General features: G+C 40.5%; 26 protein-coding genes and 3 long non-coding RNA genes across 32 annotated transcripts in view; 6 read left to right on the top strand and 23 right to left on the bottom strand.

Moving 5' to 3' along the window:
* Positions 1 to 897: 897 nt before the first annotated feature.
* LOC146562058 (dynein axonemal heavy chain 5-like) lies at positions 898 to 31,567 on the bottom strand. The gene is made up of 23 exons (XM_085293537.1): positions 31,108 to 31,567; positions 29,928 to 30,075; positions 29,716 to 29,808; positions 29,249 to 29,448; positions 28,950 to 29,103; positions 28,276 to 28,439; positions 27,896 to 28,052; positions 27,464 to 27,676; positions 25,684 to 25,908; positions 24,525 to 24,697; positions 23,240 to 23,310; positions 22,728 to 22,835; positions 21,712 to 21,899; positions 13,538 to 13,687; positions 12,162 to 12,407; positions 11,787 to 12,006; positions 10,579 to 10,784; positions 10,141 to 10,344; positions 2,980 to 3,128; positions 2,776 to 2,889; positions 2,576 to 2,686; positions 2,356 to 2,447; positions 898 to 1,566 (listed from the first exon to the last, which is right to left on the bottom strand). The coding sequence occupies exons 2-22, from the start codon at positions 29,973 to 29,975 to the stop codon at positions 2,435 to 2,437; spliced, it is 3,207 nt and encodes a 1,068-aa protein (XP_085149663.1). The 5' UTR covers positions 29,976 to 30,075; positions 31,108 to 31,567; the 3' UTR covers positions 898 to 1,566; positions 2,356 to 2,434.
* On the bottom strand, positions 30,898 to 33,215 carry LOC146562057 (dynein axonemal heavy chain 5-like). Its single transcript, XM_085294940.1, has 8 exons — positions 33,090 to 33,215; positions 32,798 to 32,874; positions 32,592 to 32,716; positions 32,198 to 32,490; positions 31,849 to 32,067; positions 31,649 to 31,711; positions 31,108 to 31,346; positions 30,898 to 30,907 (listed from the first exon to the last, which is right to left on the bottom strand). The coding sequence occupies exons 1-8, from the start codon at positions 33,213 to 33,215 to the stop codon at positions 30,898 to 30,900; spliced, it is 1,152 nt and encodes a 383-aa protein (XP_085151066.1).
* An 858-nt stretch (positions 33,216 to 34,073) lies between these two features.
* LOC146562056 (dynein axonemal heavy chain 5-like) lies at positions 34,074 to 38,707 on the bottom strand. The gene is made up of 6 exons (XM_085293544.1): positions 38,501 to 38,707; positions 35,564 to 35,654; positions 35,107 to 35,252; positions 34,713 to 34,890; positions 34,365 to 34,488; positions 34,074 to 34,137 (listed from the first exon to the last, which is right to left on the bottom strand). Exons 1-6 carry the CDS (start codon positions 38,705 to 38,707, stop codon positions 34,074 to 34,076), a joined length of 810 nt encoding a protein of 269 aa, XP_085149670.1.
* Positions 38,708 to 40,791: 2,084 nt separating this feature from the next.
* LOC146562055 (uncharacterized) lies at positions 40,792 to 56,610 on the top strand. The gene is made up of 4 exons (XM_085294922.1): positions 40,792 to 43,158; positions 44,186 to 44,243; positions 44,965 to 45,190; positions 53,651 to 56,610. Exons 1-4 carry the CDS (start codon positions 40,902 to 40,904, stop codon positions 56,030 to 56,032), a joined length of 4,923 nt encoding a protein of 1,640 aa, XP_085151048.1. The 5' UTR covers positions 40,792 to 40,901; the 3' UTR covers positions 56,033 to 56,610.
* Positions 56,611 to 62,135: 5,525 nt separating this feature from the next.
* Positions 62,136 to 63,168, bottom strand: LOC146562054 (uncharacterized). The gene is made up of 2 exons (XR_014894529.1): positions 62,968 to 63,168; positions 62,136 to 62,804 (listed from the first exon to the last, which is right to left on the bottom strand). It is a non-coding gene; the product is annotated as an uncharacterized LOC146562054 (long non-coding RNA).
* Positions 63,169 to 78,123: 14,955 nt separating this feature from the next.
* LOC146562053 (dynein axonemal heavy chain 5-like) lies at positions 78,124 to 104,211 on the bottom strand. The gene is made up of 23 exons (XM_085293536.1): positions 103,753 to 104,211; positions 102,574 to 102,721; positions 102,362 to 102,454; positions 101,895 to 102,094; positions 101,596 to 101,749; positions 100,922 to 101,085; positions 100,542 to 100,698; positions 100,110 to 100,322; positions 98,324 to 98,548; positions 97,165 to 97,337; positions 95,880 to 95,950; positions 95,368 to 95,475; positions 94,351 to 94,538; positions 90,763 to 90,912; positions 89,387 to 89,632; positions 89,012 to 89,231; positions 87,804 to 88,009; positions 87,367 to 87,570; positions 80,216 to 80,364; positions 80,012 to 80,125; positions 79,812 to 79,922; positions 79,592 to 79,683; positions 78,124 to 78,792 (listed from the first exon to the last, which is right to left on the bottom strand). Exons 2-22 carry the CDS (start codon positions 102,619 to 102,621, stop codon positions 79,671 to 79,673), a joined length of 3,207 nt encoding a protein of 1,068 aa, XP_085149662.1. The 5' UTR covers positions 102,622 to 102,721; positions 103,753 to 104,211; the 3' UTR covers positions 78,124 to 78,792; positions 79,592 to 79,670.
* On the bottom strand, positions 103,543 to 105,860 carry LOC146562052 (dynein axonemal heavy chain 5-like). The gene is made up of 8 exons (XM_085294921.1): positions 105,735 to 105,860; positions 105,443 to 105,519; positions 105,237 to 105,361; positions 104,843 to 105,135; positions 104,494 to 104,712; positions 104,294 to 104,356; positions 103,753 to 103,991; positions 103,543 to 103,552 (listed from the first exon to the last, which is right to left on the bottom strand). The coding sequence occupies exons 1-8, from the start codon at positions 105,858 to 105,860 to the stop codon at positions 103,543 to 103,545; spliced, it is 1,152 nt and encodes a 383-aa protein (XP_085151047.1).
* An 858-nt stretch (positions 105,861 to 106,718) lies between these two features.
* On the bottom strand, positions 106,719 to 111,348 carry LOC146562051 (dynein axonemal heavy chain 5-like). The gene is made up of 6 exons (XM_085293086.1): positions 111,142 to 111,348; positions 108,209 to 108,299; positions 107,752 to 107,897; positions 107,358 to 107,535; positions 107,010 to 107,133; positions 106,719 to 106,782 (listed from the first exon to the last, which is right to left on the bottom strand). Exons 1-6 carry the CDS (start codon positions 111,346 to 111,348, stop codon positions 106,719 to 106,721), a joined length of 810 nt encoding a protein of 269 aa, XP_085149212.1.
* A 2,057-nt stretch (positions 111,349 to 113,405) lies between these two features.
* On the top strand, positions 113,406 to 126,191 carry LOC146562050 (uncharacterized). The gene is made up of 3 exons (XM_085294919.1): positions 113,406 to 115,814; positions 117,604 to 117,829; positions 123,225 to 126,191. Exons 1-3 carry the CDS (start codon positions 113,542 to 113,544, stop codon positions 125,604 to 125,606), a joined length of 4,881 nt encoding a protein of 1,626 aa, XP_085151045.1. The 5' UTR covers positions 113,406 to 113,541; the 3' UTR covers positions 125,607 to 126,191.
* Positions 126,192 to 131,695: 5,504 nt separating this feature from the next.
* Positions 131,696 to 132,616, bottom strand: LOC146562049 (uncharacterized). Its single transcript, XR_014894528.1, has 2 exons — positions 132,528 to 132,616; positions 131,696 to 132,364 (listed from the first exon to the last, which is right to left on the bottom strand). It is a non-coding gene; the product is annotated as an uncharacterized LOC146562049 (long non-coding RNA).
* An 11,287-nt stretch (positions 132,617 to 143,903) lies between these two features.
* Positions 143,904 to 144,953, bottom strand: LOC146562048 (uncharacterized). The gene is made up of 2 exons (XM_085294676.1): positions 144,100 to 144,953; positions 143,904 to 144,066 (listed from the first exon to the last, which is right to left on the bottom strand). The coding sequence occupies exons 1-2, from the start codon at positions 144,867 to 144,869 to the stop codon at positions 143,904 to 143,906; spliced, it is 933 nt and encodes a 310-aa protein (XP_085150802.1). The 5' UTR covers positions 144,870 to 144,953.
* Positions 144,954 to 147,122: 2,169 nt separating this feature from the next.
* LOC146562047 (uncharacterized) lies at positions 147,123 to 148,172 on the bottom strand. Its single transcript, XM_085293084.1, has 2 exons — positions 147,319 to 148,172; positions 147,123 to 147,285 (listed from the first exon to the last, which is right to left on the bottom strand). The coding sequence occupies exons 1-2, from the start codon at positions 148,086 to 148,088 to the stop codon at positions 147,123 to 147,125; spliced, it is 933 nt and encodes a 310-aa protein (XP_085149210.1). The 5' UTR covers positions 148,089 to 148,172.
* Positions 148,173 to 150,339: 2,167 nt separating this feature from the next.
* LOC146562046 (uncharacterized) lies at positions 150,340 to 152,359 on the bottom strand. Its single transcript, XM_085293083.1, has 2 exons — positions 150,536 to 152,359; positions 150,340 to 150,502 (listed from the first exon to the last, which is right to left on the bottom strand). The coding sequence occupies exons 1-2, from the start codon at positions 151,303 to 151,305 to the stop codon at positions 150,340 to 150,342; spliced, it is 933 nt and encodes a 310-aa protein (XP_085149209.1). The 5' UTR covers positions 151,306 to 152,359.
* A 2,690-nt stretch (positions 152,360 to 155,049) lies between these two features.
* On the bottom strand, positions 155,050 to 156,099 carry LOC146562045 (uncharacterized). The gene is made up of 2 exons (XM_085294669.1): positions 155,246 to 156,099; positions 155,050 to 155,212 (listed from the first exon to the last, which is right to left on the bottom strand). Exons 1-2 carry the CDS (start codon positions 156,013 to 156,015, stop codon positions 155,050 to 155,052), a joined length of 933 nt encoding a protein of 310 aa, XP_085150795.1. The 5' UTR covers positions 156,016 to 156,099.
* Positions 156,100 to 158,267: 2,168 nt separating this feature from the next.
* LOC146562044 (uncharacterized) lies at positions 158,268 to 159,317 on the bottom strand. The gene is made up of 2 exons (XM_085294668.1): positions 158,464 to 159,317; positions 158,268 to 158,430 (listed from the first exon to the last, which is right to left on the bottom strand). Exons 1-2 carry the CDS (start codon positions 159,231 to 159,233, stop codon positions 158,268 to 158,270), a joined length of 933 nt encoding a protein of 310 aa, XP_085150794.1. The 5' UTR covers positions 159,234 to 159,317.
* A 2,168-nt stretch (positions 159,318 to 161,485) lies between these two features.
* On the bottom strand, positions 161,486 to 163,505 carry LOC146562043 (uncharacterized). The gene is made up of 2 exons (XM_085293082.1): positions 161,682 to 163,505; positions 161,486 to 161,648 (listed from the first exon to the last, which is right to left on the bottom strand). Exons 1-2 carry the CDS (start codon positions 162,449 to 162,451, stop codon positions 161,486 to 161,488), a joined length of 933 nt encoding a protein of 310 aa, XP_085149208.1. The 5' UTR covers positions 162,452 to 163,505.
* A 2,690-nt stretch (positions 163,506 to 166,195) lies between these two features.
* On the bottom strand, positions 166,196 to 167,245 carry LOC146562042 (uncharacterized). The gene is made up of 2 exons (XM_085294679.1): positions 166,392 to 167,245; positions 166,196 to 166,358 (listed from the first exon to the last, which is right to left on the bottom strand). Exons 1-2 carry the CDS (start codon positions 167,159 to 167,161, stop codon positions 166,196 to 166,198), a joined length of 933 nt encoding a protein of 310 aa, XP_085150805.1. The 5' UTR covers positions 167,162 to 167,245.
* A 2,168-nt stretch (positions 167,246 to 169,413) lies between these two features.
* LOC146562041 (uncharacterized) lies at positions 169,414 to 170,463 on the bottom strand. Its single transcript, XM_085294672.1, has 2 exons — positions 169,610 to 170,463; positions 169,414 to 169,576 (listed from the first exon to the last, which is right to left on the bottom strand). Exons 1-2 carry the CDS (start codon positions 170,377 to 170,379, stop codon positions 169,414 to 169,416), a joined length of 933 nt encoding a protein of 310 aa, XP_085150798.1. The 5' UTR covers positions 170,380 to 170,463.
* Positions 170,464 to 172,631: 2,168 nt separating this feature from the next.
* LOC146562040 (uncharacterized) lies at positions 172,632 to 173,681 on the bottom strand. The gene is made up of 2 exons (XM_085294673.1): positions 172,828 to 173,681; positions 172,632 to 172,794 (listed from the first exon to the last, which is right to left on the bottom strand). Exons 1-2 carry the CDS (start codon positions 173,595 to 173,597, stop codon positions 172,632 to 172,634), a joined length of 933 nt encoding a protein of 310 aa, XP_085150799.1. The 5' UTR covers positions 173,598 to 173,681.
* A 2,168-nt stretch (positions 173,682 to 175,849) lies between these two features.
* LOC146562039 (uncharacterized) lies at positions 175,850 to 176,899 on the bottom strand. Its single transcript, XM_085294677.1, has 2 exons — positions 176,046 to 176,899; positions 175,850 to 176,012 (listed from the first exon to the last, which is right to left on the bottom strand). Exons 1-2 carry the CDS (start codon positions 176,813 to 176,815, stop codon positions 175,850 to 175,852), a joined length of 933 nt encoding a protein of 310 aa, XP_085150803.1. The 5' UTR covers positions 176,816 to 176,899.
* Positions 176,900 to 179,068: 2,169 nt separating this feature from the next.
* LOC146562038 (uncharacterized) lies at positions 179,069 to 180,118 on the bottom strand. Its single transcript, XM_085294675.1, has 2 exons — positions 179,265 to 180,118; positions 179,069 to 179,231 (listed from the first exon to the last, which is right to left on the bottom strand). The coding sequence occupies exons 1-2, from the start codon at positions 180,032 to 180,034 to the stop codon at positions 179,069 to 179,071; spliced, it is 933 nt and encodes a 310-aa protein (XP_085150801.1). The 5' UTR covers positions 180,035 to 180,118.
* A 2,167-nt stretch (positions 180,119 to 182,285) lies between these two features.
* On the bottom strand, positions 182,286 to 183,335 carry LOC146562037 (uncharacterized). The gene is made up of 2 exons (XM_085294674.1): positions 182,482 to 183,335; positions 182,286 to 182,448 (listed from the first exon to the last, which is right to left on the bottom strand). The coding sequence occupies exons 1-2, from the start codon at positions 183,249 to 183,251 to the stop codon at positions 182,286 to 182,288; spliced, it is 933 nt and encodes a 310-aa protein (XP_085150800.1). The 5' UTR covers positions 183,252 to 183,335.
* Positions 183,336 to 194,402: 11,067 nt separating this feature from the next.
* On the bottom strand, positions 194,403 to 194,856 carry LOC146562036 (uncharacterized). Its single transcript, XR_014894602.1, has 3 exons — positions 194,811 to 194,856; positions 194,607 to 194,720; positions 194,403 to 194,517 (listed from the first exon to the last, which is right to left on the bottom strand). It is a non-coding gene; the product is annotated as an uncharacterized LOC146562036 (long non-coding RNA).
* A 939-nt stretch (positions 194,857 to 195,795) lies between these two features.
* On the top strand, positions 195,796 to 197,837 carry LOC146562035 (uncharacterized). Its single transcript, XM_085293534.1, has 2 exons — positions 195,796 to 197,283; positions 197,329 to 197,837. Exon 1 carries the CDS (start codon positions 195,971 to 195,973, stop codon positions 197,177 to 197,179), a length of 1,209 nt encoding a protein of 402 aa, XP_085149660.1. The 5' UTR covers positions 195,796 to 195,970; the 3' UTR covers positions 197,180 to 197,283; positions 197,329 to 197,837.
* A 10,864-nt stretch (positions 197,838 to 208,701) lies between these two features.
* On the top strand, positions 208,702 to 214,821 carry vamp5 (vesicle-associated membrane protein 5). The gene is made up of 3 exons (XM_085293533.1): positions 208,702 to 208,972; positions 211,265 to 211,408; positions 212,680 to 214,821. Exons 1-3 carry the CDS (start codon positions 208,964 to 208,966, stop codon positions 212,839 to 212,841), a joined length of 315 nt encoding a protein of 104 aa, XP_085149659.1. The 5' UTR covers positions 208,702 to 208,963; the 3' UTR covers positions 212,842 to 214,821.
* A 1,465-nt stretch (positions 214,822 to 216,286) lies between these two features.
* On the top strand, positions 216,287 to 245,755 carry gcn1 (GCN1 activator of EIF2AK4). The gene is made up of 57 exons (XM_085293532.1): positions 216,287 to 216,398; positions 216,948 to 217,050; positions 217,139 to 217,202; positions 217,300 to 217,431; positions 218,384 to 218,492; positions 220,085 to 220,183; positions 221,016 to 221,150; positions 221,234 to 221,411; positions 221,513 to 221,587; positions 221,695 to 221,823; positions 221,903 to 221,953; positions 222,042 to 222,140; positions 222,241 to 222,414; positions 222,502 to 222,654; positions 222,744 to 222,836; positions 222,930 to 223,005; positions 223,870 to 224,029; positions 224,129 to 224,318; positions 224,422 to 224,546; positions 224,893 to 225,071; positions 225,167 to 225,260; positions 225,346 to 225,459; positions 225,554 to 225,752; positions 225,840 to 225,992; positions 226,823 to 227,004; positions 228,726 to 228,806; positions 228,974 to 229,117; positions 229,541 to 229,665; positions 229,923 to 230,112; positions 230,204 to 230,274; positions 230,453 to 230,618; positions 230,711 to 230,905; positions 231,000 to 231,246; positions 231,363 to 231,484; positions 231,580 to 231,694; positions 231,927 to 232,106; positions 234,641 to 234,861; positions 234,976 to 235,044; positions 235,226 to 235,364; positions 235,450 to 235,646; positions 235,816 to 235,958; positions 236,051 to 236,168; positions 236,268 to 236,483; positions 236,600 to 236,764; positions 236,962 to 237,123; positions 237,219 to 237,311; positions 237,403 to 237,546; positions 238,244 to 238,513; positions 238,661 to 238,774; positions 239,288 to 239,518; positions 239,615 to 239,808; positions 241,263 to 241,377; positions 241,685 to 241,781; positions 242,099 to 242,247; positions 244,142 to 244,252; positions 244,823 to 245,044; positions 245,134 to 245,755. Exons 1-57 carry the CDS (start codon positions 216,381 to 216,383, stop codon positions 245,257 to 245,259), a joined length of 8,016 nt encoding a protein of 2,671 aa, XP_085149658.1. The 5' UTR covers positions 216,287 to 216,380; the 3' UTR covers positions 245,260 to 245,755.
* A 2,078-nt stretch (positions 245,756 to 247,833) lies between these two features.
* rab35b (RAB35, member RAS oncogene family b) lies at positions 247,834 to 256,630 on the top strand. The gene is made up of 6 exons (XM_085293531.1): positions 247,834 to 248,154; positions 250,474 to 250,524; positions 250,631 to 250,754; positions 255,302 to 255,426; positions 255,592 to 255,716; positions 256,385 to 256,630. Exons 1-6 carry the CDS (start codon positions 248,103 to 248,105, stop codon positions 256,511 to 256,513), a joined length of 606 nt encoding a protein of 201 aa, XP_085149657.1. The 5' UTR covers positions 247,834 to 248,102; the 3' UTR covers positions 256,514 to 256,630.
* Positions 256,631 to 263,537: 6,907 nt separating this feature from the next.
* The window catches only part of bicdl1 (BICD family like cargo adaptor 1), a 26,694-nt gene continuing 11,159 nt past the window's right edge, over positions 263,538 to 279,072 (bottom strand). The window contains exons 3-11 of one of the 3 annotated variants that reach the window (XM_085293530.1): positions 273,330 to 273,446; positions 270,004 to 270,150; positions 269,379 to 269,558; positions 269,043 to 269,261; positions 267,762 to 267,905; positions 267,158 to 267,288; positions 266,148 to 266,268; positions 264,812 to 264,865; positions 263,538 to 263,861 (exon numbers count right to left, since the gene is read on the bottom strand). In XM_085293530.1, coding sequence (XP_085149656.1) covers positions 263,685 to 263,861; positions 264,812 to 264,865; positions 266,148 to 266,268; positions 267,158 to 267,288; positions 267,762 to 267,905; positions 269,043 to 269,261; positions 269,379 to 269,558; positions 270,004 to 270,150; positions 273,330 to 273,446 — 1,290 coding nt within the window. In that variant the 3' untranslated portion in view covers positions 263,538 to 263,684. Of the gene's footprint in view, positions 263,862 to 264,811; positions 264,930 to 266,147; positions 266,269 to 267,157; positions 267,289 to 267,761; positions 267,906 to 269,042; positions 269,262 to 269,378; positions 269,559 to 270,003; positions 270,151 to 273,329; positions 273,447 to 279,072 lie in introns of all 3 variants that reach the window. The other 2 variants (XR_014894601.1, XM_085293529.1) reach the window with 2 other exon arrangements.
* The window catches only part of LOC146562031 (uncharacterized), a 10,295-nt gene continuing 5,720 nt past the window's right edge, over positions 274,498 to 279,072 (bottom strand). Inside the window, exons 1-2 of one of the 2 annotated variants that reach the window (XR_014894600.1) lie at positions 274,881 to 279,072; positions 274,498 to 274,652 (exon numbers count right to left, since the gene is read on the bottom strand). The exon at positions 274,881 to 279,072 is cut by the window's right edge and continues 5,720 nt beyond it. Coding sequence is in view for 1 of the 2 variants with exons in the window: in XM_085293528.1 (XP_085149654.1) it covers positions 275,280 to 279,072 (3,793 nt within the window). In the remaining variant the exon portion in view is untranslated. The other variant, XM_085293528.1, reaches the window with a different exon arrangement.

Below are 279,072 nucleotides of genomic sequence, written 5' to 3'. Positions count from 1 at the left end.
GACTTCTGCTCCTGAATCTCTGCGCACAGCGTCTGCAAATCGGAGCTGTATGAAGTCACTTTCATCTTTACGCAGGACTGTAAGCTGTCATCTGTGAGGCGTGAGCGGTGTTTGTTTTTAACATAGTTCACGGTGGAGCTGCTGACATAATGTGGATCCGAAGATTGATAATTAGCCTACCTGGGGTTGAAAGTCTCGATAAATGCACGGCGTTTCGGCGGGTATATCGGCTTCCGCAAGTGTGACGCTTATTTTGAGCGTTCAAAAACTAATAGAATATAATTTTATATTTATATTTCATTTCAATATCACAGTAATCTTCCAATTTAGAACTACAAGTTAAAAAAGAACTAACATAAATAAAATACACTTCAGCTAATTACTTAAAAAAATAATTTATTTTCCCAAACCACGCAGAGCCGCACTAAAAGGACTAAAGAGCCGCAGGTTGCTGACCCCTGCACTAACCTATTCAGCTGCTTGTGAATGCAAATATCTAATCAGCCAATCACATGCCAGAAAAAAAAAAGGGTGATTTAAGTGACTTTGAAGGCAGCATTGCTGTTGGTGACAGATGGGCTGTTTTACGTTTTTCAGACACTCCTGATCTTCTCAAATTTTCTCAGGAATTTACAGAGAACAGTCCAAACTGAAAAGCGAAATAAACATTTCCCTGGGTAAAAATGCCTTGTTGATTGCAGAAGTCAGAGGGGCGTGGCCATGCTGAAGGCAAGAGGAATTCTAAGCCAGTTTCTCAACCCAGCCCATCTGATATCAGTAACCACAACACATTCAAAGTCAATTAAAAGTCGCCTTTCTTGCCCGTTCCGATGCTCGCTTTCAACTTTGAAATGAGACCACTTGGACAACAGTAATGATAAATAATTGCAAATAGAGCACGTTTACAGAATTTAATGTCATTTTTATAGAGCACCTCTTATTTTAAGAAAAGATGGGCGAGACGATTTTTGAAACTAACTGCAAATTAAGCACACAATATTTAATATCTGTATTTTACCATTTTGATAAGACATATTTCAGTACTCCAAAACACTTTTATTAGACTGCCAACATGCTTACAAGTAGTAAATCCAGGTTAGTGGATCATAATTAAACATAACTCTGTGGCAAACGCAGAGTTCAGCAGGCCATCAAGGAAGAAGTGACGTGCATTTCTGCAGTGTAAAGATTCACAAATGATTTTCTCCTTAATCTACAGTCACACAAAGCGCCAGGAAAATCTTTGGTGATGTTCTCAGATGATTCTGACGCTTATCACCCAGTTCCTCCTGATGTCCTCCACACCATCAACCCTCTGTCCTCCTCACAGTTTCTTCCTCAGCTTGCCTTTCTTATGGCCACCCCTTCCAAAACCTGACTTTTTAACTTCTCCGAGCCACTTTTTGTTCTTGGAGCGGAGCTTCCTCATCCCCCCGCCCTGCAGGAACTGGTGCTTCTGCTTTTTCTTGCGCTGCTTCATGATCTGATCCTTTGTTTTCAGCTCCGAGCGTGCTTTGTGGTCACCGGAGCTCTGTACGTTTGGACCTCGTCGGCCACGGCCACGACCTGGGAGAGGCACGACACAACAAAGAGGTTGGAGGTGTTGGGTCTAAACTCAGACCCCGCTGTATCCAAGACTTATTCCCATGAAAGAAAAACAAGGCAACAGTGTTCGATCGATTTCTTGCGCAAGGGAGGCCCCCTCATCTGTGTCCAGCACGACAATGAACCCCGATGATGGCCTCCTCTCGCTGCCTTTTATTGACAAACTTCAAACAATAGTTTACAAAACACCTCCCCCTGCAACCCCCTTTGGTTACAAAGACAAGGCACTGTATGTAAGTGTGTGTGTGTGGGTGTTATGTGAGAATGTGTGTGTGTGTGTGTGTGTGTGTGTGTGTGTGTGTGTGTGTGTTGATCAAAGGGTCATAAAACCTAAAAGCAGGAACAACATCCTTGGTCATAAAGAGGGTAGTCTTCCCCCACACCCAATGTATGGTTTACCAAAGATAACACAGTGAAACCATACAAAGGGTAGGAAGCTCTACCAAACATCAAACAGATCTTCAAAAGGACGTTCCTGTGATAAAACACTTCAACCTCCCACCCAGAACCTCGAGAATCTGGGGATGGGAGGAAAGAAAGAATTCCTTTCACAGAGTTAAAACAATGGACAAATGGTAAATATAAAAATGACAAATGTTTAACTATTTAATCTAACAGGAGGTTATAGCTCGCAAGGCTGGAAGAGGGACTTGAAGTATTTACCTTTAGAGTTGAGTTAAAACATGGTGGCTGATGTTCTATATTTAACAGGCAGACATGTTTGTGCTATTCATTTTGATGCCTTCCTACCTCTTGCTGGCTTCCTGCCTCCTCCGCCTGTTTCTCCATCTGATCCAGATCCTGTATCATCAATCTTGTATTTTTTCCTTCACTCCTCATAACTGACATGTCAGAGCGACATGTTGTCAAGTGATACAACATCTTCACAGTACAGCTTAATATTGTCATAGGAGTAGAGAAGAGGGTCATTGAGAGCAGCACACAGAGAAGCTTTTTGTTGGAAGGATACAAGTTCTTCCTGTTCTTCTTGTTACTGATAACCTGACCGCTGTCTGTTTTGATCTTCTTCTTCTGGTCTTCTTTTCCCGTTTCTCTCACAAAACGCTTCCTCTTACGGTCCCTAAAAAAAGAAGGGGGAAAAAAGACTTTAAATTATAGTTTGAAATGACCATTTGGTGGATACTGAGTCAAACATAGGGAAATTTGTACCATTTCATCATTTTCTTCTGCTGGTTAAGGCGATCGCCTTCATCTCCCATGAGATCAAGGACAGCTGAAGAGGCCTGCTGTTCAAAAGCACTGCCCTCTCCACCGAGACTCAACCTGTCGACGCATAACACAGGACAAAACAGCATAAAACACAAAGCCATTCACATTTTTTAAAGAAACAGATGCAACAGTTTAATGCCTCACCCTCTCTCAGAGTCAAAGTCTTTAGGTCTGTAAGGGATATAATACTCTTCATCTTTGCCTGACTGCCTCTTTTTCTTGGTCTTTGGTCGCTCTTCGCCATCTTCCTGCTGACCTCTTCTTTTACCACCTACCACGTCTGAAAACACCCCCTGGTGGAAATAGAAAGAATTACATGGTACAAAGTGACAAAGCATGATACAGAGATCCTACTATCTTCCTCTTCTAGTTTGTATACAACATCATCTACATCAAAACTGCACTTTATTTTGCTTCTTCTTCATCAGACAGCACAAACAACTTTCTCATTTTGACTCAAATATTGGTTTTGAATGAAAATGATGAAACAATCCTGGGTGTTTATTCAACTTGTGAGCAGGTTTTCTAATCCACCGTACTATTATTATTGACACTAGTACATGTTCGTGCTGCTGGCAAACTAATGTAATGTAGTAAGTAATGCCTCAATAGAAACTGTTAGACAGGATTAATGAATAAACAGCAGAGATAGTTTGGTAAAGGTAATAACAAATAAAAGGAATTATTAAAGCTAAAGTTGGCAAATAAATATGTAAAAAATAATTTGTTAAAGTTAATAGATGAAAATAAAACACACAGCAGAAATGGCTAACACACAAAACAGACTGGAAAATTTAAAAAAAAGAAAAAGAAAAAAAAAGGCCAACAGGATTGATGTGTGAAGAGTTTTTGATACCACTACACCGTGTAACAGTTTAAGTATGCTATGGCCTGACCTTCGGTATAATTTTAATTTCAAGTCATCCCTAACTTTCTGAGCGAATAACTAATGTTATCCAGCAAAGGGAAAGACACTTGAAGGGGCACAACTTAATAAATACATTCATCAGGACAGAGTGTATGACTGTGTGAAGGAAAAAGCAACAGCACCACATTTATACCGCACAGACAAATGAACTGGCTTCAAAAACAGAGGCCAGATCTGAGAGAGTGCATCCCCAGTACCAATGCACTACGCCAAACAAACACAAAGAAACTTTTGTCAGGGATTCTCTGTGTGTGTGTGTGTGTGTGTGTGTGTGTGTGTGTGTGTGGTGACAGTTTGGGGATACAGCTTGTTTTGATAGGGTTTGGTGGCATCAAGGATTTACATCACACTATGTTATTAATGTAAATTAACATTATTGGGCATGATTTTCAATACCATAAAAAACTATTCTTACTGGGGGGGGTTAAATGACAATTCTACAATTCTTATGTGTGTGCAACAGAGGTGTGCAAAATACAATAACATAAGAACAAGCAAAATATACGAATGGGTAAATCTGAGAATTATAAGAATAAATATATGTACAAATATAAGAGTGTATGTTAGGGCTGTTCGATATAACGATATATATCAAATGACGATATAAAAATGTCTATCGTTTCCTATTACGCTATCGTTTGTTTCGTGATGTCGTAAAATAAACTGTTTACAGCAGTATTTTTCATCGTTTTGACGGTCACCTTAGTGGCTATATTAATTTCTTAAAGTTCTCTCTTTCTCTTATATTTAATATAACCACACTATGGGCGGGCAAGTGCCTGTTTTTACGTGTTTTCGTTAGCAACAATGACGGTAAAACCATCGCGTGGTTCCGCTGTACGCTTGTTTGTTTTCCACGTAAACCTTTCACAATAAAGCTCAAGATCCTGTTGAGACTTTTCAAAACAAACTGAATCACATGAGAGAGTATGCAGAGTTTACAGATGAGAAGCAAACAAAGAGCCGTCAGACTCAAACTATATGTATACACCTGCCCGCCTTCGTAAACAACTAAATGCTATGTTGCCCTATCATTTTTTGATTGGTCCACATGGTATATTTTTTCACCAATAGGAAAGGCTGGGGGAGTTGGGAGGGGGACTGAGTGCTTTCTAGTGTTTTTCCTTATAAAAACCGTTTCTTCCCGCAGTAAATATAAACAACGATAGTATTCAGGAAGAAAACCTGCATATATTATACTGAACATAAAGTTGTTTGCAAAACTTGTGCATAATTTTTACAAATGTACAACTTCTATTCGCATTTCAAGTTATGAAAACAATTCCTTAAACATGTTTGTGGCTTTTACAGTAAAAATGACAAGTATTTTCTACTCGGATTTTGAATTTTTTTTGTCTGAATTTAGATCTATTGTGCAAATATAGTATAAATGAAAAATTAACTCAAATTTCAGATATTTGAGGTTGTGCCAAAAAAAAAAAAGAAGAAGATTTTTTTAAAGGTGAAATATAGAGGTAAAATCTAAAGTAGTCAAAAACGGCCAATTATACTCTGGACCCCAGAGGGTTACTAAATACATTTACATGTCTTGGTGACTGCAGCTGGAACCTTGGCAAAAAGTGTATGTGTGTGTGTGGAATGCTAGCTACCAGCATTCATAATATAATAGTTACAATAGCAACAGTAACCAGGGGGGTGGGGCTTAAATGACAGAACAAAGACAGGCTACTATGATGTCACATGCCAGGCCACCATGATGTCACATGCCAGGCCATAAAAATCTATAAATAGGGGTGCCTCGACACACAGTTGTAGAATTCCCTTGCAGGTGATTTTAAGCTAGCGATTGAATTGTGTTTTCAGATGAAAGCGCTTATAACCTTCTCCCAAAGTAGAGTACTCTTCCTCCACCCAAACCTAAAATGTATATTTCTAAATACAGGGAAGCAATTGTATTAGAAAATAAATATAAAAATGAACACAGGACCATGGTGCCAAGAACAGTTAAGGCCCCATCTCATCGCGAAATGTGCCCACAGAGGCCAGAAGGCGAAAAACCTGAACACACATTCAGGAAAAAACCAGAACACACAGGCATGAAGAAAGTCATGGCTCAACCTGCTTGTGTGGATACACGCAAAGGGGACAAGCAGCTCCTTGAGAAATCTGGACTTGTCCCCTTTTATTTACAGAAAAACGATTACAGAATCGTTCCAGACTACCTGCGTAGAAGAAAGGCAGAGAAAGAAAAGGCTAAGCAGGACAATGATGCCTGGTTAACAAAACAACAGGAAACAGTTAAACCACTGGCCGAACAGGAGAAACAAAACATTCTCCAGGGCCTAAAGAGGAGGTTTAATGAGCTAAACTTTGAATATCAATCCCTCCCTTTTACTATCTCCCCTTCACAGCACAAAAAATACAATTACAAAATGTTTCTCGAAGAGGCAATGAGTCAAGTTGAAAAAGACATTGCCCTTTTTGAGGAACATAAATACATTTACGTAGGCAGGGAAGATGCATCTGACGAACAACAGTTACAGCGGACTCCACTGCCACCCATTAGACCGAAAAAGACAAAGTTGACACCCGCTCCTCAAGTCACACAACCAACGAAAAAGGAAACTTTCTCCACCGACAACCTACCACCTTTTCGTAGGATGTGTGTTCCACCTATATCCAGAAGTGGAAAGCAACCTATTCCCATGACTGAGAACCTTCACAGACAACCTATTCCCACCCAACTAGTTATAATTCCACGACCTAGTCCTGTCCCTCTGCCACCTATTTGTAAAAAAGCTGAATCTACACCCCGACCACCTGTAAGACCTCCAATGAAACGAGGTGTAACACCCATCCTTCCACCCATTTCCACCAAAAAGCTGTAGTGCTGTACCGTTAGAGTAGTTTTTTAACTACCTAACCCCCAACCGGTCTTGACAGAAGCCGCACCATCTGAGCCTGGTTCTGTCGAAGGTTTCTTCTTTTTAAGACAAAGGAGTTTTTCCTTCCCACCGTCGCCCAGTGCTTGCTCAGATGAGATCATTTGATTGTTGGGGTTTTCTTAAACATAAATTGGCCTATTGAAAAAATGTAGTGGTTCTTACTACATTTTATTTTCAATAGACCAATTTATGTTCAAAAAAAAAAAAATTACAGCAGAAAAGAAAGCATGGGAGACATCTGATGCATTTCATTGCTTTTTAAAAAATAATTTATAATTTATCTGGAACAAATAAAAGAAAGTAAAAATAATCTTTTGTGGATTCTTTTTCTTCAATAAGTAGTAGAATAGGCAGTTCTTTATACATAAAGCGTAGTGTTTTGTTAAAAAATAAAGTGGCACAGCGGCACTGTGTTAAAGGCCTGTGTTTTTACCATCAGCGTGACAGCGTTGTGTTGTTTTTAAGTACTGTATAATACTTAAATATGATCAGTTAGACAAAACCAGCTGATGACAAATGTTTTGTCTTGCTTTGTTTTATATTTGGGACAGTTCTTAACCCAGTTTACAGCATGATTTAGCAGATATACATTTGCCCTTCTAAACAGAGAATGTTTCAATTTCACAGGTTTCACCTCAATTCTTTTATCTGCTGAACTAGAACACTTCAAAATGTGTGACAGTACCAGTAGATAACCACATTTCTGCAAGTTTGTTTTTTGCTTGTTCAGCAACTTCAGCAAGTGGTTATTGATGTATCATACTTTCTTCAGTCGTGATGGATTCTGTTTTCAGACAGGGTAAAACATCAGGATGGTGGCTAATACGGAAAGAAAAATGGATGGTGACAGAAAAACAGAGATAGCTTATACTAGACAGAATGGCCTGCATCCCTTGCTGTGTTCTTTTAATTCTTCAGCAAGGCATTTGATGATGACTATGGGTTCTGGACTTCATGTAAATAATTTTCATCCAAATACTAAAAACAATCCTTATGCAACTTTGTCCAATTCATAACTGGGTACTAAAAGGGCTTCAATTCATGAACAGATGATGCAAGACTTCTGTTTAACATCTTTAATAAAAGCTACGAGTGGAAACTTTCATTTAACATCAAGTCTTGGCAGCATACAGAAGTAAAATATGTAAAAAAAATTGAAATTGCCCAACATTTACAGATTTAATGTGCTATATGTGCATGCCGTTGAATGCATATGTATAGGTTTGTGCATGAGTTTTCTAAGGCTGTGTTGTCATTCTCAGTTTAAGAAGCAGCACAAATACAATGGGCCTGCTGAGCCTGACAGCCATAAGCATCCGTCATAATGAAACTACCTTTAATGAAACAAGCTCAGGAACTGCCCCTAGACACACACACACCTACAAGTTAAGCACACTAATAACTCATATATATAATCTGTGAAATCTCACATAGAGTGCATTTTGGATGTAACAAGAGCACATCACAAGAAAGCAACAACAAATAAATAAATAAATAAATGACACCCCGCTAAACAATAAATATATCACCAGTGTTGGGACTAACGCGTTATTAAGTAACGCATTACAGTAACTACGTTATTATTGTGGTAACGAGCACGGTAACTAGTTATTATGCCAAAACCAGGAACGCGTTACTCGTTACTGGGATTTAGATAGGCTCGTTATTCGTTACTTCGTGTGGTGGCTATCGCGGAGCTTCCACAGATTCAATAACATTAGCAAGTGGTGGAAGCCAGCAGGTGGATGAGAGAAAGGGAGGCAAGAGGAGAGACCCGAAGCGGCCGCCGGTCCCAGTGTCAGGTGAACTGAACTTCAGGTAAGAAGTTATAACCTGCAGTCCATCTGGGTCAGATATGAACCAAGTTTAGGTGGAGTTTATTTTCGTTATGCTGACTTTTTTGTACTGCGTGCTAGCTAGCATGACGGAGTTTCTATACAGCTGGGTGGGTGCTATGTTACTGATGTTGAACTTTATTTTGTTCATAAGGTTAATTATTAGAGTTGCCAACCGTCCTGTAAAAAACAGAATCGTCTGGTATTCAGAGAAAATATTACGCGTTTCTTATTGAGGTGAAAAGGAACAGTTTGTCCCGGACTTCAGCTACAATGAAAAAGACACAAAGCTGGAGTTATTCTGTGTTTACGCTGCACAGCTGCCTCTTCTTCTCTCATCCTCTCACCCTCCCTCTCCTGTTTCTACTTCAATCATGAAACTGATCAATGATCAGCTGATCGGCTTTTCTCTCTTGTTTATTTATCGCCCACTTTGCGGCAGAAAGAGGAAACCAGCGGATGTTGCGCTAAACAACAGCAGCACTTTTAAGCTTGATCAGCTGTTGTTAGAATTTATTTAATATTAATTTCTAGTATCAGCTGATGTTTGCTGGAGCCACAGCTGTAAAGCTGCTGGTCATGATGTCGGTTTGGATATGTGGTGAGAGGGAAACATGAAGATGAAACCAGGAGATGTCCTTACTGAATCATCAGAGCTGTGATGGAGAAACAGGTTTACCTTTTAGTTAACATGAATGAGTTGAAGGGAAGTTATGAACTGTTTCTGAGAGATAAATAACACCAGGATCCTTTTCTAAGCAGCTGACAGCTGGTAACTGTGCAGGGGCGGGTCTAGCAAAGTGTTGCCAGGGGTCCATGTAGGGAATTAAAAGGGAAAGGGGGGCACAAGGAAATACTTTCTTATTCTCATTTAAAATGTCTCACTTTTAAAAAAATAATTATCTGAGTCTTACAACAAACAATTGATAGATTGATGCATATATACCATCAGAACAGTGTACATCACTGTCACAACAGTATTTATTTTCATTCAAAGGCTTTATGATTTTTCCTATAATGGTGGGCCGGTCTCTAGTCAAAATGCCCGGGACGATTTTTTTGTCCCAGTCCAGCCCTGTATGCAGCTCATCTGCAGTCTGGTGTTACCTACATCTTCCTATTCAGAAGGCAGAATTTCCGAGTTCTGAGTACAATCGAAAGCACCACGACTGCAGTTTTTGTGTTGGATGTAAAAAGCAGGCTAGGATAGAATCAGGCGTGGGATTTCTCTCGTGGAAATGTGCACATTATTTTTTCCTTTCTATTGGTAGGTGGCACAGTGCACTTGTGGTAAGTAAGCAAGCTAGAAGAAGAATCTTGCTGGGTATCCAGTTACGGAAGCAACACATTAACAAGAGAATTCTGAGTAAAACCAAAGTTACTTTCCCTAGTAACTAGTTACTCTGAAAGTAACGAGTAACTTGAAGTAACTGAGTTACTTTTGATAGAAGTAACTAGTAATGTAACTAAGTTACTCATTTAAAGTAACTTACCCAACACTGTATATCACAGAACTTAACTTTGAGTGAGAAAAAAAGAGAAATAGTCTGGAAACAGATGAATTTTCAGTCACTGACACAGTGGGAGTTCTGGCAGACACGTTGCACTAAGAAATGTCTTATTTTTAGAGACTGACCTGAATGTATGTTAGATACTGGTCAACACTGGAGCACTTTGGGATGCTGTAGCCCTTGTAGAAGCTAAATGCAGGTCCAAACATTTCCTCACTGAACCACACCTTGGCAAAGGTGTTGAGGAGGCGCTTGTCATAGTCGTCGGTCACACGACCACCGTATTGAATCTCTCCAATCATGTATCGAACTGTGTTCCAGGACACACCCTAAGGAGATGATAAAACAGTGATAAAGGATGACAAAAAAAATTGTTCATGAATGTGCAATATAATTTGTGAGCAGACTGAATACATACACAGTCAGAAAGCTCTAAAACTCCCAGCAGATGGCTGTTGTTGATAAGTATTTACAATATCCTTTCTTTAAATCTCAACCCTTTTAACATTTTTTTATGGTCAAGAGTCCTAATCACACAGAATAATAAGCATTACTCTACCTACCTTCTTAATATCCATGTCATCAAGATGGTTTTGAACAAACTGGACAGTGGCATTAAAATCAGCCTGGTTGAACTCATAGGGAATATTCCATCCCAGGGGGCCATATTTCCTTCTCTCCTGAACTGTGCTGTGAAGAAAGGCTACTGCATACAGCATCGGCCTCCACTGCGCCATGTTACTGACATCCAAAAGGTCCTGGTTTATACCTGGTCAGGGACATGCAGGTCAAAAAGATGTACTGCATGCCCAAAAGGAGGCTAAGTGTAACATCTACAGAAATGTATTGAAATAATCCATAACTGAATAAAGTCAGTTACTTCTAAAACCAAGCATTGCACAAACGTGCACACACAGATTTCCTTTTTAGCGAACAGTTAGGATTTGTTGCGTAAATGTGGGAGAAAAGATAGTGAACTGAATATGTCAGTCAAAATAATACCTTCTTTCTGATATAATACCAAACTGCAATTACTAATCGAAATCAGAATTCCCTAGCAGATCATTACATGGAGAAACCTTTGGAATGCAAGCGCGCGGATCCACACAGGTATGCACACGGGTGTTCACTGCTCGTAGACCCAAATTACACCTTTCTTGGCTGCTACTTCGACGCACATCTGTCCTGCGTGCTGCACAACAACATTGAATATTTAGTATTTACTGCTGTTTACACTTAGCTAGATTAATGCGATGGTGTTGTGTTTAGTATGTTGCTTTGTTTTTTTTTTCTGCTTGTTTTCTATAAAAAAAATAAAAAAAAATTCAAGCTGTAGATACGATCTCAATTCCCCTCCAGGAACCATGTCATCTGAGCCAGGAAAAGACAGCTGGTTTCTACATTTTAAAGATTCTTTTCTTTCTTCACCCTTGTTTTGGACCAAAACACAGACTAGATAACTCAGACTTGTTTAAAATTTTACTAACCTTGGGTAACATGGGTAAAAAACAAAATCCGGAATACAATAAATATAGCATCAAACAGGTGTTTCTCCCACATTTCCATCTTTTTATTCACTTACTTATTCCTATCATGGATATCACGAAGTAGAGGTGTTTTGTATATCTGCATCTCCAAATGTACACATCAATATTGGAATATATTTCATTCTCTTAGGTCCTCTTTCTTTATCACATAGATAAATTGGATCTATTAAACTGGCTAGTATTTCTGGACTTCTTTAATGTGAGCTTAAGTGAGCCAAACCTACCGCCATATGTCCTCTTAAGCCCTGCCTTGAGGCCCTGTGGTGGTTCATTGGTGAACTTGATGGACATCTGGAGAAGTGTGATGGGAAAGTGTCTGTGGACCTCAGTGGTCATCCAAAGGCGGAAGCTGTTGTTGACAAAGTCTGTCTCTGTCACAGTGTCCATGAGCTCATCCATGAAGTCCAAACCCAGGTGGCAATTCTGGAGTAAGGCCCAGCCACCCTGGGGACAAACACAGTAGTATGCCTATCATCCATGACGAAGACTATAAATGAGGAGTTCAAGAAAACCCTAAATAATTTCTATAAATTCCAAACCACATTTTTAGAGACAGAACATCTGTATTGCTAAAACAGCAGTAATATCTCACCACTCACATTAGCCATAGTTTGCTGCAGAAGCTTGCGTGCGTGGACCTCTTGTCCTTGACCCATGGATACATAACGGGTCTCGATTTTCAGCTTCTTCCCGAGTGCTATAATGGAGTCAGTTGGATCTGAGCCCATTGAAAGGAAGCAGATGAGAGGTGTTCGTGGGTCCGACTCCTCCCACATCTTCTCTAAATCAAGAATCACCCCTTCAGTGTATTTCTCCCCTACTGCGTCCATTATGTATTTACGGGCCTAAAGGAAAGAATATGATGCAAAGCAGATGTAATTTTTTAAATGCTTTGTAATGCAAAGAGTTGAGCAAAGTAGTCCAATAGTATATATTGGAATAAATTTACTTTCTAGAAAGCTGAGAACTGAGATAATTCTTCAAAGCATTTTCTTTACTGGCTAACTCTTTTTACCCTTAAGGCTAGGGCAACTGTGGACTGGACTGTGAGTTTAACTAAATAAATTGGACTCCAGGCTTGTCTTCAGTGGGCCAGAAAGTTATCCATCAGTAAAACTGAATATCTTTTAGCCACTGTAAATATTCAGGCACAGCAGGCTGGAGGGTGAAAGCTGTATAACAACAAGTTACACAAGCTGCTTCTTATCTCAAGAAGAGCTTTGACCAAGCAGCTTTCAGTGAAGATTAAGAGATTATACATTCTTGTTTTGTGGTCCGTGTCTCATTTATGTAGCTGTATTTTTAAGTCAGGAGGTATCGCTTCCCAAGCTTTAAGCCATTAACTCTCAGATTAGCAACTTTAAGCCTTTTCTCTTTCTTTAGTGGTAATTATTAATTTTAATTGCAGTCTACAGTATACTATTGAAAATGCACTATGATAGAAATGAGAAAAGTAGATTTACATTGCCTGTTCTACTTGTTGTGTTGTATATTATAAAGTAGGCAAAAGCATGACCAAAAAACAGACCAGACAACCAATGTTTGGCTTTCTAATTAAAGAAAATGGATTGGGTGACCCTTTGCCATCCTATGCTGCTATAGGCTGGTTAGACTCTTCTGATGCTTTTAAAGTTTACACTGCGATATTCATACTGTTAATATTTCCCTTCTCACTCCTGTAGTTTATGTTTTGTCCTTGGTCTCTCTATGTTCTCCTTTTCTCTCTCCTCTTTACCCCTCACCAGTCGCAGTAGATGGCCTCCCTTTCTGAACCTAAACCAGCTTCTGCCAAGGACCCGATCATTAATTCTGGAGCACCGTCACCAAAGGCTTGTTCACAGGGGAACTTATAACAGTTATTACAATATTAATGTTCCAAGGAACTTTTTGTTTTGAATTGGCATTATATAAAGAAAACTGAATTTAATCATTGTATCTGTCCTCTATAGCCATGCATAAACATGTCTCTCCTTACTTGTGCGATGGTCCTGTCAGGACACCAGCAGCGTATGAGGAGCAGCCGTCTAAAACAGTCAAGAGACTGGTCATAGGAGTTTGGGACTACTTCCTCCTCTGGGGCCTCCTTGTCAAACCAAGCCTTCCACTGTTTCTCGTTACGACTTATCTGTAAGAAGACTTATCTGTGACAAAAAGCTCTGACGTGGGAAACAAATATAAAACAGGGCAAAACTTTAACTGCATTACAGCACATCAAAATCTGCAGAAAAGATAAAAGAATACTGTGAACACTTCAAACATATTTAGACACAAAGTGATCTTCAAAGTGGCCAACAAAAGAAAGCTAATAAGTAACAACAAAAAAAGACAAAAGAAGGATGAAATGTACCCTGTTTGACTATGTGCACTCCCTCGCTCTCTCTCTGTGTCTCGTCTCCCTTAACTGTTTCCGTGTCCCCCTCGTTGTCTCCTCCCGTTATCTCCCTGGTCCGTCTCATCTCCCTGAATTTTCTTTCCTCCCAGCTCCCGTGTCAAGTTGTGTGACTTGGTCTCTGTCTTAGTGATTCCTGGTTTACTTTGATAGTCTTCTGTCTGGTGTGCATCATGTTCAGTTTTGTGTCCCCGTGTCTCGTTAGTTAGATCACGTTCGGCTGGGTCCCCTCCAGTAGTTTGTTCCCTCGTTTGCCCTGGTGTGTATTTATGTCTGCGTCTCCCTCTGTCCTGTGTCGTGATCTCCCTCATTTCCCCGCTGTGTGCTCTGCCTGCCTGTGTAGTTCATGTGTATTCCCAGTTTAATAAGTTTTGTATTCCTGGCGTCCAGCAATAAAGCTGTTCTGAGTGTGAGTCTGCATTTCTGTCCTATCCTGCCTGCTTCACACAGCAATTCATGACAATATAGCTGAGGTCTCATGCATGGAAGAAGTCTTATTTATGGCACTTCATTTTATAACGAGCACAGACAGACACAACATGTAATGCGTGACCTAACTAGATGATTATGCAATAACAGGAGGCCATGAATTGACACTGCTGTAAACACCATGTGCTTCCAAGATGCGATCTGCATGTGTGATAGCACAAAATATGCCAACAGATTGTGCTAATATTGTTATGTTTATCACAACGAAGCACAAAGGAAACTAGACTAGCAGAAGTGGCATGGCAATCAGAATCAGAATCAGAATACTTTATTGATCCCTGGGGGAAATTAAACAAGTCTGGCAATGGCACGGCAATAACCTTTTAACTGTATAACTGTCATGACCCTGTGCCTTCTCGGCTGACTCTGTATGGCTACAAGTGTTTTTGTTGTGCTGCATCTCTCTCTCTCCCCTGCACTGCGCTCTACCGGGGCGGAGTCATGACGGCTCCAGCCCCTGGCTCGGACACCTGCAAGCAATCATCTCACTCACTTCTTAAGGCGGCTGCTGAGAGTGCTTCCTCGCTGGATTATTGTGTAACACTCGTCAGTGTCATCACTTATCTGAGCCGTTTTTCGAGTTTCTGTCGTGCCACTACTCACCTGCCTTTCCTCTCTGTGCCAGGATTCTCGCCAGCCTGAGGACCGCCGTTGGTGAGCTAAAGCCGGAGTCCGAGCTACCTGAGCTTCAGTGGATGTTGTACATAGCCCTCTTCTTCCCGTGCCTGTGCTTCCCGGAGACCCTCTTCCTGTGCCCCCTCACCTGTATATATTCGCACCTGGTGTCTGTGTGTGTAAATAAATCACGAACTTAAGTGACGGTCTGCCTCCGAGTCCCTCCTGAGCCTGACAGAATAATCCAGCCACCGCTATGGACTCAGCAGGCCCAGCCTCGGCAGCGACAGCCCCTATGTCTCTGGAGGAGCTTCTGCACCGACACGAGCAAATGCTGGTGAAGCTCAGCGGAGACGTGGCGTCTCTAACGCAGGCCTTCGCCCAACGGATTCCGCTGGCCGAGGACCAGCCTCCCGCGGCCCCTCCCCAGGTAACGCACGCTCCTGCCGTCACTACAACAGCCACAGCTACCCAGGCTGCTAGCGTGGTATCATCAGTAGCCTCCGCGGTTTCGCTGGATAAGCTTTTGCCTTCACCTGAGGCTTTTTCTGGGGAGATGGGAAAATGTGCGGGATTTTTGTTGCAGTGTTCTATGCACTTTCAATTACTGCCCCATGTGTTTGTTTCTGACGGGGTTAAGATCGCTTACGTCACCCAGCTACTACGTGATCGAGCCCTGGCCTGGGCCCAGGCCCAGCTGCAGGCTTGCCCCGGAATGTCTTATGACGACTTCCTGTCGCGCTTCAAGTCGGTGTTTGATAAAGGCTCTAGTACAGAGGCAGCTGGCTATCGTTTGATTAATCTGAAGCAAGGTAGGCGAAGCATGGCTGACTTTTCTGTTGATTTCTGGACTCTAGCTGCACAGACCAAATGGGGACCTGAGGCCCTGAAGACCACTCTGTTAAATAATATCCGCGAAGAGCTCAAGGATGAGATAATGATGCGTGAGCTTCCTGCTTCTCTAAATGCTTTGATGTCCCTGTGTATTCAGGTGGATGATCGCCTGCGGGCGCGCCAGAGCTCACGAAGACAGCAGTTTCGCGAGCCCCTGGCTTTTCGGGAGCCCCAACCCGACGCACGGGAGGCTAGAGCTTTTGGAACTGAGGAGGAGGTACCCATGCAGCTGGGACGTTCTCGACTCACCCCTGCGGAGCGACAACGCCGGTTTTCCGCGGGTGAGTGTCTGTATTGCGGTCGCAAGGGGCATTACATCTCTGCCTGCCCGGCGCTGGCAAAAGGGGGCGCCCGCCAGTAATTGAGAGGGTACTGGTGGGCGACCTGTCCAGCAACAAGCCTCTTCCCCGTCTCTTGCTGCCTGCTAAACTCACCCTCCGGTCGTTGTCCCATTCCCTCTCTGTGTTAATTGACTCTGGTGCAGAACAGAATTTCATTGATGCGTCGCTAGTCTCCAAGCTCAGCATTGGCACACGACCACTGCCTCATCCTCTCCGCGTGTCCGCCCTGTCTGGTCACCGGTTGCCTGACATAACGCACGTCACCCTACCTGTCACACTCACTCTCTCCGGTAACCACGTTGAGAACGTTTGTTTCTGTGTGTTTAAGGCTCCAGTAACCCCGCTCGTACTAGGTTATCCATGGCTTTCACAACACAACCCACACATCGACTGGAAGAAGGAGCAAGTTATGGGGTGGGGTGTGGGCTGCCACATGACCTGCCTTCGGGCCGCCACGCCATCTGCTCCCTCTCCCCCCCCCGGGAAGCCTTCAAAGTCACCAGAGCTGTCTTCGGTTCCTTCCGTCTATCATGACCTCGCAGCAGTTTTTAGTAAGGATGAGGCGGGCTCGCTTCCACCACACCGGCCCTATGACTGTGCCATTGATCTTTTCCCTGGGGCGCCTCTCCCCTCTGGCCGCCTCTACAGCCTCACACAGCCCGAAAGGGAAACCATGGAGAGATACGTCAACGACTCTCTGGCTGCTGGGTTAATTCGCCCGTCATCCTCCCCCGTGGGGGCAGGATTCTTCTTTGTTGCAAAAAAAGACAAGACGCTCCGGCCATGTATTGATTACCGCGGCCTCAACAAGATCACAGTAAAGAACAAGTACCCTCTTCCCCTCCTTAATTCTGCTTTCGAACTACTCCAGGGGGCCACGGTGTTCAGCAAACTGGACCTGCGAAACGCTTACCACCTGGTGAGGATCCGGGAGGGAGATGAGTGGAAGACCGCTTTCAACACTCATATCGGACACTATGAGTATCTCGTCATGCCCTTTGGCTTAACCAATGCGCCCGCGGTCTTCCAGGCCCTTGTTAACGATGTTCTGAGGGATTTTATTAATCGATGTGCTTTTGTGTACCTTGATGATATTCTCATTTTCTCTAAGTCCCAGGCGGAGCACGAGAGTCACGTGAGGCAGGTCCTGCAGCGCCTCCTGGAGAACCGGTTGTTCGTGAAAGCGGAGAAATGTGAATTTCACGTTGACACTGTGGCCTTCCTTGGCTATATCATCTCTCAGGGGGATCTCAAACCTGACCCCGAGAAGGTCCGGGCCGTGGTGGACTGGCCTCAACCGCCGAACCGCCAGCAACTCCGACGGTTCCTAGGATTCGCCAACTTCCACCGACGCTTCATAAAGGACTACAGTAAGATCGCCTCACCTCTCACTGCGCTTACCTCTCCCAAAGTTCCTTTTCAGTGGGACCTCTCTGCTCAGGAGGCCTTTTCCCTACTAAAGGAGAAGTTCACTACCGCCCCCATCCTCCGTCAGCCCAACCTCAGGCAACCGTTCGTGGTGGAGGTGGATGCTTCGGACTCTGGAGTGGGAGCAGTTCTGTCTCAACGATTTGAAGGTACGCTCCATCCCTGTGCATTCTTTTCTCGTCGTCTCTCACCCGCAGAACAGAACTACGGCATTGGTGATCTGAAGCTGCTCACCACCCACGTCTTCCGGCTTCATGGCATTCCGATGGACATCGTTTCCGACCGGGGACCCCAATTTACCTCTCGGGTTTGGAAGGAGTTCTGCGTGCAGATCGGCGCCGCGGTCAGTCTCTCTTCGGGCTTCCACCCTCAGAGCAATGGACAGGCCGAGCGTACCAACCAAGAGCTCGAAGCGGCACTCCGCTGTGTCGTCTCTCTCAACCAGGCCACTTGGAGCGAGCAGCTCCCCTGGATTGAGTACGCCCACAACTGCCTGACCTCTTCAGCCACTGGACTGTCGCCGTTCGAAGCCTCATTGGGCTACCAACCACCCCTGTTCCCGGCCGTGGAGGGTGAGCATGCCGTCCCATCGGTACAACATCATTTCCGCAGGTGCCGCCGGGCCTGGCGGTCCACCCGAGCCGCTCTGCTGCGGACGGCGGAGCGCAATAAGGAGATCGCTGACCGCCACCGGATCCCTGCGCCTGCCTATACAGTTGGGCAACAGGTATGGCTCTCCTCACGCTTTGTTCCCCTTCGTGCAGAGTCGAAGAAACTTTCCCCGGCTTTCATCGGTCCGTTTGAGATTGAGGCCCTGGTCAATCCGGTATCCGTCCGTCTGAAGCTGCCTCGCAATATGCGTATCCATAATGTTTTCCATGTCTCCCAGGTCAAGCCCGTTGTGCCCTCCTTCCGGGCCCCCTCCGCCCACCCGGCTCGTGGATGGGCAGGAAGTGTTTAACATCACCCGCATTATGGACTCTCGGCGGCGGGGCGTCCAGTACCTGGTGGACTGGGAGGGCTACGGGCCAGAGGAACGTTCCTGGGTGCCCCGGTCGGCGGTTCTGGCTCCTGGTCTGCTCCGCGAGTTTCACCGGCGGCATCCGGGTAAGCCAGGTGGGTCGCCGAGGGGCTCCCGTTGAGGGGGGGGTACTGTCATGACCCTGTGCCTTCTCGGCTGACTCTGTATGGCTACAAGTGTTTTTGTTGTGCTGCATCTCTCTCTCTCCCCTGCACTGCGCTCTACCGGGGCGGAGTCATGACGGCTCCAGCCCCTGGCTCGGACACCTGCAAGCAATCATCTCACTCACTTCTTAAGGCGGCTGCTGAGAGTGCTTCCTCGCTGGATTATTGTGTAACACTCGTCAGTGTTATCACTTATCTGAGCCGTTTTTCGAGTTTCTGTCGTGCCACTACTCACCTGCCTTTCCTCTCTGTGCCAGGATTCTCGCCAGCCTGAGGACCGCCGTTGGTGAGCTAAAGCCGGAGTCCGAGCTACCTGAGCTTCAGTGGATGTTGTACATAGCCCTCTTCTTCCCGTGCCTGTGCTTCCCGGAGACCCTCTTCCTGTGCCCCCTCACCTGTATATATTCGCACCTGGTGTCTGTGTGTGTAAATAAATCACGAACTTAAGTGACGGTCTGCCTCCGAGTCCCTCCTGAGCCTGACAATAACAGTGGATACAGCTCATCAATATAGCTTTAAACTCTCACATACTTTAGGATCAAATTTAGAAAAAAAAAATTGAGGATATACCCAAGACAGTTTAGCAGTCAGTCATAAGGTAACACATACATAGTGGAGGGACCAATTATTTGATCCCCTGCTGAATTTGTAAGTTGCCAATTTGTAAGTTTCACTTCCAATGAAATGAAAAACAGTCTCTATTTTTAATGGTTGTTTCATTTCAATTTAGAAAGACAGAACATCAACCAAAAATCCAGAAGAAACACATTACATAAAAGTTACAAATTGATTCACCTATCATTGTGAGAAATAAGTATTTGATCCCCAAGCAAAACATGACTTAGTTCTTAGATGCCCTTTTTGGCAGCCCAAATTACTGTCTACAGTTCAATCCACAAGATCATTTCTGAAGCAGTAGTAATTGTACTGTGCCCCGTTCTAATGCCAGACTGAAATTCACTTAACACATTAACAAGTAAAGACTGTTTTTGCTCCAAATTTATCGGAGATTCGATAATTTGAGACTGAGGGCAAGTGTTACTCTTCTAAAGGCTCACTTTTACATAACAGGTGAAATAGGCAGTTTTCCATTTTTTTTCTTGGAACAAAAACATACAAGGAAGCAAAAATTCAGTTTAATCCAATTCAATTTGATTTTAATTAAGGTTTATTTTTATTGCTAACTATAGGCTTTATAAAAAAGGAACGTTTTATTTATCTTAAAACAGAGGAAGTGGATAATTTTTTGAAATAAGATGGTTGCAGTATGGTCTATAATTAGATGAGACACTTAGATCAAGCAAGGAATTTAAGAAGTAATTTAATGACAGAAACCTTAAAAGCCTGTGTTATGTATCCTGTTAATAGTGACAAATAAATTATAATTAAAATTGTAGTATCACCCTGGCTACAGCGATGAAAAGAAAGTGTGTACAAAGTCAAGACGTAGAAGAAGATAACTGAACATTTTCAAACATCATCACTAAATGCTTGACTAAACCTCAAAACTTCTGTTGAATAACTTAAACTTCTGAATAACATCGAAAGTCAGACCTGTCGTCACAATAATACTGCAAGAAAACTAGCCCATTCGCTTATACCATTGGTGTGTATCTTATGAAGAAATACACAAAGCCAACTTCAATGTCACTTTGCTAAAAGCAGAACAGTTAGAAAGTCCACCACCTCCTCCTTGTCTTTTTTTTTTTCACCACCTCTCTAATCCAGAGCGTTTCACTTTAATTTGCTACACAGCTACAACATCCAGGGGGACCTCAACCAGTCCAGCTTCAGTCCAGGGCTAATCCAATAACATCTAGCAAAAACGTTCCCCACCTGTGGGTGGATGTTGTTCTTGGAAAACTGCTTATTTAGGCCCAAATTATAAACTATCACCATTGCAAAAACTTCAGGCACCGACACATATGGTGGTCAAGTCAGAATCATAAATCACCTTAAACACGCATGTTTTTATCTTTTGTAACAACAGCAATGCCATGGATAACTGTGTGTAATCGAACAAAATTAGAAAAAATTAGGCAGGTTTCCTAATAAAGCTGTATTAACAACATCTTAACAACTAGTTTCTTTAAGAAATCAAGTCACTTCAAAGGGATAAAGCAAGCCCTGCTTCTAAATCTCAATAAAAATGTACCTTTAAAATATTGCTCATATTTAGGCATGTGTGTAATCTTGAAAAAGAGTATGCCCTTTAACGACTACTTACTGCAGTCAAAAAGCTACCTGCTGCTACTTAACACACACACACACACACACACACACACACACACACACACACACACACAGAATAAAAAAGAGGAAAATGATCTCTGACCCCTCTCGCCACAGGGAGGAATTATTCCACTGTTATGTTTAATGACTTGCCTCAGGACAGCAAATGAGGCAAGGAGATAAAGCGATTTAACTATTACTCTAAGAAATAAATCACATGAAATAGCAGGCAGAGCCCAAAGTTTAATTCAAAAACTGACTTATAAAATATTACATGTTAGAGTTCAATTCCATTTTAGTGTTATTTGTGATTCATTTCAGTTTTCAAGATTAAAAATTTTGCTTTAAAAAAAAAGGAATCATTATGCGATAAATCTAACAGCCAAGAGTAAATATTGATGTCCATGCATGCACAGCATGTCCAGGCACCATCTGAAACAGATACAGTTCATACACTTCAATATTCATTCTGTTAACTAAGGTGTCATTTACTGATGTTAAGAACTGCCTCCTTTAGATATTTCCTCTGACCAGTCAAATAGATATTAGCAGTCTTGTTCTACTTCCATCACTAACCATGGTAAGGAAGATGCCAAACTCTGGGTTCATGTCCACATTGTCTCCATCTGTGAAGACAAAATTTTTGCGACGTTCCTTCTTGCAGGTGAGAACTATCGCGATCTGCTGGGCTGCCACAGAAAGAACTGGGAGGTCGATGCGGTTGAACTCGTCAAAACAGCCCCACGAACCAGACTGAGCCAGACCTGGTAAATCACATAAACACAGAGCTATGGTCCGTCCGCTGCAAACAAATAAGATATCTGACATTACATATTGTGTGATTGTTGTTTTTTTTTATCTGTATTGTTATGATTTATTAGCAAAAAAAAACCCCACAGGCCTATAACCTGATAACTCAAACCCTTAAACTTCTTTCTGGGTATATATTTATTGTCACGGTCCTGGGTCGGTGACCCAGTGTTTTGAGTTTTGTTGTGTTTTTGATCTTTGAGTTCATCATGGTTATCACTGTTAGTGTTTTGGTTTCTGTCTCAGTATTTCTAGCTCTCTAGTTTGTTGCTCTGTGATTTCTAGTTCTTGTTCCCGTGTCCCTATGTTCAGTGTCAAGTCTGTGTCTCTGTGCCTGTTGTGCTTCCAGTGTGTCTGGTTTTGCTTCACCTTGTCTCGTTAGCTCTGATTTCTCCCCGAGCTGTGTTTCCCTCCTGTCTCCCGTTCCTTGATTGCTCCAGTCCTATGTTTTCCTTGCTCTGTGTCATGTCGTACCCTCACCATGCTGTCTGTTTTTTCCCCTCCGAATTCCTGAGGAAATTCTAGTTCCCAGTCCTGGTTTGTTTTCCTAGTTTGTGCTTCTTAGTTTTTAGACTCAAGTGTCCAGTTTAGTTTCGAGTTTTCTAGTTTGGGGTTTTGGTTTGTTTTTTGTGAAGTTTAATCTTTATGTAAAGCCTCCCAGCAATAAACGCTGCCTCTTTAAGTTGATTCTGTCTCATGAGTTCTGCAATTGGTACGTACTTCCTGCTTGCCACACAGTCTATCATGACACTTATAGCATGACTTTACTTAGTGATTCTCACCTTTAAATATTCTCCCCAAGCCTCTGAAGTCCATCTGGTCAGAGCAGTTGAAGACCACAACGTACTTTCCCAAACAGCGACCCATGTCTTTTATGGTCTCGGTCTTTCCTGATAACAAAAGGCAACATTTTCACAGCCTAAACTGAAATGCAACCATTTGTATGCTGATAGAAAACCTGACAACAAATGATCTCATAATAGAAACTATCAAAGCTAACTCTGTAATGAAGCCGTTCCCGACTGAGATAGCTGTGTTGTTTGATTCTTCATTTAAATGACCTGAGTTGTATAGAGTCTAGAAGGGTAAATTATCTATATTTAAAATGGTTAAATTCAATTACTTTAACACTTGGCAAACCTTGGAACAGCTTTTTAACATGTCTGTCCCATTCCGAAATCATAAGTTTTGCATACCAGTTCTAGGTTTTCATTCCTATAAAATGTTGCATTTTCTTTTTGATTCAATGTAATTTCCAAAAAATAGATAGATACTGTGTGACTAATTTTCATACCTGTTCCAGCTGGACCAGCAGGTGCTCCACCCATACTCATACCAAGAGCTTGGGCTAAAGTGATGTAACACCTGTCCAATTGTAGACACACAAACATAATAACAATCTAATTTCATAAATCATGAATCATTTCATAAATTCATAAGCTAATAATATCCATACTCAAAATGACCACAAATGAACGTGATCTCATTCTCCACAAGGTTCAAGGATTAAGCTTTAGAACCCTGCCCCTGAAGCTGATGGGGATTCAGCGATTTGCTCAAGGACACATCAGCAATCAGGATGACTGACAACAGGACCTAGCCCTCTGGTCACTGGTCTCCATCTTCATTACAATGACTGACCTCGGGGTAAAAATCATGGTAAAGCTGGGATACTGACATATTTTCTCTCCTTCAGCAGATACAGATTAATTCTGACCACTCCGTAACCAGATTTACTTTTTTCATCCCAACATCTTTTTTGCCACAATTTAGGACCACTTGCACCTTTCCCTTTTTTAACGTGATGTGGTGGCAGCGAGGAGGTAGGACAATGATAGCAAGCAAAACAAAGAAGAAAGACAGCATGAGAAAATGATGGAAAAGCAGAGCTGTCTTGGCGCCTCTAGCCATAAGGCCAGCATGCCACTTTTTTGGAGAGCTGCTGTCTGATGTTAGATGGTAACTCCCTCCCTAGTGCTGTCCTCTCACATCTCCTCCTTGTCTCTCCTCATCTTTTTTTCCCTCCTTGTCTCTTCTCATATTTTACCCTCTGTGTCTGTTACTAAGACACTTCTTGTTGTTGGACTGCTGTCTCCCTCACTCTGTCTGATCCTCTTTCCTTTTCTTTCTGTCATTCATATCGCCTGTTAGTTACAGATGTGATGATCGCTGTGTAAGACTGCTTCATCCTGCTTCATCCTGCTTTCTAATTTCTCATCCTCACAGTCCCCGAGTTGTCTTTTTTTCTTTGCTTTACAAATCCAGTCATTAGTCAACCACAGAAAGTTTAATCCATTTCATGAAACTTGACATTACAACGAACAATCACGGTCAAGTTTTCAGCATAAATCTAGAGTGGGTTCCTAAAATAACTGATGCATGATGCAGCATGCATTTCTGACTTAGTTACAAAGGCAGGGTCACGTTTTCTGTACAGTCACTCCAAGGTTACACTGTCTTTGTTTAAACTGCAAAAAAGAAAAGTTATACTGCTGTTTTTTTCCTTTATTTTCTTATTAGTGTGTGTGCATATGACTTTTGCCATTATGATACATTTTACTGACGTATGTCTGCTTTACCTGTCCGTCAAAGGTGTAATGACAAGCCTTTCGGTACACCCCAAGAATTCATTCTGGTAGACAAAGCCCACATCTGTAATGTTGATGATCATCTTGTCTGAGTCCTCATTGAAGTAGAAACGGCACTGCTTCAGCCATTCAAAGTCACTGGAGCTTTTGACATGCAACCGGCACTAGGTGGAGAAAGGGTAGCGATAAGAGACAGGGAAAGAGGGAAAGAGAGGGCAGAAGGAGACAAGGGGATGGAAACAGAAGTGAAGGGAGAAGGGAGATGGCATGTGAAGAATAAGAAATTGAAGGGCACCACTCAGAAGATTATTTGAAAAGAGAGATGAAAGCCAGATAAAAGAGGGGAAGAAAGGTGGAAGGGCGGGATGTGTGAGGAGGGATTTCGGTGACAGGAGGGTAACATTAAAAGGGTGGAAAGAGAAGAGAAGCAAGAAAGTGGAGGATGAACGAAGAGGTCATGAAGTGAAATGGGAAGAAAGGAAGGTAAAGGATAGGGGAGAGTGAAAAGGAGGGAAGAGAAAAGTCCAGCAAGTTAAAATGATGCAAATGGGAAAAAGTACAAAATGAATTAGAATAGTAATGAATAGAAGAGATAAAAAGCAGAATATGTGTGAGAAAAAATACAGTGGGGGTAGAAAAGTAGCAGTGTGATATATTATTGGAGAGGAAATAAGGTGAGGCAAAAATGTGTTTAGAAACAAACAGGACAAAGGAACATGAGCAGGACAAATTAATGGTATGAGCTAAATAAATACAAATGATTTTAGAAAGAACTGAAAAAACACATCCAAATAAAGTTTCTTCAAACTGCTTCTATTAACCTTGGGGTTCAGCAACATGCTTATTCTGCCTTAAGTGGAGATTCAAACACAGTCGTGACTTTAAATATTACTTGACTGCCATTAAAACCCCTCTGACTACTTTCGACAGAATTTACTCGCTGCAGTAAACAACATTTTGTATTCTGACATGGCAGCCCTTGGGAGTCTGAATATCAAACACAGTTTACAGAGTGGTTGCTATTTTGAGCCGGAGATTCTAATCTTGAACAGAAATTGCAAAGCGTTCATGTGCACAGTTCAGCGTCAGTCTAACTGATCCCAGCTCGGATGTCTCTGGCCTCTTTTCACCGAATGATCAACATACTCACCAGTTCATCAAATATGTCCCTCTGGTGGACATGAATAGTGATGAGGGTCTCATACTTGGTCCTCTCCACAGCCTCCAAGTCTCTTGTGGTCATGTCAATCAGGGTGTTAAGGAGATCCAGGAAGAACTGGTTGGTTTTGGACATGATGCGACGATCGTATCGGGCATTGGTCAGAGCTTCTTCTGAGTCCCTTGTCCAAATCATCTGAATACCCAGTAACCCCACCTACATTAATGTGCAAAAAACAAAACACATCAAAATGGTCAAATGTACCGATGACCTTAGAAATCTAACTATTGTTTTGATGAAGGAATACTATAGCAGTTTAGTACCACACCCCAAGATTTACAGAGAAAATAACAGCCCCAATTCCCAAAAGTTGGGAGTACAATATAAATAAAAACAGAACGCAATGATTTGCAAATCTCAATAACCCATATTTTAGTCACAACAGAACATAGAAACAATAACAAATACTTATAGAAAACACACCCTTTTAAGAAAAAAAAAAATACTTGTTCACTTTTAACAACAGTCAGTAAACATCTGGGAACTGGGGAGACCAGCAACTGTACGTGGGTAAGGAATATTGCCCAGTTCTATTCTGACACAGGATGTTTCCAGGTGGTGAACAGTCTGGACTGATGTAAGGCAGTTAAAAACCCAGAGTATCCTTCTACAAAGTATGCGATTTAGCTGAAATATGCAGGTTGTTCCCTGAAAAAGACAGGGACATGACTGGATTGGAGCATATTTTGCTCTAAAACATTTAGATACTTTTCAGCAATGGTGGTATCTATCCAGATGTGGAAGCTGCCAGTTTCATAGGCACTAATGCACCCCCATACCATGAGAGAGAGCAGAAAAAGACAGATTGCGTGAGGATGTGGTCTCCATGTTGTATAAAAAGTTTTCCACATTGGCTCAGTCAGTGTTAAATGACCTCTGGTCCAGAGAATATAACGGTGATTCTGGATCATGTTCACACATGGCTTTTTCTTTGCAGCATAGAGCTTTAGCCTGTACAGCAAACTGTGCTCCCACACATTGATTTTCTGGAGGTGTTCCTGAGCCCATGCAGTGATTTCCATGACAGAATCAGGTCTGTTTGTAATGCAGTGCTGCCTGAGGGTCTGAAGCTCGCAGGCATCCAATATTGATTTTCAGCCTTGCACACAGAGATTTCTCCAGATACTTGAAATCTTTTGATATCACGTAACGTAGATGACGGGAAATTCATATTTGCAATTTTACACTAAAGAACATCATTCTGTAATTGTTCTACAATTTTAGTTTTTTGCAGATTAGTGAAACTCAGCCCAATTCTTTCATCTAACATGCTCTATTTATATCCACTCATATTACTGAGCTGTTGCCAGATATCCTAATTAGTTGCAAAATGTTCCAGCTGTTTTTTTTACTACCACTAATTTATCCAGACTCTTGTTGGCTGTCGTTGTAGTCATTAAATTCAAAATGAGCCAATATTTTATCTCAAAATAGTTTTCTCAGTTTTAAACATTTGCTAGATTTATTATATGGGTTTATAAGACTTGCGAATCATTGCATCCTATTTTAACTTACATTTTGGAGCATCCCAACTTTCTTTAGAATTTATTTTGGAGTTTATTACAATGTTCATAGTAGATTGCCTCTTTAGGCTACACAGGTTTCTGTTTTTGAGCAGCGCCGTCCTTGCTCCACAAGGATAGCCAGTTGTGGTCGAATCAATGTTTTAAAACGTTTGCGGATTAGTTCCTGGATTTGGACAATGACTTACTTGAGATGGGAAGGAGTTGAGGAAGTCAATTAGCTGGAAGCCAGAGTCCTGGATAGCCAGAGCAGCTTGTCTGATCACAAGGTGCAAAGACCTCTGGGATTCTTTCAGCAGAGCATTGAGCCACACCTCCACGTTCCCTTCAGCTGTGACGGGACGATCCAGCTCCACAGTCTCTCCCTCGCGTGATGACACGGCCAGAATGCGGTCATATATCTGTGAAAGGCAACACTGATTAGATCGATTATTATAACTACAATGATGAAGTTATTTTTCTTATAAAAAGTATATTTTTCAAATTCTACATTACTCTGATTAGTTCATTCAATTTGACATTAAAGCAGCTATTATATTTTATTACTTTCATGTTACAATCACATATTTTTCAGAAGGTTAAGTGTTTAAGATAAACAACAAAAAAAGAACATAATCCACCTTTTCATGAAACTGGACACACTTGATATTGTCAAAGACATTGAGAAGGTGGGCCTGGATGGTGTGGGAGTCAGAGGCCTGGCCCAGGATCTCCAGCAGGGCAGGATCAGAGACAAAGAAGAAACGAGGAAACAGCAGACGCTTCTTCTCCAGATAACTGTTTGACCACATAATTTAAAAAAAATCAATACAAAGTATCATCTGACAGACAATACAATAAACCAGATAGTTAACTGTACAGCATAAAAAAGGAAATCAGTCACTTCACTTACCCTCACTACTGATTATCGTTTAAAATCTTCTACCTTTCTTTTGGTGGTTAAGTTCATTAGAACCTAAAAATAAGGGCCATGGTGGTGTTTTAAGTTTTTTCTACTCACCCTGTTAGAGACTTCTGACAGATCTCCAGCTGTTCGAGGAGATGTGGAAGCAGCTGTCCCATGGTCTCATCCCCCACGCATGACTGTACCACATTGGGCATTTCATGGGCTCGCATCATGATCTTCACCCATGACTTATCAATGTTAGAGAAACGCTTTGCTTCCTAAAAAGATTGAGTTAGTCAATTATCTCATGATCACCGTTTGACTGTTTTATTATTTTATTTTGTATTTGGTTATTTCTTTTAAATGCTTGGACGCTGTTTGGCGCTGATTTTAGAATTAAGCTCGTAAAACAATCTTACAAAGGCAACATTTCACTATTATTTCTTCTTCTTTTAAATGTCAAAACACTGTGGCCTGAAAACATTGCCTGGACCAGTGATTTATTTTGCTCAAGAGACTGAAATATAATTTTTGAAAATGAAAATAAAAGAAACTCAACGCCTGGCACATTAATGCACTACTGCACCTAAACACCCAGAATATTGTCCAGAAATCTGATAATGATGTAAAGATAGAATTTTTTTATGTAAATTGTGTAACTGCAAATGAGTAATTTCAGTTCAGTTCACTTGTTTGCCTTTTAAACTGAAATTGCCTTTTAAACTGCATTTGGAGTCCATGTTTAAGCCTGATAACCAATATGAATCACATCCTGAAATGTTGTTCACCTCAGGCAACTGTTTGGCGATATCTCCACCCACAAACACAGCCTCCAGATAGATCCACAGGTTCTGGACAGTCATCCAGTGCTCGATAATATCAGTGGTGTTGGAGAGATTCTGAACCCACTTCTGAATCTGGGCTTTAAATGGGGTGTTGTACCTGAAAAAGAAGGTAAATCTTCACGTTCGCCTTACTTAGGGACGCACACCTGTGTGTGGCTCGTCTAATGTCTAGATTTCCCACAGCTGTGGAAGAAGATCATCACTACCGACACTAATGATAATGACACTCAACACTGCCGTACCGGTTGCTCATAAGGGATCCCAAGATCATTAGGCTATCCTCCATGCTGGCAATGATCTCTGATGTGCTGTCTCCTCTCAGCAGCAACTCCCCACGGGTCTTAAAACTGGCAAATGTAAAAGTCTTGTTGTCCCACTCAGCGATCACTTGCTTCAGCTTTTGTTCAATATCACGCTCTTTCACAGCACTGATGCAGATATCCTGCACAAGAATCCCGCCCCCCAAATGTTTTTAAATGTTAGCAATAAAAATGCTGATGGCAAACAGATGCATATGCACTGAAAAAACAGGATTGGTGTTTGCACTGAACAGGACCACCTATCAGTTAATTCAATATATTACTCTTTAAACTTTTTAAATGTTTTCATTTCCTCCAAACAATTTTCCAAACTTGTATTTTATTTGGAATTTATTATATCAAATAAAAAAGAAAACACATTGAATTAGCAGCTAATGATTCGTTTGTACCTCAATCTCTTCTTTATACTTGAGTAGAGGAGCCTCCATTATGTTACGCAGCTTGAATGTATCAGTTTCCACCTCAAAGGTATGGCCAGTCACCTGGATACAAAACAGGACAAATTACAGCTATTATCATTATCATTAGGTTCTGGTGATGACTTGATTTCAGTCAATAACATTCAGTTGCAGTGCTACACCAGTGGCCATGTTTCACTAACCTCCGTTATCCTCTTCCAGTGCCGGGCCATCATTGCTTTGTTAGTCATGAGTTCCAGCAGGGGGCAGCACTCACTGAATTCATCAATCGTTTTCTTCAGATCCTGAAAGGCCTGCCACTCTTTCAGAGCACGAGGCAGTTTTCGACACCTGGTAGTTCACAGGACGTGACAGTCAAACTCATATTTATTGTCTTCTTTCTAAACTACACTTTAGCTTTGCTGAAGTCAAGTAAAGTTGACATGAACTAGATTAGATGTATAGTTGACATTTTGTTTGTTAAAGGAAAAGTATTACAACACACTTCAAGTTTGGTATTAACGCTACAAGAGTCATTGGATTGGACAACTTGTTGAGTATCCTTCCTTACTAGCACAGAGCAAAAGTTCATGCATCAGTGTCTGTTCATAGCTTCACTCAACCAAATCAACACCTCCACAACAGATAGCTGACATTTCTGCCAGAGGAAACAAATATCCTCTCTTCTTCAGCTCTGACTATAGCTCTATATTTTCCTTCTGACTGCTTCTAATGTTTATCTAGATTTTCATTGTCAAGTAATCCCTTCCAGCTATATTAAAACTTGTTCTTAATTTCTTTAGGTAAAATAAACTAGCCTGTAGCCTATTAGCCTCTTTCCCCTTCAGTGTCCATTTGACACATGCTGGACAAATGTGACCACATAAAGGGCAAAGATTAGCTTTGCATTGTGAGACTGAAATATTAATGCAGTGTTGATGAAGAACAGGAAGCTTTGTTTCTGCCACTGGAAAAAAAAACAACTTTTTTTGTTGTTATGTAAAACTTTTGGGTTAGTATTTCGAAATTATAACATCTCGAAACAAGTTTCCATATTGTAGCAAGTGAGAGGAAGCAGTTTCTTTAATGCCTGAAAATAAGAGTGATGCTTATGGATGGACTAATGAAAATCATTTAATTTAATTCTGCTTTTTTTTTTTTCTCTTTGTGATGTCACCAATTCCTGCAGTAATGAGAGGGCTTGATTACACAGTATGAGAAGGTTATTTTCTCACATAGTCAGTTTTGTTTGTTTCCAGTTCAGCTTCTTTCCTGAAAACGTCTCCTTCTTCATTAACATATTTTAAGCTCATGTTACTACATCTACAGTTAAAAGAGTTCAACAGTTGCTTGAATAAAAAACAAACAAATAAATTGCCAAACCTCGTCTGAAAGTCGAGCAGCTCATTATTAATCTTCTCGATGCAGATGTCAGCCCAGAGGATATCATAGTAGCCATTAACTGTATCGATGACATTGTTGTAAAGGCCGTACAACTTCTGCAGCAGAGCCAGTTGCTTCCTAATCTCCAATAGCTGAGGATGCTGGGTAACAGGAAGTCCAAAGAGCTCTTCGCCTCCCGTGTAAGTGATGTACTTCCTGAACAGGTTGTCAAATCGATTCTGAAGAGGAGAAGAGCTACGATTAGGTACAGCTTACGCTCTGATGGACTTTAAAACATTACACATTTGAGGTAAAACATTTGCAATTATCTGAGTATAATTTATACAGAATAAAAAATCTGTCTTTTGCTAACCATGAAATAGAAACTGTAACAGTATAATAATAGTAATAATAATAATAAAAATATAATAGCTCTTTTAACATCAGTTTCAAGTAACTACTTTTCTGAGGCATCAGGTCAATGCAGGATCTAAATATTTACTAACTGACAGAGAGACAAAATAATTAATCACTAACCAACCTGGAACATGATCAGCCGGTCACTGGCATCTTGGGGTGCAAGTCCCACAACCATGGGACCATCCTTAAACAGAGAGGGAAAAGTGTCATTTTAGTAGCTATTATTAAAACTAACCTTAACTGTAATTAACTGAGCATTTATTTGTTGAATTAAAATAAAAAGTTTAATTGAAACAGAGCAAACAGCCATAGATACTTTACCTTTTCATAATCTTGATAAAAGTGTTGGCAGTCTTCCAGAAAGGTCTCCACATTGCTGACCAGTTCTTCTCTGAAGTTTGGCTGCAAGGCGACCAGCTCGTTCTGCACCTCTGTGCTCCGGGACAAGAGCTTTTCCCAAGTGTAGCGCAGAGTATCCACTTTTTCAGCCTCCTCTTTAGCCACTGACAGTTCATACTTATGGAGCATGGCATAGGACTCCTGTGAGGAAAAATAAGATACTAAGTCTTCCACCTGACAAAAACTAGAATGTGCAAATGTGTAATTATTTCTTTCTGAGCTTCTTGTACAGACTCATAAAGTCAAACAGCTAAAAATGTCTCTTTCCCACTGTGTGTATTTGTGTGTATAAAAAGAGCTTCGATAAATATGTGATGCTGTGGTTTACCTCTATGGGCCCAACTTGAAAATCAATAGATATCTGGTGCTCTCTGATCTCCTTCAGTGCGGCCATGGCAATACGAATATCATCCAGGTCTTTGATCTGTCGATTCAGTTTCTTTCCTGCTTCATCTACAAAAGCAAAAATGTGCTCCATCTCTGAGCGACATTTCCTGTTACAGTAAAGGCCGTAGTCCACCATCCAATTCTTGATTTCAGCAGAGAGGGACATCTTTAAGGGTGCTGGCAGGAAGTAATATGAGCATGCAGAGAGCATCATTTAACTTGCTGAAAATCTCAAAAATCTCATTCATGCCGGTTTTAAATTTGTAACTTAATAAGACCTGTGAATAGCGCCAAGGCTCCTACAGCAATATACTCTGGTTCAGAGTTTACTTCCAGCTCTAGATCTCGATAGAAAAGAATCTGGCTCTCAAACTCTGATAACAAGGGACTCCCCTCGATAAATCTGTTCAAAACACAAACAAAAATAGCACTAGTGCGATGTCAGATAAGCAGATTTATATAGAAACCATACATTTCAACGTACTTCCTCATGGTCTCTTCACGGTCTTTCCTCCAGATGTGATGGTAACGGCTAAAGTGATGTAGAGCGGTCACCACTTCCTGCACATTAATATCAACAGGAGAATATGAAATGAAGTGCACTTATAGAAAAATAAAAGACATTTATATTCATTAAATATACAGAAATATAGATGAAAATATCTGTTGTAAATGTGGGATAAAGAAATATAAAAAGTGTATGGCATGATTTAATAAAAGACAGCTAAGTTTGGATTAGTTTCATATAAAAAATAGCTTAATTAAGTGCCATGTACCTTTTTACTGGAGGTGATAGAGGTGCTAAGTACAGAGATTAGCTTGGCTATTTCCTTGTTCTCAGACACACTCTTGTAGTAATTTCTGGCTTGGAACGGGATGGCCTGGATCATAGAAGCTGACATGTCTGAGGTACTGCCATCTGAAAATGACAGAATTTCACAGAAAACACATTGAGCAGAAATGATGGACATTATTCTTCCAAATATTAACTTCTGGGCTTTTAAAATAATTATATGTTACAGGTCTTTTTACAAGAGAACATGTTAGTAATGGAATTACTTCCATTTAGTTTTTCTCTCTCTGTATATATAATTTCTAAAAGTAAAATGTGCTTTTCATAGTGGAAATTGATTATCCCTGCCGCTTTCTAATTAAATATGTATTTAATTTGCATTAAATATGAAATTCTTGAATATTTTCCTCCCCAAGCAATATTATGTGTTTCTGCCCCTGGTCAGATATTTGCTTGCTCTGCTGAGCTGTAAAATCGAGTTGTAATTGTATGCTGAAAACAGCAAATCTTAAAATTTTAAAAATGAGTGAGCTGACACAGTTGGGAGCTGTTGAAGGTCTGAGGTTAAGCTATGAAAGTGATAATGTTCTCTATTACCAGCCAAGCTTCTGTATGTTGTTGCTCCGTCCTCTGTTTCGCTCTCAGAGCTGTCTTGTTTCAGTGCTGCCATTCGCCTTTCATTCATTTGTCTCTGGAAAGGGGAATGTAAAACCTCCGGGTTTATTTAGTACACTGCTGGACCACGACAATATTAGTTTAAAAAGAGCAGTTCTAACAGTTTATTACAGTTATCAAGCTAAATGTCACAAATTGATTTTTCCTTTATTCACCTTAGATATCCTTTCTTTGCTCCACTGGCTGACTCCTTTGCTGACACTGACTACACACTCTACAGCGCGGTTTAGAGCCTGTTGAACCTCCTCCAAAGCTGGAACCATGACAATGTTAGGGATGGAAAGGGTCATGTTTACTCTGAAGATTGCATGGTGATCGCTGCTTTTGCCATGGCTGGTTGGGTCACTTGCAGCTTCAGAGGGAGAGAAGGGTAACACACATAAAGTATTGGAATAGACATTTTATGAGCTTATTTTAAATATTTTAGGCCTTTACAGAAATATAGCAAACAATTAAACAAGACGCACCAGAGAAGTGTATGAGCGAGGACGTATGTATGCGCTTGCGCAACATCTCAAGGGTGTTGCGTGTCACTTTGAGCAAGGCATCCACATTACGGTGGTTGAAGTAGGACAGCAGCTCCTGGGCTTCCTGCTCCATCACTTCCATCAAGTCCCTCTTCTTCTTCCTCCTCACCAACGGAGAAGAAGGACCAACACTAGCAGAACGTAGCAGCGTGTTTCTGGAGAAGAGACGCTCGTCATCACCTAAGAAGGTGACACGTTTACAGTCAATACGAACACCTTCAGCAACACTTCACCTTGAATAAATCAGCATTATAATAAAAGTAAAAACAACAAGGTCCTAAAAAAGGTAATCCCCTTTCCTTTAAAAACCTTTGAACTGCCTTTTTTAACTTGTCTCTTACAGCATTGAATCATAATTATCACACTGTATTGTGTTTGATCGTGAAAGGAAACTGTCAGCATACCTTCACTGTCATTGTGGTCTATGGTCTTGCTCTCTGTGCAGCTTTCTTCCTCAAACTTCTCCACCTCCTCTCTCTGATTGTGGTCAAACTCTAGCAGCATGTTGATCAGTTCATTAGCTGCCTCCTCCACCAGTGAGCTCTTCATGTTCACTTTCTGGGCTTGTCTTATGCAAAGGTCCTAGACACATGCAGATATACAGTTCAGTTCAATGTAATTAATCTTTAGAATAAGAAATAATGTTTAAATACAGAAAAAAGTATTTTAAATGTGTGAGAATTACCAAAACCACTTAATAAATATTGATAGCATCTTTCAGATGTCTGCATAGTTACACAGACTTAGTAGAGAAACAATAACCCAGCGGATACTTTTATTTTATTTGTCTTCGTTTACCCTGGTGGTTTGAACAAACTCCTCACAGGTCACAGGCTCATCCTCTGGCAGGACACACAGGTTGGATATGCTCATCTCCTGCAGTACTGCTTCTATTCTAAACTCCACCAGGTCATTCACTCTGTCCATCAGCAACTCAAGATCAGCTAAACAGACAAAAAAAACCACACAAAAGAGAAAGGGAGGGACACAAACCCACCAAAAATAAGGGAAAGAGGGAAAAATCAAGGGGAACTTGTTATGCGTTTGAACAAAGGAGAGAACAGTGATAAACAGACAATTCAGTATAAAAAAAGACAATGTGTAGAGAGAGAAAGAATCTATTGAATATATGAGTGTTACTTGTGAGAAAGCCACCTATGCAATAAATCCATTAATCACACGCAGCCAGTGCTGAGTTGCAGGAATGTCTCGTGTCAGCGTGTACAGGATCGATCTCGTTACATTTTTTGCTTACCCAACACTTTGTCGATGCGGTCGAGATACTTGTCAATATTCAGAGATGTCCAGTTGAGGGAGGTCAAACCCGGTTGTATAGCCTCATCCACCTGTCAAGTAAGTCATGTATGGTATGATGATGGTGATGCACTTTGTAAGCAACCTGCTGTGACAGTCAGTCTCATACCTGTCACCAGTTTAATGCTTAGAAAAGATTCATGACGAAACCAAGCAACAATAAAAAAGGATCTAACATTTTTTTGTGTGTTCTTCTGACTTACTAGAGACAACTGAAAATAAAAACATAAAATCAAATGAAATCAAATAAAATGAGTCCTATTTTGAACTTTTATGTAATCACATGACGCTCGATCATGGGATGCTGGGTTGGACTGAAATGCAGGACTTTGCAGAGAAATATAAAATCAAAACAAAGCTTTATTAGCTAGCACTGGCAAACATAATTTAGCTAACTGGAGCGCGCACAACATGAAGGATTTGACATCGACATGATAAAGAACAGAGGGAAACCATCCATCCTTAGACTACGATGACTGAGAACCTTCACAGACACATCCATCCATCCATTTTCTTACCCTTATCCGGGGCTGGGTCTTGGGGCAGCAGCCTAAGTAGAGAAGCTGAGACCTCCCTCTCCCCAGTCACCTCCTCCACTACCCAAAGCTCATGACCACAGGTGAGGGTAGGGACAAAAACTAACTTTGAGTCAAGCTCAGTTGCTTTGATCTCTTGCCCAAGATGTTGATTTTTTTTATTTTTACCAAAGTTCATTTTTTGGGTTAAATAAAAAACACTTTTTTGGACTTTAACCTGTGCCTGACTGTCCTTTACTGTTCGGTCAATCACTCTAGGATTCCCAATCCCAGCCGGCCACCTCGCACCAAGGGCGCGTCTCCAGGAGACTAGTTCCAGAGCCCAAGCCATTCACATCCACCATATCTAGCCGCTACCTCTCAACACTCACACACTAACTCAGGCTCCTTCTCCATGAGAGAGGTGACATTCCATGTCCCAATTGCTAGTTTTGGTAGCCGAGGGTCGGTCCACTTACCTTAGCTACATGTGGCATGGCCAGCTGTTCAAAGACACTCTGAATCTTGGCACGCACTCTAGTGTTCTCGCTCAACATCAGCTGAAATGAGATAGATGCATGTTGGAGCATTTTTGCAATCACACAAAAGGGATGAACTGAATTTTTCAGTTGACAATAAAATGGGTTTTTGTCGATTTTAGTCATTTTTAAAAATCTGTGTGGAATTTAAACACAATTCCAGGATGTTTTATACTCCTACAGGGAGTGCAGAATTATTAGGCAAGTTGTATTTTTGAGGAATAATTTTATTATTGAACAACAACCATGTTCTCAATGAACCCAAAAAACTCATTAATATCAAAGCTGAATGTTTTTGGAAGTAGTTTTTAGTTTGTTTTTAGTTTTAGCTATTTTAGGGGGATATCTGTGTGTGCAGGTGACTATTACTGTGCATAATTATTAGGCAACTTAACAAAAAACAAATATATACCCATTTCAATTATTTATTTTTACCAGTGAAACCAATATAACATCTCCACATTCACAAATATACATTTCTGACATTCAAAAACAAAACAAAAACAAATCAGTGACCAATATAGCCACCTTTCTTTGCAAGGACACTCAAAAGCCTGCCATCCATGGATTCTGTCAGTGTTTTGATCTGTTCACCATCAACATTGCGTGCAGCAGCAACCACAGCCTCCCAGACACTGTTCAGAGAGGTGTACTGTTTTCCCTCCTTGTAAATCTCACATTTGATGATGGACCACAGGTTCTCAATGGGGTTCAGATCAGGTGAACAAGGAGGCCATGTCATTAGTTTTTCTTCTTTTATACCCTTTCTTGCCAGCCACGCTGTGGAGTACTTGGACACGTGTGATGGAGCATTGTCCTACATGAAAATCATGTTTTTCTTGAAGGATGCAGACTTCTTCCTGTACCACTGCTTGAAGAAGGTGTCTTCCAGAAACTGGCAGTAGGACTGGGAGTTGAGCTTGACTCCATCCTCAACCCGAAAAGGCCCCACAAGCTCATCTTTGATGATACCAGCCCAAACCAGTACTCCACCTCCACCTTGCTGGCGTCTGAGTCGGACTGGAGCTCTCTGCCCTTTACCAATCCAGCCACGGGCCCATCCATCTGGCCCATCAAGACTCACTTTCATTTCATCAGTCCATAAAACCTTAGAAAAATCAGTCTTGAGATATTTCTTGGCCCAGTCTTGATGTTTCAGCTTGTGTGTCTTGTTCAGTGGTGGTCCTCTTTCAGCCTATCTTACCTTGGCCATGTCTCTGAGTATTGCACACCTTGTGCTTTTGGGCACTCCAGTGATGTTGCAGCTCTGAAATATGGCCAAACTGGTGGCAAGTGGCATCTTGGCAGCTGCACGCTTGACTTTTCTCAGTTCATGGGCAGTTATTTTGCGCCTTGGTTTTTCCACACGCTTCTTGCGACCCTGTTGACTATTTTGAATGAAACGCTCGATTGTTCGATGATCACGCTTCAGAAGCTTTGCAATTTTGAGACTGCTGCATCCCTCTGCAAGATATCTCACTATTTTCGACTTTTCTGAGCCTGTCAAGTCCTTCTTTTGACCCATTTTGCCAAAGGAAAGGAAGTTGCCTAATAACTATGCACACCTGATATAGGGTGTTGATGTCATTAGACCACACCCCTTCTCATTACAGGGATGCACATCACCTAATATGCTTAATTGGTAGTAGGCTTTCGAGCCTATACAGCTTGGAGTAAGACAACATGCATGAAGAGGATGATGTGGACAAAATACTCATTTGCCTAATAATTCTGCACTCCCTGTAGTTACATGCAGCTTTGATCATTTGGTTGTTCACTGTATGCATTTTTGAAATTTTAGCTACAACTGTGTGCTATGCTCACCTGTATTCTATTGTAGTGTTTCTTAAAGACGTCCTGTTTTTGCAGCAGTAGAAGAGCAAAGGGAGGGATTGCCAAATTCATCTTTGTCATGCAGTTCACCTCTCTGATCTGCGTCAGAATCTCTGGGTCAAAGTTCACAAATAACTCGCCAGTTTCTGGAGATCTGACCAGAAGAGAGGCTTGCAGGCCAACTTTGGCATCCTCCATCTGCGTTGAGGTGTTTAGTGAGGTTTATGTGAAGAGATGCAGGGAAAATGTGTGAATAAGAGGGGAGAAAAGATGTTCATTCAGTTTGTGTTTCAGATCCTCAAACTAATTTTAATATTAGACAAAGATAACCCAAGTATGGACAAAATGTAGTTTTTTCCAGCAAGAACTGCAATGATTCTTTTATCTCGCTGTAGAAGAACTTTGCCTCTTTCTTGTTTACAGAATTGTTTTAATTCAGCCACACTAGAAGGTTTTCAAGGACAAGTCATGGCAAAACACCTCAATCTGATTTAACTCCAGACTTTGACCGGGCCACTCCAAACCCTTCATTTTGTTTATTTATTTATTTGTCATTTCCACTTTATTTGTCAGTGACCAAGCAAAAACAGAACCTCTGTAGAGAAAGGATGCATTGTACCAGATTTAGCTGCTAGCTTGTTTTCATCTGCAGCTTCTGAGACGTTGAGACATTCATAGGTGGACTTCCTGGTGATTTTCACATCTGTTGTCCTGCTACATAACCCAATTACACTTCAGTTTGTGCCACTTCAAGGCACAAACTGATGGCCAGACATTGTCCTTCAGGAGCTGGTGTGATATTGCTTTTATGAAATGCTGCATTAGTTTTGTGCTGGATGTCACTCTCATCAGTCCACAAAATATATCGGGGAGCATTAAGATGTTTTTTGGCAGATCTGAGTTTGGCAACAGTGGGACTGATTTGATGAAAGAGTTTTCATAGTTGACAGTTTAGTTTTTACAATGGGGTTTAGTGTTTTAGCAATTCAGAAAAACTCTAATACACCTGTGCTTTTCCCAGCAACTGAGGCTTTTACCCTGCACAGTTTAAGGTATGATAAAGCACTGACCTTATAAATGGCACAAAATACACATTTTAGCTGGGAGCTGGTCATTCACAGGGGAAAGGCTCCATTGTACAACAACAACAACAGTAGTAATAGTAATAATAAATTATTATTAGTCAGGCAAGTATATCATATACCAAACATGCTTCCAAACTAATGACATTTTTTGCATTCTTCACATCAGGTCAAAATGTACTCTTTTTTTAAAAAGTGACTGGCACTGCGGAAATGGATCTACAGCACCACTTAAGAAATTTTAAAGAACTTCTAACAACTTATTTACAGCTTGAAATACGTGTATGACATTTATTACACACAGATTCAGTGAACCTAATCCAAAGAGGAAGTCTGGAAGTCCGCCATTTTGAATGTAAAATGACATTTTGGCACAGTTTTAGTGTTTTCCAGGCATCGCTGGTTTACACATTCGCCTGCAAAGTGAGAGGTCACTGGTTAAATTCCATTTGGTTACTTCAGGAACTTTTTGGGGTTACTTCAGAAAGGGACATCTTCGTCAAAGCCATGTTTGTGGTGGAATTTTGATCATTTATCACTGGACATAAGATTTTCATCTCTAAAAATGTATTTTGTCCAGTCTGTCCCAAACTTCACACTTTTGATGACAGTCTGGCGACGACTACATGCCAATATCTGGTCACACATGGTGCCACAGTTCTCATATAACATTTTAATCAAGACTACCCCACTGTGATTGAAGCATTTCTTGCAAAACAATCATAACCAAACAAAACCTTTCCTGTTCTGTAAATGAACAGTAGGACAAAATGATTACTAGTCATTGCGGAAAGCACAATTAATGTTTTTGTTTACATCGTTGGAACGAGGAAAAATTCCCCCACCACAAAAACAGAAATACTCATGAAAGCAACCTGTAGTGCAAACACGAGGGCTGAATTTATTACTTCCTGCACTAGAAACCTGCCGATGTTGCTGATATGGATAGATCACCAGTCTTCCTTGTCTTTATCTTATTATCTCCTGTTGAGATGTCGCAGCAGAAAATGCAGCCTGGCCTGTTGAAACATTGTTTTTTTTTAGTGTTTCAACTGAAAAAATAGAATGCCTTTGATCCAAATGGAATGCATCTTGTGAAAAAAGGTGACATCTTGTGACATCACAAGATGATGACATTGATCCTTTGTTATGTCATCATCTTGCTGAGAGAAAAAACCCTTAAGTAGGAGCTTTGCTCTGTTAAACTTTAATGCTCAACGGACCTTGACCTGACAGCAAGCAAACCCTTTTTGGAGAGTTTTGAGAGAATTTTACTTAGCAATTCACCGACCAAGCCGACACATTTCACCATGTCAGCTCACCCATCCTTCAGCTCAAATGAGCTTGGATTAGTTAAAGGGAGCATTTTGGGAAAGCACTACAAGGTAGAGGCTTTCCTCGGAGAAGGGGGCTTTGGTATTGTAGCCAAATGTCGTGATACCATGACTAACCGAGCTGTGGCTATTAAAGTGAACAAGAGCCGCCCTGATATTCTGCAACAGGCGAAATTGGAAATTTTCATCCTGGAGCAGCTGCGAAGGTTGGATTCAGATGCCGCCAACATTGTTCAATGGAACGGCTTTTTTCACGACGGAGAGCGGGTTTGCCTGAAATTTGAACTCCTTGATCAATGCCTGAGGGACTACATATGGGACCGGAAAAACCACTGTCTCCCCATAAGCGAAGTCAGGCCAATTTTAGGTCAACTGACAAATGCTCTGTCCCACCTGGGTTCTGTGGGAATGGTGCACGCTGACCTCAAACCTGGAAACATCATGGTTGTAAACCGCCATGAGTCTCCCATCAAAGTCAAACTTATAGACTTTGGCCTCGCATGTCCTGCGTCTGCAGTGATGCCTGGTGACCGTGTGGGGACGGTTGGTTATTGTGCACCTGAGGTTATGCTTGGCCTTCCTTACAATGAAGCAATTGACATGTGGTCTCTGGGGCTGGTAGCTGTGGAGCTTGCTACAGGGCTGCCACTCTACCCTGGAAATGAAGACTATGATGTTTTGAAATTCATCATAGAGACTCAGGGTCAGCCACCAGATCATGTTCTAGACTCTGGCGTCTACACTGAAGACTATTTCATTGAAGACAAAGACAAGCAACAGCGCTGGACATTTAAGACTGACCAACAATTTCAGTATGAGACAGGATATGAGTCCCTGGAGACAAGATGCATAAAACTGACGCGTCTGGATGACCTTGAACAAATAATAATGTTTAGACGAGGACCAGAAGCTGGCCAACGCTTATTTGTCAGCTTAATTAAACAGATGTTGGCCTTGGATGCACACCAGCGGATAACACCCTCGGAGGTTCTCCGGCATCCCTTTTTCAGCCCTAAGAGTTCCCTGTGCATTGACATGAGTGCTGAAATATCACAAAACCCTGTGGTCTTTCAGCACCCTTCAAACTTGGAAAGCAAGAGATCACAGAAAATCAACTGCAGTTTTCAAAACTCGGTTGAATTTTCTCAGCAAGTATTCGTCCACACATCAGCCAGTCCATCATTCAGCTCAGATGAGCTTGAATTAGTTAAAGGGAGCATTTTGGGAAAGCACTACAAGGTAGAGGCTTTCCTCGGAGAAGGGGGCTTTGGTATTGTAGCCAAATGTCGCGACACAACAACCAACCAAGCTGTTGCCATTAAAGTCAACAAGAGCGACCCTGATATTCTGCAACAGGCACATGTGGAAATTTTCATCTTGGAGCAGCTGCGAAGGTTGGATCCAGATGCCGCCAACATTGTTCAATGGAACGGCTTTTTCCACGACGGACAGCGGGTTTGCCTGAAATTTGAACTCCTTGATCAATGCCTGTGGGACTACATAGGGGACCGGAATAAACAGGGTCTCCCCATAAGCGAAGTCAGGCCAATTTTAGGTCAAATCACAAATGCTCTGTCCCACCTGAGTTCTGTGGGAATAGTGCACGCTGACCTCAAACCTGGAAACATCATGGTTGTAAACCGCCATGAGTCTCCCATCAAAGTCAAACTTATAGACTTTGGCCTCGCATGTCCTGCGTCTGCAGTGATACCTGGTGACTTTGTGGGGACGGTTGGTTACTGTGCACCTGAGGTTATGCTTGGCCTTCCTTACAATGAAGCAAGTGACATGTGGTCTCTGGGGCTGGTGGCTGTGGAGCTTGCTACAGGGGTGCCACTCTACCCTTCGGAGAATGACTATGATTATCTGAAATTCATCATAGAGACTCAGGGTCAGCCACCAGATCATGTGCTAGACTCTGGCGTGTACACTGAAAACTATTTCATTGGAGACAAATACAAGCAACAGCGCTGGACATTTAAGACGGAAGAACAATATAAAGGCTCTGTTCCAGGGACAGGACATGAATCCCTGGAGACAAGATACATAATACTTACACGTCTGGATGACCTTGAACAGCTAATGATGTTTAGACAAGGACCAGAAGCTGGCCAACGCTTATTTGTCAGCCTAATTAAACAGATGTTGGCCTTGGATGCACACCAGCGGATAACACCCTCTCAGGTTCTCCGGCATCCCTTTTTCAGCCCTGGCCTCTCTAAAAGGTTCCCATGTATCAACATTGAAAGACCATACTGAATCAGTCTCCAGCATGGCATCTTCCACCCTGGACAAAAGTGATAAAAATACAAACTGGGGTTGGAAAATGACATTAACAGCAAATTACAATGCAAAAATTAATTAAGCTGCTCCAAAAATGATCACTTTGGCTTCTTTTTTTTAAATTTTCACTCCCCCCACCCCAACCAGTCGTGGCAGAGGGCTGTCCCTTCCTGAGCCTGGCTCTGTTGAAGGTTTCTTCCTTTTTAAAGGGAGTTTTTCCTTCCCACTGTCGCTAAATGCTTGCTCATAGGGAAATCTTCTGATTGTTGGAGTGGCCAAAACTCTAGGGGAAGTAGCAATTCTTGTGAAAATTTAAAAAAAAAAGCCTACCAATCTTCAAAGCGCAGCAGTGGACACCTTACCATCACATCAGTCCTTCAATCAGACCTAAAACACCACCTTTACAGAAATAAATTCCATACAAATTGGAAATAAATTGTGTAATAATTGTTGTTTTTGATTGTTTATAAATATATAGAGCTACCCTTCAGCCTCCTAGTAGACATACCTGTGTTATGAATGTGAAACTCCTCTGATTTTCAGAAAAGTTGACCTCTGACCTTGAAGTCAAGGTCATTGAGATTTAAGCTTCACAGAGATTTTCAGTAGATGCAACCATGGTATTGACTTGAAAATTCTACACTATCAAAGACTTAGGTGCCCACAGCACCGCGCCATATACAAAAGATTTTTCTATTCATTTATGTATTATTAGTTTATTTATTTCTTCATCCCGCTCTCTCTCTTTTTTTTAATTCACCTTTCTGTTGCGATGCTCTGGACATTTCTAAACCCCACAAGTTCAGCCTCAATTTTCAACCCAATTTTCCTATACTTTCACTTGAACACGTCCAGCCTTCACCTCTCACCGGTCCTCGTCCCCTCTTCTCACAGCTTCCTGTGTGGCCTCCCAAATCAAACACAGGCCCAAATCAGCCGTTTCTTCTTCTCTGTTCATTCTCTCTTCATCTTTTCAGTCTTTTCTTGGCGGTTAACTCCCAGCATGGCAAATATGAACTCAGACAGTCCAATGCAGTGCTTTCACACAGTCATGTCACTGGTACTCTTTCCAGCTTGTAATTCAGAGCACATGTTCCATTAACATACATGCTGCTGGACCCTTCAGTGTTTTAGGTCAGTTGTACTGTCTTCTGCCTGCTGTTAATTCTTCAAATCTACGGTGTTGTTCTGTCTGTTTTCTGTCTTCATCAGGAGATTGACTGTCCTTTAAGCTTCTTCTCAGGATAAGGGCAGGATGAGAGGTGAAGCTGTAAAATTTCAGCCAAAGCCTGGCCTGTTTGTCGTTCCAATTATGTTAATCTATCATTTTGCCGCTGTACTCATCTGAGGTTGAGCCAAGTCCATGGGCACCTGTATTAACACACTAAGACATTTATTTAATATCATTTTCATTACTATTTCTTAGCACTTTCACTCTCTAATTCCTCTGTTTTCCTTTTGAAACGTCTCTCACAAGCTCACAAGCTATATTCAGACTTCCTGCTTCACTTCCTGCCAGACACACACACACACACACACACACACACACTCTTCACTTTACTGGATTTTCATCCGTTTCTACAGCCTAATCAAGCTCTTATTTTATGTTCACACTCTATATACCCTCTGTAACTCTACTAATTCTAATATAAAAAGAATGCACCCTCAGTACAGAAAAACAGAAAAGTCAGTGATGCACAAATGTAGCAAAAATAGGAAACATTAGAACTGTAAATGTTTTCTTCCTTGTCTGCAGATTAACAGTCCACAGGTTGGGTGCTTGCACTCTGATTCGTTCCCTGGAGATGAAGGAGAGAGAGCTCAGAGGACAGCAAGATGGAGGAGTGAAGGAGAAGGTGGTGCAGCTCAGTGTCCAATCAGGAGTGAGCAGTTCTTTCACCACCTTCATTGCTGTCAACAAAGACAACAGAGAGGCGATCCAAGGACCTCTGCACCGCAGACATATTCTACCACCCTGTGAGGTTTGTTTAAAGCAAACAAAGCAATACCATGAAACTGTTAACAGCAGGATGTCAGAGTCAATAGAGAGGACTCAAAAGAGCAACTTCAAATCAAACTATTTATGTAGTAGGTGTTTCTTTGCCAATGTCTTTCCCCTGCATTAGAAAGTAATAAGCCAGATGGAAGTACAACACACATCTATGCATTTCTATAAAAACTGACCTGCCCTGAACTTATAATCTCTCTCTCTCTCTCTTTGTTTTTCCTTAAAGTGATGGCTGTCCATTCGTCCTGTAAAAGTTGTAAATATAAACCTGAATGAATGGGAGTAGAAACTGTGTGTGCGCATGAAGACATGCTTGTGTCGCTGAGATTGAACAGATTTATGTATGTTCACGTAGCCAAGTGATAATCATATATAATAATCACTGAATAGTAATAATGTTATTGAACAGGTTAAACATTTAGATATCACAAAAAGTTGCAAAAAAGCAAAAAAAAAACCCACACACAGCTGTGAAGTCAGCTGCACATGAATAACATTAGTACAATGACAACTTTAATCAGAGTGAGTTCAGAAGATCCAAAAGTGGGACACTAAAAACAAGCTAGTGAAAGCAAAAAGTGACTTTGAAAAATTTATTTCATAGAATTAAAGCACTGATAGGAAAAAAAACTAAACATGAGAAGAATGGCAATCCTGCAGCGACCAATCAAAGAAGACTGTAATGGCTGCATTGTAAAGAAGTGAGTGAAGAAAGCTGATTTTTTTTTAGTTTTTCTGAGATATGCAGAGTTTTAACGAACAATTTGAACACTATTATTCATTTACATTATTTGTTCTCAACAGAGATGGGCAGTAATGCGTTACAAGTAACGAGTTACTGTAATCCGATTACAGGCACTTGCCCTGGTGGCCATTCTTTCAGTGGGCATTTCTCAACAACAACTACAAACACTAGTGAAGTGAATGGGCATTTAATTAAATAATGAAACATTTAATTCAATAATTAATGGCATATTTAATTCATTCATTTTGTCACTCCTGGCCCTCCACACCTCACTGCCATGATTGTTTGTGTAGTTATTGGATTCTAAAACTACTAGAATAGAATAGAAAACACATAAGATGCAGTCTCTGTTTTTTCTTCACCTTATTAATTTGAACTGAACTGAAATAAATCCGTTCTTTTCTGTATGGTAATGACTAGGACCTGTCCCAGCTGTCTCTGGTGGATTCAGTATTGTCTCCAATGTTTCTGATAACTTCCAGTTTGGGAAGTTTCCCATGCAGGTGAGGAATGCTGTGACTGACAGACTACCCCTCCTTCATTTAGGACCCATGCCAAACACTGAGTAAAGACTTCCTTGCATTAAACCTGCATAGCTGTTTTCACATTTATAACAAATCACCTAAGTGACCGGCAGTGATCGTATAGTGCTCTGAGTTGTTGCCTAAACAAGCCCTCTTCAAATCGGAGTTACAGCAGAGAGAATATGGCACTGAAGCAATGATGACAGCTTTAATAACCTATTTTATCTTCAATTATTCTTGTATGAAATTCTCTTAAAGTAGCAACTGAATTTCAACCAACTCAGCTAGCTCTGCATATTTTATTTCCTCTGTTAAAATAAAATGTGGCGGAGCCCAGCTGTAATTGTACCTTGCATTAATATGGTGTATTATTGATGGTGACACAGCACTGCTTAGCATGTCGTCCTGAATCTCAGGTGTGCCAATGACCTGTGCAGTATATGAGGCACTAAAATCCTGGTGGATTTCTGGGATACGAACAGGACGGAGTCATGTGAGCTCTATCAATATTGCACCACTTACGTCTCAGACCTGTATTTATGTATTTATGCACTGAAATCGCGCTGTAATATCCAGTTAACTGTCCACATTTGTACTCTGTTTTTCCATTTATTATATTTTTTTTCATTAATTTGTCTGAAAAAAGATCCACGTAGTAACCAAAGAGAGACTAAATCAATGGTCTCTAATAGCAGCCAAATTATAAGAGCTTTCATTAGTGATGGTGAGATGAAGCCTTGTGATGAACTGAAGCTTTCCATCCAACTGGTCGACTCATGGTTCGAAGCATTGTGACGATTCATTGGCTCTACTGCGCCATCAAGTGGACGATTAAAGTCAGACAGGCTCAATGATTATAATGATGTGATGTGTAAACCTCTAAACTTACAGTTTTTTCTGAATGCTTAAACCCTAACTGTGATTCCTGTAGCACAATCTCTAAAACTATTCAGACTTATAGCAAAACCACTCACTGAGTTTGCAAAACTAAAAGCACATAAACTGCTTTGCACTCAGTTTGCAATTTTGTAACACACACTTTGCAAAACGGTAGGCACAATTCACTGCACAACACTCAATTACCAAATTTCCAACACACTCCTAGCAAAAGTATACACATGTATGGCTATCATTAACACTAATTTGCCAACTGTCTGGCACACTTTCACATGTGAAAACTTTTTTAGATAATTAGTTCACTTTGCAATCAGCCTAAGCACTATAATACAGGTAAGCTGTGTGTGCGGAGTACAATGGAGGGAGCAGAAAGAGTGAGAAGTAGAGGAGGCCGAGGAAGAGGACGTGGAGGTGAAGAAGTAGGATGAAGAGGATGACAAGGACAAGGAGGAGCAAGAGGAAGACGAGGAGGGGGGAGAGGAAGATGAGGAGGGGGGAGAGGAAGGGTAGGAAGAGTAAGAAATAGAATTGCTGATGACAATAGTGGACCATGTAATCAACCATGTAATCAACCGTGGAATGACCCTGAGGGTAGCTGGCCAACGGGTCCAGCCTAACTCGAGCCGCTACACTGTAGCAAGTACCATAAGGACATCTTGAAATGAGAATCGGTTAGTACAGTCACTTCGCACAAAGATTTGTAGCACTGCCATATGCCAATGAGAAACACACCAATACCATTGATGTAAAAATACTGAAATTGTTACTTTACAGAATTGCTAGATGACCAGATGCTGGGGGCAGAGGAAGCATGTTCACTGCAGACCAAGTAACCCATATAGTCATTATGGCCATTGCAAATAATCCTATACTTGGAAATGAACACTTGTGTTTGTTTTGATGTGTTTCAAGTACACCAGTACTTGAAGTTTGGATCCCTCTATGCTTATGGATCTATGACAGAAGTATGAGCTCAAACTGACATAGCCTACCTTGTGCACAGAGAAAGCAAAAGCCAGATGTGTTTTGTATTCATACCATCAGTGTGCAGTTGGCGCATTGTGTGCTTAGTAGATGATGGCTTGTGTGTACTGTACTTTTAATTCATTTGAAAGCCTGATGCTTAACATTGTCCACCCCAGCTGTGAAACTCAGAAACCAGTCTTACTTGTTATCATCTATCGTCCACCTGGGCCTTACACAGAGTTTCTGTCTGATTTCTCAGACTTTATATCTAATTTAGTTCTGAGCTCAGATAAAATAATTATTGTGGGTGATTTTAACATCCATGTAGATGCTAAAAATGACAGCCTCAACATGGCATTTAATCTGTTATTAGACTCAATTGGTTTCTCTCAAAATGTAAAAGAACCCACCCACCACTTTAATCACACTCTAGATCTTGTTTTAACATATGGCATCGAACCTGAACATTTAACAGTGTTTCCTGAAAACCCTCTCCTGTCTGATCATTTCCTGATAACATTTACTTTTACAATAATTGATTACACAGCGGTGAAGAGTAGACTTTATCAAAGTAGATGTCTTTCTGAAAGCACTGTAACTAAGTTTAAGAATATAATCCACCCACTGTTATCATCTCCAATGCCCTGTACCAACACAGAGCAAAGCAGCTATCTGAACGCTACCCCAACAGAGGTCGATTATCTTGTTAATAATTTCACCTCCTCACTACGTACGACTCTGGATACTGTAGCTCCTGTGAAAACTAAGGCCTCAAATCAGAAGTACCTGACTCCGTGGTATAATTCTGAAACACGTACCCTAAAGCAGATGACTCGTAATCTGGAGAGGAAATGGCGTGTCACAAATCTAGAGGATCATCATTCAGCCTGGAGAAATAGTTTGCTGCTTTATAAGAAAGCCCTCCGCAAAGCCAGAACATCTTACTATTCATCACTGATTGAAGAAAATAAGAACAACCCCAGGTTTCTCTTCAGCACTGTAGCCAGGCTGACAAAAAGTCAGAGCTCTTTTGAGCCAACCATCCCTTTAACGTTAACTAGTAATGACTTCATGAACTTCTTCACAAATAAAATTTTTATCATTAGAGAAAAAATTACCAATAATCATCCCACAGATGTAATATTATCTACAGCTACTCTTAGTACCATTGATATTAAGTTAGACTCTTTTTCTCCAATTGATCTTTCTGAGTTAACTTCAATAATTACTTCCTCCAAACCATCAACGTGTCTTTTAGACCCCATTCCTACAAAACTGCTCAAAGAAGTCCTGCCATTAATTAATTCTTCGATCTTAAATATGATCAACCTATCTCTAATAATCGGCTATGTACCACAGGCCTTCAAGCTGGCTGTAGTTAAACCTTTACTCAAAAAGCCATCTCTAGACCCAGCAGTCTTAGCTAATTATAGGCCAATCTCCAACCTTCCTTTCATATCAAAAATCCTTGAAAGAGTAGTTGTCAAACAGCTAACAGATCATCTGCAGAGGAATGGTTTATTTGAAGAGTTTCAGTCAGGTTTCAGAGCTCAGCACAGCACAGAAACAGCTTTAGTGAAGGTTACAAATGATCTTCTTATGGCCTCTGACAGTGGACTCATCTCTGTGCTTGTCCTGCTAGACCTCAGTGCAGCGTTCGATACTGTTGACCATAATATCCTATTAGAGCGATTAGAACATGCTGTAGGTATTACAAGTACTGCGCTGCAGTGGTTTGTATCATATCTATCTAATAGACTCCAATTCGTGCATGTAAATGGAGAGTCCTCTTCACACACTGAGGTTAATTATGGAGTTCCACAGGGTTCAGTGCTAGGACCAATTCTGTTTACATTATACATGCTTCCCTTAGGCAGTATCATTAGAAGACATAGCATACATTTTCACTGCTATGCAGATGACACCCAGCTCTATCTGTCCATGAAGCCAGATAACACACACCAATTAGTTAAACTGCAGGAATGTCTTAAAGACATAAAGACCTGGATGGCCGCTAACTTTCTGCTTCTTAATTCAGATAAAACTGAGGTTATTGTACTCGGCCCTGAAAATCTTAGAAATATGGTATCTAATCAGATTCTTACTCTGGATGGCATTACCTTGGCCTCCAGTAACGCGGTGAGGAACCTTGGAGTCATTTTTGACCAGGACATGTCCTTCAACGCACATATTAAACAAATATGTAAGACTGCTTTCTTCCATTTGCGCAACATCTCTAAAATTAGAAATATCCTGTCTCAGAGTGACGCTGAAAAACTAGTTCATGCATTTATTACTTCCAGGCTGGACTACTGTAATTCATTATTATCAGGATGTCCAAAAAACTCACTGAAAAGCCTTCAGCTAATCCAAAATGCTGCAGCAAGAGTCCTGACAGGGACTAGAAAGAGAGAGCATATTTCTCCTGTTTTGGCTTCCCTTCATTGGCTTCCTGTTAAATCCAGAATTGAATTCAAAATCCTGCTCCTCACATACAAGGTCTTAAATAATCAGGCCCCATCTTATCTTAATGACCTTGTAGTACCATATCACCCTATTAGAGCGCTCCGCTCTCGCTCTGCAGGCCTACTTGTTGTTCCTAGAGTATTTAAAAGTAGAATGGGAGGGAGAGCCTTCAGTTTTCAGGCCCCTCTTCTGTGGAACCAGCTTCCAGTTTGGATTCGGGAGACAGACACTATCTCTACTTTTAAGATTAGGCTTAAAACTTTCCTTTTTTCTAAAGCATATAGTTAGGGCTGGACCAGGTGACCCTGAATCCTCCCTTTGTTATGCTGCAATAGATGTAGGCTGCCGGGGGATTCCCATGATGCATTGAGTTTTTCCTTTCCAGTCACCTTTCTCACTCACTATGTATTAATAGACCTCTCTGCATTGAATCATATCTGTTATTAACCTCTGTCTCTCTTCCACAGCATGTCTTTATCCTGTCTTCCTTCTCTCACCCCAACCGGTCGCAGCAGATGGCCGCCCCTCCCTGAGCCTGGTTCTGCCGGAGGTTTCTTCCTGTTAAAAGGGAGTTTTTCCTTCCCACTGTCGCCAAAGTGCTTGCTCATAGGGGGTCATATGATTGTTGGGTTTTTCTCTGTATCTATGAAGCGCCTTGAGGCGACTTTTGTTGTGATTTGGCGCTATATAAATAAAATTGAATTGAATTGAATTGAATACTGTTTGATACGGAAACACCATTTTTACGAAGGTGTGAAGAGTTAATCTAGCTGTGTTTGCTTTTGCAAGAGAACTACAATGTTTTGATTATTGGGTGACAGGTTTTCTTATTTGTGTGAAGAGTTTTGCAAAATTAGCCAATAGTTACAAAAAATGTGCTTAGGCATTCAGAAAAAACTGTAATAAACTAAAAGACAGAAATCAGATTATAAGATCTGTGGTGTTGTTGATTTATATTATGGTACTTATCATTTGTGATATTTATTACTGTGTGCATACTTTATTAGGAGAGATGAGATTAAATGTTGTCAGACAAATATTCTCTTCCTTGCTGGTTCCATCGAAGGAGAAATGTTCAAGTAAGTATGTAACTGGGACGTAATCCAATTCCACAACACAATGTGACGGGGAATCAGCTGTGTTTTGCTGCCCAATTTATTTAGAATCTGGTGCAAACCGGCGAGCCAGTTCCTGAATCAGTCACGTGGTACGGACTGCCCGCGAGGCCTCGAACATCACTGCATACGTAATCAAAGCAAGCCTCGATACGCGCTTTACAAAACTACCACGAGATTACCCGACACACGCTTCAAAGCTTCGACACACAGGAGACATCACTACTGCACACAGCCTTCACACGACAACAGGTGCACCACACTGCTAAGTGTGTTTTGTGTTTAGAGTTTTGCTAAATGGGAGACTGAGCTTTGAATAGTGTTTAAGATTTTGGCAACAGTGGGACTGATTTGATGAAAGAGTTTTCATAGTTGACAGTTTAGTTTTTACAATGGGGTTTAGTGTTTTAGCAATTCAGAAAAACTCTAATACACCTGTGCTTTTCCCAGCAACTGAGGCTTTTACCCTGCACAGTTTAAGGTATGATAAAGCACTGACCTTATAAATGGCACAAAATACACATTTTAGCTGGGAGCTGGTCATTCACAGGGGAAAGGCTCCATTGTACAACAACAACAACAGTAGTAATAGTAATAATAAATTATTATTAGTCAGGCAAGTATATCATATACCAAACATGCTTCCAAACTAATGACATTTTTTTGCATTCTTCACATCAGGTCAAAATGTACTTTTTTTAAAAAGTGACTGGCACTGCGGAAATGGATCTACAGCACCACTTAAGAAATTTTAAAGAACTTCTAACAACTTATTTACAGCTTGAAATACGTGTATGACATTTATTACACACAGATTCAGTGAACCCAATCCAAAGAGGAAGTCTGGAAGTCCGCCATTTTGAATGTAAAATGACATTTTGGCACAGTTTTAGTGTTTTCCAGGCATCGCTGGTTTACACATTCGCCTGCAAAGTGAGAGGTCACTGGTTAAATTCCATTTGGTTACTTCAGGAACTTTTTGGGGTTACTTCAGAAAGGGACATCTTCGTCAAAGCCATGTTTGTGGTGGAATTTTGATCATTTATCACTGGACATAAGATTTTCATCTCTAAAAATGTATTTTGTCCAGTCTGTCCCAAACTTCACACTTTTGATGACAGTCTGGCGACGACTACATGCCAATATCTGGTCACACATGGTGCCACAGTTCTCATATAACATTTTAATCAAGACTACCCCACTGTGATTGAAGCATTTCTTGCAAAACAATCATAACCAAACAAAACCTTTCCTGTTCTGTAAATGAACAGTAGGACAAAATGATTACTAGTCATTGCGGAAAGCACAATTAATGTTTTTGTTTACATCGTTGGAACGAGGAAAAATTCCCCCACCACAAAAACAGAAATACTCATGAAAGCAACCTGTAGTGCAAACACGAGGGCTGAATTTATTACTTCCTGCACTAGAAACCTGCCGATGTTGCTGATATGGATAGATCACCAGTCTTCCTTGTCTTTATCTTATTATCTCCTGTTGAGATGTTGCAGCAGAAAATGCAGCCTGGCCTGTTGAAACATTGTTTTTTTTTAGTGTTTCAACTGAAAAAATAGAATGCCTTTGATCCAAATGGAATGCATCTTGTGAAAAAAGGTGACATCTTGTGACATCACAAGATGATGACATAGATCCTTTGTTATGTCATCATCTTGCTGAGAGAAAAAACCCTTAAGTAGGAGCTTTGCTCTGTTAAACTTTAATGCTCAACGGACCTTGACCTGACAGCAAGCAAACCCTTTTTGGAGAGTTTTGAGAGAATTTTACTTAGCAATTCACCGACCAAGCCGACACATTTCACCATGTCAGCTCACCCATCCTTCAGCTCAAATGAGCTTGGATTAGTTAAAGGGAGCATTTTGGGAAAGCACTACAAGGTAGAGGCTTTCCTTGGAGAAGGGGGCTTTGGTATTGTAGCCAAATGTCGTGATACCATGACTAACCGAGCTGTGGCTATTAAAGTGAACAAGAGCCGCCCTGATATTCTGCAACAGGCGAAATTGGAAATTTTCATCCTGGAGCAGCTGCGAAGGTTGGATTCAGATGCCGCCAACATTGTTCAATGGAACGGCTTTTTTCACGACGGAGAGCGGGTTTGCCTGAAATTTGAACTCCTTGATCAATGCCTGAGGGACTACATATGGGACCGGAAAAACCACTGTCTCCCCATAAGCGAAGTCAGGCCAATTTTAGGTCAACTGACAAATGCTCTGTCCCACCTGGTTTCTGTGGGAATGGTGCACGCTGACCTCAAACCTGGAAACATCATGGTTGTAAACCGCCATGAGTCTCCCATCAAAGTCAAACTTATAGACTTTGGCCTCGCATGTCCTGCGTCTGCAGTGATGCCTGGTGACCGTGTGGGGACGGTTGGTTATTGTGCACCTGAGGTTATGCTTGGCCTTCCTTACAATGAAGCAATTGACATGTGGTCTCTGGGGCTGGTAGCTGTGGAGCTTGCTACAGGGCTGCCACTCTACCCTGGAAATGAAGACTATGATGTTTTGAAATTCATCATAGAGACTCAGGGTCAGCCACCAGATCATGTTCTAGACTCTGGCGTCTACACTGAAGACTATTTCATTGAAGACAAAGACAAGCAACAGCGCTGGACATTTAAGACTGACCAACAATTTCAGTATGAGACAGGATATGAGTCCCTGGAGACAAGATGCATAAAACTGACGCGTCTGGATGACCTTGAACAAATAATAATGTTTAGACGAGGACCAGAAGCTGGCCAACGCTTATTTGTCAGCTTAATTAAACAGATGTTGGCCTTGGATGCACACCAGCGGATAACACCCTCTCAGGTTCTCCGGCATCCCTTTTTCAGCCCTAAGAGTTCCCTGTGCATTGACATGAGTGCTGAAATATCACAAAACCCTGTGGTCTTTCAGCACCCTTCAAACTTGGAAAGCAAGAGATCACAGAAAATCAACTGCAGTTTTCAAAACTCGGTTGAATTTTCTCAGCAAGTATTCGTCCACACATCAGCCAGTCCATCATTCAGCTCAGATGAGCTTGAATTAGTTAAAGGGAGCATTTTGGGAAAGCACTACAAGGTAGAGGCTTTCCTCGGAGAAGGGGGCTTTGGTATTGTAGCCAAATGTCGCGACACAACAACCAACCAAGCTGTTGCCATTAAAGTCAACAAGAGCGACCCTGATATTCTGCAACAGGCACATGTGGAAATTTTCATCTTGGAGCAGCTGCGAAGGTTGGATCCAGATGCCGCCAACATTGTTCAATGGAACGGCTTTTTCCACGACGGACAGCGGGTTTGCCTGAAATTTGAACTCCTTGATCAATGCCTGTGGGACTACATAGGGGACCGGAATAAACAGGGTCTCCCCATAAGCGAAGTCAGGCCAATTTTAGGTCAAATCACAAATGCTCTGTCCCACCTGAGTTCTGTGGGAATAGTGCACGCTGACCTCAAACCTGGAAACATCATGGTTGTAAACCGCCATGAGTCTCCCATCAAAGTCAAACTTATAGACTTTGGCCTCGCATGTCCTGCGTCTGCAGTGATACCTGGTGACTTTGTGGGGACGGTTGGTTACTGTGCACCTGAGGTTATGCTTGGCCTTCCTTACAATGAAGCAAGTGACATGTGGTCTCTGGGGCTGGTGGCTGTGGAGCTTGCTACAGGGGTGCCACTCTACCCTTCGGAGAATGACTATGATTATCTGAAATTCATCATAGAGACTCAGGGTCAGCCACCAGATCATGTGCTAGACTCTGGCGTGTACACTGAAAACTATTTCATTGGAGACAAATACAAGCAACAGCGCTGGACATTTAAGACGGAAGAACAATATAAAGACTCTGTTCCAGGGACAGGACATGAATCCCTGGAGACAAGATACATAATACTTACACGTCTGGATGACCTTGAACAGCTAATGATGTTTAGACGAGGACCAGAAGCTGGCCAACGCTTATTTGTCAGCCTAATTAAACAGATGTTGGCCTTGGATGCACACCAGCGGATAACACCCTCTCAGGTTCTCCGGCATCCCTTTTTCAGCCCTGGCCTCTCTAAAAGGTTCCCATGTATCAACATTGAAAGACCATACTGAATCAGTCTCCAGCATGGCATCTTCCACCCTGGACAAAAGTGATAAAAATACAAACTGGGGTTGGAAAATGACATTAACAGCAAATTACAATGCAAAAATTAATTAAGCTGCTCCAAAAATGATCACTTTGGCTTCTTTTTTTTAAATTTTCACTCCCCCCACCCCAACCAGTCGTGGCAGAGGGCTGTCCCTTCCTGAGCCTGGCTCTGTTGAAGGTTTCTTCCTTTTTAAAGGGAGTTTTTCCTTCCCACTGTCGCTAAATGCTTGCTCATAGGGAAATCTTCTGATTGTTGGAGTGGCCAAAACTCTAGGGGAAGTAGCAATTCTTGTGAAAATTTAAAAAGAAAAGCCTACCAATCTTCAAAGCGCAGCAGTGGACACCTTACCATCACATCAGTCCTTCAATCAGACCTAAAACACCACCTTTACAGAAATAAATTCCATACAAATTGGAAATAAATTGCGTAATAATTGTTGTTTTTGATTGTTTATAAATATATAGAGCTACCCTTCAGCCTCCTAGTAGACATACCTGTGTTATGAATGTGAAACTCCTCTGATTTTCAGAAAAGTTGACCTCTGACCTTGAAGTCAAGGTCATTGAGATTTAAGCTTCACAGAGATTTTCAGTAGATGCAACCATGGTATTGACTTGAAAATTCTACACTATCAAAGACTTAGGTGCCCACAGCACCGCGCCATATACAAAAGATTTTTCTATTCATTTATGTATTATTAGTTTATTTATTTCTTCATCCCGCTCTCTCTCTTTTTTTTAATTCACCTTTCTGTTGCGATGCTCTGGACATTTCTAAACCCCACAAGTTCAGCCTCAATTTTCAACCCAATTTTCCTATACTTTCACTTGAACACGTCCAGCCTTCACCTCTCACCGGTCCTCGTCCCCTCTTCTCACAGCTTCCTGTGTGGCCTCCCAAATCAAACACAGGCCCAAATCAGCCGTTTCTTCTTCTCTGTTCATTCTCTCTTCATCTTTTCAGTCTTTTCTTGGCGGTTAACTCCCCGCATGGCAAATATGAACTCAGACAGTCCAATGCAGTGCTTTCACACAGTCATGTCACTGGTACACTTTCCAGCTTGTAATTCAGAGCACATGTTCCATTAACATACATGCTGCTGGACCCTTCAGTGTTTTAGGTCAGTTGTACTGTCTTCTGCCTGCTGTTAATTCTTCAAATCTACGGTGTTGTTCTGTCTGTTTTCTGTCTTCATCAGGAGATTGACTGTCCTTTAAGCTTCTTCTCAGGATAAGGGCAGGATGAGAGGTGAAGCTGTAAAATTTCAGCCAAAGCCTGGCCTGTTTGTCGTTCCAATTATGTTAATCTATCATTTTGCCGCTGTACTCATCTGAGGTTGAGCCAAGTCCATGGGCACCTGTATTAACACACTAAGACATTTATTTAATATCATTTTCATTACTATTTCTTAGCACTTTCACTCTCTAATTCCTCTGTTTTCCTTTTGAAACGTCTCTCACAAGCTCACAAGCTATATTCAGACTTCCTGCTTCACTTCCTGCCAGACACACACACACACACACACACACACACACACACACTCTTCACTTTACTGGATTTTCATCCGTTTCTACAGCCTAATCAAGCTCTTATTTTATGTTCACACTCTATATACCCTCTGTAACTCTACTAATTCTAATATAAAAAGAATGCACCCTCAGTACAGAAAAACAGAAAAGTCAGTGATGTACAAATGTAGCAAAAATAGGAAACATTAGAACTGTAAATGTTTTCTTCCTTGTCTGCAGATTAACAGTCCACAGGTTGGGTGCTCGCACTCTGATTCATTCCCTGGAGATGAAGGAGAGAGAGCTCAGAGGACAGCAAGATGGAGGAGTGAAGGAGAAGGTGATGCAGCTCAGTGTCCAATCAGGAGTGAGCAGTTCTTTCACCACCTTCATTGCTGTCAACAAAGACAACAGAGAGGCGATCCAAGGACCTCTGCACCGCAGACATATTCTACCACCCTGTGAGGTTTGTTTAAAGCAAACAAAGCAATACCATGAAACTGTTAACAGCAGGATGTCAGAGTCAATAGAGAGGACTCAAAAGAGCAACTTCAAATCAAACTATTTATGTAGTAGGTGTTTCTTTGCCAATGTCTTTCCCCTGCATTAGAAAGTAATAAGCCAGATGGAAGTACAACACACATCTATGCATTTCTATAAAAACTGACCTGCCCTGAACTTATAATCTCTCTCTCTCTCTCTCTCTTTGTTTTTCCTTAAAGTGATGGCTGTCCATTCGTCCTGTAAAAGTTGTAAATATAAACCTGAATGAATGGGAGTAGAAACTGTGTGTGCGCATGAAGACATGCTTGTGTCGCTGAGATTGAACAGATTTATGTATGTTCACGTAGCCAAGTGATAATCATATATAATAATCACTGAATAGTAATAATGTTATTGAACAGGTTAAACATTTAGATATCACAAAAAGTTGCAAAAAAGCAAAAAAAAAACCCACACACAGCTGTGAAGTCAGCTGCACATGAATAACATTAGTACAATGACAACTTTAATCAGAGTGAGTTCAGAAGATCCAAAAGTGGGACACTAAAAACAAGCTAGTGAAAGCAAAAAGTGACTTTGAAAAATTTATTTCATAGAATTAAAGCACTGATAGGAAAAAAAACTAAACATGAGAAGAATGGCAATCCTGCAGCGACCAATCAAAGAAGACTGTAATGGCTGCATTGTAAAGAAGTGAGTGAAGAAAGCTGATTTTTTTTTAGTTTTTCTGAGATATGCAGAGTTTTAACGAACAATTTGAACACTATTATTCATTTACATTATTTGTTCTCAACAGAGATGGGCAGTAATGCGTTACAAGTAACGAGTTACTGTAATCCGATTACAGGCACTTGCCCTGGTGGCCATTCTTTCAGTGGGCATTTCTCAACAACAACTACAAACACTAGTGAAGTGAATGGGCATTTAATTAAATAATGAAACATTTAATTCAATAATTAATGGCATATTTAATTCATTCATTTTGTCACTCCTGGCCCTCCACACCTCACTGCCATGATTGTTTGTGTAGTTATTGGATTCTAAAACTACTAGAATAGAATAGAAAACACATAAGATGCAGTCTCTGTTTTTTCTTCACCTTATTGATTTGAACTGAACTGAAATAAATCCGTTCTTTTCTGTATGGTAATGACTAGGACCTGTCCCAGCTGTCTCTGGTGGATTCAGTATTGTCTCCAATGTTTCTGATAACTTCCAGTTTGGGAAGTTTCCCATGCAGGTGAGGAATGCAGTGACTGACAGACTACCCCTCCTTCATTTAGGACCCATGCCAAACACTGAGTAAAGACTTCCTTGCATTAAACCTGCATAGCTGTTTTCACATTTATAACAAATCACCTAAGTGACCGGCAGTGATCGTATAGTGCTCTGAGTTGTTGCCTAAACAAGCCCTCTTCAAATCGGAGTTACAGCAGAGAGAATATGGCACTGAAGCAATGATGACAGCTTTAATAACCTATTTTATCTTCAATTATTCTTGTATGAAATTCTCTTAAAGTAGCAACTGAATTTCAACCAACTCAGCTAGCTCTGCATATTTTATTTCCTCTGTTAAAATAAAATGTGGCGGAGCCCAGCTGTAATTGTACCTTGCATTAATATGGTGTATTATTGATGGTGACACAGCACTGCTTAGCATGTCGTCCTGAATCTCAGGTGTGCCAATGACCTGTGCAGTATATGAGGCACTAAAATCCTGGTGGATTTCTGGGATACGAACAGGACGGAGTCATGTGAGCTCTATCAATATTGCACCACTTACGTCTCAGACCTGTATTTATGTATTTATGCACTGAAATCGCGCTGTAATATCCAGTTAACTGTCCACATTTGTACTCTGTTTTTCCATTTATTATATTTTTTTTCATTAATTTGTCTGAAAAAAGATCCACGTAGTAACCAAAGAGAGACTAAATCAATGGTCTCTAATAGCAGCCAAATTATAAGAGCTTTCATTAGTGATGGTGAGATGAAGCCTTGTGATGAACTGAAGCTTTCCATCCAACTGGTCGACTCATGGTTCGAAGCATTGTGACGATTCATTGGCTCTACTGCGCCATCAAGTGGACGATTAAAGTCAGACAGGCTCAATGATTATAATGATGTGATGTGTAAACCTCTAAACTTACAGTTTTTTCTGAATGCTTAAACCCTAACTGTGATTCCTGTAGCACAATCTCTAAAACTATTCAGACTTATAGCAAAACCACTCACTGAGTTTGCAAAACTAAAAGCACATAAACTGCTTTGCACTCAGTTTGCAATTTTGTAACACACACTTTGCAAAACGGTAGGCACAATTCACTGCACAACACTCAATTACCAAATTTCCAACACACTCCTAGCAAAAGTATACACATGTATGGCTATCATTAACACTAATTTGCCAACTGTCTGGCACACTTTCACATGTGAAAGCTTTTTTAGATAATTAGTTCACTTTGCAATCAGCCTAAGCACTATAATACAGGTAAGCTGTGTGTGCGGAGTACAATGGAGGGAGCAGAAAGAGTGAGAAGTAGAGGAGGCCGAGGAAGAGGACGTGGAGGTGAAGAAGTAGGATGAAGAGGATGACAAGGACAAGGAGGAGCAAGAGGAAGACGAGGAGGGGGGAGAGGAAGATGAGGAGGGGGGAGAGGAAGGGTAGGAAGAGTAAGAAATAGAATTGCTGATGACAATAGTGGACCATGTAATCAACCATGTAATCAACCGTGGAATGACCCTGAGGGTAGCTGGCCAACGGGTCCAGCCTAACTCGAGCCGCTACACTGTAGCAAGCACCATAAGGACATCTTGAAATGAGAATCGGTTAGTACAGTCACTTCGCACAAAGATTTGTAGCACTGCCATATGCCAATGAGAAACACACCAATACCATTGATGTAAAAATACTGAAATTGTTACTTTACAGAATTGCTAGATGACCAGATGCTGGGGGCAGAGGAAGCATGTTCACTGCAGACCAAGTAACCCATATAGTCATTATGGCGATTGCAAATAATCCTATACTTGGAAATGAACACTTGTGTTTGTTTTGATGTGTTTCAAGTACACCAGTACTTGAAGTTTGGATCCCTCTATGCTTATGGATCTATGACAGAAGTATGAGCTCAAACTGACATAGCCTACCTTGTGCACAGAGAAAGCAAAAGCCAGATGTGTTTTGTATTCATACCATCAGTGTGCAGTTGGCGCATTGTGTGCTTAGTAGATGATGGCTTGTGTGTACTGTTTGATACGGAAACACCATTTTTACGAAGGTGTGAAGAGTTAATCTAGCTGTGTTTGCTTTTGCAAGAGAACTACAATGTTTTGATTATTGGGTGACAGGTTTTCTTATTTGTGTGAAGAGTTTTGCAAAATTAGCCAATAGTTACAAAAAATGTGCTTAGGCATTCAGAAAAAACTGTAATAGAATATAATTTTATATTTATATTTCAATATCACAGTAATCTTCCAATTTAGAACTACAAGTTAAAAAAAAACTAACATAAATAAAATACACTTCAGCTAATTACTTAAAAAAATAATTTATTTTCCCAAACCACGCAGAGCCGCACTAAAAGGACTAAAGAGCCGCAGGTTGCTGACCCCTGCACTAACCTATTCAGCTGCTTGTGAATGCAAATATCTAATCAGCCAATCACATGCCAGAAAAAAAAAAGGGTGATTTAAGTGACTTTGAAGGCAGCATTGCTGTTGGTGACAGATGGGCTGTTTTACGTTTTTCAGACACTCCTGATCTTCTCAAATTTTCTCAGGAATTTACAGAGAACAGTCCAAACTGAAAAGCGAAATAAACATTTCCCTGGGTAAAAATGCCTTGTTGATTGCAGAAGTCAGAGGGGCGTGGCCATGCTGAAGGCAAGAGGAATTCTAAGCCAGTTTCTCAACCCAGCCCATCTGATATCAGTAACCACAACACATTCAAAGTCAATTAAAAGTCGCCTTTCTTGCCCGTTCCGATGCTCGCTTTCAACTTTGAAATGAGACCACTTGGACAACAGTAATGATAAATAATTGCAAATAGAGCACGTTTACAGAATTTAATGTCATTTTTATAGAGCACCTCTTATTTTAAGAAAAGATGGGCGAGACGATTTTTGAAACTAACTGCAAATTAAGCACACAATATTTAATATCTGTATTTTACCATTTTGATAAGACATATTTCAGTACTCCAAAACACTTTTATTAGACTGCCAACATGCTTACAAGTAGTAAATCCAGGTTAGTGGATCATAATTAAACATAACTCTGTGGCAAACGCAGAGTTCAGCAGGCCATCAAGGAAGAAGTGACGTGCATTTCTGCAGTGTAAAGATTCACAAATGATTTTCTCCTTAATCTACAGTCACACAAAGCGCCAGGAAAATCTTTGGTGATGTTCTCAGATGATTCTGACGCTTATCACCCAGTTCCTCGTGATGTCCTCCACACCATCAACCCTCTGTCCTCCTCCCAGTTTCTTCCTCAGCTTGCCTTTCTTATGGCCACCCCTTCCAAAACCTGACTTTTTAACTTATCCGAGCCACTTTTTGTTCTTGGAGTGGAGCTTCCTCATCCCCCCGCCCTGCAGGAACTGGTGCTTCTGCTTTTTCTTGCGCTGCTTCATGATCTGATCCTTTGTTTTCAGCTCCGAGCGTGCTTTGTGGTCACCGGAGCTCTGTACGTTTGGACCTCGTCGGCCACGGCCACGACCTGGGAGAGGCATGACACAACAAAGAGGTTGGAGGTTATAGCTCGCAAGGCTGGAAGAGGGACTTGAAGTATTTACCTTTAGAGTTGAGTTAAAACATGGTGGCTGATGTTCTATATTTAACAGGCAGACATGTTTGTGCTATTCATTTTGATGCCTTCCTACCTCTTGCTGGCTTCCTGCCTCCTCCGCCTGTTTCTCCATCTGATCCAGATCCTGTATCATCAATCTTGTATTTTTTCCTTCACTCCTCATAACTGACATGTCAGAGCGTTCTCACTCCCGAGGCGTAACATGTCGACGTTTTGTCACGTCCCGCGGCGTTCCTGAGGAACGCGAAAGGAGACCTTCGGCGTTCTTATGGTACGCGGCGGGTTATGGCTGGGATCCAGTGCAATGACGCTTCTGCGGTAATAGATGTTCCAGCCCTGTATTCCAGCCCTAAACCTAACCTTATCCCTAGCCCTGACCATAACCTTATTCCTGACCTTATCTAGGACTTTAATGAAGTTAAATAGTGTGTTTCTAAGCGATTTGAATAAAAAGAGCGAACATGTGTAGATTCAGTCCAGACGGTTCTCATATTTCCTCTTTTTTCCGAGGTCATCATTTAGGAACGTGGTGGGTAGCCGAAAACGTAATATGGTGACGATTTGTCACCTAGCGTAAAATGTTACGCTTTGGGAGTGAGAACGGGTTGGACATTCGGGACATGGCTGAAAACTTCAACATTGAGGTAAAAACAACGGCGGGGTATAGTCCCTGGAGCAACGGACTACTGGAGAGACATAACATGACACTTACAGAAATCCTCCTGAAGGTAAAAAAGGAATGAGGATGTGACTGGCACACTGCGCTAGACTGGGCCCTTATGGCCAAAAACAGTATGCTTAATGTACATGGTTATAGTCCACATCAACTTGTGTTTGGCCAAAACCCCAACCTTCCTTCTGTGTTGATGGATAAGCCACCTGCCTTAGAGGGCACAACTGTAAGTGCAAGAGTAGCTGAACATATCTCAGCATTACATGCTTCCAGAAAAGCATTTACTGAGGCAGAGTGTTCAGAAAGGATCAGGAGAGCACTACGCAAACAACTTAGGCCTACAGATGACAAATATGAGGCAGGAGATAAAGTATACTACAAACGAGTCGACTGTACAGAGTGGAAGGGTCCAGGTGTAGTTATTGGGCAGGATGGAACTGTTGTATTTGTAAGACATGGGGGGACTCTTGTAAGAGTACACCAGTCAAGATTGACTAAAGTGGATTCACGGACTGGAGATAAACAAATATCACACAGTACTACTGATGATGACAACAAAGACGCAGTTGAAAATGATGACACTGACACACCCGATGGGGAACAGAGTATTAGTGAGGAAGAAGACATCACTATTGACAGAGAAACTAACACTACAGAAAACATGTCTGTCACACACACTACAGAAAACATGTCTGTCACACAAACTGCAAATGAGCCCTCTACACCCACTGATCATGTCTCTGCAAATGTAAAGTTAAGATCAGGACAGCTGATTGCTTTTACCAACAGAGACAACGGTGTTCAACACACAGCCAGAGTGCTAGGCAGAGCGGGAAAAGCAAAAGGGCAATACAAAAACTGGTACAATGTGCAATATCTTGAGCATGATGGTAGTGAAGGTGAAAAGAAAGCTGTAGACATGTCACTTGTTGATGGTCTTTGCACTGAAGCTGAAAACAGAGATGCAGATGTACTCATAACAAGAGATATTACCTTTGATTCTGCTAAGCAGCAGGAGATTGAGAGCTGGCAAAGTAATGGTGTGTTTGATGAAGTGAAAGACCTGGGTCAAAAATGTGTGTCTACTAGATGGGTCTGTACACTCAAAGAAACTACTAATGGTGTTGTCCCAAAGGCTCGACTTGTGGCACGGGGGTTTGAAGAGGTAAATACTAAAGAACTACAGAAAGACTCTCCAACATGTGCGTCTGAGTCCCTCAGACTGGTGCTAGCTGTGATATGTCAAAACAAGTGGAGAGTAAATTCAATGGACATTAAATCTGCCTTCTTGCAGGGAATGCAACTGTCAAGAGACATCTATCTTCGTCCCCCACCTGAAGCTGGCAAGGACAATGTTCTATGGAAACTGAAAAAGTGTGTTTATGGACTTGCAGATGCTTCACTTTATTGGTACAATAAGGTCAAAGACATTATGCTCAAAACTGGTGGTAAAATATCACAGGTTGATCCTGCAGTGTTCTATTGGCAGAATGAACAATCTGAGGTTACAGGAGTGCTTGCATGTCACGTTGATGATTTCCTTTGGGCTGGTTCAAGTCACTTTGCAACTCATATCATTCCTGTACTGAAATCTACCTTCCTTGTGGGCCGTGAAGAACATGACAGCTTTTCTTATGTTGGTATGGACATTTGTACAGTTAATGATGTAATAGAGGTGCATCAACAACTTTACATTGACAACCTACAACCGGTTCAGCTACAAGCAGCACGGGCTGTACAGAGGGAGGCTTCCTTAAGTGAAACAGAACGTGAGCAACTCAGGTCAAAAATAGGACAGATTTTGTGGGTTGCCAAACAAACAAGGCCTGATGTTATGTTTGACACATGTAGCCTTGGATCTAATATCAAAGATGCAACTGTACAGTCTATTCATGAAGTGAACAAAGTTATCCGTAAACTTAAGGCAGAGAAAGTGACTCTTAAGTTTCAGTACTTGGGTAACAGTGAGGATCTGGCATTGGTTGTTTTCAGTGATGCTTCATTTGGCAACCTTCCTGATGGCGGTACTCAAGGAGGGGCATTAATCGTCCTTATGGGTAAAGGAGGAAAGTTTTGTCCTCTCTTCTGGCAGTCTAAAAAAATCAGGCGCGTGGTCAGAAGTACACTGGCAGGAGAAACTCTTGCCATGTCAGATGGAATAGACAGTGCTGTCTTCCTGGCAACACTTTTTTCTGAGCTTACAACTGGTAACACTGGTCTAAACGCTCTTCCTTTGATCTGTGTAACTGATAATCATTCCTTGTTTGATGCACTCAAGTCTACTAAGCAGGTTACAGAGAAGAGACTGAGGCTAGAAATGAGCAGCATTAAAGAGCTCATACAAGCCAAGAAAATCAGACAGGTTTGTTGGTCAGATTCAAAATCTCAACTTGCTGATTGTCTGACGAAAAAGGGAGTTTCACCTTTAACCCTTCTAAAGGCGCTAGATGAAGGACTCTGGATACTGTAATCCTTTGTCTACAAAGTTGTCTTTGCATTCAAATGTACCATTGTTTATTGTGTGCAATGATAGTATGCTTTAAGTAAAGCAAAGCACTTTTGAAATGTTTTTTTTGTTTATATAAATATATACATATATGTATACAAATGTTTACAGGGGTGTGTATACAAATGTTTACTGGGGTGTGTTTATACTCTTATTTTATTTTTTTAAGAAAGAGGGAGATTGTTAACTTGTTATTTTCTGTTTTATCGCGAGAGTACGGTTGCCCGCGAAGTGTTGTTGTTGTGGTCCGTATGTAAAATGGCGGAAGGAATAAAAGCGCTGTGAATGAGAGTACAACGTCGTGTCTTTTGAGTTAACACTATCGTTGTTTATATTTACTGCGGGAAGAAACGGTTTTTATAAGGAAAAACACTAGAAAGCACTCAGTCCCCCTCCCAACTCCCCCAGCCTTTCCTATTGGTGAAAAAATATACCATGTGGACCAATCAAAAAATGATAGGGCAACATAGCATTTAGTTGTTTACGAAGGCGGGCAGGTGTATACATATAGTTTGAGTCTGACGGCTCTTTGTTTGCTTCTCATCTGTAAACTCTGCATACTCTCTCATGTGATTCAGTTTGTTTTGAAAAGTCTCAACAGGATCTTGAGCTTTATTGTGAAAGGTTTACGTGGAAAACAAACAAGCGTACAGCGGAACCACGCGATGGTTTTACCGTCATTGTTGCTAACGAAAACACGTAAAAACAGGCACTTGCCCGCCCATAGTGTGGTTATATTAAATATAAGAGAAAGAGAGAACTTTAAGAAATTAATATAGCCACTAAGGTGACCGTCAAAACGATGAAAAATACTGCTGTAAACAGTTTATTTTACGACATCACGAAACAAACGATAGCGTAATAGGAAACGATAGACATTTTTATATCGTCATTTGATATATATCGTTATATCGAACAGCCCTAACATACACTCTTATATTTGTACATATATTTATTCTTATAATTCTCAGATTTACCCATTCGTATATTTTGCTTGTTCTTATGTTATTGTATTTTGCACACCTCTGTTGCACACACATAAGAATTTCGCTCACATGTGCTGTACCAGTGTACCTGCACATGTTATGTGATACGGGAAATCTCCAATTTTTTTTTATTTTGTTTTTTTTTGAGATTAAATAATATACCATTGTAAAGACGACACAAGAGTTCCAGAGGCTCTTCTGGGAGCCAGAGTCGACCAGAAAACGTTTCCCCGAGCTTGAGTCCTCTATGAAGAGCAGCCTTTCCTTATCGGCAGCGGTCACAGCCGCTACAGAGCGCTGGCAGGCTTGTTTCCCTGGGCCTTAAAACTGCAAAGGCGGCACGGTGCTGTCACGCTGATGGTAAAAACACAGGCCTTTAACACAGTGCCGCTGTGCCACTTTATTTTTTAACAAAACACTACGCTTTATGTATAAAGAACTGCCTATTCTACTACTTATTGAAGAAAAAGAATCCACAAAAGATTATTTTTACTTTCTTTTATTTGTTCCAGATAAATTATAAATTATTTTTTAAAAAGCAATGAAATGCATCAGATGTCTCCCATGCTTTCTTTTCTGCTGTAATTTTTTTTTTTTTGAACATAAATTGGTCTATTGAAAATAAAATGTAGTAAGAACCACTACATTTTTTCAATAGGCCAATTTATGTTTAAGAAAACCCCAACAATCAAATGATCTCATCTGAGCAAGCACTGGGCGACGGTGGGAAGGAAAAACTCCTTTGTCTTAAAAAGAAGAAACCTTCGACAGAACCAGGCTCAGATGGTGCGGCTTCTGTCAAGACCGGTTGGGGGTTAGGTAGTTAAAAAACTACTCTAACGGTACAGCACTACAGCTTTTTGGTGGAAATGGGTGGAAGGATGGGTGTTACACCTCGTTTCATTGGAGGTCTTACAGGTGGTCGGGGTGTAGATTCAGCTTTTTTACAAATAGGTGGCAGAGGGACAGGACTAGGTCGTGGAATTATAACTAGTTGGGTGGGAATAGGTTGTCTGTGAAGGTTCTCAGTCATGGGAATAGGTTGCTTTCCACTTCTGGATATAGGTGGAACACACATCCTACGAAAAGGTGGTAGGTTGTCGGTCGAGAAAGTTTCCTTTTTCGTTGGTTGTGTGACTTGAGGAGCGGGTGTCAACTTTGTCTTTTTCGGTCTAATGGGTGGCAGTGGAGTCCGCTGTAACTGTTGTTCGTCAGATGCATCTTCCCTGCCTACGTAAATGTATTTATGTTCCTCAAAAAGGGCAATGTCTTTTTCAACTTGACTCATTGCCTCTTCGAGAAACATTTTGTAATTGTATTTTTTGTGCTGTGAAGGGGAGATAGTAAAAGGGAGGGATTGATATTCAAAGTTTAGCTCATTAAACCTCCTCTTTAGGCCCTGGAGAATGTTTTGTTTCTCCTGTTCGGCCAGTGGTTTAACTGTTTCCTGTTGTTTTGTTAACCAGGCATCATTGTCCTGCTTAGCCTTTTCTTTCTCTGCCTTTCTTCTACGCAGGTAGCCTGGAACGATTCTGTAATCGTTTTTCTGTAAATAAAAGGGGACAAGTCCAGATTTCTCAAGGAGCTGCTTGTCCCCTTTGCGTGTATCCACACAAGCAGGTTGAGCCATGACTTTCTTCATGCCTGTGTGTTCTGGTTTTTTCCTGAATGTGTGTTCAGGTTTTTCGCCTTCTGGCCTCTGTGGGCACATTTCGCGATGAGATGGGGCCTTAACTGTTCTTGGCACCATGGTCCTGTGTTCATTTTTATATTTATTTTCTAATACAATTGCTTCCCTGTATTTAGAAATATACATTTTAGGTTTGGGTGGAGGAAGAGTACTCTACTTTGGGAGAAGGTTATAAGCGCTTTCATCTGAAAACACAATTCAATCGCTAGCTTAAATTCACCTGCAAGGGAATTCTACAACTGTGTGTCGAGGCACCCCTATTTATAGATTTTTATGGCCTGGCATGTGACATCATGGTGGCCTGGCTTGTGACATCATGGTGGCCTGGCATGTGACATCATGGTAGCCTGTCTTTGTTCTGTCATTTAAGCCCCACCCCCCTGGTTACTGTTGCTATTGTAACTATTATATTATGAATGCTGGTAGCTAGCATTCCACACACACACATACACTTTTTGCCAAGGTTCCAGCTGCAGTCACCAAGACATGTAAATGTATTTAGTAACCCTCTGGGGTCCAGAGTATAATTGGCCGTTTTTGACTACTTTAGATTTTACCTCTATATTTCACCTTTAAAAAAATCTTCTTCTCTTTTTTTTTTGGCACAACCTCAAATATCTGAAATTTGAGTTAATTTTTCATTTATACTATATTTGCACAATAGATCTAAATTCAGACAAAAAAAATTCAAAATCCGAGTAGAAAATACTTGTCATTTTTACTGTAAAAGCCACAAACATGTTTAAGGAATTGTTTTCATAACTTGAAATGCGAATAGAAGTTGTACATTTGTAAAAATTATGCACAAGTTTTGCAAACAACTTTATGTTCAGTATAATATATGCAGGTTTTCTTCCTGAATACTATCGTTGTTTATATTTACTGCGGGAAGAAACGGTTTTTATAAGGAAAAACACTAGAAAGCACTCAGTCCCCCTCCCAACTCCCCCAGCCTTTCCTATTGGTGAAAAAATATACCATGTGGACCAATCAAAAAATGATAGGGCAACATAGCATTTAGTTGTTTACGAAGGCGGGCAGGTGTATACATATAGTTTGAGTCTGACGGCTCTTTGTTTGCTTCTCATCTGTAAACTCTGCATACTCTCTCATGTGATTCAGTTTGTTTTGAAAAGTCTCAACAGGATCTTGAGCTTTATTGTGAAAGGTTTACGTGGAAAACAAACAAGCGTACAGCGGAACCACGCGATGGTTTTACCGTCATTGTTGCTAACGAAAACACGTAAAAACAGGCACTTGCCCGCCCATAGTGTGGTTATATTAAATATAAGAGAAAGAGAGAACTTTAAGAAATTAATATAGCCACTAAGGTGACCGTCAAAACGATGAAAAATACTGCTGTAAACAGTTTATTTTACGACATCACGAAACAAACGATAGCGTAATAGGAAACGATAGACATTTTTATATCGTCATTTGATATATATCGTTATATCGAACAGCCCTAACATACACTCTTATATTTGTACATATATTTATTCTTATAATTCTCAGATTTACCCATTCGTATATTTTGCTTGTTCTTATGTTATTGTATTTTGCACACCTCTGTTGCACACACATAAGAATTTCGCTCACATGTGCTGTACCAGTGTACCTGCACATGTTATGTGATACGGGAAATCTCCAATTTTTTTTTATTTTGTTTTTTTTGAGATTAAATAATATACCATTGTAAAGACGACACAAGAGTTCCAGAGGCTCTTCTGGGAGCCAGAGTCGACCAGAAAACGTTTCCCCGAGCTTGAGTCCTCTATGAAGAGCAGCCTTTCCTTATCGGCAGCGGTCACAGCCGCTACAGAGCGCTGGCAGGCTTGTTTCCCTGGGCCTTAAAACTGCAAAGGCGGCACGGTGCTGTCACGCTGATGGTAAAAACACAGGCCTTTAACACAGTGCTGCTGTGCCACTTTATTTTTTAACAAAACACTACGCTTTATGTATAAAGAACTGCCTATTCTACTACTTATTGAAGAAAAAGAATCCACAAAAGATTATTTTTACTTTCTTTTATTTGTTCCAGATAAATTATAAATTATTTTTTAAAAAGCAATGAAATGCATCAGATGTCTCCCATGCTTTCTTTTCTGCTGTAATTATTTTTTTTTGAACATAAATTGGTCTATTGAAAATAAAATGTAGTAAGAACCACTACATTTTTTCAATAGGCCAATTTATGTTTAAGAAAACCCCAACAATCAAATGATCTCATCTGAGCAAGCACTGGGCGACGGTGGGAAGGAAAAACTCCTTTGTCTTAAAAAGAAGAAACCTTCGACAGAACCAGGCTCAGATGGTGCGGCTTCTGTCAAGACCGGTTGGGGGTTAGGTAGTTAAAAAACTACTCTAACGGTACAGCACTACAGCTTTTTGGTGGAAATGGGTGGAAGGATGGGTGTTACACCTCGTTTCATTGGAGGTCTTACAGGTGGTCGGGGTGTAGATTCAGCTTTTTTACAAATAGGTGGCAGAGGGACAGGACTAGGTCGTGGAATTATAACTAGTTGGGTGGGAATAGGTTGTCTGTGAAGGTTCTCAGTCATGGGAATAGGTTGCTTTCCACTTCTGGATATAGGTGGAACACACATCCTACGAAAAGGTGGTAGGTTGTCGGTCGAGAAAGTTTCCTTTTTCGTTGGTTGTGTGACTTGAGGAGCGGGTGTCAACTTTGTCTTTTTCGGTCTAATGGGTGGCAGTGGAGTCCGCTGTAACTGTTGTTCGTCAGATGCATCTTCCCTGCCTACGTAAATGTATTTATGTTCCTCAAAAAGGGCAATGTCTTTTTCAACTTGACTCATTGCCTCTTCGAGAAACATTTTGTAATTGTATTTTTTGTGCTGTGAAGGGGAGATAGTAAAAGGGAGGGATTGATATTCAAAGTTTAGCTCATTAAACCTCCTCTTTAGGCCCTGGAGAATGTTTTGTTTCTCCTGTTCGGCCAGTGGTTTAACTGTTTCCTGTTGTTTTGTTAACCAGGCATCATTGTCCTGCTTAGCCTTTTCTTTCTCTGCCTTTCTTCTACGCAGGTAGCCTGGAACGATTCTGTAATCGTTTTTCTGTAAATAAAAGGGGACAAGTCCAGATTTCTCAAGGAGCTGCTTGTCCCCTTTGCGTGTATCCACACAAGCAGGTTGAGCCATGACTTTCTTCATGCCTGTGTGTTCTGGTTTTTTCCTGAATGTGTGTTCAGGTTTTTCGCCTTCTGGCCTCTGTGGGCACATTTCGCGATGAGATGGCGCCTTAACTGTTCTTGGCACCATGGTCCTGTGTTCATTTTTATATTTATTTTCTAATACAATTGCTTCCCTGTATTTAGAAATATACATTTTAGGTTTGGGTGGAGGAAGAGTACTCTACTTTGGGAGAAGGTTATAAGCGCTTTCATCTGAAAACACAATTCAATCGCTAGCTTAAATTCACCTGCAAGGGAATTCTACAACTGTGTGTCGAGGCACCCCTATTTATAGATTTTTATGGCCTGGCATGTGACATCATGGTGGCCTGGCTTGTGACATCATGGTGGCCTGGCATGTGACATCATGGTAGCCTGTCTTTGTTCTGTCATTTAAGCCCCACCCCCCTGGTTACTGTTGCTATTGTAACTATTATATTATGAATGCTGGTAGCTAGCATTCCACACACACACATACACTTTTTGCCAAGGTTCCAGCTGCAGTCACCAAGACATGTAAATGTATTTAGTAACCCTCTGGGGTCCAGAGTATAATTGGCCGTTTTTGACTACTTTAGATTTTACCTCTATATTTCACCTTTAAAAAAATCTTCTTCTCTTTTTTTTTTGGCACAACCTCAAATATCTGAAATTTGAGTTAATTTTTCATTTATACTATATTTGCACAATAGATCTAAATTCAGACAAAAAAAATTCAAAATCCGAGTAGAAAATACTTGTCATTTTTACTGTAAAAGCCACAAACATGTTTAAGGAATTGTTTTCATAACTTGAAATGCGAATAGAAGTTGTACATTTGTAAAAATTATGCACAAGTTTTGCAAACAACTTTATGTTCAGTATAATATATGCAGGTTTTCTTCCTGAATACTATCGTTGTTTATATTTACTGCGGGAAGAAACGGTTTTTATAAGGAAAAACACTAGAAAGCACTCAGTCCCCCTCCCAACTCCCCCAGCCTTTCCTATTGGTGAAAAAATATACCATGTGGACCAATCAAAAAATGATAGGGCAACATAGCATTTAGTTGTTTACGAAGGCGGGCAGGTGTATACATATAGTTTGAGTCTGACGGCTCTTTGTTTGCTTCTCATCTGTAAACTCTGCATACTCTCTCATGTGATTCAGTTTGTTTTGAAAAGTCTCAACAGGATCTTGAGCTTTATTGTGAAAGGTTTACGTGGAAAACAAACAAGCGTACAGCGGAACCACGCGATGGTTTTACCGTCATTGTTGCTAACGAAAACACGTAAAAACAGGCACTTGCCCGCCCATAGTGTGGTTATATTAAATATAAGAGAAAGAGAGAACTTTAAGAAATTAATATAGCCACTAAGGTGACCGTCAAAACGATGAAAAATACTGCTGTAAACAGTTTATTTTACGACATCACGAAACAAACGATAGCGTAATAGGAAACGATAGACATTTTTATATCGTCATTTGATATATATCGTTATATCGAACAGCCCTAACATACACTCTTATATTTGTACATATATTTATTCTTATAATTCTCAGATTTACCCATTCGTATATTTTGCTTGTTCTTATGTTATTGTATTTTGCACACCTCTGTTGCACACACATAAGAATTTCGCTCACATGTGCTGTACCAGTGTACCTGCACATGTTATGTGATACGGGAAATCTCCAATTTTTTTTTATTTTGTTTTTTTTGAGATTAAATAATATACCATTGTAAAGACGACACAAGAGTTCCAGAGGCTCTTCTGGGAGCCAGAGTCGACCAGAAAACGTTTCCCCGAGCTTGAGTCCTCTATGAAGAGCAGCCTTTCCTTATCGGCAGCGGTCACAGCCGCTACAGAGCGCTGGCAGGCTTGTTTCCCTGGGCCTTAAAACTGCAAAGGCGGCACGGTGCTGTCACGCTGATGGTAAAAACACAGGCCTTTAACACAGTGCTGCTGTGCCACTTTATTTTTTAACAAAACACTACGCTTTATGTATAAAGAACTGCCTATTCTACTACTTATTGAAGAAAAAGAATCCACAAAAGATTATTTTTACTTTCTTTTATTTGTTCCAGATAAATTATAAATTATTTTTTAAAAAGCAATGAAATGCATCAGATGTCTCCCATGCTTTCTTTTCTGCTGTAATTATTTTTTTTTGAACATAAATTGGTCTATTGAAAATAAAATGTAGTAAGAACCACTACATTTTTTCAATAGGCCAATTTATGTTTAAGAAAACCCCAACAATCAAATGATCTCATCTGAGCAAGCACTGGGCGACGGTGGGAAGGAAAAACTCCTTTGTCTTAAAAAGAAGAAACCTTCGACAGAACCAGGCTCAGATGGTGCGGCTTCTGTCAAGACCGGTTGGGGGTTAGGTAGTTAAAAAACTACTCTAACGGTACAGCACTACAGCTTTTTGGTGGAAATGGGTGGAAGGATGGGTGTTACACCTCGTTTCATTGGAGGTCTTACAGGTGGTCGGGGTGTAGATTCAGCTTTTTTACAAATAGGTGGCAGAGGGACAGGACTAGGTCGTGGAATTATAACTAGTTGGGTGGGAATAGGTTGTCTGTGAAGGTTCTCAGTCATGGGAATAGGTTGCTTTCCACTTCTGGATATAGGTGGAACACACATCCTACGAAAAGGTGGTAGGTTGTCGGTCGAGAAAGTTTCCTTTTTCGTTGGTTGTGTGACTTGAGGAGCGGGTGTCAACTTTGTCTTTTTCGGTCTAATGGGTGGCAGTGGAGTCCGCTGTAACTGTTGTTCGTCAGATGCATCTTCCCTGCCTACGTAAATGTATTTATGTTCCTCAAAAAGGGCAATGTCTTTTTCAACTTGACTCATTGCCTCTTCGAGAAACATTTTGTAATTGTATTTTTTGTGCTGTGAAGGGGAGATAGTAAAAGGGAGGGATTGATATTCAAAGTTTAGCTCATTAAACCTCCTCTTTAGGCCCTGGAGAATGTTTTGTTTCTCCTGTTCGGCCAGTGGTTTAACTGTTTCCTGTTGTTTTGTTAACCAGGCATCATTGTCCTGCTTAGCCTTTTCTTTCTCTGCCTTTCTTCTACGCAGGTAGCCTGGAACGATTCTGTAATCGTTTTTCTGTAAATAAAAGGGGACAAGTCCAGATTTCTCAAGGAGCTGCTTGTCCCCTTTGCGTGTATCCACACAAGCAGGTTGAGCCATGACTTTCTTCATGCCTGTGTGTTCTGGTTTTTTCCTGAATGTGTGTTCAGGTTTTTCGCCTTCTGGCCTCTGTGGGCACATTTCGCGATGAGATGGCGCCTTAACTGTTCTTGGCACCATGGTCCTGTGTTCATTTTTATATTTATTTTCTAATACAATTGCTTCCCTGTATTTAGAAATATACATTTTAGGTTTGGGTGGAGGAAGAGTACTCTACTTTGGGAGAAGGTTATAAGCGCTTTCATCTGAAAACACAATTCAATCGCTAGCTTAAATTCACCTGCAAGGGAATTCTACAACTGTGTGTCGAGGCACCCCTATTTATAGATTTTTATGGCCTGGCATGTGACATCATGGTGGCCTGGCATGTGACATCATAGTGGCCTGGCATGTGACATCATGGTAGCCTGTCTTTGTTCTGTCATTTAAGCCCCACCCCCCTGGTTACTGTTGCTATTGTAACTATTATATTATGAATGCTGGTAGCTAGCATTCCACACACACACATACACTTTTTGCCAAGGTTCCAGCTGCAGTCACCAAGACATGTAAATGTATTTAGTAACCCTCTGGGGTCCAGAGTATAATTGGCCGTTTTTGACTACTTTAGATTTTACCTCTATATTTCACCTTTAAAAAAATCTTCTTCTTTTTTTTTTGGCACAACCTCAAATATCTGAAATTTGAGTTAATTTTTCATTTATACTATATTTGCACAATAGATCTAAATTCAGACAAAAAAAATTCAAAATCCGAGTAGAAAATACTTGTCATTTTTATTGTAAAAGCCACAAACATGTTTAAGGAATTGTTTTCATAACTTGAAATGCGAATAGAAGTTGTACATTTGTAAAAATTATGCACAAGTTTTGCAAACAACTTTATGTTCAGTATAATATATGCAGGTTTTCTTCCTGAATACTATCGTTGTTTATATTTACTGCGGGAAGAAACGGTTTTTATAAGGAAAAACACTAGAAAGCACTCAGTCCCCCTCCCAACTCCCCCAGCCTTTCCTATTGGTGAAAAAATATACCATGTGGACCAATCAAAAAATGATAGGGCAACATAGCATTTAGTTGTTTACGAAGGCGGGCAGGTGTATACATATAGTTTGAGTCTGACGGCTCTTTGTTTGCTTCTCATCTGTAAACTCTGCATACTCTCTCATGTGATTCAGTTTGTTTTGAAAAGTCTCAACAGGATCTTGAGCTTTATTGTGAAAGGTTTACGTGGAAAACAAACAAGCGTACAGCGGAACCACGCGATGATTTTACCGTCATTGTTGCTAACGAAAACACGTAAAAACAGGCACTTGCCCGCCCATAGTGTGGTTATATTAAATATAAGAGAAAGAGAGAACTTTAAGAAATTAATATAGCCACTAAGGTGACCGTCAAAACGATGAAAAATACTGCTGTAAACAGTTTATTTTACGACATCACGAAACAAACGATAGCGTAATAGGAAACGATAGACATTTTTATATCGTCATTTGATATATATCGTTATATCGAACAGCCCTAACATACACTCTTATATTTGTACATATATTTATTCTTATAATTCTCAGATTTACCCATTCGTATAATATACGAATGGGTAATATGTAGAAGATATATTATATCTTCTACACGTTCTGTCTCTTGTCACGTGTGTGTTTATATTTAAATCATGTATGTTGATTATTTAAATATGCTTTTTCATTCATTTTTAAAAAATGTCAACAGCTGTCGTTTACAGATTCATTGTTTACTATATGCTATATATATATATATGAACATGAACAAAACTGAAAACACTGGGTCACCGACCCAGGAACCCTGACAATATGTATTTTACCTGGTTAATGTGTGTGGCGGGGCGTGGTCTGCAGCGCCGCTGCAGGGGAGGCGGACGCACCTGAGCGGCACCCGCGATCACGCCTCGGCGCCTTAACGTCTGTGCTCTCTATGCTGTTGTGTTGGTATGTGTCGGGCTGTGAGCTTTAACACCGGCTGTATGCATACAGCAACCGTGTGTGAAAAGTGGTCAATAAAGAGAAGCTGTAAAGCGTGTTCATGGAAACATCGTTGGGTCTGCCGTGATATGTTTACAATGGGACTTCTGCTCCTGAATCTCTGCGCACAGCGTCTGCAAATCGGGGCTGTATGAAGTCACTTTCATCTTTACGCAGGACTGTAAGCTGTCATCTGTGAGGCGTGAGCGGTGTTTGTTTTTAACATAGTTCACGGTGGAGCTGCTGACATAATGTGGATCCGAAGATTGATAATTAGCCTACCTGGGGTTGAAAGTCTCGATAAATGCACGGCGTTTCGGCGGGTATATCGGCTTCCGCAAGTGTGACGCTTATTTTGAGCGTTCAAAAACTAATAGAATATAATTTTATATTTATATTTCATTTCAATATCACAGTAATCTTCCAATTTAGAACTACAAGTTAAAAAAGAACTAACATAAATAAAATACACTTCAGCTAATTACTTAAAAAAATAATTTATTTTCCCAAACCACGCAGAGCCGCACTAAAAGGACTAAAGAGCCGCAGGTTGCTGACCCCTGCACTAACCTATTCAGCTGCTTGTGAATGCAAATATCTAATCAGCCAATCACATGCCAGAAAAAAAAAAGGGTGATTTAAGTGACTTTGAAGGCAGCATTGCTGTTGGTGACAGATGGGCTGTTTTACGTTTTTCAGACACTCCTGATCTTCTCAAATTTTCTCAGGAATTTACAGAGAACAGTCCAAACTGAAAAGCGAAATAAACATTTCCCTGGGTAAAAATGCCTTGTTGATTGCAGAAGTCAGAGGGGCGTGGCCATGCTGAAGGCAAGAGGAATTCTAAGCCAGTTTCTCAACCCAGCCCATCTGATATCAGTAACCACAACACATTCAAAGTCAATTAAAAGTCGCCTTTCTTGCCCGTTCCGATGCTCGCTTTCAACTTTGAAATGAGACCACTTGGACAACAGTAATGATAAATAATTGCAAATAGAGCACGTTTACAGAATTTAATGTCATTTTTATAGAGCACCTCTTATTTTAAGAAAAGATGGGCGAGACGATTTTTGAAACTAACTGCAAATTAAGCACACAATATTTAATATCTGTATTTTACCATTTTGATAAGACATATTTCAGTACTCCAAAACACTTTTATTAGACTGCCAACATGCTTACAAGTAGTAAATCCAGGTTAGTGGATCATAATTAAACATAACTCTGTGGCAAACGCAGAGTTCAGCAGGCCATCAAGGAAGAAGTGACGTGCATTTCTGCAGTGTAAAGATTCACAAATGATTTTCTCCTTAATCTACAGTCACACAAAGCGCCAGGAAAATCTTTGGTGATGTTCTCAGATGATTCTGACGCTTATCACCCAGTTCCTCCTGATGTCCTCCACACCATCAACCCTCTGTCCTCCTCACAGTTTCTTCCTCAGCTTGCCTTTCTTATGGCCACCCCTTCCAAAACCTGACTTTTTAACTTCTCCGAGCCACTTTTTGTTCTTGGAGCGGAGCTTCCTCATCCCCCCGCCCTGCAGGAACTGGTGCTTCTGCTTTTTCTTGCGCTGCTTCATGATCTGATCCTTTGTTTTCAGCTCCGAGCGTGCTTTGTGGTCACCGGAGCTCTGTACGTTTGGACCTCGTCGGCCACGGCCACGACCTGGGAGAGGCATGACACAACAAAGAGGTTGGAGGTGTTGGGTCTAAACTCAGACCCCGCTGTATCCAAGACTTATTCCCATGAAAGAAAAACAAGGCAACAGTGTTCGATCGATTTCTTGCGCAAGGGAGGCCCCCTCATCTGTGTCCAGCACGACAATGAACCCCGATGATGGCCTCCTCTCGCTGCCTTTTATTGACAAACTTCAAACAATAGTTTACAAAACACCTCCCCCTGCAACCCCCTTTGGTTACAAAGACAAGGCACTGTATGTAAGTGTGTGTGTGTGGGTGTTATGTGAGAATGTGTGTGTGTGTGTGTGTGTGTGTGTGTGTGTGTGTGTGTGTGTGTGTGTGTGTTGATCAAAGGGTCATAAAACCTAAAAGCAGGAACAACATCCTTGGTCATAAAGAGGGTAGTCTTCCCCCACACCCAATGTATGGTTTACCAAAGATAACACAGTGAAACCATACAAAGGGTAGGAAGCTCTACCAAACATCAAACAGATCTTCAAAAGGACGTTCCTGTGATAAAACACTTCAACCTCCCACCCAGAACCTCGAGAATCTGGGGATGGGAGGAAAGAAAGAATTCCTTTCACAGAGTTAAAACAATGGACAAATGGTAAATATAAAAATGACAAATGTTTAACTATTTAATCTAACAGGAGGTTATAGCTCGCAAGGCTGGAAGAGGGACTTGAAGTATTTACCTTTAGAGTTGAGTTAAAACATGGTGGCTGATGTTCTATATTTAACAGGCAGACATGTTTGTGCTATTCATTTTGATGCCTTCCTACCTCTTGCTGGCTTCCTGCCTCCTCCGCCTGTTTCTCCATCTGATCCAGATCCTGTATCATCAATCTTGTATTTTTTCCTTCACTCCTCATAACTGACATGTCAGAGCGACATGTTGTCAAGTGATACAACATCTTCACAGTACAGCTTAATATTGTCATAGGAGTAGAGAAGAGGGTCATTGAGAGCAGCACACAGAGAAGCTTTTTGTTGGAAGGATACAAGTTCTTCCTGTTCTTCTTGTTACTGATAACCTGACCGCTGTCTGTTTTGATCTTCTTCTTCTGGTCTTCTTTTCCCGTTTCTCTCACAAAACGCTTCCTCTTACGGTCCCTAAAAAAAGAAGGGGGAAAAAAGACTTTAAATTATAGTTTGAAATGACCATTTGGTGGATACTGAGTCAAACATAGGGAAATTTGTACCATTTCATCATTTTCTTCTGCTGGTTAAGGCGATCGCCTTCATCTCCCATGAGATCAAGGACAGCTGAAGAGGCCTGCTGTTCAAAAGCACTGCCCTCTCCACCGAGACTCAACCTGTCGACGCATAACACAGGACAAAACAGCATAAAACACAAAGCCATTCACATTTTTTAAAGAAACAGATGCAACAGTTTAATGCCTCACCCTCTCTCAGAGTCAAAGTCTTTAGGTCTGTAAGGGATATAATACTCTTCATCTTTGCCTGACTGCCTCTTTTTCTTGGTCTTTGGTCGCTCTTCGCCATCTTCCTGCTGACCTCTTCTTTTACCACCTACCACGTCTGAAAACACCCCCTGGTGGAAATAGAAAGAATTACATGGTACAAAGTGACAAAGCATGATACAGAGATCCTACTATCTTCCTCTTCTAGTTTGTATACAACATCATCTACATCAAAACTGCACTTTATTTTGCTTCTTCTTCATCAGACAGCACAAACAACTTTCTCATTTTGACTCAAATATTGGTTTTGAATGAAAATGATGAAACAATCCTGGGTGTTTATTCAACTTGTGAGCAGGTTTTCTAATCCACCGTACTATTATTATTGACACTAGTACATGTTCGTGCTGCTGGCAAACTAATGTAATGTAGTAAGTAATGCCTCAATAGAAACTGTTAGACAGGATTAATGAATAAACAGCAGAGATAGTTTGGTAAAGGTAATAACAAATAAAAGGAATTATTAAAGCTAAAGTTGGCAAATAAATATGTAAAAAATAATTTGTTAAAGTTAATAGATGAAAATAAAACACACAGCAGAAATGGCTAACACACAAAACAGACTGGAAAATTTAAAAAAAAGAAAAAGAAAAAAAAAGGCCAACAGGATTGATGTGTGAAGAGTTTTTGATACCACTACACCGTGTAACAGTTTAAGTATGCTATGGCCTGACCTTCGGTATAATTTTAATTTCAAGTCATCCCTAACTTTCTGAGCGAATAACTAATGTTATCCAGCAAAGGGAAAGACACTTGAAGGGGCACAACTTAATAAATACATTCATCAGGACAGAGTGTATGACTGTGTGAAGGAAAAAGCAACAGCACCACATTTATACCGCACAGACAAATGAACTGGCTTCAAAAACAGAGGCCAGATCTGAGAGAGTGCATCCCCAGTACCAATGCACTACGCCAAACAAACACAAAGAAACTTTTGTCAGGGATTCTCTGTGTGTGTGTGTGTGTGTGTGTGTGTGTGTGTGGTGACAGTTTGGGGATACAGCTTGTTTTGATAGGGTTTGGTGGCATCAAGGATTTACATCACACTATGTTATTAATGTAAATTAACATTATTGGGCATGATTTTCAATACCATAAAAAACTATTCTTACTGGGGGGGGTTAAATGACAATTCTACAATTCTTATGTGTGTGCAACAGAGGTGTGCAAAATACAATAACATAAGAACAAGCAAAATATACGAATGGGTAAATCTGAGAATTATAAGAATAAATATATGTACAAATATAAGAGTGTATGTTAGGGCTGTTCGATATAACGATATATATCAAATGACGATATAAAAATGTCTATCGTTTCCTATTACGCTATCGTTTGTTTCGTGATGTCGTAAAATAAACTGTTTACAGCAGTATTTTTCATCGTTTTGACGGTCACCTTAGTGGCTATATTAATTTCTTAAAGTTCTCTCTTTCTCTTATATTTAATATAACCACACTATGGGCGGGCAAGTGCCTGTTTTTACGTGTTTTCGTTAGCAACAATGACGGTAAAACCATCGCGTGGTTCCGCTGTACGCTTGTTTGTTTTCCACGTAAACCTTTCACAATAAAGCTCAAGATCCTGTTGAGACTTTTCAAAACAAACTGAATCACATGAGAGAGTATGCAGAGTTTACAGATGAGAAGCAAACAAAGAGCCGTCAGACTCAAACTATATGTATACACCTGCCCGCCTTCGTAAACAACTAAATGCTATGTTGCCCTATCATTTTTTGATTGGTCCACATGGTATATTTTTTCACCAATAGGAAAGGCTGGGGGAGTTGGGAGGGGGACTGAGTGCTTTCTAGTGTTTTTCCTTATAAAAACCGTTTCTTCCCGCAGTAAATATAAACAACGATAGTATTCAGGAAGAAAACCTGCATATATTATACTGAACATAAAGTTGTTTGCAAAACTTGTGCATAATTTTTACAAATGTACAACTTCTATTCGCATTTCAAGTTATGAAAACAATTCCTTAAACATGTTTGTGGCTTTTACAGTAAAAATGACAAGTATTTTCTACTCGGATTTTGAATTTTTTTTGTCTGAATTTAGATCTATTGTGCAAATATAGTATAAATGAAAAATTAACTCAAATTTCAGATATTTGAGGTTGTGCCAAAAAAAAAAAGAAGAAGATTTTTTAAAGGTGAAATATAGAGGTAAAATCTAAAGTAGTCAAAAACGGCCAATTATACTCTGGACCCCAGAGGGTTACTAAATACATTTACATGTCTTGGTGACTGCAGCTGGAACCTTGGCAAAAAGTGTATGTGTGTGTGTGGAATGCTAGCTACCAGCATTCATAATATAATAGTTACAATAGCAACAGTAACCAGGGGGGTGGGGCTTAAATGACAGAACAAAGACAGGCTACTATGATGTCACATGCCAGGCCACCATGATGTCACATGCCAGGCCATAAAAATCTATAAATAGGGGTGCCTCGACACACAGTTGTAGAATTCCCTTGCAGGTGATTTTAAGCTAGCGATTGAATTGTGTTTTCAGATGAAAGCGCTTATAACCTTCTCCCAAAGTAGAGTACTCTTCCTCCACCCAAACCTAAAATGTATATTTCTAAATACAGGGAAGCAATTGTATTAGAAAATAAATATAAAAATGAACACAGGACCATGGTGCCAAGAACAGTTAAGGCCCCATCTCATCGCGAAATGTGCCCACAGAGGCCAGAAGGCGAAAAACCTGAACACACATTCAGGAAAAAACCAGAACACACAGGCATGAAGAAAGTCATGGCTCAACCTGCTTGTGTGGATACACGCAAAGGGGACAAGCAGCTCCTTGAGAAATCTGGACTTGTCCCCTTTTATTTACAGAAAAACGATTACAGAATCGTTCCAGGCTACCTGCGTAGAAGAAAGGCAGAGAAAGAAAAGGCTAAGCAGGACAATGATGCCTGGTTAACAAAACAACAGGAAACAGTTAAACCACTGGCCGAACAGGAGAAACAAAACATTCTCCAGGGCCTAAAGAGGAGGTTTAATGAGCTAAACTTTGAATATCAATCCCTCCCTTTTACTATCTCCCCTTCACAGCACAAAAAACACAATTACAAAATGTTTCTCGAAGAGGCAATGAGTCAAGTTGAAAAAGACATTGCCCTTTTTGAGGAACATAAATACATTTACGTAGGCAGGGAAGATGCATCTGACGAACAACAGTTACAGCGGACTCCACTGCCACCCATTAGACCGAAAAAGACAAAGTTGACACCCGCTCCTCAAGTCACACAACCAACGAAAAAGGAAACTTTCTCGACCGACAACCTACCACCTTTTCGTAGGATGTGTGTTCCACCTATATCCAGAAGTGGAAAGCAACCTATTCCCATGACTGAGAACCTTCACAGACAACCTATTCCCACCCAACTAGTTATAATTCCACGACCTAGTCCTGTCCCTCTGCCACCTATTTGTAAAAAAGCTGAATCTACACCCCGACCACCTGTAAGACCTCCAATGAAACGAGGTGTAACACCCATCCTTCCACCCATTTCCACCAAAAAGCTGTAGTGCTGTACCGTTAGAGTAGTTTTTTAACTACCTAACCCCCAACCGGTCTTGACAGAAGCCGCACCATCTGAGCCTGGTTCTGTCGAAGGTTTCTTCTTTTTAAGACAAAGGAGTTTTTCCTTCCCACCGTCGCCCAGTGCTTGCTCAGATGAGATCATTTGATTGTTGGCGTTTTCTTAAACATAAATTGGCCTATTGAAAAAATGTAGTGGTTCTTACTACATTTTATTTTCAATAGACCAATTTATGTTCAAAAAAAAAAATTACAGCAGAAAAGAAAGCATGGGAGACATCTGATGCATTTCATTGCTTTTTAAAAAATAATTTATAATTTATCTGGAACAAATAAAAGAAAGTAAAAATAATCTTTTGTGGATTCTTTTTCTTCAATAAGTAGTAGAATAGGCAGTTCTTTATACATAAAGCGTAGTGTTTTGTTAAAAAATAAAGTGGCACAGCGGCACTGTGTTAAAGGCCTGTGTTTTTACCATCAGCGTGACAGCGTTGTGTTGTTTTTAAGTACTGTATAATACTTAAATATGATCAGTTAGACAAAACCAGCTGATGACAAATGTTTTGTCTTGCTTTGTTTTATATTTGGGACAGTTCTTAACCCAGTTTACAGCATGATTTAGCAGATATACATTTGCCCTTCTAAACAGAGAATGTTTCAATTTCACAGGTTTCACCTCAATTCTTTTATCTGCTGAACTAGAACACTTCAAAATGTGTGACAGTACCAGTAGATAACCACATTTCTGCAAGTTTGTTTTTTGCTTGTTCAGCAACTTCAGCAAGTGGTTATTGATGTATCATACTTTCTTCAGTCGTGATGGATTCTGTTTTCAGACAGGGTAAAACATCAGGATGGTGGCTAATACGGAAAGAAAAATGGATGGTGACAGAAAAACAGAGATAGCTTATACTAGACAGAATGGCCTGCATCCCTTGCTGTGTTCTTTTAATTCTTCAGCAAGGCATTTGATGATGACTATGGGTTCTGGACTTCATGTAAATAATTTTCATCCAAATACTAAAAACAATCCTTATGCAACTTTGTCCAATTCATAACTGGGTACTAAAAGGGCTTCAATTCATGAACAGATGATGCAAGACTTCTGTTTAACATCTTTAATAAAAGCTACGAGTGGAAACTTTCATTTAACATCAAGTCTTGGCAGCATACAGAAGTAAAATATGTAAAAAAAATTGAAATTGCCCAACATTTACAGATTTAATGTGCTATATGTGCATGCCGTTGAATGCATATGTATAGGTTTGTGCATGAGTTTTCTAAGGCTGTGTTGTCATTCTCAGTTTAAGAAGCAGCACAAATACAATGGGCCTGCTGAGCCTGACAGCCATAAGCATCCGTCATAATGAAACTACCTTTAATGAAACAAGCTCAGGAACTGCCCCTAGACACACACACACCTACAAGTTAAGCACACTAATAACTCATATATATAATCTGTGAAATCTCACATAGAGTGCATTTTGGATGTAACAAGAGCACATCACAAGAAAGCAACAACAAATAAATAAATAAATAAATGACACCCCGCTAAACAATAAATATATCACCAGTGTTGGGACTAACGCGTTATTAAGTAACGCATTACAGTAACTACGTTATTATTGTGGTAACGAGCACGGTAACTAGTTATTATGCCAAAACCAGGAACGCGTTACTCGTTACTGGGATTTAGATAGGCTCGTTATTCGTTACTTCGTGTGGTGGCTATCGCGGAGCTTCCACAGATTCAATAACATTAGCAAGTGGTGGAAGCCAGCAGGTGGATGAGAGAAAGGGAGGCAAGAGGAGAGACCCGAAGCGGCCGCCGGTCCCAGTGTCAGGTGAACTGAACTTCAGGTAAGAAGTTATAACCTGCAGTCCATCTGGGTCAGATATGAACCAAGTTTAGGTGGAGTTTATTTTCGTTATGCTGACTTTTTTGTACTGCGTGCTAGCTAGCATGACGGAGTTTCTATACAGCTGGGTGGGTGCTATGTTACTGATGTTGAACTTTATTTTGTTCATAAGGTTAATTATTAGAGTTGCCAACCATCCCGTAAAAAACAGAATCGTCTGGTATTCAGAGAAAATATTACGCGTTTCTTATTGAGGTGAAAAGGAACAGTTTGTCCCGGACTTCAGCTACAATGAAAAAGACACAAAGCTGGAGTTATTCTGTGTTTACGCTGCACAGCTGCCTCTTCTTCTCTCATCCTCTCACCCTCCCTCTCCTGTTTCTACTTCAATCATGAAACTGATCAATGATCAGCTGATCGGCTTTTCTCTCTTGTTTATTTATCGCCCACTTTGCGGCAGAAAGAGGAAACCAGCGGATGTTGCGCTAAACAACAGCAGCACTTTTAAGCTTGATCAGCTGTTGTTAGAATTTATTTAATATTAATTTCTAGTATCAGCTGATGTTTGCTGGAGCCACAGCTGTAAAGCTGCTGGTCATGATGTCGGTTTGGATATGTGGTGAGTGGGAAACATGAAGATGAAACCAGGAGATGTCCTTACTGAATCATCAGAGCTGTGATGGAGAAACAGGTTTACCTTTTAGTTAACATGAATGAGTTGAAGGGAAGTTATGAACTGTTTCTGAGAGATAAATAACACCAGGATCCTTTTCTAAGCAGCTGACAGCTGGTAACTGTGCAGGGGCGGGTCTAGCAAAGTGTTGCCAGGGGTCCATGTAGGGAATTAAAAGGGAAAGGGGGGCACAAGGAAATACTTTCTTATTCTCATTTAAAATGTCTCACTTTTAAAAAAATAATTATCTGAGTCTTACAACAAACAATTGATAGATTGATGCATATATACCATCAGAACAGTGTACATCACTGTCACAACAGTATTTATTTTCATTCAAAGGCTTTATGATTTTTCCTATAATGGTGGGCCGGTCTCTAGTCAAAATGCCCGGGACGATTTTTTTGTCCCAGTCCAGCCCTGTATGCAGCTCATCTGCAGTCTGGTGTTACCTACATCTTCCTATTCAGAAGGCAGAATTTCCGAGTTCTGAGTACAATCGAAAGCACCACGACTGCAGTTTTTGTGTTGGATGTAAAAAGCAGGCTAGGATAGAATCAGGCGTGGGATTTCTCTCGTGGAAATGTGCACATTATTTTTTCCTTTCTATTGGTAGGTGGCACAGTGCACTTGTGGTAAGTAAGCAAGCTAGAAGAAGAATCTTGCTGGGTATCCAGTTACGGAAGCAACACATTAACAAGAGAATTCTGAGTAAAACCAAAGTTACTTTCCCTAGTAACTAGTTACTCTGAAAGTAACGAGTAACTTGAAGTAACTGAGTTACTTTTGATAGAAGTAACTAGTAATGTAACTAAGTTACTCATTTAAAGTAACTTACCCAACACTGTATATCACAGAACTTAACTTTGAGTGAGAAAAAAAGAGAAATAGTCTGGAAACAGATGAATTTTCAGTCACTGACACAGTGGGAGTTCTGGCAGACACGTTGCACTAAGAAATGTCTTATTTTTAGAGACTGACCTGAATGTATGTTAGATACTGGTCAACACTGGAGCACTTTGGGATGCTGTAGCCCTTGTAGAAGCTAAATGCAGGTCCAAACATTTCCTCACTGAACCACACCTTGGCAAAGGTGTTGAGGAGGCGCTTGTCATAGTCGTCGGTCACACGACCACCGTATTGAATCTCTCCAATCATGTATCGAACTGTGTTCCAGGACACACCCTAAGGAGATGATAAAACAGTGATAAAGGATGACAAAAAAATTGTTCATGAATGTGCAATATAATTTGTGAGCAGACTGAATACATACACAGTCAGAAAGCTCTAAAACTCCCAGCAGATGGCTGTTGTTGATAAGTATTTACAATATCCTTTCTTTAAATCTCAACCCTTTTAACATTTTTTTATGGTCAAGAGTCCTAATCACACAGAATAATAAGCATTACTCTACCTACCTTCTTAATATCCATGTCATCAAGATGGTTTTGAACAAACTGGACAGTGGCATTAAAATCAGCCTGGTTGAACTCATAGGGAATATTCCATCCCAGGGGGCCATATTTCCTTCTCTCCTGAACTGTGCTGTGAAGAAAGGCTACTGCATACAGCATCGGCCTCCACTGCGCCATGTTACTGACATCCAAAAGGTCCTGGTTTATACCTGGTCAGGGACATGCAGGTCAAAAAGATGTACTGCATGCCCAAAAGGAGGCTAAGTGTAACATCTACAGAAATGTATTGAAATAATCCATAACTGAATAAAGTCAGTTACTTCTAAAACCAAGCATTGCACAAACATGCACACACAGATTTCCTTTTTAGCGAACAGTTAGGATTTGTTGCGTAAATGTGGGAGAAAAGATAGTGAACTGAATATGTCAGTCAAAATAATACCTTCTTTCTGATATAATACCAAACTGCAATTACTAATCGAAATCAGAATTCCCTAGCAGATCATTACATGGAGAAACCTTTGGAATGCAAGCGCGCGGATCCACACAGGTATGCACACGGGTGTTCACTGCTCGTAGACCCAAATTACACCTTTCTTGGCTGCTACTTCGACGCACATCTGTCCTGCGTGCTGCACAACAACATTGAATATTTAGTATTTACTGCTGTTTACACTTAGCTAGATTAATGCGATGGTGTTGTGTTTAGTATGTTGCTTTGTTTTTTTTTTCTGCTTGTTTTCTATAAAAAAAAAAAAAAAAAATTCAAGCTGTAGATACGATCTCAATTCCCCTCCAGGAACCATGTCATCTGAGCCAGGAAAAGACAGCTGGTTTCTACATTTTAAAGATTCTTTTCTTTCTTCACCCTTGTTTTGGACCAAAACACAGACTAGATAACTCAGACTTGTTTAACATTTTACTAACCTTGGGTAACATGGGTAAAAAACAAAATCCGGAATACAATAAATATAGCATCAAACAGGTGTTTCTCCCACATTTCCATCTTTTTATTCACTTACTTATTCCTATCATGGATATCACGAAGTAGAGGTGTTTTGTATATCTGCATCTCCAAATGTACACATCAATATTGGAATATATTTCATTCTCTTAGGTCCTCTTTCTTTATCACATAGATAAATTGGATCTATTAAACTGGCTAGTATTTCTGGACTTCTTTAATGTGAGCTTAAGTGAGCCAAACCTACCGCCATATGTCCTCTTAAGCCCTGCCTTGAGGCCCTGTGGTGGTTCATTGGTGAACTTGATGGACATCTGGAGAAGTGTGATGGGAAAGTGTCTGTGGACCTCAGTGGTCATCCAAAGGCGGAAGCTGTTGTTGACAAAGTCTGTCTCTGTCACAGTGTCCATGAGCTCATCCATGAAGTCCAAACCCAGGTGGCAATTCTGGAGTAAGGCCCAGCCACCCTGGGGACAAACACAGTAGTATGCCTATCATCCATGACGAAGACTATAAATGAGGAGTTCAAGAAAACCCTAAATAATTTCTATAAATTCCAAACCACATTTTTAGAGACAGAACATCTGTATTGCTAAAACAGCAGTAATATCTCACCACTCACATTAGCCATAGTTTGCTGCAGAAGCTTGCGTGCGTGGACCTCTTGTCCTTGACCCATGGATACATAACGGGTCTCGATTTTCAGCTTCTTCCCGAGTGCTATAATGGAGTCAGTTGGATCTGAGCCCATTGAAAGGAAGCAGATGAGAGGTGTTCGTGGGTCCGACTCCTCCCACATCTTCTCTAAATCAAGAATCACCCCTTCAGTGTATTTCTCCCCTACTGCGTCCATTATGTATTTACGGGCCTAAAGGAAAGAATATGATGCAAAGCAGATGTAATTTTTTAAATGCTTTGTAATGCAAAGAGTTGAGCAAAGTAGTCCAATAGTATATATTGGAATAAATTTACTTTCTAGAAAGCTGAGAACTGAGATAATTCTTCAAAGCATTTTCTTTACTGGCTAACTCTTTTTACCCTTAAGGCTAGGGCAACTGTGGACTGGACTGTGAGTTTAACTAAATAAATTGGACTCCAGGCTTGTCTTCAGTGGGCCAGAAAGTTATCCATCAGTAAAACTGAATATCTTTTAGCCACTGTAAATATTCAGGCACAGCAGGCTGGAGGGTGAAAGCTGTATAACAACAAGTTACACAAGCTGCTTCTTATCTCAAGAAGAGCTTTGACCAAGCAGCTTTCAGTGAAGATTAAGAGATTATACATTCTTGTTTTGTGGTCCGTGTCTCATTTATGTACCTGTATTTTTAAGTCAGGAGGTATCGCTTCCCAAGCTTTAAGCCATTAACTCTCAGATTAGCAACTTTAAGCCTTTTCTCTTTCTTTAGTGGTAATTATTAATTTTAATTGCAGTCTACAGTATACTATTGAAAATGCACTATGATAGAAATGAGAAAAGTAGATTTACATTGCCTGTTCTACTTGTTGTGTTGTATATTATAAAGTAGGCAAAAGCATGACCAAAAAACAGACCAGACAACCAATGTTTGGCTTTCTAATTAAAGAAAATGGATTGGGTGACCCTTAGCCATCCTATGCTGCTATAGGCTGGTTAGACTCTTCTGATGCTTTTAAAGTTTACACTGCGATATTCATACTGTTAATATTTCCCTTCTCACTCCTGTAGTTTATGTTTTGTTCTTGGTCTCTCTATGTTCTCCTTTTCTCTCTCCTCTTTACCCCTCACCAGTCGCAGTAGATGGCCTCCCTTTCTGAACCTAAACCAGCTTCTGCCAAGGACCCGATCATTAATTCTGGAGCACCGTCACCAAAGGCTTGTTCACAGGGGAACTTATAACAGTTATTACAATATTAATGTTCCAAGGAACTTTTTGTTTTGAATTGGCATTATATAAAGAAAACTGAATTTAATCATTGTATCTGTCCTCTATAGCCATGCATAAACATGTCTCTCCTTACTTGTGCGATGGTCCTGTCAGGACACCAGCAGCGTATGAGGAGCAGCCGTCTAAAACAGTCAAGAGACTGGTCATAGGAGTTTGGGACTACTTCCTCCTCTGGGGCCTCCTTGTCAAACCAAGCCTTCCACTGTTTCTCGTTACGACTTATCTGTAAGAAGACTTATCTGTGACAAAAAGCTCTGACGTGGGAAACAAATATAAAACAGGGCAAAACTTTAACTGCATTACAGCACATCAAAATCTGCAGAAAAGATAAAAGAATACTGTGAACACTTCAAACATATTTAGACACAAAGTGATCTTCAAAGTGGCCAACAAAAGAAAGCTAATAAGTAACAACAAAAAAAGACAAAAGAAGGATGAAATGTACCCTGTTTGACTATGTGCACTCCCTCGCTCTCTCTCTGTGTCTCGTCTCCCTTAACTGTTTCCGTGTCCCCCTCGTTGTCTCCTCCCGTTATCTCCCTGGTCCGTCTCATCTCCCTGAATTTTCTTTCCTCCCAGCTCCCGTGTCAAGTTGTGTGACTTGGTCTCTGTCTTAGTGATTCCTGGTTTACTTTGATAGTCTTCTGTCTGGTGTGCATCATGTTCAGTTTTGTGTCCCCGTGTCTCGTTAGTTAGATCACGTTCGGCTGGGTCCCCTCCAGTAGTTTGTTCCCTCGTTTGCCCTGGTGTGTATTTATGTCTGCGTCTCCCTCTGTCCTGTGTCGTGATCTCCCTCATTTCCCCGCTGTGTGCTCTGCCTGCCTGTGTAGTTCATGTGTATTCCCAGTTTAATAAGTTTTGTATTCCTGGCGTCCAGCAATAAAGCTGTTCTGAGTGTGAGTCTGCATTTCTGTCCTATCCTGCCTGCTTCACACAGCAATTCATGACAATATAGCTGAGGTCTCATGCATGGAAGAAGTCTTATTTATGGCACTTCATTTTATAACGAGCACAGACAGACACAACATGTAATGCGTGACCTAACTAGATGATTATGCAATAACAGGAGGCCATGAATTGACACTGCTGTAAACACCATGTGCTTCCAAGATGCGATCTGCATGTGTGATAGCACAAAATATGCCAACAGATTGTGCTAATATTGTTATGTTTATCACAACGAAGCACAAAGGAAACTAGACTAGCAGAAGTGGCATGGCAATCAGAATCAGAATCAGAATCAGAATACTTTATTGATCCCTGGGGGAAATTAAACAAGTCTGGCAATGGCACAGCAATAACCTTTTAACTGTATAACAGTGGATACAGCTCATCAATATAGCTTTAAACTCTCACATACTTTAGGATCAAATTTAGAAAAAAAAAATTGAGGATATACCCAAGACAGTTTAGCAGTCAGTCATAAGGTAACACATACATAGTGGAGGGACCAATTATTTGATCCCCTGCTGAATTTGTAAGTTGCCAATTTGTAAGTTTCACTTCCAATGAAATGAAAAACAGTCTCTATTTTTAATGGTTGTTTCATTTCAATTTAGAAAGACAGAACATCAACCAAAAATCCAGAAGAAACACATTACATAAAAGTTACAAATTGATTCACCTATCATTGTGAGAAATAAGTATTTGATCCCCAAGCAAAACATGACTTAGTTCTTAGATGCCCTTTTTGGCAGCCCAAATTACTGTCTACAGTTCAATCCACAAGATCATTTCTGAAGCAGTAGTAATTGTACTGTGCCCCGTTCTAATGCCAGACTGAAATTCACTTAACACATTAACAAGTAAAGACTGTTTTTGCTCCAAATTTATCGGAGATTCGATAATTTGAGACTGAGGGCAAGTGTTACTCTTCTAAAGGCTCACTTTTACATAACAGGTGAAATAGGCAGTTTTCCATTTTTTTTTCTTGGAACAAAAACATACAAGGAAGCAAAAATTCAGTTTAATCCAATTCAATTTGATTTTAATTAAGGTTTATTTTTATTGCTAACTATAGGCTTTATAAAAAAGGAACGTTTTTTTTTATCTTAAAACAGAGGAAGTGGATAATTTTTTGAAATAAGATGGTTGCAATATGGTCTATAATTAGATGAGACACTTAGATCAAGCAAGGAATTTAAGAAGTAATTTAATGACAGAAACCTTAAAAGCCTGTGTTATGTATCCTGTTAATAGTGACAAATAAATTATAATTAAAATTGTAGTATCACCCTGGCTACAGCGATGAAAAGAAAGTGTGTACAAAGTCAAGACGTAGAAGAAGATAACTGAACATTTTCAAACATCATCACTAAATGCTTGACTAAACCTCAAAACTTCTGTTGAATAACTTAAACTTCTGAATAACATCGAAAGTCAGACCTGTCGTCACAATAATACTGCAAGAAAACTAGCCCATTCGCTTATACCATTGGTGTGTATCTTATGAAGAAATACACAAAGCCAACTTCAATGTCACTTTGCTAAAAGCAGAACAGTTAGAAAGTCCACCACCTCCTCCTTGTCTTTTTTTTTTTCACCACCTCTCTAATCCAGAGCGTTTCACTTTAATTTGCTACACAGCTACAACATCCAGGGGGACCTCAACCAGTCCAGCTTCAGTCCAGGGCTAATCCAATAACATCTAGCAAAAACGTTCCCCACCTGTGGGTGGATGTTGTTCTTGGAAAACTGCTTATTTAGGCCCAAATTATAAACTATCACCATTGCAAAAACTTCAGGCACCGACACATATGGTGGTCAAGTCAGAATCATAAATCACCTTAAACACGCATGTTTTTATCTTTTGTAACAACAGCAATGCCATGGATAACTGTGTGTAATCGAACAAAATTAGAAAAAATTAGGCAGGTTTCCTAATAAAGCTGTATTAACAACATCTTAACAACTAGTTTCTTTAAGAAATCAAGTCACTTCAAAGGGATAAAGCAAGCCCTGCTTCTAAATCTCAATAAAAATGTACCTTTAAAATATTGCTCATATTTAGGCATGTGTGTAATCTTGAAAAAGAGTATGCCCTTTAACGACTACTTACTGCAGTCAAAAAGCTACCTGCTGCTACTTAACACACACACACACACACACACACACACACACACACACACACACACACACACACACACACACACACACACAGAATAAAAAAGAGGAAAATGATCTCTGACCCCTCTCGCCACAGGGAGGAATTATTCCACTGTTATGTTTAATGACTTGCCTCAGGACAGCAAATGAGGCAAGGAGATAAAGCGATTTAACTATTACTCTAAGAAATAAATCACATGAAATAGCAGGCAGAGCCCAAAGTTTAATTCAAAAACTGACTTATAAAATATTACATGTTAGAGTTCAATTCCATTTTAGTGTTATTTGTGATTCATTTCAGTTTTCAAGATTAAAAATTTTGCTTTAAAAAAAAAGGAATCATTATGCGATAAATCTAACAGCCAAGAGTAAATATTGATGTCCATGCATGCACAGCATGTCCAGGCACCATCTGAAACAGATACAGTTCATACACTTCAATATTCATTCTGTTAACTAAGGTGTCATTTACTGATGTTAAGAACTGCCTCCTTTAGATATTTCCTCTGACCAGTCAAATAGATATTAGCAGTCTTGTTCTACTTCCATCACTAACCATGGTAAGGAAGATGCCAAACTCTGGGTTCATGTCCACATTGTCTCCATCTGTGAAGACAAAATTTTTGCGACGTTCCTTCTTGCAGGTGAGAACTATCGCGATCTGCTGGGCTGCCACAGAAAGAACTGGGAGGTCGATGCGGTTGAACTCGTCAAAACAGCCCCACGAACCAGACTGAGCCAGACCTGGTAAATCACATAAACACAGAGCTATGGTCCGTCCGCTGCAAACAAATAAGATATCTGACATTACATATTGTGTGATTGTTGTTTTTTTTTATCTGTATTGTTATGATTTATTAGCAAAAAAAAAACCCCACAGGCCTATAACCTGATAACTCAAACCCTTAAACTTCTTTCTGGGTATATATTTATTGTCACGGTCCTGGGTCGGTGACCCAGTGTTTTGAGTTTTGTTGTGTTTTTGATCTTTGAGTTCATCATGGTTATCACTGTTAGTGTTTTGGTTTCTGTCTCAGTATTTCTAGCTCTCTAGTTTGTTGCTCTGTGATTTCTAGTTCTTGTTCCCGTGTCCCTATGTTCAGTGTCAAGTCTGTGTCTCTGTGCCTGTTGTGCTTCCAGTGTGTCTGGTTTTGCTTCACCTTGTCTCGTTAGCTCTGATTTCTCCCCGAGCTGTGTTTCCCTCCTGTCTCCCGTTCCTTGATTGCTCCAGTCCTGTGTTTTCCTTGCTCTGTGTCATGTCGTACCCTCACCATGCTGTCTGTTTTTTCCCCTCCGAATTCCTGAGGAAATTCTAGTTCCCAGTCCTGGTTTGTTTTCCTAGTTTGTGCTTCTTAGTTTTTAGACTCAAGTGTCCAGTTTAGTTTCGAGTTTTCTAGTTTGGGGTTTTGGTTTGTTTTTTGTGAAGTTTAATCTTTATGTAAAGCCTCCCAGCAATAAACGCTGCCTCTTTAAGTTGATTCTGTCTCATGAGTTCTGCAATTGGTACGTACTTCCTGCTTGCCACACAGTCTATCATGACACTTATAGCATGACTTTACTTAGTGATTCTCACCTTTAAATATTCTCCCCAAGCCTCTGAAGTCCATCTGGTCAGAGCAGTTGAAGACCACAACGTACTTTCCCAAACAGCGACCCATGTCTTTTATGGTCTCGGTCTTTCCTGATAACAAAAGGCAACATTTTCACAGCCTAAACTGAAATGCAACCATTTGTATGCTGATAGAAAACCTGACAACAAATGATCTCATAATAGAAACTATCAAAGCTAACTCTGTAATGAAGCCGTTCCCGACTGAGATAGCTGTGTTGTTTGATTCTTCATTTAAATGACCTGAGTTGTATAGAGTCTAGAAGGGTAAATTATCTATATTTAAAATGGTTAAATTCAATTACTTTAACACTTGGCAAACCTTGGAACAGCTTTTTAACATGTCTGTCCCATTCCGAAATCATAAGTTTTGCATACCAGTTCTAGGTTTTCATTCCTATAAAATGTTGCATTTTCTTTTTGATTCAATGTAATTTCCAAAAAATAGATAGATACTGTGTGACTAATTTTCATACCTGTTCCAGCTGGACCAGCAGGTGCTCCACCCATACTCATACCAAGAGCTTGGGCTAAAGTGATGTAACACCTGTCCAATTGTAGACACACAAACATAATAACAATCTAATTTCATAAATCATGAATCATTTCATAAATTCATAAGCTAATAATATCCATACTCAAAATGACCACAAATGAACGTGATCTCATTCTCCACAAGGTTCAAGGATTAAGCTTTAGAACCCTGCCCCTGAAGCTGATGGGGATTCAGCGATTTGCTCAAGGACACATCAGCAATCAGGATGACTGACAACAGGACCTAGCCCTCTGGTCACTGGTCTCCATCTTCATTACAATGACTGACCTCGGGGTAAAAATCATGGTAAAGCTGGGATACTGACATATTTTCTCTCCTTCAGCAGATACAGATTAATTCTGACCACTCCGTAACCAGATTTACTTTTTTCATCCCAACATCTTTTTTGCCACAATTTAGGACCACTTGCACCTTTCCCTTTTTTAACGTGATGTGGTGGCAGCGAGGAGGTAGGACAATGATAGCAAGCAAAACAAAGAAGAAAGACAGCATGAGAAAATGATGGAAAAGCAGAGCTGTCTTGGCGCCTCTAGCCATAAGGCCAGCATGCCACTTTTTTGGAGAGCTGCTGTCTGATGTTAGATGGTAACTCCCTCCCTAGTGCTGTCCTCTCACATCTCCTCCTTGTCTCTCCTCATCTTTTTTTCCCTCCTTGTCTCTTCTCATATTTTACCCTCTGTGTCTGTTACTAAGACACTTCTTGTTGTTGGACTGCTGTCTCCCTCACTCTGTCTGATCCTCTTTCCTTTTCTTTCTGTCATTCATATCGCCTGTTAGTTACAGATGTGATGATCGCTGTGTAAGACTGCTTCATCCTGCTTCATCCTGCTTTCTAATTTCTCATCCTCACAGTCCCCGAGTTGTCTTTTTTTCTTTGCTTTACAAATCCAGTCATTAGTCAACCACAGAAAGTTTAATCCATTTCATGAAACTTGACATTACAACGAACAATCACGGTCAAGTTTTCAGCATAAATCTAGAGTGGGTTCCTAAAATAACTGATGCATGATGCAGCATGCATTTCTGACTTAGTTACAAAGGCAGGGTCACGTTTTCTGTACAGTCACTCCAAGGTTACACTGTCTTTGTTTAAACTGCAAAAAAGAAAAGTTATACTGCTGTTTTTTTCCTTTATTTTCTTATTAGTGTGTGTGCATATGACTTTTGCCATTATGATACATTTTACTGACGTATGTCTGCTTTACCTGTCCGTCAAAGGTGTAATGACAAGCCTTTCGGTACACCCCAAGAATTCATTCTGGTAGACAAAGCCCACATCTGTAATGTTGATGATCATCTTGTCTGAGTCCTCATTGAAGTAGAAACGGCACTGCTTCAGCCATTCAAAGTCACTGGAGCTTTTGACATGCAACCGGCACTAGGTGGAGAAAGGGTAGCGATAAGAGACAGGGAAAGAGGGAAAGAGAGGGCAGAAGGAGACAAGGGGATGGAAACAGAAGTGAAGGGAGAAGGGAGATGGCATGTGAAGAATAAGAAATTGAAGGGCACCACTCAGAAGATTATTTGAAAAGAGAGATGAAAGCCAGATAAAAGAGGGGAAGAAAGGTGGAAGGGCGGGATGTGTGAGGAGGGATTTCGGTGACAGGAGGGTAACATTAAAAGGGTGGAAAGAGAAGAGAAGCAAGAAAGTGGAGGATGAACGAAGAGGTCATGAAGTGAAATGGGAAGAAAGGAAGGTAAAGGATAGGGGAGAGTGAAAAGGAGGGAAGAGAAAAGTCCAGCAAGTTAAAATGATGCAAATGGGAAAAAGTACAAAATGAATTAGAATAGTAATGAATAGAAGAGATAAAAAGCAGAATATGTGTGAGAAAAAATACAGTGGGGGTAGAAAAGTAGCAGTGTGATATATTATTGGAGAGGAAATAAGGTGAGGCAAAAATGTGTTTAGAAACAAACAGGACAAAGGAACATGAGCAGGACAAATTAATGGTATGAGCTAAATAAATACAAATGATTTTAGAAAGAACTGAAAAAACACATCCAAATAAAGTTTCTTCAAACTGCTTCTATTAACCTTGGGGTTCAGCAACATGCTTATTCTGCCTTAAGTGGAGATTCAAACACAGTCGTGACTTTAAATATTACTTGACTGCCATTAAAACCCCTCTGACTACTTTCGACAGAATTTACTCGCTGCAGTAAACAACATTTTGTATTCTGACATGGCAGCCCTTGGGAGTCTGAATATCAAACACAGTTTACAGAGTGGTTGCTATTTTGAGCCGGAGATTCTAATCTTGAACAGAAATTGCAAAGCGTTCATGTGCACAGTTCAGCGTCAGTCTAACTGATCCCAGCTCGGATGTCTCTGGCCTCTTTTCACCGAATGATCAACATACTCACCAGTTCATCAAATATGTCCCTCTGGTGGACATGAATAGTGATGAGGGTCTCATACTTGGTCCTCTCCACAGCCTCCAAGTCTCTTGTGGTCATGTCAATCAGGGTGTTAAGGAGATCCAGGAAGAACTGGTTGGTTTTGGACATGATGCGACGATCGTATCGGGCATTGGTCAGAGCTTCTTCTGAGTCCCTTGTCCAAATCATCTGAATACCCAGTAACCCCACCTACATTAATGTGCAAAAAACAAAACACATCAAAATGGTCAAATGTACCGATGACCTTAGAAATCTAACTATTGTTTTGATGAAGGAATACTATAGCAGTTTAGTACCACACCCCAAGATTTACAGAGAAAATAACAGCCCCAATTCCCAAAAGTTGGGATGCTGAGTACAATATAAATAAAAACAGAACGCAATGATTTGCAAATCTCAATAACCCATATTTTAGTCACAACAGAACATAGAAACAATAACAAATACTTATAGAAAACACACCCTTTTAAGAAAAAAAAAAATACTTGTTCACTTTTAACAACAGTCAGTAAACATCTGGGAACTGGGGAGACCAGCAACTGTACGTGGGTAAGGAATATTGCCCAGTTCTATTCTGACACAGGATGTTTCCAGGTGGTGAACAGTCTGGACTGATGTAAGGCAGTTAAAAACCCAGAGTATCCTTCTACAAAGTATGCGATTTAGCTGAAATATGCAGGTTGTTCCCTGAAAAAGACAGGGACATGACTGGATTGGAGCATATTTTGCTCTAAAACATTTAGATACTTTTCAGCAATGGTGGTATCTATCCAGATGTGGAAGCTGCCAGTTTCATAGGCACTAATGCACCCCCATACCATGAGAGAGAGCAGAAAAAGACAGATTGCGTGAGGATGTGGTCTCCATGTTGTATAAAAAGTTTTCCACATTGGCTCAGTCAGTGTTAAATGACCTCTGGTCCAGAGAATATAACGGTGATTCTGGATCATGTTCACACATGGCTTTTTCTTTGCAGCATAGAGCTTTAGCCTGTACAGCAAACTGTGCTCCCACACATTGATTTTCTGGAGGTGTTCCTGAGCCCATGCAGTGATTTCCATGACAGAATCAGGTCTGTTTGTAATGCAGTGCTGCCTGAGGGTCTGAAGCTCGCAGGCATCCAATATTGATTTTCAGCCTTGCACACAGAGATTTCTCCAGATACTTGAAATCTTTTGATATCACGTAACGTAGATGACGGGAAATTCATATTTGCAATTTTACACTAAAGAACATCATTCTGTAATTGTTCTACAATTTTAGTTTTTTGCAGATTAGTGAAACTCAGCCCAATTCTTTCATCTAACATGCTCTATTTATATCCACTCATATTACTGAGCTGTTGCCAGATATCCTAATTAGTTGCAAAATGTTCCAGCTGTTTTTTTTACTACCACTAATTTATCCAGACTCTTGTTGGCTGTCGTTGTAGTCATTAAATTCAAAATGAGCCAATATTTTATCTCAAAATAGTTTTCTCAGTTTTAAACATTTGCTAGATTTATTATATGGGTTTATAAGACTTGCGAATCATTGCATCCTATTTTAACTTACATTTTGGAGCATCCCAACTTTCTTTAGAATTTATTTTGGAGTTTATTACAATGTTCATAGTAGATTGCCTCTTTAGGCTACACAGGTTTCTGTTTTTGAGCAGCGCCGTCCTTGCTCCACAAGGATAGCCAGTTGTGGTCGAATCAATGTTTTAAAACGTTTGCGGATTAGTTCCTGGATTTGGACAATGACTTACTTGAGATGGGAAGGAGTTGAGGAAGTCAATTAGCTGGAAGCCAGAGTCCTGGATAGCCAGAGCAGCTTGTCTGATCACAAGGTGCAAAGACCTCTGGGATTCTTTCAGCAGAGCATTGAGCCACACCTCCACGTTCCCTTCAGCTGTGACGGGACGATCCAGCTCCACAGTCTCTCCCTCGCGTGATGACACGGCCAGAATGCGGTCATATATCTGTGAAAGGCAACACTGATTAGATCGATTATTATAACTACAATGATGAAGTTATTTTTCTTATAAAAAGTATATTTTTCAAATTCTACATTACTCTGATTAGTTCATTCAATTTGACATTAAAGCAGCTATTATATTTTATTACTTTCATGTTACAATCACATATTTTTCAGAAGGTTAAGTGTTTAAGATAAACAACAAAAAAAGAACATAATCCACCTTTTCATGAAACTGGACACACTTGATATTGTCAAAGACATTGAGAAGGTGGGCCTGGATGGTGTGGGAGTCAGAGGCCTGGCCCAGGATCTCCAGCAGGGCAGGATCAGAGACAAAGAAGAAACGAGGAAACAGCAGACGCTTCTTCTCCAGATAACTGTTTGACCACATAATTTTAAAAAAATCAATACAAAGTATCATCTGACAGACAATACAATAAACCAGATAGTTAACTGTACAGCATAAAAAAGGAAATCAGTCACTTCACTTACCCTCACTACTGATTATCGTTTAAAATCTTCTACCTTTCTTTTGGTGGTTAAGTTCATTAGAACCTAAAAATAAGGGCCATGGTGGTGTTTTAAGTTTTTTCTACTCACCCTGTTAGAGACTTCTGACAGATCTCCAGCTGTTCGAGGAGATGTGGAAGCAGCTGTCCCATGGTCTCATCCCCCACGCATGACTGTACCACATTGGGCATTTCATGGGCTCGCATCATGATCTTCACCCATGACTTATCAATGTTAGAGAAACGCTTTGCTTCCTAAAAAGATTGAGTTAGTCAATTATCTCATGATCACTGTTTGACTGTTTTATTATTTTATTTTGTATTTGGTTATTTCTTTTAAATGCTTGGACGCTGTTTGGCGCTGATTTTAGAATTAAGCTCGTAAAACAATCTTACAAAGGCAACATTTCACTATTATTTCTTCTTCTTTTAAATGTCAAAACACTGTGGCCTGAAAACATTGCCTGGACCAGTGATTTATTTTGCTCAAGAGACTGAAATATAATTTTTGAAAATGAAAATAAAAGAAACTCAACGCCTGGCACATTAATGCACTACTGCACCTAAACACCCAGAATATTGTCCAGAAATCTGATAATGATGTAAAGATAGAATTTTTTTATGTAAATTGTGTAACTGCAAATGAGTAATTTCAGTTCAGTTCACTTGTTTGCCTTTTAAACTGAAATTGCCTTTTAAACTGCATTTGGAGTCCATGTTTAAGCCTGATAACCAATATGAATCACATCCTGAAATGTTGTTCACCTTAGGCAACTGTTTGGCGATATCTCCACCCACAAACACAGCCTCCAGATAGATCCACAGGTTCTGGACAGTCATCCAGTGCTCGATAATATCAGTGGTGTTGGAGAGATTCTGAACCCACTTCTGAATCTGGGCTTTAAATGGGGTGTTGTACCTGAAAAAGAAGGTAAATCTTCACGTTCGCCTTACTTAGGGACGCACACCTGTGTGTGGCTCGTCTAATGTCTAGATTTCCCACAGCTGTGGAAGAAGATCATCACTACCGACACTAATGATAATGACACTCAACACTGCCGTACCGGTTGCTCATAAGGGATCCCAAGATCATTAGGCTATCCTCCATGCTGGCAATGATCTCTGATGTGCTGTCTCCTCTCAGCAGCAACTCCCCACGGGTCTTAAAACTGGCAAATGTAAAAGTCTTGTTGTCCCACTCAGCGATCACTTGCTTCAGCTTTTGTTCAATATCACGCTCTTTCACAGCACTGATGCAGATATCCTGCACAAGAATCCCGCCCCCCAAATGTTTTTAAATGTTAGCAATAAAAATGCTGATGGCAAACAGATGCATATGCACTGAAAAAACAGGATTGGTGTTTGCACTGAACAGGACCACCTATCAGTTAATTCAATATATTACTCTTTAAACTTTTTAAATGTTTTCATTTCCTCCAAACAATTTTCCAAACTTGTATTTTATTTGGAATTTATTATATCAAATAAAAAAGAAAACACATTGAATTAGCAGCTAATGATTCGTTTGTACCTCAATCTCTTCTTTATACTTGAGTAGAGGAGCCTCCATTATGTTACGCAGCTTGAATGTATCAGTTTCCACCTCAAAGGTATGGCCAGTCACCTGGATACAAAACAGGACAAATTACAGCTATTATCATTATCATTAGGTTCTGGTGATGACTTGATTTCAGTCAATAACATTCAGTTGCAGTGCTACACCAGTGGCCATGTTTCACTAACCTCCGTTATCCTCTTCCAGTGCCGGGCCATCATTGCTTTGTTAGTCATGAGTTCCAGCAGGGGGCAGCACTCACTGAATTCATCAATCGTTTTCTTCAGATCCTGAAAGGCCTGCCACTCTTTCAGAGCACGAGGCAGTTTTCGACACCTGGTAGTTCACAGGACGTGACAGTCAAACTCATATTTATTGTCTTCTTTCTAAACTACACTTTAGCTTTGCTGAAGTCAAGTAAAGTTGACATGAACTAGATTAGATGTATAGTTGACATTTTGTTTGTTAAAGGAAAAGTATTACAACACACTTCAAGTTTGGTATTAACGCTACAAGAGTCATTGGATTGGACAACTTGTTGAGTATCCTTCCTTACTAGCACAGAGCAAAAGTTCATGCATCAGTGTCTGTTCATAGCTTCACTCAACCAAATCAACACCTCCACAACAGATAGCTGACATTTCTGCCAGAGGAAACAAATATCCTCTCTTCTTCAGCTCTGACTATAGCTCTATATTTTCCTTCTGACTGCTTCTAATGTTTATCTAGATTTTCATTGTCAAGTAATCCCTTCCAGCTATATTAAAACTTGTTCTTAATTTCTTTAGGTAAAATAAACTAGCCTGTAGCCTATTAGCCTCTTTCCCCTTCAGTGTCCATTTGACACATGCTGGACAAATGTGACCACATAAAGGGCAAAGATTAGCTTTGCATTGTGAGACTGAAATATTAATGCAGTGTTGATGAAGAACAGGAAGCTTTGTTTCTGCCACTGGAAAAAAAAACAACTTTTTTTGTTGTTATGTAAAACTTTTGGGTTAGTATTTCGAAATTATAACATCTCGAAACAAGTTTCCATATTGTAGCAAGTGAGAGGAAGCAGTTTCTTTAATGCCTGAAAATAAGAGTGATGTTTATGGATGGACTAATGAAAATCATTTAATTTAATTCTGCTTTTTTTTTTTCTCTTTGTGATGTCACCAATTCCTGCAGTAATGAGAGGGCTTGATTACACAGTATGAGAAGGTTATTTTCTCACATAGTCAGTTTTGTTTGTTTCCAGTTCAGCTTCTTTCCTGAAAACGTCTCCTTCTTCATTAACATATTTTAAGCTCATGTTACTACATCTACAGTTAAAAGAGTTCAACAGTTGCTTGAATAAAAAACAAACAAATAAATTGCCAAACCTCGTCTGAAAGTCGAGCAGCTCATTATTAATCTTCTCGATGCAGATGTCAGCCCAGAGGATATCATAGTAGCCATTAACTGTATCGATGACATTGTTGTAAAGGCCGTACAACTTCTGCAGCAGAGCCAGTTGCTTCCTAATCTCCAATAGCTGAGGATGCTGGGTAACAGGAAGTCCAAAGAGCTCTTCGCCTCCCGTGTAAGTGATGTACTTCCTGAACAGGTTGTCAAATCGATTCTGAAGAGGAGAAGAGCTACGATTAGGTACAGCTTACGCTCTGATGGACTTTAAAACATTACACATTTGAGGTAAAACATTTGCAATTATCTGAGTATAATTTATACAGAATAAAAAATCTGTCTTTTGCTAACCATGAAATAGAAACTGTAACAGTATAATAATAGTAATAATAATAATAAAAATATAATAGCTCTTTTAACATCAGTTTCAAGTAACTACTTTTCTGAGGCATCAGGTCAATGCAGGATCTAAATATTTACTAACTGACAGAGAGACAAAATAATTAATCACTAACCAACCTGGAACATGATCAGCCGGTCACTGGCATCTTGGGGTGCAAGTCCCACAACCATGGGACCATCCTTAAACAGAGAGGGAAAAGTGTCATTTTAGTAGCTATTATTAAAACTAACCTTAACTGTAATTAACTGAGCATTTATTTGTTGAATTAAAATAAAAAGTTTAATTGAAACAGAGCAAACAGCCATAGATACTTTACCTTTTCATAATCTTGATAAAAGTGTTGGCAGTCTTCCAGAAAGGTCTCCACATTGCTGACCAGTTCTTCTCTGAAGTTTGGCTGCAAGGCGACCAGCTCGTTCTGCACCTCTGTGCTCCGGGACAAGAGCTTTTCCCAAGTGTAGTGCAGAGTATCCACTTTTTCAGCCTCCTCTTTAGCCACTGACAGTTCATACTTATGGAGCATGGCATAGGACTCCTGTGAGGAAAAATAAGATACTAAGTCTTCCACCTGACAAAAACTAGAATGTGCAAATGTGTAATTATTTCTTTCTGAGCTTCTTGTACAGACTCATAAAGTCAAACAGCTAAAAATGTCTCTTTCCCACTGTGTGTATTTGTGTGTATAAAAAGAGCTTCGATAAATATGTGATGCTGTGGTTTACCTCTATGGGCCCAACTTGAAAATCAATAGATATCTGGTGCTCTCTGATCTCCTTCAGTGCGGCCATGGCAATACGAATATCATCCAGGTCTTTGATCTGTCGATTGAGTTTCTTTCCTGCTTCATCTACAAAAGCAAAAATGTGCTCCATCTCTGAGCGACATTTCCTGTTACAGTAAAGTCCGTAGTCCACCATCCAATTCTTGATTTCAGCAGAGAGGGACATCTTTAAGGGTGCTGGCAGGAAGTAATATGAGCATGCAGAGAGCATCATTTAACTTGCTGAAAATCTCAAAAATCTCATTCATGCCGGTTTTAAATTTGTAACTTAATAAGACCTGTGAATAGCGCCAAGGCTCCTACAGCAATATACTCTGGTTCAGAGTTTACTTCCAGCTCTAGATCTCGATAGAAAAGAATCTGGCTCTCAAACTCCGATAACAAGGGACTCCCCTCGATAAATCTGTTCAAAACACAAACAAAAATAGCACTAGTGCGATGTCAGATAAGCAGATTTATATAGAAACCATACATTTCAACGTACTTCCTCATGGTCTCTTCACGGTCTTTCCTCCAGATGTGATGGTAACGGCTAAAGTGATGTAGAGCGGTCACCACTTCCTGCACATTAATATCAACAGGAGAATATGAAATGAAGTGCACTTATAGAAAAATAAAAGACATTTATATTCATTAAATATACAGAAATATAGATGAAAATATCTGTTGTAAATGTGGGATAAAGAAATATAAAAAGTGTATGGCATGATTTAATAAAAGACAGCTAAGTTTGGATTAGTTTCATATAAAAAATAGCTTAATTAAGTGCCATGTACCTTTTTACTGGAGGTGATAGAGGTGCTAAGTACAGAGATTAGCTTGGCTATTTCCTTGTTCTCAGACACACTCTTGTAGTAATTTCTGGCTTGGAACGGGATGGCCTGGATCATAGAAGCTGACATGTCTGAGGTACTGCCATCTGAAAATGACAGAATTTCACAGAAAACACATTGAGCAGAAATGATGGACATTATTCTTCCAAATATTAACTTCTGGGCTTTTAAAATAATTATATGTTACAGGTCTTTTTACAAGAGAACATGTTAATAATGGAATTACTTCCATTTAGTTTTTCTCTCTCTGTATATATAATTTCTAAAAGTAAAATGTGCTTTTCATAGTGGAAATTGATTATCCCTGCCGCTTTCTAATTAAATATGTATTTAATTTGCATTAAATATGAAATTCTTGAATATTTTCCTCCCCAAGCAATATTATGTGTTTCTGCCCCTGGTCAGATATTTGCTTGCTCTGCTGAGCTGTAAAATCGAGTTGTAATTGTATGCTGAAAACAGCAAATCTTAAAATTTTAAAAATGAGTGAGCTGACACAGTTGGGAGCTGTTGAAGGTCTGAGGTTAAGCTATGAAAGTGATAATGTTCTCTATTACCAGCCAAGCTTCTGTATGTTGTTGCTCCGTCCTCTGTTTCGCTCTCAGAGCTGTCTTGTTTCAGTGCTGCCATTCGCCTTTCATTCATTTGTCTCTGGAAAGGGGAATGTAAAACCTCCGGGTTTATTTAGTACACTGCTGGACCACGACAATATTAGTTTAAAAAGAGCAGTTCTAACAGTTTATTACAGTTATCAAGCTAAATGTCACAAATTGATTTTTCCTTTATTCACCTTAGATATCCTTTCTTTGCTCCACTGGCTGACTCCTTTGCTGACACTGACTACACACTCTACAGCGCGGTTTAGAGCCTGTTGAACCTCCTCCAAAGCTGGAACCATGACAATGTTAGGGATGGAAAGGGTCATGTTTACTCTGAAGATTGCATGGTGATCGCTGCTTTTGCCATGGCTGGTTGGGTCACTTGCAGCTTCAGAGGGAGAGAAGGGTAACACACATAAAGTATTGGAATAGACATTTTATGAGCTTATTTTAAATATTTTAGGCCTTTACAGAAATATAGCAAACAATTAAACAAGACGCACCAGAGAAGTGTATGAGCGAGGACGTATGTATGCGCTTGCGCAACATCTCAAGGGTGTTGCGTGTCACTTTGAGCAAGGCATCCACATTACGGTGGTTGAAGTAGGACAGCAGCTCCTGGGCTTCCTGCTCCATCACTTCCATCAAGTCCCTCTTCTTCTTCCTCCTCACCAACGGAGAAGAAGGACCAACACTAGCAGAACGTAGCAGCGTGTTTCTGGAGAAGAGACGCTCGTCATCACCTAAGAAGGTGACACATTTACAGTCAATACGAACACCTTCAGCAACACTTCACCTTGAATAAATCAGCATTATAATAAAAGTAAAAACAACAAGGTCCTAAAAAAGGTAATCCCCTTTCCTTTAAAAACCTTTGAACTGCCTTTTTTAACTTGTCTCTTACAGCATTGAATCATAATTATCACACTGTATTGTGTTTGATCGTGAAAGGAAACTGTCAGCATACCTTCACTGTCATTGTGGTCTATGGTCTTGCTCTCTGTGCAGCTTTCTTCCTCAAACTTCTCCACCTCCTCTCTCTGATTGTGGTCAAACTCTAGCAGCATGTTGATCAGTTCATTAGCTGCCTCCTCCACCAGTGAGCTCTTCATGTTCACTTTCTGGGCTTGTCTTATGCAAAGGTCCTAGACACATGCAGATATACAGTTCAGTTCAATGTAATTAATCTTTAGAATAAGAAATAATGTTTAAATACAGAAAAAAGTATTTTAAATGTGTGAGAATTACCAAAACCACTTAATAAATATTGATAGCATCTTTCAGATGTCTGCATAGTTACACAGACTTAGTAGAGCAACAATAACCCAGCGGATACTTTTATTTTATTTGTCTTCGTTTACCCTGGTGGTTTGAACAAACTCCTCACAGGTCACAGGCTCATCCTCTGGCAGGACACACAGGTTGGATATGCTCATCTCCTGCAGTACTGCTTCTATTCTAAACTCCACCAGGTCATTCACTCTGTCCATCAGCAACTCAAGATCAGCTAAACAGACAAAAAAAACCACACAAAAGAGAAAGGGAGGGACACAAACCCACCAAAAATAAGGGAAAGAGGGAAAAATCAAGGGGAACTTGTTATGCGTTTGAACAAAGGAGAGAACAGTGATAAACAGACAATTCAGTATAAAAAAAGACAATGTGTAGAGAGAGAAAGAATCTATTGAATATATGAGTGTTACTTGTGAGAAAGCCACCTATGCAATAAATCCATTAATCACACGCAGCCAGTGCTGAGTTGCAGGAATGTCTCGTGTCAGCGTGTACAGGATCGATCTCGTTACATTTTTTGCTTACCCAACACTTTGTCGATGCGGTCGAGATACTTGTCAATATTCAGAGATGTCCAGTTGAGGGAGGTCAAACCCGGTTGTATAGCCTCATCCACCTGTCAAGTAAGTCATGTATGGTATGATGATGGTGATGCACCTTGTAAGCAACCTGCTGTGACAGTCAGTCTCATACCTGTCACCAGTTTAATGCTTAGAAAAGATTCATGACGAAACCAAGCAACAATAAAAAAGGATCTAACATTTTTTTGTGTGTTCTTCTGACTTACTAGAGACAACTGAAAATAAAAACATAAAATCAAATGAAATCAAATAAAATGAGTCCTATTTTGAACTTTTATGTAATCACATGACGCTCGATCATGGGATGCTGGGTTGGACTGAAATGCAGGACTTTGCAGAGAAATATAAAATCAAAACAAAGCTTTATTAGCTAGCACTGGCAAACATAATTTAGCTAACTGGAGCGCGCACAACATGAAGGATTTGACATCGACATGATAAAGAACAGAGGGAAACCATCCATCCTTAGACTACGATGACTGAGAACCTTCACAGACACATCCATCCATCCATTTTCTTACCCTTATCCGGGGCTGGGTCTTGGGGCAGCAGCCTAAGTAGAGAAGCTGAGACCTCCCTCTCCCCAGTCACCTCCTCCACTACCCAAAGCTCATGACCACAGGTGAGGGTAGGGACAAAAACTAACTTTGAGTCAAGCTCAGTTGCTTTGATCTCTTGCCCAAGATGTTGATTTTTTTTATTTTTACCAAAGTTCATTTTTTGGGTTAAATAAAAAACACTTTTTTGGACTTTAACCTGTGCCTGACTGTCCTTTACTGTTCGGTCAATCACTCTAGGATTCCCAATCCCAGCCGGCCACCTCGCACCAAGGGCGCGTCTCCAGGAGACTAGTTCCAGAGCCCAAGCCATTCACATCCACCATATCTAGCCGCTACCTCTCAACACTCACACACTAACTCAGGCTCCTTCTCCATGAGAGAGGTGACATTCCATGTCCCAATTGCTAGTTTTGGTAGCCGAGGGTCGGTCCACTTACCTTAGCTACATGTGGCATGGCCAGCTGTTCAAAGACACTCTGAATCTTGGCACGCACTCTAGTGTTCTCGCTCAACATCAGCTGAAATGAGATAGATGCATGTTGGAGCATTTTTGCAATCACACAAAAGGGATGAACTGAATTTTTCAGTTGACAATAAAATGGGTTTTTGTCGATTTTAGTCATTTTTAAAAATCTGTGTGGAATTTAAACACAATTCCAGGATGTTTTATACTCCTACAGGGAGTGCAGAATTATTAGGCAAGTTGTATTTTTGAGGAATAATTTTATTATTGAACAACAACCATGTTCTCAATGAACCCAAAAAACTCATTAATATCAAAGCTGAATGTTTTTGGAAGTAGTTTTTAGTTTGTTTTTAGTTTTAGCTATTTTAGGGGGATATCTGTGTGTGCAGGTGACTATTACTGTGCATAATTATTAGGCAACTTAACAAAAAACAAATATATACCCATTTCAATTATTTATTTTTACCAGTGAAACCAATATAACATCTCCACATTCACAAATATACATTTCTGACATTCAAAAACAAAACAAAAACAAATCAGTGACCAATATAGCCACCTTTCTTTGCAAGGACACTCAAAAGCCTGCCATCCATGGATTCTGTCAGTGTTTTGATCTGTTCACCATCAACATTGCGTGCAGCAGCAACCACAGCCTCCCAGACACTGTTCAGAGAGGTGTACTGTTTTCCCTCCATGTAAATCTCACATTTGATGATGGACCACAGGTTCTCAATGGGGTTCAGATCAGGTGAACAAGGAGGCCATGTCATTAGTTTTTCTTCTTTTATACCCTTTCTTGCAGCCACGCTGTGGAGTACTTGGACGCGTGTGATGGAGCATTGTCCTGCATGAAAATCATGTTTTTCTTGAAGGATGCAGACTTCTTCCTGTACAACTGCTTGAAGGTGTCTTCCAGAAACTGGCAGTAGGACTGGGAGTTGAGCTTGACTCCATCCTCAACCCGAAAAGGCCCCACAAGCTCATCTTTGATGATACCAGCCCAAACCAGTACTCCACCTCCACCTTGCTGGCGTCTGAGTCGGACTGGAGCTCTCTGCCCTTTACCAATCCAGCCACGGGCCCATCCATCTGGCCCATCAAGACTCACTCTCATTTCATCAGTCCATAAAACCTTAGAAAAATCAGTCTTGAGATATTTCTTGGCCCAGTCTTGACGTTTCAGCTTGTGTGTCTTGTTCAGTGGTGGTCCTCTTTCAGCCTATCTTACCTTGGCCATGTCTCTGAGTATTGCACACCTTGTGCTTTTGGGCACTCCAGTGATGTTGCAGCTCTGAAATATGGCCAAACTGGTGGCAAGTGGCATCTTGGCAGCTGCACGCTTGACTTTTCTCAGTTCATGGGCAGTTATTTTGCGCCTTGGTTTTTCCACACGCTTCTTGCGACCCTGTTGACTATTTTGAATGAAACGCTCGATTGTTCGATGATCACGCTTCAGAAGCTTTGCAATTTTGAGACTGCTGCATCCCTCTGCAAGATATCTCACTATTTTTGACTTTTCTGTGCCTGTCAAGTCCTTCTTTTGACCCATTTTGCCAAAGGAAAGGACGTTGCCTAATAATTATGCACACCTGATATAGGGTGTTGATGTCATTAGACCACACCCCTTCTCATTACAGGGATGCACATCACCTAATATGCTTAATTGGTAGTAGGCTTTCGAGCCTATACAGCTTGGAGTAAGACAACATGCATGAAGAGGATGATGTGGACAAAATACTCATTTGCCTAATAATTCTGCACTCCCTGTAGTTACATGCAGCTTTGATCATTTGGTTGTTCACTGTATGCATTTTTGAAATTTTAGCTACAACTGTGTGCTATGCTCACCTGTATTCTATTGTAGTGTTTCTTAAAGACGTCCTGTTTTTGCAGCAGTAGAAGAGCAAAGGGAGGGATTGCCAAATTCATCTTTGTCATGCAGTTCACCTCTCTGATCTGCGTCAGAATCTCTGGGTCAAAGTTCACAAATAACTCGCCAGTTTCTGGAGATCTGACCAGAAGAGAGGCTTGCAGGCCAACTTTGGCATCCTCCATCTGCGTTGAGGTGTTTAGTGAGGTTTATGTGAAGAGATGCAGGGAAAATGTGTGAATAAGAGGGGAGAAAAGATGTTCATTCAGTTTGTGTTTCAGATCCTCAAACTAATTTTAATATTAGACAAAGATAACCCAAGTATGGACAAAATGTAGTTTTTTCCAGCAAGAACTGCAATGATTCTTTTATCTCGCTGTAGAAGAACTTTGCCTCTTTCTTGTTTACAGAATTGTTTTAATTCAGCCACACTAGAAGGTTTTCAAGGACAAGTCATGGCAAAACACCTCAATCTGATTTAACTCCAGACTTTGACCGGGCCACTCCAAACCCTTCATTTTGTTTATTTATTTATTTGTCATTTCCACTTTATTTGTCAATGACCAAGCAAAAACAGAACCTCTGTAGAGAAAGGATGCATTGTACCAGATTTAGCTGCTAGCTTGTTTTCATCTGCAGCTCCTGAGACGTTGAGACATTCATAGGTGGACTTCCTGGTGTTTTTCACATCTGTTGTCCTGCCACATAACCCAATTACACTTCAGTTTGTGCCACTTCAAGGCACAAACTGATGGCCAGACATTGTCCTTCAGGAGCTGGTGTGATATTGCTTTTATGAAATGCTGCATTAGTTTTGTGCTGGATGTCACTCTCATCAGTCCACAAAATATATCGGGGAGCATTAAGATGTTTTTTGGCAGATCTGAGTTTGGCAACAGTGGGACTGATTTGATGAAAGAGTTTTCATAGTTGACAGTTTAGTTTTTACAATGGGGTTTAGTGTTTTAGCAATTCAGAAAAACTCTAATACACCTGTGCTTTTCCCAGCAACTGAGGCTTTTACCCTGCACAGTTTAAGGTATGATAAAGCACTGACCTTATAAATGGCACAAAATACACATTTTAGCTGGGAGCTGGTCATTCACAGGGGAAAGGCTCCATTGTACAACAACAACAACAGTAGTAATAGTAATAATAAATTATTATTAGTCAGGCAAGTATATCATATACCAAACATGCTTCCAAACTAATGACATTTTTTGCATTCTTCACATCAGGTCAAAATGTACTTTTTTTAAAAAAGTGACTGGCACTGCGGAAATGGATCTACAGCACCACTTAAGAAATTTTAAAGAACTTCTAACAACTTATTTACAGCTTGAAATACGTGTATGACATTTATTACACACAGATTCAGTGAACCCAATCCAAAGAGGAAGTCTGGAAGTCCGCCATTTTGAATGTAAAATGACATTTTGGCACAGTTTTAGTGTTTTCCAGGCATCGCTGGTTTACACATTCGCCTGCAAAGTGAGAGGTCACTGGTTAAATTCCATTTGGTTACTTCAGGAACTTTTTGGGGTTACTTCAGAAAGGGACATCTTCGTCAAAGCCATGTTTGTGGTGGAATTTTGATCATTTATCACTGGACATAAGATTTTCATCTCTAAAAATGTATTTTGTCCAGTCTGTCCCAAACTTCACACTTTTGATGACAGTCTGGCGACGACTACATGCCAATATCTGGTCACACATGGTGCCACAGTTCTCACATAACATTTTAATCAAGACTACCCCACTGTGATTGAAGTATTTCTTGCAAAACAATCATAACCAAACAAAACCTTTCCTGTTCTGTAAATGAACAGTAGGACAAAATGATTACTAGTCATTGCGGAAAGCACAATTAATGTTTTTGTTTACATCGTTGGAACGAGGAAAAATTCCCCCACCACAAAAACAGAAATACTCATGAAAGCAACCTGTAGTGCAAACACGAGGGCTGAATTTATTACTTCCTGCACTAGAAACCTGCCGATGTTGCTGATATGGATAGATCACCAGTCTTCCTTGTCTTTATCTTATTATCTCCTGTTGAGATGTCGCAGCAGAAAATGCAGCCTGGCCTGTTGAAACATTGTTTTTTTTTAGTGTTTCAACTGAAAAAATAGAATGCCTTTGATCCAAATGGAATGCATCTTGTGAAAAAAGGTGACATCTTGTGACATCACAAGATGATGACATAGATCCTTTGTTATGTCATCATCTTGCTGAGAGAAAAAACCCTTAAGTAGGAGCTTTGCTCTGTTAAACTTTAATGCTCAACGGACCTTGACCTGACAGCAAGCAAACCCTTTTTGGAGAGTTTTGAGAGAATTTTACTTAGCAATTCACCGACCAAGCCGACACATTTCACCATGTCAGCTCACCCATCCTTCAGCTCAAATGAGCTTGGATTAGTTAAAGGGAGCATTTTGGGAAAGCACTACAAGGTAGAGGCTTTCCTTGGAGAAGGGGGCTTTGGTATTGTAGCCAAATGTCGTGATACCATGACTAACCGAGCTGTGGCTATTAAAGTGAACAAGAGCCGCCCTGATATTCTGCAACAGGCGAAATTGGAAATTTTCATCCTGGAGCAGCTGCGAAGGTTGGATTCAGATGCCGCCAACATTGTTCAATGGAACGGCTTTTTTCACGACGGAGAGCGGGTTTGCCTGAAATTTGAACTCCTTGATCAATGCCTGAGGGACTACATATGGGACCGGAAAAACCACTGTCTCCCCATAAGCGAAGTCAGGCCAATTTTAGGTCAACTGACAAATGCTCTGTCCCACCTGGGTTCTGTGGGAATGGTGCACGCTGACCTCAAACCTGGAAACATCATGGTTGTAAACCGCCATGAGTCTCCCATCAAAGTCAAACTTATAGACTTTGGCCTCGCATGTCCTGCGTCTGCAGTGATGCCTGGTGACCGTGTGGGGACGGTTGGTTATTGTGCACCTGAGGTTATGCTTGGCCTTCCTTACAATGAAGCAATTGACATGTGGTCTCTGGGGCTGGTAGCTGTGGAGCTTGCTACAGGGCTGCCACTCTACCCTGGAAATGAAGACTATGATGTTTTGAAATTCATCATAGAGACTCAGGGTCAGCCACCAGATCATGTTCTAGACTCTGGCGTCTACACTGAAGACTATTTCATTGAAGACAAAGACAAGCAACAGCGCTGGACATTTAAGACTGACCAACAATTTCAGTATGAGACAGGATATGAGTCCCTGGAGACAAGATGCATAAAACTGACGCGTCTGGATGACCTTGAACAAATAATAATGTTTAGACGAGGACCAGAAGCTGGCCAACGCTTATTTGTCAGCTTAATTAAACAGATGTTGGCCTTGGATGCACACCAGCGGATAACACCCTCTCAGGTTCTCCGGCATCCCTTTTTCAGCCCTAAGAGTTCCCTGTGCATTGACATGAGTGCTGAAATATCACAAAACCCTGTGGTCTTTCAGCACCCTTCAAACTTGGAAAGCAAGAGATCACAGAAAATCAACTGCAGTTTTCAAAACTCGGTTGAATTTTCTCAGCAAGTATTCGTCCACACATCAGCCAGTCCATCATTCAGCTCAGATGAGCTTGAATTAGTTAAAGGGAGCATTTTGGGAAAGCACTACAAGGTAGAGGCTTTCCTCGGAGAAGGGGGCTTTGGTATTGTAGCCAAATGTCGCGACACAACAACCAACCAAGCTGTTGCCATTAAAGTCAACAAGAGCGACCCTGATATTCTGCAACAGGCACATGTGGAAATTTTCATCTTGGAGCAGCTGCGAAGGTTGGATCCAGATGCCGCCAACATTGTTCAATGGAACGGCTTTTTCCACGACGGACAGCGGGTTTGCCTGAAATTTGAACTCCTTGATCAATGCCTGTGGGACTACATAGGGGACCGGAATAAACAGGGTCTCCCCATAAGCGAAGTCAGGCCAATTTTAGGTCAAATCACAAATGCTCTGTCCCACCTGAGTTCTGTGGGAATAGTGCACGCTGACCTCAAACCTGGAAACATCATGGTTGTAAACCGCCATGAGTCTCCCATCAAAGTCAAACTTATAGACTTTGGCCTCGCATGTCCTGCGTCTGCAGTGATACCTGGTGACTTTGTGGGGACGGTTGGTTACTGTGCACCTGAGGTTATGCTTGGCCTTCCTTACAATGAAGCAAGTGACATGTGGTCTCTGGGGCTGGTGGCTGTGGAGCTTGCTACAGGGCTGCCACTCTACCCTTCGGAGAATGACTATGATTATCTGAAATTCATCATAGAGACTCAGGGTCAGCCACCAGATCATGTGCTAGACTCTGGCGTGTACACTGAAAACTATTTCATTGGAGACAAATACAAGCAACAGCGCTGGACATTTAAGACGGAAGAACAATATAAAGGCTCTGTTCCAGGGACAGGACATGAATCCCTGGAGACAAGATACATAATACTTACACGTCTGGATGACCTTGAACAGCTAATGATGTTTAGACGAGGACCAGAAGCTGGCCAACGCTTATTTGTCAGCCTAATTAAACAGATGTTGGCCTTGGATGCACACCAGCGGATAACACCCTCTCAGGTTCTCCGGCATCCCTTTTTCAGCCCTGGCCTCTCTAAAAGGTTCCCATGTATCAACATTGAAAGACCATACTGAATCAGTCTCCAGCATGGCATCTTCCACCCTGGACAAAAGTGATAAAAATACAAACTGGGGTTGGAAAATGACATTAACAGCAAATTACAATGCAAAAATTAATTAAGCTGCTCCAAAAATGATCACTTTGGCTTCTTTTTTTTAAAATTTTCACTCCCCCCACCCCAACCAGTCGTGGCAGAGGGCTGTCCCTTCCTGAGCCTGGCTCTGTTGAAGGTTTCTTCCTTTTTAAAGGGAGTTTTTCCTTCCCACTGTCGCTAAATGCTTGCTCATAGGGAAATCTTCTGATTGTTGGAGTGGCCAAAACTCTAGGGGAAGTAGCAATTCTTGTGAAAATTAAAAAAAAAAAGCCTACCAATCTTCAAAGCGCAGCAGTGGACACCTTACCATCACATCAGTCCTTCAATCAGACCTAAAACACCACCTTTACAGAAATAAATTCCATACAAATTGGAAATAAATTGCGTAATAATTGTTGTTTTTGATTGTTTATAAATATATAGAGCTACCCTTCAGCCTCCTAGTAGACATACCTGTGTTATGAATGTGAAACTCCTCTGATTTTCAGAAAAGTTGACCTCTGACCTTGAAGTCAAGGTCATTGAGATTTAAGCTTCACAGAGATTTTCAGTAGATGCAACCATGGTATTGACTTGAAAATTCTACACTATCAAAGACTTAGGTGCCCACAGCACCTCGCCATATACAAAAGATTTTTCTATTCATTTATGTATTATTAGTTTATTTATTTCTTCATCCCGCTCTCTCTCTTTTTTTTAATTCACCTTTCTGTTGCGATGCTCTGGACATTTCTAAACCCCACAAGTTCAGCCTCAATTTTCAACCCAATTTTCCTATACTTTCACTTGAACACGTCCAGCCTTCACCTCTCACCGGTCCTCGTCCCCTCTTCTCACAGCTTCCTGTGTGGCCTCCCAAATCAAACACAGGCCCAAATCAGCCGTTTCTTCTTCTCTGTTCATTCTCTCTTCATCTTTTCAGTCTTTTCTTGGCGGTTAACTCCCAGCATGGCAAATATGAACTCAGACAGTCCAATGCAGTGCTTTCACACAGTCATGTCACTGGTACTCTTTCCAGCTTGTAATTCAGAGCACATGTTCCATTAACATACATGCTGCTGGACCCTTCAGTGTTTTAGGTCAGTTGTACTGTCTTCTGCCTGCTGTTAATTCTTCAAATCTACGGTGTTGTTCTGTCTGTTTTCTGTCTTCATCAGGAGATTGACTGTCCTTTAAGCTTCTTCTCAGGATAAGGGCAGGATGAGAGGTGAAGCTGTAAAATTTCAGCCAAAGCCTGGCCTGTTTGTCGTTCCAATTATGTTAATCTATCATTTTGCCGCTGTACTCATCTGAGGTTGAGCCAAGTCCATGGGCACCTGTATTAACACACTAAGACATTTATTTAATATCATTTTCATTACTATTTCTTAGCACTTTCACTCTCTAATTCCTCTGTTTTCCTTTTGAAACGTCTCTCACAAGCTCACAAGCTATATTCAGACTTCCTGCTTCACTTCCTGCCAGACACACACACACACACACACACACACACTCTTCACTTTACTGGATTTTCATCCGTTTCTACAGCCTAATCAATCTCTTATTTTATGTTCACACTCTATATACCCTCTGTAACTCTACTAATTCTAATATAAAAAGAATGCACCCTCAGTACAGAAAAACAGAAAAGTCAGTGATGCACAAATGTAGCAAAAATAGGAAACATTAGAACTGTAAATGTTTTCTTCCTTGTCTGCAGATTAACAGTCCACAGGTTGGGTGCTTGCACTCTGATTCGTTCCCTGGAGATGAAGGAGAGAGAGCTCAGAGGACAGCAAGATGGAGGAGTGAAGGAGAAGGTGGTGCAGCTCAGTGTCCAATCAGGAGTGAGCAGTTCTTTCACCACCTTCATTGCTGTCAACAAAGACAACAGAGAGGCGATCCAAGGACCTCTGCACCGCAGACATATTCTACCACCCTGTGAGGTTTGTTTAAAGCAAACAAAGCAATACCATGAAACTGTTAACAGCAGGATGTCAGAGTCAATAGAGAGGACTCAAAAGAGCAACTTCAAATCAAACTATTTATGTAGTAGGTGTTTCTTTGCCAATGTCTTTCCCCTGCATTAGAAAGTAATAAGCCAGATGGAAGTACAACACACATCTATGCATTTCTATAAAAACTGACCTGCCCTGAACTTATAATCTCTCTCTCTCTCTCTTTGTTTTTCCTTAAAGTGATGGCTGTCCATTCGTCCTGTAAAAGTTGTAAATATAAACCTGAATGAATGGGAGTAGAAACTGTGTGTGCGCATGAAGACATGCTTGTGTCGCTGAGATTGAACAGATTTATGTATGTTCACGTAGCCAAGTGATAATCATATATAATAATCACTGAATAGTAATAATGTTATTGAACAGGTTAAACATTTAGATATCACAAAAAGTTGCAAAAAAGCAAAAAAAAAACCCACACACAGCTGTGAAGTCAGCTGCACATGAATAACATTAGTACAATGACAACTTTAATCAGAGTGAGTTCAGAAGATCCAAAAGTGGGACACTAAAAACAAGCTAGTGAAAGCAAAAAGTGACTTTGAAAAATTTATTTCATAGAATTAAAGCACTGATAGGAAAAAAAACTAAACATGAGAAGAATGGCAATCCTGCAGCGACCAATCAAAGAAGACTGTAATGGCTGCATTGTAAAGAAGTGAGTGAAGAAAGCTGATTTTTTTTTAGTTTTTCTGAGATATGCAGAGTTTTAACGAACAATTTGAACACTATTATTCATTTACATTATTTGTTCTCAACAGAGATGGGCAGTAATGCGTTACAAGTAACGAGTTACTGTAATCCGATTACAGGCACTTGCCCTGGTGGCCATTCTTTCAGTGGGCATTTCTCAACAACAACTACAAACACTAGTGAAGTGAATGGGCATTTAATTAAATAATGAAACATTTAATTCAATAATTAATGGCATATTTAATTCATTCATTTTGTCACTCCTGGCCCTCCACACCTCACTGCCATGATTGTTTGTGTAGTTATTGGATTCTAAAACTACTAGAATAGAATAGAAAACACATAAGATGCAGTCTCTGTTTTTTCTTCACCTTATTAATTTGAACTGAACTGAAATAAATCCGTTCTTTTCTGTATGGTAATGACTAGGACCTGTCCCAGCTGTCTCTGGTGGATTCAGTATTGTCTCCAATGTTTCTGATAACTTCCAGTTTGGGAAGTTTCCCATGCAGGTGAGGAATGCAGTGACTGACAGACTACCCCTCCTTCATTTAGGACCCATGCCAAACACTGAGTAAAGACTTCCTTGCATTAAACCTGCATAGCTGTTTTCACATTTATAACAAATCACCTAAGTGACCGGCAGTGATCGTATAGTGCTCTGAGTTGTTGCCTAAACAAGCCCTCTTCAAATCGGAGTTACAGCAGAGAGAATATGGCACTGAAGCAATGATGACAGCTTTAATAACCTATTTTATCTTCAATTATTCTTGTATGAAATTCTCTTAAAGTAGCAACTGAATTTCAACCAACTCAGCTAGCTCTGCATATTTTATTTCCTCTGTTAAAATAAAATGTGGCGGAGCCCAGCTGTAATTGTACCTTGCATTAATATGGTGTATTATTGATGGTGACACAGCACTGCTTAGCATGTCGTCCTGAATCTCAGGTGTGCCAATGACCTGTGCAGTATATGAGGCACTAAAATCCTGGTGGATTTCTGGGATACGAACAGGACGGAGTCATGTGAGCTCTATCAATATTGCACCACTTACGTCTCAGACCTGTATTTATGTATTTATGCACTGAAATCGCGCTGTAATATCCAGTTAACTGTCCACATTTGTACTCTGTTTTTCCATTTATTATATTTTTTTTCATTAATTTGTCTGAAAAAAGATCCACGTAGTAACCAAAGAGAGACTAAATCAATGGTCTCTAATAGCAGCCAAATTATAAGAGCTTTCATTAGTGATGGTGAGATGAAGCCTTGTGATGAACTGAAGCTTTCCATCCAACTGGTCGACTCATGGTTCGAAGCATTGTGACGATTCATTGGCTCTACTGCGCCATCAAGTGGACGATTAAAGTCAGACAGGCTCAATGATTATAATGATGTGATGTGTAAACCTCTAAACTTACAGTTTTTTCTGAATGCTTAAACCCTAACTGTGATTCCTGTAGCACAATCTCTAAAACTATTCAGACTTATAGCAAAACCACTCACTGAGTTTGCAAAACTAAAAGCACATAAACTGCTTTGCACTCAGTTTGCAATTTTGTAACACACACTTTGCAAAACGGTAGGCACAATTCACTGCACAACACTCAATTACCAAATTTCCAACACACTCCTAGCAAAAGTATACACATGTATGGCTATCATTAACACTAATTTGCCAACTGTCTGGCACACTTTCACATGTGAAAACTTTTTTAGATAATTAGTTCACTTTGCAATCAGCCTAAGCACTATAATACAGGTAAGCTGTGTGTGCGGAGTACAATGGAGGGAGCAGAAAGAGTGAGAAGTAGAGGAGGCCGAGGAAGAGGACGTGGAGGTGAAGAAGTAGGATGAAGAGGACGACAAGGACAAGGAGGAGCAAGAGGAAGACGAGGAGGGGGGAGAGGAAGATGAGGAGGGGGGAGAGGAGGAAGAGTAAGAAATAGAATTGCTGATGACAATAGTGGACCATGTAATCAACCGTGTAATCAACCGTGGAATGACCCTGAGGGTAGCTGGCCAACGGGTCCAGCCTAACTCGAGCCGCTACACTGTAGCAAGCATCATAAGGACATCTTGAAATGAGAATCGGTTAGTACAGTCACTTCGCACAAAGATTTGTAGCACTGCCATATGCCAATGAGAAACACACCAATACCATTGATGTAAAAATACTGAAATTGTTACTTTACAGAATTGCTAGATGACCAGATGCTGGGGGCAGAGGAAGCATGTTCACTGCAGACCAAGTAACCCATATAGTCATTATGGCGATTGCAAATAATCCTATACTTGGAAATGAACACTTGTGTTTGTTTTGATGTGTTTCAAGTACACCAGTACTTGAAGTTTGGATCCCTCTATGCTTATGGATCTATGACAGAAGTATGAGCTCAAACTGACATAGCCTACCTTGTGCACAGAGAAAGCAAAAGCCAGATGTGTTTTGTATTCATACCATCAGTGTGCAGTTGGCGCATTGTGTGCTTAGTAGATGATGGCTTGTGTGTACTGTTTGATACGGAAACACCATTTTTACGAAGGTGTGAAGAGTTAATCTAGCTGTGTTTGCTTTTGCAAGAGAACTACAATGTTTTGATTATTGGGTGACAGGTTTTCTTATTTGTGTGAAGAGTTTTGCAAAATTAGCCAATAGTTACAAAAAATGTGCTTAGGCATTCAGAAAAAACTGTAATAAACTAAAAGACAGAAATCAGATTATAAGATCTGTGGTGTTGTTGATTTATATTATGGTACTTATCATTTGTGATATTTATTACTGTGTGCATACTTTATTAGGAGAGATGAGATTAAATGTTGTCAGACAAATATTCTCTTCCTTGCTGGTTCCATCGAAGGAGAAATGTTCAAGTAAGTATGTAACTGGGACGTAATCCAATTCCACAACACAATGTGACGGGGAATCAGCTGTGTTTTGCTGCCCAATTTATTTAGAATCTGGTGCAAACCGGCGAGCCAGTTCCTGAATCAGTCACGTGGTACGGACTGCCCGCGAGGCCTCGAACATCACTGCATACGTAATCAAAGCAAGCCTCGATACGCGCTTTACAAAACTACCACGAGATTACCCGACACACGCTTCAAAGCTTCGACACACAGGAGACATCACTACTGCACACAGCCTTCACACGACAACAGGTGCACCACACTGCTAAGTGTGTTTTGTGTTTAGAGTTTTGCTAAATGGGAGACTGAGCTTTGAATAGTGTTTAAGATTTTGGCAACAGTGGGACTGATTTGATGAAAGAGTTTTCATAGTTGACAGTTTAGTTTTTACAATGGGGTTTAGTGTTTTAGCAATTCAGAAAAACTCTAATACACCTGTGCTTTTCCCAGCAACTGAGGCTTTTACCCTGCACAGTTTAAGGTATGATAAAGCACTGACCTTATAAATGGCACAAAATACACATTTTAGCTGGGAGCTGGTCATTCACAGGGGAAAGGCTCCATTGTACAACAACAACAACAGTAGTAATAGTAATAATAAATTATTATTAGTCAGGCAAGTATATCATATACCAAACATGCTTCCAAACTAATGACATTTTTTTGCATTCTTCACATCAGGTCAAAATGTACTTTTTTTTAAAAAGTGACTGGCACTGCGGAAATGGATCTACAGCACCACTTAAGAAATTTTAAAGAACTTCTAACAACTTATTTACAGCTTGAAATACGTGTATGACATTTATTACACACAGATTCAGTGAACCCAATCCAAAGAGGAAGTCTGGAAGTCCGCCATTTTGAATGTAAAATGACATTTTGGCACAGTTTTAGTGTTTTCCAGGCATCGCTGGTTTACACATTCGCCTGCAAAGTGAGAGGTCACTGGTTAAATTCCATTTGGTTACTTCAGGAACTTTTTGGGGTCACTTCAGAAAGGGACATCTTCGTCAAAGCCATGTTTGTGGTGGAATTTTGATCATTTATCACTGGACATAAGATTTTCATCTCTAAAAATGTATTTTGTCCAGTCTGTCCCAAACTTCACACTTTTGATGACAGTCTGGCGACGACTACATGCCAATATCTGGTCACACATGGTGCCACAGTTCTCATATAACATTTTAATCAAGACTACCCCACTGTGATTGAAGCATTTCTTGCAAAACAATCATAACCAAACAAAACCTTTCCTGTTCTGTAAATGAACAGTAGGACAAAATGATTACTAGTCATTGCGGAAAGCACAATTAATGTTTTTGTTTACATCGTTGGAACGAGGAAAAATTCCCCCACCACAAAAACAGAAATACTCATGAAAGCAACCTGTAGTGCAAACACGAGGGCTGAATTTATTACTTCCTGCACTAGAAACCTGCCGATGTTGCTGATATGGATAGATCACCAGTCTTCCTTGTCTTTATCTTATTATCTCCTGTTGAGATGTCGCAGCAGAAAATGCAGCCTGGCCTGTTGAAACATTGTTTTTTTTTAGTGTTTCAACTGAAAAAATAGAATGCCTTTGATCCAAATGGAATGCATCTTGTGAAAAAAGGTGACATCTTGTGACATCACAAGATGATGACATAGATCCTTTGTTATGTCATCATCTTGCTGAGAGAAAAAACCCTTAAGTAGGAGCTTTGCTCTGTTAAACTTTAATGCTCAACGGACCTTGACCTGACAGCAAGCAAACCCTTTTTGGAGAGTTTTGAGAGAATTTTACTTAGCAATTCACCGACCAAGCCGACACATTTCACCATGTCAGCTCACCCATCCTTCAGCTCAAATGAGCTTGGATTAGTTAAAGGGAGCATTTTGGGAAAGCACTACAAGGTAGAGGCTTTCCTTGGAGAAGGGGGCTTTGGTATTGTAGCCAAATGTCGTGATACCATGACTAACCGAGCTGTGGCTATTAAAGTGAACAAGAGCCGCCCTGATATTCTGCAACAGGCGAAATTGGAAATTTTCATCCTGGAGCAGCTGCGAAGGTTGGATTCAGATGCCGCCAACATTGTTCAATGGGACGGCTTTTTTCACGACGGAGAGCGGGTTTGCCTGAAATTTGAACTCCTTGATCAATGCCTGAGGGACTACATATGGGACCGGAAAAACCACTGTCTCCCCATAAGCGAAGTCAGGCCAATTTTAGGTCAACTGACAAATGCTCTGTCCCACCTGGGTTCTGTGGGAATGGTGCACGCTGACCTCAAACCTGGAAACATCATGGTTGTAAACCGCCATGAGTCTCCCATCAAAGTCAAACTTATAGACTTTGGCCTCGCATGTCCTGCGTCTGCAGTGATGCCTGGTGACCGTGTGGGGACGGTTGGTTATTGTGCACCTGAGGTTATGCTTGGCCTTCCTTACAATGAAGCAATTGACATGTGGTCTCTGGGGCTGGTAGCTGTGGAGCTTGCTACAGGGCTGCCACTCTACCCTGGAAATGAAGACTATGATGTTTTGAAATTCATCATAGAGACTCAGGGTCAGCCACCAGATCATGTTCTAGACTCTGGCGTCTACACTGAAGACTATTTCATTGAAGACAAAGACAAGCAACAGCGCTGGACATTTAAGACTGACCAACAATTTCAGTATGAGACAGGATATGAGTCCCTGGAGACAAGATGCATAAAACTGACGCGTCTGGATGACCTTGAACAAATAATAATGTTTAGACGAGGACCAGAAGCTGGCCAACGCTTATTTGTCAGCTTAATTAAACAGATGTTGGCCTTGGATGCACACCAGCGGATAACACCCTCTCAGGTTCTCCGGCATCCCTTTTTCAGCCCTAAGAGTTCCCTGTGCATTGACATGAGTGCTGAAATATCACAAAACCCTGTGGTCTTTCAGCACCCTTCAAACTTGGAAAGCAAGAGATCACAGAAAATCAACTGCAGTTTTCAAAACTCGGTTGAATTTTCTCAGCAAGTATTCGTCCACACATCAGCCAGTCCATCATTCAGCTCAGATGAGCTTGAATTAGTTAAAGGGAGCATTTTGGGAAAGCACTACAAGGTAGAGGCTTTCCTCGGAGAAGGGGGCTTTGGTATTGTAGCCAAATGTCGCGACACAACAACCAACCAAGCTGTTGCCATTAAAGTCAACAAGAGCGACCCTGATATTCTGCAACAGGCACATGTGGAAATTTTCATCTTGGAGCAGCTGCGAAGGTTGGATCCAGATGCCGCCAACATTGTTCAATGGAACGGCTTTTTCCACGACGGACAGCGGGTTTGCCTGAAATTTGAACTCCTTGATCAATGCCTGTGGGACTACATAGGGGACCGGAATAAACAGGGTCTCCCCATAAGCGAAGTCAGGCCAATTTTAGGTCAAATCACAAATGCTCTGTCCCACCTGAGTTCTGTGGGAATAGTGCACGCTGACCTCAAACCTGGAAACATCATGGTTGTAAACCGCCATGAGTCTCCCATCAAAGTCAAACTTATAGACTTTGGCCTCGCATGTCCTGCGTCTGCAGTGATACCTGGTGACTTTGTGGGGACGGTTGGTTACTGTGCACCTGAGGTTATGCTTGGCCTTCCTTACAATGAAGCAAGTGACATGTGGTCTCTGGGGCTGGTGGCTGTGGAGCTTGCTACAGGGCTGCCACTCTACCCTTCGGAGAATGACTATGATTATCTGAAATTCATCATAGAGACTCAGGGTCAGCCACCAGATCATGTGCTAGACTCTGGCGTGTACACTGAAAACTATTTCATTGGAGACAAATACAAGCAACAGCGCTGGACATTTAAGACGGAAGAACAATATAAAGACTCTGTTCCAGGGACAGGACATGAATCCCTGGAGACAAGATACATAATACTTACACGTCTGGATGACCTTGAACAGCTAATGATGTTTAGACGAGGACCAGAAGCTGGCCAACGCTTATTTGTCAGCCTAATTAAACAGATGTTGGCCTTGGATGCACACCAGCGGATAACACCCTCTCAGGTTCTCCGGCATCCCTTTTTCAGCCCTGGCCTCTCTAAAAGGTTCCCATGTATCAACATTGAAAGACCATACTGAATCAGTCTCCAGCATGGCATCTTCCACCCTGGACAAAAGTGATAAAAATACAAATTGGGGTTGGAAAATGACATTAACAGCAAATTACAATGCAAAAATTAATTAAGCTGCTCCAAAAATGATCACTTTGGCTTCTTTTTTTTAAATTTTCACTCCCCCCACCCCAACCAGTCGTGGCAGAGGGCTGTCCCTTCCTGAGCCTGGCTCTGTTGAAGGTTTCTTCCTTTTTAAAGGGAGTTTTTCCTTCCCACTGTCGCTAAATGCTTGCTCATAGGGAAATCTTCTGATTGTTGGAGTGGCCAAAACTCTAGGGGAAGTAGCAATTCTTGTGAAAATTAAAAAAAAAAAGCCTACCAATCTTCAAAGCGCAGCAGTGGACACCTTACCATCACATCAGTCCTTCAATCAGACCTAAAACACCACCTTTACAGAAATAAATTCCATACAAATTGGAAATAAATTGCGTAATAATTGTTGTTTTTGATTGTTTATAAATATATAGAGCTACCCTTCAGCCTCCTAGTAGACATACCTGTGTTATGAATGTGAAACTCCTCTGATTTTCAGAAAAGTTGACCTCTGACCTTGAAGTCAAGGTCATTGAGATTTAAGCTTCACAGAGATTTTCAGTAGATGCAACCATGGTATTGACTTGAAAATTCTACACTATCAAAGACTTAGGTGCCCACAGCACCTCGCCATATACAAAAGATTTTTCTATTCATTTATGTATTATTAGTTTATTTATTTCTTCATCCCGCTCTCTCTCTTTTTTTTAAATTCACCTTTCTGTTGCGATGCTCTGGACATTTCTAAACCCCACAAGTTCAGCCTCAATTTTCAACCCAATTTTCCTATACTTTCACTTGAACACGTCCAGCCTTCACCTCTCACCGGTCCTCGTCCCCTCTTCTCACAGCTTCCTGTGTGGCCTCCCAAATCAAACACAGGCCCAAATCAGCCGTTTCTTCTTCTCTGTTCATTCTCTCTTCATCTTTTCAGTCTTTTCTTGGCGGTTAACTCCCAGCATGGCAAATATGAACTCAGACAGTCCAATGCAGTGCTTTCACACAGTCATGTCACTGGTACTCTTTCCAGCTTGTAATTCAGAGCACATGTTCCATTAACATACATGCTGCTGGACCCTTCAGTGTTTTAGGTCAGTTGTACTGTCTTCTGCCTGCTGTTAATTCTTCAAATCTACGGTGTTGTTCTGTCTGTTTTCTGTCTTCATCAGGAGATTGACTGTCCTTTAAGCTTCTTCTCAGGATAAGGGCAGGATGAGAGGTGAAGCTGTAAAATTTCAGCCAAAGCCTGGCCTGTTTGTCGTTCCAATTATGTTAATCTATCATTTTGCCGCTGTACTCATCTGAGGTTGAGCCAAGTCCATGGGCACCTGTATTAACACACTAAGACATTTATTTAATATCATTTTCATTACTATTTCTTAGCACTTTCACTCTCTAATTCCTCTGTTTTCCTTTTGAAACGTCTCTCACAAGCTCACAAGCTATATTCAGACTTCCTGCTTCACTTCCTGCCAGACACACACACACACACACACACACACTCTTCACTTTACTGGATTTTCATCCGTTTCTACAGCCTAATCAATCTCTTATTTTATGTTCACACTCTATATACCCTCTGTAACTCTACTAATTCTAATATAAAAAGAATGCACCCTCAGTACAGAAAAACAGAAAAGTCAGTGATGCACAAATGTAGCAAAAATAGGAAACATTAGAACTGTAAATGTTTTCTTCCTTGTCTGCAGATTAACAGTCCACAGGTTGGGTGCTTGCACTCTGATTCGTTCCCTGGAGATAAAGGAGAGAGAGCTCAGAGGACAGCAAGATGGAGGAGTGAAGGAGAAGGTGGTGCAGCTCAGTGTCCAATCAGGAGTGAGCAGTTCTTTCACCACCTTCATTGCTGTCAACAAAGACAACAGAGAGGCGATCCAAGGACCTCTGCACCGCAGACATATTCTACCACCCTGTGAGGTTTGTTTAAAGCAAACAAAGCAATACCATGAAACTGTTAACAGCAGGATGTCAGAGTCAATAGAGAGGACTCAAAAGAGCAACTTCAAATCAAACTATTTATGTAGTAGGTGTTTCTTTGCCAATGTCTTTCCCCTGCATTAGAAAGTAATAAGCCAGATGGAAGTACAACACACATCTATGCATTTCTATAAAAACTGACCTGCCCTGAACTTATAATCTCTCTCTCTCTCTCTTTGTTTTTCCTTAAAGTGATGGCTGTCCATTCTTCCTGTAAAAGTTGTAAATATAAACCTGAATGAATGGGAGTAGAAACTGTGTGTGCGCATGAAGACATGCTTGTGTCGCTGAGATTGAACAGATTTATGTATGTTCACGTAGCCAAGTGATAATCATATATAATAATCACTGAATAGTAATAATGTTATTGAACAGGTTAAACATTTAGATATCACAAAAAGTTGCAAAAAAGCAAAAAAAACCCACACACAGCTGTGAAGTCAGCTGCACATGAATAACATTAGTACAATGACAACTTTAATCAGAGTGAGTTCAGAAGATCCAAAAATGGGACACTAAAAACAAGCTAGTGAAAGCAAAAAGTGACTTTGAAAAATTTATTTCATAGAATTAAAGCACTGATAGGAAAAAAAACTAAACATGAGAAGAATGGCAATCCTGCAGCGACCAATCAAAGAAGACTGTAATGGCTGCATTGTAAAGAAGTGAGTGAAGAAAGCTGATTTTTTTTTTTGTTTTTCTGAGATATGCAGAGTTTTAACGAACAATTTGAACACTATTATTCATTTACATTATTTGTTCTCAACAGAGATGGGCAGTAATGCGTTACAAGTAACGTGTTACTGTAATCCGATTACAGGCACTTGCCCTGGTGGCCATTCTTTCAGTGGGCATTTCTCAACAACAACTACAAACACTAGTGAAGTGAATGGGCATTTAATTAAATAATGAAACATTTAATTCAATAATTAATGGCATATTTAATTCATTCATTTTGTCACTCCTGGCCCTCCACACCTCACTGCCATGATTGTTTGTGTAGTTATTGGATTCTAAAACTACTAGAATAGAATAGAAAACACATAAGATGCAGTCTCTGTTTTTTCTTCACCTTATTAATTTGAACTGAACTGAAATAAATCCGTTCTTTTCTGTATGGTAATGACTAGGACCTGTCCCAGCTGTCTCTGGTGGATTCAGTATTGTCTCCAATGTTTCTGATAACTTCCAGTTTGGGAAGTTTCCCATGCAGGTGAGGAATGCAGTGACTGACAGACTACCCCTCCTTCATTTAGGACCCATGCCAAACACTGAGTAAAGACTTCCTTGCATTAAACCTGCATAGCTGTTTTCACATTTATAACAAATCACCTAAGTGACCGGCAGTGATCGTATAGTGCTCTGAGTTGTTGCCTAAACAAGCCCTCTTCAAATCGGAGTTACAGCAGAGAGAATATGGCACTGAAGCAATGATGACAGCTTTAATAACCTATTTTATCTTCAATTATTCTTGTATGAAATTCTCTTAAAGTAGCAACTGAATTTCAACCAACTCAGCTAGCTCTGCATATTTTATTTCCTCTGTTAAAATAAAATGTGGCGGAGCCCAGCTGTAATTGTACCTTGCATTAATATGGTGTATTATTGATGGTGACACAGCACTGCTTAGCATGTCGTCCTGAATCTCAGGTGTGCCAATGACCTGTGCAGTATATGAGGCACTAAAATCCTGGTGGATTTCTGGGATACGAACAGGACGGAGTCATGTGAGCTCTATCAATATTGCACCACTTACGTCTCAGACCTGTATTTATGTATTTATGCACTGAAATCGCGCTGTAATATCCAGTTAACTGTCCACATTTGTACTCTGTTTTTCCATTTATTATATTTTTTTTCATTAATTTGTCTGAAAAAAGATCCACGTAGTAACCAAAGAGAGACTAAATCAATGGTCTCTAATAGCAGCCAAATTATAAGAGCTTTCATTAGTGATGGTGAGATGAAGCCTTGTGATGAACTGAAGCTTTCCATCCAACTGGTCGACTCATGGTTCGAAGCATTGTGACGATTCATTGGCTCTACTGCGCCATCAAGTGGACGATTAAAGTCAGACAGGCTCAATGATTATAATGATGTGATGTGTAAACCTCTAAACTTACAGTTTTTTCTGAATGCTTAAACCCTAACTGTGATTCCTGTAGCACAATCTCTAAAACTATTCAGACTTATAGCAAAACCACTCACTGAGTTTGCAAAACTAAAAGCACATAAACTGCTTTGCACTCAGTTTGCAATTTTGTAACACACACTTTGCAAAACGGTAGGCACAATTCACTGCACAACATTCAATTACCAAATTTCCAACACACTCCTAGCAAAAGTATACACATGTATGGCTATCATTAACACTAATTTGCCAACTGTCTGGCACACTTTCACATGTGAAAACTTTTTTAGATAATTAGTTCACTTTGCAATCAGCCTAAGCACTATAATACAGGTAAGCTGTGTGTGCGGAGTACAATGGAGGGAGCAGAAAGAGTGAGAAGTAGAGGAGGCCGAGGAAGAGGACGTGGAGGTGAAGAAGTAGGATGAAGAGGATGACAAGGACAAGGAGGAGCAAGAGGAAGACGAGGAGGGGGGAGAGGAAGATGAGGAGGGGGGAGAGGAAGGGTAGGAAGAGTAAGAAATAGAATTGCTGATGACAATAGTGGACCATGTAATCAACCGTGTAATCAACCGTGGAATGACCCTGAGGGTAGCTGGCCAACGGGTCCAGCCTAACTCGAGCCGCTACACTGTAGCAAGTACCATAAGGACATCTTGAAATGAGAATCGGTTAGTACAGTCACTTCGCACAAAGATTTGTAGCACTGCCATATGCCAATGAGAAACACACCAATACCATTGATGTAAAAATACTGAAATTGTTACTTTACAGAATTGCTAGATGACCAGATGCTGGGGGCAGAGGAAGCATGTTCACTGCAGACCAAGTAACCCATATAGTCATTATGGCGATTGCAAATAATCCTATACTTGGAAATGAACACTTGTGTTTGTTTTGATGTGTTTCAAGTACACCAGTACTTGAAGTTTGGATCCCTCTATGCTTATGGATCTATGACAGAAGTATGAGCTCAAACTGACATAGCCTACCTTGTGCACAGAGAAAGCAAAAGCCAGATGTGTTTTGTATTCATACCATCAGTGTGCAGTTGGCGCATTGTGTGCTTAGTAGATGATGGCTTGTGTGTACTGTTTGATACGGAAACACCATTTTTACGAAGGTGTGAAGAGTTAATCTAGCTGTGTTTGCTTTTGCAAGAGAACTACAATGTTTTGATGATTGGGTGACAGGTTTTCTTATTTGTGTGAAGAGTTTTGCAAAATTAGCCAATAGTTACAAAAAATGTGCTTAGGCATTCAGAAAAAACTGTAATAGAATATAATTTTATATTTATATTTCAATATCACAGTAATCTTCCAATTTAGAACTACAAGTTAAAAAAAAACTAACATAAATAAAATACACTTCAGCTAATTACTTAAAAAAATAATTTATTTTCCCAAACCACGCAGAGCCGCACTAAAAGGACTAAAGAGCCGCAGGTTGCTGACCCCTGCACTAACCTATTCAGCTGCTTGTGAATGCAAATATCTAATCAGCCAATCACATGCCAGAAAAAAAAAAGGGTGATTTAAGTGACTTTGAAGGCAGCATTGCTGTTGGTGACAGATGGGCTGTTTTACGTTTTTCAGACACTCCTGATCTTCTCAAATTTTCTCAGGAATTTACAGAGAACAGTCCAAACTGAAAAGCGAAATAAACATTTCCCTGGGTAAAAATTCCTTGTTGATTGCAGAAGTCAGAGGGGCGTGGCCATGCTGAAGGCAAGAGGAATTCTAAGCCAGTTTCTCAACCCAGCCCATCTGATATCAGTAACCACAACACATTCAAAGTCAATTAAAAGTCGCCTTTCTTGCCCGTTCCGATGCTCGCTTTCAACTTTGAAATGAGACCACTTGGACAACAGTAATGATAAATAATTGCAAATAGAGCACGTTTACAGAATTTAATGTCATTTTTATAGAGCACCTCTTATTTTAAGAAAAGATGGGCGAGACGATTTTTGAAACTAACTGCAAATTAAGCACACAATATTTAATATCTGTATTTTACCATTTTGATAAGACATATTTCAGTACTCCAAAACACTTTTATTAGACTGCCAACATGCTTACAAGTAGTAAATCCAGGTTAGTGGATCATAATTAAACATAACTCTGTGGCAAACGCAGAGTTCAGCAGGCCATCAAGGAAGAAGTGACGTGCATTTCTGCAGTGTAAAGATTCACAAATGATTTTCTCCTTAATCTACAGTCACACAAAGCGCCAGGAAAATCTTTGGTGATGTTCTCAGATGATTCTGACGCTTATCACCCAGTTCCTCGTGATGTCCTCCACACCATCAACCCTCTGTCCTCCTCCCAGTTTCTTCCTCAGCTTGCCTTTCTTATGGCCACCCCTTCCAAAACCTGACTTTTTAACTTATCCGAGCCACTTTTTGTTCTTGGAGCGGAGCTTCCTCATCCCCCCGCCCTGCAGGAACTGGTGCTTCTGCTTTTTCTTGCGCTGCTTCATGATCTGATCCTTTGTTTTCAGCTCCGAGCGTGCTTTGTGGTCACCGGAGCTCTGTACGTTTGGACCTCGTCGGCCACGGCCACGACCTGGGAGAGGCATGACACAACAAAGAGGTTGGAGGTTATAGCTCGCAAGGCTGGAAGAGGGACTTGAAGTATTTACCTTTAGAGTTGAGTTAAAACATGGTGGCTGATGTTCTATATTTAACAGGCAGACATGTTTGTGCTATTCATTTTGATGCCTTCCTACCTCTTGCTGGCTTCCTGCCTCCTCCGCCTGTTTCTCCATCTGATCCAGATCCTGTATCATCAATCTTGTATTTTTTCCTTCACTCCTCATAACGGACATGTCAGAGCGTTCTCACTCCCGAGGCGTAACATGTCGACGTTTTGTCACGTCCCGCGGCGTTCCTGAGGAACGCGAAAGGAGACCTTCGGCGTTCTTATGGTACGCGGCGGGTTATGGCTGGGATCCAGTGCAATGACGCTTCCGCGGTAATAGATGTTCCAGCCCTGTATTCCAGCCCTAAACCTAACCTTATCCCTAGCCCTGACCATAACCTTATTCCTGACCTTAACTAGGACTTTAATGAAGTTAAATAGTGTGTTTCTAAGCGATTTGAATAAAAAGAGCGAACATGTGTAGATTCAGTCCAGACGGTTCTCATATTTCCTCTTTTTTCCGAGGTCGTCATTTAGGAACGTGGTGGGTAGCCGAAAACGTAATATGGTGACGATTTGTCACCTAGCGTAAAATGTTACGCTTTGGGAGTGAGAACGGGTTGGACATTCGGGACATGGCTGAAAACTTCAACATTGAGGTAAAAACAACGGCGGGGTATAGTCCCTGGAGCAACGGACTACTGGAGAGACATAACATGACACTTACAGAAATCCTCCTGAAGGTAAAAAAGGAACGAGGATGTGACTGGCACACTGCGCTAGACTGGGCCCTTATGGCCAAAAACAGTATGCTTAATGTACATGGTTATAGTCCACATCAACTTGTGTTTGGCCAAAACCCCAACCTTCCTTCTGTGTTGATGGATAAGCCACCTGCCTTAGAGGGCACAACTGTAAGTGCAAGAGTAGCTGAACATATCTCAGCATTACATGCTTCCAGAAAAGCATTTACTGAGGCAGAGTGTTCAGAAAGGATCAGGAGAGCACTACGCAAACAACTTAGGCCTACAGATGACAAATATGAGGCAGGAGATAAAGTATACTACAAACGAGTCGACTGTACAGAGTGGAAGGGTCCAGGTGTAGTTATTGGGCAGGATGGAACTGTTGTATTTGTAAGACATGGGGGGACTCTTGTAAGAGTACACCAGTCAAGATTGACTAAAGTGGATTCACGGACTGGAGATAAACAAATATCACACAGTACTACTGATGATGACAACAAAGACGCAGTTGAAAATGATGACACTGACACACCCGATGGGGAACAGAGTATTAGTGAGGAAGAAGACATCACTATTGACAGAGAAACTAACACTACAGAAAACATGTCTGTCACACACACTACAGAAAACATGTCTGTCACACAAACTGCAAATGAGCCCTCTACACCCACTGATCATGTCTCTGCAAATGTAAAGTTAAGATCAGGACAGCTGATTGCTTTTACCAACAGAGACAACGGTGTTCAACACACAGCCAGAGTGCTAGGCAGAGCGGGAAAAGCAAAAGGGCAATACAAAAACTGGTACAATGTGCAATATCTTGAGCATGATGGTAGTGAAGGTGAAAAGAAAGCTGTAGACATGTCACTTGTTGATGGTCTTTGCACTGAAGCTGAAAACAGAGATGCAGATGTACTCATAACAAGAGATATTACCTTTGATTCTGCTAAGCAGCAGGAGATTGAGAGCTGGCAAAGTAATGGTGTGTTTGATGAAGTGAAAGACCTGGGTCAAAAATGTGTGTCTACTAGATGGGTCTGTACACTCAAAGAAACTACTAATGGTGTTGTCCCAAAGGCTCGACTTGTGGCACGGGGGTTTGAAGAGGTAAATACTAAAGAACTACAGAAAGACTCTCCAACATGTGCGTCTGAGTCCCTCAGACTGGTGCTAGCTGTGATATGTCAAAACAAGTGGAGAGTAAATTCAATGGACATTAAATCTGCCTTCTTGCAGGGAATGCAACTGTCAAGAGACATCTATCTTCGTCCCCCACCTGAAGCTGGCAAGGACAATGTTCTATGGAAACTGAAAAAGTGTGTTTATGGACTTGCAGATGCTTCACTTTATTGGTACAATAAGGTCAAAGACATTATGCTCAAAACTGGTGGTAAAATATCACAGGTTGATCCTGCAGTGTTCTATTGGCAGAATGAACAATCTGAGGTTACAGGAGTGCTTGCATGTCACGTTGATGATTTCCTTTGGGCTGGTTCAAGTCACTTTGCAACTCATATCATTCCTGTACTGAAATCTACCTTCCTTGTGGGCCGTGAAGAACATGACAGCTTTTCTTATGTTGGTATGGACATTTGTACAGTTAATGATGTAATAGAGGTGCATCAACAACTTTACATTGACAACCTACAACCGGTTCAGTTACAAGCAGCACGGGCTGTACAGAGGGAGGCTTCCTTAAGTGAAACAGAACGTGAGCAACTCAGGTCAAAAATAGGACAGATTTTGTGGGTTGCCAAACAAACAAGGCCTGATGTTATGTTTGACACATGTAGCCTTGGATCTAATATCAAAGATGCAACTGTACAGTCTATTCATGAAGTGAACAAAGTTATCCGTAAACTTAAGGCAGAGAAAGTGACTCTTAAGTTTCAGCACTTGGGTAACAGTGAGGATCTGGCATTGGTTGTTTTCAGTGATGCTTCATTTGGCAACCTTCCTGATGGCGGTACTCAAGGAGGGGCATTAATCGTCCTTATGGGTAAAGGAGGAAAGTTTTGTCCTCTCTTCTGGCAGTCTAAAAAAAATCAGGCGCGTGGTCAGAAGTACACTGGCAGGAGAAACTCTTGCCATGTCAGATGGAATAGACAGTGCTGTCTTCCTGGCAACACTTTTTTCTGAGCTTACAACTGGTAACACTGGTCTAAACGCTCTTCCTTTGATCTGTGTAACTGATAATCATTCCTTGTTTGATGCACTCAAGTCTACTAAGCAGGTTACAGAGAAGAGACTGAGGCTAGAAATGAGCAGCATTAAAGAGCTCATACAAGCCAAGAAAATCAGACAGGTTTGTTGGTCAGATTCAAAATCTCAACTTGCTGATTGTCTGACGAAAAAGGGAGTTTCACCTTTAACCCTTCTAAAGGCGCTAGATGAAGGACTCTGGATACTGTAATCCTTTGTCTACAAAGTTGTCTTTGCATTCAAATGTACCATTGTTTATTGTGTGCAATGATAGTATGCTTTAAGTAAAGCAAAGCACTTTTGAAATGTTTTTTTTGTTTATATAAATATATACATATATGTATACAAATGTTTACAGGGGTGTGTATACAAATGTTTACTGGGGTGTGTTTATACTCTTATTTTATTTTTTTAAGAAAGAGGGAGATTGTTAACTTGTTATTTTCTGTTTTATCGCGAGAGTACGGTTGCCCGCGAAGTGTTGTTGTTGTGGTCCGTATGTAAAATGGCGGAAGGAATAAAAGCGCTGTGAATGAGAGTACAACGTCGTGTCTTTTGAGTTAACACTATCGTTGTTTATATTTACTGCGGGAAGAAACGGTTTTTATAAGGAAAAACACTAGAAAGCACTCAGTCCCCCTCCCAACTCCCCCAGCCTTTCCTATTGGTGAAAAAATATACCATGTGGACCAATCAAAAAATGATAGGGCAACATAGCATTTAGTTGTTTACGAAGGCGGGCAGGTGTATACATATAGTTTGAGTCTGACGGCTCTTTGTTTGCTTCTCATCTGTAAACTCTGCATACTCTCTCATGTGATTCAGTTTGTTTTGAAAAGTCTCAACAGGATCTTGAGCTTTATTGTGAAAGGTTTACGTGGAAAACAAACAAGCGTACAGCGGAACCACGCGATGGTTTTACCGTCATTGTTGCTAACGAAAACACGTAAAAACAGGCACTTGCCCGCCCATAGTGTGGTTATATTAAATATAAGAGAAAGAGAGAACTTTAAGAAATTAATATAGCCACTAAGGTGACCGTCAAAACGATGAAAAATACTGCTGTAAACAGTTTATTTTACTACATCACGAAACAAACGATAGCGTAATAGGAAACGATAGACATTTTTATATCGTCATTTGATATATATCGTTATATCGAACAGCCCTAACATACACTCTTATATTTGTACATATATTTATTCTTATAATTCTCAGATTTACCCATTCGTATATTTTGCTTGTTCTTATGTTATTGTATTTTGCACACCTCTGTTGCACACACATAAGAATTTCGCTCACATGTGCTGTACCAGTGTACCTGCACATGTTATGTGATACGGGAAATCTCCAATTTTTTTTTATTTTGTTTTTTTTGAGATTAAATAATATACCATTGTAAAGACGACACAAGAGTTCCAGAGGCTCTTCTGGGAGCCAGAGTCGACCAGAAAACGTTTCCCCGAGCTTGAGTCCTCTATGAAGAGCAGCCTTTCCTTATCGGCAGCGGTCACAGCCGCTACAGAGCGCTGGCAGGCTTGTTTCCCTGGGCCTTAAAACTGCAAAGGCGGCACGGTGCTGTCACGCTGATGGTAAAAACACAGGCCTTTAACACAGTGCCGCTGTGCCACTTTATTTTTTAACAAAACACTACGCTTTATGTATAAAGAACTGCCTATTCTACTACTTATTGAAGAAAAAGAATCCACAAAAGATTATTTTTACTTTCTTTTATTTGTTCCAGATAAATTATAAATTATTTTTTAAAAAGCAATGAAATGCATCAGATGTCTCCCATGCTTTCTTTTCTGCTGTAATTTTTTTTTTTTGAACATAAATTGGTCTATTGAAAATAAAATGTAGTAAGAACCACTACATTTTTTCAATAGGCCAATTTATGTTTAAGAAAACCCCAACAATCAAATGATCTCATCTGAGCAAGCACTGGGCGACGGTGGGAAGGAAAAACTCCTTTGTCTTAAAAAGAAGAAACCTTCGACAGAACCAGGCTCAGATGGTGCGGCTTCTGTCAAGACCGGTTGGGGGTTAGGTAGTTAAAAAACTACTCTAACGGTACAGCACTACAGCTTTTTGGTGGAAATGGGTGGAAGGATGGGTGTTACACCTCGTTTCATTGGAGGTCTTACAGGTGGTCGGGGTGTAGATTCAGCTTTTTTACAAATAGGTGGCAGAGGGACAGGACTAGGTCGTGGAATTATAACTAGTTGGGTGGGAATAGGTTGTCTGTGAAGGTTCTCAGTCATGGGAATAGGTTGCTTTCCACTTCTGGATATAGGTGGAACACACATCCTACGAAAAGGTGGTAGGTTGTCGGTCGAGAAAGTTTCCTTTTTCGTTGGTTGTGTGACTTGAGGAGCGGGTGTCAACTTTGTCTTTTTCGGTCTAATGGGTGGCAGTGGAGTCCGCTGTAACTGTTGTTCGTCAGATGCATCTTCCCTGCCTACGTAAATGTATTTATGTTCCTCAAAAAGGGCAATGTCTTTTTCAACTTGACTCATTGCCTCTTCGAGAAACATTTTGTAATTGTATTTTTTGTGCTGTGAAGGGGAGATAGTAAAAGGGAGGGATTGATATTCAAAGTTTAGCTCATTAAACCTCCTCTTTAGGCCCTGGAGAATGTTTTGTTTCTCCTGTTCGGCCAGTGGTTTAACTGTTTCCTGTTGTTTTGTTAACCAGGCATCATTGTCCTGCTTAGCCTTTTCTTTCTCTGCCTTTCTTCTACGCAGGTAGCCTGGAACGATTCTGTAATCGTTTTTCTGTAAATAAAAGGGGACAAGTCCAGATTTCTCAAGGAGCTGCTTGTCCCCTTTGCGTGTATCCACACAAGCAGGTTGAGCCATGACTTTCTTCATGCCTGTGTGTTCTGGTTTTTTCCTGAATGTGTGTTCAGGTTTTTCGCCTTCTGGCCTCTGTGGGCACATTTCGCGATGAGATGGGGCCTTAACTGTTCTTGGCACCATGGTCCTGTGTTCATTTTTATATTTATTTTCTAATACAATTGCTTCCCTGTATTTAGAAATATACATTTTAGGTTTGGGTGGAGGAAGAGTACTCTACTTTGGGAGAAGGTTATAAGCGCTTTCATCTGAAAACACAATTCAATCGCTAGCTTAAATTCACCTGCAAGGGAATTCTACAACTGTGTGTCGAGGCACCCCTATTTATAGATTTTTATGGCCTGGCATGTGACATCATGGTGGCCTGGCTTGTGACATCATGGTGGCCTGGCATGTGACATCATGGTAGCCTGTCTTTGTTCTGTCATTTAAGCCCCACCCCCCTGGTTACTGTTGCTATTGTAACTATTATATTATGAATGCTGGTAGCTAGCATTCCACACACACACATACACTTTTTGCCAAGGTTCCAGCTGCAGTCACCAAGACATGTAAATGTATTTAGTAACCCTCTGGGGTCCAGAGTATAATTGGCCGTTTTTGACTACTTTAGATTTTACCTCTATATTTCACCTTTAAAAAAATCTTCTTCTTTTTTTTTTTGGCACAACCTCAAATATCTGAAATTTGAGTTAATTTTTCATTTATACTATATTTGCACAATAGATCTAAATTCAGACAAAAAAAATTCAAAATCCGAGTAGAAAATACTTGTCATTTTTACTGTAAAAGCCACAAACATGTTTAAGGAATTGTTTTCATAACTTGAAATGCGAATAGAAGTTGTACATTTGTAAAAATTATGCACAAGTTTTGCAAACAACTTTATGTTCAGTATAATATATGCAGGTTTTCTTCCTGAATACTATCGTTGTTTATATTTACTGCGGGAAGAAACGGTTTTTATAAGGAAAAACACTAGAAAGCACTCAGTCCCCCTCCCAACTCCCCCAGCCTTTCCTATTGGTGAAAAAATATACCATGTGGACCAATCAAAAAATGATAGGGCAACATAGCATTTAGTTGTTTACGAAGGCGGGCAGGTGTATACATATAGTTTGAGTCTGACGGCTCTTTGTTTGCTTCTCATCTGTAAACTCTGCATACTCTCTCATGTGATTCAGTTTGTTTTGAAAAGTCTCAACAGGATCTTGAGCTTTATTGTGAAAGGTTTACGTGGAAAACAAACAAGCGTACAGCGGAACCACGCGATGGTTTTACCGTCATTGTTGCTAACGAAAACACGTAAAAACAGGCACTTGCCCGCCCATAGTGTGGTTATATTAAATATAAGAGAAAGAGAGAACTTTAAGAAATTAATATAGCCACTAAGGTGACCGTCAAAACGATGAAAAATACTGCTGTAAACAGTTTATTTTACGACATCACGAAACAAACGATAGCGTAATAGGAAACGATAGACATTTTTATATTGTCATTTGATATATATCGTTATATCGAACAGCCCTAACATACACTCTTATATTTGTACATATATTTATTCTTATAATTCTCAGATTTACCCATTCGTATATTTTGCTTGTTCTTATGTTATTGTATTTTGCACACCTCTGTTGCACACACATAAGAATTTCGCTCACATGTGCTGTACCAGTGTACCTGCACATGTTATGTGATACGGGAAATCTCCAATTTTTTTTTATTTTGTTTTTTTTTTAGATTAAATAATATACCATTGTAAAGACGACACAAGAGTTCCAGAGGCTCTTCTGGGAGCCAGAGTCGACCAGAAAACGTTTCCCCGAGCTTGAGTCCTCTATGAAGAGCAGCCTTTCCTTATCGGCAGCGGTCACAGCCGCTACAGAGCGCTGGCAGGCTTGTTTCCCTGGGCCTTAAAACTGCAAAGGCGGCACGGTGCTGTCACGCTGATGGTAAAAACACAGGCCTTTAACACAGTGCCGCTGTGCCACTTTATTTTTTAACAAAACACTACGCTTTATGTATAAAGAACTGCCTATTCTACTACTTATTGAAGAAAAAGAATCCACAAAAGATTATTTTTACTTTCTTTTATTTGTTCCAGATAAATTATAAATTATTTTTTAAAAAGCAATGAAATGCATCAGATGTCTCCCATGCTTTCTTTTCTGCTGTAATTTTTTTTTTTTGAACATAAATTGGTCTATTGAAAATAAAATGTAGTAAGAACCACTACATTTTTTCAATAGGCCAATTTATGTTTAAGAAAACCCCAACAATCAAATGATCTCATCTGAGCAAGCACTGGGCGACGGTGGGAAGGAAAAACTCCTTTGTCTTAAAAAGAAGAAACCTTCGACAGAACCAGGCTCAGATGGTGCGGCTTCTGTCAAGACCGGTTGGGGGTTAGGTAGTTAAAAAACTACTCTAACGGTACAGCACTACAGCTTTTTGGTGGAAATGGGTGGAAGGATGGGTGTTACACCTCGTTTCATTGGAGGTCTTACAGGTGGTCGGGGTGTAGATTCAGCTTTTTTACAAATAGGTGGCAGAGGGACAGGACTAGGTCGTGGAATTATAACTAGTTGGGTGGGAATAGGTTGTCTGTGAAGGTTCTCAGTCATGGGAATAGGTTGCTTTCCACTTCTGGATATAGGTGGAACACACATCCTACGAAAAGGTGGTAGGTTGTCGGTCGAGAAAGTTTCCTTTTTCGTTGGTTGTGTGACTTGAGGAGCGGGTGTCAACTTTGTCTTTTTCGGTCTAATGGGTGGCAGTGGAGTCCGCTGTAACTGTTGTTCGTCAGATGCATCTTCCCTGCCTACGTAAATGTATTTATGTTCCTCAAAAAGGGCAATGTCTTTTTCAACTTGACTCATTGCCTCTTCGAGAAACATTTTGTAATTGTATTTTTTGTGCTGTGAAGGGGAGATAGTAAAAGGGAGGGATTGATATTCAAAGTTTAGCTCATTAAACCTCCTCTTTAGGCCCTGGAGAATGTTTTGTTTCTCCTGTTCGGCCAGTGGTTTAACTGTTTCCTGTTGTTTTGTTAACCAGGCATCATTGTCCTGCTTAGCCTTTTCTTTCTCTGCCTTTCTTCTACGCAGGTAGCCTGGAACGATTCTGTAATCGTTTTTCTGTAAATAAAAGGGGACAAGTCCAGATTTCTCAAGGAGCTGCTTGTCCCCTTTGCGTGTATCCACACAAGCAGGTTGAGCCATGACTTTCTTCATGCCTGTGTGTTCTGGTTTTTTCCTGAATGTGTGTTCAGGTTTTTCGCCTTCTGGCCTCTGTGGGCACATTTCGCGATGAGATGGGGCCTTAACTGTTCTTGGCACCATGGTCCTGTGTTCATTTTTATATTTATTTTCTAATACAATTGCTTCCCTGTATTTAGAAATATACATTTTAGGTTTGGGTGGAGGAAGAGTACTCTACTTTGGGAGAAGGTTATAAGCGCTTTCATCTGAAAACACAATTCAATCGCTAGCTTAAATTCACCTGCAAGGGAATTCTACAACTGTGTGTCGAGGCACCCCTATTTATAGATTTTTATGGCCTGGCATGTGACATCATGGTGGCCTGGCTTGTGACATCATGGTGGCCTGGCATGTGACATCATGGTAGCCTGTCTTTGTTCTGTCATTTAAGCCCCACCCCCCTGGTTACTGTTGCTATTGTAACTATTATATTATGAATGCTGGTAGCTAGCATTCCACACACACACATACACTTTTTGCCAAGGTTCCAGCTGCAGTCACCAAGACATGTAAATGTATTTAGTAACCCTCTGGGGTCCAGAGTATAATTGGCCGTTTTTGACTACTTTAGATTTTACCTCTATATTTCACCTTTAAAAAAATCTTCTTCTTTTTTTTTTTGGCACAACCTCAAATATCTGAAATTTGAGTTAATTTTTCATTTATACTATATTTGCACAATAGATCTAAATTCAGACAAAAAAAATTCAAAATCCGAGTAGAAAATACTTGTCATTTTTACTGTAAAAGCCACAAACATGTTTAAGGAATTGTTTTCATAACTTGAAATGCGAATAGAAGTTGTACATTTGTAAAAATTATGCACAAGTTTTGCAAACAACTTTATGTTCAGTATAATATATGCAGGTTTTCTTCCTGAATACTATCGTTGTTTATATTTACTGCGGGAAGAAACGGTTTTTATAAGGAAAAACACTAGAAAGCACTCAGTCCCCCTCCCAACTCCCCCAGCCTTTCCTATTGGTGAAAAAATATACCATGTGGACCAATCAAAAAATGATAGGGCAACATAGCATTTAGTTGTTTACGAAGGCGGGCAGGTGTATACATATAGTTTGAGTCTGACGGCTCTTTGTTTGCTTCTCATCTGTAAACTCTGCATACTCTCTCATGTGATTCAGTTTGTTTTGAAAAGTCTCAACAGGATCTTGAGCTTTATTGTGAAAGGTTTACGTGGAAAACAAACAAGCGTACAGCGGAACCACGCGATGGTTTTACCGTCATTGTTGCTAACGAAAACACGTAAAAACAGGCACTTGCCCGCCCATAGTGTGGTTATATTAAATATAAGAGAAAGAGAGAACTTTAAGAAATTAATATAGCCACTAAGGTGACCGTCAAAACGATGAAAAATACTGCTGTAAACAGTTTATTTTACGACATCACGAAACAAACGATAGCGTAATAGGAAACGATAGACATTTTTATATTGTCATTTGATATATATCGTTATATCGAACAGCCCTAACATACACTCTTATATTTGTACATATATTTATTCTTATAATTCTCAGATTTACCCATTCGTATATTTTGCTTGTTCTTATGTTATTGTATTTTGCACACCTCTGTTGCACACACATAAGAATTTCGCTCACATGTGCTGTACCAGTGTACCTGCACATGTTATGTGATACGGGAAATCTCCAATTTTTTTTTATTTTGTTTTTTTTGAGATTAAATAATATACCATTGTAAAGACGACACAAGAGTTCCAGAGGCTCTTCTGGGAGCCAGAGTCGACCAGAAAACGTTTCCCCGAGCTTGAGTCCTCTATGAAGAGCAGCCTTTCCTTATCGGCAGCGGTCACAGCCGCTACAGAGCGCTGGCAGGCTTGTTTCCCTGGGCCTTAAAACTGCAAAGGCGGCACGGTGCTGTCACGCTGATGGTAAAAACACAGGCCTTTAACACAGTGCCGCTGTGCCACTTTATTTTTTAACAAAACACTACGCTTTATGTATAAAGAACTGCCTATTCTACTACTTATTGAAGAAAAAGAATCCACAAAAGATTATTTTTACTTTCTTTTATTTGTTCCAGATAAATTATAAATTATTTTTTAAAAAGCAATGAAATGCATCAGATGTCTCCCATGCTTTCTTTTCTGCTGTAATTTTTTTTTTTTGAACATAAATTGGTCTATTGAAAATAAAATGTAGTAAGAACCACTACATTTTTTCAATAGGCCAATTTATGTTTAAGAAAACCCCAACAATCAAATGATCTCATCTGAGCAAGCACTGGGCGACGGTGGGAAGGAAAAACTCCTTTGTCTTAAAAAGAAGAAACCTTCGACAGAACCAGGCTCAGATGGTGCGGCTTCTGTCAAGACCGGTTGGGGGTTAGGTAGTTAAAAAACTACTCTAACGGTACAGCACTACAGCTTTTTGGTGGAAATGGGTGGAAGGATGGGTGTTACACCTCGTTTCATTGGAGGTCTTACAGGTGGTCGGGGTGTAGATTCAGCTTTTTTACAAATAGGTGGCAGAGGGACAGGACTAGGTCGTGGAATTATAACTAGTTGGGTGGGAATAGGTTGTCTGTGAAGGTTCTCAGTCATGGGAATAGGTTGCTTTCCACTTCTGGATATAGGTGGAACACACATCCTACGAAAAGGTGGTAGGTTGTCGGTCGAGAAAGTTTCCTTTTTCGTTGGTTGTGTGACTTGAGGAGCGGGTGTCAACTTTGTCTTTTTCGGTCTAATGGGTGGCAGTGGAGTCCGCTGTAACTGTTGTTCGTCAGATGCATCTTCCCTGCCTACGTAAATGTATTTATGTTCCTCAAAAAGGGCAATGTCTTTTTCAACTTGACTCATTGCCTCTTCGAGAAACATTTTGTAATTGTATTTTTTGTGCTGTGAAGGGGAGATAGTAAAAGGGAGGGATTGATATTCAAAGTTTAGCTCATTAAACCTCCTCTTTAGGCCCTGGAGAATGTTTTGTTTCTCCTGTTCGGCCAGTGGTTTAACTGTTTCCTGTTGTTTTGTTAACCAGGCATCATTGTCCTGCTTAGCCTTTTCTTTCTCTGCCTTTCTTCTACGCAGGTAGCCTGGAACGATTCTGTAATCGTTTTTCTGTAAATAAAAGGGGACAAGTCCAGATTTCTCAAGGAGCTGCTTGTCCCCTTTGCGTGTATCCACACAAGCAGGTTGAGCCATGACTTTCTTCATGCCTGTGTGTTCTGGTTTTTTCCTGAATGTGTGTTCAGGTTTTTCGCCTTCTGGCCTCTGTGGGCACATTTCGCGATGAGATGGGGCCTTAACTGTTCTTGGCACCATGGTCCTGTGTTCATTTTTATATTTATTTTCTAATACAATTGCTTCCCTGTATTTAGAAATATACATTTTAGGTTTGGGTGGAGGAAGAGTACTCTACTTTGGGAGAAGGTTATAAGCGCTTTCATCTGAAAACACAATTCAATCGCTAGCTTAAATTCACCTGCAAGGGAATTCTACAACTGTGTGTCGAGGCACCCCTATTTATAGATTTTTATGGCCTGGCATGTGACATCATGGTGGCCTGGCTTGTGACATCATGGTGGCCTGGCATGTGACATCATGGTAGCCTGTCTTTGTTCTGTCATTTAAGCCCCACCCCCCTGGTTACTGTTGCTATTGTAACTATTATATTATGAATGCTGGTAGCTAGCATTCCACACACACACATACACTTTTTGCCAAGGTTCCAGCTGCAGTCACCAAGACATGTAAATGTATTTAGTAACCCTCTGGGGTCCAGAGTATAATTGGCCGTTTTTGACTACTTTAGATTTTACCTCTATATTTCACCTTTAAAAAAATCTTCTTCTTTTTTTTTTTGGCACAACCTCAAATATCTGAAATTTGAGTTAATTTTTCATTTATACTATATTTGCACAATAGATCTAAATTCAGACAAAAAAAATTCAAAATCCGAGTAGAAAATACTTGTCATTTTTACTGTAAAAGCCACAAACATGTTTAAGGAATTGTTTTCATAACTTGAAATGCGAATAGAAGTTGTACATTTGTAAAAATTATGCACAAGTTTTGCAAACAACTTTATGTTCAGTATAATATATGCAGGTTTTCTTCCTGAATACTATCGTTGTTTATATTTACTGCGGGAAGAAACGGTTTTTATAAGGAAAAACACTAGAAAGCACTCAGTCCCCCTCCCAACTCCCCCAGCCTTTCCTATTGGTGAAAAAATATACCATGTGGACCAATCAAAAAATGATAGGGCAACATAGCATTTAGTTGTTTACGAAGGCGGGCAGGTGTATACATATAGTTTGAGTCTGACGGCTCTTTGTTTGCTTCTCATCTGTAAACTCTGCATACTCTCTCATGTGATTCAGTTTGTTTTGAAAAGTCTCAACAGGATCTTGAGCTTTATTGTGAAAGGTTTACGTGGAAAACAAACAAGCGTACAGCGGAACCACGCGATGGTTTTACCGTCATTGTTGCTAACGAAAACACATAAAAACAGGCACTTGCCCGCCCATAGTGTGGTTATATTAAATATAAGAGAAAGAGAGAACTTTAAGAAATTAATATAGCCACTAAGGTGACCGTCAAAACGATGAAAAATACTGCTGTAAACAGTTTATTTTACGACATCACGAAACAAACGATAGCGTAATAGGAAACGATAGACATTTTTATATTGTCATTTGATATATATCGTTATATCGAACAGCCCTAACATACACTCTTATATTTGTACATATATTTATTCTTATAATTCTCAGATTTACCCATTCGTATATTTTGCTTGTTCTTATGTTATTGTATTTTGCACACCTCTGTTGCACACACATAAGAATTTCGCTCACATGTGCTGTACCAGTGTACCTGCACATGTTATGTGATACGGGAAATCTCCAATTTTTTTTTATTTTGTTTTTTTTGAGATTAAATAATATACCATTGTAAAGACGACACAAGAGTTCCAGAGGCTCTTCTGGGAGCCAGAGTCGACCAGAAAACGTTTCCCCGAGCTTGAGTCCTCTATGAAGAGCAGCCTTTCCTTATCGGCAGCGGTCACAGCCGCTACAGAGCGCTGGCAGGCTTGTTTCCCTGGGCCTTAAAACTGCAAAGGCGGCACGGTGCTGTCACGCTGATGGTAAAAACACAGGCCTTTAACACAGTGCCGCTGTGCCACTTTATTTTTTAACAAAACACTACGCTTTATGTATAAAGAACTGCCTATTCTACTACTTATTGAAGAAAAAGAATCCACAAAAGATTATTTTTACTTTCTTTTATTTGTTCCAGATAAATTATAAATTATTTTTTAAAAAGCAATGAAATGCATCAGATGTCTCCCATGCTTTCTTTTCTGCTGTAATTTTTTTTTTTTTTGAACATAAATTGGTCTATTGAAAATAAAATGTAGTAAGAACCACTACATTTTTTCAATAGGCCAATTTATGTTTAAGAAAACCCCAACAATCAAATGATCTCATCTGAGCAAGCACTGGGCGACGGTGGGAAGGAAAAACTCCTTTGTCTTAAAAAGAAGAAACCTTCGACAGAACCAGGCTCAGATGGTGCGGCTTCTGTCAAGACCGGTTGGGGGTTAGGTAGTTAAAAAACTACTCTAACGGTACAGCACTACAGCTTTTTGGTGGAAATGGGTGGAAGGATGGGTGTTACACCTCGTTTCATTGGAGGTCTTACAGGTGGTCGGGGTGTAGATTCAGCTTTTTTACAAATAGGTGGCAGAGGGACAGGACTAGGTCGTGGAATTATAACTAGTTGGGTGGGAATAGGTTGTCTGTGAAGGTTCTCAGTCATGGGAATAGGTTGCTTTCCACTTCTGGATATAGGTGGAACACACATCCTACGAAAAGGTGGTAGGTTGTCGGTCGAGAAAGTTTCCTTTTTCGTTGGTTGTGTGACTTGAGGAGCGGGTGTCAACTTTGTCTTTTTCGGTCTAATGGGTGGCAGTGGAGTCCGCTGTAACTGTTGTTCGTCAGATGCATCTTCCCTGCCTACGTAAATGTATTTATGTTCCTCAAAAAGGGCAATGTCTTTTTCAACTTGACTCATTGCCTCTTCGAGAAACATTTTGTAATTGTATTTTTTGTGCTGTGAAGGGGAGATAGTAAAAGGGAGGGATTGATATTCAAAGTTTAGCTCATTAAACCTCCTCTTTAGGCCCTGGAGAATGTTTTGTTTCTCCTGTTCGGCCAGTGGTTTAACTGTTTCCTGTTGTTTTGTTAACCAGGCATCATTGTCCTGCTTAGCCTTTTCTTTCTCTGCCTTTCTTCTACGCAGGTAGCCTGGAACGATTCTGTAATCGTTTTTCTGTAAATAAAAGGGGACAAGTCCAGATTTCTCAAGGAGCTGCTTGTCCCCTTTGCGTGTATCCACACAAGCAGGTTGAGCCATGACTTTCTTCATGCCTGTGTGTTCTGGTTTTTTCCTGAATGTGTGTTCAGGTTTTTCGCCTTCTGGCCTCTGTGGGCACATTTCGCGATGAGATGGGGCCTTAACTGTTCTTGGCACCATGGTCCTGTGTTCATTTTTATATTTATTTTCTAATACAATTGCTTCCCTGTATTTAGAAATATACATTTTAGGTTTGGGTGGAGGAAGAGTACTCTACTTTGGGAGAAGGTTATAAGCGCTTTCATCTGAAAACACAATTCAATCGCTAGCTTAAATTCACCTGCAAGGGAATTCTACAACTGTGTGTCGAGGCACCCCTATTTATAGATTTTTATGGCCTGGCATGTGACATCATGGTGGCCTGGCTTGTGACATCATGGTGGCCTGGCATGTGACATCATGGTAGCCTGTCTTTGTTCTGTCATTTAAGCCCCACCCCCCTGGTTACTGTTGCTATTGTAACTATTATATTATGAATGCTGGTAGCTAGCATTCCACACACACACATACACTTTTTGCCAAGGTTCCAGCTGCAGTCACCAAGACATGTAAATGTATTTAGTAACCCTCTGGGGTCCAGAGTATAATTGGCCGTTTTTGACTACTTTAGATTTTACCTCTATATTTCACCTTTAAAAAAATCTTCTTCTTTTTTTTTTTGGCACAACCTCAAATATCTGAAATTTGAGTTAATTTTTCATTTATACTATATTTGCACAATAGATCTAAATTCAGACAAAAAAAATTCAAAATCCGAGTAGAAAATACTTGTCATTTTTACTGTAAAAGCCACAAACATGTTTAAGGAATTGTTTTCATAACTTGAAATGCGAATAGAAGTTGTACATTTGTAAAAATTATGCACAAGTTTTGCAAACAACTTTATGTTCAGTATAATATATGCAGGTTTTCTTCCTGAATACTATCGTTGTTTATATTTACTGCGGGAAGAAACGGTTTTTATAAGGAAAAACACTAGAAAGCACTCAGTCCCCCTCCCAACTCCCCCAGCCTTTCCTATTGGTGAAAAAATATACCATGTGGACCAATCAAAAAATGATAGGGCAACATAGCATTTAGTTGTTTACGAAGGCGGGCAGGTGTATACATATAGTTTGAGTCTGACGGCTCTTTGTTTGCTTCTCATCTGTAAACTCTGCATACTCTCTCATGTGATTCAGTTTGTTTTGAAAAGTCTCAACAGGATCTTGAGCTTTATTGTGAAAGGTTTACGTGGAAAACAAACAAGCGTACAGCGGAACCACGCGATGGTTTTACCGTCATTGTTGCTAACGAAAACACGTAAAAACAGGCACTTGCCCGCCCATAGTGTGGTTATATTAAATATAAGAGAAAGAGAGAACTTTAAGAAATTAATATAGCCACTAAGGTGACCGTCAAAACGATGAAAAATACTGCTGTAAACAGTTTATTTTACGACATCACGAAACAAACGATAGCGTAATAGGAAACGATAGACATTTTTATATTGTCATTTGATATATATCGTTATATCGAACAGCCCTAACATACACTCTTATATTTGTACATATATTTATTCTTATAATTCTCAGATTTACCCATTCGTATATTTTGCTTGTTCTTATGTTATTGTATTTTGCACACCTCTGTTGCACACACATAAGAATTTCGCTCACATGTGCTGTACCAGTGTACCTGCACATGTTATGTGATACGGGAAATCTCCAATTTTTTTTTATTTTGTTTTTTTTGAGATTAAATAATATACCATTGTAAAGACGACACAAGAGTTCCAGAGGCTCTTCTGGGAGCCAGAGTCGACCAGAAAACGTTTCCCCGAGCTTGAGTCCTCTATGAAGAGCAGCCTTTCCTTATCGGCAGCGGTCACAGCCGCTACAGAGCGCTGGCAGGCTTGTTTCCCTGGGCCTTAAAACTGCAAAGGCGGCACGGTGCTGTCACGCTGATGGTAAAAACACAGGCCTTTAACACAGTGCCGCTGTGCCACTTTATTTTTTAACAAAACACTACGCTTTATGTATAAAGAACTGCCTATTCTACTACTTATTGAAGAAAAAGAATCCACAAAAGATTATTTTTACTTTCTTTTATTTGTTCCAGATAAATTATAAATTATTTTTTAAAAAGCAATGAAATGCATCAGATGTCTCCCATGCTTTCTTTTCTGCTGTAATTTTTTTTTTTTGAACATAAATTGGTCTATTGAAAATAAAATGTAGTAAGAACCACTACATTTTTTCAATAGGCCAATTTATGTTTAAGAAAACCCCAACAATCAAATGATCTCATCTGAGCAAGCACTGGGCGACGGTGGGAAGGAAAAACTCCTTTGTCTTAAAAAGAAGAAACCTTCGACAGAACCAGGCTCAGATGGTGCGGCTTCTGTCAAGACCGGTTGGGGGTTAGGTAGTTAAAAAACTACTCTAACGGTACAGCACTACAGCTTTTTGGTGGAAATGGGTGGAAGGATGGGTGTTACACCTCGTTTCATTGGAGGTCTTACAGGTGGTCGGGGTGTAGATTCAGCTTTTTTACAAATAGGTGGCAGAGGGACAGGACTAGGTCGTGGAATTATAACTAGTTGGGTGGGAATAGGTTGTCTGTGAAGGTTCTCAGTCATGGGAATAGGTTGCTTTCCACTTCTGGATATAGGTGGAACACACATCCTACGAAAAGGTGGTAGGTTGTCGGTCGAGAAAGTTTCCTTTTTCGTTGGTTGTGTGACTTGAGGAGCGGGTGTCAACTTTGTCTTTTTCGGTCTAATGGGTGGCAGTGGAGTCCGCTGTAACTGTTGTTCGTCAGATGCATCTTCCCTGCCTACGTAAATGTATTTATGTTCCTCAAAAAGGGCAATGTCTTTTTCAACTTGACTCATTGCCTCTTCGAGAAACATTTTGTAATTGTATTTTTTGTGCTGTGAAGGGGAGATAGTAAAAGGGAGGGATTGATATTCAAAGTTTAGCTCATTAAACCTCCTCTTTAGGCCCTGGAGAATGTTTTGTTTCTCCTGTTCGGCCAGTGGTTTAACTGTTTCCTGTTGTTTTGTTAACCAGGCATCATTGTCCTGCTTAGCCTTTTCTTTCTCTGCCTTTCTTCTACGCAGGTAGCCTGGAACGATTCTGTAATCGTTTTTCTGTAAATAAAAGGGGACAAGTCCAGATTTCTCAAGGAGCTGCTTGTCCCCTTTGCGTGTATCCACACAAGCAGGTTGAGCCATGACTTTCTTCATGCCTGTGTGTTCTGGTTTTTTCCTGAATGTGTGTTCAGGTTTTTCGCCTTCTGGCCTCTGTGGGCACATTTCGCGATGAGATGGGGCCTTAACTGTTCTTGGCACCATGGTCCTGTGTTCATTTTTATATTTATTTTCTAATACAATTGCTTCCCTGTATTTAGAAATATACATTTTAGGTTTGGGTGGAGGAAGAGTACTCTACTTTGGGAGAAGGTTATAAGCGCTTTCATCTGAAAACACAATTCAATCGCTAGCTTAAATTCACCTGCAAGGGAATTCTACAACTGTGTGTCGAGGCACCCCTACACAGCAAATTCAAAAGTGTTAAATGTTTTGGTGTTAATAGTCTTCTTGCAAAAGTAGAGTTAATTTTACTCTAAGTAGAGTCACATTCTTTTAATGTAACTCTGAGGTGTAAAATGATAGTAGTTAAAATCGAGTGTTAAAAATGAGTGTTTCTCTGTCAAATCTGGAGGTGTTACAATGGAAACATTAACTCTTGACCTCTGAACTCCTACAGGGGCTATGACACCAACAGAGTAAATTCACAGACTCCGCCCCCAGCACGGCTCCAATCGAAGCTGAAGTGAAGCCGTTTCAGAACATTTTGCTCTACATATTTGAGTTGTTTGCCATGCTTGGTAAGTCATTTTTTCAAAGATTGTTTCAATTATTATTATTAGCTTTTACTTCTGTGGCTCTTTGGAGTTGAGACAAAGCTGTGTGAAAGGCATTAGCCATGTTGCTCGCTGATAGCATAATATTCTGTTTTAGCTAGCTGAAAGGTATTGTTTGCAGGCAAATACCACAGCCTTGAAAAAAAGCTTGCATGTGAATTTTCAGTCAAACTTTTGGTCAAATACACCTAAAACAATGTCTAGAATGTGAAATGTTGGTATAATGGTGCTGCTTGAAGCCTGAAAACGATCGCCCATAAAAAAAAAACGAGCAAACAGCAGTAGCTGACGTCCTGACTGGGTTCTACGTTAGCATAGATCCCTCCAGAGTTTTGTGCACACGGTTTAGGTAAAAATGAAAAAGGTTGAGGTTTTACATTTAGTTCAGTATTACCTGTTGCCTGTGTCCTTGTCTTTTGGGAAAATACTTTACACAAGTAATGGCTCAAAGAGGATTCCTTTTTTTTTACTGGGCTGCAATTGTTTACTGGATTATTTGTGCCGTTAATTAGTGTCAACTAATTTTTATTCGATCTCCACACAGGATATGCTTGTGAAGATGGAATATGGGGGAGAGCAGAAGTGTGTTGAAGTTCCACAAAGGGATGAATGAAGGACATGCATATTGTATTGAAGAAATAAGTGATGAGATGCTGTTATTTGCATTTACCATGTCAGACCTTTTGATAAACAAAATTCTAATGAAAGTGAGAACATGTACACTGTTACATCTTTCAGAAAATGTTTTGAAATTGTGGTGCACAGTTCAGAATAAATGTTTTTCAAAACCATTGCGTCTTTTTAGTAAATGTTTATTTCCAAAAGAAATGTCTAGAAGTTCAGAACAGTAAAATTCCCGCTTTTTAGAATGAATTAGAAGATAACTCTTACGTAGTTAAACTAAAATACTCTTTGAGAGTTAATATATAAACTCTTAACACCAAGTGTTAAATTATCAACTCCAGACAGATTTGGTGTTTAACACTAAATCAGAGTTAACGTACCAACTCTCCAAAAAGAGTTAAATTAACACTCTCTGGTGTGGACCCATATAGACACTTTAATAGTGTTGAAATCAAATCCGACAGTGTTAATTTGGACATGCTGGATTTGCTGTGTATTTATAGATTTTTATGGCCTGGCATGTGACATCATGGTGGCCTGGCTTGTGACATCATGGTGGCCTGGCATGTGACATCATGGTAGCCTGTCTTTGTTCTGTCATTTAAGCCCCACCCCCCTGGTTACTGTTGCTATTGTAACTATTATATTATGAATGCTGGTAGCTAGCATTCCACACACACACATACACTTTTTGCCAAGGTTCCAGCTGCAGTCACCAAGACATGTAAATGTATTTAGTAACCCTCTGGGGTCCAGAGTATAATTGGCCGTTTTTGACTACTTTAGATTTTACCTCTATATTTCACCTTTAAAAAAATCTTCTTCTTTTTTTTTTTGGCACAACCTCAAATATCTGAAATTTGAGTTAATTTTTCATTTATACTATATTTGCACAATAGATCTAAATTCAGACAAAAAAAATTCAAAATCCGAGTAGAAAATACTTGTCATTTTTACTGTAAAAGCCACAAACATGTTTAAGGAATTGTTTTCATAACTTGAAATGCGAATAGAAGTTGTACATTTGTAAAAATTATGCACAAGTTTTGCAAACAACTTTATGTTCAGTATAATATATGCAGGTTTTCTTCCTGAATACTATCGTTGTTTATATTTACTGCGGGAAGAAACGGTTTTTATAAGGAAAAACACTAGAAAGCACTCAGTCCCCCTCCCAACTCCCCCAGCCTTTCCTATTGGTGAAAAAATATACCATGTGGACCAATCAAAAAATGATAGGGCAACATAGCATTTAGTTGTTTACGAAGGCGGGCAGGTGTATACATATAGTTTGAGTCTGACGGCTCTTTGTTTGCTTCTCATCTGTAAACTCTGCATACTCTCTCATGTGATTCAGTTTGTTTTGAAAAGTCTCAACAGGATCTTGAGCTTTATTGTGAAAGGTTTACGTGGAAAACAAACAAGCGTACAGCGGAACCACGCGGTGGTTTTACCGTCATTGTTGCTAACGAAAACACGTAAAAACAGGCACTTGCCCGCCCATAGTGTGGTTATATTAAATATAAGAGAAAGAGAGAACTTTAAGAAATTAATATAGCCACTAAGGTGACCGTCAAAACGATGAAAAATACTGCTGTAAACAGTTTATTTTACGACATCACGAAACAAACGATAGCGTAATAGGAAACGATAGACATTTTTATATTGTCATTTGATATATATCGTTATATCGAACAGCCCTAACATACACTCTTATATTTGTACATATATTTATTCTTATAATTCTCAGATTTACCCATTCGTATATTTTGCTTGTTCTTATGTTATTGTATTTTGCACACCTCTGTTGCACACACATAAGAATTTCGCTCACATGTGCTGTACCAGTGTACCTGCACATGTTATGTGATACGGGAAATCTCCAATTTTTTTTTATTTTGTTTTTTTTGAGATTAAATAATATACCATTGTAAAGACGACACAAGAGTTCCAGAGGCTCTTCTGGGAGCCAGAGTCGACCAGAAAACGTTTCCCCGAGCTTGAGTCCTCTATGAAGAGCAGCCTTTCCTTATCGGCAGCGGTCACAGCCGCTACAGAGCGCTGGCAGGCTTGTTTCCCTGGGCCTTAAAACTGCAAAGGCGGCACGGTGCTGTCACGCTGATGGTAAAAACACAGGCCTTTAACACAGTGCCGCTGTGCCACTTTATTTTTTAACAAAACACTACGCTTTATGTATAAAGAACTGCCTATTCTACTACTTATTGAAGAAAAAGAATCCACAAAAGATTATTTTTACTTTCTTTTATTTGTTCCAGATAAATTATAAATTATTTTTTAAAAAGCAATGAAATGCATCAGATGTCTCCCATGCTTTCTTTTCTGCTGTAATTTTTTTTTTTTTGAACATAAATTGGTCTATTGAAAATAAAATGTAGTAAGAACCACTACATTTTTTCAATAGGCCAATTTATGTTTAAGAAAACCCCAACAATCAAATGATCTCATCTGAGCAAGCACTGGGCGACGGTGGGAAGGAAAAACTCCTTTGTCTTAAAAAGAAGAAACCTTCGACAGAACCAGGCTCAGATGGTGCGGCTTCTGTCAAGACCGGTTGGGGGTTAGGTAGTTAAAAAACTACTCTAACGGTACAGCACTACAGCTTTTTGGTGGAAATGGGTGGAAGGATGGGTGTTACACCTCGTTTCATTGGAGGTCTTACAGGTGGTCGGGGTGTAGATTCAGCTTTTTTACAAATAGGTGGCAGAGGGACAGGACTAGGTCGTGGAATTATAACTAGTTGGGTGGGAATAGGTTGTCTGTGAAGGTTCTCAGTCATGGGAATAGGTTGCTTTCCACTTCTGGATATAGGTGGAACACACATCCTACGAAAAGGTGGTAGGTTGTCGGTCGAGAAAGTTTCCTTTTTCGTTGGTTGTGTGACTTGAGGAGCGGGTGTCAACTTTGTCTTTTTCGGTCTAATGGGTGGCAGTGGAGTCCGCTGTAACTGTTGTTCGTCAGATGCATCTTCCCTGCCTACGTAAATGTATTTATGTTCCTCAAAAAGGGCAATGTCTTTTTCAACTTGACTCATTGCCTCTTCGAGAAACATTTTGTAATTGTATTTTTTGTGCTGTGAAGGGGAGATAGTAAAAGGGAGGGATTGATATTCAAAGTTTAGCTCATTAAACCTCCTCTTTAGGCCCTGGAGAATGTTTTGTTTCTCCTGTTCGGCCAGTGGTTTAACTGTTTCCTGTTGTTTTGTTAACCAGGCATCATTGTCCTGCTTAGCCTTTTCTTTCTCTGCCTTTCTTCTACGCAGGTAGCCTGGAACGATTCTGTAATCGTTTTTCTGTAAATAAAAGGGGACAAGTCCAGATTTCTCAAGGAGCTGCTTGTCCCCTTTGCGTGTATCCACACAAGCAGGTTGAGCCATGACTTTCTTCATGCCTGTGTGTTCTGGTTTTTTCCTGAATGTGTGTTCAGGTTTTTCGCCTTCTGGCCTCTGTGGGCACATTTCGCGATGAGATGGGGCCTTAACTGTTCTTGGCACCATGGTCCTGTGTTCATTTTTATATTTATTTTCTAATACAATTGCTTCCCTGTATTTAGAAATATACATTTTAGGTTTGGGTGGAGGAAGAGTACTCTACTTTGGGAGAAGGTTATAAGCGCTTTCATCTGAAAACACAATTCAATCGCTAGCTTAAATTCACCTGCAAGGGAATTCTACAACTGTGTGTCGAGGCACCCCTATTTATAGATTTTTATGGCCTGGCATGTGACATCATGGTGGCCTGGCTTGTGACATCATGGTGGCCTGGCATGTGACATCATGGTAGCCTGTCTTTGTTCTGTCATTTAAGCCCCACCCCCCTGGTTACTGTTGCTATTGTAACTATTATATTATGAATGCTGGTAGCTAGCATTCCACACACACACATACACTTTTTGCCAAGGTTCCAGCTGCAGTCACCAAGACATGTAAATGTATTTAGTAACCCTCTGGGGTCCAGAGTATAATTGGCCGTTTTTGACTACTTTAGATTTTACCTCTATATTTCACCTTTAAAAAAATCTTCTTCTTTTTTTTTTTGGCACAACCTCAAATATCTGAAATTTGAGTTAATTTTTCATTTATACTATATTTGCACAATAGATCTAAATTCAGACAAAAAAAATTCAAAATCCGAGTAGAAAATACTTGTCATTTTTACTGTAAAAGCCACAAACATGTTTAAGGAATTGTTTTCATAACTTGAAATGCGAATAGAAGTTGTACATTTGTAAAAATTATGCACAAGTTTTGCAAACAACTTTATGTTCAGTATAATATATGCAGGTTTTCTTCCTGAATACTATCGTTGTTTATATTTACTGCGGGAAGAAACGGTTTTTATAAGGAAAAACACTAGAAAGCACTCAGTCCCCCTCCCAACTCCCCCAGCCTTTCCTATTGGTGAAAAAATATACCATGTGGACCAATCAAAAAATGATAGGGCAACATAGCATTTAGTTGTTTACGAAGGCGGGCAGGTGTATACATATAGTTTGAGTCTGACGGCTCTTTGTTTGCTTCTCATCTGTAAACTCTGCATACTCTCTCATGTGATTCAGTTTGTTTTGAAAAGTCTCAACAGGATCTTGAGCTTTATTGTGAAAGGTTTACGTGGAAAACAAACAAGCGTACAGCGGAACCACGCGGTGGTTTTACCGTCATTGTTGCTAACGAAAACACGTAAAAACAGGCACTTGCCCGCCCATAGTGTGGTTATATTAAATATAAGAGAAAGAGAGAACTTTAAGAAATTAATATAGCCACTAAGGTGACCGTCAAAACGATGAAAAATACTGCTGTAAACAGTTTATTTTACGACATCACGAAACAAACGATAGCGTAATAGGAAACGATAGACATTTTTATATTGTCATTTGATATATATCGTTATATCGAACAGCCCTAACATACACTCTTATATTTGTACATATATTTATTCTTATAATTCTCAGATTTACCCATTCGTATATTTTGCTTGTTCTTATGTTATTGTATTTTGCACACCTCTGTTGCACACACATAAGAATTTCGCTCACATGTGCTGTACCAGTGTACCTGCACATGTTATGTGATACGGGAAATCTCCAATTTTTTTTTATTTTGTTTTTTTTGAGATTAAATAATATACCATTGTAAAGACGACACAAGAGTTCCAGAGGCTCTTCTGGGAGCCAGAGTCGACCAGAAAACGTTTCCCCGAGCTTGAGTCCTCTATGAAGAGCAGCCTTTCCTTATCGGCAGCGGTCACAGCCGCTACAGAGCGCTGGCAGGCTTGTTTCCCTGGGCCTTAAAACTGCAAAGGCGGCACGGTGCTGTCACGCTGATGGTAAAAACACAGGCCTTTAACACAGTGCCGCTGTGCCACTTTATTTTTTAACAAAACACTACGCTTTATGTATAAAGAACTGCCTATTCTACTACTTATTGAAGAAAAAGAATCCACAAAAGATTATTTTTACTTTCTTTTATTTGTTCCAGATAAATTATAAATTATTTTTTAAAAAGCAATGAAATGCATCAGATGTCTCCCATGCTTTCTTTTCTGCTGTAATTTTTTTTTTTTTGAACATAAATTGGTCTATTGAAAATAAAATGTAGTAAGAACCACTACATTTTTTCAATAGGCCAATTTATGTTTAAGAAAACCCCAACAATCAAATGATCTCATCTGAGCAAGCACTGGGCGACGGTGGGAAGGAAAAACTCCTTTGTCTTAAAAAGAAGAAACCTTCGACAGAACCAGGCTCAGATGGTGCGGCTTCTGTCAAGACCGGTTGGGGGTTAGGTAGTTAAAAAACTACTCTAACGGTACAGCACTACAGCTTTTTGGTGGAAATGGGTGGAAGGATGGGTGTTACACCTCGTTTCATTGGAGGTCTTACAGGTGGTCGGGGTGTAGATTCAGCTTTTTTACAAATAGGTGGCAGAGGGACAGGACTAGGTCGTGGAATTATAACTAGTTGGGTGGGAATAGGTTGTCTGTGAAGGTTCTCAGTCATGGGAATAGGTTGCTTTCCACTTCTGGATATAGGTGGAACACACATCCTACGAAAAGGTGGTAGGTTGTCGGTCGAGAAAGTTTCCTTTTTCGTTGGTTGTGTGACTTGAGGAGCGGGTGTCAACTTTGTCTTTTTCGGTCTAATGGGTGGCAGTGGAGTCCGCTGTAACTGTTGTTCGTCAGATGCATCTTCCCTGCCTACGTAAATGTATTTATGTTCCTCAAAAAGGGCAATGTCTTTTTCAACTTGACTCATTGCCTCTTCGAGAAACATTTTGTAATTGTATTTTTTGTGCTGTGAAGGGGAGATAGTAAAAGGGAGGGATTGATATTCAAAGTTTAGCTCATTAAACCTCCTCTTTAGGCCCTGGAGAATGTTTTGTTTCTCCTGTTCGGCCAGTGGTTTAACTGTTTCCTGTTGTTTTGTTAACCAGGCATCATTGTCCTGCTTAGCCTTTTCTTTCTCTGCCTTTCTTCTACGCAGGTAGCCTGGAACGATTCTGTAATCGTTTTTCTGTAAATAAAAGGGGACAAGTCCAGATTTCTCAAGGAGCTGCTTGTCCCCTTTGCGTGTATCCACACAAGCAGGTTGAGCCATGACTTTCTTCATGCCTGTGTGTTCTGGTTTTTTCCTGAATGTGTGTTCAGGTTTTTCGCCTTCTGGCCTCTGTGGGCACATTTCGCGATGAGATGGGGCCTTAACTGTTCTTGGCACCATGGTCCTGTGTTCATTTTTATATTTATTTTCTAATACAATTGCTTCCCTGTATTTAGAAATATACATTTTAGGTTTGGGTGGAGGAAGAGTACTCTACTTTGGGAGAAGGTTATAAGCGCTTTCATCTGAAAACACAATTCAATCGCTAGCTTAAATTCACCTGCAAGGGAATTCTACAACTGTGTGTCGAGGCACCCCTATTTATAGATTTTTATGGCCTGGCATGTGACATCATGGTGGCCTGGCTTGTGACATCATGGTGGCCTGGCATGTGACATCATGGTAGCCTGTCTTTGTTCTGTCATTTAAGCCCCACCCCCCTGGTTACTGTTGCTATTGTAACTATTATATTATGAATGCTGGTAGCTAGCATTCCACACACACACATACACTTTTTGCCAAGGTTCCAGCTGCAGTCACCAAGACATGTAAATGTATTTAGTAACCCTCTGGGGTCCAGAGTATAATTGGCCGTTTTTGACTACTTTAGATTTTACCTCTATATTTCACCTTTAAAAAAATCTTCTTCTTTTTTTTTTTGGCACAACCTCAAATATCTGAAATTTGAGTTAATTTTTCATTTATACTATATTTGCACAATAGATCTAAATTCAGACAAAAAAAATTCAAAATCCGAGTAGAAAATACTTGTCATTTTTACTGTAAAAGCCACAAACATGTTTAAGGAATTGTTTTCATAACTTGAAATGCGAATAGAAGTTGTACATTTGTAAAAATTATGCACAAGTTTTGCAAACAACTTTATGTTCAGTATAATATATGCAGGTTTTCTTCCTGAATACTATCGTTGTTTATATTTACTGCGGGAAGAAACGGTTTTTATAAGGAAAAACACTAGAAAGCACTCAGTCCCCCTCCCAACTCCCCCAGCCTTTCCTATTGGTGAAAAAATATACCATGTGGACCAATCAAAAAATGATAGGGCAACATAGCATTTAGTTGTTTACGAAGGCGGGCAGGTGTATACATATAGTTTGAGTCTGACGGCTCTTTGCTTGCTTCTCATCTGTAAACTCTGCATACTCTCTCATGTGATTCAGTTTGTTTTGAAAAGTCTCAACAGGATCTTGAGCTTTATTGTGAAAGGTTTACGTGGAAAACAAACAAGCGTACAGCGGAACCACGCGATGGTTTTACCGTCATTGTTGCTAACGAAAACACGTAAAAACAGGCACTTGCCCGCCCATAGTGTGGTTATATTAAATATAAGAGAAAGAGAGAACTTTAAGAAATTAATATAGCCACTAAGGTGACCGTCAAAACGATGAAAAATACTGCTGTAAACAGTTTATTTTACGACATCACGAAACAAACGATAGCGTAATAGGAAACGATAGACATTTTTATATTGTCATTTGATATATATCGTTATATCGAACAGCCCTAACATACACTCTTATATTTGTACATATATTTATTCTTATAATTCTCAGATTTACCCATTCGTATATTTTGCTTGTTCTTATGTTATTGTATTTTGCACACCTCTGTTGCACACACATAAGAATTTCGCTCACATGTGCTGTACCAGTGTACCTGCACATGTTATGTGATACGGGAAATCTCCAATTTTTTTTTATTTTGTTTTTTTTGAGATTAAATAATATACCATTGTAAAGACGACACAAGAGTTCCAGAGGCTCTTCTGGGAGCCAGAGTCGACCAGAAAACGTTTCCCCGAGCTTGAGTCCTCTATGAAGAGCAGCCTTTCCTTATCGGCAGCGGTCACAGCCGCTACAGAGCGCTGGCAGGCTTGTTTCCCTGGGCCTTAAAACTGCAAAGGCGGCACGGTGCTGTCACGCTGATGGTAAAAACACAGGCCTTTAACACAGTGCCGCTGTGCCACTTTATTTTTTAACAAAACACTACGCTTTATGTATAAAGAACTGCCTATTCTACTACTTATTGAAGAAAAAGAATCCACAAAAGATTATTTTTACTTTCTTTTATTTGTTCCAGATAAATTATAAATTATTTTTTAAAAAGCAATGAAATGCATCAGATGTCTCCCATGCTTTCTTTTCTGCTGTAATTTTTTTTTTTTTGAACATAAATTGGTCTATTGAAAATAAAATGTAGTAAGAACCACTACATTTTTTCAATAGGCCAATTTATGTTTAAGAAAACCCCAACAATCAAATGATCTCATCTGAGCAAGCACTGGGCGACGGTGGGAAGGAAAAACTCCTTTGTCTTAAAAAGAAGAAACCTTCGACAGAACCAGGCTCAGATGGTGCGGCTTCTGTCAAGACCGGTTGGGGGTTAGGTAGTTAAAAAACTACTCTAACGGTACAGCACTACAGCTTTTTGGTGGAAATGGGTGGAAGGATGGGTGTTACACCTCGTTTCATTGGAGGTCTTACAGGTGGTCGGGGTGTAGATTCAGCTTTTTTACAAATAGGTGGCAGAGGGACAGGACTAGGTCGTGGAATTATAACTAGTTGGGTGGGAATAGGTTGTCTGTGAAGGTTCTCAGTCATGGGAATAGGTTGCTTTCCACTTCTGGATATAGGTGGAACACACATCCTACGAAAAGGTGGTAGGTTGTCGGTCGAGAAAGTTTCCTTTTTCGTTGGTTGTGTGACTTGAGGAGCGGGTGTCAACTTTGTCTTTTTCGGTCTAATGGGTGGCAGTGGAGTCCGCTGTAACTGTTGTTCGTCAGATGCATCTTCCCTGCCTACGTAAATGTATTTATGTTCCTCAAAAAGGGCAATGTCTTTTTCAACTTGACTCATTGCCTCTTCGAGAAACATTTTGTAATTGTATTTTTTGTGCTGTGAAGGGGAGATAGTAAAAGGGAGGGATTGATATTCAAAGTTTAGCTCATTAAACCTCCTCTTTAGGCCCTGGAGAATGTTTTGTTTCTCCTGTTCGGCCAGTGGTTTAACTGTTTCCTGTTGTTTTGTTAACCAGGCATCATTGTCCTGCTTAGCCTTTTCTTTCTCTGCCTTTCTTCTACGCAGGTAGCCTGGAACGATTCTGTAATCGTTTTTCTGTAAATAAAAGGGGACAAGTCCAGATTTCTCAAGGAGCTGCTTGTCCCCTTTGCGTGTATCCACACAAGCAGGTTGAGCCATGACTTTCTTCATGCCTGTGTGTTCTGGTTTTTTCCTGAATGTGTGTTCAGGTTTTTCGCCTTCTGGCCTCTGTGGGCACATTTCGCGATGAGATGGGGCCTTAACTGTTCTTGGCACCATGGTCCTGTGTTCATTTTTATATTTATTTTCTAATACAATTGCTTCCCTGTATTTAGAAATATACATTTTAGGTTTGGGTGGAGGAAGAGTACTCTACTTTGGGAGAAGGTTATAAGCGCTTTCATCTGAAAACACAATTCAATCGCTAGCTTAAATTCACCTGCAAGGGAATTCTACAACTGTGTGTCGAGGCACCCCTACACAGCAAATTCAAAAGTGTTAAATGTTTTGGTGTTAATAGTCTTCTTGCAAAAGTAGAGTTAATTTTACTCTAAGTAGAGTCACATTCTTTTAATGTAACTCTGAGGTGTAAAATGATAGTAGTTAAAATCGAGTGTTAAAAATGAGTGTTTCTCTGTCAAATCTGGAGGTGTTACAATGGAAACATTAACTCTTGACCTCTGAACTCCTACAGGGGCTATGACACCAACAGAGTAAATTCACAGACTCCGCCCCCAGCACGGCTCCAATCGAAGCTGAAGTGAAGCCGTTTCAGAACATTTTGCTCTACATATTTGAGTTGTTTGCCATGCTTGGTAAGTCATTTTTTCAAAGATTGTTTCAATTATTATTATTAGCTTTTACTTCTGTGGCTCTTTGGAGTTGAGACAAAGCTGTGTGAAAGGCATTAGCCATGTTGCTCGCTGATAGCATAATATTCTGTTTTAGCTAGCTGAAAGGTATTGTTTGCAGGCAAATACCACAGCCTTGAAAAAAAGCTTGCATGTGAATTTTCAGTCAAACTTTTGGTCAAATACACCTAAAACAATGTCTAGAATGTGAAATGTTGGTATAATGGTGCTGCTTGAAGCCTGAAAACGATCGCCCATAAAAAAAAAACGAGCAAACAGCAGTAGCTGACGTCCTGACTGGGTTCTACGTTAGCATAGATCCCTCCAGAGTTTTGTGCACACGGTTTAGGTAAAAATGAAAAAGGTTGAGGTTTTACATTTAGTTCAGTATTACCTGTTGCCTGTGTCCTTGTCTTTTGGGAAAATACTTTACACAAGTAATGGCTCAAAGAGGATTCCTTTTTTTTTACTGGGCTGCAATTGTTTACTGGATTATTTGTGCCGTTAATTAGTGTCAACTAATTTTTATTCGATCTCCACACAGGATATGCTTGTGAAGATGGAATATGGGGGAGAGCAGAAGTGTGTTGAAGTTCCACAAAGGGATGAATGAAGGACATGCATATTGTATTGAAGAAATAAGTGATGAGATGCTGTTATTTGCATTTACCATGTCAGACCTTTTGATAAACAAAATTCTAATGAAAGTGAGAACATGTACACTGTTACATCTTTCAGAAAATGTTTTGAAATTGTGGTGCACAGTTCAGAATAAATGTTTTTCAAAACCATTGCGTCTTTTTAGTAAATGTTTATTTCCAAAAGAAATGTCTAGAAGTTCAGAACAGTAAAATTCCCGCTTTTTAGAATGAATTAGAAGATAACTCTTACGTAGTTAAACTAAAATACTCTTTGAGAGTTAATATATAAACTCTTAACACCAAGTGTTAAATTATCAACTCCAGACAGATTTGGTGTTTAACACTAAATCAGAGTTAACGTACCAACTCTCCAAAAAGAGTTAAATTAACACTCTCTGGTGTGGACCCATATAGACACTTTAATAGTGTTGAAATCAAATCCGACAGTGTTAATTTGGACATGCTGGATTTGCTGTGTATTTATAGATTTTTATGGCCTGGCATGTGACATCATGGTGGCCTGGCTTGTGACATCATGGTGGCCTGGCATGTGACATCATGGTAGCCTGTCTTTGTTCTGTCATTTAAGCCCCACCCCCCTGGTTACTGTTGCTATTGTAACTATTATATTATGAATGCTGGTAGCTAGCATTCCACACACACACATACACTTTTTGCCAAGGTTCCAGCTGCAGTCACCAAGACATGTAAATGTATTTAGTAACCCTCTGGGGTCCAGAGTATAATTGGCCGTTTTTGACTACTTTAGATTTTACCTCTATATTTCACCTTTAAAAAAATCTTCTTCTTTTTTTTTTTGGCACAACCTCAAATATCTGAAATTTGAGTTAATTTTTCATTTATACTATATTTGCACAATAGATCTAAATTCAGACAAAAAAAATTCAAAATCCGAGTAGAAAATACTTGTCATTTTTACTGTAAAAGCCACAAACATGTTTAAGGAATTGTTTTCATAACTTGAAATGCGAATAGAAGTTGTACATTTGTAAAAATTATGCACAAGTTTTGCAAACAACTTTATGTTCAGTATAATATATGCAGGTTTTCTTCCTGAATACTATCGTTGTTTATATTTACTGCGGGAAGAAACGGTTTTTATAAGGAAAAACACTAGAAAGCACTCAGTCCCCCTCCCAACTCCCCCAGCCTTTCCTATTGGTGAAAAAATATACCATGTGGACCAATCAAAAAATGATAGGGCAACATAGCATTTAGTTGTTTACGAAGGCGGGCAGGTGTATACATATAGTTTGAGTCTGACGGCTCTTTGTTTGCTTCTCATCTGTAAACTCTGCATACTCTCTCATGTGATTCAGTTTGTTTTGAAAAGTCTCAACAGGATCTTGAGCTTTATTGTGAAAGGTTTACGTGGAAAACAAACAAGCGTACAGCGGAACCACGCGGTGGTTTTACCGTCATTGTTGCTAACGAAAACACGTAAAAACAGGCACTTGCCCGCCCATAGTGTGGTTATATTAAATATAAGAGAAAGAGAGAACTTTAAGAAATTAATATAGCCACTAAGGTGACCGTCAAAACGATGAAAAATACTGCTGTAAACAGTTTATTTTACGACATCACGAAACAAACGATAGCGTAATAGGAAACGATAGACATTTTTATATTGTCATTTGATATATATCGTTATATCGAACAGCCCTAACATACACTCTTATATTTGTACATATATTTATTCTTATAATTCTCAGATTTACCCATTCGTATATTTTGCTTGTTCTTATGTTATTGTATTTTGCACACCTCTGTTGCACACACATAAGAATTTCGCTCACATGTGCTGTACCAGTGTACCTGCACATGTTATGTGATACGGGAAATCTCCAATTTTTTTTTATTTTGTTTTTTTTGAGATTAAATAATATACCATTGTAAAGACGACACAAGAGTTCCAGAGGCTCTTCTGGGAGCCAGAGTCGACCAGAAAACGTTTCCCCGAGCTTGAGTCCTCTATGAAGAGCAGCCTTTCCTTATCGGCAGCGGTCACAGCCGCTACAGAGCGCTGGCAGGCTTGTTTCCCTGGGCCTTAAAACTGCAAAGGCGGCACGGTGCTGTCACGCTGATGGTAAAAACACAGGCCTTTAACACAGTGCCGCTGTGCCACTTTATTTTTTAACAAAACACTACGCTTTATGTATAAAGAACTGCCTATTCTACTACTTATTGAAGAAAAAGAATCCACAAAAGATTATTTTTACTTTCTTTTATTTGTTCCAGATAAATTATAAATTATTTTTTAAAAAGCAATGAAATGCATCAGATGTCTCCCATGCTTTCTTTTCTGCTGTAATTTTTTTTTTTTTGAACATAAATTGGTCTATTGAAAATAAAATGTAGTAAGAACCACTACATTTTTTCAATAGGCCAATTTATGTTTAAGAAAACCCCAACAATCAAATGATCTCATCTGAGCAAGCACTGGGCGACGGTGGGAAGGAAAAACTCCTTTGTCTTAAAAAGAAGAAACCTTCGACAGAACCAGGCTCAGATGGTGCGGCTTCTGTCAAGACCGGTTGGGGGTTAGGTAGTTAAAAAACTACTCTAACGGTACAGCACTACAGCTTTTTGGTGGAAATGGGTGGAAGGATGGGTGTTACACCTCGTTTCATTGGAGGTCTTACAGGTGGTCGGGGTGTAGATTCAGCTTTTTTACAAATAGGTGGCAGAGGGACAGGACTAGGTCGTGGAATTATAACTAGTTGGGTGGGAATAGGTTGTCTGTGAAGGTTCTCAGTCATGGGAATAGGTTGCTTTCCACTTCTGGATATAGGTGGAACACACATCCTACGAAAAGGTGGTAGGTTGTCGGTCGAGAAAGTTTCCTTTTTCGTTGGTTGTGTGACTTGAGGAGCGGGTGTCAACTTTGTCTTTTTCGGTCTAATGGGTGGCAGTGGAGTCCGCTGTAACTGTTGTTCGTCAGATGCATCTTCCCTGCCTACGTAAATGTATTTATGTTCCTCAAAAAGGGCAATGTCTTTTTCAACTTGACTCATTGCCTCTTCGAGAAACATTTTGTAATTGTATTTTTTGTGCTGTGAAGGGGAGATAGTAAAAGGGAGGGATTGATATTCAAAGTTTAGCTCATTAAACCTCCTCTTTAGGCCCTGGAGAATGTTTTGTTTCTCCTGTTCGGCCAGTGGTTTAACTGTTTCCTGTTGTTTTGTTAACCAGGCATCATTGTCCTGCTTAGCCTTTTCTTTCTCTGCCTTTCTTCTACGCAGGTAGCCTGGAACGATTCTGTAATCGTTTTTCTGTAAATAAAAGGGGACAAGTCCAGATTTCTCAAGGAGCTGCTTGTCCCCTTTGCGTGTATCCACACAAGCAGGTTGAGCCATGACTTTCTTCATGCCTGTGTGTTCTGGTTTTTTCCTGAATGTGTGTTCAGGTTTTTCGCCTTCTGGCCTCTGTGGGCACATTTCGCGATGAGATGGGGCCTTAACTGTTCTTGGCACCATGGTCCTGTGTTCATTTTTATATTTATTTTCTAATACAATTGCTTCCCTGTATTTAGAAATATACATTTTAGGTTTGGGTGGAGGAAGAGTACTCTACTTTGGGAGAAGGTTATAAGCGCTTTCATCTGAAAACACAATTCAATCGCTAGCTTAAATTCACCTGCAAGGGAATTCTACAACTGTGTGTCGAGGCACCCCTATTTATAGATTTTTATGGCCTGGCATGTGACATCATGGTGGCCTGGCTTGTGACATCATGGTGGCCTGGCATGTGACATCATGGTAGCCTGTCTTTGTTCTGTCATTTAAGCCCCACCCCCCTGGTTACTGTTGCTATTGTAACTATTATATTATGAATGCTGGTAGCTAGCATTCCACACACACACATACACTTTTTGCCAAGGTTCCAGCTGCAGTCACCAAGACATGTAAATGTATTTAGTAACCCTCTGGGGTCCAGAGTATAATTGGCCGTTTTTGACTACTTTAGATTTTACCTCTATATTTCACCTTTAAAAAAATCTTCTTCTTTTTTTTTTTGGCACAACCTCAAATATCTGAAATTTGAGTTAATTTTTCATTTATACTATATTTGCACAATAGATCTAAATTCAGACAAAAAAAATTCAAAATCCGAGTAGAAAATACTTGTCATTTTTACTGTAAAAGCCACAAACATGTTTAAGGAATTGTTTTCATAACTTGAAATGCGAATAGAAGTTGTACATTTGTAAAAATTATGCACAAGTTTTGCAAACAACTTTATGTTCAGTATAATATATGCAGGTTTTCTTCCTGAATACTATCGTTGTTTATATTTACTGCGGGAAGAAACGGTTTTTATAAGGAAAAACACTAGAAAGCACTCAGTCCCCCTCCCAACTCCCCCAGCCTTTCCTATTGGTGAAAAAATATACCATGTGGACCAATCAAAAAATGATAGGGCAACATAGCATTTAGTTGTTTACGAAGGCGGGCAGGTGTATACATATAGTTTGAGTCTGACGGCTCTTTGTTTGCTTCTCATCTGTAAACTCTGCATACTCTCTCATGTGATTCAGTTTGTTTTGAAAAGTCTCAACAGGATCTTGAGCTTTATTGTGAAAGGTTTACGTGGAAAACAAACAAGCGTACAGCGGAACCACGCGGTGGTTTTACCGTCATTGTTGCTAACGAAAACACGTAAAAACAGGCACTTGCCCGCCCATAGTGTGGTTATATTAAATATAAGAGAAAGAGAGAACTTTAAGAAATTAATATAGCCACTAAGGTGACCGTCAAAACGATGAAAAATACTGCTGTAAACAGTTTATTTTACGACATCACGAAACAAACGATAGCGTAATAGGAAACGATAGACATTTTTATATTGTCATTTGATATATATCGTTATATCGAACAGCCCTAACATACACTCTTATATTTGTACATATATTTATTCTTATAATTCTCAGATTTACCCATTCGTATATTTTGCTTGTTCTTATGTTATTGTATTTTGCACACCTCTGTTGCACACACATAAGAATTTCGCTCACATGTGCTGTACCAGTGTACCTGCACATGTTATGTGATACGGGAAATCTCCAATTTTTTTTTATTTTGTTTTTTTTGAGATTAAATAATATACCATTGTAAAGACGACACAAGAGTTCCAGAGGCTCTTCTGGGAGCCAGAGTCGACCAGAAAACGTTTCCCCGAGCTTGAGTCCTCTATGAAGAGCAGCCTTTCCTTATCGGCAGCGGTCACAGCCGCTACAGAGCGCTGGCAGGCTTGTTTCCCTGGGCCTTAAAACTGCAAAGGCGGCACGGTGCTGTCACGCTGATGGTAAAAACACAGGCCTTTAACACAGTGCCGCTGTGCCACTTTATTTTTTAACAAAACACTACGCTTTATGTATAAAGAACTGCCTATTCTACTACTTATTGAAGAAAAAGAATCCACAAAAGATTATTTTTACTTTCTTTTATTTGTTCCAGATAAATTATAAATTATTTTTTAAAAAGCAATGAAATGCATCAGATGTCTCCCATGCTTTCTTTTCTGCTGTAATTTTTTTTTTTTTGAACATAAATTGGTCTATTGAAAATAAAATGTAGTAAGAACCACTACATTTTTTCAATAGGCCAATTTATGTTTAAGAAAACCCCAACAATCAAATGATCTCATCTGAGCAAGCACTGGGCGACGGTGGGAAGGAAAAACTCCTTTGTCTTAAAAAGAAGAAACCTTCGACAGAACCAGGCTCAGATGGTGCGGCTTCTGTCAAGACCGGTTGGGGGTTAGGTAGTTAAAAAACTACTCTAACGGTACAGCACTACAGCTTTTTGGTGGAAATGGGTGGAAGGATGGGTGTTACACCTCGTTTCATTGGAGGTCTTACAGGTGGTCGGGGTGTAGATTCAGCTTTTTTACAAATAGGTGGCAGAGGGACAGGACTAGGTCGTGGAATTATAACTAGTTGGGTGGGAATAGGTTGTCTGTGAAGGTTCTCAGTCATGGGAATAGGTTGCTTTCCACTTCTGGATATAGGTGGAACACACATCCTACGAAAAGGTGGTAGGTTGTCGGTCGAGAAAGTTTCCTTTTTCGTTGGTTGTGTGACTTGAGGAGCGGGTGTCAACTTTGTCTTTTTCGGTCTAATGGGTGGCAGTGGAGTCCGCTGTAACTGTTGTTCGTCAGATGCATCTTCCCTGCCTACGTAAATGTATTTATGTTCCTCAAAAAGGGCAATGTCTTTTTCAACTTGACTCATTGCCTCTTCGAGAAACATTTTGTAATTGTATTTTTTGTGCTGTGAAGGGGAGATAGTAAAAGGGAGGGATTGATATTCAAAGTTTAGCTCATTAAACCTCCTCTTTAGGCCCTGGAGAATGTTTTGTTTCTCCTGTTCGGCCAGTGGTTTAACTGTTTCCTGTTGTTTTGTTAACCAGGCATCATTGTCCTGCTTAGCCTTTTCTTTCTCTGCCTTTCTTCTACGCAGGTAGCCTGGAACGATTCTGTAATCGTTTTTCTGTAAATAAAAGGGGACAAGTCCAGATTTCTCAAGGAGCTGCTTGTCCCCTTTGCGTGTATCCACACAAGCAGGTTGAGCCATGACTTTCTTCATGCCTGTGTGTTCTGGTTTTTTCCTGAATGTGTGTTCAGGTTTTTCGCCTTCTGGCCTCTGTGGGCACATTTCGCGATGAGATGGGGCCTTAACTGTTCTTGGCACCATGGTCCTGTGTTCATTTTTATATTTATTTTCTAATACAATTGCTTCCCTGTATTTAGAAATATACATTTTAGGTTTGGGTGGAGGAAGAGTACTCTACTTTGGGAGAAGGTTATAAGCGCTTTCATCTGAAAACACAATTCAATCGCTAGCTTAAATTCACCTGCAAGGGAATTCTACAACTGTGTGTCGAGGCACCCCTATTTATAGATTTTTATGGCCTGGCATGTGACATCATGGTGGCCTGGCTTGTGACATCATGGTGGCCTGGCATGTGACATCATGGTAGCCTGTCTTTGTTCTGTCATTTAAGCCCCACCCCCCTGGTTACTGTTGCTATTGTAACTATTATATTATGAATGCTGGTAGCTAGCATTCCACACACACACATACACTTTTTGCCAAGGTTCCAGCTGCAGTCACCAAGACATGTAAATGTATTTAGTAACCCTCTGGGGTCCAGAGTATAATTGGCCGTTTTTGACTACTTTAGATTTTACCTCTATATTTCACCTTTAAAAAAATCTTCTTCTTTTTTTTTTTGGCACAACCTCAAATATCTGAAATTTGAGTTAATTTTTCATTTATACTATATTTGCACAATAGATCTAAATTCAGACAAAAAAAATTCAAAATCCGAGTAGAAAATACTTGTCATTTTTACTGTAAAAGCCACAAACATGTTTAAGGAATTGTTTTCATAACTTGAAATGCGAATAGAAGTTGTACATTTGTAAAAATTATGCACAAGTTTTGCAAACAACTTTATGTTCAGTATAATATATGCAGGTTTTCTTCCTGAATACTATCGTTGTTTATATTTACTGCGGGAAGAAACGGTTTTTATAAGGAAAAACACTAGAAAGCACTCAGTCCCCCTCCCAACTCCCCCAGCCTTTCCTATTGGTGAAAAAATATACCATGTGGACCAATCAAAAAATGATAGGGCAACATAGCATTTAGTTGTTTACGAAGGCGGGCAGGTGTATACATATAGTTTGAGTCTGACGGCTCTTTGCTTGCTTCTCATCTGTAAACTCTGCATACTCTCTCATGTGATTCAGTTTGTTTTGAAAAGTCTCAACAGGATCTTGAGCTTTATTGTGAAAGGTTTACGTGGAAAACAAACAAGCGTACAGCGGAACCACGCGATGGTTTTACCGTCATTGTTGCTAACGAAAACACGTAAAAACAGGCACTTGCCCGCCCATAGTGTGGTTATATTAAATATAAGAGAAAGAGAGAACTTTAAGAAATTAATATAGCCACTAAGGTGACCGTCAAAACGATGAAAAATACTGCTGTAAACAGTTTATTTTACGACATCACGAAACAAACGATAGCGTAATAGGAAACGATAGACATTTTTATATTGTCATTTGATATATATCGTTATATCGAACAGCCCTAACATACACTCTTATATTTGTACATATATTTATTCTTATAATTCTCAGATTTACCCATTCGTATATTTTGCTTGTTCTTATGTTATTGTATTTTGCACACCTCTGTTGCACACACATAAGAATTTCGCTCACATGTGCTGTACCAGTGTACCTGCACATGTTATGTGATACGGGAAATCTCCAATTTTTTTTTATTTTGTTTTTTTTGAGATTAAATAATATACCATTGTAAAGACGACACAAGAGTTCCAGAGGCTCTTCTGGGAGCCAGAGTCGACCAGAAAACGTTTCCCCGAGCTTGAGTCCTCTATGAAGAGCAGCCTTTCCTTATCGGCAGCGGTCACAGCCGCTACAGAGCGCTGGCAGGCTTGTTTCCCTGGGCCTTAAAACTGCAAAGGCGGCACGGTGCTGTCACGCTGATGGTAAAAACACAGGCCTTTAACACAGTGCCGCTGTGCCACTTTATTTTTTAACAAAACACTACGCTTTATGTATAAAGAACTGCCTATTCTACTACTTATTGAAGAAAAAGAATCCACAAAAGATTATTTTTACTTTCTTTTATTTGTTCCAGATAAATTATAAATTATTTTTTAAAAAGCAATGAAATGCATCAGATGTCTCCCATGCTTTCTTTTCTGCTGTAATTTTTTTTTTTTTGAACATAAATTGGTCTATTGAAAATAAAATGTAGTAAGAACCACTACATTTTTTCAATAGGCCAATTTATGTTTAAGAAAACCCCAACAATCAAATGATCTCATCTGAGCAAGCACTGGGCGACGGTGGGAAGGAAAAACTCCTTTGTCTTAAAAAGAAGAAACCTTCGACAGAACCAGGCTCAGATGGTGCGGCTTCTGTCAAGACCGGTTGGGGGTTAGGTAGTTAAAAAACTACTCTAACGGTACAGCACTACAGCTTTTTGGTGGAAATGGGTGGAAGGATGGGTGTTACACCTCGTTTCATTGGAGGTCTTACAGGTGGTCGGGGTGTAGATTCAGCTTTTTTACAAATAGGTGGCAGAGGGACAGGACTAGGTCGTGGAATTATAACTAGTTGGGTGGGAATAGGTTGTCTGTGAAGGTTCTCAGTCATGGGAATAGGTTGCTTTCCACTTCTGGATATAGGTGGAACACACATCCTACGAAAAGGTGGTAGGTTGTCGGTCGAGAAAGTTTCCTTTTTCGTTGGTTGTGTGACTTGAGGAGCGGGTGTCAACTTTGTCTTTTTCGGTCTAATGGGTGGCAGTGGAGTCCGCTGTAACTGTTGTTCGTCAGATGCATCTTCCCTGCCTACGTAAATGTATTTATGTTCCTCAAAAAGGGCAATGTCTTTTTCAACTTGACTCATTGCCTCTTCGAGAAACATTTTGTAATTGTATTTTTTGTGCTGTGAAGGGGAGATAGTAAAAGGGAGGGATTGATATTCAAAGTTTAGCTCATTAAACCTCCTCTTTAGGCCCTGGAGAATGTTTTGTTTCTCCTGTTCGGCCAGTGGTTTAACTGTTTCCTGTTGTTTTGTTAACCAGGCATCATTGTCCTGCTTAGCCTTTTCTTTCTCTGCCTTTCTTCTACGCAGGTAGCCTGGAACGATTCTGTAATCGTTTTTCTGTAAATAAAAGGGGACAAGTCCAGATTTCTCAAGGAGCTGCTTGTCCCCTTTGCGTGTATCCACACAAGCAGGTTGAGCCATGACTTTCTTCATGCCTGTGTGTTCTGGTTTTTTCCTGAATGTGTGTTCAGGTTTTTCGCCTTCTGGCCTCTGTGGGCACATTTCGCGATGAGATGGGGCCTTAACTGTTCTTGGCACCATGGTCCTGTGTTCATTTTTATATTTATTTTCTAATACAATTGCTTCCCTGTATTTAGAAATATACATTTTAGGTTTGGGTGGAGGAAGAGTACTCTACTTTGGGAGAAGGTTATAAGCGCTTTCATCTGAAAACACAATTCAATCGCTAGCTTAAATTCACCTGCAAGGGAATTCTACAACTGTGTGTCGAGGCACCCCTATTTATAGATTTTTATGGCCTGGCATGTGACATCATGGTGGCCTGGCTTGTGACATCATGGTGGCCTGGCATGTGACATCATGGTAGCCTGTCTTTGTTCTGTCATTTAAGCCCCACCCCCCTGGTTACTGTTGCTATTGTAACTATTATATTATGAATGCTGGTAGCTAGCATTCCACACACACACATACACTTTTTGCCAAGGTTCCAGCTGCAGTCACCAAGACATGTAAATGTATTTAGTAACCCTCTGGGGTCCAGAGTATAATTGGCCGTTTTTGACTACTTTAGATTTTACCTCTATATTTCACCTTTAAAAAAATCTTCTTCTTTTTTTTTTTGGCACAACCTCAAATATCTGAAATTTGAGTTAATTTTTCATTTATACTATATTTGCACAATAGATCTAAATTCAGACAAAAAAAATTCAAAATCCGAGTAGAAAATACTTGTCATTTTTACTGTAAAAGCCACAAACATGTTTAAGGAATTGTTTTCATAACTTGAAATGCGAATAGAAGTTGTACATTTGTAAAAATTATGCACAAGTTTTGCAAACAACTTTATGTTCAGTATAATATATGCAGGTTTTCTTCCTGAATACTATCGTTGTTTATATTTACTGCGGGAAGAAACGGTTTTTATAAGGAAAAACACTAGAAAGCACTCAGTCCCCCTCCCAACTCCCCCAGCCTTTCCTATTGGTGAAAAAATATACCATGTGGACCAATCAAAAAATGATAGGGCAACATAGCATTTAGTTGTTTACGAAGGCGGGCAGGTGTATACATATAGTTTGAGTCTGACGGCTCTTTGCTTGCTTCTCATCTGTAAACTCTGCATACTCTCTCATGTGATTCAGTTTGTTTTGAAAAGTCTCAACAGGATCTTGAGCTTTATTGTGAAAGGTTTACGTGGAAAACAAACAAGCGTACAGCGGAACCACGCGATGGTTTTACCGTCATTGTTGCTAACGAAAACACGTAAAAACAGGCACTTGCCCGCCCATAGTGTGGTTATATTAAATATAAGAGAAAGAGAGAACTTTAAGAAATTAATATAGCCACTAAGGTGACCGTCAAAACGATGAAAAATACTGCTGTAAACAGTTTATTTTACGACATCACGAAACAAACGATAGCGTAATAGGAAACGATAGACATTTTTATATTGTCATTTGATATATATCGTTATATCGAACAGCCCTAACATACACTCTTATATTTGTACATATATTTATTCTTATAATTCTCAGATTTACCCATTCGTATATTTTGCTTGTTCTTATGTTATTGTATTTTGCACACCTCTGTTGCACACACATAAGAATTTCGCTCACATGTGCTGTACCAGTGTACCTGCACATGTTATGTGATACGGGAAATCTCCAATTTTTTTTTATTTTGTTTTTTTTGAGATTAAATAATATACCATTGTAAAGACGACACAAGAGTTCCAGAGGCTCTTCTGGGAGCCAGAGTCGACCAGAAAACGTTTCCCCGAGCTTGAGTCCTCTATGAAGAGCAGCCTTTCCTTATCGGCAGCGGTCACAGCCGCTACAGAGCGCTGGCAGGCTTGTTTCCCTGGGCCTTAAAACTGCAAAGGCGGCACGGTGCTGTCACGCTGATGGTAAAAACACAGGCCTTTAACACAGTGCCGCTGTGCCACTTTATTTTTTAACAAAACACTACGCTTTATGTATAAAGAACTGCCTATTCTACTACTTATTGAAGAAAAAGAATCCACAAAAGATTATTTTTACTTTCTTTTATTTGTTCCAGATAAATTATAAATTATTTTTTAAAAAGCAATGAAATGCATCAGATGTCTCCCATGCTTTCTTTTCTGCTGTAATTTTTTTTTTTTTGAACATAAATTGGTCTATTGAAAATAAAATGTAGTAAGAACCACTACATTTTTTCAATAGGCCAATTTATGTTTAAGAAAACCCCAACAATCAAATGATCTCATCTGAGCAAGCACTGGGCGACGGTGGGAAGGAAAAACTCCTTTGTCTTAAAAAGAAGAAACCTTCGACAGAACCAGGCTCAGATGGTGCGGCTTCTGTCAAGACCGGTTGGGGGTTAGGTAGTTAAAAAACTACTCTAACGGTACAGCACTACAGCTTTTTGGTGGAAATGGGTGGAAGGATGGGTGTTACACCTCGTTTCATTGGAGGTCTTACAGGTGGTCGGGGTGTAGATTCAGCTTTTTTACAAATAGGTGGCAGAGGGACAGGACTAGGTCGTGGAATTATAACTAGTTGGGTGGGAATAGGTTGTCTGTGAAGGTTCTCAGTCATGGGAATAGGTTGCTTTCCACTTCTGGATATAGGTGGAACACACATCCTACGAAAAGGTGGTAGGTTGTCGGTCGAGAAAGTTTCCTTTTTCGTTGGTTGTGTGACTTGAGGAGCGGGTGTCAACTTTGTCTTTTTCGGTCTAATGGGTGGCAGTGGAGTCCGCTGTAACTGTTGTTCGTCAGATGCATCTTCCCTGCCTACGTAAATGTATTTATGTTCCTCAAAAAGGGCAATGTCTTTTTCAACTTGACTCATTGCCTCTTCGAGAAACATTTTGTAATTGTATTTTTTGTGCTGTGAAGGGGAGATAGTAAAAGGGAGGGATTGATATTCAAAGTTTAGCTCATTAAACCTCCTCTTTAGGCCCTGGAGAATGTTTTGTTTCTCCTGTTCGGCCAGTGGTTTAACTGTTTCCTGTTGTTTTGTTAACCAGGCATCATTGTCCTGCTTAGCCTTTTCTTTCTCTGCCTTTCTTCTACGCAGGTAGCCTGGAACGATTCTGTAATCGTTTTTCTGTAAATAAAAGGGGACAAGTCCAGATTTCTCAAGGAGCTGCTTGTCCCCTTTGCGTGTATCCACACAAGCAGGTTGAGCCATGACTTTCTTCATGCCTGTGTGTTCTGGTTTTTTCCTGAATGTGTGTTCAGGTTTTTCGCCTTCTGGCCTCTGTGGGCACATTTCGCGATGAGATGGGGCCTTAACTGTTCTTGGCACCATGGTCCTGTGTTCATTTTTATATTTATTTTCTAATACAATTGCTTCCCTGTATTTAGAAATATACATTTTAGGTTTGGGTGGAGGAAGAGTACTCTACTTTGGGAGAAGGTTATAAGCGCTTTCATCTGAAAACACAATTCAATCGCTAGCTTAAATTCACCTGCAAGGGAATTCTACAACTGTGTGTCGAGGCACCCCTATTTATAGATTTTTATGGCCTGGCATGTGACATCATGGTGGCCTGGCTTGTGACATCATGGTGGCCTGGCATGTGACATCATGGTAGCCTGTCTTTGTTCTGTCATTTAAGCCCCACCCCCCTGGTTACTGTTGCTATTGTAACTATTATATTATGAATGCTGGTAGCTAGCATTCCACACACACACATACACTTTTTGCCAAGGTTCCAGCTGCAGTCACCAAGACATGTAAATGTATTTAGTAACCCTCTGGGGTCCAGAGTATAATTGGCCGTTTTTGACTACTTTAGATTTTACCTCTATATTTCACCTTTAAAAAAATCTTCTTCTTTTTTTTTTTGGCACAACCTCAAATATCTGAAATTTGAGTTAATTTTTCATTTATACTATATTTGCACAATAGATCTAAATTCAGACAAAAAAAATTCAAAATCCGAGTAGAAAATACTTGTCATTTTTACTGTAAAAGCCACAAACATGTTTAAGGAATTGTTTTCATAACTTGAAATGCGAATAGAAGTTGTACATTTGTAAAAATTATGCACAAGTTTTGCAAACAACTTTATGTTCAGTATAATATATGCAGGTTTTCTTCCTGAATACTATCGTTGTTTATATTTACTGCGGGAAGAAACGGTTTTTATAAGGAAAAACACTAGAAAGCACTCAGTCCCCCTCCCAACTCCCCCAGCCTTTCCTATTGGTGAAAAAATATACCATGTGGACCAATCAAAAAATGATAGGGCAACATAGCATTTAGTTGTTTACGAAGGCGGGCAGGTGTATACATATAGTTTGAGTCTGACGGCTCTTTGTTTGCTTCTCATCTGTAAACTCTGCATACTCTCTCATGTGATTCAGTTTGTTTTGAAAAGTCTCAACAGGATCTTGAGCTTTATTGTGAAAGGTTTACGTGGAAAACAAACAAGCGTACAGCGGAACCACGCGATGGTTTTACCGTCATTGTTGCTAACGAAAACACGTAAAAACAGGCACTTGCCCGCCCATAGTGTGGTTATATTAAATATAAGAGAAAGAGAGAACTTTAAGAAATTAATATAGCCACTAAGGTGACCGTCAAAACGATGAAAAATACTGCTGTAAACAGTTTATTTTACGACATCACGAAACAAACGATAGCGTAATAGGAAACGATAGACATTTTTATATTGTCATTTGATATATATCGTTATATCGAACAGCCCTAACATACACTCTTATATTTGTACATATATTTATTCTTATAATTCTCAGATTTACCCATTCGTATATTTTGCTTGTTCTTATGTTATTGTATTTTGCACACCTCTGTTGCACACACATAAGAATTTCGCTCACATGTGCTGTACCAGTGTACCTGCACATGTTATGTGATACGGGAAATCTCCAATTTTTTTTTATTTTGTTTTTTTTTTGAGATTAAATAATATACCATTGTAAAGACGACACAAGAGTTCCAGAGGCTCTTCTGGGAGCCAGAGTCGACCAGAAAACGTTTCCCCGAGCTTGAGTCCTCTATGAAGAGCAGCCTTTCCTTATCGGCAGCGGTCACAGCCGCTACAGAGCGCTGGCAGGCTTGTTTCCCTGGGCCTTAAAACTGCAAAGGCGGCACGGTGCTGTCACGCTGATGGTAAAAACACAGGCCTTTAACACAGTGCCGCTGTGCCACTTTATTTTTTAACAAAACACTACGCTTTATGTATAAAGAACTGCCTATTCTACTACTTATTGAAGAAAAAGAATCCACAAAAGATTATTTTTACTTTCTTTTATTTGTTCCAGATAAATTATAAATTATTTTTTAAAAAGCAATGAAATGCATCAGATGTCTCCCATGCTTTCTTTTCTGCTGTAATTTTTTTTTTTTGAACATAAATTGGTCTATTGAAAATAAAATGTAGTAAGAACCACTACATTTTTTCAATAGGCCAATTTATGTTTAAGAAAACCCCAACAATCAAATGATCTCATCTGAGCAAGCACTGGGCGACGGTGGGAAGGAAAAACTCCTTTGTCTTAAAAAGAAGAAACCTTCGACAGAACCAGGCTCAGATGGTGCGGCTTCTGTCAAGACCGGTTGGGGGTTAGGTAGTTAAAAAACTACTCTAACGGTACAGCACTACAGCTTTTTGGTGGAAATGGGTGGAAGGATGGGTGTTACACCTCGTTTCATTGGAGGTCTTACAGGTGGTCGGGGTGTAGATTCAGCTTTTTTACAAATAGGTGGCAGAGGGACAGGACTAGGTCGTGGAATTATAACTAGTTGGGTGGGAATAGGTTGTCTGTGAAGGTTCTCAGTCATGGGAATAGGTTGCTTTCCACTTCTGGATATAGGTGGAACACACATCCTACGAAAAGGTGGTAGGTTGTCGGTCGAGAAAGTTTCCTTTTTCGTTGGTTGTGTGACTTGAGGAGCGGGTGTCAACTTTGTCTTTTTCGGTCTAATGGGTGGCAGTGGAGTCCGCTGTAACTGTTGTTCGTCAGATGCATCTTCCCTGCCTACGTAAATGTATTTATGTTCCTCAAAAAGGGCAATGTCTTTTTCAACTTGACTCATTGCCTCTTCGAGAAACATTTTGTAATTGTATTTTTTGTGCTGTGAAGGGGAGATAGTAAAAGGGAGGGATTGATATTCAAAGTTTAGCTCATTAAACCTCCTCTTTAGGCCCTGGAGAATGTTTTGTTTCTCCTGTTCGGCCAGTGGTTTAACTGTTTCCTGTTGTTTTGTTAACCAGGCATCATTGTCCTGCTTAGCCTTTTCTTTCTCTGCCTTTCTTCTACGCAGGTAGCCTGGAACGATTCTGTAATCGTTTTTCTGTAAATAAAAGGGGACAAGTCCAGATTTCTCAAGGAGCTGCTTGTCCCCTTTGCGTGTATCCACACAAGCAGGTTGAGCCATGACTTTCTTCATGCCTGTGTGTTCTGGTTTTTTCCTGAATGTGTGTTCAGGTTTTTCGCCTTCTGGCCTCTGTGGGCACATTTCGCGATGAGATGGGGCCTTAACTGTTCTTGGCACCATGGTCCTGTGTTCATTTTTATATTTATTTTCTAATACAATTGCTTCCCTGTATTTAGAAATATACATTTTAGGTTTGGGTGGAGGAAGAGTACTCTACTTTGGGAGAAGGTTATAAGCGCTTTCATCTGAAAACACAATTCAATCGCTAGCTTAAATTCACCTGCAAGGGAATTCTACAACTGTGTGTCGAGGCACCCCTATTTATAGATTTTTATGGCCTGGCATGTGACATCATGGTGGCCTGGCTTGTGACATCATGGTGGCCTGGCATGTGACATCATGGTAGCCTGTCTTTGTTCTGTCATTTAAGCCCCACCCCCCTGGTTACTGTTGCTATTGTAACTATTATATTATGAATGCTGGTAGCTAGCATTCCACACACACACATACACTTTTTGCCAAGGTTCCAGCTGCAGTCACCAAGACATGTAAATGTATTTAGTAACCCTCTGGGGTCCAGAGTATAATTGGCCGTTTTTGACTACTTTAGATTTTACCTCTATATTTCACCTTTAAAAAAATCTTCTTCTTTTTTTTTTTGGCACAACCTCAAATATCTGAAATTTGAGTTAATTTTTCATTTATACTATATTTGCACAATAGATCTAAATTCAGACAAAAAAAATTCAAAATCCGAGTAGAAAATACTTGTCATTTTTACTGTAAAAGCCACAAACATGTTTAAGGAATTGTTTTCATAACTTGAAATGCGAATAGAAGTTGTACATTTGTAAAAATTATGCACAAGTTTTGCAAACAACTTTATGTTCAGTATAATATATGCAGGTTTTCTTCCTGAATACTATCGTTGTTTATATTTACTGCGGGAAGAAACGGTTTTTATAAGGAAAAACACTAGAAAGCACTCAGTCCCCCTCCCAACTCCCCCAGCCTTTCCTATTGGTGAAAAAATATACCATGTGGACCAATCAAAAAATGATAGGGCAACATAGCATTTAGTTGTTTACGAAGGCGGGCAGGTGTATACATATAGTTTGAGTCTGACGGCTCTTTGTTTGCTTCTCATCTGTAAACTCTGCATACTCTCTCATGTGATTCAGTTTGTTTTGAAAAGTCTCAACAGGATCTTGAGCTTTATTGTGAAAGGTTTACGTGGAAAACAAACAAGCGTACAGCGGAACCACGCGATGGTTTTACCGTCATTGTTGCTAACGAAAACACGTAAAAACAGGCACTTGCCCGCCCATAGTGTGGTTATATTAAATATAAGAGAAAGAGAGAACTTTAAGAAATTAATATAGCCACTAAGGTGACCGTCAAAACGATGAAAAATACTGCTGTAAACAGTTTATTTTACGACATCACGAAACAAACGATAGCGTAATAGGAAACGATAGACATTTTTATATTGTCATTTGATATATATCGTTATATCGAACAGCCCTAACATACACTCTTATATTTGTACATATATTTATTCTTATAATTCTCAGATTTACCCATTCGTATATTTTGCTTGTTCTTATGTTATTGTATTTTGCACACCTCTGTTGCACACACATAAGAATTTCGCTCACATGTGCTGTACCAGTGTACCTGCACATGTTATGTGATACGGGAAATCTCCAATTTTTTTTTATTTTGTTTTTTTTGAGATTAAATAATATACCATTGTAAAGACGACACAAGAGTTCCAGAGGCTCTTCTGGGAGCCAGAGTCGACCAGAAAACGTTTCCCCGAGCTTGAGTCCTCTATGAAGAGCAGCCTTTCCTTATCGGCAGCGGTCACAGCCGCTACAGAGCGCTGGCAGGCTTGTTTCCCTGGGCCTTAAAACTGCAAAGGCGGCACGGTGCTGTCACGCTGATGGTAAAAACACAGGCCTTTAACACAGTGCCGCTGTGCCACTTTATTTTTTAACAAAACACTACGCTTTATGTATAAAGAACTGCCTATTCTACTACTTATTGAAGAAAAAGAATCCACAAAAGATTATTTTTACTTTCTTTTATTTGTTCCAGATAAATTATAAATTATTTTTTAAAAAGCAATGAAATGCATCAGATGTCTCCCATGCTTTCTTTTCTGCTGTAATTTTTTTTTTTTGAACATAAATTGGTCTATTGAAAATAAAATGTAGTAAGAACCACTACATTTTTTCAATAGGCCAATTTATGTTTAAGAAAACCCCAACAATCAAATGATCTCATCTGAGCAAGCACTGGGCGACGGTGGGAAGGAAAAACTCCTTTGTCTTAAAAAGAAGAAACCTTCGACAGAACCAGGCTCAGATGGTGCGGCTTCTGTCAAGACCGGTTGGGGGTTAGGTAGTTAAAAAACTACTCTAACGGTACAGCACTACAGCTTTTTGGTGGAAATGGGTGGAAGGATGGGTGTTACACCTCGTTTCATTGGAGGTCTTACAGGTGGTCGGGGTGTAGATTCAGCTTTTTTACAAATAGGTGGCAGAGGGACAGGACTAGGTCGTGGAATTATAACTAGTTGGGTGGGAATAGGTTGTCTGTGAAGGTTCTCAGTCATGGGAATAGGTTGCTTTCCACTTCTGGATATAGGTGGAACACACATCCTACGAAAAGGTGGTAGGTTGTCGGTCGAGAAAGTTTCCTTTTTCGTTGGTTGTGTGACTTGAGGAGCGGGTGTCAACTTTGTCTTTTTCGGTCTAATGGGTGGCAGTGGAGTCCGCTGTAACTGTTGTTCGTCAGATGCATCTTCCCTGCCTACGTAAATGTATTTATGTTCCTCAAAAAGGGCAATGTCTTTTTCAACTTGACTCATTGCCTCTTCGAGAAACATTTTGTAATTGTATTTTTTGTGCTGTGAAGGGGAGATAGTAAAAGGGAGGGATTGATATTCAAAGTTTAGCTCATTAAACCTCCTCTTTAGGCCCTGGAGAATGTTTTGTTTCTCCTGTTCGGCCAGTGGTTTAACTGTTTCCTGTTGTTTTGTTAACCAGGCATCATTGTCCTGCTTAGCCTTTTCTTTCTCTGCCTTTCTTCTACGCAGGTAGCCTGGAACGATTCTGTAATCGTTTTTCTGTAAATAAAAGGGGACAAGTCCAGATTTCTCAAGGAGCTGCTTGTCCCCTTTGCGTGTATCCACACAAGCAGGTTGAGCCATGACTTTCTTCATGCCTGTGTGTTCTGGTTTTTTCCTGAATGTGTGTTCAGGTTTTTCGCCTTCTGGCCTCTGTGGGCACATTTCGCGATGAGATGGGGCCTTAACTGTTCTTGGCACCATGGTCCTGTGTTCATTTTTATATTTATTTTCTAATACAATTGCTTCCCTGTATTTAGAAATATACATTTTAGGTTTGGGTGGAGGAAGAGTACTCTACTTTGGGAGAAGGTTATAAGCGCTTTCATCTGAAAACACAATTCAATCGCTAGCTTAAATTCACCTGCAAGGGAATTCTACAACTGTGTGTCGAGGCACCCCTATTTATAGATTTTTATGGCCTGGCATGTGACATCATGGTGGCCTGGCTTGTGACATCATGGTGGCCTGGCATGTGACATCATGGTAGCCTGTCTTTGTTCTGTCATTTAAGCCCCACCCCCCTGGTTACTGTTGCTATTGTAACTATTATATTATGAATGCTGGTAGCTAGCATTCCACACACACACATACACTTTTTGCCAAGGTTCCAGCTGCAGTCACCAAGACATGTAAATGTATTTAGTAACCCTCTGGGGTCCAGAGTATAATTGGCCGTTTTTGACTACTTTAGATTTTACCTCTATATTTCACCTTTAAAAAAATCTTCTTCTTTTTTTTTTTGGCACAACCTCAAATATCTGAAATTTGAGTTAATTTTTCATTTATACTATATTTGCACAATAGATCTAAATTCAGACAAAAAAAATTCAAAATCCGAGTAGAAAATACTTGTCATTTTTACTGTAAAAGCCACAAACATGTTTAAGGAATTGTTTTCATAACTTGAAATGCGAATAGAAGTTGTACATTTGTAAAAATTATGCACAAGTTTTGCAAACAACTTTATGTTCAGTATAATATATGCAGGTTTTCTTCCTGAATACTATCGTTGTTTATATTTACTGCGGGAAGAAACGGTTTTTATAAGGAAAAACACTAGAAAGCACTCAGTCCCCCTCCCAACTCCCCCAGCCTTTCCTATTGGTGAAAAAATATACCATGTGGACCAATCAAAAAATGATAGGGCAACATAGCATTTAGTTGTTTACGAAGGCGGGCAGGTGTATACATATAGTTTGAGTCTGACGGCTCTTTGTTTGCTTCTCATCTGTAAACTCTGCATACTCTCTCATGTGATTCAGTTTGTTTTGAAAAGTCTCAACAGGATCTTGAGCTTTATTGTGAAAGGTTTACGTGGAAAACAAACAAGCGTACAGCGGAACCACGCGATGGTTTTACCGTCATTGTTGCTAACGAAAACACGTAAAAACAGGCACTTGCCCGCCCATAGTGTGGTTATATTAAATATAAGAGAAAGAGAGAACTTTAAGAAATTAATATAGCCACTAAGGTGACCGTCAAAACGATGAAAAATACTGCTGTAAACAGTTTATTTTACGACATCACGAAACAAACGATAGCGTAATAGGAAACGATAGACATTTTTATATTGTCATTTGATATATATCGTTATATCGAACAGCCCTAACATACACTCTTATATTTGTACATATATTTATTCTTATAATTCTCAGATTTACCCATTCGTATATTTTGCTTGTTCTTATGTTATTGTATTTTGCACACCTCTGTTGCACACACATAAGAATTTCGCTCACATGTGCTGTACCAGTGTACCTGCACATGTTATGTGATACGGGAAATCTCCAATTTTTTTTTATTTTGTTTTTTTTTTAGATTAAATAATATACCATTGTAAAGACGACACAAGAGTTCCAGAGGCTCTTCTGGGAGCCAGAGTCGACCAGAAAACGTTTCCCCGAGCTTGAGTCCTCTATGAAGAGCAGCCTTTCCTTATCGGCAGCGGTCACAGCCGCTACAGAGCGCTGGCAGGCTTGTTTCCCTGGGCCTTAAAACTGCAAAGGCGGCACGGTGCTGTCACGCTGATGGTAAAAACACAGGCCTTTAACACAGTGCCGCTGTGCCACTTTATTTTTTAACAAAACACTACGCTTTATGTATAAAGAACTGCCTATTCTACTACTTATTGAAGAAAAAGAATCCACAAAAGATTATTTTTACTTTCTTTTATTTGTTCCAGATAAATTATAAATTATTTTTTTAAAAGCAATGAAATGCATCAGATGTCTCCCATGCTTTCTTTTCTGCTGTAATTTTTTTTTTTGAACATAAATTGGTCTATTGAAAATAAAATGTAGTAAGAACCACTACATTTTTTCAATAGGCCAATTTATGTTTAAGAAAACCCCAACAATCAAATGATCTCATCTGAGCAAGCACTGGGCGACGGTGGGAAGGAAAAACTCCTTTGTCTTAAAAAGAAGAAACCTTCGACAGAACCAGGCTCAGATGGTGCGGCTTCTGTCAAGACCGGTTGGGGGTTAGGTAGTTAAAAAACTACTCTAACGGTACAGCACTACAGCTTTTTGGTGGAAATGGGTGGAAGGATGGGTGTTACACCTCGTTTCATTGGAGGTCTTACAGGTGGTCGGGGTGTAGATTCAGCTTTTTTACAAATAGGTGGCAGAGGGACAGGACTAGGTCGTGGAATTATAACTAGTTGGGTGGGAATAGGTTGTCTGTGAAGGTTCTCAGTCATGGGAATAGGTTGCTTTCCACTTCTGGATATAGGTGGAACACACATCCTACGAAAAGGTGGTAGGTTGTCGGTCGAGAAAGTTTCCTTTTTCGTTGGTTGTGTGACTTGAGGAGCGGGTGTCAACTTTGTCTTTTTCGGTCTAATGGGTGGCAGTGGAGTCCGCTGTAACTGTTGTTCGTCAGATGCATCTTCCCTGCCTACGTAAATGTATTTATGTTCCTCAAAAAGGGCAATGTCTTTTTCAACTTGACTCATTGCCTCTTCGAGAAACATTTTGTAATTGTATTTTTTGTGCTGTGAAGGGGAGATAGTAAAAGGGAGGGATTGATATTCAAAGTTTAGCTCATTAAACCTCCTCTTTAGGCCCTGGAGAATGTTTTGTTTCTCCTGTTCGGCCAGTGGTTTAACTGTTTCCTGTTGTTTTGTTAACCAGGCATCATTGTCCTGCTTAGCCTTTTCTTTCTCTGCGTTTCTTCTACGCAGGTAGCCTGGAACGATTCTGTAATCGTTTTTCTGTAAATAAAAGGGGACAAGTCCAGATTTCTCAAGGAGCTGCTTGTCCCCTTTGCGTGTATCCACACAAGCAGGTTGAGCCATGACTTTCTTCATGCCTGTGTGTTCTGGTTTTTTCCTGAATGTGTGTTCAGGTTTTTCGCCTTCTGGCCTCTGTGGGCACATTTCGCGATGAGATGGGGCCTTAACTGTTCTTGGCACCATGGTCCTGTGTTCATTTTTATATTTATTTTCTAATACAATTGCTTCCCTGTATTTAGAAATATACATTTTAGGTTTGGGTGGAGGAAGAGTACTCTACTTTGGGAGAAGGTTATAAGCGCTTTCATCTGAAAACACAATTCAATCGCTAGCTTAAATTCACCTGCAAGGGAATTCTACAACTGTGTGTCGAGGCACCCCTATTTATAGATTTTTATGGCCTGGCATGTGACATCATGGTGGCCTGGCATGTGACATCATGGTGGCCTGGCATGTGACATCATGGTAGCCTGTCTTTGTTCTGTCATTTAAGCCCCACCCCCCTGGTTACTGTTGCTATTGTAACTATTATATTATGAATGCTGGTAGCTAGCATTCCACACACACACATACACTTTTTGCCAAGGTTCCAGCTGCAGTCACCAAGACATGTAAATGTATTTAGTAACCCTCTGGGGTCCAGAGTATAATTGGCCGTTTTTGACTACTTTAGATTTTACCTCTATATTTCACCTTTAAAAAAATCTTCTTCTTTTTTTTTTTGGCACAACCTCAAATATCTGAAATTTGAGTTAATTTTTCATTTATACTATATTTGCACAATAGATCTAAATTCAGACAAAAAAAATTCAAAATCCGAGTAGAAAATACTTGTCATTTTTACTGTAAAAGCCACAAACATGTTTAAGGAATTGTTTTCATAACTTGAAATGCGAATAGAAGTTGTACATTTGTAAAAATTATGCACAAGTTTTGCAAACAACTTTATGTTCAGTATAATATATGCAGGTTTTCTTCCTGAATACTATCGTTGTTTATATTTACTGCGGGAAGAAACGGTTTAATAAGGAAAAACACTAGAAAGCACTCAGTCCCCCTCCCAACTCCCCCAGCCTTTCCTATTGGTGAAAAAATATACCATGTGGACCAATCAAAAAATGATAGGGCAACATAGCATTTAGTTGTTTACGAAGGCGGGCAGGTGTATACATATAGTTTGAGTCTGACGGCTCTTTGTTTGCTTCTCATCTGTAAACTCTGCATACTCTCTCATGTGATTCAGTTTGTTTTGAAAAGTCTCAACAGGATCTTGAGCTTTATTGTGAAAGGTTTACGTGGAAAACAAACAAGCGTACAGCGGAACCACGCGATGGTTTTACCGTCATTGTTGCTAACGAAAACACGTAAAAACAGGCACTTGCCCGCCCATAGTGTGGTTATATTAAATATAAGAGAAAGAGAGAACTTTAAGAAATTAATATAGCCACTAAGGTGACCGTCAAAACGATGAAAAATACTGCTGTAAACAGTTTATTTTACGACATCACGAAACAAACGATAGCGTAATAGGAAACGATAGACATTTTTATATTGTCATTTGATATATATCGTTATATCGAACAGCCCTAACATACACTCTTATATTTGTACATATATTTATTCTTATAATTCTCAGATTTACCCATTCGTATATTTTGCTTGTTCTTATGTTATTGTATTTTGCACACCTCTGTTGCACACACATAAGAATTTCGCTCACATGTGCTGTACCAGTGTACCTGCACATGTTATGTGATACGGGAAATCTCCAATTTTTTTTTATTTTGTTTTTTTTTGAGATTAAATAATATACCATTGTAAAGACGACACAAGAGTTCCAGAGGCTCTTCTGGGAGCCAGAGTCGACCAGAAAACGTTTCCCCGAGCTTGAGTCCTCTATGAAGAGCAGCCTTTCCTTATCGGCAGCGGTCACAGCCGCTACAGAGCGCTGGCAGGCTTGTTTCCCTGGGCCTTAAAACTGCAAAGGCGGCACGGTGCTGTCACGCTGATGGTAAAAACACAGGCCTTTAACACAGTGCCGCTGTGCCACTTTATTTTTTAACAAAACACTACGCTTTATGTATAAAGAACTGCCTATTCTACTACTTATTGAAGAAAAAGAATCCACAAAAGATTATTTTTACTTTCTTTTATTTGTTCCAGATAAATTATAAATTATTTTTTAAAAAGCAATGAAATGCATCAGATGTCTCCCATGCTTTCTTTTCTGCTGTAATTTTTTTTTTTTGAACATAAATTGGTCTATTGAAAATAAAATGTAGTAAGAACCACTACATTTTTTCAATAGGCCAATTTATGTTTAAGAAAACCCCAACAATCAAATGATCTCATCTGAGCAAGCACTGGGCGACGGTGGGAAGGAAAAACTCCTTTGTCTTAAAAAGAAGAAACCTTCGACAGAACCAGGCTCAGATGGTGCGGCTTCTGTCAAGACCGGTTGGGGGTTAGGTAGTTAAAAAACTACTCTAACGGTACAGCACTACAGCTTTTTGGTGGAAATGGGTGGAAGGATGGGTGTTACACCTCGTTTCATTGGAGGTCTTACAGGTGGTCGGGGTGTAGATTCAGCTTTTTTACAAATAGGTGGCAGAGGGACAGGACTAGGTCGTGGAATTATAACTAGTTGGGTGGGAATAGGTTGTCTGTGAAGGTTCTCAGTCATGGGAATAGGTTGCTTTCCACTTCTGGATATAGGTGGAACACACATCCTACGAAAAGGTGGTAGGTTGTCGGTCGAGAAAGTTTCCTTTTTCGTTGGTTGTGTGACTTGAGGAGCGGGTGTCAACTTTGTCTTTTTCGGTCTAATGGGTGGCAGTGGAGTCCGCTGTAACTGTTGTTCGTCAGATGCATCTTCCCTGCCTACGTAAATGTATTTATGTTCCTCAAAAAGGGCAATGTCTTTTTCAACTTGACTCATTGCCTCTTCGAGAAACATTTTGTAATTGTATTTTTTGTGCTGTGAAGGGGAGATAGTAAAAGGGAGGGATTGATATTCAAAGTTTAGCTCATTAAACCTCCTCTTTAGGCCCTGGAGAATGGTTTGTTTCTCCTGTTCGGCCAGTGGTTTAACTGTTTCCTGTTGTTTTGTTAACCAGGCATCATTGTCCTGCTTAGCCTTTTCTTTCTCTGCCTTTCTTCTACGCAGGTAGCCTGGAACGATTCTGTAATCGTTTTTCTGTAAATAAAAGGGGACAAGTCCAGATTTCTCAAGGAGCTGCTTGTCCCCTTTGCGTGTATCCACACAAGCAGGTTGAGCCATGACTTTCTTCATGCCTGTGTGTTCTGGTTTTTTCCTGAATGTGTGTTCAGGTTTTTCGCCTTCTGGCCTCTGTGGGCACATTTCGCGATGAGATGGGGCCTTAACTGTTCTTGGCACCATGGTCCTGTGTTCATTTTTATATTTATTTTCTAATACAATTGCTTCCCTGTATTTAGAAATATACATTTTAGGTTTGGGTGGAGGAAGAGTACTCTACTTTGGGAGAAGGTTATAAGCGCTTTCATCTGAAAACACAATTCAATCGCTAGCTTAAATTCACCTGCAAGGGAATTCTACAACTGTGTGTCGAGGCACCCCTATTTATAGATTTTTATGGCCTGGCATGTGACATCATGGTGGCCTGGCTTGTGACATCATGGTGGCCTGGCATGTGACATCATGGTAGCCTGTCTTTGTTCTGTCATTTAAGCCCCACCCCCCTGGTTACTGTTGCTATTGTAACTATTATATTATGAATGCTGGTAGCTAGCATTCCACACACACACATACACTTTTTGCCAAGGTTCCAGCTGCAGTCACCAAGACATGTAAATGTATTTAGTAACCCTCTGGGGTCCAGAGTATAATTGGCCGTTTTTGACTACTTTAGATTTTACCTCTATATTTCACCTTTAAAAAAATCTTCTTCTTTTTTTTTTTGGCACAACCTCAAATATCTGAAATTTGAGTTAATTTTTCATTTATACTATATTTGCACAATAGATCTAAATTCAGACAAAAAAAATTCAAAATCCGAGTAGAAAATACTTGTCATTTTTACTGTAAAAGCCACAAACATGTTTAAGGAATTGTTTTCATAACTTGAAATGCGAATAGAAGTTGTACATTTGTAAAAATTATGCACAAGTTTTGCAAACAACTTTATGTTCAGTATAATATATGCAGGTTTTCTTCCTGAATACTATCGTTGTTTATATTTACTGCGGGAAGAAACGGTTTTTATAAGGAAAAACACTAGAAAGCACTCAGTCCCCCTCCCAACTCCCCCAGCCTTTCCTATTGGTGAAAAAATATACCATGTGGACCAATCAAAAAATGATAGGGCAACATAGCATTTAGTTGTTTACGAAGGCGGGCAGGTGTATACATATAGTTTGAGTCTGACGGCTCTTTGTTTGCTTCTCATCTGTAAACTCTGCATACTCTCTCATGTGATTCAGTTTGTTTTGAAAAGTCTCAACAGGATCTTGAGCTTTATTGTGAAAGGTTTACGTGGAAAACAAACAAGCGTACAGCGGAACCACGCGATGGTTTTACCGTCATTGTTGCTAACGAAAACACGTAAAAACAGGCACTTGCCCGCCCATAGTGTGGTTATATTAAATATAAGAGAAAGAGAGAACTTTAAGAAATTAATATAGCCACTAAGGTGACCGTCAAAACGATGAAAAATACTGCTGTAAACAGTTTATTTTACGACATCACGAAACAAACGATAGCGTAATAGGAAACGATAGACATTTTTATATTGTCATTTGATATATATCGTTATATCGAACAGCCCTAACATACACTCTTATATTTGTACATATATTTATTCTTATAATTCTCAGATTTACCCATTCGTATATTTTGCTTGTTCTTATGTTATTGTATTTTGCACACCTCTGTTGCACACACATAAGAATTTCGCTCACATGTGCTGTACCAGTGTACCTGCACATGTTATGTGATACGGGAAATCTCCAATTTTTTTTTATTTTGTTTTTTTTGAGATTAAATAATATACCATTGTAAAGACGACACAAGAGTTCCAGAGGCTCTTCTGGGAGCCAGAGTCGACCAGAAAACGTTTCCCCGAGCTTGAGTCCTCTATGAAGAGCAGCCTTTCCTTATCGGCAGCGGTCACAGCCGCTACAGAGCGCTGGCAGGCTTGTTTCCCTGGGCCTTAAAACTGCAAAGGCGGCACGGTGCTGTCACGCTGATGGTAAAAACACAGGCCTTTAACACAGTGCCGCTGTGCCACTTTATTTTTTAACAAAACACTACGCTTTATGTATAAAGAACTGCCTATTCTACTACTTATTGAAGAAAAAGAATCCACAAAAGATTATTTTTACTTTCTTTTATTTGTTCCAGATAAATTATAAATTATTTTTTAAAAAGCAATGAAATGCATCAGATGTCTCCCATGCTTTCTTTTCTGCTGTAATTTTTTTTTTTTGAACATAAATTGGTCTATTGAAAATAAAATGTAGTAAGAACCACTACATTTTTTCAATAGGCCAATTTATGTTTAAGAAAACCCCAACAATCAAATGATCTCATCTGAGCAAGCACTGGGCGACGGTGGGAAGGAAAAACTCCTTTGTCTTAAAAAGAAGAAACCTTCGACAGAACCAGGCTCAGATGGTGCGGCTTCTGTCAAGACCGGTTGGGGGTTAGGTAGTTAAAAAACTACTCTAACGGTACAGCACTACAGCTTTTTGGTGGAAATGGGTGGAAGGATGGGTGTTACACCTCGTTTCATTGGAGGTCTTACAGGTGGTCGGGGTGTAGATTCAGCTTTTTTACAAATAGGTGGCAGAGGGACAGGACTAGGTCGTGGAATTATAACTAGTTGGGTGGGAATAGGTTGTCTGTGAAGGTTCTCAGTCATGGGAATAGGTTGCTTTCCACTTCTGGATATAGGTGGAACACACATCCTACGAAAAGGTGGTAGGTTGTCGGTCGAGAAAGTTTCCTTTTTCGTTGGTTGTGTGACTTGAGGAACAGAACAAAGACAGGCTACCATGATGTCACATGCCAGGCTACCATGATGTCACATGCCAGGCCACCATGATGTCACATGCCAGGCCATAAAAATCTATAAATAGGGGTGCCTCGACACACAGTTGTAGAATTCCCTTGCAGGTGAATTTAAGCTAGCGATTGAATTGTGTTTTCAGATGAAAGCGCTTATAACCTTCTCCCAAAGTAGAGTACTCTTCCTCCACCCAAACCTAAAATGTATATTTCTAAATACAGGGAAGCAATTGTATTAGAAAATAAATATAAAAATGAACACAGGACCATGGTGCCAAGAACAGTTAAGGCCCCATCTCATCGCGAAATGTGCCCACAGAGGCCAGAAGGCGAAAAACCTGAACACACATTCAGGAAAAAACCAGAACACACAGGCATGAAGAAAGTCATGGCTCAACCTGCTTGTGTGGATACACGCAAAGGGGACAAGCAGCTCCTTGAGAAATCTGGACTTGTCCCCTTTTATTTACAGAAAAACGATTACAGAATCGTTCCAGGCTACCTGCGTAGAAGAAAGGCAGAGAAAGAAAAGGCTAAGCAGGACAATGATGCCTGGTTAACAAAACAACAGGAAACAGTTAAACCACTGGCCGAACAGGAGAAACAAAACATTCTCCAGGGCCTAAAGAGGAGGTTTAATGAGCTAAACTTTGAATATCAATCCCTCCCTTTTACTATCTCCCCTTCACAGCACAAAAAATACAATTACAAAATGTTTCTCGAAGAGGCAATGAGTCAAGTTGAAAAAGACATTGCCCTTTTTGAGGAACATAAATACATTTACGTAGGCAGGGAAGATGCATCTGACGAACAACAGTTACAGCGGACTCCACTGCCACCCATTAGACCGAAAAAGACAAAGTTGACACCCGCTCCTCAAGTCACACAACCAACGAAAAAGGAAACTTTCTCGACCGACAACCTACCACCTTTTCGTAGGATGTGTGTTCCACCTATATCCAGAAGTGGAAAGCAACCTATTCCCATGACTGAGAACCTTCACAGACAACCTATTCCCACCCAACTAGTTATAATTCCACGACCTAGTCCTGTCCCTCTGCCACCTATTTGTAAAAAAGCTGAATCTACACCCCGACCACCTGTAAGACCTCCAATGAAACGAGGTGTAACACCCATCCTTCCACCCATTTCCACCAAAAAGCTGTAGTGCTGTACCGTTAGAGTAGTTTTTTAACTACCTAACCCCCAACCGGTCTTGACAGAAGCCGCACCATCTGAGCCTGGTTCTGTCGAAGGTTTCTTCTTTTTAAGACAAAGGAGTTTTTCCTTCCCACCGTCGCCCAGTGCTTGCTCAGATGAGATCATTTGATTGTTGGGGTTTTCTTAAACATAAATTGGCCTATTGAAAAAATGTAGTGGTTCTTACTACATTTTATTTTCAATAGACCAATTTATGTTCAAAAAAAAAAAATTACAGCAGAAAAGAAAGCATGGGAGACATCTGATGCATTTCATTGCTTTTTAAAAAATAATTTATAATTTATCTGGAACAAATAAAAGAAAGTAAAAATAATCTTTTGTGGATTCTTTTTCTTCAATAAGTAGTAGAATAGGCAGTTCTTTATACATAAAGCGTAGTGTTTTGTTAAAAAATAAAGTGGCACAGCGGCACTGTGGTAAAGGCCTGTGTTTTTACCATCAGCGTGACAGCACCGTGCCGCCTTTGCAGTTTTAAGGCCCAGGGAAACAAGCCTGCCAGCGCTCTGTAGCGGCTGTGACCGCTGCCGATAAGGAAAGGCTGCTCTTCATAGAGGACTCAAGCTCGGGGAAACGTTTTCTGGTCGACTCTGGCTCCCAGAAGAGCCTCTGGAACTCTTGTGTCGTCTTTACAATGGTATATTATTTAATCTCAAAAAAAACAAAATAAAAAAAAATTGGAGATTTCCCGTATCACATAACATGTGCAGGTACACTGGTACAGCACATGTGAGCGAAATTCTTATGTGTGTGCAACAGAGGTGTGCAAAATACAATAACATAAGAACAAGCAAAATATACGAATGGGTAAATCTGAGAATTATAAGAATAAATATATGTACAAATATAAGAGTGTATGTTAGGGCTGTTCGATATAACGATATATATCAAATGACGATATAATATTTTTGTTGGAAGGATACAAGTTCTTCCTGTTCTTCTTGTTACTGATAACCTGACCGCTGTCTGTTTTGATCTTCTTCTTCTGGTCTTCTTTTCCCGTTTCTCTCACAAAACGCTTCCTCTTACGGTCCCTAAAAAAAGAAGGGGGAAAAAAGACTTTAAATTATAGTTTGAAATGACCATTTGGTGGATACTGAGTCAAACATAGGGAAATTTGTACCATTTCATCATTTTCTTCTGCTGGTTAAGGCGATCGCCTTCATCTCCCATGAGATCAAGGACAGCTGAAGAGGCCTGCTGTTCAAAAGCACTGCCCTCTCCACCGAGACTCAACCTGTCGACGCATAACACAGGACAAAACAGCATAAAACACAAAGCCATTCACATTTTTTAAAGAAACAGATGCAACAGTTTAATGCCTCACCCTCTCTCAGAGTCAAAGTCTTTAGGTCTGTAAGGGATATAATACTGTTCATCTTTGCCTGACTGCCTCTTTTTCTTGGTCTTTGGTCACTCTTCGCCATCTTCCTGCTGACCTCTTCTTTTACCACCTACCACTTCTGAAAACACCCCCTGGTGGAAATAGAAAGAATTACATGGTACAAAGTGACAAAGCATGATACAGAGATCCTACTATCTTCCTCTTCTAGTTTGTATACAACATCATCTACATCAAAACTGCACTTTATTTTGCTTCTTCTTCATCAGACAGCACAAACAACTTTCTCATTTTGACTCAAATATTGGTTTTGAATGAAAATGATGAAACAATCCTGGGTGTTTATTCAACTTGTGAGCAGGTTTTCTAATCCACCGTACTATTATTATTGACACTAGTACATGTTCGTGCTGCTGGCAAACTAATACACTCAAGAACATATAGCAAAGCAAAAAAGTGAAAAGTAGGTCTTGCCTACATAAATAAACATAAGACAGTTGTGAAACTTTGACATAGTAACATCTGCAGTAATATTTACACCTGTGATGACATCTCACCAGCATTAGCCTTATTTTGAAACCAAGATTGTTTACACAGAGTTTGTAATTGCAGAGAAATGCTCCATTTATTTTGGTCATTTCATTTTTGAGCAGGAAGCTCACCTTTCTTGTTATAGCCTTTAGACGAATAGAGAGATTTCCAATTAAATACATATTCTTTAAATAATGTTCCCTCTTATAAAAAGTAGGATAATTTAAAAAAAAAATTTAAAAAATGTATTATACCTCTATTACTTAGAAAAAAAATGTTTTTTTTCTGTTGTCTGTTATATAACGTTAGTGATGCTCGTTTCAATTCATTTCTTAATCAGCTAAACAGGTCAGTTAAGAAACAGTCAAATATTAAGTTAAATTTGAAAACGGTTTAAAAAAAAATATCCCCATTCCAAAATGTCACATGACAATCTCATTGGCTCATGGAGTTATGATGTCACTACACGATCCTTTGAAGTTTTTCCTTAAACAGGGGTGACACACAGCAGTTTTTTAGTTCGTGTCTTCGCAGCATTTGTGTTTGCAGCCTTCACACGTTCACCACAGAAACTTTTGGAAACCTTTTCAGAGTTGTCGTGTACAACCTTCAACATGTATCCAACAAGACACCAACCAAGGCAAAAAGATTACGCCGCTTCTCCTTCCTGTCGTGGCCGGCCAATTTCCCCAAATGACCTCTTAGCCGTCCAAAGGGCATTACATGACAGTAAGAAGGAAAACTACCATCTCCAGAATAAAATTCAACAGATTGAAGAAGAGAAACTTCAACTGGAGGAGAAGTGTAGACAGATGGAAGCGCAAAATAAGAACCTGGAAGAAAGACAAAAACGCCAGCCCGACATAAATATTATTAATGAGGGTTGGGGAATCAAGTTTGGACAAGCCGGAGAGCAGATTGTCTTCCTAATTAAGGAAAACAAGCAAAAGAGCGTGGAACTAAAGGAGATGTCCAACCAGCTTAAAGACAGCAAAGCTACTGTTGAGAAGACAGAATGGGATCTCCAATATATGGACCAAATGAATCGGCTGCTCCAAACAAACTTCGATGAAGCTGTGAAAAAAAATGAAGAAATCCTCCAACAGAAGGAAGAACAGGAGAAAAAGCAAAGAGACATGGAGCACAAACTCAAAGTCACGGAGGAAAAATACAGAATGCTGAAAGAGAAGGTGGATGATACTCTGCGCCAAAATAAAGACCTTCTTCACGAGAAAAAGCAACTAGAAGGGGAAAAAGAAAAACTGGACAAACAATGCTCGCACATGCAGAAAAGGATGGAGCAAATGGCGAGAAACAACTCCGAGCTCACTAAGGGGATATTGTTGGAATACAACAACTTGAAGCGCAAACACACTGAAATGCAGGCGCAAAAGCAAGAACAAGACAACATACATGACGACCTGCAGCGTACGCTCCAAGATATCCACAAAAGAAATGAGGAGCTACAAGACATGTACAAAGAAGTACAACAAAGAAACGCAGACATGCACAAGGACAAGATAATGCAGGAGGAAACATCCAAAGAGCTCAGGGAAAAGCTTGAAGAAAAACAAGCAACGTTGGAAGAGGTGGAGAAAACGTGCAAGAAGCTTGAGAAACAAAACAAAGAAACCATCGATGAGTTGAGAACCCTCATCCTGGAAAAAAAAGCTCTTGTAGAAAACTGCATGAAAAAGAAGAACAAACGCTTCCGCTGGCCCTGGAGGAGGAACTCTACTGCTTCCTCAGCAGGTGTAGCCTCGTCTTGCTCCACCTCTGTTCACCTCCCCAACCAGTCCCGGCAGTTGACTGTCCCCTCCTGAGCCTGGTTCTGCCGGAGGTTTCTGCCCGTTTAAAGGCAGTTTTTCCTCCCCACTGTCGCCTAGTGCGTGCTCAGAGGGGATTGTTGGGGTTTTCTCTCCTCTACCTTGTTTCATTATTTACTTAACGTTTTGTTCTTACTTCATTTTACCTTGTTTCATTATTTACTTAACTTTTTGTGCTTACTTCATTTTACCTTGTTTCATTATTTACTTAACGTTTTGTTCTTACTTCATTTTACCTTGTTTCATTATTTACTTGTTAACGTTTTGTTCTTACTTCATTTTACCTTGTTTCATTATTTACTTGTTAACGTTTTGTTCTTACTTCATTTTACCTTGTTTCATTATTTACTTGTTGACGTTTTGTTCTTACTTCATTTTACCTTGTTTCATTATTTACTTGTTGACGTTTTGTTCTTACTTCATTTTACCTTGTTTCATTATTTACTTGTTTAACTTTTTCTTTTTCAACTTATTCATAAAACAATAAACCAATTGAATTTATCCTTTGAGTATTTTTCATCTTTTCATCTATAACTTTTTCAAACATTCATATCTGTCGTTTATCTTCTTCTTGAAACCTCATAAATGGTGAAGGAAAAATCCTGGAACATGGTTTGAAACACTGAAATTGTTTCAGCTGAAACCGGCAAAGTCATACGTGTGTGTGTGTGTGTGTGTGTGTGTGTGTGTGTGTGTGTGTGTGTGTGTGTGTGTGTGTGTGTGTGTGTGTGTGTGTGTTACTCTGTACATGAAACAACTTTGTAGAAAACCATTTTCCTGTCGAAACATTAGCAAACACAAACAAAGTGTTATTAACAAACGAATTACTAATATCCCTCTCTATGATAGTGATTTATTTTCTTACGGGATTAAAACTGTAAATTTTACCAAACTAAAGAAAGCAATACAAAGTAATAAAACTTTTTATCATTTAGTTAAGATCCAACATCCATTCTTTTCATAGTTGGTTGCTACCACCAGAGGGCGACATGGAGTACTTTTACCCATGTAGAGAAACATAAACGCTCATATATTACACACGCACCAACATTTTACTGTCTATTACTACATCAGTCTGTTTACATTAAACTGATATTGATGAATAAACTCACAAATATAGCTTCATGAATTTGGTAACGTCCTGTAAGTCATATCGTCAAATGCTTTTGTTCCAAAATAAAAAGGCTGTTGAAATAATGATTGGTGTGGTTTTTACAGGTGAATGAGCAGCAGAATAACTACAGAGAATCTGTGAATACATGAATGACCTTTTGTAATATGCCTTTAGCCTATTAGTGCCCTGAAAGAGTGGAGATTTTACCTATTTTAGCAAAATGATCTACAAACTGTATGGGTGAATATAGGAGCTTGTTAACAGGTTAGCATGTCCAACTAACAGACAGGAAAATGAGCTATGTATTTTTTAGATATCATGTTATCAGCTGACCACTGAAAGCTCTTTCTGCATATATCTTCTACACGTTCTGTCTCTTGTCACGTGTGTGTTTATATTTAAATCATGTATGTTGATTATTTAAATATGCTTTTTCATTCATTTTTAAAAAATGTCAACAGCTGTCGTTTACAGATTCATTGTTTACTATATGCTATATATATATATGAACATGAACAAAACTGAAAACACTGGGTCACCGACCCAGGAACCCTGACAATATGTATTTTACCTGGTTAATGTGTGTGGCGGGGCGTGGTCTGCAGCGCCGCTGCAGGGGAGGCGGACGCACCTGAGCGGCACCCGCGATCACGCCTCGGCGCCTTAACGTCTGTGCTCTCTATGCTGTTGTGTTGGTATGTGTCGGGCTGTGAGCTTTAACACCGGCTGTATGCATACAGCAACCGTGTGTGAAAAGTGGTCAATAAAGAGAAGCTGTAAAGCGTGTTCATGGAAACATCGTTGGGTCTGCCGTGATATGTTTACAATGGGACTTCTGCTCCTGAATCTCTGCACACAGCGTCTGCAAATCGGAGCTGTATGAAGTCACTTTCATCTTTATGCAGGACTGTAAGCTGTCATCTGTGAGGCGTGAGCGGTGTTTGTTTTTAACATAGTTCACGGTGCAAGAAGCTTGAGAAACAAAACAAAGAAACCATCGATGAGTTGAGAACCCTCATCCTGGAAAAAAAAGCTCTTGTAGAAAACTGCATGAAAAAGAAGAACAAACGCTTCCGCTGGCCCTGGAGGAGGAACTCTACTGCTTCCTCAGCAGGTGTAGCCTCGTCTTGCTCCACCTCTGTTCACCTCCCCAACCAGTCCCGGCAGTTGACTGTCCCCTCCTGAGCCTGGTTCTGCCGGAGGTTTCTGCCCGTTTAAAGGCAGTTTTTCCTCCCCACTGTCGCCTAGTGCGTGCTCAGAGGGGATTGTTGGGGTTTTCTCTCCTCTACCTTGTTTCATTATTTACTTAACGTTTTGTTCTTACTTCATTTTACCTTGTTTCATTATTTACTTAACTTTTTGTGCTTACTTCATTTTACCTTGTTTCATTATTTACTTAACTTTTTGTGCTTGCTTCATTTTACCTTGTTTCATTATTTACTTGTTGAGGTTTTGTTCTTACTTCATTTTACCTTGTTTCATTATTTACTTGTTAACGTTTTGTTCTTACTTCATTTTACCTTGTTTCATTATTTACTTGCCAGCCCCACCTGCCAGCCCCACCTCCAAGCCCTGAAAACACATTTAGATCATAATCCAACATCACTGCATGAGTCTCTCTGATCCTACATCTGTTAATTTGCAAAAAAAAAAAAAAATGGTATCATCTCCTAATCACACTGTCGTGGTTTTAGCAATAAAATGATGCTTGTGTCAAAAACATAGACTGCATATGGACTTGAAGACAAATATGTAACTTTAAGGGGAAAAATAAAAGCAATCTGTGTTTAAGATAAATAAATTATGTCTCATTGAGTAGGAAGATGGTGTAAGTGATACTGTAATAAAACGTGTGTGCAGTGCCATCCTCAGCTTTGTGCAGGCACGTCCTGCTTCCATTTAAGCAGCAGAGGGCACTCAAGAGTCGGTTGTTTGCACCATACACTCAGTGGCTCTGAAAGAAAACTTTCACTGTGGAGGTCACTAAAACACCACACACGTTAGCATAATACTTTGGTTCTTTCATTTGATAAACAGAGCACAATCAACAGCAGGATCTGAAGAATAAGCATCTGTAACATTTTAAAGATGTACTATGTTGCACACCTTTTAATCCTCACTTAAGATTCAATTCAATTTTATTTATACGGTGCCAAATCTCAGCAACAGTTGCCTCAAGGTGCTTCATATTGTAAGGTAAAGACGCAGTAAAAACCACAACAATCAGACACCCCCCTAGCAAAAAAAACTGGTGACAATGGCAAGAAAAACTCCCTTTTAACAGGAACAAACCTTGGGCTCAACAAGGCTCAGGAAGGGGGAAGCAATCTGCACTTATGAGGGCAGATGTTGTGAAAATTTGCACTGAATAGGTCAACATGACGGACTACAAGAGAAGCATTGCACACAGATGTTTTGGGTGATGACTGAGAGATTACTCCAGCATTAGCATAGTGCCTTCTGCATTATACCGATTCTTCACACTGGTCAACTTAAAATAACATAATAAACCTGCTGTTTATACTGAGATGTGATCTGAGATTTTTGGACTTGAACAGATGAGACCAAAAGTTTCAAATCTCTAAATCAAGCAAACAGAAACGAGGCTTTTGTCTGTTTTCACACTGCCAGTGCTACTAGGCTCTTCAAACCATCCACCTGGCTCCAGGATCATTTATGGCCTCTACATAGGCCCACGTCAACCAATTGGCTCTCAAAGTTGCAGTTCTGTCATTTTAGACTGAAAATCTGCAGCACTTTATCTTGAAAGTGGTAAAAAAAAACCCAACCTAAATATCTATTTAAACATAATATCACCTATATGTATAGAAATGTTGCAAAAGGTTCCAAAAGTTAACTGCCCATTTATAATCTCCCTTCTCTGTGACTCCTTCTGTGTTCATACAGGCTGACTGTAATAGAGAAATTGCTGATTTGCCAGCAGATGGAGACTGAGAGTCCAAATGATCTGAGTCTTGATTAAGTTGATCAGAGGGGATTCCCGCAGAATTTTCCTTGTTGTTCAGTGAAGATCAGGTCTTGATAACATTATGAAGGTTGTTGTGCCACATTTTGGCACACGTTTGCTCTCTGTTTGTCTAATCGCAGGCTTTGCTAATGTGTAGAGCAAAGCAAAAAAACAAAAAAAGCTAAACTATGATGCAACATTGGGTTATGGAGTTTAAGTGATTAAAAAAGGGTGTATGCTACAAACTACACCCAGCTGGTAAGGCTGGTTGCCAGAGAGCCTTCACTGATCAATGTTTTTCTACAGCAACAAGGTCTATAAAACCACATATCGTTGTGTTGTTTTACAGGCTTTAAGGTGTATTCTGTGTGCATTTTGTCAAAGAAACTGCAAAAATAAAATGCAAAAACAGGCAAAGGAAACACACTGGTCACAACAATAAAAATTGTAAATCCTTTGTGTCTTTAAATGATTTTTTTGGATTCTCTTCCCAAAGTAAAAAGAATAAATCAATCATTTCAAACATTCCAAAGTGTATTCAAACGAGATAGACAGCAGGTTGTAACAGGCTGGACTCTGATGTTGACTTAATAGTTTCTCAACTGAGCCTGTCTTTCCGTTCACTGTGAAAGTGCTGTTTTGCCCACATGTGGTTAGTAAAGCAATATAGTTATCCCCATGGCAAAAGACCTAATTAAGCTTTGCGACAACAGCTCTGGAACACAAAGCTCATTTGTTACTAATGGGAAATCAGCCCCGACTGTCATGTGAATGTGACTCTGCCATCTATGCATGAACCTCAGGCAGTAATGTGAAGGGAGGGTGGTCAGTATCCTGAATGCAACCTTTGTATTTGTGAAGCTTTTTCCCCACAGCAAGCCTTTTGTTGGCCTGGTCTGTGTCACCAAAAACTGTGACCCACCATAATGTTTAATACGTAGACGGTGCTGATGAGATACACAGTGATAATTATACTGTCATACAGATGATGTGCTAGTAAAAAGAATTTATGATGAGTGCAGCCTCATGTTGTTTATGTTTAATATTTAAATATCTTTATATTACTATTTTTATGTAATACACTCTATCGTAGTGTCATAGTACTTCATAGTGCTGAAGTAGATGATACTTTTACTGCACTACAGTACACAACACCACACAAGAACATACTGTATGGTTTGGTAAAATATAGTATATTGTGAAACTGCACAATATACTACTGTAAATTTTAAAAATCTATCATTGTGCTGTAAGACTACTCTCACATAAAACACTGCCTGAAACAATTACATGAAAATTAAACACAACAATATCATCATACAGACAGCTGAAACTGAAAGCGAAAGTATAACACAGTGATGGAGGAGTGGAGAGGCAAATTTCGTGGTACTAACTCTTAAATAGTACTGTAATATTAGTAATAGTTATTATTATTATTATTATTATTATTATTATTATTATTATTATTATTATAGAGATAATAATAGTAGTATTTATTGCTAATAAAGTAATAGAGTTTTAAGTTTGTCAACTCCAAACCACTGATTTTAACACAGGAGATTCTTTTTTCACACATTTATCTTCACTCACAGTGTAAACAGAAACTGTGACAGGACCAGATTGTTTGCTGTATTTTTTCCCGATTAACTGTATTTACATTTGTCACTCATTAAACCTTTGTTGACGGAAAACAAGGCCCCAGGTGCTCATATATTCCATTCATGCCCATTCCAGTTGTTAATGATTACCTAATGTTATTGTATTTTTGTCATTACAGACCATCAAATACTGCTGTTTAAACCCAGCTACCTCTGCTCAGGGAAACAAGGAAGTAGCCCAGGGAGGTACGCGGAGCAGTTCTCGTCTTACAACCAAATTATCTCATTTGAACCAAAACCACATGTTTTCCTAAACATAATTAAATACTTTTGGAGCCAAACCTAAACCTAACAGCTGCCAAAAATAACAGAGAACAAGAAGTGAGAACGAACATAACCTGCAAGTGAAACAGAAGAAAGCGCAGGTGTGAACAGGCCTGTGGTTCTACTCACACACTCAAGCTAGGCGAGCTAAGCTAAGCAAGCTAAGCTAAAAGCTAAGCAAGCTAAGGTTCAGTCAAACATCACTTGATCATTTATGAATCATGGAACTAATACGTGTTTCCAAAATCTTCCAAGGATTAAAAGAAATTTATTCGCTTTCTTAGTTCCTTTTTCACTGTTAAGCCATTTGACCGCATACATGTGTGGAAGTTTGATGATGCAAATAAAATTGCGCTTATGCCAAAATCACATGATGAAGAAAATTTACCCCTTTCATGTTTTGCACGCATGGAAGGCCTTACTTCCCATTTCTGATATTTCTTTACTTTCCTCTAATTTTCACACCCTCACGGGACACGAATAGAATGTATGTAGCATGTATCTTTATTGTTATTATGCGGTGCAGAAAAATTTGGTTTGTATCTCCACAGATTTTAATAAGATTAAGTTAAACACACACACACGCACATACACACATATACTATGCAGATATGATTGCAAATATGTAAATTATAATGTGTATTTTTTTTCCATCAAAGCTAATGGAACACTGCAAATTAATATGGTCTGCTGGTCTCAGGCAGGGGTCTCATGCTTGTTGAATCAAACGCTGTGGGAAAGAATTCTAATTGCTCACCGAGTGACACAGCTAAGCAACAATAGAGCAGTGTTGTCTGCTCATCAGCTCCCTATCATATGCGTGTCACACAGACATACACGGAAGCAGTCTTGGTTAAAAACCTGTTTGATGACCGACTTCTTCAGAAAAAAGAGAGGCTTTAGTCTCTGAGTGATCCAACACATATCATAACAAAAACCTAGTGTGTATCTACATCACATTTATGCTGAAAGACATGTGCCATTGTTTAGTTTAAAAAAAAAAAAACATAAATTACAAGAAACAATTCCACTGCAGGAAGCAGCAAAAAGTACCACAAAGAATGGCCTTCTTAATATGGCACAGACTTATCCCTGTGGGGATATGACATGGATATTACACATATTTCACATGAGGAGGACGTTTTAAACGCTTTCAGGGCCCACAAGAAGGCAACACCCTTAAGCGACCCAATGTCACAGAGTTCTGCAACAAAAGGGCTGTGCGTCTTATCACATCACAACACGTTTGACAAGTTCAGACAGGAAGAGCCACACACTGCCAGGCTCTCACTGAATACAGCAGCATATTAGTTTGTTTATCAAGCAGTCCTTCACAGTTTAACACAGCACAAAAGATATAAAGGATAAACAGTACTGCTGCGTTCAGGTGCCTCTGGTGATTTTCCAAACCTTTGCTTGTTCTCTGTGTTTTCCTGAGCGAAACTTAGTTTTGCATACAGTGTTCCTGTCAATAACGCCATCTACCCACCATGTAACTATTGGAACTATCACTGAACCAGAAGGAGTGAACTGCCTATTTATTTTTGTACAGTTTTTCCTCTTGTGCTTTGGTGAGTTAGGGAAACCACGTCTTTTTTTCTTCTTTTTACATTTTGTTTCACATAGGGTTAGGTAACACTTCCTCTTACTGGTTGGTTTTGTTTTTAGCTTTGCTTATGCCTTCAGTTTTGGGTACTGACCTTTTGACCAAGAGTCACTGCTCTTGCTCTTGACGAAGGCGGTCGCACTTTTCTCCTCTCCTCCCCTCCCTTAGCTTCCCTGCTTAGCCTCTTATGTCCTTGTCTAGTCTCGTGTTTTTTGTATTACTTTTCCCTGGAACACTCTCTCACAGTCTGTTCTCTAAAACCTAAAAGAGGAATTATGGATTTGATCAACTGGTCCCTAAATGCAATTGACACCCCTTTCTCAACGAGAAGTTTGGGCTTGGGTGAGCCTGAGTGCTGAAGATATCTACCTATTCGGAACCATGGTAACAGGGTTCTTTCTGATCGGAGCTGGCTTGGCCCTGACTTATCAAAGATTTAAGAAAGCAGAACCGGCTGTTCAAACCCCCACAAGGCTGCCCACTGGGATTGAAATGATGGGACAAGACGTGAGTTTCTCAAAATGGGCTCATTGAGTGCAGCACGGATAAGATCTTGGAGAACGCACGGCTGCCGTGAATACTCAGAATAAGATCTCTGAGTGCAGACTGGATTACATCTTGGAGGGGCTCGCTCGGAATAACATCTCTGAGCGCAAATTGGATTACATCTTGGGGAGGCTCACTGTGGTCGTGAGTTCTCAGAATCGGCTCTTTGAGCACAAGAATGACAACATCACAGAGCGCAAGTTTGATAACATCATGGAGAAGCTCACGGCTCTCCAACGGGAGATTGAGAGACCAGTGTTGGACTGTTAGAACAGCTTTGAAATTCATATGAGCTGTTCGCACTAAAGTAAAAAGCACCATCACTTCATGCGGATACCCTTTCGGCGCCAGCTGCGGTCGCAAGGCTGGAGCCGAACAAAAAAACCCTGATAACGACTGTGTTTAGTCTGTTCCTTCCCATTCCATGCAAGACCACCTGGGTTGGCTGGAAGACTGTTTACTTAGCCTGGCAGGGCGAAGGACACTGTCTCAGCTGAACTCTGGACACGCACACACATACATATATACTGATATGCACACACTTATCCCCCCTCCCTTTCCAAACGCCTTCGATGCTTGTTCCCTCCTGGGAACACGGCGGGTCTGAGCCCGCGCTGGAATGGTAGCGCTGGGCAGGATGGCTGCTGTGTTTGCTTCGGATTACTCCTCACCCCCCACCCGACCCTGTGGCTTGTCATGTGTTCCATAATGTTGTGCTGTGGACATTTATGTGCTTTTTTGTGCAGAGGAGTTTTTTTGTTTCCTGCTGTCCTCCCAGGAGCCCAGCATGAGTAGAGGTCTCTTTTTTCCTCTTGTACTTTCCCATTGTAGTGTATATTTCAGTGTTTTTTTTTCTGTAACACTACCGATCTCCGACCTGTATCCCTATGTGATGTCTATGATGTGTGTGTAAGGTCGGGGGGGGGGGGGTCCTATTTCACTGCAGGGCAACCTGCACATGGCGAATAAAGCCTTGATTGATTGATAGATTGATTGATTGAGTAGTAACAAACCACACCTTTAATTGTGACTGGCAGCTGGACCTGGCTGCAGCTGTTCCATTTCCCTACCTCTGGACCTGGGTATTACAGAAATCTTCACTTATTCTCATTCATATATAGTCCTTCTTCGTGATTTCTTCCAGCTTGATTAGACTCTCAGTTCCAGACACACTGAAGACTGACAACATAAACATCTACCGTGTTTCTTTGTGGGTAACACTGTTCTTTGAACACCTCTCCCTTCTTTCTCCAAACATAAGCAGCGACTTTGTGGCCAAGGAGCTCTAGTTCCATCTTATCTGACCAAATCACGCACTTCCAGTATACATAATCTGTCTCCTGGTTGTCCTTAACATGTTTTAGTCTGACTTGAAGGTGTTTCTTTGGCAGAAGTGGAGTTTTTCTTGGTCTGCACCCTCAAAGTCCATTACTGTGCAGGGCTGATTGTTTCTTTGAGACTACAAGTCCTGACTTGGCTACATCATTTATAAGTATCTTGGCAGTTGTTCTAGTGTCTTTTTGTTTGTTTGTTTTTTTCGGCTTTTTCCCAGAGTCTTTGAAATCTTTCTCTTTTTTCTCAACTCTATTTATTTTATTTTTGGCATGATGCTTTCTCTTTTCTGCACCATAACACTGCGACAAATTCCTTGGTCGTATACAAATCCGGCAATAAAAGTGATTCTGATTCAAGAAATCATCACTGAAGTTTTTATGCTGTATGTTAATTTGAAGATAACCCTCAGTTTTAACTCGATTTTACAAGCTTTAACTATTACAAAGCTAAAGCACATCATCATGGTTTGTGTTGTGGTATAAAACACTTTTGTCATTTTTTATTTTTTTAAATAATTCTGTTATTGCGTGCAGATAGAAATAACTTATGCTCTCTGAAGAAAACTACTATGTTTAGAAATGCTATGTTGGAAATCCACATTAAAAAGAATGCCGTTTTTATACTTTTTATAAGATAGGTTGACATGAAGTAAAAGTTATGTTGTGCCAAACATGTCATATGCATATTTCTCAGGTCACATGGGGGTTCACAATACTACAAATTCATAAAAAATACGCAAAACAGGCTCCTCCACAGCTCTACATCAAATTTCATATCTGGCTTACACAAACATATAATTTATTGTTTTGTTTTGTTTTTTGTTTTTTTGTTGATGAGTGAGTACAGGGGTGGGATTTAATAAGTTTTCTTCGTCCCACTCCTTTTTCAGGCAATTTTTGTTTTTTGTTTTGTGCATTTTATGTTCAATATAGGTATTTGTTGTGCCTGGAAATGAACAAATAAATGAATGAATGAAATGCTTTAGAAATGAAACAAAGCTTAAACAAAGCTTAGAGACATATATCTAAACACTGAAACATTTCAGTGTGTGCTTAGCCATTTCATGTAAAACTGACATTCGTAGATCATCTATAACAAACAAGAGAACCCACTTCCTGCATCTCCACAGTCACATACACCCATTTCCTGTGTCTGAATAGTTTCATCCAAACGACAAAGCCATCGTTATCTGTGCTAATGAAGTTATGAATGTGCACATGCAAACCAAATCTGGATATACAGAGCCCCTGTCAAGGTAAAGGTAACATAAGCTCTGGATATAGATATAAAGCACAATAAGACACAATAAACACGGGAAAGGTTTTTGGTCATCTATCCATCTATAGTCTTAACCGCTTCAGGGTCCACTTCAGGGTCGCGGGCTCTAACGCAGATGCCACTGGGTGGGGTACACCCATCTATCAGACAGATGGAGAGATATCAGACAGATGATGAGTTATCAGCCAGTTTAGAATCCCTAATTAACCAAACATACATGTCTTTGAACTGTAGGGAAAAGCCGGAGTAAACTTACAACTCCACGCAAGGAAGCCCGAGCCGGACAGCGGTTCTTGCCTCTTACTATGAGGCAAGCAGCGCTAACCACTGTTTCACCACTAACAGTAAATCCCACGAGCTGCGTGGGTGTGAATTGGTACAAATGCAGCACAGAAATGCCGAATATTCCCCAGATTTTACTGATACTTAAGCACGTAAAATTAATTTAATGCAACTGTCATGGTTTGAATATAAATCGTTATTTGCAATGCATTCATAGGTTTAGTAATATATGTATTTAAAACATTTATACTTATATAGATGAGTATAACGGATATTAAGTGTAAAAATGAATAAACAAAAACAAAATAAGTAAAATCTCTTGTCTAAACTATAAACTACTAGGTGCATACTTTACACAGTTGCATAGACTGTGGTACAGCGCGGGGGAAATCCGGGAGTTTTTCACCACCGTTTTGCATTTGACGTTGTACGTAACATGATTTTTTATAAACACGAGGTTTCCGGGAATACCTCGAACGCCTCACAGCCAAAGCGCAAACAAGTTGTGAAGCCACAGGAGAGAGAAGTGAAAGTGAGTAAGGTGAGCTCGAGCGCAGAAAAGAGGATACGGATAAAAGAAAACAGAGAAATATCTCTCTGTCTTAATTTGTGACATTAGTCCGGATAGAGCAGCGGAGCCTGGGTGTTCCTCCTACTGCAAAGTCGAGTCGACTCTCCCCTTTTAAATGCGGACTCTGTGACAGTTTCGACGCAAACAGCACGAGACAACATGGACTCGGTAAGTGCATACCTGCCTCCTCTGAGCTAAAGGACATTTAAATGGCTTTCACAAAAAACACGAGATGAATGAGAGATAAAGTTTGTTAGAGCTGCCGTTTTCTTTCTGTCTTTTGTATTTTCTTTACTTTTAAGAACGCCTAAAGCACGCTGTGACCATTTATAGTCTGTTACTAATGAACAGGCAGGTCAACCTTCAGTTCTCTTAGCTTAGCTTAGCTTTTTACAACCCAAACTAACGTACTCATCCAGAGACTCGGTACAGCGAGATAACATGACGTCTGTGAAGGTTCTCAGTTAGAGATAACATGACGTTAATTCATACATTAACAATGTGAAGGTGAAGAGAGGCTAACCCATTTTCAGTCAAGAGAGGCACCAGGTCATGTGTGAAATGAGATAGATGTAAACTAAATGGAATGAATTTATTTATTATATTTCTTCTCTTTTCATTTTTAAACCTGCTCATTTAACACATCCTGCTTTAAGAGTAAACATCTAAGATTATAACAATTTATGGACCAGCAGAACACTTAAAACAGTGCCATGATACAACATACTGAGCATGTTATAACATGATGTGGCTTACTGGGATAATATCAGGTACCTGAATGCGGGCAGGCAGGAGGGAGGGAGTGAGGGAAGGAAGGAAGGAAGCAAGGAGGGGAACTGGAATGGGCAGCATTTCCTGTGTCAAGACACCGCCATCTGAATTTTAAACATACACCATTGTTCAGCTGCTATTTGCTATGCCCAGGATGAGATAAGCCCAGCATAAATCAGTTGTCACCATTGCTGGGTGAGATGCAAGTTTCTTAGCCAGGTCCAATGAAAAGCAGACCGCAGTATGGGAGGGCTACGAAAGCCTTTAGAGAAACAGACAGCTGAGCGTGAAGTGAATCAAGGTGCTGAGGCGTATTTGTTTTGCTCTGTCTGTCAGTTTCCTGTTCCTGTCAGTATCTGAGATGTCGGTTTCCTCTCACGCCCCAGAGGACGAAGGTGAAGGAGAGAGCTGTCAGGATACCAATGGCCCTTTGGTCAAACTATCCTTGAAAGTAGTTCAAGGATAATTTGACTTGACAAATATCCTTGAAAATCATCCCTCTTGTTGTTGTTCTGCTCATTTGCTGTCTAATAAACAGCTGGTACCAGTCTGAGTGGCAACACGTTTTCTTTTTAATAGTTTTAACATGTCAGAATGTGTTTGCTTTACTGTATAAGTTAGTTTGTTCTGTGAGTTGCTTCCAGAAATATATTTGTAGCTATACAGTTTAACAATTAACATATCCCTGCTTAAGCACGCTTGAAAAGCAGGTGACGGGTGGAGAAGAGTGCTGCTGTGTTTATAAAACAAGATGCCAGTCTGACCTGTATCAGGCAGCCTAGATCTTGTTGGTGCTGGTTGCCATTTTTTTTATTTGGCAGCTTAATGTTTGATTCGATTTCTTTTCAAAAGTTGTTTACAAAAAAACGACACCAATAAAAGTAATATAGTAATAGAATTAGAAGTAACTAAACATCCAGTGTTGCTACTTGTTCTGTTTAAAAAAGAATTTCCACAAAAGCCCACTGAAACGTCTCAGCTCCATTAAAGGAGACCTGTTATTATTTTTCTTACTTTCTCTCATATATACAGTTACAGTGGTAGAGGCTCTTAATTAACTTAAGCAGAGACATTATAAGATAAGTGACTTCTGCAACAGCAAGGTAGAAGTATAGTTTTAAACTCTTAAACTCTCGATCTAATTTATTTAACCTTAATTGAACCAGATGCTTGAGATTAAAATTGTGTATTGGTGGCAGATGAGGGGCTGCACAAAGACACTAAATTAGGATTATTTTTGACCATGAATGATATGAAGCTCTACTCTAATAGAGTCAAAGAATGAAAATATACCCTTGGTAATGGGCATAACAGGTCTCCTTAAATTTGATAGCACATATTTGAAAGTGACGCACAACAGGAACAAAAACTGGAGTCATCCAAATTAGAAATCCAATCTTGTGACTTTCTTCTTTTTTTTAAATTTGATTTTAGTTGTGACATAATGATGTGCGCTGACCTGCATTTTTTGGCTACACAGATGACTTCCACAGTCACTGTGGGCATGCTCACTGAGATCCTCTGTTTATCCAAAAACACAAAGAGCGCCTCACAGTTTGTGTGTCAACTGACATCTGTCATTATGTCACCGTGAGAAAGTTTAAATAATGTGAGCACATAATTCCTGTGAGGGTCCTAGGAGGTTGGGTTGGTTTAGTTTTAATCAAACTGTGTGTTTTGATTGGACAGGAGAACGGGAAGAGCCACCTGCAGAAGACCCAGGAGGAAGTGGAGGAGGTGAAAGTCATCATGCTGCAAAACATGAACAAAGCTGAAGAAAGATCTGGCAAACTCAATGAGCTTGAAGACAGGGCTGATCTGCTGCTGGAAGAGGTACACTGTCCAAGTGGAAAAGCATCATCTCTTAGCACAGCTCTATTTTGCCTACATGTTCCTTGTAAAAGTCTTTGGCTTTTATTTTGAAGGTGAATAACTGGGGCAAATGGCACACAGATCCCCTCTCCACAAGCACCTTTGGATTAATACTAAGACATGTCACATTGATGTCTATAAATATGCTTTAGGTGGAGCTGGAGAGGAAAGCAAATGTGCGATTTACATCCTGATTCTGTTTTATGGTGCTATATTTAGAAAGGTATTTCCTATTGTTTCTTAAGATGAATGAAACAAGCTGGTCTCCCTGGGTATGAATATCCTTCCAGGGGTCAACAGCGAGGTTGCATCATTCCCACATTGCCCCATTGGCTGCGTTACATGACACTGGTGAGGAGCCAGGGGGAGAACTAAAAAAGCAGACAGGCAAATTGAAGTTCAAGAAGCAAACTGAGCTACTTTTGAATATCATAGACTGTGAAAAAAACAAGGTTCGGTTCCTATGTGTTTCAAAGAAAATGCATAGATTCTTACAGAGGATCTCACCGATACAAAAAAGGAACAGACAGAAGTAAGCAAGTTTGACAAAACTGGGATCAGCTAAATCAAAAACATTAAAACTCTTCAGTCCAGAGCTTTCATTTACACAGCTTTGCTCACTGACATTACTACCACCCTACTCAGCACCAGATCATTTGCATTGCACTCAGACCACAACACAGGAAAAAGAATCTGCCAAAAGGTGACACCTGGAGGCAACTTTAAATCGTGGGTTATAATGTAGTTAATGTAATCTATCCAGTTCAATAGAACTATTAGAATAAAAACACCCCGAAAAATCATTTATCCCACTTCATGTATGCCTGTCTGATGAAAAAATATGATCAAACTGAACCAGAAATATGTGGGCCCTAAAGAGAAAACAAGATGAAAGAAGCTAAAAAATCAAAAGCTGAGACATAAAGCAAATCTCTGTGGATTTAACATTAACAGGTTTGAATAAGAAAGCACTGATTGCTGCAGTTATATCGAAATCTCCATTTTTCTTGTACTTTCCTGTTTAATGAAAAACACGCTGACCTTCAGTCTGTGACTCGTTTGACCTAAAGATACAAGGACTTCCTCTGGATTTGTTTACGTGATAAGTTTACTTGGAAGTGGCATGAGCGTGTCAGTTCTGGGTTTTATCTTTGTGATCACAGCTATTAGACATTTAGAAATGTAATTATACAAGAACAAAATCTTAAACCTTTTAATTTTGTTTTTCGCAGAGTAAAAAGTTTGAAAAGACATCCACCCAGGTGAAGACACAGAAAAGATGGGCGAACAAGAAGATGAAAGTGGTGCTTATTGCAGTTGCGGTGGTAGCAGGACTCATCATTCTGAGTCTTATAATCGTTGCTATTGTTCAAAGCACCAAAGGAAGTGACTAAAGGTAAAGCACCTGGGAAGAGGAGAGGAACTGTAACTGTGGAACTCCAGCATCTTGCCTGAACTGTTCTCTATGACATATTTATGGAGGATAATTCCTGTTCTTCACTCTACTGCACGCCTTAAGTTGATATGGTACCGTGGGTTGCTCAGCTGCTTTTTCTCTCTCCTTTTTAAAAGACTCCCTTCTTTAAAAGGTGATGTTTTCAAAACACTGAACAGCCCACACCAAGAGATTATAGGTGGATTTAAAGTCTTATAAGTTCACTGGATGAATATCAACAGAATGAAACTGGTCCACTGTCCTCCCAGTGAAATCTCACTGCCATGAATATTTATTCAAATGGTATCTACATACTAAGTAGATACCATTTGTGTTTTGCCCCCTTTCTTTTTTTTAAGGAAAACTGCAAGTATTTTTAATCAAATATCACCAGGCTCCTGCTGCGGTGCCCATTCATCTCTCAGAGATGATCAAGAGATGAAAGAAAACAGAACAGATGCCAAACTTTTATAAATATGTATCCGCCTCAGATAGCTCCACGTGGGAAAGGAGAAATAAATGTCTAAATGTGATAAGTTTAGGTGTAAAACTTACTGTCCTCACAATCATTAAAATGTTTTTGTGTTTGTTATTTTTGAGTGGTTTATTTTAGTGTCAGGTTGCTCTTCTTTTCTTTGCTCAGATACAATCTCCAGATTTCTTCTTCATGTTGCACTTACAAACAGAATGTAAGGTCTCCACGTGCCATGTCAGTATGTCATGTGACCAGCACATGTGGATGGAGAACAGATTCACTCCTTGACCGTCTCATGTTTGGAGTCGTATTGTTAATAATTTGAAAGTCTGAGCTTGGAGCCCTCAATAACGGGAAAGACAGTTTCTGTTTATCTGTAGTCAGAACGAAGAGTATTAGAGAAAGCAGTGACCCCTGGTGACTGATGTTTTCATTTTAGATAAACATGCTAGGTAGAGGCCAAAAACCTCTGTGGAACCATAATATTTATATGTGTGTGGAGCTTTCCAAATAATCAGGTGACTTGGTTTGTTAACATAAGAACTATGTTCACTGTTATTACTAACTGTCAGTCTGTAACCAAATAATAGAAACCCCATGAAGATATTAACATTAGCCTACACACACACATATTGTAACTGGACATTTAATAAAAGAGTGGATTACTCTTACAGTTCACTGATGCGTAGGCATGTGTCACCTTCACTCTAGCAGGAAATTACAAAGACATGCTGTGCAGCGAGGCCAGACAGTGATATTGCGAGGTGAAAGGTGATTGTTTTAGAGCTGTAATATGTTCACACGATTCACTGTGGCTGCACTACTGTGCTTGGAGTTTATGCTGTTAGAATCTGTGGTACCTGCATTATTATGGTTAATGATTGTGTAACAGTCTGCATGTCAAAGTTACCAATTCTGTGTTCTTTTGTTAGCTCATTAGACCAAAATCATTTCTGGATAACCGTAGAGCTGACTGACAACAGTTTCCCTGGGAATAAAATATGTTATCAACACAATGTGCTTTATAGCAAACTGGGCCAGGAATCTCTGTATATTTGCCTCTGAACTCCTCCTACATGATAAGGAACTGAGCAACCAGAATTGGCACGTAGCTTCTTGCTCACCAGAAGATTCTAATCTATATCAGATATTATGATCTTGTAATGTTGCCTAGCAACCACTTACAACATCTGAAGCTTTTTCTTTTGTATCTGCAGCTCTTTATAAATGCATGTTCATGGCAACATCTGATTTATAACAATAATCTTATAATCCTACAGTGATAACATGATAACTGTCATTTTAGTTATCAATGATGCTTAGCATGTTACCTAGCAACCACCTAACAACAGACTGAAACCACAGATCAAGCAATACTACAGCATGGTCATTACTTGAGAGATAAATATAAGGGTCTGTTTTTAAGTTTGGATCATGAAAATAATAAAAATATGGATTTTTGAATGAGCAGAATAGATTCACTTTTATTTATATATTAACAGTATTAATCATTTAATTTTGCACACTTATTAACACAATATATGCCTATACCTGATTCTCATTTTACTACACTTAAAAAAAAGAAAACACATTACAGTTTTCAGTATCAGCATACCCACATTTACATATGGCAGTGAAATATGTGCCCATATGCATCTTTCCTTACACTTTGTCTTCATAGCATAAGCCTTTATCTTTAGGCTTTGTGAAACGTTATGAACAGACTTTCAGTAAGTGGACTTGAATTTTTCTTCAGTTTGAGACTCCATTGTGTAAAGAAATAATTAAATAAAAACAACAACAACAAAAGAAATAATTAAATAACACTAAAATGACAAATGGTAAAAAAAAAATACATAAATAAATAAATTATACAAGTCAAACACCACAAGTTAGATACACACAACAGGAAGAATAGCAATAACGGCCTTGTATAAATTAATTAGAGGACACATAAAATCATGTGAGAAAATGTTAAAGCTAAAAAATGAACAGCTTTTATAATCTGACATAGTCTTTGTGAAATTTACCAAATGCAAATGTTAAACAATTTTCTAATCCCCCCTGTCGCGGGATTTTGTAAATAAAGTCTGAAACACTGAAAAGGCTGTGTTCAAGCTATTTATTACTGCGCGCAGGAGAGCCAGCACACACATCAAACATTACAGTTCACAGTCATGCCAGCTTTGCCTACACACAACTGTTCTTCTCCTTCTGAGCAAAAGAGTTAGCAGATAACATAGCGAAACATCGTTAAGCAAAGCTAAGCAGTTTTCACAAAGTCACGCTGACACATACACATACTTCATCTGAGCATACAAAGGTTTTACAAAATCATACAGTGAAGTTCTAACCGCCTAAATCTACATGTGAGGTTAAACTAGAATTTTTCTGCAACACTCCAAGACACAGGAGAGAACAAAACTGTGAGGGGACATGACGATGACAATGATTTACAATGGATAAAGCTGCTGCAGCAACACACATCATTGTTATTGCTGCTCTTTCAAGACTTTGTTGCTGTTATTACTGCTCTTTCTTATGTTGGGAAAAAGATTTGAACCCAACACCATTTACTTACTCACACCACAGGTTAAAAATAAAATAAATGTGGTTTACACACTGTTCAATAGCAGACACAAATTTCCTTCGCGATTGCGTCAGGAGAACTACGCCAAATCAGTCAAGGAGCTATCTGCTGTGACGACAAGGGAACAGCTGAAAGTGGCATCTTATCTTACATGGAACTGTGTGTTTGATATTATAAAGAAAACAGGACTGAGTGCGGTTTAAGTTGTGGTGCGTGTGGGTTTATGGGGTTGCATTCATAGTACCTCGTGCATAAAAGTTTGCAATTACAAAATTAGGTGTTACAGATTACTATTGTGTTTTCTTTATGATTTTTCTTGTTACTAGATTGGAACTTGAACTTTCCCAGTTCTCAAGAATGCAGCAGAAGCATACGTAGCCGCCGTGACCCGGAAGTGGCGCTAACAAGTCCTTCCTGCATCAAGACCGGCAAGATGGCGGCGGACACGCAGGTTTGTGTGGCAGGATTTTATTAACTACTTTTACTATAGCTTTCAGGTGAGGCAGAAACAAAAATGGTGGTGTCTTGGGGGTCCATTTATTTGAACATCTCGACGGGTTTCGGTGTTCGCCACCAGACTCGAGCGGCCCTCTACAGCAGCTAACTAGCAAGCCGTTAGCTTTGTGCTACGTCGCATCAAGTGTGACTGGATGAGGCTGAGCTGTTGCAGCTGACGAGAGCAGAGGAGCGAGTCGGTACTCAGCAGAGGACCGCCTCAAACTTTTGTTTTCATCGTCTCCGACCAAGTTCATAGCCTTCTGACATGAACGTTCAAGTATAAGGGACAAACATTTTAACAGAGCCGAGCTGACAATTAAGTTCAGCAGTCATTTAAGACACCATCCAATAAAAAACACACCCAAGTATTCTTATCAAGCCCATTCTCTGATGTGTTACTGAACCCCCCTCCTCTGCCTCACATGACCACAAGCTGCACATTTTTAGCTCTTACACAAGACTGCTGTCATGTTTTCCTTTCTCATTGTGAGTGTTGCTTCAGGTTTCAGACACGCTGAAGAAATTTGCTGTGAAAGTGAATACAGCCAGCGTGAAGGAGCGTAAGGAGATATTCGGAGACCTGAAACGGTGTATAAAGGGCAAAGGTGAGAGCTTATGTCTTCTTTTTTTTTAATCTCTCCACTTTTCGGTCTTCAGTAAACAATAACAAGCTGTAAAATGCTTTTGTTTTAGAGTTACCAGAGCCCGCCATTAAAGGACTATGCAAGCTCTTCTGCCTCACCCCACACAGATATCGGTGGGTTTCTGACATCATCTGTAACAGTGAAGGTGAATCTTTACACTCAGTTGTTGTCAGGGGTTTCAACACTTTCTATCCTGTGTGCGCTCTTCAGGGATGCTACATCACGCAGAGAGCTGCTCTCTGTTATTGGCCAGCTGGCTGAAAGTAAGCCTGACATCCTGGTAACCAGCCTGCTCCACTGCCTGCTCAACAGTGGAGTCATCAGCAAAACCGGAGAGCCCAGGTAATGACCCAAACTTCAGGGTGCATCTAGTTGGCTTTAAACATTGCAGATGTTCACTGGTAATAAATTCCTGCTTTTACAGACTTACAGAAGAGAAGAGTCATAAACATCTTTAATCTTTCTGTGTTTGCCTGGCACAGTAAACATAATTTATATAACTTAGTGTAGCGGCTTTAATTAAAATAATGTGGGTGCATTGCTTTATGGCATAGTAAATAGTGTTTATTCGCTTTCTCGTTGCACACACTACTCCACAATCCTCTTGACATGGCAAGAGGGTTTGAGTGTTTTCTAAGTGTATGAAAAGTAAAAACTGAATATTTAGATTCTTTGCTTGGGTGAAGCCATTGACAGCATCGACGCCCTAAAGTTGCCTTGGATCATAAAAGCTTGGATTTTTTTTTTCTAAACCTTTGAGAAGGCATCAGCACACAGCAGGGCAGCAGTCCAGAGCTTTATGAAGACACTGCTTTCTTTTCACATTCTTGAGTTTCTAAAATGTGAGATCTGGGGCGCTCTGGAAGAAAAGTTTTCACTGTATTTTTCTGCATCCGTCCTTCCATCTGTGTGATCCTGTCACAGAACAACAGTCCTGCAGCATGTTGCTGCCATGACCATGTTTGACTGTAGGTATTCTGTAATGTCTTATCCATCTGGGAATTACTGCCGCCTCACAGCAAGAAGGTAATGGGTTCCAGTGTGCTTACTGGGGGTCCTGAAATAACAACTTCTCCACCTCTTGCCCTACGACAATTGGGATAGCCTCCTTCAACATTACCATAAAAACTTACGTTTTACGTGCTGTTATTTTTTTTGTTTTCCAAAGTTCTCACATCTCCATTCAAATTTGGAAAACTTGAAGTGTTCTTCCATTTTTTTTGGATGCACTGTGGAAAAATGTCATTTTTCTGTTTACATATTGTTCTGGTTGATTTCTTTGTTGTATTTGCAGTAAAGCCACAGGCTCCGCCGCCTTCGTTGGCCTGTCTTGGACCTGCCTTTTAGTGTCCAGTGTGTTCTCTGCCCCAGAGAAAAGAGAAGGACCAACCTGGAAGAAAATGGTCAGTGAAAATGCTTTTTCTTTTTTTTTTTTTTCTTTTCTCTTTGTGACAAATAGCATTATTTAAACATTTTATCAACAGGATTTGCTCGCATGAGACCAGGGCCATATACCAGGAAGCATGGTCAACAAACTGAGTTTAAAAATAAAGTCTGACATCAGCAGCTCTTAGTTTCTCTTTCTGAAACAGCTGATCAGAGCAAGTTCAATTTTAAGATTGTTCCCCTTAGTTAAGCGCATAATTACGTAAAGAAAGCCATCATCAATGGAGCCCCAATGCCACAATTCACCATGGTAACGGATAAATATAAAAGTTGAGGGTAAAGAGCAGAGGAACACATCAGTGTGGACCGATATCTATCTTCAAAAATTGGAGGAGGAAAAGAGTTTTAATCAGCTTGCACCATGATGGCCTCTGACATCATCACAGACTGTATAAAAGTTTGATGTAAAATTTATGTCTGTGGTCGTCATTTACCCAACTTGAACTTTTTATGAGGTCAAGATGGAGTCCTAGTTTGACATTTAATATTTATATTCTAATTATTGTGCTCTTACCTGACAGGAGCAAATTTAGATGACAGAATCTGTTTTATTAGTAAAAGCAAACGTTCTGATCCGGACTGAATCCATTTAGCATCCGTCCTGCTCTCCAAGTGGACTCTGACATGGACACGGTTTTCTGATCTGTTACAGAGTCTTTTACCTGTCCTGGTTCTGGGTCGACTCACTGGGAGTGATTTAGGTGCTCTTCACTTCAAAATATGTTAAAGTTGAGACTCTAAATTTCAGGCTCTTTGAAGCCATTTAATGGCTGAATCTCAATCTGTGAACAAATTTCAACTTTTTGAGATTTTTAAACCTCAGACTGTCTGCAGCTGCATTTAAAACGTCCATTTAAAATACATTTTGTTCAGTTTGTAGAGTCTTAAAATCATTTAATTTAATTTCAGCCTCATCTTCATTGAAATAATCACATGTCCAAGATCCACCTGTAACGGACATTTTTCCACCAGAGTGATGACAACACAACAAATGACTGTTTAAAGCTTCATATACAGAGATGTTTTATTTAAACTGTGAATGCTGCAATAAGATACAATAATTGTTTGCAGTGCAGGGACAGCTGACAGGAATAGCTGTGTTATTGTCCACAGAGTCAGAAACATGGAAACTGAAATTTTATTCTGAGCTGATGATAAATCTGTGCTGCAGTCGCTGTCTCCATCCTTTTAGAAAGCACTCGTTTTAATACAAAAATCAAGAAAACTTACATCTACCTGGGACTTCAGTGTTTGTAAAAACATGAAGGTCTGCAGGTGAATCCACTTCAATGTGCGCTTTTAAACTTTATGAATGAGGAAATGAATCTGAGTGTCAGTCAGCTGGTTCAGGTGCACCAGGAGGGGAGGAAGAAAACCTGAATGCGAGCTGGCTGAGTCCACAGAGTCTGTTAGCTCGCTTTCTAGAACAGAAAACCAAATCTCAAGGTTAACAAACTCAGAGTTGTTCACTAAACCTGCTTCCTGTAATAGAGCACAGGTTTTACTTGGATGTTGGTCTCACCCCTGGGTGTTTTGGCTTCTCTTTCAGGTGGAGGTTCAGAGTCTTCTTGTGGCTGAGGTTGTGGGTGGAGCCAAGGCCACCGCTAAGAAGTCAAGCCTCAAGAATCTCAGTCACTTGTGGAAGGGAGTGAGTTAGAACACATTCTTGGATCTGACCTGCTTTTTTCACATCTCACTTTCATTCACTTCACCTAAAGGTGCAGTTTATTAAATTCACAAGCACCAGATCATGTCAGCTGTCACAGAGAGCACTCAATAAACAGTTTGTTATGGCTTTAATTATGCATGCAAAGCTGATTTCATTAGCTCAGCATGCACAAACAGAAATTGTCCTTTGCTTACGTGGGTTCATTTCAACATAACTTAGCGTGCGTGTGCACACACAGTGAGGCTACAGTGAAGGTGATAAATTGTAGTTAAAAACCCAGACTTTACTAACACATAAAAATGGCCAATTTGAATATCATATTCCAGATGATTGTGTACTGCTGAAGTGTTTTCATATGATGTAGCTGCACGTTATAGAAAGCTGGTCATTTCTTACTACCATGATAAATGATATGTAAACTATCTCACTATTTGATTTAATGTCAAATTTCAAAAAAGTAACTGTAGTTCAATAATCGAGATGGACCAAATGTGAAATTCTGGGCTGATACAGATGTTTAAAACAACAGTTTTGCTAACAGTAAAGCTGATACTCAGTTTTTGGTTTTTTTTTTTTGTTATTTCCCATTTTTTTCCCACTGAAACAAAGACAGTGTGTTTATAAAAATAAGTCACTTCTTTTTCTTTTAGGTTTTTTTCTTCCATGTTTTAATATTTAGTTACCACTGAACATGACATTGATATAAATATGGTGTAGAACAGGCTGCAGAAACTTCAACTGCTTTTAGCTTTAGCCATCTAGCCATTTGATGATTCACACAGGTTTTCTAACAGTCACTTCTCTTTACCAGAACCCAGGGATGGTCAATCAGTACATCAGCACCCTGTTGACTCTGGAGCAGAGCCCCACGACTCTGGCTTTGCTGGGGGTGTGTTTTGACTTCTGCTCTGCTCAAAAGGACAACGCTACTATAGAGAAACACAGGGTGAGTTTAAATTTATTTTCCATTTTTAGCAGTTCTTTCTGATATCTCTTTGTACTCTGATGTTCTTTGTGTGCTTCTTTCAGAGCGCGCTGCTGGACCTGTACGTGAAATCGGTCCTCATGAGCAAGACGAAACCACAGCAGCACATTCTGGACAAAAGTACTTCATTACTGCGTCACGTGTCTCACCCTGAGTTTAAGGAGACGCTGCTCCCTACCCTGCAGAAGACGATGCTCCGCAGCCCGGAGAACGCCATGCAGAGTGAGCTGCCTTTAGCTTTTGGTCATAGTGTTTAATCCTCACCTGTCTGAAGCTCATGCAGCAAATGAGGAAAAAAAAAAAACTCTTTGATGTCATTGCAGCCGTTTCCTGTCTGCTGTCTGCTGTAACGCTCGACCTCAGTCAGTACGCCATGGATATCGGAAAGGCACTCGCAAGTAAGGCTTCGGCTGGTGCTCTTTATTTCTTGAGCAACATGATTTTAAACCACACACTCAGCCTGTGCGATGCTATGCTTTAGGTATCATTGTGCTTTGTGTTGCAGGTCAGCTGAAAGCTAATAATGCCCAGCTGATGGAGGGAGCAGTCCAGGCCGTGCAGAACTTGGCCCAGCAGTGCAGCGACCCCACAGCTGTGCAGGATGTCGTCACACATCTCTTCAAAATCCTCGGAGGTGAACTAACTATTTCCCAAATAATGAAGATTTTTATGTTTGGGTTTGTTGAGCTGAAGCAGTATTGTTGTGGTTGCAGGTTCTGAAGGAAAGCTCACAGTTGTTGCCCAAAAGATGAGTGTGTTGTCAGGTATGCAGGCTTTCAAACACTTTGTATTTATGAGCTTGGCTGTTTAACATGAGAAAAGAAAGGCAAGCATTTGCTCTAAATGTTGCAGGCATTGCCAGCTGCAGCCATCATACCGTGTCAGGAGCCTCCAACCAGACTCTGAGCTCTGCAGTCACTGTGATGTTCATCCCCTATTTACAGCAGGAAGGTAACGCTCATCTTCCTCACCTTCCTCTCTTGGTCCTGTGTGTCTGTGAGCTCAAAATCCAGGGTTACTCTAAACTTGTTGTTCTCCTTCTTTTGTTTAGTCCATGAGGGCACGTTGGTGCACGCAGTGTCTGTGCTCTCCCAGTGGAGCAACCGCCTCACGGTGGAAGTTCCCGTCGCTCTGCTGGATTGGTTCAAGAAGGCGTTCACCCTGAAGACCTCCACCTCTCTGGTTCGGCATGCCTACCTTCAAGCCATGCTGGGGGCCTTCAAAGGTCAGTGAGACGCAAGGAGACATTATGCTGCATCACACGTGTGCAGCTGGCTTAAAGGAAGTCAAACCTTATTTGTCTGTTGTCCAGGTGACACTCTGGCCCAAGCCTCAGACCTCATACCGTTGCTGCTCCAGACAATTGAGAAAGCTGCAGCGCAGAACTCCCAGCATGCTCTGCTTGCGGAGGGCGTGGCGGCGTCTGTTCTCTTGAGTCGATTGGCTCTGCTGGAGACACAAACAGGTGAGGCTTTTGTTCCAGCTGTGGCTTTTTGTCACTTATAGAGCCTCTAAGAGAATATGAAGTGACAGAGGCTGTTTTTGTCCCTGCAGAGACCAAATTCACCAGCTTTTGGAATCTGATCTTGGATGAGAAGAAGCCGTTATTCACTACAGAGAAGTTCCTCTCCCAGTGCAGTGAAGAAAGTAAGAGCATTTTAAAAATGCTGTTATGTAGTTTTACGTTGCTTATGAGCGATTTAAAAAATGTCTCATTTCTGTTTTGCACTCTGTCTCTAGCTCTGCTCACAGTGCTACAGCTCTGTGAACGGCTGTTTTTAGATCATGCCCACAGACTGAACAGCAGCAAAGCACAGTGAGTCTAACCTCAGTGTTCATTCACACCAGAAACACTTAGATATCAAAATACTGTCCTCACACATCGTGTGCCCTTTTTGATATTTCTAACAAGGTGAAGGTGAACTTAGAGCCTTTCTAATGTCTCTTCTTTATGGCTGATACAGATTGATAGATTGAATAAAAGCTTTAAAGGATTTTGATGATAGCACTTATTGACAGCATACCAGTATCTGCTGTCAGTGCCTACATCAGCTGACTGATATCAGCCCAGTTATAGCCAGAAACATATGTTAATTTTAACCTGAGATGGTACTTTTTTTTTAGTGGGCAGTGAAATAGGGTTTAAAATGTAGTGCACAACAAGGACCTTACACAACTTGCTTATGCTATTTTACATATTCCCATGGTATTAATACTGTTGGGGCAGTGCTTTTACTGTATGAAGGAGCCTAAATGCAAGAAATTGTTGTGTGAAAAAGTCTTCACATGCGATGCTTGATCCCTGTAGTTTGTTTTTCTTGCTGTTATTTATTCCCCTTAGGCTAGTAACAAATCTTAATAAGAAAAAAAACTGTTTTAAATCTTTTCATCATACCATGTTTTAACATTTAAGCAGTAAAAAAGTGGAAACAACAGAAAAACATCAGTCTGTCATTTAGATACAGGTCTGGAAGGCAATATTGGCCCATGGCAGTGTTTGGTTGGAATACAGATACAACCCCAATTCCAAAAGAGTTGTTGAAGTAAACAGGACAAAACCCAAACTTGCTGACTTGCTGAAATTAAAAGTCACCTAGTGTTGTTTTTATGCAGGAAGCACGCAGTCTGCCTTTTATCCCGTTTTGCTTTAATGACATTTGCCCTTTTGTGCGCTCTGTAGGATGTATCATCAGGCCACGGTTGCGGCTCTGTTGTCTCGAAGCTGGCGTGTGAGGAAGAGAGCACAGCAGACAATCAGGAAGCTTCTCTCCTCTTTGGGAGGATCCAGTCTTGCTCATGGCCTTCTTGGGGAACTGCGGGTGGTCATCAACAAACACAAAGTACAGAATCACTTATCATTTCCAGCCGCTGCAGGGCTGGATGCTAACTCTTTCTACTCACTTTATTTTTATCTTACTGACAATACTGTAAACTTTCAGGTTTTAGCCCAGGACAGCGTGGTGTCAGAGTCCGGAGAGCTGACTGAGCTGGGTCGCAGCTATGTGCCCCCTCGCGTCCTGTTGGACGCACTGTGTGTTGTTTGCTCCTCTGCCAGCCAGTGGGGCGATCCTGCTGAAGCAGAGAGTTTGGCTATGGAGACCCTGATAGTTTCTCATCATCCATCTATAGGTACATGGTTTTCACAGTTTGATAACCCCGAGGTTTGTTGCTATAGTGCTTTGGTGGTGGTAGCAGCATCTGAAATGTCTCACTCCACGTTTATCTTTTTCAGTGGAAGCTCGCCGTGGCCTCTGGCCTGTTCTCCTCTCCTCCATGAACTTGAAAGCTGAAGAGTTCATAGAAAACAACCTGGAGGCTATTCTCCCACAGCTGCTCAAAGTCGATGCCGACAACCAGGTTTGACAATCGTACAGCTTCATTTCTTGTATTCCACATTTGTTTATACAGATTCATGTAGAAAATGGTGAAAAAACAGAATGAAACAGCTTCATGTAGCATCTAGATCCAGGAAAGGAGACGTGTTCAGATGATGATAACAAACATGCACCTCTTTACATTTGCTCTCCAGCTAAAAAGCAGCATTTCTTTTTTTATTTCATCTTAAATTGAAGAACAGTTTTTCTTACTGTTCACTAAACTCGTACACTTGCAGACTTTCTGTTTGCATCTTAAGTGATGAATAAGGTCTTGGATTATTTAGTGATTTTATGTATTTATTTTTATTTTCTTCCTTTCTCCTCAGGCGGTCAGAAATGCAGTGGGCTCCCTTTCACGCCTCTCCCCAAACAAGCTGTTGCCACGGGTGATCAGTCACATCACTGAAGGGCTTTCCAAACCGGCACTGCTTCAGGTCACCAGGGAGGAGTACGCCATCATGTTGACACCCGAGGGAGAACTGTATGACAAGAGTATCATCCAGAGGTAAATGCGCAGTTTCACTCACCTGCAGCTGAACTCAGAGCTCCGTCTGTGGGACATTTATTCACTCCTGTCTCCCCTCTTTTAACCTGCTGCAGTGCCCAGAAGGAAAACACTAAGAAAGTAAACATGAAGCGAGAGAACAAGGCGTACTCATACAAGGAACAGATCATTGAACTGGAGTTACAGGAGGTAGATTAATTATTGTTTTTTATTTTTTAAGGACCTTAATGTTTGAAACTATTTGAATGTGTTAATTTCCTTTTTGATGTGACAGGAGCTCAAGAAGAAGAAAGGTATCAAAGAGGAGATCCAGCTAACTACCAAACAGAAGGAAATGATGCAAATCCAGCTGGAAAAAGAGTCTGCTACTCGCAAAAGACTCCAAGAGGTAAGGAGCTCTAAAGTCTGTCCAGTAAATCAGGTCATTAAAACAGATTGCCCCCCAGTGTGACATTTTAAAATTCCCTGTTTGCTGTTTGCAGCTGGATGGAGAGCTGCAGAGTGTGGTGGGTCTCCTGGAAGCCACTCTGATAGAGAGACCTGCTCAGATCACCAGGGAGCTCCCTGCTGTCCTCCAGGTCCTAATGCCCCTGCTGCATTCCCCCCTGGCTGCTCCAAGCATCCAGCAGGTCTTCTTGGATATTGGAGTGTGCCTCATGCCCAAGAGCCTTCAACATCTGGGTACAAAGTCTGTCTTGGTGTAGTTTTAAAACACTGTTTCTGGCATCTCAGTTTAAAATCACTTTTGTTTTTCTTTCCCCCATCCAGCTGTCCTTGTGGGTCATGTGACTTTACGGTTACTGAAGCCTGAGTGTGATCTGGATAAGGCCTGGGAACAAGAGGACCTGGCTACAGCTGCTCACCGCACCGTGATGCTGCTGCACAACCACACCGTCCCACAGAGAGAGGGCAAGACTGCCGGTGAGTACATGTGGTTCACAAAATGAAATGAATGTGAGTCAATAAATCTGAAAGGCTTGAACCAACACCACACTGATGATTAAAAACATTAAAAGATGAGAATAAAATCTAAAGAACACAAACTAAAGCGCTGCTCACTGTGACCACAGTATAACTGCTGAATGTGATGAATATTAAACTGGTTTCAGTTTCATATTTTTTCCCCCAAAAGATGAAAATAATTCAGATGAAAGCTCAAATAAAGGAGACAGGTTTATAATAGACATTTCTGTGCAGAAAATACAAACCTAAAGTATGTAAAAGATACCTTATGGGTCTGAAAACCTGAATTCTTTCAAACGTCCAGCAGAGGGCGCCTGCTCTAGTTTAAAAACAAAAAAGTCCCAGTCTTTAAAGGTCTAAGATGAGCTGATCTCTGTAAATACTTTACTGATGAGTTTGTGCCGTTTAACGGTAATTTTAATCCTTCGTGAAAACAGTGAAGCTCATTTAGGTTTGGTCAGTACTCTTGATTATCAACAGACATCAATGACCCAAAAAATATATTCAGGCCTTGTAGTGAACAAGGCTATTAAGTATAAATTACCCTAATAGCATACATGTGTAAATCATTTTAAATTATAAGGTACTAAAAATAATTATCCGGGCACATAAAGCAGGCACATGAGATTCCGAGGAACATAAAAATGATAGAAAGCAAACTGTTAAAAAACCCAGAATTAAGCGTTACCTTGGCGTGTGTGTTGGGCGGTGTCAAGCAAGCGTCGTTCAGGAGAGGGATGACCTTCTCTTCCTTTCCTTTCAATATGTATTTTTTATTTTTTCCTCAGATGCGGCGCCTCTATCTGCTCCTGCCTTTTCCTTCTGCTTCCCTCTCCTCAACGCTACACTCAGGGAGTCTTCAGACAGCACCGAGGAGACTGAGAACACCATGATGAGAGCACTGCAGGTCATCAATGAACACTCTCAGCTTCGGGCTGACACCAACAGTGATGACGTTGCCATAGATGAGGTACAGACGAATGGCTTTATTTCATTTTCTGTGTGGTGGCTGTTATCTGCACAGAGCGAGTTCTAAACAAGTTGGGAGTCTGTGTGAAGTGTAAATAAAAAGAGAATGCAATCATGTGCAGAAACCCATATTTTATTCATATAGTGCACATAAAACATATCAAACATTTAAGAGGAGAAAATATTCAACTTCAAGGAAGATATTGGCTCATTTTGGTATTTAATGGCAGCAACTCGTGTCGTGAAAGTTGGCACAGGGTAGAGTTCCCTGTTCTTTTAACAACAGTCTGTAAACATCTGGGGACTGAGGAAACCAGGTGCTGGACGTTTGGGAGATGAATGTTGTCTCACTCTCGCCTGACAAAGGATTCTAGCTACTTAACAGTCGCCATACTTCTTTGTGGTGTTTCATGTTACATGACGCACTGAAATGTTTTCAGTTGGTGAAAGGTCTGAACTGCACGCAGGTCGATGAACTCTTCTAATATGAAGTCATGCTGTTGTAATAGATGCAGGATGAGATTTAGCAGCATCTTGTTGGCCTTTCCTGAAATAGATCCTGTCTGCATGGGAGCACACGATGCTCCAAAATCTGGATATGCCTTTCAGCATTGTGCCTGGTTCCAGATGTACAGTCTGACATTTCTATAAACACCAATGCACCCCTATACAATCAGGATGTTGGCTTCAAGGCTGATGGCTAGCCGGATGATCCCTCTCCTCTTTAATCCAGAGGACGCAGCGCCACTGTTTTCCAAAGAGAATTTCCGATTTAATTCATCTGACCACAGAACAGTTTTCCACTTTACCTCAGTCCATGTTAAATGAGTTTATGCCCAGAGAAAGATGGCAACATTTCTAGATCAGGTTCACATAGAGCTTCTTTACATGATTGAGCTTTAACCTGCTTTTGTGAATGGCACAGTGAACTGTGTTCATAGAGAACAGTTTCTGAAGTGCTCCTGAGTCACGACAGAATCGTGTCTGCTTTTTAATTCAGTGCAGCCCGAAGGCCCAGAGATCATGTGGTATCCAGTATTGATTTTTCCGCCTTGTTCCTGTTTCAAGTTAACCTGATTAGCTGTCAAACGTTCTTCTAGCCCAGTTTTTTTAGTACCACTTTTTAATTTAGTTTGTTTTTTTCCTGTCCCAACATATTTGGTCATGTGTTGCCACCATCAATTTCAGAGTAAGCTGAAATGTATTTTGAGAAATGATAAAGTTTCAGTTTAAGATGTTTTCTAAGTTTATGAGATTTGTAAATCTTTGTTTTTTGTTTTGTTTTTTTGTTTTTAAATTACGCTTTACATACCGTCCCCCTTTTTTCTTGGCCTGGATCTGTTTATTTTATTTTACAATACAATTTAAAATCATTTGTTTACTCTGTGTAAAAGCGACATAGGTTTATTCTTTGAGTTAGGGCCTTTGTTGTTTGCATGATTCATATATCAGTGTTAAGTAACTTAACAACATATCTACCCTTGACCTTCCTTTGAAAATGCTCAGCTACAAGCGCTGGACTGAAAGTGAAAAAACAGCCAGTGTCCAAAGAAAGGCCTTCAGAAAGTCTGGAGAATTATTGCCCAAGAGCACTTTAGAAATGACAAAGTCTGGCTCTTTGCAGTGTAAATAAAATGAAGAGTGGCTCTAGACTTGCACGATATAGAGTACATTTCCAAACACTGCATAGTATCATTTCTTTGTGTTGTTTTCTTGTCATAGAACGGCCCAGAGCTGCTTCCACGTGTCAGCATGTTGTTGCTACTGACCAGAGTCATTTCCACCGCAGCACCGAGGCTCCAGGTAAATGCCAGAGTTTAGAGTTTGTGTATCCAAACATTTGGACCCTTTCTAATGCTTCAGTGGGACATCAAGTCATTTTGAATGTTACCTTTTAGGTCTTGTTTTACTCTGCTCCAGAATTATTGTGTAGCTCCACAATGTGACACTTTGCACACTTTGTGTTTCAGGTGTTGGCGTCTCAGTGCCTGACGGCTCTGTGTGCCAGTGCTGGAGGAGAAGAGGGCTGCACTGTAGCAGAGCAGCCAGAGATCGATGTCTTACTCAACGCCCTGCTTTCACCCTGCTTCTCAGTCCGTGACGCCGCCCTCAGGGTGAGCCTGGGATCACTTCATTTTGATATTTGCTGAAGTGTCTCTGTGTCTCTCTGTCTTGCATTTCACTGGCCGTGGTTTTTAGAAGTGTTTCCATTACAGAACAGTTCAGAGCCTTTGTCCCTGACTGCCACAGATTTCTCTGAATTAACTTAGTCTTTTAATAAATTAATGAAGTTAATTTAATTGTTCAGCTGTATTCCTGAAAGCCTTGGCCTCTCTGGGTTGCTCTTTTTTACACACTCATGTAATTAACCTGGTTTTAAGAGATTCCGCCAGATGTTTTTCAGTCTTTCAGTGCCTCGTCCTAACTTGTTTGAAGCATTTTAGCAAATTAAAATGTGAAACAAACATACGTTTTTCAAGAAAATCAACATTTTAAGTTTCAACGTTTGATTAACGGTTCGTCCTGTTTGTTTTCAGGGGCTGTTGGAGATGGAGTTTGCCTTGCCTACAGACAGCACAGATGCCAGCGGGATGAGTTTGCTGCGCAGGCTTTGGGTTGCCAGATTCGATGTTGAGGAGGAAGGTCAAGCCTTGGCTGAAAAGTATGTAACACCTGTTCCTAACTTCCTGCAAACAGTCACTGACTGAAAATGTTTGACTTTTGTTCTTCAGCCTGTTTGTTCGTTCATGTTTCATTCAGTCCCATGTTGCATGTCTGCAATAACATTGTTTGAAAATTTACATTTTAACCATTCTGGTTTTTATATTCGAGTCAAAACATGATGAAAATGTTTGATTTGTGCTGTGGAGAAACAATGTTGTAAATTGGCCAGTTCCCCTGTTTGTTCCTCCTGCTCAGGCTCTGGGAGTCTCTGGGTCTGGAGTTGGTCCCTGAGATCTGCTCACTGCTGATCGGGGACGTCACTCACCACGAGGAAGCCATCCGCTCTGCAGCAGCTGATGCTCTGTCGAGTGCCGTGTCCCAGTACAGAGACCAGTCTGCCACGGTGCTCTGCCAGCTCACTGAGCTCTACCATCAAAAACTTTATGTAAGAACATGTCCCACCCATAGATTTTTATTGCTGTAACAATGTAAGTTTGTTTTGATCGGTTCTTTCTTCTCTTTTTTTCCTTCTAAAGAGACCACCACCTGTGCTGGATGCACTGGGCAGAGTCATCTCTGAAGCCCCACCTGACCAGTGGGAGGCCAGGTAATTAAATCTGGGTCTGATGGAATTTAAGGAAAGAAAAAAAGCTCTGAGTGCCACACAGTTCTGTATTACCCAAATGTAAATGATGGGAAAACATCAGGACTTAAGAAGTGTTCCTAAAGACTGTGGTTGAATGCAGTGTTGTTCTTGTGCGCTGATTATATTTTTTTATTCCCAGGTGTGGCATTGCTCTGGCTCTGAACAAGCTCTCTCAGTACCTGGATGAATCTCAGGTCACCCCTCTCTTCCTTTTCTTCGTTCCCGATGCTCTGAACGATCGCCACACTGATGTGCGGCGCTGCATGCTGGACGCCGCCCTTTCAGCGCTCAACACACACGGCAAGGTAACGCTCAGTTCTATTTTTCTAGACGTTGTTTTCAGACAGCTATGATTTCTGTATTCCTCGGCATCTCATGCGCCTTCCTTATGTGTCAGGATAACGTGAGCTCCCTGCTGCCAGTGTTTGAGGAGTTCTTGAAGAACGCCCCGCAGGATGCCAGCTACGACTCTGTGCGTCAGAGCGTGGTTATTCTCATGGGCTCCTTGGCCAAACATTTGGACAAAAACGACCCCAAAGTCAAACCCATTGTGGCCAAGCTTATTACCGCACTCTCTACACCATCACAGCAGGTAAAGGCCTACTTTGGCTCCTTTTCTACCCACTCAACCTGTACTACTCCGATTTTCACAACGTCATCTTGTGTGGTATGTCGTCCTTCACCAGGTCCAGGAGTCTGTTGCCAGCTGTTTGCCTCCTTTGGTCCCCGCCATCAAAGAGGATGCTGCAGGGATTGTTAAAAACCTGCTTCAGCTGCTGCTTGAGAGCGACAAATACGCAGAGAGGAAGGGTGCAGCGTACGGGCTAGCTGGACTGGTCAAAGGACTCGGGATCCTGGCGCTTAAACAGCAGGACATCATGACCACACTTACTGAGGCCATCCAGGATAAGAAAAACTTCAGACGCAGGGAAGGTCAGCAAGAATTCATGAGTCATTGAACTGTCTGGTTTTGATTCATCCTCTTTATACCAGATGCCACCATTATTAGCACAGCTCAGAGTATCCGGTTTATTTTTGGTTTGTTGCAGGGGCGCTGTTTGCCTTTGAGATGCTGTGTAACATGTTGGGAAAACTGTTTGAGCCCTACGTGGTCCATGTGCTGCCACACCTCCTGCTCTGTTTTGGAGACGGGAACCAGTATGTTAGAGAGGTGAGCAGGCAGGTCGTGTTGTTGTCTAAATATTAGTTGTTGGAGACTTTTCCTCAAGTGGGACATTTTACCACCCCTCCTGCTTGTCCTCCCAGGCTGCAGATGACTGTGCCAAGGCTGTGATGAGGAACCTGAGTGCCCATGGGGTGAAGCTGGTCCTGCCCTCCCTGCTGGTGGCCCTGGAGGAGGAGTCTTGGAGGACGAAAGCAGGTAAAGCGCATCTTCAGTCAAAGGGTGTCACAGCAGGTCTTGAATATAGTGATGTATTTAGAATGGGCTCTAGTTTTTTTTTTAGCACACACACACATGTAACTAGAGAACAGTAGTTACACGTGTGGTTTTCAGCTGTTGTAACAGCACTGAAGAGTTCATAAATGGGTAATAATCAGTCTCAGTCAGATGACTACTCCAATCCCGTCGCTCACCCCTCTTGTTCCTGCAGGTTCTGTGGAGTTATTGGGTGCCATGGCTTACTGTGCACCCAAGCAGCTGTCCTCCTGCCTGCCCAGCATTGTGCCCAAGCTGACGGAGGTGCTGACTGACTCCCATGTGAAGGTGCAGAAGGCCGGCCAGCAGGCCCTCCGACAAATTGGCTCAGTCATCCGCAACCCAGAGATCCTGGGTAAGTGATTCAGTGTCTTGAGGCACAGCTGCCAATGCAGAAGGCTTGTTGCTCATAGGCAGTCATAAAATATGGACCCAAAGAGGATTAAGAAACAGAAAATCTGAATATTTCCTTTGTCTTCATTCAGAAGCTACTGTTTCAGGTAGTGTCGATGAAGAGCAAATAAAATGAAAGCTATACTCTGCTGCAATGAGTTTAATCCTTTTTTAACACAGGAATGCATTCCTAAATTTGAATGCACTTTTTAGAGTGGAAATATTGCACTTTCCCTTATTTTGTCATGTATACTTTCCAACAGTGAATGCTAAGCTTTAACCTGCTCAAAGTTTCAAATGAGGTCAGTGTACAGCTAATCTCCGTGAGCCAAAACTTCAGCCCAAAGCATGAAAAGCTCAGCTTCAGACAGTCCTTTTGAACTCTTTGCGTGATAATAATGAGAACAGATATCCTTAATCTCAGAGCACTGAAGCCCACCCACCTGTTAAAATCTGCAGTTTGCAAGTAGAAAAAAATCATCTGAGGGGCTGCACCAAATACAGTCTAACAATAAAAACAGAATGTAAATAACCATAATTGGCTCACTCTAAAATATTTAGCCAAAAAGGTTTGTTTTGTTCTGAGTGACTGGAACAAATCATCTCAACAATGTCTAGTACATCTAGTACAACACCTTATGATATGACGAGTTGCATATTAATTTAATTCAGTTTTATTTATACAGCGCCACATCACAACAACAGTCGCCTCAAGGTGCTTTATTTTGTAAGGTAGACCCTACAATAATACATACAGAGAAAAATCCAACAATCATACAACCTTAAGCATGCAGTTATTCACCCCTTACTTAAGATGCCCGGCTCAGATATTTCAGTAATGTCAAACTTTAGACCCATCTCTAAACTTCCTTTTCTGAGTAAGATCTTGGAAAAGGTTGTTCATACTCAGCTGATGGATTATCTAAACAACTCTCAAATGTTTTTCAGTCCAGCTTTAAGCAGTTTCATAGCACAGAGACAGCTCTCATAAAGGTTATGAACGATATTCTGGTAGCGACGGGCTGTGGTAAACATGTGGTGCTTATACTACTAGATATTACTGCTGCATTTGACACAGTGGATCACGACCTGCTGATCTCTCGATTACAGCTTTATGTGGGCATTTCTGGCTTTGCACTCCTGTGGATAAAATCATACCTGTCAAACAGGAGCTTCTGTGTTAAGTTGGGCTCGTCATTGTCCTCTGTGGCCCCTCTGCCATGGGGTGTACCACAGGGATCTATTCTTGGGCCATTACTGTTTACATTGTATCTCCTGCCGCTGGGTGCAATCTTTCGTAAACACAAAGTTTCATTTCATCTATATGCTGATGACTGCCAGCTTTATTTTCCTTTCAGTCATTCTGATAGCTCCCCAATTAGACTCCTGCTTGATTGCCTTAGTGATGTTAAGTCATAGATGGCTCAAAACTTTTTAAATTTTAATGAACGTAAAACGGAAGCAATTCTGTTTGGCCCGAATCGTTCCTCTGATATCCCTGATGTTGACCTTGCTGCTCTGACCCCTCACCTGAAGAGCTCGATTACCAATCTTGGGTAAAAATCGACTCTGCACTTACCTTTGATGGCCACGTGAATGGGGTGGTGAAATCGTCATTCTATCAACTCAGGCGTCTGTCGAAGGTTAAACCTTTTCTTTCAAGGCGTGACTTGGAGACTGTTATCCACGCTTTTATAACCTCACGCTTGGATTATTGCAACTCCCTTTTAATAGGGGTTGGACTGGGCACTCTGACATACCTGCAACTAGTACAGAATGCTGCGGCACGGTTTTTATCTGGTAAAAGGAAATTTGAGCACATTACTCCGGTTCTGGCCTCCCTGCACTGGCTTCCAATTGAATTTAGGATTCATTTTAAGGTTCTTTTATTGGTTTTTAAATCTTTAAATGGTCTGGCACCTGCATATTTGTCTGATTTGCTGAAGCCCTATGTCCCCACTCGTTCGCTCCGGTCAGCTGAGCAGCTGTTGCTCTCAGTCCCCAAATCACGGCTGAAACTGACAGGAGACCGAGCGTTCTCTATCGTGGTTCCTAAGCTTTGGAATAATCTTCCTCTTCACATTAGGCAATCGACATCAGTGCTGGTTTTTAAATCCAGATTGAAAACGCATTTTTATTCACTGGCTTTTGACTCAGTGGTTGACTGACTTTAATTTACTTATATTTTATTGTTTTTGCTATGTTTATTATTTTATCGTATTTATTATTATTATTATGGAATCTATTATATTTCTATTGTTCAGCACTTTGGTCAGCCTTGTGTGTTTTTAAAGTGCTATATAAATAAACGATGATGATGATACGACCCCGTATGAGCAAGCACTTTGGCGACAGTGGGAAGGAAAAAATCCATGTAAACAGGAAGAAACCCCCTGCAGAACCAGGATTAGGGAGGGCGACCATCTGTAATCTACTGGTATTATACCAGTGGTAGGTACAGTAATGCTAACAGCTAAGTTTGTTTTTCTCTTCCAGCTATCACCCCCATCCTATTGGATGCTCTCACCGACCCGTCCAGGAAAACCCAGACGTGCCTGCAGACGCTGCTGGACACCAAGTTTGTGCACTTCATCGACGCCCCCTCTCTCGCCCTCATCATGCCCATCGTCCAGAGAGCCTTCCAGGATCGCTCCACTGACACTCGCAAGATGGCTGCTCAGATCATTGGAAACATGTACTCGCTCACTGACCAGAAGGTACACGGGGATAAGCGAAATATCAGAGTAGTCCATTCAGTAAAACTAGTGTTTTCCAAAGCTTTTTCTTAATGATTTGTTTGCTTTGTTTTTGTTTTCTTCTGCTCCTTACAGGATCTGTCACCATACCTACCCAGTGTTATTCCTGGACTGAAGGCCTCCTTGTTGGACCCGGTGCCTGAGGTGTGTTTAGTATTCTTAAATAATCCTGTATGTATGTAGCTGACGATGAAGCAGCAGTTCACTCCGTGTTTTTTTTTTTTTTTGTTTTTTTTTTTGTTTTTTTGTTTTTTTAACTTCATTTTATCTCCTCTCATTTCTTCCTTTCATCTTTTATCATGTTTCCTTCTCTTTCCCCCTTCAGGTTCGTACAGTATCAGCTAAAGCCCTGGGTGCCATGGTTAAGGGGATGGGTGAGTCCTGCTTTGACGACCTGCTGCCGTGGCTCATGGAGACGCTGGCCTCTGAGCAGAGCTCTGTGGACCGCTCAGGAGCTGCACAAGGTGGGTTCTTCTCTACTCTGTCCTCGTGTTTCTGATTTGTGCTCAAAGCCAAGAGCTCAGTGGTTTGTGTGACGGTCTTTTTCAGGTCTGGCTGAGGTCATGGCTGGACTGGGAGTAGAGAAGCTGGACAAGCTAATGCCAGACGTAGTGCAAACTGCCAGCAAGGTGGACATTGCTTCCCACGTCAGAGATGGCTACATCATGATGTTCATCTATCTGCCGCTCACTTTTGGAGATAAATTTACTCCCTATGTTGGTCCCATCATCCCTTGCATTCTCAAGGTACTGGTTACTAAGAGCTACTTACTGCTAAGAGTAAAACATTTTAAAATCACAATGAATAATAATATAAAAACGTTTCTTTTTTTGTATAGCTATTTTCAGTTTTTCACTGTGTATCGTGTTCACGTACATGTTTCACTGCAGCCTCATGCTCTCTCTCGTCCACCAGGCGCTGGCCGATGAGAACGAGTACGTGCGAGACACGGCACTGCGAGCCGGCCAGAGAATCATCAGCATGTACGCTGAGACCGCCATCGCACTGCTGCTTCCCGAGCTGGAACAAGGACTGTTTGATGACCTGTGGAGAATCAGGTCAGATAAATGCACGGTAACATGTTGGCAGTTCAATAAATGTCACTCATAGAGCTACTGACCTGCTAACTCGTGCCCTTGTTGGTTTATAGATTCAGCTCTGTGCAGCTGCTTGGCGACCTGCTGTTCCATATCTCTGGAGTAACCGGAAAGATGACCACAGAGACGGCGTCAGAGGACGACAACTTTGGAACTGCTGCATCCAATAAAGTATGAATATGTATATATTTTTTTTCTCAGCAGTTCATTTTCTATTAACTGATATTGGTTGAATTTTGTTTGCTGATCTTTGACCTTTACCCCTCTCAGGCTATCATTAGTGCTCTGGGAGCTGAGCGTCGTAACCGCGTCCTCTCAGGCCTCTACATGGGCCGTTCAGACACCCAGCTCGTGGTTCGACAAGCTTCTCTCCACGTGTGGAAGATCGTGGTGTCCAACACCCCCAGAACTTTGAGAGAAATCCTCCCAACCCTCTTCACACTCTTGCTGGGCTTCCTGGCTTCTACGTGTCCTGACAAAAGAACAGTAATGCTTGTTTTTCTTTAACTCTTTTCATGATCTCTGGTGTTTCTGTTTGGCTCTTGACGTGAAAGTAGTCATACAGAGCTTTTTGTTAACGTCATTTGTCTGCACGGTTTTAGATCGCTGCTCGGACGCTGGGTGATCTGGTGAGGAAACTTGGAGAGAAGATTCTCCCGGAGATCATTCCCATCCTGGAGGAGGGCCTGCGCTCTGACAAGAGCGATGAGAGGCAAGGTGTCTGCATCGGCCTCAGTGAAATCATGAAGTCCACCAGTAAAGACGCTGTGAGTCACACTGCTGTTGTAACACACATTTTTTCCGCACGTTTGTAATTATTATAGCTCGTGGGATTGAATTAGAACTTTTACAATGATTTTATTTATTAAAAATGGTTCTGAATCAAGCAGTGGGGCCTGTTTTAGCTTAAGCTGAAAATTCTAGTAAACTTAAAACCTTAAATCTGATGACACTTGTGTTGCAGGTGCTTGTTTTCTCTGAGTCACTCGTCCCTACAGTGAGGAAGGCTCTGTGTGACCCTCTGGAGGAGGTCCGAGAGGCTGCAGCCAAAACCTTTGAGCAGCTCCATGCAACCATCGGTCACCAGGCGCTGGATGACATCCTGCCTACCCTGCTCAAACAGCTGGTGAGGGAGTGAGGGGGAAAATGTAATATGAAATCTGTAGGATTTAAGAAGCTTTGCAGTCTAGTCTATATCTCATACCGAACATGTTTTTGCAGGATGATGAGGAAACGGCTGAGTTTGCTTTGGATGGCCTGAAGCAAGTCATGGCAGTAAAGAGTCGTTCTGTGCTGCCTTACTTGGTTCCAAAGGTAAAGCATCACACGTGATTTCCTTTTTAAGGCCTTTATGTCATTTTTATGTTGTGTGACTATAATCCAGTGTTCTCTGTGCTTCTGCTAGCTGACTGCTCCTCCTGTAAACACCCGAGTACTGGCCTTCCTGTCTGCTGTGGCTGGAGATGCTCTGACACGTCATCTAGGAGTCATCCTCCCTGCCCTGCTCTCTTCCCTCAAAGGAAAACTGGGAACAGAGGACGAAGCACAGGTACAACCAGCAATCTCCAAATATAAAGCTTCCCTACTGATTCTGTTGTGTTTGAGGATTTTGTTAACGTCCTTTAGTCAGATTTTTCTTATTTGCTTGTTTGTTTTTTAATACCATACCACTCCTGTATATGTTAACTTTGTAGTATTCTGAGACAATACTCCAGCACTACTGCTGTTGCCCAGTTCTGCTCAGTAGCTTTTTCTATTTTAAATCAACTGGAGAATTAAAATCCTTCTTATCTGCTAAACAGGCCATATGTCCTACTTTGATTTCCTCTTATTGTCATTCAAAATGCAGCTGCAGACGTACCAGAACACCATGTCTCCCCTCTAGGCTCAGATTATTTTTTTCCCCTTTTTAAAGCACAGCTTTGACCATCACCAGGTTAAATCAGTTACTATCCAGTCTGTGGTCTCCCTGTCTTTTAAAACCTTCTTAATTTATTTCAAAACATTTTGTACACAAAGGTATTGGCAGTGATTTAGAAAGAGCTGCAGTTTTGTGGTGTAAATATTTACAACGCATTTAAACCCTAAAATACTTTTCAGATCTATGCGAGAAGTGAGCTCCATTAAAATGTCATAGTGTTGCTTCTATTAACTCTGACTTTTTAGTGGTTATTTTACTGTGAACACTGCATATTTTAAACTGCCTTTCTGAATGATATGACTGGATGTTGTTACCTTTGCACCAGGAATTGTGCAGCTGTCAGACGGTGATCCTTTCTGTGGAGGATGAAGTGGGCCAGCGGATCATCATAGAAGACCTGCTGGAGGCCACACGGGGCACCGATCCTGGCCTCAGACAGGCTGCCGTCACCATCCTCAATGCCTACTTTGCTCGCACTCGACTGGACTACAGTGCCCACACACGCACGCTGCTGTCAGGCGTCATCCGCCTTCTTAACGATTCCAACCCAGAGGTTTTGTCTCAGAGTTGGGACACCATCAACTCCATCACCAAGGTGTGTTCCTATAAAAATTTCTTTCCATTTGCATGAGCTTTCATAGTCTAGTACAAAATATGTTAGTAAATAAAACAGTGGACCTTTTGATTGTTTTTAAATCAAAGGTGAAATGCAAACTCACTGTGGCTTTGATGTGTTCTTTAGAAACTGGATGCAAGCAGCCAGCTGGCTCTAATCGACGATCTGCATCGAGACATTAGATCAGTAGCCGGAGACGTGAAGGGTCAGCACCTTCCTGGTTTCTGTCTGCCCAAGAAGGTAAGAGGGCAGCGCCTGACACAATAAACACTATTGCTACATTATTACAGCATGGTGATGTCATTCTACAGCAGCTCATTCATCCTATTGAGTTCTTGTTCTGTCAAGTGAGCAGAGCTTTGAGTGGGCACATTTGTGACATGAACTGTGTCCACATAATTAGAAACTCATTAATAGTGATCATTCACGTGGAGGTCTTTCTATTGATTTGCTCAATAAGAGCGGGCACTGCAATGGGCCAAGTGTGTTTTAACCTGGCTTACACACTTTCAGTAACAATCTGATTTTAATGTTGTTTAGTTCTTCAAAAAAGCAAAGTACCACATGTCCACTGGATCCAGCTTTCAAAAGTGTTTATATCATTGTGTATGTATATTACCTGTGGATTCTTGACTGTTCAGGGAACAAAAAAGCAATTTCAATATGCCACCAATTAAACATTAATTGGGAAATGTTGGTTTCTTTCAGCTCTGTTCAGTTAATATTTTTATTTTTATCTCGATGCTTACATAGGGTGTGACCTGTATCCTGCCAGTCCTGAGAGAAGGTGTCCTCACTGGCACCCCTGAACAGAAAGAAGAGGCAGCTAAAGCATTAGGAGGGGTCATCAAACTGACGTCTCCCGAGGCTCTGCGGCCGTCTGTAGTCAACATCACTGGACCTCTTATTCGTATCTTAGGAGACCGCTTTGCCTGGACTGTGAAGACTGCTCTATTAGAGACTCTCACCCTGCTGCTGGCAAAGGTCTGGTGGAAGACAAAATGGCCAACTGTACCTCTCCAAAGCTGGTCAAAGTTTCTGTCAGAAGGCTCTAACCTTTGCACTGCGTTCCTCCTCCAGGTGGGCATAGCCCTGAAGCCCTTCCTGCCTCAGCTCCAGACCACCTTCCTGAAAGCCCTGCAGGATTCAAGCCGTGCTGTAAGACTGAGGGCGGCAGAGGCTCTGGGTCAGCTGGTTTCCATCCACGCCAAGGTCGATCCACTCTTCACTGAGCAACTCTCTGCAATTCGCAATGCCGAGGACTCTGGAGTCAGGTTTGTGTGCAGTCTGGTATTGTTCAGTACAGAATCAGCAACAATAAACATCCCCAACAGAATTTTCAAAATGTGTGAGCCTGTGATGTTAATATTTTAAATCATTTTATCTCCACAAATAGAGAAGTTGAAATGTATCATCTGATTAAAGATGCTGCTTTGTCTTAATGTTACAAGCACAGACTGGGAGCCATTAGTCTGAAAATGTGTGTATGAAGCATAGCCTGTATATTAAAGAGGGCAGTTCACTCCTCTATTTTGGAATAATCATTTAGACAATAGAATATGCTGAGAAAGCATTTACATGCTAATTACTGCCAAACACCAGAACCAAACCTTCAGGGCACAGAGCACAAACTTCAGGATGGACTGAATCACCCAGAAAGTCATTTTATTTGTCACTTAATTTCAGCATGAAGACTCCCAAAGGCACCATGAGCACAAAAAATATGGAGAAGTCATAAATTGGGCACACCAGCTGCCAGTACAGCTCTTTATATTGGCACACGTGTCATTGAAAGAATGATTTTTTTTATTTTTTTTTAAACCTGGTGGAGCCTTGTTGTATCCTCAACATTAACTTCTATAAAGTAGACACAACAGTGTTTGTGTTTTGTAACTTTTTTGCTCTAATAAGGAACATAAAGAGCATTTATTTAATTTATCGGTAGGCCTAAATTAGTGACCAGTATTAGCTATTTGCCACTACCGATCTCCTCACTGATAAAAATTAAATAGTAAAGAAGAGGCTGGAGAAACACTCTTCAGTTGTGTTGTGGGTGCTGACATTGCACAGTTTGTCCATCAGAGGGCACTCTGTAGCGTCACTGTTTGCAAGAAATGCGACAACAATCTGATCTGAGCAGTGTCGAGCAGAGCGCAATTAATAAGTACACATATCAGATGTTAGGAAAATCTGCTTAAGAAGCATAAGCAGTAATAATATCAGCCAATGATTTAGAATTTGGGATCTTTTTATTTTTTTCTTAAATCATCAAATATTGGTGTCGGTCCAAAAACAAATCCTTTATCGGCTGGCCTCTGCTGGCTTCAGTTTTCTAGTTGCTGCTTGGTTTGGAGTCAGTTTTAAAGTCTGAAACATTTCTCCCAAAATATTATTAACTAGAAGCTGATAGTGCAGCCTGACACCAGCTTAACTCTAAAAAGTGTACGATGGAAGGAGAGCCAGAGTACAGAAATGCAAATGTGTTTGGATTTATCTTTAAAAAAATAGTTCCTCATTACATCCTTTGTCCACCAGAAAGCACTGACAAATTTACTACAAATCTTCTATCATATTTCTGGGAAGTTGAGTTTTAACATATAATTAGCAAAAACTGTAGTTTGTGCTGTGTGTTTATATCCAAAATACAATATCTGCTTACATGTTTTTACATGAAATAAAAAATATTTGCTTTTGTCTTTTAGTTTAATTCTCCTGTTTGTGTTCACAGGGAGACTATGCTCCAGGCCTTAAGGTTTGTCATCCAGGGGGCCGGATCAAAGGTGGACCCAGCCATCCGCAAAAACATCACCACCACATTGCTAGGCATGTTGGGACATGACGAGGTATGACGAGCAGCCCTCAAAGACTTCTTTAGAATGTGTTGCAACCCTTTTTTCCAACCCAGAACCTGCAGTAGCTACTGGATGCATAAAGTAATTAGCAGTGAAGTACGTGTATAAGCAGATTTCAGAGTTATTCACAAGTAGAGTTTCCTCTGTGATCTCAGTAGAAAAACGGAAGTCAGACAAAGAGGATGTGGTTTTCTAAAAAGGTGGTTTTAGTCTTCGTGTCAGTTTGAGAATAAATGACACACAACCTGTCTCTGTCTGGCTGTCTTATTGGTGTGTGTGTCTGTGTGTGCACTTGCAGGATGCAACTCGTATGGCCTCAGCCGGCTGTGTTGGTGAGCTGTGTGCCTTCCTGTCAGAGGAGGAGCTGAAGAGTGTGTTACTTCAGCATGTCTTAGGTTGGTATTTGTGTGCAAAGTTATTTTACACCTTTCTCAGGATCTCATTGTAAGTGTGTGTAGGGTTGCTTTGTCATTGTGACCATCATCAGATGTCCTTTTTCCTGCTCATTGAGTTATAGAGTGAAATAATTATAGCGCTAAGAAATTTGAAATTTAAAAAATCCTTTTATAAAAACATTTAATGTATGTTTGTCCAGTGTATCTGCATCAAAAAAAGCTTCAGCTTGTTATTGTCTGCTGCTGTGTGCTGCATTATTTTGTGCGTTAGCCGAGCAGTGATGCCACGAGCTCATGAACGGTCTGCCTCTCTTTAGCCGACGTGTCTGGTGTGGACTGGATGGTGCGTCACGGTCGCAGCTTGGCCCTGGCCATCGCCGTCAAATCTGCTCCCGGGAAGCTGTGTGGGAACGAGTACTGTGACACTGTGACAGAGACCATCTTGGCCAATGCCACCGCTGATAGGGTGAGCAGAGAGTTTACTCATAGATACCCACAGGGAGATTGGAAAACAGTAGAAATAGTTGCCATTTTGGGAAGTGTGTTGTGATTTTGTTGTGGTAATGTCTCTTGGAAACATCAAGGTAACACAGTCACTTCTGAAAAACACCAGATCAAAAAATATATTTCAAACCACTGTTAATAAACCAATGTACTCTTTTACTATAAGGATTAAACAACTGAGATGTGACAGGCAGTAATGGAAAAATCACCGTAATGCCTCGCAGTAAGGTGTCACCAGTACAGCTTCCACTCTGATTCTCCAGGTTTGAACTCTGAAAAGTTGGACCCCTTTCCTCCACAGGAATCCTCCATAGGTGTTTTCACATTCATGTCATTGTCACTGTTCAGCGGCCCCATATAACCATTGTTATGCATGCCTTCAGTATAGAAATACTTTTGTATAAAACACTCTGAGTGCTGGAGTAGAGTAGAAAAGCGCTGTATATGAACCGGTTCATTCACTATTACCATACATCATAATACAGTGATTCTGTGATACTCTGTACGTCCAGATATTAAGTAACATAAGAAGGAAAAAAATATCCCCGCACACTCTAAAAGGAGGAATCGGGTATCTGTTTGCTGCACTGTGGTGGTGTCAGTGTGTGTTTGACTACTAACTTTTTATAGAAGCTACTTTTGGCTCCCTTAGTAGCAAGGGGTCATTTGATTTGGCAGATTTTGACACCGGGTGTGCTTCCCAGTGCAACCCCAGTGTGTGAAGCACTATGGACCTGCTGTTATTACATTTTAATAATGTTCCACTTGAATTAATGAGCTCACTGATTTATTTTCCTGTGCATGACACTATTTTAAACCTATGTGTTTCTTCTTCGTCACCATAGTTTTATTTCCATTAATGAGATGGTGTCTGTGGTTAGTCAGATTAGTGGAGAGCACCTGTTGTTTTAATAAAAAATATCAATATTTGGTTGCAGGCTATCAAATAGCGAAGCACCAAAAGTAAGTGAAAGTTAGTCACTTCATCTGGATACAGCATTTTCAGCGGGAAAAATATTTCATCACATCCAGTTTCAGCTGACTGTAGGTTCCCCAACCTCGTAAACTGTACAGTTATGTAACAATCAGTGCTACTGCATAGCAATGAGCCACACAGTCATTTTCATCATGACTGATATGCAAATGGATACAGAGTACTGAGGACTGGCTGCAAACACAGCATTGTCTCGCTCTAACAACCTTACAATCTATTGCTCTAGATTGTCTCATTACTGTTGAGGGGGCGACCGTGGCTCAGGGGGTTGGGAAGCGCATCTGTAACCGGAAGGTCGCCATTTCGATCCCCTCCTCTCTGTCCTGGTCGTTGTGTCCTTGGGCAAGACACTTTACTCTTCCGCCTACTGGTGTTGGCCAGAGGGGCCGATGGCGCGATATGGCAGCCTCGATTCTGTCAGTCTGCCCCAGGGCAGCTGTGGCTACAACTGTAGCTTGCCTCCACCAGTGTGTGAATGTGAGAGTGAATGAATAGTGGCATTGTAAAGCGCTTTGGGTGCCTTGAAAAGCGCTATATAAATCCAATCCATTATTGATTGGTCTATTTTCAATATTGTATATTTTGATGTTTTGTCCTTTTAATGCACCGTGCGATTATCTTTTTTTTTGTGTGTTCTTAATCTCATTGATGTATTCCTAATGTAATTATTTGCATTTTCATTTTATCTTTCATATCTTTTTAATTGAATTTACTTGTTAAGTTTCTTTGTTCATATAATATGTTACTCTGTCTTATCAGCTTGTCAGTCATCCTTGTAGCAATTTCAGCTGCACTGATCGATCTTCTAGCCTTATCTTAGAGTCTTTTTGTCCTCATGCGTGGCATTTTGTTCCTCTTCCAGATTCCCATTGCTACCAGTGGGATCAGAGGTATGGGATACCTGATGAAGCATCATTTGAGAACAGAGGGGAGCAGTGGTGTTTCCCAGCAGATGATTACACAATTTGTTAAGGTAAAGCAGAGAATCAAACCCTGTCCACTTCCCATTTCTATATTTGTACAGGTGAGGAAGTGGGAGCAGTCAAGTTGCCAAAAATGGGCTCGTGCCCACTGTAATGTTGGAAAAAGGTGTAGCTGTTTAAATTAATACTTCTCACAGTAAAATTATGTGTAATACAAACATAGTTGCTTGTAGTAGAGTTATGCTGTAGTATTATCTTTTTTGGTTTTATAGCTCACGCTCATTGTTTTATTTAGGCTCACAGCTCTTCTTAGTCTTTAGGTAGAAAACTGAACACTAAGAGAAAGTACCTGCACAGTAGTGAGGGCCAGGAAGAAACTAAGCAGTGTGCTCAACAGGATATTCAGCATCTGTAAATGAGGAGTGTAGAAAACATTTATTTTTGTGTGTGAGTGATTAGTGTGTACATTTCCACACTAAAAGCACAGCATGAAAGCTGATATCAGTCTGATCAGGTGTTTGCTGTGAAGCCTGTGTATTTATAAGAAGATGATTCCTTTGAGTACCTCTTTGAACAGTGTGTATTGTGCCATTATATCTGTTGTCTGCGTGACCCTGCAGTGTCTTCAGAACCAGTCTAGTGATGTCAGACTGGTGTCAGAGCGGGTGCTGTGGTGGGTATTCAAAGAACCATCACTGCCCTCCGTGGACGTGAATCTCATCAAACCTCTGCTGAAAACTCTGCTGGACAACACCAAGGACAAGAACACGAGCGTCCGGGCCCAGAGCGAACACACAATCGTCAACCTGCTACGGCTTCGTCAGGGGGAGGAAACCATGCAGGTGCGACTATCAACTCCCTACTGTAATCTGCACACAGATGTAATCTGTAGAGCAAAACATTTTTACACGCTCCTCTCTTTGCATTTCAGACTATTACTGCCATTCTGGACTCTGCAAGCAATGACCTACTGTCAGAGTGTCACCGCCGGTCTTTGAAAAAAATTGCCAGCCAGCCAGACTCCAATGAAGAGATCGATGACACAATCCTAACATGATGGACTAAACAACGAAGTGCTCTGATCTGCAGAAAGCAGCAGAAGATTTACTGACATATTAAACAAATCCGTGTATGAGAACCTCAGACACACTGGGGAGCCTGAGATGAGTAGTGTTTTGGCTGTATTCCCCAGAAAATTTTGTTTTTGGCGTTTTTCTTCCCCCCCCCACTTTAAATCCTTGTTTTAGCGGCCTTTAAACCCAATTTATTTTATCATATGATGCACAGGTTGTTCTCTTGTACCGAGCAACAATAGAAGACACGATGCCAAATCTGTTTTGATATTTCAGTGTTTTGCTACTTATTTTACCAAAATGATTTCAATTATTGCCACTGTTAATGAAACAGAGCCCCCCTTTCTTTACCTTTTATTTGAACTTTGAGTGTGACGGTTGTTTGGGGAAAGCAACTTCTTATAAAAACACAAATCATTCTTATGTCAGCGATGCAGTTGTAAAAAGGCAATACATAATAAAAGGTTCTGGATTTCATAATGTAGTGTGTTAAATATTGGATGCTTGGTTTTTCTCAGGTTGGCGTCTCTCAGACTTTGTCACACCTCACTTGAATTCCACCAAGTTCTCTGATTCACCAATTGCTGGATTTTACTCTTGAAGCTTCAGCAGACAAAAACTTTTGGCTTCCAGTTAAAACCTCGCCACTCTCTTGCTTTCTATGTGGCCTCATCTCGCTTTTCTACTCTGGTGATTTGGTCTGAAGTCTCCCTTCATGGTCTAGGTTTTCCAAACCAGGAACACAGAGCCTAGAGGAGATGCAGGAGTACATTCACATCTGAAATATTATCAAGTGGCCTTAAATGTCTGAAGAAAAAGGTTTCAGGATTGGTTTTCCACTTGTATATTTTTATTTTTATTTTTTTTTTGTGTCCCGTTTGGATCTTTAGCCATCAGAATTGTTGTCTTAAGGCCAAGAAAGATGCCAAGCGGATTTATTTTACCAAGTGGATCATCATGGCCTTGCCATATTGGTCCATTTGATTGACCTTTATTATAATTATGAATTTATTTTATTTTCGGTTGCTACAAACGGGACAGACATGACTGTGGGATAGGACAGGGGGAAAGAATGAAAGAAAGAGAGGGAGAGAAAGAAAACCAAAGGGGAGAAGAGACGGTGAGAAGGGGGGAAGAAAGAAAAAAAAACCCCCACCTGGATCACCTGTATGGAGAAAAAAAACAGAAGAGAAGGCAAACAACAAAGAGCAACATAATAAAAAAACAAAACAAAACCGCACCATCACAATAAACTAGCTAGCAGTAGATAACAGTAGATACTAAATAATAAACGCTATTGTGCAGCACGCAAGATAGACAGCGCACAATGTGCTTTGAGGCAGCAGCCAAGAAAGGTGTAGTCCGCGTCTGTGAACACCCGTGTGTACACCTGTGAGCATACCTGTGTGGATCAGCATGCTTGTATTCCAAAGGTTTCTCCATGTAACGATCTGCTAGGGAGTGTGGGGAGCCATAGCCCCGTCCACCAGGGTATGAAGCAGGTATGGAGGAGATCCAGGCCCCAGATATCCAGAGGCCCCAGAGTACAAGGTCTGAAGTCTTCCTTCATGGTCTAGGTTTTCCAAACCAGGAACACAGAGCCTAGAGGAGATGCAGGAGTACATTCACATCTGAAATATTATCAAGTGGCCTTAAATGTCTGAAGAAAAAGGTTTCAGGATTGGTTTTCCACTTGTATATTAAGAGGAGGAAGGGGAACTATTATGCCTTTCATTTTTTCTGCCATATGTATGCTCTTACAGCAGTGGAGACTTATTAAATGAGGCTAGTTTCAGTTAATGAGGTTGGTGTTTGTCCTTAAACTACTCTAAATTCCGTTTAAGGCTTTTTTTTCTATGTTTGGCTCTGTGTGATCTCACTGAGAGCAGATACCCTTTATCTCAGGCACACAGCTTTAAGTTGGCAGCTAAAACAGTCCATTTCAGACAGGATGCACTGAGGGGAAACGCCAAGGATAAGTGTAAGATGAATAAGAATTATGTAAAAGATTAAATTGCCCATATCTGCTACTATAGAGCTGGAAATGCATCAAATTATAAGTGATATCGGATAATTTCTAGTTTTGGACATATTTAAATGAAGTAACAGGTACCCCAGTCTAGGGGGAAATCTCTGAAGCCTGGTGTGTCTGCGCAACAATCCGGATGAAATAAAAGGTGGAGCAGACTGGAGAAAGGTAATTCAGCTACTGTAATACAAATAATATATAAAAACCATGAGACAACAGCGAAATAAAATAAGTCTTCCCCCTTTTAAGGCTCCAAATTATTTCTAGTTGATTACACAAAACCGACAAACTGAATTTCCTCTCTATGCAAATACGAATTTAGTTGAACTTCCTGTAAACTACTGCAATGTGGAGTTAAACTACGAGTTTAACAACACGTGCTTCTCAGTATTGTGTGGTTTAAGTTGTTTTCAGTGCATTAAAAAGAAGCATGAATCCTCGGGACTCTCCAGCGTTTCTCCTGGCATGATTCTTGTGTTCATCAATGGGATGGGACCGCTGTGCTGTAGCTCGAGTCTGCGCAGTGAGACTGGGTCACAGTTGGGTGCAGCTCCACCAGAGGAGGAAGCGGAGTTTCCGGCTGTTTGCAGCGGAGAGCGAGGATTGCTGACGCCGCGAAACCCCGAGAAAAAACGCCGCCGGCTCGGGGGGCTAACAGTTTGTGATATCCTTAGTGGTGGTGGTGTTTTATACCGGGGGGATCTGGGGTCTGGTGATTTTCTTTACGCACCGAGGGAGTCCGACAGCTAACCGAGCAAAGAAGCGGTACACGGCGGGGGTGAGCCACCAGCTACCGGCATGGCCAGGGACTACGATTACCTCTTCAAGCTGCTCATCATCGGTGACAGCGGTAAGCCGACGCCGGGGATGCAGGACGGGAAGTGGGCCTTGTCTTGTTTTTTTTTTTACAATGGGGGAAGCAGAAGTACTATTTTAACCCGGCTATGTACCATCCGGGCGCTTTTGCAGTGTATTATTTTGTCTTTTAGGCACTGAAATTACGTGTTAAACGTACACATCCGCCATATTTTCGTGTCAGCTACAGGGCGGAGGTTGTGTGTCCGGGCTGGGCATGTCAGCCGATGAGGCCGGATACCGCCTCCAGACACTAAGGATTTATCTCTTGAAAATGTCCTAAATTGTTCTTATATCGGTTTAGACAATTGTTTTACCGCCGTAACACAACACGTACTGTGACCTATACCGTTCCTGTGGTAGTAGGATGTAGTTATGGCCTTTTGTTTGTATCTACAGTTAGCTAGGTTGTGTTGGCTAGCTATGAGCTAGGCTAACATGACAAGTCCTTGCCTGGTTATATGTTGATAACTGTTAGTTATCATTTGCTGCACCGGGAAGGTTAAATGCTAAGAAGTTGCCGGCACAGATGTAAATTCAACTAAGTCCGGTTAAGATGTTGCAATGGGTTTTGTTATTTATTTATTTAGCTAGTTAGCTTGTGAGACCTAGGAGGTTGAGAGTGGAGGAATGCTGCACTGCAAAGACATGTTTGCATCTAGTTAGTCAGACTACAGTGAAGTGAGACTGACACCGCGGTTAGTGTCAACCAAAGTGCCCTTTGGTGTATAAGGTATAACAGCACAAAGACTCTGACTGCTTCTTTATGTTTAGCACCTTTTTATCATGTTAATAATTAGAACAAACAGCCACAGGTAGATGCATAACTAAGATCTGTGTATATATGAAAAAAAAAAATGTTTGCCCCTCTTGTTTTTAAGTGGAAAACATGCTTTAAGAAAAGCGGGAAAATAAAAAAGTATTCCACCCTCAGCAGCTAGAGCCTCATCCCGCTGAACTTCTTTTGTGAGCAATGGTCTTTGGATTCATTGACAGCTCCGGTCCTGGCACTGCCCCATCAGCTGGCTTCTCACAGTGGAGAGACAAGGCAGTACAGCAAGCCCTTCACTGCATGTCACACACAGGGGCCAGTGTGCCCTCAGCTGCAGCATGGAAGCACTACTGTTTGCAGTGCTGCACAGAGATTTTTATTTATTTATTTGGGGGGCTCTGACCTTGTGCCCTTGTTCTGTTGTCAGACCTGCTGCTGGGAATCAGATTCTCCACTCACTGAATCCCTAGTTGAACGTGAGCACCCTCTAACCTATGACAAGTTAGAGGACATACAAAATTTCACAGTACACATGAACATCATTCTCTAAATGGAAATTTGAGCAACATTTCATGTATCAGATATGTATTACCTTTTTTTCCATGGTCTGTGGTTAATTTATGCTCCATTGATGTAGAGATATAATTACAGGCTGACAACAGAGGTGTCCTGGATATTTTTACACCTGACAGTTTTTTGTTTTTTTTTTTGGGGGGGGGGTTGCCAAGCTAAAGGCCCACACTACATGTTAAAGCTGATGAATGCTCTTCTGCTTTGAAGCTTTGGTCATTGTATGTTTGAACAAAACTCTGTAGTGCTGAGATCACAGGAACCTGATAGCTTTTTATGTGAGGACAAATCAAACATGAAATGACAATAACACAATAGATAACCTGTGTAACTGGGCTGCAGGTTCAGTCCCACCTCAGGCCAAAAGAGTGACTTCCTAACTTTCAGTTGTAACCTCACAATCACTCTTCCTCACACTTATAAACTAACCTCATTTTCAGTCCCTTTCTCTTTTTTTCTTTGTCCTCTCCTGTCATCTTTTATTACTCTTATTTCTTTCTGAATTCCACTGTTTCATATCTGAATTTTTTAAGAAGCCTCCCTGTGTCTGCCTCACTGAGGTTAAATCGATTAAGATTCTAGAGCTACCTTCGTCATCAGAATGAGTATGTAGGGTGTAGTCTTGCTTACCCGAAGCCTTCAGCTTGTACACTGTGCAGCAGGTTAGATCCGTGTTTATGTCTTGAAGAACTAAATCTGTATTTACGCAAAGATTAGAGGAACGATTCAGCTTGACATCCCCCACTTTTCTTTTTTTTTGTGTGCGTGTGCGTGCCGTCATCACGTGCTGCTGCTCTTGGTTAGCTAGGATATAATATGCGAAACCAAAACTCTTGCTCTGTTGTGGTGCAAAAAAAAAAGTGTTTTCAGACTTGCCAGTATCAAAAATGCAGAGTTGTTATAGTGTATATGTTTTTTGTTGTTGTGCCGCTGTACATTAAACCTCTTCCTGTGCTTGTGTTTCCTCCTCAGGAGTGGGGAAGAGCAGTCTCCTCCTGCGATTTGCAGACAACACATTTTCAGGTGCGGGGGTCGACCAAAGCAGCGATGTATAATCAGGACTCATCTCCGTTTCAGTTTCCATGTTTTCATAATAAATTCGATTTTGTGTTCGCGTGCCCACTCGCAGGTAGCTATATCACCACGATCGGTGTGGACTTCAAGATCCGGACAGTGGAGATCAATGGGGAGAAGGTGAAGCTACAGATCTGGGACACAGCAGGGCAGGAACGTTTTCGCACCATCACCTCAACGTAAGTGGATCCATTCACACACACGTCCCCCTCCTTTGCTTGGAGTTTTCAGGTGAAACTTTTTGTTTATGTTTTAACAATTAAGTCTGAAACCATGAAAGGCTCTTTGCGGTCCTGACATTAGGTTTTATATGAGGAAGCAGTAGAATAAGTCATTGCTGTTCTATGAAACTGGGTGGAATTCCCCACACATCCTAATTACAGATGTGAGAGGGAGGCTCCTTGTTGTGTGCTGTAGTGCTCCATGACGGTGCCGAGTGTACGTCATTACCCTCTTACACTTGCAGCGTGTTTCACACTGCTGTCCATGTGCCCTGAGGGTTCACAATGATCGGCACTCCCACGCTTTAAGAAGGAACGTTGGCCTAAATTTTTCTTTTCTCCACAGTTTACCTGAATAGACCAAGAACACAGACTGCTGTCTGTCCCAGAAGTTCACTGCTGTTCAGAAAGCCTGTAAAAACACAAAAAGTGCTGCTGCTACTCTTGCAAATTTAAATTTCTGTTTTTGAGAGCTTTTAAGCGTTGGTCGACTTTTACGACAAATAAACATGAAGTCTGTCAGGATATAGAGATAACAGTTGTTAACAGCATTAATTTGGTTTTGGTCTGTGCAGGCTTTTTTTTTTTTTTTTTTTTTTTTTTTTTTAAATAGAAATATTATCACTTCAGTTTGGTCTTGTGGTTTGATGGCAGCCTACAGAAAGATGCTCTCTAAGCTTTCAGAAGACGTCCCATCATTTACGTCAACCCACATAGCTCGCAATACCACGAGTGGAAGTCTGGAGTCTATTACATTTTGTTTTAAGGTTGGATGATGCAGCAGTAGTAGACCTCCAGGTGACAGATGGTGGGTTAGTGGGCAAAAAAACCCTTGATGCAAATGAATATGATCCCAAACTAATGAAAAAGTAAAGCAATTTCAGCATTTAGTGCTCATGACTATTACCACGCCCACTAATGTTGCTTCAAACTATCAAACTATAACAATTGCTTTTATTATGGATAACACGTTTTTAGACTCCTAAAAATAAATTTCAGTAATCTTTGCCATTGTATCAAGAGAAATAGTCTGCATTCATAGGTTTCTATATTCATGACAAATAGTCAGTCACTCAGTGCTCTGAGCAGCACCGATAGGAACATCATTGATGTGACCTACAGCTTAAACTGCAGTCATCTCACATGCTCACCCCTTTTTGACTTTGACTGAAGCAGACACAGACTGCGCTTGGGAGATATTGGAGCGTCATTTGCCTCCCGAGTTTCGTCTTGAATGGGACCAGGAGGGCATGTTTGACTCTTATGTACTAGCACTGTTGCAGGGAGGCCAATCAGAATGCTAAAATCACCCAGAAAGCGTGAAATCCTTAACGCTTTAGCCCCTGTGGAGCATAGCTGTCCTAGTTTGGAAGGATTGTTGCGACTTGTTCTGCAGGAATCCCTCCAGCGAGCAGGCTGCCTATTAAGGGTGATTGTTCCCTGTGCCGAACTAGAGTGGCATGGTGCCTCATTAGATCCTAAATGAATGTTTCTGTGGAGATGGATCATGGGCAGTGACCTGCTGAGTCTACTCAGGCAGACTAACCTGAGGTGGTAGCCATATGTCAGTGAGCAGCTGTGTTTTCAGCCTCAGGCTTCAGTCACAGCATAATATCACTTTAACTTTATCTTTTTCTCTTTTAGAGACTTTTATGCTGTTGTTTTTCTCATAATTATTTACTGTTTTGCATTGTAAATAAAAGAGCACATAATGAGATTAACAATAGTAAAAAGTCCGCAGGTGGACTCCTACCGAGGGCATCTAGGTCCCATGTTCAAGCGCCAGCAGCGGTCCACCTGAATGATGATTCTTTCAGTGAGTTCAGTATGCTAACCCTTTACAGAAAAGGGTACATCAGGTTGGGCTGTGAGGCTGTTTGTGTGTTTGGCAGTTTAAGGTTCTTTATTCATGTGCACTGAGCAGACATAAACGCACAGCCACACACCGCTGCTGTGTGTCTGTCCATCATTGAAGGACTTTGGGGACAAACCCAGACAATAGGCTTGGGTGGTATCTTTTTACTGAGGATACAGTAGTATTGTGTGTGTTGTGGTGTTTGTTTGGTTTTGTCATTGTAGTTTTAATTAAACAATTAGATGTTTCCACCCATACTAGTCAGCACTATTAATACCAGTCTGCTAGCAGGAGCAGTGCAGAACAATGGTCAGTAAAGTAAGGCAGTCTGATTTGTTTAGCCAGAAAATTAGACTCTACAAACTTCACTAATTGTAGCATGTATTAGAGCAGGGCGATATGGCCAAAAATATTTATAAAAATGTAACAGTGCAATTGCAAATTCCTTGCTGAAAGTTTAACCAAAAGGCATTTCCAGTAGAAATGGGCTGACATATCCTGAGCATAACCATGTATAATATCCACTGAAGTTAAAAAGAGGTGCTTTGCAACATTAAACTGCAGTGTTCAGTAACCCTACAAACGTCACTGCTGTTTAGTTTCCTGTCTTCATTTATGTTGGAAGTGATAGCAGAGCTGTACGTTTGATTTTTTTTTTCAGAAATCTCAGTCAGAACATGCTATATCATGCTTAGGTAACTAGCGAAATTAGCGAGCTAACTTCCGCTAGCTTCCTGCTAACTTCTAACTCCGTTAAATGTAATACATTTTGTTTTCATGGATGCCTGGAAGTTAAACTTTATAGTTACACCTGGTTAAGCAGCAATGCTGATCGTTTTATTAAAGATGAAAGAATTTAGACACTTTTTAACTCTCAGTGATGCTGCAGTGTTCGTTTGACCAGGTGAATACGGAGTTTAGGACCCAGATTACTCCCAGATTTAAGAGCACCTTAGTCCGACAAATACGACAATAACAACGGCCGCTTGCATGTTCTGCAAAAAAATGTGCTTTGTCGTGTATCTGACGGACAAACACCAAACCAGTTCCACATCACTGAAGTTTCACCATTTTTACAAACCAATTCTGGTTCATCTGTTTCACTCAACAATCGGCCATGTGCGTATGAAAACAAATGTACTGCGCACGCGCGTTTTACTCATATTCTATCGCGATATTTCATTTTCCTATCGTTGCCTAACATTATACCGGTATTACCGTGAACGGTATAATATGGCCCAGCCCTAGCAGAAGCGCTCTCCTTCCATAAATGAGGAGAACCAAGCTTGGTCTGTGTTGGCTTTACACTTTACTCTTGTATTGGCAGTCTTTGCAGTACAAAACATCTCATCAGATCACCCTTGTATCAGTTTCAGTAGTAAGAATAGTTTTTTATGGTATTGAAAATCATGCCCAATAATGTTAATTTACATTAATAACATAGTGTGATGTAAATCCTTGATGCCACCAAACCCTATCAAAACAAGCTGTATCCCCAAACTGTCACCACACACACACACACACACACACACACACAGAATCCCTGACAAAAGTTTCTTTGTGTTTGTTTGGCGTAGTGCATTGGTACTGGGGATGCACTCTCTCAGATCTGGCCTCTGTTTTTGAAGCCAGTTCATTTGTCTGTGCGGTATAAATGTGGTGCTGTTGCTTTTTCCTTCACACAGTCATACACTCTGTCCTGATGAATGTATTTATTAAGTTGTGCCCCTTCAAGTGTCTTTCCCTTTGCTGGATAACATTAGTTATTCGCTCAGAAAGTTAGGGATGACTTGAAATTAAAATTATACCGAAGGTCAGGCCATAGCATACTTAAACTGTTACACGGTGTAGTGGTATCAAAAACTCTTCACACATCAATCCTGTTGGCCTTTTTTTTTTCTTTTTCTTTTTTTTAAATTTTCCAGTCTGTTTTGTGTGTTAGCCATTTCTGCTGTGTGTTTTATTTTCATCTATTAACTTTAACAAATTATTTTTTACATATTTATTTGCCAACTTTAGCTTTAATAATTCCTTTTATTTGTTATTACCTTTACCAAACTATCTCTGCTGTTTATTCATTAATCATGTCTAACAGTTTCTATTGAGGCATTACTTTTAGATTTATTTTTAAATTTGTCGGTTACTTTCCATCACCATAATGTGGTGTTCAGAAAAAATGCAGGTCAAAGGGTTTTTTTCCGCCACCGAAGCTACGTCCATGTTTTACCCTGTCTGTTATCCTTTATCTTTAGGTAATCAGTTATACTGTTGTTCATACTCTTCGGCCAACAGTTTTAGCGTTCTCTAGTCTTGCTGCTATACTACCATTTCTCTGTAGTAAAAGTAGAAGTCGTTATAACTGTTCAGCTAATTAGAAATATTTTATCTAACTAGTCACAGCAGACGGAGGCCCCTCACTGAGCCTGGTTCTGTTGGCGGTTTCTTCCAATGTCACCAAGTTCTTGCTCAAAGGGTGTTATGACTGTTAGGGATTTTTTCTGTATTATTGTAGGGTCTTAACCCCACAATTTAAAGCGCCTTGAGGCGACTGTTGTTGTGATTTAGCATTATATGAATAAAATTAAAATGAATTCAATTGATCTTTTTCGCAAACTGTAAGCTGACTGTTTCCCCTTTCTTCTGTCTTTAGATATTACAGGGGAACACATGGGGTCATAGTGGTATATGACGTCACGAGTGCGGAGTCCTTTGTCAATGTAAAACGATGGTTACATGAAATCAACCAGAACTGTGACGACGTGTGCCGAATATTAGGTGAGTGCGCTCCAAAGAAACACCTTGGCACTGTTCTCGCCTCGTCTTCTTTAGCTTAAAAATAGACTCTGCCCTTCACTCCAGTGCACACCTCTTGTATTTGCTGGCAGTATGGGAATAATTTCTTGCTCCATTATTTTACACTGAGCTGTTTTCTATTTTTAGTGGGAAACAAGAACGACGACCCAAACTCTAAGGTGGTCGAGACAACTGACGCGCAGAAGTTTGCAGAGCAGATGGGAATCAGTCTTTTCGAGACGAGTGCAAAAGAGAACATAAATGTTGAAGAGGTAATTAGTTGTTTTGTGTTACTTGTAGCCTCAGACTGATAAGCTGGTCTGGAGCTGTTCGCCAGACATGCCAGGCATGCACAGAAGCTCTGTGATAACTGCTGATCAGCTTGTCACTGCACAAAGCATCGCTGAAAGTTACTGTTTTTGCCCCGACAAAACAATCTGCTAATCGTTTACTCAGTTAATTCAAGTGAGTGCTATTGTTTAAAACGGTTCACAATCACACAGCACAAAGAATAGTGTCCTTATTTTTGAAAAGCTAAGAGTGGATTTTATTACTTTTTAACCAAAGGCTGTTAATGTGCTCTTCTGCTTTATTGCAGTGTTAGATTGGCTTCAGATTTATAGGAATAGCAATGAGAATGGTGTCGAGTTTGCTAGCCTGCTTGTGTACATAGGTAAACAAATCCACCCCAAGACTCGCTAATCAAAACAAAATAACAACATCTATGTGGAAACTCATCATCAGAGGTTTTCCACCATTGTGAACAGCTGTGGGTGGATTTTTGTTGCCTGATTCTTAATTTCAGTTATCCAGGCTGCATCTTCATATTTAGAAATAAGACTCAAGTGAGGCTTTGAACTGTTCCTTTGTCACCATTATGACACACAAATCTGACCGCTCTAATCTGTTCATGCTTTTTGGTTTGTGCCTCTCTCGGCAGATGTTCAACTGCATCACGGAGCTAGTGCTAAAAGCCAAGAAGGAAGTGCTAGCCAAGCAGCAGCAGCAGCAACAAAACGACGTGGTCAGACTCACCCGGAACAGTAAACGAAAGAAAAAGTGCTGCTAACAAACTCGAAGCCATCCACAGAAAAGCGGGCGGCGTCTTCACATGCATATACACACATACACGATGGGACTCAGAGCATCTAAATTAAAGAGCAGATAAAGATTTAATAAATATATGGTGAAAGATTAAAAAAAAAAAAAAAAATGACGGCAAAAATGTCCCCTTTGGACAAACTAATCATGAAGACTTTAATAAAAAAAAAATTGTACAGATTTTATTAGACATCAGATCAAGTTTTATTTGGAATTCAGCAGATGGGCACTATTGACCTGAGGTCCTAATTTTTTGTTCAAGGATCTGCAACTGACAGCTATAATGCTCCGATTTGTATCCACTTCCACAACCCTGTTTCTCTCACATCAGTATCTCATCTCTCCTTCTCATTCCACTGCACACGGGACATTCAGAGTCGGGTTGGACTCTGCGTCTGAGGAGGAGGAGGGCTCACCTTTCCTGGATTTATTTGGGTTTGTTTTCTGGGGCGGGGGGAGGGAGGGGGGCAGTTTTTGGAACAGGTGTCTCTCCACTGAACATCTCCATTGAACGTTTCTGTGTTACGATGGCTTCACGCCAACAGATCATGAACTTCTAGGTTTTCTTTTATTTGACTTGTTGGGGGGAAAAATCACTTGGAGGAGGAGAAGGATCATTGGTAGTCAATCTTTAGCAACTAATCTGATGGACAGAACTGGTGACTTTTTTTCTTCTTTTTTGTCTGTATTTTGCCAAGTTTTCCCTTGTTTCCTTTCTAACTTCCAGTAGTGCTGAGCCATCCATAATAGATTTTTTTTTTTTTTTTTGAGTGCAGCGGAGCAGTTGAACCACTCTCGGAGCTCTGGGACGTCGAGCTCCTCGTGCACCTTTCACTGCAGTCTTACTATGCTTCAGAGTTTGCTTTAAAACCTTTCCCCAAAATATTTTTTTCCCTTTTTTTTTATTTTTATTTTTTTTTAAACCGTGATACTGCCAATATTATATATATTAAAAAAGAAATATTAGGAGCTGCAGCGCCTCTCATTGGACTGTTGCCATAGTGGCCAGTGGCTGGCCAAGACGTTTGGTGAATTGAGTCCTCAGGCGCTCCCTCCATCCCTCTCCCTCTTTTACTTCTTTTTTCCTGCAGCAACCAGCCTTCTCTCCCCTGATGCCCACATATCAGCACCCCTCTCAGTGATGGACTCCTGCATTTGGTCCAGCGACGGTGCATGGAAGCTCTTCGCCAAGACACCTGTGCAACCACCCAAACCTCCCAAATACATTGCAGACTGTGGTTTTCAATCTTGTGTTTTTGAGCATGTAACACTGTTTGATTGGGTGTGTTTAGGAAAAAAAAAAAGATATACCATGCATTTTAGCATTCAACCTCTTGTGGATTTCCTGCGTTTTCTCCTGCAGAATATTCTAAACAGTCGACTAAAGCATTAAGGTTTATCGCTTTGCTTTTCATGGTCATGATCTGCACTACCTGCCCAAATTGAAGTGTTACAGGACAGTGTTTTTTGGCGACCCTCCACATTGAGAGTGTGGCGCACAGTGGGACTGTTAATATAAGAACAAATGGGGATGAACTGCAGCACTGGATCCGCTCCCTCCCCGCCCGGATTTGCCACAGAGGCCGAAGCGTTGTACAATGTCTTACTGACATTATTATTAATTTTTTTTCTGTCTCTGGAATTGGGAGCGAGCTTGATGTTGCACAAGCTTCTGTCGAAAACACTTTGTTTTCCTCCTCTGGGCAGGCTCCGGCAGCTGGTTTGGGATCCCGATACGTGTCAAGAGGTCACCGCGACCTCAAGGGCCTCGAAATGATATCAGATCTCACACTTTATGATTTCTCTTCATTATGTGTATGTGTATATATAAATATATTTGTGTGTTTATATTCAATATAGAACATACACACATGATTAGCACACCAACTGCACATGTGTTAAACATGGGCCGTGTGCTGTGGTTGAAAGACACTTGTCAGCTGTGGTTTGCTGTACACTGGAGACAAAGATGTACTATTCATTTTTCCCTACATGAATTTAATCAGTAATAAACGTTTTAAAAGAATAAATATTTGACACATAATGACTGATCTCATTTGTCAGTGGTCGGAGGCTCAGTCCCAACTTGAGTTTAAACCTGTGTCCGTTTTATTTTTGCCGTTTTCTGAGAGTGTTTTATGGTCTTTGGAAAACCTGTGGCTACTTAACTCTTATGTGGGTTGTTCATATTCATTTAAAGGAGGTTTATGACCACTTAAGGAGCACCAAGTGGAGTAGATACCCTCATCTTATACTAAACATCATTAGTACTCTCATACCTGCCTGATTTTACATGGTCAGTGCAACTGTGAAGTAATGAGAAGGATTTGATAAATTACTCATATCCTTCGAATTGTTTACTAAAACGTTTTATATGACTAGTTTGTAATACTGTGAGAAAATAAGCCAACTGGTCAGTCAGTCATTGAGTGTTTTTGTTTTTTTCAATTTCTGAATGCTTGAATAATTGAATCATTTAACTTTTTCAAAATTATTATTATTATTATGGCTTTTGTATCTTTTGGGTTGAACCTAAAATTTCTGCACAGAGGAAAAATATGATTTATGATTTTCATATTTATAAACAGTTTTACTGATGGAAATCATAAAAACTAAAAATACGTAATTAAAAGAAGCTTCAAGTGGAACGTGCTCGTGATAAAAGCAACACTTTTTGTGATTTTAAGATGAAATTGTGCATCTACAGTGTTTTGAGAAGTAAAAAAAATTTTCATCTATAACTTATTTTAACTTAAATTTAACATAATGTATTCCAAGTTATATGTTACAGTTTATCGTGTAAGTTATACATGCATACCATGCCCAATTATGTCTGATCTCAGAAGATAAGCAGGGTTTTCTACCAATTGGAATGTCAGTGGTTTGATCCCTGCTTATCACATTTGCATGTTAACGATTCCTGGGCTGAACCCGTAGTGCTAAATAAGTACCAGTTTGCTTTGTTGGTTGGTTGGTTGGTTGGCTGGGAGTCCAGTGCTAAAGTTGTCTGAGCAATGGCGGTGTTATTACTTTTGTAGGTTTGTGGTCATAAACTAAAGAATATGACAAATGAAGACTTGATGAAGTTAATGCATTATCTAAGCTCGAATGAAATTCATCTGTTTGCGAATCACATCAGAGCCCAAACATGACATGGATGTGTCACTTCCTGGATTCCTGGGCCATATATAAAATACAACTTTTGTAAAACTGCTTTTTCCTGCTTAAAATATATGTGGCTCTGAGAACCACAGGCAGAAAGTGTCCCAGTTTTCAAATCCAAGTCAGAAGAGACAAGTTGATTGTAAAGTATTTATTCGTACAAAAACAAACCAAAAAAAAGTCTTAAGAAAATTGCATGATTAATATTTTGAATAGTTTGAAGCATTTTCTAACTGAAACAGTGCCGTTAGTCATGGGTGAATGGAAGCACTCACATGGAGCACAATGGGCCCAACAAAAGCTCTAAATTTCTAAACAACATCCGCCCAAGGAGACACAAGCAAACATTCAATGGCATGTCTGTCTGCCCCTGGACACACACTCGATCCACGGTGGCAGCAGCGTGATGTTTACCACAGAGACACAGCACACAGAGTTTTAAAAATGCTTTCAGTCAGAAAATGAAGGAGAGGATACAGTCGACCGAGGAAAAGAACACGATGCTGACAGATCTGAATATGGTACACAGTATGATTTCTCTACATGAAAAAACAAACAAACTGAAGTCTGGTGATGGGCAGGAGCCACTGGTGTTGAGTCACAGCAAATCTGAAGGTCCAGTTTTTAAATCCATATGCCATCACTCTTCCTGCTTATTTCTGCTAGAAGGGGGAACACGTTTCTGATCACAACACATCAAACAAAGCAGGAAAGAACTTTGTGATAAGACACCCCTAAATGGAGGGATTTTTCAAAGGCTGCATTAAAGGTCAAAAAACTATCACTGATTATTGGTAATACCTTATGCAGACTCTTATTGGGATCTTTAAAATAAGTCACCTATTTCTGTGTTATGAGCAAGTGGCCTGTTGATTCATTTACACAGGACTTCTAAAGGAATATGTCATAAATGTCATATTTGCACTCAGACACATAGTCACATCTAAACAAAGAGCTACCAACAGGAAGTTGGTATTAGCAGTTTAATATTTCTCAATCAAACTTAAAATCTCAACCAATGCTCATAACTAATCCCTAAAGCATTAGTAAGCAATTTAGTGGTAGTTAAACTACTCCTGATATTTTATGGACTATTTATATGGGATGCCTTGTCAAAAAGTTGTATGAGAACGTGTCAGATAAACTGAAGTGAGGTGATGTTTTTAAGGGTTTACTGTAGATATGATGCAAAGTTTAGGTTGTTTGATCTCCTGGGATTGACTTGACTGGGACTATAATCTCAACTGCATGCCACACCAGAACAACAAAAACAGAAGAAAATAAAATACAGTCTACAAACAACATTATACAGGTGTTCTTCTGTCTACAAAAAGACTTTCATTCAAAAGGTACACATTTTTTGTCATATAAATATATCAATTTCATCCAAACCTATTCCTTTTTTTATATATATAAAAATCACTCTTTGGGTTGATCCTCCCCCTACAACCAGCTGAGACAACACAAAGACATCTGCATAGGTTTGCGCAGCTGCGTTAGACGTGAGTTCAAACACAGACATACATGAGAGACATCGCTGCACCACACTGGGAGTCGTCCATGCATTTTCAGGTCAACGCCTGCTTTTCGACGACAGACGTCACCTACGGAAAGAACGGAAGCCCGCGGCCGAGAAATCAAAGTGCCCGTGAAGTACTGAAGCAATGAGAATGGAGGTAGAACTTCTCTGATAGTGGTAAACGCAAAGCATAGCAGCAAATGCTGACCACTGTGGAGGACGTTTTGTGGAGTTACTGTACACTGACATGCCTTTTAACAATGCGAAATTCAACACGTTGACACGGAGAGCTGATGGGCACTCTACATACAGCAGTTCTGCCTTCTTCTCAAGCTGATGTAAACATATTGGAAATTTTGGTCAACTAGGAAGATGATTGACATCATGGGGACAACATTCAACAGTAGATTATCATTTAAAAAAAATTATACATTTTTAAATCTTAAATATAACATTAAATGTAGAAAAATAACAGCTGGACAGACTTTGTAAATTACTTGAGCTACCCAAAGGTTTATTCAGGTGTCAGAGGTGAACATGGAGGCCTGACTGTGTTCATAACACAGATCATTACACATTCACGCAATTCAGATATTCTCTTAATATAATACAAATATTATGATCCTTTTCTTTTTGGGTTAGGAAGCTAGAAAATTACACTAACCCGAAAAAAGTGTTGTAAAGTACAACAGGTAAAAGGTAGGCTGGAGAGGTGTCGGAGAGTGTTGGTTGCATTATACAAAAAAAAAAACAACTTGAGTTTCTTCTCCTGATTTCAATGGAAAAATAATTTCTTTAAAACTAAACCAACTGTTGCAAATGGAACTATCTGCAAATACTTCAAAAACACATAATGTCACATTTTATTAAAATTGTTTGGCAACATGACCACATCCCCAGAGCTGAAAAAGCAGTTCCAAAAACTACCTGCAGCAGTCACTTAACGATGGCTCCAAAAGTGAGTGATTCCCCTAAAGTCTCATGTTAACATGGATGTTAAAATCCATGTTTACAGCCTTATAATTAACTCTTCCATTAGGGTATAAACCCAAGGCAAAACTTGGGTGTAGACTTTTTGACTAGCAGGTGTGCTAACAGCTAGCTAGAAGCTGTATAGCTACTAGGCTTCACCTCTGCTAAATTGAGCTAAACACCATATATGTGGTTTCTTTTCTTTTTGAACTTTTTTAAGTAGAATCTTCTGAAAATATATACGGCAGCTGTGCCATACAGAACATCTGCTGGAGTTTTGGTTAATGAATTTCTGGTATGTTCTTAATGCTCCTTAGCACTAATTAGCTTATCGATGCAGTTTGCTAATCATGCTAGCATGACTTAGCACTCCAGCCTCTGATCCAAGCTCTGGCTCCAAAAACACAACATGCAGTGGCCAAAATGCTTAAATTGAAGTTTCAAAACTATAGAGTCCAGAATTTTCTATAAAGTCTATTGTTCACTGATCCATTGGGCAATGGGCTGTAGCATTAGCAGTCGTTTTAAAAATACGTTTCTTTGTGCCAAATAAATTTCAGGGCCAAAAAAGTTGGAATCAAAATAATGGAACAAAGATAGTGATGTCTTGGTGGATTTAATGAGAAAAAGCAAACAAACGTTAAGCTATTTGTTTCTATAAAAATATTGCTTAGTGCAGCTTTAATAGTGTATGTATATATTTGTGATACCCCTGTAGAGATATCTTTTCTTACTCTGAGTGTTTGGATGTGGGGCTATAAATGATGGGGCTCCCCCCCCCCACTCACTTAAGCCAAGTAAACAACACTCTATATTCCTGATACATCAAGCCTCATGTTCCCCTGAACAAATGAATAAACCTGAGAGATCACATGGGCTGACTGGAGCATTGTTGCTCTGTACCTAGAGGATAGCAATCATATTCTGTCATGTCTTATAGTATTATAGACTTATAGCTTTCTCCAACTATCCTCATCTTTTCTTCGTGATCCTGCTTGGTCCCACGTATCTGCCCGTCTTTCCCCAGACTCCTTGGCCTGCTAACTGGGATGCATACAGTAAGAGTTAATAAATAGTCTTCTTTCTCTACAGAGTTGGCAGTGGGGTAGTAGAGATAGTTTTAGGCACTACAAGGAAACCTCCCCTTCTGGAGGTACATTTGATGACCCTGTTCATGCTCTGTAAGATCAATAGCTTTCTATTTGAGGGGCCTTAAGCCAAAGCCTCTGGGGAAGTTCTCAACATTTCACTCACTGTCAGCAGTCACCAATTAATCACTAGGGGAATAATAATGGGACAGATAAAGTGCAAAATGACACCCCCCACCCCCACCCCCCAAATAAAATAAAAAAACCTCAGTGTGCATGTGCCACTGCCTGTCTTTGGCTGTGTTTTTACCCCCTGTATTGTGATGTCACTACCCTCCTTGTCCTGCACCTCGTCCGTCTGCGTCTGTCGGCTGTGCTCAGGGCCAGCATGATAGGGTTCAGTTCTTTTTGAAAAAAGAGAAAAGTCTCTTGTCCCGGTCGGAGATACGCTGAGCTCTTCTTGAGGACTGACCCCTGTGGGTTACGGACGACCCCGACAGAGATGTAGGGGCTGCGCGCCACTCGTCCTGGTGCTTGTCCATCAGCTGCTGGTCAATCACTCTGTGCATATCATCCTAAAAGCAGAAAGGTAAATGAGTGAATGACAAGAAGGAAAGGTCATGCGGAGAGGGCGTGCGGTGAGATGTTACAAGCACTTCTGGAAACATTGGACCCACTGAACAAGTTACCTGTTGGATAGTAATTATAGAAACACCACCATTACCTTTCACCTGTGGTAGATGTTTCTGTTCTGTGTCCTGTTCTTTTTTGTATATGTGTGTTTTTTGTTTTGCTGCTGATACAACCAAAGTTCCCCTTGTGGGACAATTAAAGGATTATTCTATTGTATTATTATAGTTTCCCCTCAGAATACATTATTTAAATCATTTTTGAGAGGCATGGGAGTTTAAAATTATTCAGTAATTCACTAAACAAAGTAAAGGATTGAAAAAAAAAAAAGAATAAAACAAGCATAATTTTGGCACATTGTGTAAGAGTCCACTGTTCTGAACTGCACCAAACACTTTGAATCTGATGCCAGATTCATTCTTGGTTGTTGTTGTTGTTGTTGAGGTATAAAGCCACCAGAGGGCAGTAACAAGCTGTTTAATAAAGTGGGAACCAATTGTGATGTCAGACTGAGACTTACACTCGGTACCTGGAAAAAACAACAACCATAATATAATTTATCCGCTAATGTCACCGACATACAGTAGCATAAATATAACCATACACAATTCAAATATGTGAATTGATGAAGTGATCTGCACTTCTGAAAGGGGTGTTCTCTCAACAGGTAAGCTGACCAGTGGACCGGCATATGCAAGTGAAAGCAGAGAGGACACAAACAGGTGGTAAGAGAGGAGGTGGTGGGTTTAGATGGTTCTCTGTGCTGGCTAATGGTTTCAGATGGGGAGGGAAAAAAAGAGCTGAAATGGGCATTTCTCTTGGCATGGAATGGCTCAGCGGTGGCTGGTTTAGTTGGTGCGAGGTAAAACGGCGAGATGGCACTGCCCGGGCTCACCTCTAAGGCAGGAGGGGGGGTGGGTACCACAGGGGAGAAGGGGTGGTACAGAAGCTGAGAAAGGCCACTAGATCAGAAACCACAAGAGCCAAACAGTAAAGAGCCCTGAGGAGGCAAACTGTGGGTAGGGAGGAGAGAGAGGAAAGAGCAGCTTGTTACAGATAAAGGGGATGGGGAGGGAACACACACACACACACACACACACACACACACACACGCACACACACACACACACACAATATGTTCAAGCAAAAAGTCTAATACAGTACTGTGTAAAAGTGTTGAGTCACCCCTTGTGGGTGGGGGTAGAAATTTATTGAAACACAATCTTGAAAGTCAATATTTGTTATCACTGACTTTATTCTTCAACACAACTTGAACTGTTCAAAATGTCACACAAAATCTAAATCTTCCAATTTCTTTAAGTTGTCTATTGATAATGAATTGGACCAAAAATTTCAAATTTGGATTCATCACTCAATAAGACCTGTTGCCACTTATTTTCAGTCCAGTTCTTGTGTAATTTACCAGAGTCTTTTCTCCCTGTTTCCCTTCTGTAAGAATGGTTTCTTGACAGCCACCCTCCACCCATACAACACTTCATCAAACAGTAGATGACTCAACTGAAGGGCCAGATGCCGGATCCCTCAGGTTCTGTGTCAGGTCTTTGCTGGATGTTTTTCTGATATCTTAAGGACATGACTTTCTGATAGCCTGAAGTTTAAAGGAGGGTTGCAACAGACTGCAAGTTGCAAAGTTCCTAAAGATAACATTTAAAATTCAGTCTTCACCAGGTTGTCTGTTATTTGAAGATATCACTGGTTCCTCCCTTGAGTAAGGTGCTTTTTTTTTTATGCTTGACTGTTTCATGGCTGAGTGTTAAAACCTTTAAAAGACTCAGAAATCCTGGAGAACTTTTCCTTGAGACCACTTTAAAAAATTACCAGAAATTCTGGCTCCTTAGAAGCAAAAAATAAATAAATATTGGCTCAAGACTTTTACACAGCACTGTAATGTTCCTTTACTTTTGTCCATCACAGACGAGAAACTGACACTCTCCCTCCGCAGTAAAGTGAGTAGCTCAGTTTGAATACACAGATGCTGTGAGTGGCTTTAAGGTAACAGACTGACACAAGCTACAGCGAAAACAGGGGGGAAGGACAAACTGTTCTAGCAGCTAGATGCATTTTATTCATGTATAAGTGTATTTAAAGTTGTCCAAACCTAATTTAGTCGCACTTCATCTTTTATTGCGTTGGCATTTACGTAACTTATGTTTTTAAAATGAGCTGTTCCAAAAAAAAAAAAAAAATGCTGAATATAGCCTTTGACCCACCTGCCAAGCCTCCAGCTGCTGCGACAAATTGAGCTTCTGCTGGATGGCGTCCAACAGCTGGCTGTTCAGAGACATGATGTCTATTTTACATTTGGCCAGCTCCATTTCTACTGCTTTCTTCCTGCAAGACACACACACAGACACACACACACACAACAATATGAATGAAGGCCATGCACAAAGTCAGCTCTGGCACTTTGCCACACAAATCAGTCATTACTCAGTGACAGAATAAGTTGACTTCTTGCAGCAAACCTCACAGTTATGTTGAATATATGCTGTATCAATTTGTACTTGCACAAGCAGCAGATTTTAGATGGATAAGAGCACTTTGTCAGCATGTATGTCACAGTTCTAGATCATGACATTATGGTCTAGAACAGCGGTCCCCAACATTTTTTGCGCCACGGGCCGGTTTATGTCCAACAATATTTTCACAGACCTGCCTTTAAGGTGTCGTGGGAAAAAAAACAAAAACACGGCACCAGTAGGTATAAAAAAAAAAAAAGAAGATTTATTTATAATACATGGAAAAGACCCAGGAAAACTGAGTTAACGATTAAAAAAAAAGAAGATTAAAAACCCTGAAAACCATAAATTTCACACCTGAGCCTCAACTCTCGCGGCCCGGTACCAAACGACTCACGGACCGGTACCGATCTGTGGCCCGGGGGTTGGGGACAGCTGCTCTAGAACTGTTTTTTCCATCTATCTAGACTCTAGAATAATAAGGTTTAGGGTTAGGGATTAACAGACTTGATAATTCAGTTATCAAACATATGATTAAGATCTGAAATGATGGCTGAAAATATTTCATTATATTATAACTTGAAAAAAATTCAAGCGCTGTCGCACTGCTTGATGAACTGAGGCATAAATTTAATGTAAATACAGTAAAAAGATAAAACTTGTAATCTTTTCAACAGCAAAATGAACTTACTAAACCCGTGCATACACCTGTTGAAGTAGTGATAAAGGACTAAGCTAGTTGTGAAATCGCGCAGTCTTACTTAGCTATGGCATCGTCTCGGTCTCTGATCGCACTCTGGAGCTGCTCGCTGGGTTCTCGAACATCAGCCATTGTCCTCATTCGCTCGTTCTCTTCTCGGAGAGAGCGCATCTCTACAGAGAGCAGCGCCACCTGTGGATCATGCAGAGTGAATGCGAATGAAACATCCCTGTGAGATTGAGGCCATGTATTCAGGGTGCACGGTTTAATGGCAAAGTTAGACAACATGGTGCTCATGGGCGAGATATTTGTTTGACCTAGTTCGGCAGAGGATGGAGTGCGTGAGCAGCTTGTGTCATTTAAATCATGCAAGACGGCATTTTAAACCCACAGGAGAGCGTGAGCTGTCCTGGCAGAGAGAAGGTTGAACAAGGTTGAAGCAATGTCCCACATTAGAAAAAGCATGCATCAAATTCAAACTGATGCGCGACAGGGTGAGGACTACATCTGCTGCAATACGTCATCACAGTGTTAGACATGAGAAACTCCTTAATGCAGCGTTATTACCCCAGAAAGACAGGAAAGGATCTTGACTTCAGCTACATTTATTATCTAAATCTCTGACTGACATGCACATACATGATGCACACACATGGTTGTTTTACCTGGTTGTGCAGCTGCAGCAGCTCCTCTTCATTGCCGCGTGTTTTGTCCTGCTCCGTCTCATACAGCTCTCTGACTTCCCGCAACTCTTCTCCCAGTTTCCTCACCTGCTCCTCCAGAGCCTCCTCATCACTACGCCGTGAGCCCTTTGCACACAAAGCACACACGTTACAACAAAGACTTACCGTGGACAGTATCGGCTTTATGAGAAAGGAACTCATGTGTAAAGTGACGATGATTTCTTTAATGCTAAAAATATGCATTACATATTGTAAAGACAAAGTGAGGTGAGCATTGCCTGTTTAACATAAAAACAGAGTAGTGGGAAAGTCTGTAGACATTCAGTGTACCTGTCTCCTGGCCTCCTCCATACATACTGATGATAATTTGAACCAAATACTTCAAATTTAGATTCATGACTCCATAAGACTGTTTCCCGTCCCTAAGTATGGCTTCCTGACAGCTACCCTTCAACTGAGACCATTTCTGATGGGGCTTCTCAGGTCCTGTGTCAGGTCTTTCCTGTTTCTGAAGGATGTGACTCTGGGATACTGCCCAACTTCTGCAGATAGCTTAGGCCAGGGGTGTCCAACTCCAGGCCTCAAGGCCCGGTGTCCTGCAGGTTTTAGATGTGTCCTTGATCCAACACAGCTGATTTAAATGGCTAAATTACCTCCTCAACATGTTTTGAAGTTCTCCTGGTAATGAACTAATCATTTGATTCAGGTGTGTTGACCCAGGGTGCTATCTAAAACCTGCAGGACACCGGCCCTTGAGGCCTGGAGTTGGACACAGCTGGCTTAGGCCCACCACTTCCACTTATCTAGTTTCCTCAGATTTTTTTAGGACACACTGCACACCAAGTGCCAAGTTTCATCTAATAGTTATAACAAATGTTTCTGTGACAGACTGCTAGCACCAAAGGGCCTAAAGATAAAATTTAAAATGGATTTCTTTGTCTGTTGTTCCTTCCTTGTGTACCTTTCTTATGCTTGAATGATTCACAGGTCAGTGTTAGGTGGCTTAGCAAACAAAAGAAGTATTCCTCTGAAAAGCCTGGAGAACTATTGATGAGAACAAGCAGTGGCTCAAGACTTTTGTCACACAGAAAATAAGCTGCTGTATTGCTGTGTACAGTACTACATAAATAGTTCTTCTTTTGAAATAATTCAATCGCCAAAAATTACTAGTAGTCCAAAATTAGTCATTATCTCACTTTTTCAGGTAACACCTAATATTAGTCTAACAGCAACAATGCTGACTGCCAGCGTGTTGCTCATTACCGTAGACTCATTGCCATCCAGCAGATTCTGAGTGAGCCTCCGTAGCTCTAGCAAGCTGGTGTGGAGGCTCCCAGTAGGCACATCCTTGGCTGAGGAAGTCTCAGAGGACTCGTCCATGGAGGAGTCAGTGGACAGCGCTGAATCCGTGACATCGTTTCCCCGCAGATGAGAGCAAAGTGAGCGAACTTCACAGTAGGCCTCCCATAGCTGAAGACGTAGCTGATTGATCAACAAGACAAGATAGTTTAGATTATTAGTCACCAACACTCCTGATGCTCACAGCGAGTTTAAACAAACTGACTGTGGATACGATCAGGCAGTCATAAACATCGCTACCTGCTCCCTCTCCTGCTCCTGCTCCTCCTGCTCCATACTTTGCTCTATCTCACACAGCAGGCTGGAAGGATGGGGGGTAAGAGTTTGGAGGCTGTGCTCCTCCGTCAGCTCCTCCAACCTAGCGGCCAGCTGCCTGTGGGACACCTGAACCTCCAGCAGCTCCAGCTGGCTCTGCCGCAACTGGACACGAGAAAGGAGTTAACTAAGACTTAACAGTGGCATTCATCTCATTTCCAACTCTATATGTTTATACTTGGGCTATATTAGAGTAGCTCTGGATGATAGATAGTTCAAAATCATTGTTATTTATGCAATACTGAACCTTAGTGGAGTTCATCAGCGCCTCCACTGTCTGAAACAAGTTTTACCTCCCTTTCTCCTTCTTTTAAGTAACTTTTTTCGGGTTGGCTATGCACATAAAAACTCACAGGGATTACTTGTTTATACACTGATGTAATAGTGTATATACAATACCACTACTGTAATAGCTAGATATGAATGAAAATAAGGGAAAGTAAAATAATCTAAAACCACTCTAATCATTTGTAATAATGATAATAGGAATAATGTACACTATCTACTAAGGTAGCAATTATTCCCCGAAGCTTCATTTATGTGTCCGTACCTGGAGGTCCTTCTCGTGACACTGCTTCTCCAGCACCAGCGTCCTCTCCCGGAGCTCATCCACAGTATTCTGCAGCAACTCGTTCTCCTCGAGCATGGCGTGCACTCGGTGCTCCGACTCCATCTTCCGTTCTGACAGCATCTTAATCTAGCATTTCAAACAGTGACAGTTAGACCCTGCGCTGTGGGAAGCAGGCGTTACATTTAGAATCCAAGGATTGCTCAGATTTCCTGGTCGATCGCAAACAAATGGGCAGCTATGGACCTGATTAAAGGCTGCATATTGTTTTTTCCCTGCCTGTGAGGGAAGCTGGGCTCTTACACAAGATTAAAAGCACTCCCACTGGCCTAAAGAATGTTCGTTGCCTAGCACGGGTGTCTGCATTGGTCGCCACCCTCGTCTTCAGGAATGTTTTGGTGATGCTTTAGCATCTACACAAAGTTTCCTAGCAGTGTACTGCTTACCGTGCCTGTGTAATGGCCTTATATTGAAGACACAAGATAGACTTCATGAATTGTCTTCCCTTGCAGCTGCCTGAGCAGCTTTGCCCATTAAACAAACATCAGCTCTGCTCATTTTTTATCCCTCCTGCTTCTGACCTACATCTGATAACCTACTTCGCAGCACAGGGAGCTTTCATGCAGAACAGTTGTTTTTACTGGCACATGTGCATCTACGTGATCAGGTTCTGGATATTTTGGGTAGTCTCTGCTTTCACCCTAATAGGCCAAAAAGCCATTAGTCATCAAGAACATGTCATATAAAGGCAAAGCATTGGAATAGGGGGAGCACCCAGACATTGCAGTATCTCTAAATATAGAGCAGGAGCCTTTTCTCCCAATTATAGCACAAGCTCTGCAGTCTGGGTGTTTTCTCCCTGGCTTTGAAGAGAAGCTGCGGAACAACCTGAACTCTTACAGCACTGACGTAGAGGACATATCCATTCAGATATGGCACAACTGACATCACAACACAGCTCATGCTCTGATAAAAACAAAAAAAAAAGTATCCAAGCTTGGCCTCGGAAACAGGGATCGGCAAAAATGCTGCACACATAACATATTACATACTATAAAGGTGAAAAGAGTCGGCACTTTGCCCCATCATCAAGACACATGACAGGCAATTGCAAAAATCAAAACAAATATCAGCGCCTTCGCTGTTCCTGCTGTTTTACAGTGTGTCACATGCAGCATGCAGTCAGGCTGAGAGACGGTGCAGGGGAACCACTCACTTCTAGCCCTTGCTGCTCCAACCAAGAAGGAAGGAGGGTGAGGGGAATGGGAAATGGTGAGAAAGGCGAAAAAGATAAAGAAGAAAGGAAAGAAATCACACAAGTGCCTCGAGTTCAAAGTGATGATCATCCCCTGAGAAAAAAATAATTTATTAAGGGAAGAAAGACTTTTCTTTTTCTTTTTATCATTAGTGGAGACTTTAAAGCATGACTGTGACTTTTATTGAACAAGTGGACACTGTGGCTACAGGTGGTAATTGCAAGATAATGGCATACTGACTCTTTAAAGTTATCATCATTAGGCAAGCAAAGTGAGGGGACCGGATGTCAGATAAACAGCAACATTTATACTTACCTACCTCGCGATCGATTACAATTAAAACTAATGATGCATCTCGAGTCTCCCACTTAAATGTTTGAACTTGCTATACTAACTAAATAAAAGATGGACCATAGACTGTGCTGTAACTCATAACAAAGCCCTAGGTAAAGCCTCAGGTGAGACATGCAGTGGTTTCACTTTAGAGGCTGTTTTCTTATATACACTCCCTGGTCTACATGGTCTAAATATTTCAAAAACCCTACTGGGAAAATCCCAATAAATGAGCAATTTCTTGCTGATATCCCATGTCAGTGGAAAGCTGCTTTAGGCTGAGGCTAAGGGAAGGATGAGGGCATCGCTGACTTACAGCTTGTCAAACCTTGAAGCAGATGAGTTACAGCAACAGAAGACCACACCAGGTATCTCTTTTGTTAACTAAAAATAGGAAAGTGAGGCTACAATTCACACTGGCTCACCAAAATTGGACAAGACTGGAAAAGTGTTGTCTGATGAGTCCTGATTTCTGCTGCAACGTTCGGATGGTAGGGTTGGAATTTAGAGTAAATAACATGAAGGTATGGATCCATCCTGTCATGAATCAGCAGGTCAGGCTGGTATTGGTGGTTTAATGGTGTGGGGATATTTTCTTGGCACATTTTAGCCCCTTTTATGAATTACTCCTATTACACATGGAGTATTAATTATATGCCAAAGCTTGAGTATTGTTCCTGACCACGTCCATCCATTAAAGGTCAGAGTATGTCACAAAACTCAAATGATCTCAAATTGGTTGGCTGTACTTAAATGACCTTTGCTGTCACCAAATCACAATCCAATAGAGTAAATTGGGATTGCAGTGGAACAGGATTTTCATTATGAACGTGCAGTTGAGAAACCTGCTGCAACTATGATGTCAATATGGACCAAATTCTCTGAGGAATGGTCCCAGCATCATTTTGAATCTGTGCCACAAAGAATTGAAGCAGCTCTGAATCAAAAGGGAACTAGCAAGTTGTACCTAATGAAGTGCCCTGTGAGTGTATCTCTGACAAGAATGACTTCATGCAGTGCACTGTAAGTAAAGAAATAGTGAAAATATGAAATATTTAAATAGCTGCGTGTATGTTTGCGATAGTTTCCAGCCAGCAGAATATCGTCAGCATCCAAGGGCAATGTCCACACTAGCTATTTAGCTATTTTAGCTAGATTAGCTATTTTAGTTTAGCTGTCTAGATTAGCAATCTTAGCCTAGCCATGCGGATTTTCTTTCCTTTTTAAATCAACCACTGATGTTAATGTGACATGCATGTGGCACAGTTTGGCGCTGGTGCGTATTAAAGCGCCATCTTCAGTATAAATTTTTTTTTAGATAAGTGGTGACTGGCATAACGCGTTTTAAATGTAAATGCAAAATCCAACATTTCTGGTAAGTGTATAACTTGCCTTACTTGACTTGGGCCTGTCAAAAACAGTGTACTACATGGTTGTGGACAAAATGAAGTATCTGAACAGACCAGCTTATTCAAAAAATTGTACAGTCTTGCTTTAACTTCCCTTGAGTTCTGACGCCACCCTACAGTTCTTAGAAATGACTTAAATTGCTTCTACTATAGGCACCATGATTTTTTAACTCTTAAGTACCTAAGATAAATGTTCCTGTTAGAAGTTCTAGTCAGCTTTAGGGGGAGTTTTCTCACTTTGTGCATGTTCAATCAACTGTACTTGTTATGAAGTTATGTATACAGTAGACGGGATGCACACAAGGCTGACCTCAGCCTGTAGAGTCTCTAGTCGTGTCATGTGCTGGCGTGTGGACACACTCTTCTCCCTGAAGTCATCCCGTAATGAATGGACCTGAGTGGACAGCTGCCTCTCCACCTCTGCAGCCTGGACAAAGACAGAAAGGGAAGGACAGAAACTGAGCTTAAAAGAGGCCTGCTTTTAGTTTGAAAGAATACAATTTAGCACTGTAAAATGTTGCTCATGTAAGCGTTGTTCGTGGTAATACTGGCATTAAAAATCAATGTTAACGTGTTGCAGAACTTGATAACTTAAATTAGAATACTGGCACTGCAACTCTTTTGTCTTTTCTCCCCCATGGTGACTCATTGGAGGCTAACACATGCAGACACTCAAACACATTGCTGTTCAGATTGCACTCACACTGTGTTAGTGACACTGACGTGCTGTAAATCAGCCCTCCCCAGTCTGTTTTGGTAAATGGTGCATTTAATAGCTGGTTCTCTAAAAGCACAAATTCACCCACAAGTCATGGCCCTTGCTAAAAGCCTCAAACAACAGAAATGATCTGCTCGCTATTTGTGCAATCCAGTGAAGCAGCAGCAGCAGCCTTAGTGCATCACTAGAGCTTATTGGACAGGTGGGATCAGACCACACAGAGCCAGGCTGTGCATCATTAGCATAAAGCTGCACTCAGGAAGCTACATTTTGCATTATCATCACTGCCATGGCAACAGCAAAATCCTAAAAAGCATACTTTATCTCTCTCAGGAGATACTGAAAATTGAGTAAATGGACTAACAAAAGAAAAACTAGAAGCAGGAAGTCAGTTTATATTTCCTTATTTTTGTTGTCTTTTAATCACCGAGTGTTGAATGAAAGTGAGGATGACTTATTGCATCGATATCAATAAAAGCCTCTAGATGGCACTACACGCTGCTGCAGCTTTTTGAGGCGCTCACAGAGAGATGAAAGGGCTCAACAGCTGGGCTGTACATGCATCAGGCCATTTTAGTTCACTTCTGTTTGTAAAGCAGCACTGTTTGTGGTGTCAGTGTTCTTTGGGAAAGTCTCTAAGGACAGGCTGCCATTATGACCATTTCTGAGGCTCCACTCTGAACAACACCTAACAACACAGTGTAAGCACCATGACTACTCATGTTTCTACTGCTTACCTGCAAAGGCCTATTTACCTTTAAATAAATCAGTTTATCATCCACTTCAATCCATCATGAATTCCAAAAGCACACAGTGTAGCATCCCTGGCTGAATGATGGTCTCTTATACTGATGCTTCACAGAGGTTTTATTGGAAATGTTTTTATTGAAACATTCAGTGAAGACACCGTAAGAGCTAGGAGCAAAACAAAACCAGCAATATTAATACCATAACATCAAAGGAAACAAATTTCTCCTGCTCACATATAGCATATACATCAAATTTACATCACTCAATTCATTATATCACCTCACTAACTTACAACTACACATAAAGGTCAAGGTCAAGGTTAACAACATAAACTCTATTAAACGACATTTTGATTGCATGTAACTTATTCCGTTAAAGAAAACATTAACAAACCTTGTGCCACTGTCAGCCAGGTACTAATTGGCAAAGTAAACGTACATATTTTTCACTTTAAGGCACACTATTTATCATATCCTAAAAGAAACGTTACTAACAGCCCTTTAACGGTTTTGTGCCAGTTTCCTGTTTCAAAATAAAAGCATGGATTTCAAAATAAAACCGAAGTGCCTTTCAAACAATCGTAAAAAATATTTACCAAATTTAAAGGTCATTTACACTCCCACCAAATCATGAGTGTTTTAACAAAAGGGAGAACCATAACACGAATGATTTTTAAAAACGAATGACCTTAACCACAAGGCCTTTTACATAACGAAAACAAAGAATTATCCATGCATGAGCCTGCAGGTAATGTCCACAAGTCTTCATACAATAAAGGGTATGGTCGTTGTCTTAGACAGCCTCTAAAAGCAAGATCAGTTTCTGAATGGGCCGTTCAACAATGGATGGCTTGCCAGAACATTGACCCTCCCTTTTCATTTTCTGGTCCCCAAGACGAATCTTAACTTTCCTCACAAGCCCATCTTTATCAGCGACTGTTTCTTCAACTCTGGCTAATCTCCACTCGTTCCGTGGCAGATCATCCATCCTTTCGATGACTATGTCACCAACTTTCAGATTCCTTCTAGAAATATGCCAACGTTGTCTAGTGGCAATATTAGAGAGATACTCTCTTCTCCAGCGGTTCCAGAATTGCTCTGCTAGATACTGGATATGACGCCATCTCTTACGAGCATACATGTCTTCTCTGATGAACGTCCCGGGAGGTGGTAAGGCTCCAGTGGGTTTCATAGTGAGTAGGTGATTAGGAGTCAGCGGTTCTGGACCATTTGGATCATTCAGGTTATCCACAGTGAGTGGACGGCTGTTCACAATAGACATTGCTTCGTAAAACAATGTCCTCAAACAGGCATCATCTAATCTTCCAGGTGAGAGTGAAAGAGTGGACCGAAGTACATTTCTTACTGTTCTGATCTGTCTCTCCCAGACACCTCCAACATGGCTTGAATGGGGAGCATTCATAATGAAGTCGCACTGCCTCTCAGCCAAGAATGCAGTCAGACGATTGACATCCATCTGTTTCAGCGCATTATACATTTCATTCTTAGCTCCAACAAAATTGCTTCCTTGGTCACATCTTATTTGTCGTACTGCTCCTCTTATGGAAACAAAACATCGGAGGCCATTAATGAAGGCATCTGCTGACATATCATTCACCATTTCAATGTGAATTGCTCTACAACAAAGGCATGTGAAAAGCAGACCATAACGCTTATTCACCTTACGCCCTTGCTTTGTAAAAAATGGCCCAAAACAGTCCATTCCGCAATAAGTGAAAGGTGGAGATGGATCCACCCGCTCAGATGGCAGGTCTGCCATTCGTTGCTCTTCCACTGATCCCCTGAGTTTCCTGCATTTGACACACTGATGCACATAAGATGCAACAGCTCTGTTCATTCCTGGGATCCAGTATCCATTTGATCTGATCTCGTTGATGGTTATACCCCTTCCTTGGTGTTTAACCTGTTCATGATGATGAGCTATTATCATCCTCGTTATGTGGTGGTCCTTTGGAATGATCATTGGATGTTTCTGAGAGGCAGGGAGAGATGCATTTTTCAGTCTTCCTCCCACCTTGAGGATTCCATCTTTGTCAAGAAAGGCATCCAATCGAAACAGTTTACTCTGCCGTGAAAGTTGTAAGCCATTACTAAGTAGCTGGATCTCATCTCGATACACTCGTTTCTGTAAATCTCTTATAATGATGCGCTGTGCATCCTCTCGCTCCTGAACTGTGCTGTGACTTGTTGACTTGTCACTCTTGGTTCGGCGAAGAAGTCGCGCAACAGCTTGTTTGACCTTACACCATGAAGAAAACTTTGACAAGCGGTCTGGAAGAGTCACTTGTTCTGCAGACTCCAAATTTAGTGCTTGAACCCTTTTAACTTCAGGGTCCCCAACTGGGATTTCTGGGATTACCTCTACCTCTGGTGATACCTCTTTCTCCCATAAGAACTTGGGTCCAGTAAACCAGTTTGATGTCAGAAGCTTGCTTGCACTAGAACCTCTCGAAGCAAGGTCTGCAGGATTCTTGTCAGTAGAAACATATCGCCACTGCTGAGGAGTTGTACTGAGATGTATTTTCTGAATCCTATTTGATACAAATGTGTGGAAGCGACGTGACTCGTTGTTAATGTACCCCAGTACAACCTTGGAGTCTGTCCAGAAGTATTCATCAATCTCTGAAATTCCCAGTTCTTCCTTTAGAGTATTGCTTGCTGCAACTGATACAACAGCAGCAGTCAGTTCTAACCTGGGGATGGTCACAGCTTTGATTGGAGCAACTCTGGACTTTGCCATAATCAGAGCACAATGAACAGTTCCATTTCCATTCACATGTCTCAAATATGAGCACTGGCCATAACCATACGTGCTTGCATCAGAGAAGTGATGTAGCTCTCTCTTTGTGACCTTTCCAAAGTCAGCTGGTACATAGCATCGGGGTATGGTGATTTTATCCAAATTTGCCAGATCACTCTTCCAGGATCTCCAGACTGGTTGCAGTTTACTGATGAGTGGGTCATCCCAACCTGTACCATGCCTACACATTTCTTGAAGAACCCTTTTCCCAGTTAGCAGGAAAGGAGCAATAAGCCCAAGTGGGTCATAAAGAGAGGCAACAGTGGATAGTATACCACGCCTGGTTTCTGGTTGGTCCTTCAAACGGGCATGAAACCTGAAACTGTCTGACTCAATGTGCCAGTGGATTCCTAAGGCTCTTTCCAGCGATGAATCACTAAAGGCAAGATCAAGAGCCTTTACTTCAGTGGCACGTTCAGATGGTGCTATACTCTCAAGCACCTTCGCATTGTTACACACAAATTTGTGTAGTCGCAGACCACCCATAGCACAGAGCCTTTGGGCTTCTTTTGCAAGCTGAATAGCCTCATCTACATCTGCTATGCTTGTGACACCATCATCCACATAGAAGTCCCTCATAATGAATTGGGAGCCCAGAGGAAACAGGCTCTCGTTCTCCTTAGCGAGATGTTTCAACCCATAGTTGGCACATCCCGGTGAAGATGCAGCACCGAAAAGGTGAACTTTCATACGGAATTCCTGTGGCTCCACACTGAAGTTCCCATCCTTCCACCACAGGAAACGTAGGTAGTCTCTATCCGCTTCGCGCACATGAAACTGATGAAACATCCTTTCGATGTCGCACATCAGAGCAACATGGTTCTGTCGAAATCTGATAAGAACACCAGTTAGAGTATTTGTCAAATCTGGGCCCGACAGGAGATGATCATTTAGGCAAGTTCCCTTGTACTTAGCCGAGCAATCAAAAACCACTCTGAGCTTCTCTGGTTTTTTGGAATGATAAACTCCGTGGTGTGGAATATACCATGTTTCACCTTCCTTCTCTTCACAGAGAACTTCTTCAGCATCATTGTTTTTAATTACCTCATTCAAAAACGTTACGTAGTGAGTCTTGTAGTTCTTGTTGTTCAGCAGCTTTCGTTTGAGATGGTTGAGCCGGATGATAGCTAACTGCTTGTTGTTGGGAAGGTAGGGTCTCTCTTTAAAAGGGAGAGGCATCTCATAGTGACCATGGGCGTTCATGTAAATGCTTTCCTTTAGCATATTGAGGAAGAGGATGTCATCTTGAGACACTGTTCTGCTGTCCTTGCTGATGTCCTTAAAGTCAGACTCAAGTACTTTAATGGCATCGGATGGCGTCACTGGAGGAAGCTCTTTGACAGTTACTCTATGGCATATGTTGGCGACAGGAGGAGATTCAAGGTGATTTGTGGAGGTATAGCCACGCACTCTGAGACCTGAGACTCTTTCACTGTGTGTTACTGTGTCCTTTCCGATCATGGTGGTTAGCTTTAGCCTTACAGGATAGGTCTTGGTTGTCAAGCTACGACTAACATCTTCATCAATAAACACAGTGTCACTCTGGGTGTCAAGCAGAGCATAGACAAGCCTTTCTATTCCTGGGTTGTTGGAAGAGGAAACCCAGACTGGCAAAATCATGGATGTAGTTGTAGATGTGTGCTCAGTCTCTGTATTGAGAGACAATGTCGTAACTGCTTCGTCTGTATTCTGATTAGAGGCTAACACAGCATTCATGTTGGAATATCTGTCGTCATGAAGGCAAGTTGGGTGTCGTCCCTTACAG

The sequence above is a fragment of the Mchenga conophoros genome, linkage group LG12, assembly GCF_057382185.1.
Source record: "Mchenga conophoros isolate Kocher_MC1m ecotype Shallow Benthic linkage group LG12, M_conophoros_male_GT1.1, whole genome shotgun sequence".
In the NCBI taxonomy this organism is placed as follows: Eukaryota; Metazoa; Chordata; class Actinopteri; order Cichliformes; family Cichlidae; genus Mchenga; species Mchenga conophoros.
Note: the sequence above shows the minus strand (reverse complement) of the source record. Positions and strands in the feature narration are given on the sequence as shown.

What these genes read in the sequence shown, in the direction of transcription:
- LOC146562041 (XM_085294672.1), bottom strand. Translation starts at nt 170,379, where the DNA reads ATGTATATTTCTAAATACAGGGAAGCAATTGTATTAGAAAATAAATAT. An exon ending in CCTATATCCAGAAGTGGAAA is followed by an intron (nt 169,577 to 169,609) that starts GCAACCTATTCC and finishes GAACCTTCACAG; the next exon opens with ACAACCTATTCCCACCCAAC.
- LOC146562050 (XM_085294919.1), top strand. Translation starts at nt 113,542, where the DNA reads ATGTCAGCTCACCCATCCTTCAGCTCAAATGAGCTTGGATTAGTTAAA. An exon ending in CCATGTATCAACATTGAAAG is followed by an intron (nt 115,815 to 117,603) that starts ACCATACTGAAT and finishes CCTTGTCTGCAG; the next exon opens with ATTAACAGTCCACAGGTTGG. An exon ending in ATATTCTACCACCCTGTGAG is followed by an intron (nt 117,830 to 123,224) that starts GTTTGTTTAAAG and finishes GTTAAACTTTAA; the next exon opens with TGCTCAACGGACCTTGACCT.
- LOC146562052 (XM_085294921.1), bottom strand. Translation starts at nt 105,860, where the DNA reads ATGTCAGCTTCTATGATCCAGGCCATCCCGTTCCAAGCCAGAAATTAC. An exon ending in AGCCTTGGCGCTATTCACAG is followed by an intron (nt 105,136 to 105,236) that starts GTCTTATTAAGT and finishes ACTTCCTGCCAG; the next exon opens with CACCCTTAAAGATGTCCCTC. An exon ending in TTTATCAAGATTATGAAAAG is followed by an intron (nt 104,357 to 104,493) that starts GTAAAGTATCTA and finishes TCTCTGTTTAAG; the next exon opens with GATGGTCCCATGGTTGTGGG.
- LOC146562048 (XM_085294676.1), bottom strand. Translation starts at nt 144,869, where the DNA reads ATGTATATTTCTAAATACAGGGAAGCAATTGTATTAGAAAATAAATAT. An exon ending in CCTATATCCAGAAGTGGAAA is followed by an intron (nt 144,067 to 144,099) that starts GCAACCTATTCC and finishes GAACCTTCACAG; the next exon opens with ACAACCTATTCCCACCCAAC.
- LOC146562035 (XM_085293534.1), top strand. Translation starts at nt 195,971, where the DNA reads ATGTATCCAACAAGACACCAACCAAGGCAAAAAGATTACGCCGCTTCT.
- LOC146562056 (XM_085293544.1), bottom strand. Translation starts at nt 38,707, where the DNA reads ATGGAGGATGCCAAAGTTGGCCTGCAAGCCTCTCTTCTGGTCAGATCT. An exon ending in AGACCACAATGACAGTGAAG is followed by an intron (nt 34,489 to 34,712) that starts GTATGCTGACAG and finishes TCACCTTCTTAG; the next exon opens with GTGATGACGAGCGTCTCTTC. An exon ending in GTGATGGAGCAGGAAGCCCA is followed by an intron (nt 34,138 to 34,364) that starts GGAGCTGCTGTC and finishes TTCTCTCCCTCT; the next exon opens with GAAGCTGCAAGTGACCCAAC.
- LOC146562053 (XM_085293536.1), bottom strand. Translation starts at nt 102,621, where the DNA reads ATGACTAACAAAGCAATGATGGCCCGGCACTGGAAGAGGATAACGGAG. An exon ending in TGCAGCAAACTATGGCTAAT is followed by an intron (nt 89,232 to 89,386) that starts GTGAGTGGTGAG and finishes GTTTGTCCCCAG; the next exon opens with GGTGGCTGGGCCTTACTCCA. An exon ending in AGTATCTAACATACATTCAG is followed by an intron (nt 80,365 to 87,366) that starts GTCAGTCTCTAA and finishes TATTTCCACCAG; the next exon opens with GGGGTGTTTTCAGACGTGGT.
- LOC146562039 (XM_085294677.1), bottom strand. Translation starts at nt 176,815, where the DNA reads ATGTATATTTCTAAATACAGGGAAGCAATTGTATTAGAAAATAAATAT. An exon ending in CCTATATCCAGAAGTGGAAA is followed by an intron (nt 176,013 to 176,045) that starts GCAACCTATTCC and finishes GAACCTTCACAG; the next exon opens with ACAACCTATTCCCACCCAAC.
- LOC146562058 (XM_085293537.1), bottom strand. Translation starts at nt 29,975, where the DNA reads ATGACTAACAAAGCAATGATGGCCCGGCACTGGAAGAGGATAACGGAG. An exon ending in TGCTGGTCCAGCTGGAACAG is followed by an intron (nt 22,836 to 23,239) that starts GTATGAAAATTA and finishes TTTTGTTATCAG; the next exon opens with GAAAGACCGAGACCATAAAA. An exon ending in CAGAAGAAAATGATGAAATG is followed by an intron (nt 2,687 to 2,775) that starts GTACAAATTTCC and finishes TTCTTTTTTTAG; the next exon opens with GGACCGTAAGAGGAAGCGTT.
- LOC146562037 (XM_085294674.1), bottom strand. Translation starts at nt 183,251, where the DNA reads ATGTATATTTCTAAATACAGGGAAGCAATTGTATTAGAAAATAAATAT. An exon ending in CCTATATCCAGAAGTGGAAA is followed by an intron (nt 182,449 to 182,481) that starts GCAACCTATTCC and finishes GAACCTTCACAG; the next exon opens with ACAACCTATTCCCACCCAAC.
- LOC146562057 (XM_085294940.1), bottom strand. Translation starts at nt 33,215, where the DNA reads ATGTCAGCTTCTATGATCCAGGCCATCCCGTTCCAAGCCAGAAATTAC. An exon ending in CTATCACCTCCAGTAAAAAG is followed by an intron (nt 32,875 to 33,089) that starts GTACATGGCACT and finishes ATTAATGTGCAG; the next exon opens with GAAGTGGTGACCGCTCTACA. An exon ending in CGTGAAGAGACCATGAGGAA is followed by an intron (nt 32,717 to 32,797) that starts GTACGTTGAAAT and finishes TGTTTTGAACAG; the next exon opens with ATTTATCGAGGGGAGTCCCT.
- LOC146562043 (XM_085293082.1), bottom strand. Translation starts at nt 162,451, where the DNA reads ATGTATATTTCTAAATACAGGGAAGCAATTGTATTAGAAAATAAATAT. An exon ending in CCTATATCCAGAAGTGGAAA is followed by an intron (nt 161,649 to 161,681) that starts GCAACCTATTCC and finishes GAACCTTCACAG; the next exon opens with ACAACCTATTCCCACCCAAC.
- LOC146562045 (XM_085294669.1), bottom strand. Translation starts at nt 156,015, where the DNA reads ATGTATATTTCTAAATACAGGGAAGCAATTGTATTAGAAAATAAATAT. An exon ending in CCTATATCCAGAAGTGGAAA is followed by an intron (nt 155,213 to 155,245) that starts GCAACCTATTCC and finishes GAACCTTCACAG; the next exon opens with ACAACCTATTCCCACCCAAC.
- LOC146562051 (XM_085293086.1), bottom strand. Translation starts at nt 111,348, where the DNA reads ATGGAGGATGCCAAAGTTGGCCTGCAAGCCTCTCTTCTGGTCAGATCT. An exon ending in AGACCACAATGACAGTGAAG is followed by an intron (nt 107,134 to 107,357) that starts GTATGCTGACAG and finishes TCACCTTCTTAG; the next exon opens with GTGATGACGAGCGTCTCTTC. An exon ending in GTGATGGAGCAGGAAGCCCA is followed by an intron (nt 106,783 to 107,009) that starts GGAGCTGCTGTC and finishes TTCTCTCCCTCT; the next exon opens with GAAGCTGCAAGTGACCCAAC.
- LOC146562040 (XM_085294673.1), bottom strand. Translation starts at nt 173,597, where the DNA reads ATGTATATTTCTAAATACAGGGAAGCAATTGTATTAGAAAATAAATAT. An exon ending in CCTATATCCAGAAGTGGAAA is followed by an intron (nt 172,795 to 172,827) that starts GCAACCTATTCC and finishes GAACCTTCACAG; the next exon opens with ACAACCTATTCCCACCCAAC.
- vamp5 (XM_085293533.1), top strand. An exon ending in CTGATCTGCTGCTGGAAGAG is followed by an intron (nt 211,409 to 212,679) that starts GTACACTGTCCA and finishes TGTTTTTCGCAG; the next exon opens with AGTAAAAAGTTTGAAAAGAC.
- rab35b (XM_085293531.1), top strand. Translation starts at nt 248,103, where the DNA reads ATGGCCAGGGACTACGATTACCTCTTCAAGCTGCTCATCATCGGTGAC. An exon ending in TGCAGACAACACATTTTCAG is followed by an intron (nt 250,525 to 250,630) that starts GTGCGGGGGTCG and finishes GCCCACTCGCAG; the next exon opens with GTAGCTATATCACCACGATC. An exon ending in CGACGTGTGCCGAATATTAG is followed by an intron (nt 255,427 to 255,591) that starts GTGAGTGCGCTC and finishes TTCTATTTTTAG; the next exon opens with TGGGAAACAAGAACGACGAC.
- gcn1 (XM_085293532.1), top strand. An exon ending in CCATCAACTCCATCACCAAG is followed by an intron (nt 238,514 to 238,660) that starts GTGTGTTCCTAT and finishes TGTGTTCTTTAG; the next exon opens with AAACTGGATGCAAGCAGCCA. An exon ending in GTTACTTCAGCATGTCTTAG is followed by an intron (nt 241,782 to 242,098) that starts GTTGGTATTTGT and finishes GCCTCTCTTTAG; the next exon opens with CCGACGTGTCTGGTGTGGAC.
- LOC146562046 (XM_085293083.1), bottom strand. Translation starts at nt 151,305, where the DNA reads ATGTATATTTCTAAATACAGGGAAGCAATTGTATTAGAAAATAAATAT. An exon ending in CCTATATCCAGAAGTGGAAA is followed by an intron (nt 150,503 to 150,535) that starts GCAACCTATTCC and finishes GAACCTTCACAG; the next exon opens with ACAACCTATTCCCACCCAAC.
- LOC146562044 (XM_085294668.1), bottom strand. Translation starts at nt 159,233, where the DNA reads ATGTATATTTCTAAATACAGGGAAGCAATTGTATTAGAAAATAAATAT. An exon ending in CCTATATCCAGAAGTGGAAA is followed by an intron (nt 158,431 to 158,463) that starts GCAACCTATTCC and finishes GAACCTTCACAG; the next exon opens with ACAACCTATTCCCACCCAAC.
- LOC146562038 (XM_085294675.1), bottom strand. Translation starts at nt 180,034, where the DNA reads ATGTATATTTCTAAATACAGGGAAGCAATTGTATTAGAAAATAAATAT. An exon ending in CCTATATCCAGAAGTGGAAA is followed by an intron (nt 179,232 to 179,264) that starts GCAACCTATTCC and finishes GAACCTTCACAG; the next exon opens with ACAACCTATTCCCACCCAAC.
- LOC146562042 (XM_085294679.1), bottom strand. Translation starts at nt 167,161, where the DNA reads ATGTATATTTCTAAATACAGGGAAGCAATTGTATTAGAAAATAAATAT. An exon ending in CCTATATCCAGAAGTGGAAA is followed by an intron (nt 166,359 to 166,391) that starts GCAACCTATTCC and finishes GAACCTTCACAG; the next exon opens with ACAACCTATTCCCACCCAAC.
- LOC146562047 (XM_085293084.1), bottom strand. Translation starts at nt 148,088, where the DNA reads ATGTATATTTCTAAATACAGGGAAGCAATTGTATTAGAAAATAAATAT. An exon ending in CCTATATCCAGAAGTGGAAA is followed by an intron (nt 147,286 to 147,318) that starts GCAACCTATTCC and finishes GAACCTTCACAG; the next exon opens with ACAACCTATTCCCACCCAAC.
- LOC146562055 (XM_085294922.1), top strand. Translation starts at nt 40,902, where the DNA reads ATGTCAGCTCACCCATCCTTCAGCTCAAATGAGCTTGGATTAGTTAAA. An exon ending in CCTCTCTAAAAGGTTCCCAT is followed by an intron (nt 43,159 to 44,185) that starts GTATCAACATTG and finishes TCATCTTTTCAG; the next exon opens with TCTTTTCTTGGCGGTTAACT. An exon ending in AACTCAGACAGTCCAATGCA is followed by an intron (nt 44,244 to 44,964) that starts GTGCTTTCACAC and finishes CCTTGTCTGCAG; the next exon opens with ATTAACAGTCCACAGGTTGG.